Below are 288,358 nucleotides of genomic sequence, written 5' to 3' on the forward strand. Positions count from 1 at the left end.
TGGTTTTTTTGAGCAAGGGGAGTGGGGAAGGGGTTTTTGGTGCTTTGAGAGTCATGTCTGTTCAGCTGGACTGGTAGGACAGCTCACTCCAACACCAATACCCCAAACCCACAGAGACAGCTAAGTGATTTATTGGCCTCTTTTTATTGAGGGGGCTTGCGAGAGAATGAGAGAGAAGCATAAGTAAGAATAACAGTGTAATTGAGCCCATCTGCAATGTTGCAAAGAGCAAAGGTAACATAGGTGGAGGTATTTTAATGGGTTTAGGTTTCAATGGAGAATTATGGAAAAAAATAAACAACTTTTGTTGCCTAACAGGATTTCCTGCAGCTTATCAGTGCACATTCCTTGATTTCTTTAGTAAAGTTATTAGCTTGGATGTGATACTTTTATTAAAGCATCTTTAAAATATGTGTTTTTCATTACAAGAAAATATCAGTTTATTTCTCTGTACCTTTGTGCTACTACCATGCTGGAGTTTATCTTCTGGAAAAAGTAAGTATGATACGTTTGCTTTATCGTGACATGTTATAATTCAAACTCTGTGATTTTTTTTCTTTGTATTAATCCAAGTTTAAAAACGTTGCCAAGAGACAAACTTTGTAGCCTAATCTTGGCACATTTCCATACCAGATAATGGTTTCCATGAACAAGGCCTTGGTGTAAGAGACAGACACTCTGAACTCTGTAGAAAAGAACAGTCCTCACCATTGTAGGGTAAGTAAATGTACCTTATAAAACCCAGGAAATTACATGGAATATAAGTGATGTACCATTCTGTGGTTGCACTCAGGAGACACGCAGACTTCAAGGAGACAGCTCACAGAGATCACAGCCAGTGAATCATAACATTTCAAAGAAAGGCAGGATAGACAGATGGAGGAAGAATGAAAGAGATGGAACAAGACGAAATGGGACAGACTAAGTGACTGACAGATAGATAAAGGAAAATTAGACAGTCAGGGGGGAAAGAAGTAGAGTGAGAAGCAAAGGGAAGGTGAGAGGGCTGAGATAAAAATCACACCCTGAATCTCCTTTCCTTTACCAATACAGATGTCTATAGTGAATAAATAATGAAGGATAACAGTTTCACAACAACATGTTAGACTGCCAGTGGACTGGCAAACTAACATGGGGCTCTGACTTCTTCTATGTGTTCTCTGGCTAGGACTTAGGTGCCCTCTGCCCCAAGAGAACCTTTCAGACCCGTAACTTCACATCTCCCTGAAAATCAAGCCCAAAAGGATAGGCCTGGCAAACACATAGGGATGTGTGACTCTTGGTGGCTGAGTTACGTGTGTCACACTACTCTGAGAAGTTGCGTCCCTCCCTCATGACTGTCCAGGCTAAATATATGCATTTCAGCAGCCACTGACACAGTGCCTTATTCTCACCGGGTCTCAAAATTAGGTAAATACATTATTTAGTCATTATTTATTTAACAAAAAACAAGCCAAAATGCAAAAGCAGTAAGTGAAAAAAATAAGTACACGCTATGATTCAGTAGCTTACAGAACCAGATGCAAAAACTTCAAGAACTTAAAGTAATCTTTTTTTTACTATGACTTTAGGCTCCATATCTTTGTGGGGGAATTTTGGTCTACTCTTCTTTACAATGTTACTTAAGATCTTTGAGGTTTGTAGGTTTATATACAACTCTTTTAGGGTCCTGCCACAGGATTTCAACTGGCTTGAGGTCTGGACTTTGACTTGACCATTGGAAAACCTTGATTATTTTCTTCTTCTTTTTTTTTAGCCATTCTGTTTCAGATTTGCTGGTGCTCTTGGGGCAGAAATTAGCTTCCTCCAAAGGGTCCCTGGCCTCTTCCTTAGAGATAGGGTGAGAAGTTTAGTCATCTGGGAGGGGCTCAGAGTAGAGCCACTGTTCCTCCACATCGAAAGGAGCCTCCTCAATATCTAACAGAACAGTTTGCACTTGCATCAAAAGCCTACTGATTCTCTTTCAGCTTCCTTGCATCGATTTTAATTGCCATGCTTTTTTAATGAGAAACATAAATGCTGTATAAAACCTATGTATACATTGTATTATGTTGTTAGGTAACTTTCTCCCTCACTGGATCCATTCATTTTTGACCCACAAGCTTGCACTGTTCTTGGCAGAATGCTAGATACTGATGTGGATACTGATGGAAAGGAATGAAATTTAAAAGACTCTGTTCGAACCCTAACCTACTTCTCCTGTCAACACCACTTCACTCAGTGTCACTAGTTTTTTTTTGTAAACAGTAGCATTTAAGAAACATTAGGTTTGCCATACATCCCTTTAAAGCTTGTGGAATAACTTGGAAACTTGTTCAGAAGGAAAGGAACTACAAACACACACACATGAATACAATAACACTGAAACACACACAACCTTAAAAATACATATACACTCCTGCAGACCCTTCTGCGTCTTCCTCTCTGTGCAAACTCAATCAAATGATTTTCTGAATAGCAATAAAGCAGTCTTTATTTTGCTTGGCTGGACATCCATCCCGCACCCCCTTGCGCCACCCCCACACACCCAGCCCTCCAACTGCACCACAGCAGGATCAGTTTTCCCCCCAGAATCCCACTGAAGCGCTGCCATGTCGGCTGGAGACAATCAGCTGAAATGCTCCTTAGATATTCCTGCCCCTTTTCGAAAGCCCCAAATTCAATTTATGGACACATTTATTACCATGTCTGTCAGTGCCTAAAAGGGAGTTTCATAATCAGGAGCACACATCTGATCTGGTCACAGCAGGCTGCCTCACTTGGCCAATATGCACTCTATTACACGGTCAGAGCCAGCCATACCACAGAGGAAAAGGAAAACATGAGCAAACAAAAGACCAGGTAGTTAGACATGGGATAAAGTCCCTTAGATGTAGCATTTTCTTAAAGCAGATCTGATTTAAGAGCAGGGCCATAGGGAGAATTCAGTTAACCCAGTACTGGAGTAGGGCCCTTGACCATGTGATGAGTGATCACATGTCACCCTCCCAAAAGTACAAAGTATTCCCACAGTGCACTTCCTCTTTCTGATGTTATTGAAAACATAAATGGGATGTTTTTGTTGTCAAATGATGTTTCTGTCAGTCTCTAAGTAGGACAGGGCTCGAAAACATAAAGGGCATCTTTGATATTTTGAACAAGTTTTCATCATGTTGTGGTCTTGTCCCTTACAGCAATAGTTTCCATTGTTTGTCATAATTTCTCAAAGTTGCCAAAGCCTACATGAAATCCACTTTTTAACTCAAATAAAGTAGACAGAGAGTGGCTTGTTAGGGCCAGCTATAACAACATTGAGGCCTGAACGATTTACTATCCCTGCTCTGCTTGTGAAACATAGATTCTAATGAGTGCTCTGCAGGCAGCGCGTCACTCAACTCTGGAACATGGGGGCATGGACTGGACCAAGACCCAGTGATTAAGAGCTTTAGTCTGCTGTGGTGTGTCTATGAGACTCACACACCACAGACCGCAGACTCCAATCAGTGGTTCTTGGTCCAGTGGTTGGACAGAGTGTCAGTGATGTCTTAGAGCCACTGTTCACACAAACTTCTGTCCGGGCAGGCTGATTACCCCTAGAGAGATGCACACCTCAAGCCTGGGCCATAAATCAGTACTTGCTCACAAAGGTTCGCCTAAACTCTTGCCAGTGCCCGATGCAGTAAAAACAAGAAAAAGTGGCTAAGCTCCCCCTAGAGGCCAGAACTAGAAGGTGATTCCGTTAAGGAAATGAAGCGTGTCCTTCATTAGCCGAAAGATCACATTTTACCACAGGAGCAACGCATTTACTAGTGCTGGGGGCTCTGTGAAATCTCAACGAAAAGGATTCTCTTGTTTCCCTTCCAGCGTAATTAGGGAGGCTATCACCTGACACTCACGCAGGTAATGTCCTGGAGTGGAGCCAGGACCAAATTTCATCATGGTCAGCTTCACTGTGTCACCCGTGGAAAATATGTGCAGAAACTGAAAACTGCATTTTCAGAATTGCCTTCTTGTCCCTTGTGTTGGTTTTGGATGAGGTCTCTTGGCTGGAGCTTAAGGGTTCCTGGAGCCTGTGCCAGGGCCCTTAAAAAACCAGTAACTGATATCTCCTTTCCCCCCCACATGGCCTGAAATGTTCAGTTATTAAAATTGGAGCAAATCCCACTGGAATGTTTTACAAGTTTACTAGGTGTACGTCAAGGTGAGAGACAACACTAGTGAATTATAGGTTAGATTTGGACCTGGGGAATTGGGTCTAGAGGCAGACGGAAAGAAAGACAGACATGGGAGGTATTACTGTAGGTGACAGGTTTGGCTACCAGGCTATAAATCTACCCCCCCCCCCCCCCCCCCCACACACACACACACACACACCCAGCATGTTGTACAGAAACCGCAGTGCCCCCTACTGTTAAAATCCACACATGTCAAACTTTATTGGCCCTGATAGTAAATGCCAGAATGATAAATAAAACAGTATCAAGAGTCCTGCTGTGGGGAGTTTAGTATGAAAGATCAATGAGTGGCTGTCTACAGGGAGTAGGCTAAAAGCATCCGTGCCATCTGCAGAAGCAGTGGGTTGACATGGCACACTAATCTCTTCTGGTTTGTGTGTTTGGGGTCCAGGACATCCAACAGGCTCAGTGACAGCTGCACATAGAAGCAAATCTGAACCATGCTTGCAAACAGAGCAACTGCAAACTGATGACAAACGCTTTGTTTGGGGAAACGATTTTTTTTCTTCTCTTGCCTGTTTTAGTGGGATCACAAGTCTGGATGTACTAATGGGAGAAAAAGAGCACCAATTAGAGATGTAGACCATGCTGGCCTCGGTTATTTCCAAACCACTTAAAATGTGTAATAAATGATCAAATGAGACAACCTCTTTTTAAGCTCACAGTCAGATTTTGTTTTCCTCAAAAGCACATTGGCTCTAATAACAGAGCAGGCTTTCGATTTAGCTCTCAGTAACAGACAAGTGGGCTGCAGACATAAAACTTATTCTGGTTGTGGTAGTTAATCAGAGCTGGAGCTGTTGGTGGATCCCCCTTTTTTAGCATGAGGCTGCTGGTTTTGTGATGTGGGTAGAAGCTAATAGAAAAAGCATTTTGATCCCTGAAAATGTCCACTTTTACAGTATGCTTTGTAAACCAAAATAGAACACTTGAATAGCTCTCACTTGTGAATTGAAAAAAAAAAAAAGAAGTGGTTATCACAAAACTGATGATATGTAATCATTTTTGATTACATATGAAAAATGCAGTGGGGTTGTATGCACGTGGCTGACAAATTCACAGAGCACATTGCAGCTACCCAGGGTGCTTCTTGCATAGAAGTGCAAAGAAGACAAAAGTTAGAAAGATGCCTCAAAGCTTTGGCAAAATTGCTGTGTTAGAATGAAATCATTGCCTGCTTCTACATTTGGTGCTTTGATAATAGCTAGATCTGAAAATTCAGATTACCTATTGGCACTATGATTTAAAATAAATTTCCTGTGCCCACAATATGATGGAATAATGGATCTTCTTCAATAGACCCTGTGCACGAGAAAATGCTAACTTCCTGGTTTGAGACCAGATGTGGGGTTGTACATTTCCGGTAGCTTTACTTTGTGGTCAATCGCTACTGCGAAGATATACTCCAAAATCATGTCCAAAACTCGAAAACGGAAAGATCGCGTTAAGTTACAAGGGTTCAAAGGGTTCAAGGTTCTTTATTTGTCACATGCATAGTTATACAAGTATAACACACAGTGAAATGTAGCCTGACACGCTCCTCGACATGTGCAAAAAAAGAGCAGAAGGTGGGAACACTCACCACTGTTGTATCATAAAAAATCTAATGATCAGTTTTGACGTTTAAAGAGTTTAGATCGATCAGTTGTTTACATCACTCAACACAAGCAGAACTGCATTACAGAATAGGAAGACACGTCGTCCACATTCAGAAGCACATCTCTGTATAGTGACAGTTATTATGATTTAAACAGGAAAATGCTCAGCATTCAAACTACAGGTGAAGAATAGTCAAACCAGATGTTTCCCCGTTATGTCGATATCAGCTAGTCAAGTACACACCTACACAGCATGTTAACAAACCACGAAAAAAAAGCCACACAAAAAATGAATGATTGCTGGTAAGGGTTTCTATACATTAGTATTTACGAAAGGTATGTTGTGACTTACCTTCAAAATTACAGTGGTCCCTCGCTATAACGCGGTTCACCTTTCACCTCGCTGTTTCGCAGATTTTTAGTGCAAGTTTGCATGCTTTTTTTTATGTCACATTGTCCTGTACGGTACAGAATCGCTGCATCGATCGCTAGCAGTGTGACTCTGAAGTGCAGTGCTGTATGTCCACGAAATGTTTTGCACCGTCAAAAAAAATATATATATAAGTAGTTGGCTACTTGATTTCACCTATCGCTGGTTATTTTTAGAACATAACACCCGTGATAAACGAGGGGCAGCTGTTTACAGATACTGAGAAATATAACATTTGAATCCCTTTTCTCTTTTGCTCTGAGGCGGGGGGAATATCGACAAGTCGATGAACGTCATTTACAGATATATTGGGTAAATGCCCAAGACATCTATAGAAATGTAAATCGCCGCTTGATTCATTCATTTGCTTAACTTGTTTTGGACCGTAAACAGGGCGCGAATAGGACACCGGAAACAAAGTTCCCCACAGGAGTTTCCGCACCGGAAGAAGCATATGCTAACGTGCACATAGTCTATTGACATTTTCTCAAGACCTCACCATCAGTTCCCCTCCTGATTTTGAAATGCTGTGACCAAAGTCTATATAGCAGACAAGGAGCCGCATATGCAAGTAGTGCACATATGCTGGAAAGTTTGTATGGGTGACTTCTATGGTAAAGTCAACCATAGAGCTCTGCGGGGCTGTAAAACCAGACCTTGCCCACTTATGTGCACATCCACAAAGACTCCTGTAACAATAGATAACATGCAGACATTGCTCCAAAGAACTCCTTTTTGTTGACTGGCTTTGGCTTTATATGACTAGTAGTTTTAATCACTGGAATCCTGTAATTAGATTTGTAAGTCAGAAAAGCATTTTCTAGAGTGGGGCAGCAAAAGTCTTGATTTTAGTTTTATGTAAATGACTCTAAATGACTGGCATTGTTTAAAGGAATTCATAGTGATGCCAAAATTTACATTGACTTTATGGTTTGCCTCATGGTCTGCTGGTCTCCACAATGGAAACTCAAAGTGCAAGGCAAATTCCTACATGTACAAAAACAAGTGCATGCATCAATCAGTAGCTGCAAACAGTTTAAACTCGATCAAAAAATGCTGTGGGCACATGCTGAAAGATCATGTTGAGATTGTACCCAGTTTAATGTAAGGCTGAAAACATATATTTCCAGTAGGAAAAAACTCATTTGATAATGATACTTTGAGGCTTTTGGAATCATAATAAGTGACAAAAGATATGTGGGATTCCAATGAAATTCCACATATCATAACTCTCACAACTCTGCTCTGCATGAATCACACACCCACTCCTCAGTCCTAATGGGATCCATCCTAAGGAGAAGCACATGGTTCTGTTTTCTCCGTTCCAGATCAGCCAATTCATGTGTTACCAAACAGAAGACGTCACCACCACAGATCACTTTACAGGGATCACAGGGACATCTGTTAGGAAAATGAAAAAACAAAACTGAACCAGGTTTTTACATGTTCACTGGAATTCAATTAAAATGTGATTAGTGGGAGTATTAGGAGGGCAGTCTGGTCCACTATTACATGTTTGGTTGCCATTACCCACTGGCGTGGTCAGGTTACTGTGGGGATTACCCCTAACAGGATGACCCCTGACCTCTAGACAGGTGCCTGTGGGAAGGATAGGAGAGAGTTCATGTCACCATACCAAGTGGGATTCAAGGGCCTAATGGCTGACAGAGATTCCCCATACCACTCCAGAGGAATTTCCACTTTGTAATGACACATGAAAGCATGTGCATAGTCCAAATGCATGTATGGGAATTACCAAAACTTTTTTTTTTGTAAGTATCAGCTTTTTGAATTTGATACAAATTTCTCTTTGAATATTTCATTGTTTACAGCTATTAAAACTCTATTTAAAACTTTTGAATATGTATTTAACTTTACAGGTTGTTGTGCTCTTTAATATATGCGCTAAACACAAGGACCAAGATAGTGTTTCAATTAAATTTCGATTCAGTTTTATTATAGAGCACCAAATCACAACAGCAGCCACCTCAAGGCACATTAATATCATTCTTTGGTATCATTCATCAACAACTTAACTTTGTTTAGGGCTTTTATATAAGTCAGCTTTGTTCTTGTCTGGAACATAATTTACAAGCAACATTTCTGGCCAGTATGACTAATAAAACATGTGTAAACAATACATCGATGTCTACTGAAAACTAAATTTATTGATCCTAAACATATTGGTCATGTGATCATGATTGCAACCCAGCTGGAACCATTTTTGTGTATTTCTGCATCCAGAGTTTACACAAGGTATAGCTCGAGCACAAACAGCTGTTCTGTCACTATATATTATGGTAGTTACTGTACACAACTGTGTGTACAGACAGAAGTCTGAAAAAAATGCCTTGATTGTAATATCCTCCATGACCAGAATGAAAAGAGCCTGTGTTGTGCATAAGTTGTTAACCAAAAATCTGTTACATGATTAAACTGATGGTGTACAAACAGGACTCTTTCAAAGAGAGAAGCCATAAAAAAATCACCAGCTGTTTCCATTCTATGCTGTTTACCATGGTTTTCCCCACCAGACTAAATAGTTTGTCTTCACCATGCGCTACATAGCCACCCCAACCCCAAGACCTCTACTTAAGCAGCATGTGGAATAAACAGCTTTCCTCTGAGGGCCCTAGAGCTGAACTGGTGGTGTATTTGTGAAGCTCAGGAAAAGGTGAGTGGAGGTCTTATTGGATGAGCTGTTATCACAGTGCAACACAGCCCAGAAACTGGAACCCTTCTTGTTTTTACTTTATTTTTTTTACATCTTCTGTTGCAACATTGCTGGATAATCGGAATGGTCCACTTTCAATGCTTGGCTGAGCTCACATTACAAAATTATGTAAAGACACAGGGAAAGGAGTAGACACTGTTTTGATCCTAATTCACAAGATTTGGTTCAAGCCTTGAGGTGGAATATACATGGAAGCATTTCCAAATAAGCATCATTGCCACTAGCTCTTCGCTGAGGCCATTCGCATGGGAGCATGCATGACATCTCTGAAAACACACAGTGAGAAATGTAGCTGTGGAAGTGTAGAAAAACAAAGTCAATCTGTACTTTCCAGCAGTTTGGAGATGCTTGCAAAGGATGGCAAATACGCCGTGGCAAATACACAGGAGCGAAATTCCTTCATTTAAGGATCATGACCTGTTCTCATAAGTGCATTATCTCCGCAAGAAAGCCTCTGTGCTGCAGAATCAATTAAAAAGAATGAGACAGAATGGAAGGATTAAAAAACAACTGCAAGTGCACAGCTGATAAGAGTGTTTGAAATCCTAATTTATCAGATAAAATGATTATCCTCGAAAGTAGTTTATGTTGCCATTAAAAACAATGCTGCCAGATTATGGGTGTTTTAAAGTTTACAGTTTAATGCCATACCTTATTGATTGCCACAGATGCTCCCAACTTATTCCCCATGCTAAATTTAAAAAAGAATTCTGGAAAGTGCATTTATTCTAGATGGTATGTAGTTTTTGTTGACTGACAAACTTGATATTTGTGTGTATGTTGCTTTTGTTATTCCCTTTGTTCCATGCACTGGTGGCTCAAAGCTGTGCAGTATCAAGGACAATAATTGTAGAGGATTATTTGAATGAGTGAAACTGCAAAGCAATCATCCTTAGCTCCCTTCAAAGGAAGTGAAATATCCTTATAATAAGAGGCAGATTATGTTTTAGTCTTTATCAACAAAAACAGACACATTCAGGCTCAGCAGAAAATCTATATTCTCTGTACAGTACACAGTTTGATATCCCAGCCATCATGTCTTTTTAAATCCATTAATCACTTACTGACAAGGCAGCAAATGTAACTCCACACTAAAAGAGGCATCATAGATAAAGTCTCATCAGTCAGACTAGTGCTGTGCGACAGCCGATCACAGCTGAAAAGCATCACACAAAGTCTCAATACATGAGCAGCCTCTGTAATGTGTTCTAGAGATCAACAAGGCGCAATGCGCTTTCATTTTGGCAATTGACAGAAGTTGTACTGGACCATGACCATGCTCAGTCATGCAAGTTCAGAGTGACCATCAGCTGGGACTAGAGGAAAACAAGTAAACACAGGAGTTACAGGGAAGCTATTACCTATAGTGTTTGGAGATGATGTGATTTTACCCCAGCTGAGCAAACCTTTGATTAGATATCACTGTGCCTAACCCTAACCAGTATCACTCCTCACAAATGTGTCAAAAATATGTTCATTACTTTGCCTTAAGAAATGGGTTCCAGTACAATACAACCATGTTTTAATACAATCTCATTTGCGGACTGGTGGATTGGTACTATTTTTTAGACCATTCCAAAAAACATTTCCCTTTCTGGTACTTCATGATGGAAATATATAACTTTAAATTCTCTGTTCAAATCACTATAGGATGAGCCTCAAAGTAATCAAGGAAGTCTCCTGCCTTCTAAGAGTCCTGGGTTTGAAGCTCCTGGTCCACATTCCCCTGACCTAAAATAAACATCCGCTTTATTTGTAATGTACTTTACCTTTGAGAAAGAACACTGAATTTTAAACAGCCCTGATCCAAACATATACTTGATGACCTTGCAGCGCCAGCAAAAGCTTGCACTGATTTCCAACATTTACTCATGTGCATGGAGAATGAAAAAGACATTTAGACACACGTGCATAAATAATATTCAGAAAATAATAATCCTCATCGTCGTCATCATGCATACAGCATGTCTTTTATCCTGTTTTCCTTCTCTCGCCCAGACTGGTCGTGGCAGATGGCCGCCCCTCCCTCAGCCTGGTTCTGCCGGAGGTTTCTTCCTGTTAAAAGGGATTTTTGCCTTCCCACTGTCGCCAAAGTGCTTGCTCATAGGGGGCCATGTGATTGTAGGGTCTACCTTACAATATAAAGCGCCTTGAGGTGACTGATGTTGTGATTTTGCGCTGTATGAATTGAATTGAATTGGATTATCATCACTGCTATTTTTCAAAAACAGTTTTATGCTATAAAAGCATATATATATATAAAAGCATATACAGCACAGACAAACAAAACCCAATGAGTAACTATGCATTTTTTATATTGGTGTGTGTTGGTATTGTGTTTGTCTTTTAACGTTCATCTTAGTTTGCCCACTTTTTGATTTACAATTGCATCACTGGATGTCAGGAAGCTGCTGTGGGCCAGGGAGGTGAGGGGTTGTTTTGATCTGAGGCACGGCTGACAGTCTCTTTATCTCCTCCTGTCAGACAGAATACTGTTTGATCTGCAGCTTCTCCATGTCTTCTGTCTCTGGTCAAATAACCTTAGCCAACTCATAGAATCTGCTTTTACTGTCCTACGACTTCCAGGTTTGCTGAAAGTGTGTAAGTTTTCTTGCTTAGAGTGTATGGTTTAAATTTACAATATAATATATACACGCATGGGAACAAATCTCTCCATATACACATGATTTCCTTTTATTAATTATGTTATGTTATCCGTGTATTGCAATTGGGTTACATATATGCTGGCATACACACAAATGGATTGATGGATAGATGAATAGGCAGGTGAACGAGAGAGAGAGAGAGAGAGAGATGCTGTGGTTAAAGTTTGAAGTTTGGCCGTGGCCTTTGTTATACAAGCAGCCAGCAGTGAACTGAATATGTTTAACTTCCTCTTTTCAACTCCATCTCCTGCTCTTTTGCAGGACGTGTGTCTTTTAGCAGCTCACATCACAGAACCATACAAACGGCAATTAAAACGGATGTGCAACACTAACTCTGCATGGGGAGAGAGAGAAGAGAGAGAAAGAAAAGAGAAATTGGAGGGGAGGGGAGTGAGAGAGACAGAAAGAAAGAAAGAGAGGAAGTATGTGAGGAAAAATGTACAGCACCACCTCTCCTTCAAAACCAGGACTGATACTGTGTCTATTGATCTTTATTACAATAGCAGCAAGCTGTAAAATGTTTGATGGTTTTGTACAGATCTTAGTCCCCCTCATTCATAATTACTGCTACACATGTAGAACCAAGGGCAACTTCAGAAGGGGCGCTGTTTGAAAAGCTGCTGCCAGACTGTAGGGATGATGGAAAATCTCAGCGGGGCCTCACGGTAGCTCCAAGCCCTAAGGCTATCATTCCTCCTGCCTAACACCTGCAGCAACTTAAGTTTTACAAAGATGAAATTATAGAGCAGATTTTAAATAAGAAATGAGACCAACCTTGTCCCTTTACCCACAAAGTAACTGCTTTATTTTGATTTATACTTTGTCTCTTTGGGTTTCTGAAAAAAGTCAGCATGCTCATTTTACAGAGAATCAAAATCTCATAGTTTGTGCAAAGTGACCTAAACTCTTTAATTTTAAGTCAGAAGTTAGCATTTGATCTTGACTACTGTGGATCTGAGTTGAAAGCAAGTATGGACTGTTTCTTTTTTCTTGTATTTCTTTGTTAGATGTACCTAGCTGCATTCAAAAGCACACCAAGAAGAACTAGGTATAACTTATTTTCCTGGAAAAGCAGTTTTGCTCTAGCCGAAACAAGCACTCTAAAGTCTTCATAACTTATTAGTCCAAGTCCTATTTTCCAGGACAATGTGCAGCAGCTCACTGGGACCCCCGGGCTGGTCCTGGCTCTTCATCTTCTTTCTCTGCTGAGATTTTAATTTGTTTTAAAAGTCAGAACAGAGAGCGAGAAGACAACAGGCCCAAGGAACATGTACTCCATGTTCTGTGTAGGGCAGCGCAATGAAGAAAGCAATTCCACAGGGAATGTGGATGATAAACACCAAGGATAAAATATTACCAAGATGGAGATAGGCAAAGGAGAGGACAGAGTTACAGACAGAGAACAGTGTCCTAGTAGGAAGACTGTTGCTTCCAGCAGTTGAGAACAGGAAGAACAGTCTTTAGCCTGGCACACCCTGAATAATGCATCAACCTTTCTCTAGCTGGGCATATACATGGGAGCACTGATTTTTGCCCTCTGGCGTTGTTGGAGATATGAATAATGGATAGGTTAAATGCTTGTGTTAAGAATGAATTAGTATAGGGTCTGTTCCATGGCTGTATTTATGCAATTATCTGATTCTGATGCTATCAAAGGAAACAAAGACAATATCATATTAAGATCCAGTGAAGGTCTGATCATACTGTGGTCCATGTACATCTAGAGGATCTTAGGATTACCCCAGGTGATATCAAGCTGTCCCAAAGTATCCCCACCAAAAGCTGGAACCTCTCATGTCAGCCTGCTGCCTGCCATTGATTAACATTTAACAACCAGGGAATACTTTGTCACTGAAAAGAAAAGCAAACTTTGAGGTCTTGAAAGCACAGTAGAGAAAGATGGTGTGAATGAGGAAAGAAGGGAGTTAAAGAAGAAAAAAGCAAAAAGAAAAGATAAAGAGAGATGCACACAGTACACAGGAAGCATTTTCACATAGCGCATCATGTATAACTCATGAAGCCCTGACAGAGCAGTGCACACATTCCCCATTCTCATTGGCTGCCTCCGACTGGCAGACTGCACAGGCCAGGGTGAACAAGTTGCTCCGTCTTTCTTTCTGTCTGTCTTTCTCTTCTTCCTGTCTCTCCAGGTTTTGGCACTGTTCTCCTGGGCTGGTGGGTATGAGGATATCAGCAGGCTATAAGAAGACAGGCAGCATGGGCTACACCCATGTCCAGTGCTGGAACTGAGCTGGGTCACCCTGCTGGTTGTGCTGGTGAAGCTGGCTGTCTGCTCTGTGCCCGTTGCTCCAGAGCAGTGCATTACAGTCGGCCTTGTGTTTAGACAGTCTGACAGATCTCAACCTGCACACCCCAAGAACCCGGGGAATCAGCGCTATACGCATATATCACCCCCAGCCAAGAGCTACATCCTCTCTCTCTCTGCTTGTCTGTTTTGTGGAGCTATCTGGATTTGTGTCTCTTCATCCTTCCCCACTTGGAATCTCTTTCCTGACTTTCCCCTCTGCTTTACTCCCTCTCTCTTGCCTCCTTTTTTCTCCCCCGGTTCCCCTTCAACTCTGCTCTCTCTTATTCTCTCATGTTTCTCTCTCTGTCTCACCCTCCCTCTCCTTTTGAGATTCAATAAGAGCCCTGGAGGCAGGAGAGAGAAAACAGGGGGGTGTAAAAACATCTATGGTTTTATTTACAAAGGACCCAGGTATTGCCCGGCGTTAAATCCAGGGGAAATGATTTATTTTCCGCCCATGTGTGGCACTGATCCCCGAGGCGTAACTCAACAGTGGACCGGCTTCGTGCTTGCAATTTATGGTGGCTGCAGTGGCTCATAAAGGAAGAATGGATTAATCTGGAACACGACATAAACAATATGACTCTGACAGCCCTATTAAAACCTGTGCTACTCAGCATCAATTCGCTTTCACACGCTCTCTATCTGTCTCACTCTGGGTCTCCACAGCTAGCGCCTGTTATTAGAAGGCCAATTGGTAGCGCTGGAAAACTGACCAGAGCTCACAGCCTTGTTATTGTGATTCCCAGAGTATCAGATTCAGAACAGGGGGTGGGGGGTGGAGGGTGTTGAGCATCTACATATAGCAACCGGACCTTTTAACTGTTTAGCCTTTGGACATCATGGGGGATATCGGATGTACTGAGTCCAGAGTGGAGGATCCCACAGTGCTTGTTACTGCTGGGTCGAGAAGGCTTCCTGTATCAGCACTGGTGGCCTCTCATTTTCCATGAGCGGGGCTTCTTTTTGGGAATGTACTGCGCTCACTTATGTTGGCATGGACTTCTGTCTTTGGAGGTGTGCACAAATTCATAGGAAAACATGTTGTGCATGTGATACATGATATGGATTAGTAGATTCATATGTATACATGGACACACATACGTACACAAGTAGATGCCGTACACAGAGACGTAGTCAGCTGCTCCCTGATCCCCCTGGGAAGAAGTCACTCAACGTCTTCAATAACCCCCAATAACCGACACTCACGCACACAGCTATGTCATTTCCTTAGCTCCATCGCTGTCAGAAACAGGTGTATGCTAAGCCACACAGAAAACACCCACACAGAGACAGCATCCATCTAACCACAGAAGCTTTTAACACGTTTAAAAACAGCATTTCTAAGATAGCAACCTGCCTCTGAGCCTAAGCAAACGGAAAAAAAAAGAACAAAAAAAACAAGAGACAGAGTTACTAATTTATGTCCAGCAAAGGATGAAAGCTTGAAAACATCAGGCAGGGAGAGAACAGCCCTGAAATTGAAATCAATAAGTTCATTAGACTGCAGAGCCCGTTCATGCTGCACCCTCAACTTCCCCTGCAGACAAACACAACAACACATGAAAAAAAGGGGGCGAAACAAGGCTTGACCTATGTCCACTAGCCAAGCATTCCATTTATTTAGCCCTTATCACAAGCCTGATCTGAAGAGGCAGCTACACAGTGATAACGCCTCGGGATAATAGCAAGACCAGACAGGGCCTGACCAAAGAATGACAGCCAGAAGAAAAAAGAAAGTGAAATAAAGAAAAATGCATTTGGGATCTTCTTGACATTCATTCTCTTTTTTCTTTGTTTACAAACACACAATGCTGAAATATAAGGGGCTTGTAGGAAACTTTTTTTTTTCATGCTGCCTCCCTTTTTCAAGCCTGTAATTTAGTGGATCCCCATCAATAAGTGAGAGAACAGCTTTGTGGATGCTTGGCCTGACAGCTAACAAGAGCCTGGCTCTATCTGCAACAAACAGACAGAATAACAAGCACCGTTGTCTGTTTGCACACATTGAACAAACCATGAATACAGTTCATCATTCATGCAGTGGTACAGTACTGTCAAGCCCAAGCATACTGTACAGAGACGTGTGTGTACGGGGAAAATGCCAACGGAAAAGTTTTTGCCATCTGAGTGACCTGAATAGTGTTTCTACTTGTACAGTAATAATCTCCAGAGCTCTGCAGGAAAGTAAAGATCAGTGCAGCTGATGTCTTCCTCCACCTGAAACGGGGTCCATTATAGCTCCAGTCCATATCAGCAAGGCCCTGCAGCCTGTGTCACACTACTTCCTATTGCTGATTTATGGTTACAAGGCTCATGGGTGTTAGCACACTGCATATTCTCTCAGACATGTGCACACGCACACACTTCGGCACACACAAAATCAATGAGGCACAAATTGTTCATGACCTGAGCTCAACTTGCTTCACCAGAGGCCAAATTTGTCTTCAAGGGCGTCTTTATCGTGCTAAAAGACCCCTTTTCACCTGCAGATTAGGGTGCAAGACTAAATGGTCTGGCTAGACAGAGACCATATCTCTAGTCACACAAATGAAATACGAATGGACTTATATATATCTACAAAGGAAAAATCTTTATTTCAGCCCCTCTTATCCTAATACCTATGCTACTCTGTAAAACATTTCTTTAATACTTTTTCTTTTCTTTTCTTTTCTTTTTGTTAAATCAGAAAGACAAACTGTTCACCCTTTATCCGGAAGCTCTGGGAGTCACCATCCCAGGGGGCTTCTGGGAAAGCAAAAACACTGCTGCAGTTGGCAAGCTGCTGTTTGCCAAAGAGTTAAACAGAAGCCAAAATATTTGTTACGGACTCATTTCATTTCCTGGTAGACGCATCCAACACTGCAAGGCAAATGTGAGAACAAGCTTTTACATAGGAAAGCTCAAAGAGAACCAAGAGTCAAGCTTTTTTCCTTAACAGAAACAAGATCAGCTTTGGAGCTTTTGCAGAAAGCACGGTCACTTAACAAAATTGGAGTGACAAAGGAAGGCCCAGAATTTTCTTGATCTATTCACTTGATGAGTCAGCGTATCCATCAACAACCATCTGTGCAGAAATTAGAATAGACGTTAAATCTTCCTGTTGGAACTATACTGTATATAAATATACAATCTGAATGTAAAGCACACCGAAAGTTTTAATTCTCCGCACAGCCACCATACAACTAGCAGCCTTGCTTTTCCCAGGATGGAACGAAGATTCTGCATTTTCTGTTCCAGTTCTCTTGCCACGTGTACTGCTGAACTTTATTCAGTAGTATACTGACTACATAGGTGTGTGTCCAGAGGCGTTTCATAGCTTATCCATATTTAAGGTCTGGAACTCGCTGGCAGGGCTTAGCCCCGGGCGCACGAACAAGTCAGCCATATATATACAGGAGACAGGGCAGTCTTAGAAGCCACTGTTGACCATTTATTTATGAAGTCAAAGCTCTGTGGCAACAAGGTATCCACTCTGAAACAACTTAAAGTGCTTATATCCAAGCTGAATATTTCATATCTGAATCTCTACTTCTTTTGAGCCTTTTTTTTTACATAAAAGTGAGGAGAACAACACAGGACAGGCAAGAGAAGAAAAGAAAAGAGAGGACACTGCAGGTGATGCAAGACCCCTATCTAACCCAGTCAAGGTAAACAGGTGGGGCTGGAAAAGTGAGAGGAGGAGGGAGAGATGGGAGGGAGTATGAGTGCAGCTTACAGGCCTCCTCAAGGTCAGCAGAAGGAGAAGCTTAGTATTCTCTCTCTCTCTCTGTCTTTTCTTGGGTGTGCACCAGCACATTCTTTTGTTTCTTGCCTTTTCTCTATCTTCCTCCTTTTCTAGCACAAGCATCTCAGATAAAAAATAAAAAATAAACTTTTTGGTGTGCCAAGTGAAAAATAATGCTTAGGGCAAAAAATAGGACCTCAGAAAACAAAACGTTGTTGGGCATAGATTTGACAACATCCAGGGAATCTTTCTATCTTCTGACAGGACTCAGTCTGTTATGAAGCCAGGATACAGAGCAGATATCTCAGCTCACTCAAAATGTAAATGCACACAAGCCAGGAAAAAAAGAGCACAATCCTCCTTTTCTCTCATTCTAGCTCTGCCTCATCTGCGTTCACTTCACTTTCTTTTGCTTTTTATTTGTTTTGTTTTTTTAATGTATCTGTAAAGCACTTTGAATCACCTTGCTGTTGAATTGTGCTATATAAATAAACTTGCCTTGCCTTTCATTTTGGTCTGTCTATCCATAGTTTGTGTGTGAGTAGAAAAGCGGCTGGCAGGTGGTTGATGTGTGCAAAGGTATTGGGGCCTATGAAATATTTACCAAAGCAATAATGACTCCCTGGACAGAGTTAGTGGTTGGAGAAGGTAAAGAGCGGAGAGGGGTAAAGAGCAAGAAGAAAGAAATGGAAGAGTGAAAAGTGTCTGTCTTGTTTTTTGTCAAAAGCAGGGGTGAACATCAGTGAGCGAGGATCACCTGAGACTTCCACACTTAAAGATGAATATTGTTGCATTATTGTGTAATATCAAAGTTAAGACGACAAATCCAAAATAAAATGCAAGGGTGACATTCCTTTTTCTTTTAAATGACACGTGACAAAAAAGTCAAATCAAAACAGTTTTGCAGAATAAATTATATTTATTGCGTCTTCAGCAGATAAAGAGTATAAAATTTGTCAGATATCTAATACAAAAAATCTAAATCTAAATATATTTTGTAAAGGAAATAACAGAGCCTGAACCATACGTGAACACACATTTGAACACACAAACTCTCCTTGTAATTTTACCCTCTCTGAGGTGTTTGAAAAGTAAAACTTCTAGGATGGGTGCTCCCGTGGCGAGTCTTTAATGCAGGGGCCTCCTCTTGTTTGCAGAGAGGATTCGGCACCACACTGTGGGCCAGTTTGATCCGGACAGCCAACAGAGCCTGCTTCAGATGAGACAAGGGGAGGAAACTCCACTGTGGCGTTGCTGTTTTCCCTTCATAGCAATACCAGGATGCTGGGGTGGCTCAGAACAACAGTGAGCTCTCTAACCCAAGACTTTGGGTTAAGGATGGAAGGAAGAACTGCCTCAGTGCTGCGGAGGTAGGGGGCCCATTTGGATGTGTCTACAACGGGAGGGAGCTGCAGATAGAGAGCAAAGGTTGGGACAAACAAACATGAACCTTTGCACTCTTTGACTCTGTTTGATAGCCCCACAGGTGAGAGGAAAAGTATTGGAATACTTTAAGTATAAGTGCTTTTAAGTTCCAATGAAATATTTTTGAAGTGAGAACTACAATTAGATGAAACTGATTGGAGCGGAAGAAAGCAAAAGTTTTGCTTCATAAAAATGCGCAATATTTTCTATGTTATGATAATTTACTCCAAATATACAACACTTTTATCAAATCAGTAACACTAGTAGATTGCGCAAGATTACTTTAGCCAGTTGTTTATGAAAGCAACCTTTAAATAAATTTAATTTGTTTAATTTGAAGCATTTTACAGGGTCGCATTGGTACATTTTTAATTTGCATTAATGACATTCATTCAAACCTTTAACCGAGTGCTATTAATCAGCTTTCGTACGGTTACTTTGTGCAGCTAGGAAACAAAGATTCTGGCATTTCCTACCATTTTTCTTCTGCACATTCATTTAACAGTGAGTTTCATGGCATGTAAGCATGGAAGATTTATGTCAGAGTGCGAGTATGTGTCCAAAACATGACACTCCCTGTGTACTCCCTGAAGCGAGAGGCTACACTTCCTGATCAGCAAGCTTGACACACTGGACAGCTGACATTTGACCCCTCATTTCACCTGTGTCGCGGAGTGACACTGCAACCCATTCTCTGGCCCCTGCAGGGTCACTGGGGTCACAGTTGACACAGCAGTACTGTGTTATGCTGAGCTATGAGAGCCTCCACACATCAGCACCGCTCCTTCACTCAGGAAATCTGTGTCAAACCAAATGGATTGTAAAGCTGTTTGTGTAAATGTGTATGCTTGTATGACTTGTTTTTCTTCTTCTAAAAATATTAATAACGTAAACAGTGGTAGTAGTAGCAGTATCAGAAGCAGCAACAGTGGTAGGAGCAATAGTAGTATATTAATATATTAAAATTATTAAAATTGCTGTTAAAATGTTGTTTTTTTTATGTGGCAGTGTGAGTCACTGAAGTATATTGAGCTAGCCCTGTCTTAGCATGAGGAATTTCTTTCATTCCAAATATTGATTGTTTCCCTCCTTCACATTTCTTTATTAACAAAACATTACATTTCCCTATGTAGACATTACAAAAAGTAGAGGACTAAGAAGGAGAAGATGGATAGAAAAGACTGAGCGCCTTTTAGTATAAATCAGTCACAGGGGGCCAACCAAACTAGCCAATCTGTATCATTTGCAATTGATCAGTTTGACAGAGTGTGGTGTGGCAGTGCTCATTGGCCACATCTGACAAATGACTAGACACGACCTTAAGAGCTGACCTACACACTACTTGGAGAGGGGGGGGAGCCACGAATGAACATACAAGCAAGCCTAGGAGAAAAATCTATGCAGCTGAAGTGAAACAGCATTTCGTCTGATGAGCGATGTTAAACAACAACTGGACCGGCGGGCAATTACCATGATTGGAGTGCTGTGCCTTGTGAAAGCCATCAAGACAAAGACAGGAAGACAGAGTTAGCGGAGAGGCAGAGTATCCCCACCTTCTCCCTCCTCTTTTGGTCGCAGAGGCCCAGCGCTCATTAGCATGCATGCTTTTACAGGCCTGGCCAAAACACTCAATGCTCTCCACTTTATTTATTAGTAAATAGAGACAGATGGTGATGAGGAGGTGGTATTGACTACCCATAGCCTTTTAAACAGGAATCAATGGCAGGGGTGGAGCCCTGAGATAGGGGGCATTAACTCGCTAATATAGCCTTATGAAATGAGCCAGGCCTGACTTCAGAGGCTTTCTCACTCTACGAAGCCCTCAGACAGAACAGTATACCGAGTCCTGTGTTTGTAATAGCAAAAAGTCATCTTTATTTGTGAACTGACTGCTGTCAACATATGTATAAGTGGATATGCAGCATTGAGCTGAGCATGTATGTAGCAGATTTTATTTTAATGACAAAAAAGCATTAGCACCTTAGGGATGAATAGATGGATGGATGGATGGATGGATGGATGGATGGATGGATGGATGGATGGATGGATGGATGGATGGATGGATGGATGGATGGATGGATGGATGGATGGATGGATGGATGGATGGATGGATGGATGGATGGATGGATGGATGGATGGATGGATGGATGGATGGATGGATGGATGGATGGATGGATGGATGGATGGATGGATAGATAGATAGATAGATAGATAGATAGATAGATAGATAGATAGATAGATAGATAGATAGATAGATAGATAGATAGATAGATAGATAGATAGATAGATAGATAGATAGATAGATAGATAGATAGATAGATAGATAGATAGATAGATAGATAGATAGATAGATAGATAGATAGATAGATAGTCTTATGTCTGACATGAAGCTAAAGCTCTCTGTAGAACTCCTGTCAGAGGTCATCTCCATCATCTCTCCATCATCTATATTAATAAGTCTTTATCATCTACCTGCACTGTCTGCCAGCACACACCAACCACAATTGAACACAGAACAACTCACCCCTCCCCAGTCACCCCGCAGCCCCCTGCACAGGGACTGGCTGAGCTGTAGTGAGCCAGCGCCTTAAACCACCTACTGCCGAGGCAATTAAGAGTTTAACCTGGATGCAGCCTGGGGAATCCAGAGAGAGACTCCACTCGAATAGAGCAAGACTCCACAGAAAGACAGGCAGGCAGAGGGAAAAGTGAGGTAAGGATGTGTGAGAAATAGAAGACAAAGATCCTGCGAGAAGGGAAGGAATGGATGGAAATTGACAGAGAGCAGGTAAAAGTAAGGGAAGAAAACATGTCTGAGTACACAGCTAGACTGCACTCTAAAAAATATTTTGTTGCCTCAACTTAAAAAAGTAAGGTAACAATTTCCACTCAGCTTTTTAAGTTACAAATTTTGCATATTATTAAGTAAATTCAGCAAGTAATTTTTAGGTTTGGCTAACTCAACTTGTTTAACAAACCAACATGATTTACCTTGACCCCCACAAGCATAATTAAGTTTATTCAACCTAATATTAATTTAAAATTTCTGGTAAAATTAAGTTGAGAAATTACATTAGTTGAGTTACACCAACGAACTTTTTTACATATATCCTACTCACAATTATCCATGCCAATTAGTTTAGGTTTCTATAGTAGCTTTTCTAAAAATCACACAAAGCCATTTCACTTATTCCAATTGATTATTTTATTACAAAACATTTTCAAAGTAATACACTTCTGTGTCAATACAACATAAATGAAACATTACAGCAGCCCTTTAATTATAAATGACTAAAAAAAAAAAAGTACTTCATGTACATTAACATTAACATAAATTGGTATCAACTTGTTCAACTTGTCGCAGAATCAAGGAAATGACAAAAGATTTTAATGTTCAACAACAGAACAATCCAAAGCTAAGATTATATGTATTACAAACTTTTCTCAAAACTACACTCATCTGGGACTGCATACAAAAACGTAAGAGGCACATCGGAATACTACAGTCCAATTCACATTCGTTTCATGACAGAAGTTTGCACTTAACAGACATTACCCGTGGACTGGTTTAAGCCCATCAAGTTCCAGAAATACCTCTAGAGTGTTCTTTACTTGTTTTGGGTAGCTCAGATTGAGAGTGTATATAAGCCCCATCATTAAGGCACACACTCTGGGCACATCAAGGTCTTCCAGGACTGCTGTTCCTTCAATCACAATTTTAGCGACAGCTTTGAGAGACACTGCTGCACGTCTGGTGACTACAATCTTTACCACTTCTTCTGGGAACTGTTGTTCACCATCCTGGCAAGTAGGTAGTTTAAATGGAAACATGTCAGCATTTTATGTGCCATTTAAAAATAAAACACAAAAGAATGCGAGATTCACCTACCAGCTGTTCTCTGAAGAGATCCTCTTCCTTCTCTTTCAGATACACCTTCAGGCAACGGATTGCGACCTCTCTCTTCATTTCCACCGAACTCTGGAGAATAAAAAAAGCAAAACAAAACTTAAACTTACAGTTTATTAGGTGAAAAGTCAAAACTATTACATTTATGTGACTTGCATTGTGCCAAATATTGATTTTAAATATGTTTTTAAAAGAAATAAAGATTTAATCTTTGTAACTTCAATTTAATAATAATAATAATGGATACTTTATTGATCCCCATGGGGAAATTACTTGTTTTTCTCTGCATTTGACCCATTCACTCAGTGAAGCAGTGGGCAGCCCACTAAGCAGGCGCCCGGGGAGCAGTGTGTAGGGACGGTACCTTGCTCAGGGGTACCTCAGGGTAGCCGTTAAGTGGATTCGAACCGCCGACCTTCCGATCATGGGGCGACCACTTTACCTACTGAGCTATCCCTGCCCCAATTTAAACTGTTACACACTGGCCTGCTTTAAATGCCCACTTTGCTAGCAATAGGATAAAGTGACTAAAAGTAAATGTAACCTAAATTTCATCAACAGCACAATTGTGCTTTTGATGAATAGGACCTGAATCAGAGAATGACATGAACTATAACTGTAACTGTAACAACTAATTCATCAATACACCTGCGAGGTACATTATATATACTTTCCAGTTTTAGTAGTAGGTGGGCTAAATGTTTCTCAATTAAATTAGGCAATTCCCCAATTTCTTCATCCTCTTCATTTGCTACATCTTCACACAATGGATTTTCATTATGTTCCTCAAGAGGATCATCTCCTGCATTCAAACGACTGACACACCGCTGTATCAGCTCAGACTTGAAGTCATCCAATGAGTGAGGAGTGTGTTTTCGGTTCCTATGAGAAGCATATGTTCAAATGAGCAGTTACAATCCCAGTACAGGCAAGGCATAAACAGTCCACCATGGCTATGTTTAAGCCTGTAATGCTTTAAGAGCTCATTCCTTCTTGATGTTTCAAACTTGCAAATTTTGCAAGTCCAATGCATTTTGAAATTTACTGCAACCTTTTGTAATGCAAAGAATTATTGAAGCTTTTGAGTTAACAAGCTATTTTAAGTATAAAACCTTCTCTAAAACACTACAATGCAACACTGAAAAAGATTAATCATAAAGACTGAACAAAATTGAATTTTAAAATTGACATCTACAGACTGCAGTTTAAACTTGTAATAAGGTGTCAAATCCAAATGTGCAAGAGAAATTTCTTTTAAACTATTTAAATACCACTGTGGACATGCCACAATCCCACACTTTACATTATGCTTACAATTACAGAAAGCAAATGCAAGTTGTATGCACACACACACACACACACACACACACACAATAAATATTGTTTTTTGGGTTTTTTTTGCTAGGTCAACCAACTTTAATCTCAGGCAGAATTCCCAGTCGAGCTTAGAACATCAACACAATTGATAGAAATACTTTTAGTCAGGGATAAATTCACCACATTTTACTCTGTCAGTAATTAGTTACCTCACCCGAGACCATCTTGTGGAAACACGAATTTACTCTGACACCATGATAAAAATGCAGGCAGCTACTGACCGGTTAATTTGAACATATACGGGTTCAAATTGAACATGCTCTGCTGTCGGCATAGTCTATCAGCTAACCAAATGTACCCTGACAAGTGACATGTTTTAATTGTATCTGTACTCTTTTATTTGTGAGGAACGTTTGCTAGCTAAAAGAAACGGCTAGCTAAACTTAAAAAAACAACAACAACTATACTCTGCTAAATTACGATTAAAACCATCAAATTTCAGTTTTTTTTAAATATGACATTTTAGAGTGTACAAATATAACTTGTAATTCATCTATTTAGAATTCAGTACTTACTTAACTCACCGAACACAGTCGAGGGCAAACACACCTCTTCTCCCACGAAGCCACAAGAATCCAGAAACTGTTGCGCACGATACGAACATATGCTACGGGGTTGCCCTTGTCTGTCTGAATGGTCTCAATTCAAACAGGAAGGATGTTGAAACTCATTTTTACATGTTACACAAACTTAATATTTTCTGTTGTTGATTGATGACAAAAGTATTTTATTCAATATACTCAAACATTTAAGTTAAGGAGCTGTTTTTTAATTTTTGTGTTGCACTGACTTCTAACATTGATTATTCAACTCACTAAAACGTTGTACATGTAGGCAACTTACTTTTTTTAGCAGAAAAATGCTTTTTTGTTAAGTTCTACCGACAAACACAACGAATATTTTTTAGAGTGTGGAGAATGGCTGGTGGAGGCAGAGAGAGTGAATCTCAGCACAGTGTACACAGCCCTCTCCTCCAAGAGAAGAAGGTCACCAGCTCTCTCTGAGGACTGCCTTAAATAAAGTCCCCCATCCTGCACTTTTCTGGGCAAACAACCTCCTCTGCTCTTTATTAACTAAATATGAGGAGACTTTGACCGGGGGACAAAAATTCAATATTTTTCCCCCACCAAATATTTAAACCAAGCAAATAAACACACAAATAAATAGATCTCCTCTGCCACGGGAGAGGGGGCCAGCCAGTCCCCTGGATGTAATTTGACGGCCCACTTACTTGGAAGGCCAGAGCATAGTGCTACTCAGACACTCATTTGAAGGGCTGTCAATCAAGGGGCAGCAATGTTGGCGTTGGGGATATGTGTGTGTGTGTATGTGTGTGTGCCACCGAGTGTTTGAGTGTGTGTTTAAAGAAGCTGGCCAGCAATTCATTCTCAAGGTTGGAACAGATAAGGTGAGCATCTCTCCTGTCAAATACATCACACCTTCCTGCTTCCTTTACTACCCTTTTTAACTATTCCTCGTCCCTCCTTATTCCAATCTCTCACCTCTTGTACATCTAATGACCTAATATTTGCAGTTTTGTCTTGTCTGCCTCCTCGAGAAACATTAATCAGAATGACAGAATTGAAATAGAAAAATTAAGTTCGAAGGCCAGTGTGCTCCTACTTCTATTTTTTTTAACCCAAATATTTCTGCCTGCTATTATTGACTTTGAATATTCTCTTCTTCATCATCATCAAGATTTTTCTTTCATCTTTTTTTAAAATCTACATATTTGTCTGACATTTGCTTGTTGTTTTGTTATGGTCTATATCTTAAATATGACAAAAGCTGCAATACATGGCAGTATTTGAAAATAGACTGAATTAACTTAAAAATTGTCAATATGACATGTTTGTCCTCAACTGCCTCGAAGTATAATGCATCTCTTGTAAGGTATTTATTGCCAGCTGTGGTTCTTTTCATCTTGTGTTTTCATGTAAATGAAACTACCCTCTCTAGAAAAACACTATCACTGGTCATTTGCGCAAACAGCTTCAAACAATCTATATTAGTAGTTCGGGCCAAAGCTGTGTATTACAAGGTTCTTTGTAATACAGAGTACAGTGACTCAAAGGACGTTGTGAAAATTAATAGTTATAAAATGATGGTGCACAGGAGCTGCTTGCTGCTTGCTCTAAACCCCAGAAAAAAAAGAAAGAAAAAAAAACGCGTATGTGTTCGTGTGTGTGTTTGCATGTGTGTGTATGAGTGGGAGAGGGAGTGCGATATCAAAAAGTCCTTTCATCCATTTTAGATGAGATGCAGATGACTCAATTATACTTGGCCTGACATCAAGACCACTTGGCGGAGAAGCTGCTAACGCTGGAAAACGATCTATTTAATCCCACTGATATGAATGGCATGGTGCTAACAGGGCTCACAACGACAAGAGAGGGAGACAGGTATGAGTGGAGACGCTTTGGTACCACTCTGGAGAAACAGGCCTCAGTGCGTGCTACGGTGAGACAGTGAGGAGGGGGATGATGTGCCTGCAGTGATGCTACGTGCAATATTTTCGTTTATACCAAACATAATATTTGTCACTAGGTTCTGTCCGCAATAACCACTAACAAGAACTTAAGTTAGCTAAAGGTGAAGCTGAAATGATACTACCATTCAGGAGATAAAGCTGAGCACTGACAACCAAAACAGCTCTGGACTGGTGCCCTAAAAGAATCCAGGTGATTTCAAATAAATGCATCGCATAGCGGAACAGGCACTTTAGTCTATAAATACTTTTGATCTTCTTGCTTCTTGAGTGATACTATAACTTTGAACAGTGAGTGAAAAACTTAACCAGAGGTGTACAGGAAGACTCGGGTAAAGATGAGGCATGAAAGGAAAAAATGGGTCATCCACTTCAGATTGAAAATGAGAGTGGAAGAACTAAAGAGATTGTGGTCCTGCAGGACAGATGATTTGGGGGGCTGCTGGTCACTAGAGCCAGGGCCACAGCAACGACCCACAAACATGCTCTACATTAGATCAGACTGCTGTTTGATCTGCGAGGCCTCTCTCTCTCCCTCAAGACTGCCTCTGCACTTTTCATCTACACACAGATAAATACACACACATTCATCATGACATACCCTCTGTTCATCAGAGCTGCTCAGTTGCCAGGCCCCCGACTACATCAACATCAGCATCATGGCATACCCATCACTTCACTCTCATTCTAACACTAAGTGAACTGTGGCCTGGGAAGACGTCAGTGGTGATGAGACTTCTAAAAGAGAGGACAGGTGCTTTGCAGGATCAGATGCTTCGGATTTTAGCAGCTCCACTTTGCCTGGGTTTGGTCTGGTCACGACCTGAAAGGAGAGAGAAGAAAGGAAAGGAGACTTTAAAAATTCATACATTTACACTTTAGTACTTTCACTCTTTCACAGACCCAGCTATATAAATTGAACATCAGTAGGGACTTTACACTAGTATTTTATCTTGACCTTATTGAGTAACATTTTGTAACATGTAACATATAAATTCCATTGATAAATCTAAATAAGATGGATATAATCAGGAAAATAATGGAGGGTGATAAAGTCAAAGTCATAATTTACAGTGACAGTCTTTTCATGTGCTGCCTTGTATTTATGCTGATGTGAATCTTCTCCAGCCTGCCTTTTTTATGACCTTTAGTGCAATTAACAGTTGCAAAACATTAGGGCTTGTGTTGCTTCACATGTAGTCAATCAAGTCAGTGTTTTGTCGGTGTTGAGTGGTGTTTGTCTGTGTTGGTGACAAATGAGCATGGCCCTTCCCACTGCTGACAGCCGCCCCAGAGCTGCGATACTATCTTCAGCTCTTCAGCCTGCTTCTACAATTACTACTGCTTCTCTGGCCTCAGGGCTTCCAACCACAACCAGCACCCTGGAACCTTGGACACACACACACAAACACACTGGGTCAGATACATTACACACATCTATTTCTTTGTACAGGCTCACGTTCAGTCATTTATATGCATGTATTCATTCTTGAACATACATTTTTAGCATGCATTGCACATGTACTGATAATGCACAAAGCCTCATCCAAACAGACTGTGACTTGTTCGGAGGGTAATCTAAACAGATCATGGTTAAGGTCAGATTTCCTTAGTTCTTAATAGAAATAGTCCTTCGCAGACATTGGTAGAATAATTTCTCACTTATACACATATAGAAATATATGTGTGTGTCTATATGTCTATATAATTGGATATAGAGACATCTTTAAATTTGAACCCATTCCCTTATATCATTCAACTACACCACAATCAGTCCCAGCCGTTCAAGCCACACACTGAAACATTTGACTGAGATATGACCCCAAACTGATACCTTTCCCAACCACACACCTGGTTATTTTATCTTTCCCTGCGCCTATTGTTGGCCTAATTGACGGTGGCTTGGCTGCTTGGCTGGCGGCTGACCCCGGTCAGAACAATGCATACCTGTGGCTCTTACCAGTGCTGTGTAATTGTCTCTTCAAGTGGTGACCTTTTTCAGTCGACCCCTGAGGGGAGAACGCTCCACACTCATCCATCACTCAGTCACTCAGCCACTACAGGAAGTAGTTAACATAAGCAACCTTTGGGATGGCGGCTTGTAAAAGGTGTGGAGTTGAGGTTTCAGAGTGGAATACAGAATATTAGCCATCACTTCGTTGCAGGGAATGACATCACTCAATCAATCAAGTTAATCCATCAATCAATCTGTTGTAGAAGATGTTTGCACTGCTACTCAAACCGTTTCCTTTGAGGTCTGAGTCAGAGGAAAACAGATAAAAATACCCGACACAAATGCTTCCTTTTTTTGTCTATAGAGAATTATTGGGCTTATTATCTTGTTATTCAAATGTTTTTATTATATTTAAGGTTCTGGATACAGTGCTGTGCTGAAACTAAATGGGACTTTTTTCACACTCTAAGCATCTTCAATATGATTTTTTAACTTCTTACTTATCAGGAAATACTGGTAGGACAACTGTGCATATAACGTGCATGCTCCTGTCAGTGAGCTTCACCATTACACTATGGATCTCTCTCATTGCTGCCTTATTTGTCTTGTGGAATCCTGAGTATTTAGAAAGTGGCTGCTTCAAAGCTCAGTAACTCACCTTCAACCCAGTGGGAAGGCATTGACACACATGCCTGCATGGATTGGATTGGTTTAAAGGTCAAAAATATTAGTAAAACTACAGTCGATCGACATTTGAACCTCACACACACGAATGAAGAAACATGTGCACCATATTTGTTGTCCATTTGCAATTTAGAAAAAATGAGAAGAATGGAGATCATTGGATAAAACACAGTTTTTTTTATTTACTGCCATTCCTATTGCTTCAGACAGACAAGCTGTGGCGCAGGGAGCACAGAGTGATTCAAACAAGTCAAAGCTACTGCCAATCTACAAACAAATCTCTCTGACAACAACAAACAACAAAGGCGCAGCAAAAGAAGAAGCAAGAAGAACAGCGTTTGGCAACCATTAACATCTTGGAAAAAACTTCAGAAGTAAAAAAAGGAGTGCATTCTGCATTTTTAATAGTAAACAGCATCTCTACTTCATCATGAACTAGATAGAGAAAGAAATCAAACGAGGAGGGCTGCTACACTGCTTTGACGTCGGCCCCCTTTTCCACCCTTTTTAGCTTTTTTGAATGTGGATTTTGTCAGAAGTGCCGGATCTTTCTCTCACTCTCTAGATGGCCTGCAGCATTACAGGGGAATGTGGTGCTCTACACACTTTAAGAGTAATTAAAAGCGATTGAACAGCTGTAATTATGAGAAACGGCGGTTGTGTTCCGGGTCATTCTATCAATGCTGCCTTTCATCAGAGCAGTAGCAGAGGGGCCCTGCTGCTAGTCTCTGTTTCTCCATATGCACATCTTCAAGAACAAACAACTGGCAGGCTGCCTACAGGCTCACACACTATCACATTCGTACACACACGCCTTCATGTAGACATTTGGGAGAGTGAAGGCTCTTATGCACGCACGCACACACACACACACACACACACACACACACACACACACACACACACACACATTAATATGGCACAAGCACACCACTGCACCATAAACACTTAACAACACATTCTTCATGTACTCCATTGGATGACATTCATAACCATCCTCTTATAATCGTTCTTTGGTCTTTTCTGGCTCATTTCACTTCTTAACACAATAAAAGGGTTACACTATACACAAGTGAAGAATGCAATAGCCTGTGAGCAAAGTGAGTTTTCTTACCATTCTATACTGTATTATAACACTGTGTGACAAGTAGAAAGCATATATGTATGTACTGTACTATGACTACTGAGAATGAGAACAATCCACTGACAAAAGCATGTCTGGGTTACATGAGATTAGGTAACAAAGTACACTGAAATAATAAATAGTAACACAATGTTGTATGTTAACACTGAAATGCGGGTTCCATATATGTTTTGTTAGACCGTTGTGACACTAGTGGCTTGGTACTAAGCATTGCGTTTGTTAGCATGTTACTGAAGCACTATTCTTGTGTTGGTTTCCTTCCAGCCAATCCAAGTTGAGGTGACTGAGATGCTGGGGTCAGCTGGGGTAGTGGAGGGTGGAGTCGGGGGTGATGTAGATGGCCTAATCAAAAGGAAATCAATCTTGTCTGTCCCCTCAGCTAATGTGGGGATCATTCAGAAAAGCTGGTGGGTCATTTTTTTCTTGCTTCCTTGTTTCCTCTATCCATATTTACATCCTGTCAGAGAAAGAGAAGAAATGGACAGAGGTCAAATTTGATCAGATATCGTGTAAGTTCTCATGTGAAGTTAACTTGTGTTTTAGATGCAGGTCAACGAAAGACTATAGATGTCTCCATGCAAAATCAGCAGGACCTAGGATTCATGCCAACAGGAAGACCAATTACACCCAATGTCATGTATTTGCCAATGCAAATAGCAACTCCAAGAAATTCCTCACAATTTTTACAAGGGTCTATGACACGACTTGCGGAGCAGGTGCGCATATTTAAAGTATGACAACATGTAAGGTGTCTAGTTGTGCATGAAGTGACAAATCCATACCATTTTAAAAGCATGAGATTCCAAAGCTTAAAACTGAAACCAAAATACCAGTGTCTGTCAACGCCAATTAGAATTATTTATTTATTTTAACGTCATTTGGTTTACTTAATCATTTGGACAATTTAACTAATATTACATAACATTAAACAACAGCATTGTTCACAGATGACCACAGCTGGGTAATGAATGAATAAGTGAATCCTCTGCGACTAGATCTATGCTGCATGAGATAGATACATGTATTCAGTGTGTACATAAACACATTTCAACATGTCAAATCTTACACTCACCTCCAGAGCAGTGACTCCACTCTGTTAATGATGTCAGCCAGATCAAAGGGCAGAGGCATGCTGGGGTCATCCACACCCCAGAAGGGCCGGTCCACTGGGGCCTCCTCAGGGGGCAATGTCTGGGCCAGACTTGAGTGGCACCTGAGGCGACAGAACACAGGAAACAAAAAAAATCCCATTTACTCCTCCCTCCCGTTAAAGCACAAGTAGGTAGAGACTCATCACCAAAAGGCCACGTCTCATCCCACTCACAAAACTTTCTTCATGTTTTTATTTTTTATATTTATATTTGCATCCTACTACAGCTTGCCAAAGCCAGGCTTTCACCTGAAAGTTTTATGAGATGTGTTTACAAGTAAATACTAACACTAACTAATACTTGTCAATGATGGTGGAACTCTAGTAGACAAAGATAAACAGAGATCTTTCTATCGTGTTTTTATCTAGTCAATGAAGAGCAATTTAAGGGCGTAATTTCCAAAAAAAGTCAAGTTGTTTAGGCAATGATGTCTGTGTGTGAGCATGTGTGTGTTTAAACTTGTTTTTAAAGCCAAAATCTCTATTGTGAGTTTGACCAGAAGCAAGTTTTTTAACAGTTTTCTGCCTCCTTTTGTTTTCATGACTCACAGTAATACTTTGTCCAGGTAGAACCAGCAGGACAGGAGAGTAAGTTTGTCTCTGTATGATCCACAAAAGAAACAGCATGCAGTTTTATTACAAATAAACAAAGAAATGTTTTTCTCTTCACTAGATATTGTTGAGGGCATTTAAATGATGTGTCTGCATGCAATTTGGTTTGAAACTACTGAAATACTTGGAAACTCCCAAGCCAGTAAAACTTGAACTGAATGGAGATGAGAAAAACAGAGATGTGACACATCAGTGAAGTGTTGCAACAGCATTAAGGTGATGGGAAACCATGATATCATGTATCATGATTAATGCCCCATTCATCTTACAAACATACAGGCACACACTGCAGGATGCTTTCACAAGAACATCACTCTCTCTTGTTGCAATAATGACAGAGCAGTGAGAAATCCTGCCTCTTCATGTCACTGCGTGATTTTTGTATGATTAACAATCTGAGGTTAGTTGTAATTTCCACCATGCTTGGAACCCCTACAGACCTTAGCCACATCTTTTGTTAGACCTGTGTAAATATTTACTGCTGTGACTCTGTGTTGCTCTCTGCTGTCATTGTAAATCTACCCTCCCTCTGCTTCTTGACAGATGAGGGTGACCTCTGACCTGGAGGTGCAAGAGGGAGAGCTGGAGGATGGCATTTGTATGTTGCGTGTGTAGTGTGTCCTTGTGTGCTTGTGAATAGTGACCTAAGATTTCCTATCTACAGAAACGGGGTCAGTTATATTTTCCATTCAATCATTATGCCAGGGTCTGTCTTGTCATATCTCTTTACCCTATGCACACCCTAAAACCCCCCGAACAAACCCATAACACAGACAAATGCACACAGTCACCACCACCTTGTGGTTAGTGACTGAAGGAGGGGCCACAGAGAGCTGAACAGCAGGATATGAGGATCGGTTGTGGATGGGATGAGGGAATGTTCAAGTGTTAGGGGACAACCGAGGGCTGCCACAATTTGTGGTTATATATATTCACATGAGCCACTTAATGTTTAACTGGCCCTCTGCCTAAGTGCTGCATTTTGGTGCGGTTAGCCCTTTAAGGATCTCCTGCATTATGGTGGTGAGGAGCAGCATTAACATCCACTGTCCAATATATCTTCTGTGCTCTGGATCAGGGCCTGATAATAGCATCTGTTAACATGCACTAAGTACCATTATGTAGCACATCACTTCATAAATAATACGATTAGGCGACCTTGGGGCTTTGCGACGAGCCGTGTGTTTAAATGTTCTCATCATTTATTTAGGGTGCGAATTAAAGGAAGCACCACTTCAGAGAAGGAGGAGGAGGAGGAGGAGGGGGACATGGCTGGCATACGTATCTACAGAGTGTGCAAGTGCAAACTGACCCAGACAGCATGCACACACACACACAAACTGTGGTTCTGCTGACATCAGCTTGAGGACACCATAGACCAAGGGAACCCAGGCTTTTGATTTGGTGTGATTAAGTATTCAAACTCCAGAGCTATGAGAGAAAACACTTGCTTCTTCTCTACTTCCCTGACTCATAATGAAAGGCTACATACAATAAAAAAAAAACTGAGTAGCTCACTTCAACAGAGATACTGCATTTATTTGACAACAGATCTTGCAGCATTAGCTTGCAAATAGAAGGTGCCAGGTTTACCAGAGATATAAAAGATATCGAGACTGGAAGACTATCAAAGATAATATAGTGTAGGTAATTCAGCACGCACTTTTACACAGTCTATCACTGTTCACAGAGTACCGTCCCCTGACTGCTAAAATGGAACCAAACAAAAAGTCAATATCAAGCGAGGTGCTTTAAGCTCTCGTGGGCTCTTGCTAGAAATTCTGTCTAAGCCACAGTGGCGTACAAACAAGGCTCACCAAAAGACTTTCCCATGGCAGAACAGTCCACCTTAAAGTTAAGGTCAAAGACAAAGAGGTGTGTATGTGCGTGTGAGGGTGTGGGTGGAGGAGGGAGAGGTTGTGTTTGTGAGTCCAGGCTGTTCCAATGGATTAACCCCAGACAGATATGGGCCTAACTATCCCATCTGGCGCTCGGTCAAGAGAGATTGGCAATACAATCACTCATTTCAATTTGCCCTGAAACCTTATAGCCTAGCAGGCCCCCGCTAAAATGGTATGCTAATGTGAAAGGTATCTAGCATTCTATCGCCTCAATTCTTCAGAGGCCTTTCCCTTCTTGCAGTACAGTGCACTTGAACTGCGGCTGGGGTGGGAGCGCCACGGCCCTTGCTGCAATAAGGGCTGGAGCCCCCTTTGCGCTCAAACTAACCACTTTAGCTAAAGTGAGTGTTAATTATGGACAGGCAAAGCAGTCAATAAAAGGTTAATGTAAAAGTCAAAGGATAAATTCCTTTAAGCATTGCATCATTCCACCATCTCTGCGACCAACACACTGCTCGCAGGTCTCCTAATCAATACGTTTTACTGTAATGCGCTCCCTATCGATTTCCTCCCCCCCGCTCCATGGTCCGAGCTCCATCACTTGGTTAAAGAAAGGAAAGGCAGAAGGAGAGGTAGGGGAACGAGAGGGAGAGAAAAAGGGAGTAAATAAAATGATTAACCTCAGTTTCACTTTGTTGTTTCCCTCTTAGATGCTCTCTGAAAGGCTTGTTAGAAGAGTGCAGGGTGGTCCAATATCATCACTGCCATCAGCACCATCCCAATCAACAGCATCATCAGCCCACTCAATCTCTGGCCAGTGTGTAATTGTGTAGCAGTACACTCAACCAGGGCCATACATTAAAAGGCCCTCTGCTCTTAACAGGATGGAAATCCGCCTAATAGACAACATCAGTGCTTCCGACTCATGCAATTACACTGATAAATGCACAATTGTGTCAGGGCAAGTGAAAAAGTACCCAGAGAATGTAGATAGGAGACAACACTTATTGCATTATTTCTACAGAAGGTCATTTGTAATGACATGGGAATAGACAGCTTGGGCTGTTTGATTCGGTACATTCAGGACATGATTAGGCAATGGCAGATATCTTTTTAAAACTTGTGAGAACTTGAAGTTATATTTTTCCTACTTTTCATATTTGTATCGTTAGCAACTAAAAGAAAAACACAAGCTTAGAGAACAGTATTAGAATGGGTGGTGTACCGAGATTCACGACCAAAGCGTGTGCCAAGCCCTACGCAACGTTCAAACTGGACCTAAAAAGAAGGCTTTTGTAAAGATACAATGAACATCAATCAATCATGTCATTGCGATTATGATCAAGGGAAACAGCATACCTCAGATCACCTGCTTCCCCATGCTTTGCCTGATGTTCATCTGACTAGGAGTTCTGTGCAGGTGTGAATTTTTATGGTTTTGGCAGCCTATGTGCCCGATAGCTGAGAATGCAATCAAACAAGTCATGAAAAAACAGGCATGTGTCTCATAAATCAGCCTGCCCCTGAAGGTAAGGCATGCAATCAAGTCCCAAGGAGTGAGAAGAAAGAAGTATATTATCCATCTACATTCTATATATACAATATTGTGTAAGAAATGAGTGATTAAGCACATCTGTCTTTGTATGTGATTTGATACGGTACAATGGCTAAGAGATATGGGCAGACAGTATTTATTCATGTGCTGTGTTTTGCAAGCTGCAAGGGCAACAGACAGTTTGGTATATCTTTGGAATTAAGAGAATTTCTCATCAGCAGTGATGTGATCTTCCAAATCCTAATTATAGAAGATCTGACTAAACTAATAACACGCTGTTGTACCTTTCATGTTTCTATTAAACATATTGAGCAATCGGTTATGGAACAGGCTGTTAAAGGTAAATGAAAATCTGAATGTACCTGCATTTTTCTAACAAAAAAGAAAAAAAAATCCATCATTTTTTTTTCATCTGCAGTCAGCACATTTCCCTAGAAGATCAAGGCAATCTTGCACAAACCTGAGCTGTGTTGCAGTGGTTCTAACCTTTTTTGTGGTTTCTTTCTTTTGTGGTTTCTTTCACTGCTGTCTTTCCACTGACATCAATCTTTTTTTTGGTATGAATCTTATCCTGGCAAGATTTAAGTAAACCTATTAATGAGACAAGGATGAAAAAATGAACAACAAGATTATTCCACAGGAATAACCTTGTTGAAATCTAAAGACTGTCTTCCATAAACAAAGCATTGCAGTAGTCTTGGGGCGTCTAAGCCAAACACTGGACTTGAACTCAAAGGAATATTTCTGAGGAGACCTGAGAATGGCTGTGAATCAACATGTTATCAAATTTGGTTACAGAAATTCTTTCAAGAAAATAGGTGGAAACCTCCAACAAAAGGTTTGCTAAGCTTGCAGCTTAATGTGCAAGGAGACTCGAGGCTGCTACCACCAAAGGTACTTTATTCAAGTACTAATAATGGAAATGGGATATTTCAGCCTCTCATTTTAGCAAATTAGTAAAATATTACAAAAACCTTATTTTTGTGATGTAATTGTGGAACACTGTTGGTAAACTAATCCATGTCAAAAAGATTCTTAAATCCTTGAAAAGTTACTGGCACAGTGGTTTACATATTACATTAAGATTGCTTAGATTAAGATTGCTTAGATTAAGATCAGATTAAGGTTACAAGTAATTAACTGGAAAATGCAAAGGGTGCACAAACTTTTTCTTGGAAATTTTCTGTTAATGATGTTGTGTAGAGGCCAGTATAACAGGGGCATAATTTTCAGAACAACGTCCAACCTGTTAAGTGTCAGGCTTTAGATCTCAACATACACCACCCAGGACTCCAAGGTCCTGGGTGCTCTGAGGACTGTCCTCATTAGAGCGTGAACAGTGCCTTAGATCCCTAACCACCATCCTATTATCCCAATCACTGCCACATTCAGCGTTAAATGTAAAGTGGTGCAAAATGTGAGCCAGCCAGCCAGAAAGAAAGCGTGGGTAGGGCAGCGTCTTAACCGTTTCCTCAGGATCAATCAAATGCTATTGTGTCTGCAGACAGCTGCTGACTGTACACTTTGTGAATGTGTGAGGTGGGCAATTGTGGGGAGAGAAATGGAGAGGGAGGGGCATCATCAAATGCATGACATATGTTCCTTTCATTTTGATTCCCTCTAAGGAGCCTAGGCTAATAAAACTAACATCTGATGCACTCTTTTCCCCTTTAATTAATGGTTGCAGAAACCACGCAAAATTGCATGAGCAAGAAGGAGGGGCAAAAGATAAAGTGGGTGCCGCGTGGCCCTTTCAACACACCCACCCACTCACGTGCCACAATGGCTCTGCTGGTGCTGGGAACAATGATTCTGCCAGGGAACACGGGTACCTTCCTCAAACTCTGTGAGGTCTCCCTCTTGCCAGCTGCAGTCTGGACTGTTCATTAAACCACATGAAACAAATAAGGCTCATTACTGGTATCCCCAGCCAGTTGGAAACACAGGACCGTGAGCTTTCATCGGCCCATGTACTTTTAGTAGAGTTACTTGAAGTCAACAACAGAAACAGGGAAGTTTTGTTATACCTGCACAGTCTGTACCTGCTTCACACCCTAATTGTTTGATGCGGTTTGGCTGGCTGCCCCATTTAGAGCAGGGAGAACCAGATGTAACACAAAAACACACACAGAGTTAGGTAGCCTCTAAACAGACTTCATAATTGGCAGCAATAAAATACTATTGCAGTCTTGAGGTACAACAGAGGCAAGCCCCTGAACTACAGCTACTACTCTCAAAAACCAGGTGGATGTCCATTAGGTGCTTAACAGTGTAACAAATTACCAAACACCCTGGCCTGCTCTTTCTCCTCCTCAGGCAATGGGATGGAATGTGGTCTAATGTCAACACAGGCGCAAAATTTATGAGGAGACAACTATTGTTCAAATGCAAACAGGTTCCAATAAAAAAAAAAAAAAAAAGAGGGAGTTTTAGGACAAACAGAGAGGATCCTCCTGGCCGTTTCTTTTCCGGCAAGGGTTGAAGAGACAGATCACCGCTTAAGGCTGTGTGCATTTGTGTGTCAATGTCTGTGAGAGAACTTCACAGAGAGAAATTGTGTGTGTGTGTGTGTGTGTGTGTGTGTGTGTGTGTGTGCGTGCGTGCGTGCGTGCGTGCGTGCGTGTGTGTGTGAGGGAGAGAGAGAGAGAGCTAGAGAGCTAGAGAAACAGCAACAGGAAAATAAAGGTTATATATCTGTTTTGCATGCTCCACGTTGACTGGTTGTCCAGAGAGGAATGAGAGGAGCTGTGGCCTACTTGTACCAGGATACAAAATTGTTCAACAGGAAGAAAAGTAAAAAATACAAAGCAAATCAAAGAAAAAAAAGTTCATTCTGATCACTTTTAGTAAAACCACAAAGCTAACACTATGCAGGAATGCTGGCCTAGCTGAACACATGGACCAAAATCAGTTACACGTGGCTAAATACCAGGTTGAAACATTTCTATGTATACATGCAAAACCAATTAGAGATGGTTGTGAAAAGACACTAAAAGTTTTTCTTGATGATGCTGTTTATTTATGAAGCCCAGGAGAGAAAATGGAGCAACAAGGGGACTTGATGACGAGGGTAAAGAGGTTACAAGCCTGCGAGCAATTGCACTTTTTCGCAGCTCGCCGTTGGAAGGCTATAAATCTGCTGTCATGGAATACGGAAGATGGTTAATGTGGCATTGGGAGCGGTAACTCTTAGCTTTTCAGAGAAATGGCATACCATTGCTGTGAAAACTTGTTGTGCGGAAAGTGATCTTGTAAAACAATCATTTTTAACCCTTATCCCTCCCTACCCTGCACTGTATGCTCCCTCCCTCTTGGCCAAGTGTTAGTGCCTTGTGGGCATCATCTGAATGGTGCAATAAAGCTGATGATGAATGAGGCTTGCCTCAAAAGCAATACAACTGAGCCACTGGACAATACCTGACCCCAGTCATATGATAAGTTTGTTTCAGCCTAGGCACAATTCCCACCTGTCTTCAGGTGACAATGGCAGGGTCAACTTAGCAAAGCTAATTATAGTGTATTGTAACCTAAATTGCCTAGATACAAGTCATCCTTCTTTCTCTAGGGGATGTGTTGTTAAGTTTTGGAGTCTTTGTTTAAAGCACAACTGTGAGATAGAAGTTTTCAAACAGTTGCACAACAGATATTGGGTTTCATAAATGGGTATATTCCAGTTCTTTAAAGAAAGAAAGTGACTTTGCTATCCTCTTTAAACAAAGCATGGGAACAAACGAGCAACTTTTCAAGCGCAGGAAACATATTTGGATAAATATTACATTTTGTTAAAACTGCATTTAAACTGTCACATCAATGTTGACACAGCTTGTCATAATGAGATCACATAATAGGCACAGCAAACCAGTGATCGTAAACACGCCCCACTGAAACAGTCATAAATCTTCAAACTCATAAACTAGTCTAGTCCAGGAATAGGCTATAATGTGACAATCATTGAAACGTTCCTACAAAAACAAACAGCAAAGTGCTTGTTTTTAATGCTGTATGCATACAGCATTAAAAGCAGGATTTTTTTTTATATTTGGTAAACATATCTGCCATTTTTGTGTAACCTTTAAAATGAACAAACAAAGGAGTAGCACAAAGTAGGAGATGATGCACACATTCCCATATGGGCATTACTCACTCTGTTTACAGTAGAGGAAGAACTAATTCCAAAAATGTCAGACTGGGTATACAGTAACTAATGAGCTACACTTTTCCAGATGCCTTTTCCCACAGTAAACAAGAAAGTATGAACAAAAAAAAATTCCAAAAGTTGGTAAAGTGTCTAATCCAACCATGAAAGAAACCTCTAGTATTTGCATCACAGTATGTGAGTGTGTGTGTGCATTCATGCATGCACATGTGTATACTGTGCATCCGTGCCAGAGGAGTGCTTTTCGCCAGGTGTTTGAACTTCTGCATCACCTGGTACTCCTGCTGCGTGAACACGAGTTTTGTTTCACCCTATTAAGTAAATAGTGTAATTAGAGGGACTCAGCATTTAAAACGTTGTGAACAGCCAGCAATTTGTTTGGAAGACCAGCCAGGCTAGGCCCTGAGGCACTGCACAGAACAGGATGCAAAAGGTTCACACAGTGCAATACAATGGGGTGCATGTGTTTGGGTGGCACTATTCAAGTACCTGTCTATGTAGATAAGTTGATGCATGATGATGTGAATCACTCATTGAAATGTGTTCTGGGTGTTGAAAAAGAAGTGCTTTGTGGTCTAACAGGTACTTAATTATATTCTGTTTGTATTGACAATATCGGTACACAGTGTAATAACTACCACACTGGCAAAACTGAGGACTGTGTTTCATAGAACCTAACCCTTAGTCATAGTTTTATTGGTGTGTGAAAAAAGAAATATGCATGTGATGTTCATTGTTCAAGCAGTTACAAAGAAAAAATAAGAGCTGAAGCCAATACAGGTTGGGCTATCTGCCACAAAGACATCAAAGGTGATGAGCAGACTTCTTCATAATAAAAGCACAGGGATTACGGCTAACATGGTAACAGAGATCAACTTTATTAGTTTCCCCTCTTAATGATTTTTTTCACTCCACAAACATCCCCACTGTGTACCACCTATCCCAGCGAGGATGCTTCATACTAAATTCTCTGCTGTCACAGCTGATCCAGGGTCAGCTGTGGGGTGTAAGAGAGGGATAACCTCTTTCTGAGCCCCACAGACACCCAGATGGCTGTTCGGAAGCTCTGATCCAGAAACTAGCTTACAGCTCAATCACTGTGGCCACATCTCCAAGTCCACAGTTTAACCCTCGCTGATGTCAGCCAAGGTCACAGATGCACACTTGAGAGGCAAAAAGAGCCAGGAGTGAAGTGCTGCCAGAGTCGAAGGAATTAGATCCAGGCTGAGTGGCCCTCATCTGGCTAAGCCTGGTAAGTACCAAGACTAACAGGCTGAGGCACGGTGCTTTGGGTTTGCAGACACACATACTCACACTCATGCTTCTAAGCTTGCGCACAAATGGACACACACATAAATAGGGAGGTAAATACACACTGACATAGTCACACACACACACACACACACACACACGGAAGGACTCAGAGGGCTACAGATGGTGTGCCCTGGGCATGGTGAGTGGGGCTCTGATTGAGCTAGTTTTAGATCCAGTGTGGAAGCTGCCACAGCACACAGGGCTCAGGGGTTGGAAAGGAAGACAAAGAACAGCGGAAGGAGTGAATGAGGGGAAGAGAAGAGAGGGTGGGGACTAACTCTTTTCCCCACATGGGGGCTACTAACATTTTTAGTACAACATCAACATGGCACTGTCCATCCGTGTCCTTGCCTTTGTGACCATGTGCTACCCCGTTTCTGCACCTAACGCCTACCAGTGCAAGCACACATGCCATAAACCCACAGAAACCAACATTCACGTATAGACACATACACACGCACACAGAGCCAGCGGCCACTTCAGCTGTAATTCCGTCTGACTTCCGCTGTCTGACTGGCAGGAGACAGGGAGGGTGAGGACAACAAGCTGTGAATACGGGAAGAGACAGAAAATCATTGAGAACCTTGCCTTTATGAATCTTTGATGAGAAAGAGTGAGGGTTTGCGAGGGCTTTGCCTCTGGTTAAATCAGAGCATAGTGCGTGTGGTGTGTGTATGACTGCCAACAGAGGTTGAGATAAACAGGGCCTGGACTAGGCCCAGACAACTACAAACCCCACAGTCAGGAACATTTGTCCCTGCAATTAGTCCCTGTCCTCCCCATTCATGTTGCAGGTAAGTGCTATTGATAAGTAGATAAAAAGTTGCAGCTATGAGTAGCTAAGAGTCTCATATAAAGTGGAATGTTAAAACAGAGTTTTTTGAGTGCAGGTCAAAAGCATTCTCCATATTTCAATAAGTAGCATCTCTACAGTTTTACAGAAGATTAATATATCAATCAATTTCTATGCAGATGGTAGATATGATAACACTTTAAACAAAAGGGTCGAGCAGGGTGGCATGATTTTTAGCAGCAGTACTTGCCATGATCCTTTGACTGCATTTAATTATCATATTAATTACACATTTTAGGTAGTGTTAGTATCAGTGACTGATGTAATTCTTTCTTTTTAATACCTTCCATGTTTTCTGTTTTGTTTTTGCTGCTTTTTAAGACGTACTGGAATTTTGGACACTTTGGGTTAAATGGTAAATGGCCTGTATTTATATAGCGCTTTTCTAGTCCCTAAGGACCCCAAAGCGCTTTGCACAACCTGTCATCCACCCATTCACACACACATTCACACACTGGTGATGGCAAGCTACATTGTAGCCACAGCCACCCTGGGGCGCACTGACAGAGGCGAGGCTGCCGGACACTGGCGCCACCGGGCCCTCTGACCACCACCAGTAGGCAACAGGTGAAGCGTCTTGCCCAAGGACACAACGACCGAGACTGTCCAAGCCGGGGCTCGAACCGTCAACCTTCCGATTACAAGGCGAACTCCCAACTCTTGAGCCACGATCGCCCCTGGGTTGTCATGTGTAAAATGCTTCCAGTTTTGATTCAAACTATTATGAGTTTCGGTGCTTCTCCATTATCTTTTGTTGTGCGCATGAGTCAATCGGCATGCATTCTGTTTCAGTTGTTACATAATTTCCTCAGGGATGAATAAAGTATTCTGATTCTGATTTAATAAGAGTCCAGTAAAAATTGGATCAAAGGTTAGTAAAATGCTTTATGGTTCTACTGGTCACATTATTATTTTATTATTTTAATTGTGTTCAAACTACAGCATCTGAGCTGTTACTTTTGGCAGCTTTTGTTATGTCTTGACAAATTGCTGCAATGCATCGGAGAGAAAAAGGCAGTACATTTCTAACTATGCCACTGCACCAGAAAATATCTCGTAGTCTAAAAATTTACCATTCAAAATTATTGATATCCTTCATGATGCCTGTTCCATTCAGTTAAATTTTGCATGCAACCCTCAGCTACTGACATTGCTGGTAACAGCCTCAATTTCTCATCCAAGAGAGAACCAGTTTACCACACACTAACAGTTCTGGCTCTCTGCCATGATAAATGACACGTAACTAAGAGCAAAAGAAAAACAAACAATATGACAAGCTGGTATTTTGCTGTCCTACACTGTAGTTTTCTGATTAACAATGATAAAGCATGTTGCAATGTCTTGTAAGGACATACTGGCTTACGATGCGTGGGAAGTTATGTTACACCCACACCCTTGTGGTATTCCTTTTCTTCACTGTTCTTTGTTTTACCTTCACACCTGTTCTGACTTCGGACACATGAAAAGCTGATGATGACTCAGAGGAGGTTGTTTTAATTAAAAATACAAGACATGCTACAACAGCCATCCCTCACATCTCAAACTGCTTTTTAATTGATGTCAAGCAGGTGCCAACTTTTTTTTCTCAACATGAGTTAGGTTATGTTACGAAACAAGCAGAGCGGCATAGTAGCTTTATCTCATCTGCCACCTGTGACAGCTCAGAATTCAGAGTCCTCTAGGAAGCTCGGCTCATGTTAATGTGTCATCGATGAAGCCTTTTGAAGACTTGATTCATCCATCTGTCAGTGAGCACTGAGGTGCTGCCGACTGACTTCCGATCACATAAGAACTTGGCAATGAGATGAACTGTCTTAGGCTGATCAAGAGTTGCCTTGGCTCCCATCTAAATCTGTCAGGTTCAAACCTTACACTTTGCTGCACATGTTGATCACATATACCAAAGTACAGGCACAATTTCAACTTACGGTTTGGACTAATCTACTTTAGGCTTGAATTAACACAGAATTTGTACTTTCTGGCATCCTGAAATGAAGGCGGATTGATTGACAGCTAAAGTCCCTTTTCTCACAGCTTGTAGACCTGCCACAGAATTGAACTCATGGCTTCCTACAGCTTCAGGATAAGACAATAGAGAAGTATGCTAGTTTAGGGTTGGGTCATTTATGGGGCAAGAGTGAGTCTCACAGTGCCCTGTGATGGCTTATACCTGCTTTATGCCATGGTTAAGTAGTGTTGGTAGAAAAAAAAAGTCTAAAGGAACATCAGCTAACATCAAATGGAACCAGTCTCCAGGATTTGTTTGCAGCCAAAGGGAGGTGAAAAGAGCAATACTTAGTAGAGCAGCTAACCTGTGGTCTTATCTAGTGGACAAATCAATAGCAGTGTCTGAGAGCAAACCAGAGTGTGCTGTGAGGGAGCTAGAGGGGCTACCCCTGGCCTGATGCCCCCAAGGTCCCTCCAGGGGGGTACCTGCTTGTCTCTTCACCCTCCATCTCTTCCGCATCAGTGCTCACACCCTGTGACTACTTGATCACACAAAGAAATACACAAAACAATGTATACTCTGAAACGGGCATCCAGTGACATATTATTGCACTAGCCATACTATGATAAACAGCAGGGAATCAACAATCTGTGTACAAGAGCATACAGAACCATATTCAAACATGTGCACACATGAGATTCAAGTGCACATGCTGTTTGTCCCCTGATAATCTATAGTACATGGACCTCAGCATTGATGAACTACAAATGGCTTTCCATTGCAGTGGTCTTTCACACAAGGGGGCAGAGGAAGCTGTTCCTAATGCACAACATAACGCCTACTCCCACCTGGCCAAAAGCCCCGGAGAACAGCCGTCCAGTACTGCAAGAACAGAATTCTTTAAAAACAGAGACCTTTCTCATCATTCCTCCTCCAGTTGCTGCTGCCTACTTACTTTCAATCACAGTTAACATCACAGAACATGAAGTGGAGGGATGGGAGGAGGCAAAACACAAGCCTGCTGCACAATGCACTTGTCTGGCAGCTGCTTGGTCTGACATTTGAGGCCATAGGGACCTTGTTGAAAGAGCAGATGCTCACTGATGTACAGGCACAGGAACATGGCAACTACACAAGTGGCTCAAGCTGAAAAAAATCGGCACAAACATATGATAAAAAAAGTACAAGGAGGAAAGCTGAAGATGGCAGACTCACACAGAGATGGGTATAACAAGAGTGTAAAAACAAGATCACAAATACACAAGCGGGCAGTGCCATATATTTAGTTCCATTCAGTTAAATTTTGTATGGGTTTAATTACTGACTCTTGGATCTCTCTAAGCAGCAACTCTCTTTTTATTTATTGATTTTGCTTTTAATTCTTCGCCCATCCTTATCAAAAATTAAGCTGATGTGTTATATATACTGTGTTGGGTAGCAATAAGTGATTCAAATAGATAGAAAAAGACAGAATTAAGGGGTTATGGCTGGAAGAAAGGCAAGAAAAAAAGTAGTTCATCAAGAGTTAGAAAAAAAAGAAACCGTAAATAAGGAGCGAGGATAAGATGAGAAAGGGAAAAAAACCCAGATAGAAACAAAAGAAAGAAACACAACATACAGAATACAAAGTGAGAGAGGTGCAGAACAGGCAACATCATGGTGCATCTCCGGCACAGATAAATTAGTTTCCGCGGAGGACCGCAGGCAGCATTATGGAAATGGGTGGCTGGTAGCTTCTTTGGCTGACTGTAAACAGGATCTTGATAAGGCATATAGCCTCTGGTTAGGCCTCTGGAGTCTGGCATCATCATGGTGCTGTGTTGAGCTGCAATACTCCCACGGTCGTCCTCTTTCTATCTATCTGGTTCCTTTACCAACCTGCCCAAACTCCAATTGTGAGTAATTTATGAAGTGGGGTGGGGGCGGTTGCGGAAGCGATACACACACATCCTGACACGAAATACATGACATGTTCCACATGTCTTCCCACAAAACTACAAAGAGCTCTTTTGTCTCTACAAAGAAAAGAAACATTAAGAAGTAATTTAGAGTGCTTGCATCACTTTATGCACTGCTGTGAACCAGGTAGTTAACAACAACCCAGGTTTAAAGGCTAAACTGGAATTACAGTATCCCTCTGTGCTGATGGATAGCTTGATTCCTAATGCAACTGTTCACTGAAATAATGTGACATTACCTGGCAGAACTGTCCTTTGACTATGGCAGGGCACAATTGTGATACACTGCCAAGTGATTGGAAGAAATACAGGCCAAATGACATGACAGGAGTTAAGGGACTTTCAACTTAAGAGTCATAGTCAGACTGATTCTTTTTTTGCCAATTGGTATTTTCTCAGATTACTTAAATAGCGCTCAAAACCAACATACAACAAAAATTTGTGAGAGTTATCATTAAAACATCCTTATCGTAAGTGTTGTTTGCACGGGTGTCAGACACAGATGCACAAGAGAGTCCCTACTTTCCTTTTCACAGTAGCTGGCACAAGTCTTTCTCTTTCCTCTCCCTAACAGCTGTAACTGGCACAATTAGGCCTGCATTGTCTCTTCCATTCTGCAAAACAAAAGTGTAGTGGCGCAATGCATGGTCTGACACAAAAGTAAACAACTTCATCTTGTGTCTGAAATATGTGTCACACTGATTGTGCAGAGCTGCCCATCGACACAGTCATGTTGGGTTGAAGGAGCATATCCTAATTAATGAGGGAGAGAAACAGAGAGAGAGAGAGAGTGAGAGTAAAAGGAAGAGAAACTCACTTCCACTGTTCTCCTTCAAACAAACACTTCCTATGGGACCCCATTGTTTGGACTGAGGCATCATGGGTAGCCTTATTTACAGATTTTAATTGCTCTGGTGATCTGTGGGTAAAACACCCTGTTGTAATCACCCCACAATAGAATTGTTACTCCTTCTGACAACTGTAATAAAATGCTCTACAGCGTCCAGGGGAAAACAAGGAGAAAGGAAACAGAGAAGGGCAGTGAAAGAGACACAGATGGAAGAAAAAAAAGAAAGAAAGAAAAGAAAACTGGAAATATAGTGAAAAAATAAATTAGGAGAAAATATTCTGGATGCAAATTTTCTTAGCTAGAGGAACTAATCCGAGCAGGCGGGAAGCAGGGATGAGGATGGGACTGTTGTCCAAGGAAATGATTGCTCTCACACCTCAAAGTGACAACCATGAGAAGCTCACCATTCCTGGACCTCCGAAGCGGAACCACAGAGGAGACATCCGCGGCAACCATCACACAACACAAACACACACATACACACACACCTATGCGCCGACAGATTTGGAAAGAGGAGGTAGGTCACCTACAGAAAGAGATTAGTGTCATCAGGCAGAGGTACGAACATGGGACCGTCAATGGCAGCTGTCCCTGATCTGGGTGGAGCTAGCACATCTAGCTCATATACTCTCTCATATATGCTCATACTCATGCAAGTGTCGGTAAAACACATTAGTTTTATTGTATAGAGTTAAGACAGAAGGATTTCCAAAATTTTAAATTGTTGAAAATATGAACAATCCTGAAATAAACAGTAGTAGTACTATAAATGTTCTACTGTTGTTGCAGCTTGTGTGCTCTCAACTGCAGTACCACAACTGCTATAGTTGTAGTAGTTATAGACGTTATATATTGTGCATAAATTACACTGGAGGTTTATTTTTTATTCGGTTATTATTATTCAGTTTATTATGTATTCAGCACTGAAAAATATAAATATTATACGCAGTTACAATGTAAGATGAAATCCATCACTGCATCTTCAGTACTTATTAGAAAGTGTAATCAACAAATTATATGAAACACACACCTATGCGCCGACAGATATATACATCTTTCTGTGATACCAATAGTATTGATCAGTTCAAATGATCATATGTCATATTGTATAGCCCATAAAAATATACTGACAGTCTATTGTGTTCATTTTTGCTCAAAAGAAGAGTAGCAATTCCTGTACTGTGAAAAAGCCTGTTTTACTTAAGTGAGTCAAAGCCTATCCTATTATTATGCCTGCTGATAAAGGTAATACAAACACCCAGTGCATCAAAGGTCCATGAAATATTAAACAGCCAATCAGCTGGCAATTATTCTCTTTAATCTCCTGGAGGCAGCCAATAGCAATGTGCCTCTGGTGGTGATGGCCTAGAAGGGAATCTTGCCTTCAGTTCTGCACATTTTTCAATCCTAACACTTTGCATTATGCTCAGCTCATGATAAAATAAAGTACAAGAAAACTTTTCTAGTTGTTTCACTTTTTCTTGCTTCCTTCAAGACATCGTGTTGTGTATTGATACTATTAATGCCAGATAAAGTGACTTTCTTTTGTTTCTCCTCAACTATATATCACTTAAACACATTTTAAATGGACATGAGAACACTGAGATTACATCATTCTTCAAAGGAACTAATCAATTGCTCATTTAAAGCTACAAGATGTGGTACCGTGGTGTTTATTGGAGGTAATGCTTATTGTATCGTCATCAGAGCTTAAGACTGCTGAGTAGGTGACACTGAGATCCAGGCATCAATGCCACTTTAACATTTCACCACAAAGTATTGATGTACCACAACAGATGCAGATCGATACTTAAAAGAAGTCACTTAACAGATCATTCTGTGTTGTAAATGCAACATTAAATTTGAAAATGATGATCAGCCTGATGCTGTCAAAAATGATTCCATTAGTAGAAGTTCACTATTGTGGTTGCATAACCAAAATTCTACTGTCTGTGCTTCTTCAGCATGTCACCAGACATTTCTTGAAAACTTCAACTTTAAGTTGAACTAGAGGTGATCTAAAAAAGACCAGCAGTGGGGAAACTGTGGACCATCAGTCTCCTCAATCTGGTGTGTCTAATGCTCTGGCTGTTTCCAGCAGTTTCACTCCTGTCACTTGTGTCCTCACAAACACCGACTCCTTCCCCATTCCAATCAATAGGTTTGTGGAGACGCTCAATGCCACCGATTCTAGCCTGATCTTAATTAGAGAAAAGCATCAGATACAAACGACATCTCAAATCAATCGACAAGTAGAGGCTCGGGGAACTGGGGTCACATATAGAGATAACTTTTTGGTTCCTCGACAAGAATTTAAAAACCAAACTCCTAAATTTGAACTAAACAGCATTTAGCTCTCATATGGAATATAAGCTGCCCCATGTCAGGGTTTTCACTGGATTGCAAATTAGTCAGAAACTTGCACAACATAATTACCAAACAGAGTTTCTAAACGTGCTGATGAAATATAGATGGGGAGAGATTCTGTTCAGTCCCTCTATGACTCCTCCACGCAACGTTCTTTCCTTTCCTCTTTATCTCCATTTTCCACTCCATCTCTTTCCTACTCTGATAGCAAATGGATGCACGGTGGCGTAAAAGCAGAAACAGGCTGACAGGCTCCTTAGCTGCATGGCTGGTTGTATAACTGGCAACACTGGTGAACACCTAGACCCAAGGAGCCCATTAAAGACAAGGATATGTAATGTGGCTTCTAGGAAAACACACTTGTGCACTCACACACAGGCACAAACAGATACAGCTGTGTGCCAAATGTTAGTACGCACATGGTCATTTTACTGGCACGTGTACATATCACACAATACGTTGAAGGCACACGCATACACACACACACACAAATACCACTAAGGGAGTCAATAGTGGTGATTTTCCTTGTCAGCTCCTCAGCAGGCACTGGTTTAAAGAGACATCAATCTGTGATGTCAGCACTTACCTAATGAACCCTCTCAGATCGATGGAAGCACTGGTCTGCTACACAGTCCGCCTTCACTGCCTGGCCTGTTTTTATGTATACTGTGACTCTTTTGGGATCCATGTTGGACTAGGCCAAAACATGTCCAGGTGTGTGTGTGTGTTTGTGTGTGTGACCGTGCGTGCATGATGTTGTATAACTGGAAAAAAAGTCTTCTGATAAACCATTTATTCTTTGAGTGTATTTGCATTTTAAATTAACAGTACTTGTATATATATATGTATATTTGTTTGCAAATGTAAACCTTTGTAATAGCACAATTATTTGGGTATTTATTGCACTTTTACTCTTTGCATTTATGTCATCTATGTCCTATTCTTTGCTGAGGGATGTGTACGATTGTGTTTGAATGCAAATGCTCTAAGTTCAAGCACTTTCTTGTGTTTACGGAGCATATGTATGGTAAACACTACAATCTTGCTTTTCAAGCATTGTCTCTCTGTATGTGCTGAACTGAATGTCTAAATACGTTTGATGACACCTAAGCAAGTGCATATATGTGAAGCCAAAAATTGATATAAAACCTCCCCAAAACAAAACAGATTGCTTTGTTTGATTGTATACATGTGCAGCACCTGCCTTTATCTGTTCAACAAACACGTTAGATACAGATCAGCACCTAGCCACCTCTGTTTCTGTAAACCTGTAGTTGTGTCTCCTTCTTTTCTTCAAAATGCATCAGTTTATAAGCCGAACAGCGATGGCAAGGGCTACGGAGGTGGCAGCAGCTTGAGATGCTGTACAATTAGATTAGTTCCATTTCCTTTGATCGCCCTCACCCCGTCCCATCTTGCATGTGACACTTCAAATGCAGGAGCCTTCCTGTGCCACTTAATTGACCAGAATAAACATATTATATTGTGATAAGTGTTGCGATTGTAACAAATTGTACGGCGTGACTGACACAAATCACGGCATTAGCCTTGCCTCTCTTATCGGCGGCCTCCTCGTGCTTTTTCAATAAACAATCTAGTAGACGGGAAAAAAGAGAGAAAGGCAGAGCAAGGGGGAGAGGGAGGGATTGATGGTGAGTGAGGCAAATGGGAGCACTGTGGCCATGATCTAACGTTTACCCACTTAACCATTCAAAAAGTCATCTTCTTCCATCAGCGCCTCACTCGGTGCTGCATGGGAAACATTATCTTTCCATAGGAGCTATCATTCACAGATGGCTTCCCTGTTCTCAGCAGCCTGCCACCATGCATTTCCAAGAGCGGCAAGGTTGTGTGTGTGTGTGTGTATTTTAGCCTATGTACTAGATGCCCACCGGTATAAGCTTGTGAATGGTGTAGTAAATTTCAAGAAGAAGAAAAACAAAAAGAAAAAAAGGCTATGCAAGTCATTTTTTTGTATAGTCAGATTATTGTGTGTAACTATGAGCATAAAGGTTTGAAGGTACAGAGGAAAGAGGTGAACTGAGGGAGGCATGAGAGGGGGGGATGTGGGAAAGGCTGACGTGTTAATCAGTGAATCAGCATCCATCCACTAATGTGTGCCAGTGTAAATAAGGCCCTCATCTCCTTCCGTCACATAAGCTGGCTTTCCAGACCATTAGGCCCGAGCTGGCTGGCGGAGGCAGCCCGCCACTCGCTGGAGACTCATTTACGTGTCTATAGGCATCTGTGGCTGGTGATAGGGAACCCACGTGAAATTAATGGGACTATGGGTGCTGCCAGCCAGCCATCCAGCTCTCCCGCACCCATACGCGCACACACAGACATGAACCCACACACACGAAGTGGTTTTTATGCATGCTGGGTAAACTAACCTTTGCAGTAAAGATTCAGCAGCTTTATTAGTTTAGGAAATGGCTGTAATTAAGGATAATTCATAATGGCTGCTTCTCCCCTCTCCACGGTATTAAAAGGAGGTTGGCCTAATTTAGCTTGCTTGCATTGTATACTGGGGAAGTGGGTTTAGTGAAGAAATACATAGACACGGACAGCGGAATACAAGGACACAAAAATCTCTGCAAGGCCCCAATATAATGCATTCAAGAATTCCCATTAAGACAGTAAAATACCCCAAACTCACACAATTCATGAGAGCATTAAAAACTGTACAGTTTCTGAATGACTGTTATCTGTGGGGTTATGGGGTCATAATCAAAGCGTAATATTTTACAACTAGAAAAAAGGGAATCGCTTTATGTTTAATAATCCATTAACAACAGCAACAGAAAGCAGATCTTTCGAAATAACAGATAACATGACAAAACTTCAGTATCTCTAAATCACAGCAACACAGGGCTCTCAAGACAAAAATGACGCACCAAGGTCTCAGTGCCTGGGAAGAGAAACATAGGGCTGGCCAGATCTCAGCTCCTGAGAAGAGATGTGCATCTGGGCTGAGCTCACCTCCTTTCCTCCACCCCCACAGGAGGTAAGGCACGAAACCAGAGGACAGGATCAATAAGCCCACAGATCCTGCCAGCTCCTCTCCATCATTACCACCGATGAATAATAGAGGACAGTCCCAACCTCCTGAAGATTTGTTTCTGAATGTGCAAACAGAAAGAAACTCACATGAAAACTGATATGGAAAAGGGATAAACTAATGGAAAAATAGAAATCAATCTGAGTTCAAGCTCAGTTGCCAAAACAGCTACTAAACAGCTTAATCCAACAGGACAGATATAAGATGCTAGAGCGTTTAGTTTGACGTGCCCAACTCTCACAGAACGCAAAGGAGGAAACTAGTCTCTGCACCCTATCTAAGAAACTGAAAAGAAAAGAGCAATTGGCAAAGTTCTGTAAGACAGAACACCACACTCTGATCACGCCTCTCTTTGGGCATAAAAATCACATCCTACAGCATACCTTTCACCTTTTGCCGTTTTAGTGCAGGGAAAAAGGAGCACTGAGACACTAACCACCAGCTTTAAAGTAAAAAAGGTAGCTGCTTAAAGCCAAATCAATTATGAAGTAGTAACCTGTCCAAAATGTGATTTCCACACTGTCCGCCGCATCTTTCACACTTTATCGATTACCTGAGCTTGTAACATTTTCTGTTAATTCTGTTCACTCACACAAAATCTATATGTGTGCATTTCAAAGAAGGCATCTGAGCCGAGCAGAGGCTGCCTCAGCTCTGCAGGCCAGACAATCACTGTCAATCTACCTAATGACCAAGTGTCTGCTGATGCATGCTAGTGAAGTGGGGAGAGTCTCTGGGTGCAACATGAAGCAGAATGTAGAGCATCCCCTCTTCTCAAAGTGTTGAAAGGGTATGTAAACCCTCCTGCTGGAGCTTCCCCAATGCTTCTCACTTTTCTCTGTAACTTTAGTTCGATCAAAGAGAATAGGACCCTTAAATAGAAGTAGTACAGATCAACTAGGGTTGAGGAAAGTCACATACGCAAGGATGCGAAGGGAAAGTTGAATACTAGAGTATTCTGTCAGAGTGCAATTCCCTGGCCAAGGAGTGTGTGTTTTAACAATGAATGGTGCAAGAAAACACTCCCTGAAGGTTGTTGTTAGTGAGGAAAGAGCAAAGGATGAGCAGAGTGCAGAAAGTTGCAGGACACCACAGCCTGATGTTCCTACTGTTAAACCCTGCCCCTCTTCATTTCTGCGAGCACTATCGCACTCTGTCCGGTACATCAGCCTGAGGATGTAAGAGATTGAATCAGACCTGCCGGTTTGCTGGCCATTTCAGCAGCAAAATAAATGACAAGGCAAGTGCTGGTGAAGAGGGAAAAGGGCAGCCCAGAGGTGTGACCCCACTGATGAGATGAGAGACAGTCCAGACCTGCCAGACGAACTATTAGAATGTGAGACAGAGATGGGAGATGGAGAGAAAGGTAGAGATAGTGGGAGCCTGGTGTCACTTTATCAAATTCTTCCCTGGCACATGGTAACACAGGTCAGGGGAAGAAAAGCATGGGGGCAGAGTGTAAAGCTGAGTGAAAACACAGTGCTGCTCTAATACCTTTCATAAAGAGAAAAGCCTCATCATCCGCCAGCCATGATTAAATATAACCTGAGTGCTGGAAAACTAACCCCCACTACCCTGCCCAGGCCTAAGTTTGTGCGTGTATTTGTGTGTTCATGTGTACACTTGTGGGGTGAGGAGGGTAAAAGCAATTTGTGGAGAACTTGTTGGGTGAGTGGAGTGTATGTTTTTGTGGCAGGGAGGGGGAAGTGGAGAGAGGAAGAAGATGCTTGATGTGCACCTTCTGGCCTGAGGCTCCCTGACACCAGCTAGGCAACGGTTGTGTTAGATTTCTCGCCCACTGAAATTAATGCTGTCATCAGCAGCTGGAGTTAAAGTGAGATGATGGTGATTAAGCTACACAGTGGTACTGTGGCCACGTGTGGCAACTACAGATTAATGGCTTTCAGTATTCTCTTGAATCCACTGCTCTGAAGTCAGTACGGTGTCACAGCGGGCCTTTTTACTGTTTGTTTTTCCATCTAAGTTGTGATTTGTAATATGAGATGTTGTTTTCAGGAGAAATGGCACATCACACAGACTTTCAGTGGGTGTCACTGTTAAAGACTACTGTTTAACATCTAGGTTAAACCTGCACTAGGTTTCTTTGACTCTTACATACAGATAATGTGTAGAAAATGCTGTGTGTGAAAATAGCAAAAATGTAGGAATAAGGAGGCATCCAGCCAATTTTTACTAATGTTAGATAGCATTTGTTACCATGAGCAACACTAATACCATGACAGCCAAGTAAGGTTCTAACGATAAGAATGCTAATAGTGTTATTTCCATATGGATGGATTTGTTTGGTTATAAACTGAAAATCTTTTTGGAAAAAGGAATATTATATGGTTTCTTCGGTGCAAAGGTCAAATAGTTTGGTTATACGTACACAGGTATGCATTAGACTTAGCATAAAGTGGACAAGTGGCCCATATAAAGCCAGTGAGTTTAGTAAACTGTCCCAAAAATTTAAAGATAACACAATTGTTGGTGAAAAGAGAACGTGTGCATCCATCAAGCTTTGACAACCCCTTGACAACTGCCCCAGCACCTAATATATATTTTTGTCTGAGGCAGATGGAATTGCCTCATTAGGAATTCTTAAGCGCATCAAAAGAAGAGCTTAGAAATCCAAAAGAAAAAGATGACAACACCATTAGCACTCAGATATGATGAGCCAATATAGACTATAACCTTATTTTATATATGCCTACTGTATGTGGTCTTTGGCGATAGAGAAAAATTGGGCCATCAGTGTCACTCAGAGTCCCAGTGTGGAGCCTTGTTTTTGTGATCTAATAGAAGGTAATGATCCAGAGAGCAGAGCTAGGCTTCCTTTACCACAGAGCAGGCCTCCGGGGGCTACTCCACCCCTGACAGTGGCAGTGGTCGTGGCAGTGCAATAAGAATAAACACATGCAGGCGGGGAGTCTATTTGGCTGAGAGTGATGGCTAGCTTGTTGCTTATCCCAACCCAATAAATCTCCATACAGGGCCACGAGATGAGCACCGCTTATCTCATCAGCCTCGCGACTGATGCCTCCAACTGAGCACCGCCGCTCACACCCCTGATTTATCATGAACAGGGGAGGGTATAAGTTCCTCACCACAGTAAAGCTAAAATAGAGGGAAGGAGGATGGAAGAGGATAAAGTGGGAGGGTGGGAGAAAATGAAATAAAAAGGGGGAGAAAAGAAAAGACATATTGAAAAGCAGAGGGCACAGGCAAATAATGCAGAAATATAGAGAGCAAACAGAAAGGTTTTCAAGGGAAAACATGGAGGCTTTGGCGTGAGGCAACGCAATAAACTAAAAATAAAAACTCTCAAAACCTGAAGAGGAGGAGAGGGAAGCGTTGGGGTAAATGTCACCATCTCCATGTCAGGGAGTGGTGGTGAGGGGAATTGCACTTGACATGTGGATTCTTAGGGATTCAGCATATTTTTCAAGGCAGGGAAAGTACAGAGAGAGAGACACTGGGATGTTATATTTGAAGGGATCCAAATGCACCCTGTCTCTTAGCAAAACATGCCCTTTTCTTGACTGACACTGGTAAAACATCTTTTGCTCTGCTCTCAACGGCTGCTCATTATAAAAACAAACGTGTATAAAAGGAAGCTGGTTGTTGCATGTACTTGTTCAATGTATGCATTTAATAAATCTAATATAAATTAAAGTTTAGTTTGGAGGATTTTTGAATGGTTAATGACTTAAGAACATCTCTACCACAGATAAAGACCCTGCATCTTCCCTCAACCTCAAACATGACCTTTTTTTTTTTACGACGAAACGTCAACACCAGGAATGCTTCTCTGCCCCTATCTGCACACCAGCTCCCCAAAATAATGAATTCTTGGCCCAGTAACATCCGCAAATTAACCCAATAAGAAGTGTTTGTAGCAGCAAGAGAGCTGAGGCCCAGAAAATGAAGAAACGGTTTCTATGGTTGAGCTGGCAGTGGTGCTGGGAGGTTGGTTTAGGGTGGGGGGACAATAAAGAAGAGCAAGAGGACCAAGAGAGCTATGTCAGTATGACTGTCAATCATGAATGATGGACAGACAGCAAAAGTCGAAGACGGCGAGCCAGAGGGGCGGCCAGCCTATTGCCTTATCTCTCATTTTGCTTTGCTCGCTCCCTCTCTCTCCATCTTGTGGCCATGTGAATTAGTGTGGTGAGAGGAGAGAATGAAGAAGGTGGGAGGGGAGGATGGGGAGTGACGGGAAACAGACGGGCATAATATTCTCATCACTCTTCACTCTGCAGTTGTTGGTGAGGAGCGTGGCCCAGGGCACTCAGCGGCCCAGTCAGCCGCCTCACAGACCCTGCAAATATTCCTAAACCTCAATTTTTCATATTTCCCTGTATGCATAAGGAGATGAAAAATCATCCGATCATTTGTATTGTCTGACTGAGGTTATACACAAATATTAGTTTATCTACCGCACCTAAGATTGCCTCCCTAAGCAAGACGGATTGGTCTTTTGGAGAGGGCAATATTCCCCAGGAACATATTCAGTCCATCTTTTATGTGCTGCAATTCACAGAGCAGCAGGTATGAGTTCCATCTCTAGACAGGCTCGATAAAGCTAAACACCCAATAGAGACACTGCTTATTACACACAATACACTTTAATTGCCAGACAATTTTCAGCTGGGTGAAATTTATAGTTTTCAAAACTGATCTCATGCAAAAAGTCTTGACACCTAATATTCATATTCTCTGCACATTTACTGAACACTTAGCTAAAATGAATATTAAAGCAAGCAAGCAAAGGAATCAATTTGACTTGAGAGGAGGGGGAAAGAGGAAAAAACAGAAAGAAAACTCTTCAAATCACGGTCTCAATTGATTTCCGTTACCTCTTCTGTGAACTACCAAGTGTCTGGTCCTCTGCTCCAAGGGAGTGAGAAAGAGAGAAAGTGAGAAAAATGAGGGAAGGAGGAGGTGTGAAGAGGAGTTCTGGGTCAGAAATCACTGGGTGATTATTCACCACTCAGCCATGTGTAAAACTCATTAGACAATGCGTAATGCCTTTAATCAAATCAATGGCACAAGTAACTCCAAACTGATAGCTCCCATCAAAACTTACAAAAAGCATGGCAAATTTCTCATTTACTGATAAAAATAAGTGAAGACTGAGGAATTATCCCCAAAATGGACCTAATTGTTCTCTGCCTTTAAATCAATACTGTGGCGGGAAATAAATAAAGAAAAAGATAAATTAGAAAAGTAAAACGTGAGAGCAAAGAATGAGTGAACAAATTTCTTCTTTGAGAGAAAAATCTTTTCCGGTCACTAGCATGAGATAACAGCTCAGTTAAAGGTAAGAGAATGGATACAGCTGTTAAAGGAAAAAAAGTAGCAAAGTGAAAAATAATAGCCAACTGTCTTTAATGCTAAAAAAAACAGAATAAACGAAATATTGTACAATGTAAATGTACACTGGAGACCAGCAAGACCAACTATTTTCATCTTCTGCTTTTCCTCTCTCTCTCCAGTGAGCTTTGCGTTTGTGACAGACTAGAAAGCGGTGGGGCAGGGGTGCTGTGGGTAATTAGGCGGGTGGAGGTACAGATGTTGAGCTGTGGAGGACCCTTACCGGGACACTGAGAAGCACTGGAGCACAAATAACCCTGCATCTGCCTCTCCCTACCAGCTCTAAGTACCTTTCTTTGTTAGGGTATGGGTCTTCATTTTTTACTGTTGACAGGCAGTGTTATTTTAGTTATTTGGTGGCATCTGGTTAGGTTGGGTGTGAGAGAAAGGGAGCATTAAAAAAAAGAAAACTGCTAACACACACATACACAGGCCGCACTTTAATTAATTGCGGGGAGATTACATGGTCTTCCAACCGTGTAGTTTGTCATCAGAGCCCATTACACACTTCTATTAGATGTTTCTTCACAGTGTCAAGTGTAATTTGAAGGAGAGTCTTGGTGGAGGATCTCTAAGTACAGTGAGTGGCCTAATCAGGGTGACTTAGGTTCATTTCAACTGAGGCAAAAATAAATTCTGCCACACCTCAATTAGCAGAAAGCAATGTGTAAACAAATTAGTCTTATTGGAGCGATGCCTATTTCATGGTGTGTCACTCACTCATGCTAGTGACATGGGGCTGTAGTCGTTTCTAGGCCTCGTGCTGGTCTGCCTCTGTGGCCCTAGTCCCATTGCTCTTCATTTCAGTGGGAGAAGCTTTATTTTCATTGCCAAGCAATGAAGTGTCTTTGTATGACTGCAGAGCACAGCACAATCAATCTTACACCAGTGGAGTTAACAGGACAGAAACCAATGCAGCCGTTACTCGGCACAGAACATTACCAGTGTATGGACTCATTATTCATCAGAGGCTCCATTAGACACTGCTCACTATGCCCGCCACACTGGATATGAGACAGACAGACAGCAAGTCAGTGCTGCGTCACACACAATACTGGTCACAGTGAAACAACACAAGATGTGCTATTGTATAGGCTGCAGCTGCTCTAAGAAAACCTCACAATTCATACATTTGTTTCATGGTTAAACTGAGCGTCTCTGCAATCCTCAACAAATTCAAAGCACGGTTTTAAGAGACCCGTAGTTAGTTTAATCACATAATCGATGCACTAGCTATTATGCTTTTCAGTCATTTAATGTGGTTTCTGGTTTTTCCAAAATCCCTCAGAATACTGTCACCATTTTGCAAGCACATTCCTGTATCCCATTCCATGTACCCATATTATAATATGTGTGACAGACTGTGTGCCTTCCTGGACTGCCACCACAGTTGGTAAAGTAACTAATGACACAGCAGTTAATGGTCAACATTAGGGAAGAAGAAATAATAGACTATAATCCATACATCAGCCTCATAACCCCAGCTCTAATTGGCCACACATACTGTGTAAACTGGGAGAAATGCATTCTACTTCAATCGCAGCATCACATTCAAGATTTTACAACATCAGACAGCCGTTAAAAGTGGTGAGGAGCCAGACAGGGAGTGCTTGCCGCTGAGTAGTACCAAGGAGGCAGCGCACGAGCCTGTCTGCTTTTTCCTTTTTCTCGCTGTCACTGCCGTAGCCGTAACCATCCCCTGCCATCACTGCCAGTGGGGCCCGGGACAGCTGCTCACCAGAACAAACCCAACACGCACACAGCCCGACTACAACTGCAGCCAGGCACTGGGACCCCAGGTAATTGGGCCTTCTCCCTCTAGCAGCCTACAACAAGCAATGGCACATTCCTGTCTTGCCACAATGGCAGTTAAAAAAAATGGCATAATAAAAGACAGCACAAACAAACATCCCAGAAGACCTCAGCTCCAACATTCAGATGGTTGCATACACACAGGCGATAAACAGCAGCCTGAGCAAAGACGACTAGAACATGGTCAAAAAAAACAGGAAGTACTTTTGCAAACAGGAAGTCACACTGGCCCTCTAATCTAGATCTTCTAGTTCAATCATGTTTGGGAAAAGTAAAAAGAAAAGATAATGAGAACAACAAAGACATAGGTATGGATGTTTACAAGTGTCTGCCTTCAATTTGAGAGGGAACTGAAATGGAAATTGAGGACAAACAATCAATGCCTCATTATAATCTCACAACATGTACGCAGGCTTGTTTTTATATCCCTGTCAGTTTATTGTGGGAGACTAATTTTGGCTTGTGTTTGTTATGCTACCGCTATTACGAGCTGATGTGTCCTCATTCTTAATTTCTGTCCCAGTTACTTTTTTTTTCTTTCGCGTCCTTGTTTATCTTCTGCTCAAATGTTTCCCATTGTACTTTGAGTCTACTTTGTATCTTCAGCTGGATCCATGTGAATCCCCCAACAGTGAAATAGTTAACCGAATGGCATACCAGTCTCATGCTTTATCTGCAGCATTATCTTTTTATTCTCATTTTCTTCCCAGAGCAGGGGGAGTGTTGATGTCTGCTAACTCCACTCCTACCCTCAGTCAAACCTGCAATTACTGCAATGTCTATCTCTACCTTAAACATTGCTTAACAAGAAAAATATGGCAATATGCCGCAAACGCTTTCATTTGGACTTCCAAATTAAACAAGCTGTTTGCAGCTGTGCTGTAAATCATCCTGAGGAATTTTCAACTGAGTGCATACAAAAAGAGCACCTCACTTACACTCCCTCAATAACAGACCACTTATAATTTGCAACATTTCAAACATATTTATTATTTATATCAGCACGATCTATTGTCGCATTGGCCTTTTGTGGCCTCAGGGTTAAGCACATATCTAATTAGTGTGTCATGTCAGAGATTTTTCACAAAGCTGTAACATTGCTATGTATTCACAAAGAAGAAGAACCACTTCCTTGACACATGAAGACATGAACAAATAGTACAGTCGTTAATCTGCAGGGGAATTCCACTGTTAAGCGTCTGACAGTCTCTCAGTGACATTGTACATTAACTTTAATAATGGTTTATGTACGTAAATGTGCATTTTTAGGTGTGCGCGCATTACAGTGCCACTTTAAGGTTTTTAAATTTATCAGACAAGTTTTTCTGACTGTAGCAAAGTACATACTGTAAAATCAACAAAGGAGAGGCTGTTACTGCAGATAGAGGAATCCTTCTTATTCTAATTACGCTTAGACAACGTGTTGAGCAAATTCCCAAAGTGTACTAAGCAATAAATTGAGCTGTCAAAGTCAAATCACGTGGCTGCATTTTTGTGCAATGCCAATCTTCCAACATAGGCTTTAGAAAAGTCACATATAAAAAAAATAAAACAACATTGACCGGAAGCAGACTGAGCACGGTTGGTACTCTGTGCTGGTTAATGCTGAAAATTGCAACTAGATTCCAAATGTACATTTTCCATGTTTGGTGGGTTGGCTTTTGGTGCATTCTAAGTCATGTTCTCATGACCACTAGCACTTGAATGCAGGATTGGGTCCTAAATAGGGTTTAAAACTTGGCTCGTTGTCCCCCCTGAGGCTGCTGTCAGTATATGACGGATCAGGCACACCTGATGGCTCTATCTCTAACAAGGATTTTTGAATCCTCATCAGAGCACTTACTGAATCATGATTAATTCCCTCCAACACTGCTGACAGAAAAGGTTCTTCATCTGTCGCTGTTCACTTGCCTGGCTGGGCCTCGAGCAAAAACAGACAGGCGGAGATGGAGCATTACAGACAAAGAGAAAAAGAAGGTGTAATGCAGTTTAGCTGCTGGTAAAACAAACAATATTGAGAGTAGTGTACTGTAAAGGAGGAAGAACAAAGAGTTTGATTGATCTATTGGCAAACCTTTCATTTAACAAAGGGAGTACTGTGAGACCAGCAGCTGAGAGTGAAAGACGCAGTGCAAGAAAGAAGGAATGATGGAGCGGTAAAGAGAATGACAAGAACAACGTAGGAGGCCAAATAAAGAAAATGGCTGGCAAACAACAAAGGGATTACTGGAGAGACATGATGAGACAGGGAGATGTTTGTTATGTGGTAAGTGAGAGAGACAAAGACGATCATCTTCTGACACCTTTACACTTTAATTGACAAAACAAGAAATTAGTGATGGCTCTTTTTGCTCTCTTTTGACAAAGATGGGGCAGACAATAAAGAGTCACAGATGAAAACACACACATTATGAGGAAGATGTGTGGGGGTGGAAAGTGGAAAACCTCTTTCTCAAGATTTATTTGTCACATGCAGTCCAGTCATTGCATGGCTATTGTAAAAAAAAAAAATGTAACTCCCTGCTTGCTCGGCAAAACCTGGCAAACTGTCGAAACCATAAATGTAATTCCATGCATTCATTATGTGTTATGGTGAAAAACCTACTAGTCCTCTTAGTTAGCATGTATAAGTATCAAACTATCAAAATCCCTTACTAGTAGTATATTAGTGGTTATAAGAGATTGTTGTTTACAAACGGCTTCCTGGTAGTGACATGGCCAGTTGTGTTGGATTAAAAAAAGGAAGGACTGGAGTATCCGGTACCTTGGTGCTTAGTCTCCAAGGTTGAAACAGAGTAAAGCTAAATCAATGCTAGCTGCTCTACCCCTGTCATCATTGATATCATAAGAAAGTGCTAATTAACTTACTGCAACCTCTGGAACAGCTCTGACCAGAGGGCTAATGTAGCCTAATCGCGTGTGGGGCCCTGTGCTTACTTCCCTAGGACCTTCTCCCTTCCCAGTCAGAGTTAATCGATTGTAAACTACAGCTGAGGTCACGGCAGCCCACAACTTCCCCTGCTGACCCTTCCACACCCCCGGGCAGGACCTTAATGGAGCCATGCTTCCCAGAAATCAATACTGAAACAGGGCATAGATCACAATACGTGCCCCCCTCCTGATGAATTCTGACAACAGGGCTGAGTTTTGGATGTCTAAATACAAGATGCAGTTACTAGAATTTTGATGTGTCAAATTTTCCATCCTCAAAAAGACTTTCCAGAAAAAGATAAATGGAACTGCAGCAAAGATGAAAAGCAAAAAATTAGATGACACATTTTCTCCTCTGATTTGATTTGCTTTGTTTTTGAATCTAGCTGCTTCCTCCAACTCGTGTCCTGGTATGGCACATGAAGAAGAACACGTCTGCTACAGGGCGATCTGGTCTATCGAGACTTCTAAGCTCATACGCTGAGTGGGGAACGACTTAAACGACAACAGCAGTAATAACCAATAAGGCAACCACATTAATTCCTCCTCACCTTGGGAGGACCTGTTTGAGTGGTTGTGTCCCGTTAAGATTAATTCCCGCCTAATACTAATTGGTCCTTCGACTGGGAGGGCCCTGGGGGAACGGCTCCCTTTGGTCCACTCTCACTGGGGCTTGCCACCATTGGAGGGGTGCTGATGAGCTGGCGTTTTTATCAGCTGCAACATTCCGCCAGAGCCCCCCCAGGGCTCTGCACAAGCTATAATTAAGTCTCGCACAATCCATAATTGCTGTGTTTACAATTACTGTCGAAGAAGAACACAGAGACATGAAGAAGACAGGAGAGAGAGTGCACAAGGAAATGGAATAAAAGAGGGGGGAAAGGATGAAACTGAGAAAACAACTAGCTCTGCCCTACATAAAAAGGTGAAAAATTCATATTAAAATTTCTTCTTCTACTGCCCGATCTCACTTCACTTTGCCTTAATAAGCTCTCTGGGCTGTTTGGCAGTGGTAAAGCCCATCACTTATTTATTTTTCCCAGATAGCCCTATTAATTTTCCCCAGGCCTGGAGTGCTCCAGTAGACAGTGATGTGGACTGGATCTGCCGTCCCTTGGGTGCTCCTCGAGGAAGAGCCGTAAATGACCCAAATAAAGGGTACTTTTGAAGGCTGCGTAGAGGCGCCGGCACCATTAAAACTAAATGAAGTGTTTATTAGCCGTGCCGACAGCACTCTAAACACTGCCAGATCAAGGGCAGTTACAGTTAATGTGTCTCTCCAAAGCATTCGCTGTTTGTTTAGCCTCGCCAGTGGGCCTGAAAGAACCAAAGGACAGACTTTTTCATGCTATTTTTCATGCATTTCGCTCGTCCACTCTCCCTCATCCTCATACCTGGTCTTCCCCCCCATCTGTTTTTCTACCTGTTATTTTTGTGCACACAAACCATGCAAAATCTTCACCACCAAGCTCTCTTTTCTGTCTTTCTGGAAGAAGAAAGCCTGTATATTGTGGTTTCTCCTTGGATCTGGAACACACACTAGGAGGTTAGTATAACAGAGGTGTGACAGTAGCAAAGCACACACACACACATAAACTAAAACGTGTATTTCGGTGGAAAAGAGGCCCATTACACACTGTGTACCGATACTGTCTGGCTGGACAGGAGGCTCTATGATGGGGGAGCAAAATCTGCTTTTATGGCTCCGATTGCTCGGCATCCTGAAATTCCCCTTAAAAGTTTCCCTTCCCTCTAATTACATTCTATGTTTCATTTCAGCTTTTAGACAAACTGCCAAAGAAGCTTTTGGACAAGGCAGAAAAAAAATAGCCTCAACTTCACTTTGTTATTTTTTTACAAGATTTAAGTCTGTAATGAAAAAAACCTGCTGAAATTCTATAAAATGGGGAATAAACTCTCCATTTATCTTACTTATGTTTTCCCACTAATAGGCAGAGTTATTACGAATATGACTTACAACAGTCATTTACATTTAAAGATATACACTTCATAGCAAATACTGTACCTAAAACGCTTCTGTGGCAGTTCTGATGATGCCTCGAAATCCTTTGGTGAGTAGTATTTTCTCATTAACTCATATTTAACATTTTAATGTGATATCTTTCCCCCAAGTTCTCATATAGTTTCCTCCACAATAATACCATGTGTGAGAGAGAATAATGACACTCATTTAGAGCTGAATTAAAAGTTCAAACAATGAAGGCTGTGAAAACTTTCATATACCTCAAAACACATTTTTTTCTACCACACAGATCTCTAATTATTTTTCATAACCTCAAGCAGTGTACAGTAATATCACAGCGCCCTGTTCTAACTTGCCTGTCTATGGCTGACACCGTTTAAAGCAACCTCCACCCTTTTGCCCCCTCTTCTCCTTAACACTTCACTTCTCTTCCTGAAAATAAGTTGGAGACCCAACAGCAGTCTCAAATGAAGTTCTTCACCAAATTGTGGGGTTTCACATGAAGATTGATGTTGGACACAGTACAGTTCTGAAGTCAAAGGCTGCAATTACAATCCAGAGTGATTATCCTTGGCCATTAATAGCAGCAGATAGCATGTCACAATCAGGGATGTGCATAATTAATCAGTGGTTACTCTTTGCATCCACCCCCTCTCTCTCCTCTTACCCCTTTTCCTCTGGGCTATTTTCAATGTAAAACAGGGTTACAGACAATTCCCAGCAGTGCAAGTAAATGCACCGCCCAAAGCTTACAAGACGATGTGCGTCCTCCTATTGACAAAACATCACTGACTAGTAATGAACACACTGAGGGATCTAACTAATTCTCCATTCCTTCATTTATCATCTCTACACATTATCGCAAACACACACCTTCGCCAAGGTCAGTTAACAACAAAAAACACACTCATTTCCACTTGAGAACAGTTTTTAAAACAATATAATTTATGTTCTTTTCTTTTGATAATGTTACTGAACTCTTTTTAATAAGAACAGCCTGATTTTGTAATGCAGCGATATTTTTCTCTATTCTGTCAAAATAAAGCCCTTCAGGCGAGGCAAAACACAGGGAAGAATTTCACACAAATTCGACTCCTTTTAATATATATATATATATATATATATATATATATATATATATATATATATATATATATATATATATATATATATATATATATATATATATATATATATATATATATATATATATATATATATATATATATATATATATACACACACACATATATATACACACATATATATACACACATATATATATATATATACACACACACACACACATATATATATATTTATTTTATCTTCACCTGTCCTGGTCTAACACACTGTTTGTAGATCACTATCAAAGCTTTCCTCTTTCTTTATTTGACCTTCCTTCTCAGAAGAAAACCTCAGGTTGATTCCCTTCACAACAAAACAACACTGTCAAACCTAAAGCCTGCTGACTTTCAAACTTTCCCTTACCATACACAAGACTTACTGCTCACTAGTCCTCTGGAGAACCAGACCTTCCATCAATGCCAAGCCCAAAACGAGGAGCTCCGGCTCAGTCACTGTGATTTATATAAGTTATTATAGCCCATTACAGAACAAAAACAGGACAAAAATCCACTTCACAACAGAAGCCGGGCCAAACAATGGGACCACAGTGGTGAGCGCTGGCGTACGGGTGGGTGAGGTCCAGTACGTGCCTGAGCCGCCGCTCACCACACATTGTCTTTAATCTAATTCTACACATGGTTTCGTTTCAATCCGAATCAAAAGCTCTCATGTTAACAAACCATAACAGATCTCCCTTAATCCACCCGGCAACAAAAGATGGATGCAAGAGACACTCCGCCTCTCCATCCCTGAAATCACACCTAATTTGCATACAAAACACTCGCTGGAGGTAAGGGCATATATTAAAGCCATTATTTTCCGTTGTTCTCAATGAAAAAACTGTTTGCATAATTGTGTTTAGCATTATGTGGGATGGAGACTCGGCTATCCAAAAGCAACTTAGCAAATCCTTCCTGTTGCTGCTGGCCATCCATACTCCTGTATTCTCTTGATAATGCAGTAGTAGACAAATAGGGACATGTCTCTCTCTCACAATATCCAATTTGGAGAAAGCGTTGCTTCAAAGGCTTGCATGCTGCAAAATTACTATTCATGCCCTTCTTAAAAGTGCGTCCTCTATAATTTTTTTATAACAAATGCACAAAAAGTTTCCTAAATAAATATGCTACACAGATTCTCTGGCTATACAAAATATGTATATCCACAAATAACCAAATACAAGCCAACACGCTCCAAATTGCCTAGCTTAATTTTTTTTAAAAACAAAAAACTATTCATTATTTATTAATTACATCACCATATATACTTTCCAAAAGCTAAAACAAACAATCGTAACAGAGATATAGGACATAAGATCAATTTTCTCTTGCACATAAAGTTTAAGGAACGACCAACATAAAGTGTCTCAATAAGATGCTGGGCTACCACGCATGATGACAGCTGTGGAAAGTACTGCTTAAGCAGTCACTACACAATATCTACCAACTCCATTACTCCCATCACATATCTTAACAGAATAAAAGTGACTACTGAAATACTGATAGGTATGTGTGCCCAAATGATGCCTCTTTGGAAAACAATGTGGGAATAAAAAAGGATCCAGAGGCCCAACCTTTACAATTACAGAGAGACGGCAAGCCTCAGGAACGTGTGCTGTCTCCAAACCCACAGCCAAGGGAATTAGTGAGTGCTAATGTGGGCACTTTGCTAGATCAAACGATAGAGAGATTATTCACTGGCAACAGGACTGTGTAATAAGCATCCAATGGCATGTCGGCGCAGGAGGTCTGATTTGCACAATCTTCATACTCAAGCACTAACAGTAATGATGAGAAACTGACTTGTACATCTGTTCATGACAGCCACCTCAGGCAAAATATGCAAGGGCTGAATCAGAACATAATTCATTATGTTGATATGATGTGTTTTTATCTTAACAACCCCCCCCCCCAACTCGACCTTCTACACACACACACACACACACACACACACACACACACACACACACACACACACACACACACACACACACACACACACACAAGTGATTCTTTATTCAGGTGATATGACGTTTGTGTTAGTTTCCAGCGTATTGCTTGGGAATGCAGTAACTCACCCAGTCTGACTTGCTGGGCCCTGTTCTGTCCCAGGTGCCTCCAGGGGTTTTACCGCACACCTGCGTGTTCAACAGGGCTTGAGCTGTCCTGAGCGGCACTTTTCAATGTTGTCCCTGCCTCCTTGTGGTTTTAAGAAGCAGCACTAAACTTGAAAAAACATAAGCCCGAGCTCTCTTCAAACGCGTACTTAAAGGCCTCGGCGGATGCTTTTATCATGTTGCACATTAGCTTTGCTCCATTCGTACATGTGAGTGCATTCCCTCAAAGGTGTGCTCATATCATATGTGTGCAGCCCTGTCATCTGCATAGAAGTGCACACACACACACACACACACAAAACACATACACATTAGCATGTTGACATGGGTGTGTGAGAGGCAGCTGGGTGTAAATTGCACACGGGTCTAGCGTAATGAGGACTGATGGCTTATGCCTGCTGTATATTCCAGGAGGGTGTCTTCTGACAGCTTTGGGAGCCGATAAAGTAATAACTAATAATGTGCAGATAGCGGCGCCACTGTGTGACAACTGTGCTGAGAGTGTGAGGTTGTGTGCTAGAGAGTGAGAGGCAGAAAAAGAAAGAGAAAGAGAGAGCGAGTGAAGGTGGGGGATGAGAAAAGAGGGAGGGGGACTGTGCTATGGGGGCTTCCTTTCAAGTTTCTCAAACAACCTCCGGTGATGGTTTCAAACCTAATTCACTACCTCCAATAAACATACAGGCAGAAAGAGAATACATAAACTGTTTAACAATCACTCACTTTGAAAAAAGGGAAGAGAACAGAAGAAGAAGAAAAAAGAAGAGGTATTGGCATTGCTTTTTTATAATCCATCAAAACTATAAACAGAAACTGAAATAAGAAGAGCTAAGATAGGTGTGTAAAAGGAGCACCAGGGACAGAGGAGACTGCTCTCTCCCATCTCTCTTCTTGGAGAAGTGAGTGATCCTGCTCAGGTTCTTACAACATGGAGACTCGTCCATAAATCATAGCCCCCACTGCAAGGAGACTGAAGAGTGTCAGAGTGACAGAAGACTATGCATACTGCTGACTGCCTCTTCTTCTTCTTCTCCATCGTCTTTTCCACTATAGCTTTACAGGAGTCACAGCTACAGTAGAAAAGTGACAGGGTCTTCTGAGTCGATAGCGCAGAACACACAACTTCAACAGCAAATACAGCAGAGTTCTGTGTACACTCAAGTAAGAGTTGAGGCGAGCCATAGGGTTCTCAATATTCCACAAAGATTCCACAAAATGCATTTACATTCAAACAATTTATGTGGCTAGCAAAAGACAACATATAGACCACAGAGTAGCATCCTTACCTTTGCACCTAACCCTGCTGTCCTAAGAAGCACACCCAAATCTAGCAGATTGCTTGCAGTTTCTAAGTTTAGCACAGGAAACCTGCATCACACAAGCTCTAAAGCATGTGTAATAGAAATCATAACCTGAACTTATATAATAGGTGAGTATAAACACAGAGTGAGAACAAGAGACCAGTATTTCTCCCTGAAGCATGAAGGGAACTGCACCTGATACTTGTGAAAAATTCAGAGCAAATTAGCATCAAGCAGACAAACATGTTCTATTTGTAGCTAAATATTATACCAATATTTACATGACATTTCAGGCCTTCTTTGGAAGTTGCACAAATCTCTCTTTCCATATGAGGGAAGGCTAATTTCTAGCATCACGCTAACTGTCAGGCCAAGTTTGGGCCATTGTGTTAATCTATTTATTTTCACATCTGTGTTGACTTTTGCAGCTGCGCAATCAACTTTGATCATGTTCGGTTGTAAAAGAGAAAAATCATGACAGGAGGTGAAGGGAACGACGGTGGAAGAAAAAAGAAAGGGGGAAAAACAGAGCAGAGGAGTGTGGTTATGTTTCAAGAGGTAAACCACAGGTTCGGTCTGGTGTAGCAGGGCTGATCCGTGTTTTCCCTCTGTGTGATTGGGTCTCTCATTAAGAGCCAGGCCCTGAAACCGGAGCCCAGCCTAATGCCTTGCCGTGTTTAGAGAAGCAGAGAAACCATTTAGCTATAATAGCAACCTTTTCAAAAACAAACCTCTAAAATGAAAGGCGGCCAGACTTGCAAAAACCAACAGCCGATTATTTTGAAAAGGCAGGGGAGACATGACCATGAAAAATCGTAAACTGCAATTGAAAATAAAACCAGGCGTGCTGCGGGCACCACCCACTCCCCTCTTGCCATCTTTCCCATTTCCCTCTATGCTTTTTCATGGTTATTCATCTTTAAGTCTGAGTTTCACTCACCTTCAGCCTCACCATAAGATGTGTCAAAGGGTTAACTTACACACACCAGACCTTCATTCCACTCTGATGCTGTCACAAGATAAGCTCTGCTCTCTGTCACTTATCAGTAATTTACTGCTACTTCTTTTTCCCTTCTCTCTCTTTCTCTCTTTCACACAAAATGAGCTTGTTTCGCCTGAAGCCATTCAACTGCCGTGAAAGACAAGCACGTATCCTGAACTCTGACTCTGACACACAGTTTACTGACATCAACAAGCGTTACCTAGGAATTTTTCCATATATATATGAGCTCAGTAAAGAGGAGTAGTCAAAAGCACATACATCTTCATGCCCTAACCTGCACCAATCATCCTAATGAGCGTGACTCTCTTTATACTGCATTTTCATGTTAATTATCAGTATGCTTATTCCAGACATTCCTGTTACTAATAAGGTGAAAGTCAAGGGGTAACTGGGGTTAGGGGTGTTGGGTCCAGACCAAACCAAAGTTCAGAGCTCTTTGCTCGAAGGCACAGGGCAATCAAAGAAAGAAGGCCACCCTGTTCAGAGCAATAGCCTGGGCCTCACAGGTGACAGCTCCCATGTCACAGCCAGCCCTGTGGAACATAGGTAATGTTCCCTCAGGGTCTGCTAAGAGATAAAAAAGCACTTGGACACCTGCATTTGAAGCTGTAATTTGTCTTCTCTCATGTTCAAGGTGTTTTATGAGAGCCAAAGGACAAGGTGAAACAGCGAACAAAACAAGTGAGCCCACATACACCTTCCGGAAATCCTTTCTTGCCAACACTTCAAGCGGCTTGGAGCATGGTTTCAAAATTCAACACGTATACAAAGATGTCAAGCATGCTGCCCATCAAACCGAGTAAGGACTTAAATAATATCAAGAACTTCACTCTGCTGTAACTTGGGTGTATGAAATTAGTTACTGAATCGTCTAGTTTGAATGACTTACAGATCCATCAACTAGTAGGCAACATAAGTAAAAGTCAAAAAGTTCACTGAAAGTACTTTTCTGTTGTTGTCTAAGCAAGTGTGTATGTGTGTGTGTGTGTGCGTATGGCTGGGGGTGACTGGTGATCCTTGCCTCTTCCTGTATATCTTATGCTGGGGTATTAGTGAGGGTCCCTCCCAGAGGCAGTGACTACACAGGCTCTTCTGAGAAGGCGCTCATCAACACCCCTGCTTTCAAAGGCAGCCTTAGCCAGTGCCATTCAAAGCAATCAGCCCAGTCAGGGTCTGCCCATCCAGCCCAAATCCCTTCATGGCTATCAGAAGAACTCTGAGCTGGGCCTGCTGGAGGCAAGTCAGGGATGGGGGTGGGATTTGCTCATAAGGGATTGTGAAAAGGCTGTGACACACGCTTATTCATGCCCCAATAACCCCTAACAAAATATATATACTGTTCATGAAATAAATAATTAAAAAGATAGGAGTTAAGAGATACCCTGCTGCAAAAGTAATGGAGCCCATCTTGAGTACTGCACATATTTATGTACACAGGCGTATATGCAAACGAGCACATGAATGCAGTCACGCAGCTATCTACCATGATGGACGACTCAACCCTCTACATTATTCAAATGCCATAGGACATTGCTTTGGTGTTAGGGAGTCATAGCATGGCACAGGATAACTTCCATATAGAGGAAACTACTGTGAGGCTACGTGTGACTCAAGGTTTTTAAATAATCTGGTTGTCGATAAGAATTTGAAAAAAACTCAAAGGTGGTCTCAAAGGTGGTCTGGTCTGGTCACTCTTCTAGTTAAGTTACTGATTAACCAAACAGGACAACTTACATGTGACCAACAACACCTATTTTTGCCCTATTTGCATTTATGAGGTAGTGTGGTTGGAAACTTACAATCGTGGGTATTTCTGAACTGCTGCTTAATCCATTTATCCTTAAATGCATATGAACATAGTGAAAAGGGAATTTTTTTTACCATTACTCACATGTCATTGGCTAGATAGTTTGCCAAAGTTAAAATGGACATAAGGTACAGTAGTGTTCAATAATATTTTGCTAGAACTTAACCTATATCATGAGTAAACTGAGTGTTGCAACTTAAAATGCAACTGAAAAAAACCCCAACCCAAGGCCGAATCTATTTCTGTCATATGGTACTTGCACAGAATTATTTTCTCACTAACATATGTTGCTGTAAACAGCAGCTCTACAATAATTCTTATTTCCTCTCTGACGCTTACCTACAGCATGAAGTGGGAATCAATATATTTAACCTGAAAAGCAACATGAAAGTTAGTAAGGTCAACCGTTTGAAAACAAAACATGAAGGTACTGTGATAAATTTGTAATTGTAAGCAAAGATTCTAATCTGATCCGAGCTGTGATATTCAGACAGTAGTAAACAGGATTTGATTTGTGTGAAAGAAAACTGCAACGCTCTATATTTTGCAGTGGACTGATTTTGGCTCTGAGTATGTGTGTGTGTGCGTGTGTGAGCACAGGGAGGGTTCTCATGGCATAGCAGTGGGCAGATTTTACCCATGAGAAACAACAACAAAAGATGCCTCAGAAGTATGTCAGAGTGCCCTCATATCTCTGTGCTGAGGGCAGAGAGGGTACAGAGTCCTGGGAAGGGTCAGCCAATTTTAGAGGGTGTCTTGTTTTCTATCTCCATCAAAATCCAGCGGTTGTCTTTAAGCAGCTGAATTGAAATACATAACAAAAGCTTTTGATAAACACAGAGCCAATCAAAGCAGACATCGGGACCTAGATGCAGCCAATATGAGGCAGTTATTTGAAAATTGAGGGATTTTTGGACCCAGATCATGATACATTTAAAATATTTAAGGAAAACACACAGAAGACCTAAACAGTTATGCTTTAGCTATGCAAGAACTAAACCTGTGGGGTCTGACTGAGACTGACACCAATCAGGGTCATATAAATTAAGACAACATATTTAGCAACTATCCACTGCCATCAGCGCACGAAATTCAATGTTCTCAAATTCAGTTCAGTAGAAAAGTGCCTGACACAATAAACCATTATGCAATGTTCCAGTTTTGAGCTAGATAAACACGTTTAAATAGCCTTAAGTTAATAAAAAGTAGTAAAATGCTCTAACAACATATTACTAAGTTCAGTGTCCAGTTTTTAAATCATCTCCTTAGATGTCTAAATGCCTAAAGTGCTAAGACAATCATGACCTTAACTGTAGATGGTGGTCATTTAACTGTTTTGAATGAGCCAGCCTAAGAACCCTGTCCTTAATTAGCTGCAATTTTGTAGAGCTGATCCACTAGTATAATAATAAGGACCAAGCATTATCCTGTATTTGGCAGCCCAACACTCATCATAATTACCCTAGCAACTGTGTTCCCCCTCTGAGCATTGCTAATCTGTGGAGGCTGTGATCCTGCCGTCAGTTTCATTCGGTCACTGAAAGGGAGGGAGGCGCAGTACTGTACCACGTACACGCTTGTGTTATGAATCATAATGCATAAACGGAGCAAAGGAACAGAGGACATCTTGACCTAAAACAGGATGAGGGACGAGGGAAAGTACAGGAAGGAGGTTATTGGTGTAAACTTGGAAAACAACAATCAGCATGGGGGGGTGGGGGGGTGAGAGCATTGGTGCTTTTAAGCCCAAGAAACTGAGGATATGAGGAAGGTAAAGGGCCTATTGAGTGCCAAGCTATCTTGCCCTGGCATTTAATCAAAGGAATTAAACCTTGGGAAACCAAACCCACAGGTTGTCCTCCAGGAAGCATACCAAGTAGTTATCAAAAACAGAAAGGTTCAAAGCTGCTCAATTTTCCTATATTAGACAAGTTTTGGTCAGAGACCTCAGGCTTCTTTCAGGGTAAAAGAACTGTGTTAGAAATGTTAGTGCTTGCATACTTGGAAAGCACGAGAAGTAGATAGGTCCTTGCAGTTAAGAAGTAATCAGTGATCTGACCAGATGCATAACTGTCTCCCAAAGACATGCATCTGGTGGTATAGTTTCCAAAAGCTGTCCATAGTGTCTCACACTTATCCATTACATTGTTTACTGTTCTGAATGTTTAGTAGGAACGTTTGATCTAACAACTACAAAAAACAATCTCCTTTGTTCCTACTCATTATTGTTAATTGTAAGAGCTCAACAAGAAACAAGCTCGAAGAAGTAGTATATAACTCTCTAACTAAAGGATATAGTCCTATAACAGCTTAAGGGATCGATGTGAAGTTGACATTTATAACTGAGCAATCACAGTGTCAGCATTTTTGTTGTTGTTGTTTTTTTCCCTTCTATCCTAGTCTAATGCGGGGAGTGTGAACACGAAAGCATGTGATAAATCCCACAGTTTCTCAAAGCTGCAGTGGCCTCTAAAGTACTGTGGCCTTTTTAGTGATGTAATATTAGTAACTCAATCTGAAAAGGGTTTTTTCTTTTACTGAAAGAACATCCCTTGTCATTTGATTGAGGTGTTAGACTAAACAAACAAAATATATGAAAATGATATAATTTGCTTGGATGAGCTAAAGGAATATTAGCAGAAATACTATGTTATTGCATATGCATGCGTGCTCAAGGCCTTTATTGCTTTGCTTCAGCATGACAAATTGTCACAAGGAATACTAGACATTTTTCTCTGGCCATATATAAATCTTGGTTTGTCAACAATAACACCGTAACTGCACCACTCTCATGAAATATAGGCATAGCATGAATGAGACAAGTCCCAATTGCAAGTGAAACTTAAAGCACTAGTGGATAAGTCCTGTTATTCTTTTAGACCACTGCCAAGGCTAAAGTGCAACAGCTTAACTTAATGTAAAACTATATTTATACATTCAAGCACCATGCAGGATTGTTATGATGAAATCAGACTGGTCGCATATTTAGCATGTTCATTACTGAAGTATCTGACCTGCCAGGATCCTGGTATGGCTTCAATAGACAACCCCATCTGTGTGACGTTAGCACCATTGAAAACAGATGGACCTTTAATTGTATTTTTGCCCAAATTGCAAAATAGCTACTTGGGAAAGAAGCTAAAATAACATACAAACAACAGCAACTATGATAACAACTGTGCCTGGAATGGAATGAGTACAGTAAGAGATCAAAAACATAAGGCGCACACATTCAACTCTACTCTTTGAAAGGGGATCCTCCCAACATTACTAGCCTGGTATTGGTTTACTCTGCAATTTTGTATTTCTCTCCCCACGCCATCTCCAAAATCTCCGTCATGCAGGAGGTCCATGCAAATAACACTCATCAGACTTTCCAAAACATGAAAGACTGATACCCTACCTCTTTTCAGACAAAAGCATAAATGAAGAATGGCTGAAACTGGTATTTGTAGAAAAAAAACCCCACTAAAACCAAAAGTAGAGCCCCAGAATTAGTTTTATGAACTGTAATGGGAAAATGCTGCACAAAGAACACGTGATGGAAAATGTGGACCTTGCAACAAGGCCCAGGTCTATCTAATACATCCTTCAAATAAAATGCAATGATTACGTGGACAGCACTGACACGTCTGGTTTAAATAGTGATTATGGATGACAGGAAAAGCAACATGAACATTTAAAATTATACTTATTGAATACATTTTACCAGTTTAAACCACTGCCAGTAGTGTGCCGCATCTGAATAGCCTCCCCCTTCCAAAACCCCGCAATTTTCAACAATGGACGAAAGGGAAAGAACAGATAAACAGGCTTTTTTTATATTTCAGTCCAAATCACATCAAGGTATAAACAGTGAGCCCAGAGCACATCTCCTATTCTTTTTCAAAGTAAGTCCTGCTGTTCCATTTCAAATACCTTGGGGTTATGGGTCATAATGCTGCTTTCCAGCTTCTGAACACGTTTATTCAGGCATCCTACTGTAAATAGGGGGAGATTCAACATCAAATATCTCTATTCCCCATGCTGGCCCTTTCGTCTGTTCTGAGTGGATGTGTGCTTTTAGCTAACAAAGTAATGGTTTCTCCTTTTCTCTTACCAGACTCGGAATACCAAGTGGCAATATAATTGAGGAAAGTATTGAATACAGTTTTCTCTGGTTTCACAATGCATCAAGCAGAACCCTAAAGGGACTCTTCTATTGAATAAGGACAAATTGGTCTCAGATAATAAAACAAACAACATTAAAATAATAATAATACTACATATATAATACAATATTTCTTACTTATCTACTTTTTGATATTATAAGCAAAGTTTTAAAATATACAAATTTATTTTTTAAAGTCCTTATGCCCATTCCATACTCCCATAACTAGATGGCATTTAATACGATTTTTATCTATTTTTTTCAGCAATAATAACAACAATAATTAAGCTAATTATCTTTGGTTCTTCTTAGGACCTAGGCAGTGTGGAGGCCAAATCAATGTGGAGGGTTCTTTATTGTGTTCCTAGAGCAGTTTGTGTGGCAGGGTATACTGTCATGCTTAAGGAGGCTGGTGGGATCAGGTGCTTTGCCATTGGAAGAATCTGTTGGTCTGCAATAATGATTACTGCTCATCAACGTAAAATACACATGAATGTGAGGACCTAAGGTTTCCAGGCAGACCAGTGCAAGCTAATTAGATAATCAATGTTATTCCCTTCTCTTCTGGTTGTTACAACATCAGGTTATTATTGTCTTTTGGTAGCCACAAATCAGAAAATAAAATATGAGAGTTAAATAAGGTGAATGATATACAGTTTGGCTTTTCAAGATGTTCAAGATATTTCATGAGAATGACCAAAACACAAATTTAAAGATAAAGTCAATATATGTCAAAAAATGCAATTAATGTAGCTTAAGTTAAGGCCTGATGCTCCTACATGTTATAAGGGGTAATAAATGTGTTATAAAGCTCTTACAAGCCCCTAAGGCGATTAGGGGCTGAGCTGCAGAGCTGTTTACGAGATTGTTTATTACAGGCTAGGCCTATCACTTACCACACAGCAGTGGGTAAAATTGAACTAACTAAAAATAAACAGTTGATTCATTGGTACTCAGCCAAGGCCACTATCAGACCCTTGTTTAGCTAAATAGAGTAATATGAAAGCCACGACTGCATGCAGTGGCAAGGTATGACAAAAGTAGAACAGAGGGGGGAAAACCAGAGAGGAAAGGAGAGAAGGAGGAAGGGTGACTAGCAGGTGGCTTCATATTGTCTCGATCCACCACATATGTCCCGTCCACTGCTGAGCTGACAGGTAGGGACACAATTTGTTGACCCGAGGGCCTGTTAGAAACCTGCAAGTGGATAAATATAGAGCAGTGGGAGAGCATAGGTGTCTTAAATGACATATCTAATGAAGCTCATCCTCTGCAGTCTATTCACCAGTCCAGAAAAGGCTTATGAGAAAACAACTATTGTGTGGTAGAAAAGATACAGCTCTAACCACCCATTCTTTAAAGTAAACACTGATAGCAGTGGCATCGAGTCTTTTATTATATCTTTCATGTGCTTCGACAAACATCCTCCATCCTTTTCTAGTAGTAGCATACACAATATAAACATAAACAGCCCTATGCCTCATTTGGATTTGATGTGAGAGATTCATATTAAGCCTTTGCAGCTGTTTGTGTTCCATTTGCATATGAGAAAACAGTTTCAAAAGGCTTGTCTATAATGCATAAGACCCTTTTAGGCTGTGTTTACAGCAACACTCTATTCCACCCACTGACAATCCATGCACAGGTTTGCATCATTTTGTGAGACATGCCAGTTTTGAATTATTCAGTCACTCATCTCTACCACAGCACCGCATTTAACAAACACATATGCACATTCATATATAAAAAGAAAAGCATTGGTCTACAAGAATACTACAACAGTACCTCAGTCAGTCCCTTTGGAGAGGTGGGAATCCTATTAACTAGCCGTCAGAACCTGTCGGATGCCTTTCCCGATGCCAGGCCCCTTTTGTTTGAGGGAATAGGATGTACACCACCAGTCCATTTACATGCTGCCTTCTCTGTGTACTTTAATGGGCCCTGGGCCTTGAGTGTCATGAGCAGAAGAAAACACAGTTCAATTTTCCTTCACAAGTGCATAAAACAAGCATCTTCACTGTACCGGCCCTATGCATAATTCACTGGCGGTGATGTGTGTTAAACGCTACTGAAATATACATGGCGGCATATGCAAATTCGACAGTCCTCTCACATGTGGTACTTGCTAAACAGAGAGCAAGGGAATAGCATGCCACAGACAGCCCAATCTGGACACAGACGTTACGCAGTACAGTATGTAATTGGAATATGTGTTCTTGTTGCATGGGAGCTAGTTTCATATTTGACAGCGGATTTTAAATGTGTAAAGTAGGGTATTGGTAATTCTTCTCAAATGTCCTATAATGCCACAAAGTATCATGTAAATACTGATGTGAATAACTAGTAGTTTCTGTGAAGCTGCATCCCAATTTCTAAAGATGTGTCATGTCAAAAATGCTACTTTTAGCCAAAGAGGCTTGATTATAGCAGAGATGAAACAAACACACATTGTAAAATATTCCTTCTTTAATATGAACTTTTTTGGGAGTTTCTAGTAGTCATCAGATAAACTGCAGATCGACTGCTCCTTTTCCCTGCATGTGTAATTATCCATGTGTCTGGTCTTTATGAAAGGATGCTGATGTGAGCAGACGAAAGGACAGACTGGTGGTGTCAGATATTATAAATGAGGGAAGAAACGTCATTATCCCAGGTTTGGATGCCCCCCGTCCACACGCGTTCATTTTCCTTACTAACCTCCTCAGTGTGTGTTGATGTGTGTGTGTTCATGTTTTGGACCAGGCACTGGCTCAGTTCGATTCCCAGCAGTGTATCTTTAAAAGAGCCTTCCCACTGGGCTGCCAGGCTGTCCCCCCTAACATGACAACAGTCCAGCTGACACCCAACAGCTCTGCCAACACACCCCACACATTCAACCCACAATCTGCTCCCAAAACCTTGTAGGATGGGGAATAATTAAAAAAAAAAAAAAAGGAAGAAGAACAACACAATATAGATATAGGGAATCCTCTACTCAGGTATGCCACAAAATGACAATGACAAACAAAGTGTAGGCCAAAGGTTCAGTAGATGGTGGTTCAATACCTTTGCACAGTACTGCAGATTCTGCTATATTTACTTGACTAGGAGAGTAATGTTCAATTGGAGCTCATACAAATGTTTGACCATGCAAATGGATTTGATATTTATATATACAGTGACTTAAGGTTTTATAAGCAATAGTTTTCATGTGAATACAACTTTTTTATTTATAAGTTCATTTATTTAACCCTATTTCAACCTTTCAATATAAATAAAACTATTAGTAATAGACATTGCTACATATGATGTATTTACTAAAATCCTAAATGTATCAAGAATGCAACCAAAGAGCAGAACACAATCAAATTTCATGCATATTGCAAACACAAACATAATGAAAGGTGCAGTGCACATTTTTGTTTGCCAACATATGTACAGTAAATCTGGCCCTCAGCATAAATGTCCAGCTGCCAAAGCTGTGGTGTCACTGGTGTTGAACACTGTGTTAACAGGATGTGTAATGTGGTGTGCTGCTCCTGTACTGCAGCCAGGGCTGGGTGGCAGCAGCACTGTAGGCTACAGTAGGGTGGTTATCATGAAGCAGTTATGTAGCTGCTCTGCTGGGCCAGTCTAATTACAGGAGAACAGCGTGCACCAGTCTGGGCCTCCAAATGGCACCATATGTTTTCCCAGACTAACCGGCTGAATAAATGCCATTTAACCATTCAGGATGCACTGTGCTCTGTGTCTGGAAATCAGTCACTCACACTTATATAAAACCATTCATCCCGCACCCCCACATGCACTCACACAAAAACGTACCACCCACCTCTGCCATATAAAACTCAGATGTCGGCCATTTACCCTGCTTACCCCATCATGCATACTCACACAGCATCCTGTCCCGTTTAACCATTTACAAATCCTATTGTAAGTTTGTCTGTGTCGCTCTAACACACTCACTGCACACTTGCATAATGGTGTTCTTTATTTTGTTGTAGCCAGTTTAGTTAACTAAAGGGTCTGGTTAATCAGAAACAGTGTTTCTAAGAAGACAGGTTTAGGGTGATGTGCAGTGAGCGACCCATGCAGTGAATGTGATCAGTAAGTTGACAAGGGTCGACACAGGTAAGAAACAAAAGAGCAGAAATATTTCTTTAATTTAAGTAGCGCATTCTGCTATTCTGCTAATGCCATAGTTTATTGAAAGCCAGTGCAAATATTGAAACTCAGAAAATGTATTTAGACAGAGCAGCAGAAACATATAAGCCGAGAGTAATTTTCAGATTCTCTGAGTGCGTCATTTTGAATCTCTCAACAGCCCAAAATGAAAAAATAAATAAATAAAAAAATAAATAAAAACATATACATGACTTTAGATAGTAATCTCCAGATCAGGAACCTTGTATTAAAATTATTTTTAAAAATAGACTTTGCAACGTATTCCCCAACCAAAATTCACTGGCAAAACCACACAACATCGCTGATAATAGGAAATTATTCATTGTGATTGCGAAAAGCTGACAACATTCGTATCATGACCTTTTTTTTGGGAAAAGCTCCCTCTATCATCACAAGATAGACCTTTCACACATCATCAGTTTGTTAATGAGAACAGCCTAGAAAGAGGCACTCACAGATGCCTATCAAGGGCAGAAAACAAAAAGAGAATGTAAGTAAATATGGACTGTAATTAGTATGACAAGGTTGAAAAAACAGATAACACACCGCAGCAGCCTGAAGGGCTACACTTCCACACACGCGCACGCACAAACACACTTGCTCGTGCACGAGATGCACACAGGCATCTGAGTTCACACTTACACACACACCAAGAACAAATCAAATGTTTTAATCAGCTTGCTACAGCACATAATGAGGATCCACTAAGCTCCAGCTATCAGCTGCCATCGGCCACTTCGTTGTGCCTTCAAAGAGCTGATTTTTCACTTCTTCTACAACAAGCTTAACACAGTAGCTTTCGAGAGTGAACACAGTCTGGGCGCTGCAATAAAACCTGAAAAAAGTAAGTGATGTTTCAGCAAGTGATATATGTGCAGTAAGGCAAAGAAGCAATTACGTGCAAGTGGACACGACAGCAAAACCTCTGGGGGAAATGCGTAGGAGCGGAATGCACCCTATTTGTCACCATTGCGATTTACAACATGCAAATATTAGTGCATAGCTGGATGTGGGCTTGGTAGAGATGAAAGTCTGTGATATGCAACTCTGCAAACCATAAATCTAACAATACATGCTTAAATACCTTGCATAACCCAACTCGCTAAAGTACGCTAACAGTTACAATATCAGTTTACCTCTCACCTTGAGCGTAAACACACACAGACACCTGGTGATGCAGTATACACCTGGCCTAGCCACACCTGCTCAACAAGGCGGTCAGATGAATCAGTCAATTCATTAACACACAGCGCAGTTTCCACAGAACTGAAAGTATTCTTAAATTCTTACTCAACTATTCAGGTATGTGCCCGCGAGACAGAAATGTACACACAGAGATGCACAGAGCGTGTGCAGGTGTGCCTCCTGTTGCGGTTTCTGGCCTCCTGACACAGCTCTGACCTCTGTGAGAAAGACTTACAGCTCCAGCCCTCCAGCTGGAGAAGTGATGACCTGAGAACCCAACAATCTAAGACATTCATCCTCCTGTCCTTGTCTCCTTCCTGCCTGCCTGCCTGCTGTAGTGTGTCTTGAATGGGAGACATGCAGAGGTAGGTCAGCCTGCCTGACTGGACAAATTTGCTATCTTTCAAATCACTTCTATATTTCTTAGCTTGATATTTTAAAACTTTTTCATTTGACATCTTTTACCCCTTACAACTCCTTTGATAACCAAATTAATACATGTATGTCTGACATTTTTTTGTTACAGGTACCACTGAGAGTCAGGGCTCTGAAGCATTTAATAAAGATTCCCGTAATTTAACACAGATTTTTTTTGAATTGAGTATTTTTTTCTTCACATGTAAAAACATGTGCTGGGCTCTTGCTTAACTCATAAGAGAAACTGAAAACTGAGGAGAAGTTGTTTCCCTATAAGAAGGATGGCCTTATGGGTAAATGGTGTGACGTCAGTTCAGCATTGTGGTACATGAGGGTGTGTTTAGCACAAGAAGTGCCATTAACAGTTTTGATCCACAGATATAGCTTGCCTATATTTCACTCTGTTCTCTGTTTGAAACCTAAAAAACAAGTAAGTGTAGGCCTCATCTGTGCACAGTTACACAGTTGTTCTGCCTATTCCAAATAAATGCATATGGTATAAAAAAAAGAAGTAAAAAATATGTGACAGGCCATAGATGATGTAGTTAAGGGCCAAGTTTGATTTCATTCATACCATCTCTAATATGTGTTGACGTACTTGCATCTCATTCATTTCTGTTTTGCACTTAAAGACTATGTAACATATAAATACCACATACCCTTGAGCAAATATGCTCCAACTAGCATTAAGAAAAGCTGTCCCATCTGCAGCAGGGGTTGCCATACATGTCAAACGTAAAGCAGGGAAACTCGAGCCTCTGTTGAAACATCCGGTGCAGGCTGCTGTAAAATAAATGATGCTGTTAGCTGCAGTCTCGCAGGTGAAATGTGCTGCTGCTACAATTATTCTAATGCCAGCATGCCAGAATGCTAGTGCTACCAAATGCTGCTGTCAACCCAGGGGTTTAATTAGTTTGGCACGTGTGCCACTTATAATCACCTGCCATTACCAGTTCTGGCTGCATCTGCTTACACGTCTGTCAGTGGCGTGCAGGCTGTATATGTGTGTGTATAGGTCTGTGGCTGGGTTCATAAGGATATATTTTGGCAACAGAAAACAGGCCTGAACGGTTGCTGTACTTGTACGGGCTCTTTATAATGTCTATATTTTAATATACAGACATAAGGAGGAGACAGATAACTAAAAAATACAGGAGTCCTTTCTTTCAAGTGTATATTAAAAGGCTTTCTAGAGTATCTGTCAACTACAGCGAGGACAATTTTATTAGTGGTACAGACTTGTCAGTAGGCCATCTGTACACATACATTGTGAAAACAGAAGGGAGCAAGGCTTGGTAGTGTCAAACTGCATTGTGAATAGAGCTACACCTCAGGCTGAATACATCACATTGTGATTTCATGAGAGCTGGAAGAGGAGGAAGAAGAAAAAAACTTCAGGGCAGCGAGTGAATCTCGACCCAAAACAGGAGAAATGGAAGTTAAAAGTGAATCGTTCACTCCCCCTGGCGTAGCAGTGGCTACCTCTAGGGCTGGAGGAGGAGGAGGAGGAACAGGAGGAGAAGAGGAGCCCTGTGGCTCCCACAGTCATGTGACTACTGAGCACAGTATCTGAAGGATGGACCCCAGGCTGTGTACTTAACAGCTCATGAGTGTGTGCGTGAATGTGTATACACATGGTTTCACACATTTGTGTGTAATGTATGTCTTTGTGCAGCAGAGCACATACACAGATTCCCACTGACTCAGTTCTTGAGAATCACCTATGCCTGCTACAATACAATAGCTCTAACTATCCCTATTATTTTCAGAAAGTTCCCATTTAGCACTAAACCAAGGCTTTAATATTGTGCCCCCTCAAAAACATCTGTTGGGGACTTGTGTGGCTACACTAATTACAAATATCTCCAGTAATCCGCAGCTGATAAGAGAGCCATTACTCCACAAGACATTTATCACTATGGGATTGATGACCCATTTCAGAAGCTGCCTTTGTACAGGGAAGTGAAATCGCTGATATCCCTTTTATCCAACATCACTGCTGAAGCCTTCCATTCGTCAGGAGGCAAGCTAGTTAGAATTGTAATTAACAGCTATGGACTTTGGCCCTAATAGAATTTTTGCAGGAAACTGCAGATTGACATAGGCGGGGATGGAGGGGATTGTACAGTGTTTTTCTTTTCTTTTCTTACTAATTGCCACTTTGAGACGCTGTCTGTCGAGAGAGAGGCGCTCTATGCTGCGTAAAGAAAGCGTCAAAGCAGCACAGCTTCCCATTTTCCAGAAGCATGATTTATGTACACTTGTAGATATGTAAGCACGATTTATGTACACGTGTAGATACGTAAGCACGTGCATTTAGCCATGTGCTTTCACAAATACACAAACACAATTACATAGGTCAAACACAAAATGCACATCTCTAATCGAATTCACAAGTTACAGGTTTATTCTGAATCTTTTCATTCAAGCATGCATAGTGGCTTGCACACCCACCCACCTAGACATGCAAAAAAGTGGAGCAGCAGATGATCACAGTAGGTAAGGACTAAAGGTCTGGCCACCTGCCGGCCACGTCCCGTCTTTGTAGCAGTAATGAACACAGACAGCTTGGGGACGGCCCTCCTAGCTTGTCCCCCCTTCTAGCCTCCCTGCTTCAGGGCAAAGCTGGGGGCCCTGGGGTGACAGAAACGCCAGAGATGTTCCACTCACTGACAGGTAGGTCCTACCTGGCCAACCTGCTGTACACATTTGCCACGCAACACACACACAAACACAGGGACAAAGACGTGCATGCATTAGTGCCATATATATATGTGCACGTTGTAACTGCTCACACGTGGTAATGTTCCTATGCATATGCACAAACTGAAGAACACACCAACACACATACACACACACACACACAAGCTGACCCGGTGTAATTCCTCCAGCACACGGCTAGTGACAGGAGCAGCTGCGGCCGCTACGGCAGACAGATGAAATTTTCATAACTATCTCCTCCAACTTCCATCCTCACCTTCAGGATAATTTATGACCTGCCTGCCAGCCTTGAAGAGACAATATGCTTGCTATGAAATGAAGTGTTCCAGCAGTGTAGGTTATAATTAACAGAGAAGGGGAGAAAGATGTGTGTATAAGGAGTGGGAGGGCTGGAGGGCTCCCCAGGTGGGGTGGTTATGGTAGATGGGATCAGGGAAAAAGGGAAAGGATGGAGCATGTGGCGTGCACACATGTAAAATCTACATATGTGTGTATTTAAATACCGCATACATTGCTGCAGTTAGCTCTGTGACTCCAGCATTAAACAGCAGCACAAAAGTAATTAACCTCCCAAAAAAAAGTGCCTGTAATAAACAAAATCCAAAACACAATGAAATCTTAGAAGCATCTGTTAAACAGATTGTCTCTGTGTTAAATGAGGCCTCCACATCCCATTATTCTTTATCATGGTTCCCAGTGGTACAGTTTCAACTAACATATTGATTTAAATAAAACTGGTTCGTACAGAGGGCCAAATAAGCACCTTCACAGTACTCAAAAACAAACTCGATTTAGAGCAGATACACAGTAAAAACTGTGATTTCTGTGAGCACAACTTCCATCTTCTCATAACGTTATGTTCTCAATGTTTGTTTCACATGCATGCCACACATCCTCACCCAATCATGCTCTATCAGCTCTATGGGATGTTGGGTTTGACCAGAAAGAATGTCCTGGTTTTCCTGACTACCAGTAAAACAGGCCCAAAACTACCCCACCCCTTACCACACTGTCTATTCCAAACACAAATCTTGTTTCCATATTAAAAAGGCAGCTTTTAATGGGCAGCTGTCTGTGCAACAAGTGTGTTTAAATGGCTGTGGGACTTTTAATGACATTTTCAACTCTCTCTTTCCCGCTTTCTATGCCGCATTTCTTTGCCAAGTTCTTACTGTGAAAGGCATAATTATGAAAATACTGTTTTCATTTGTGAATCAAGTCAAGGATAAGCAGAGGAATTTAACAAAAGAGAGTATGAGTGCGATACTGACTGCTGCTGATGTGAGCCTTCTGTTCCCACAGCAAACCACAGAATGAGTGAAAGCATGTACCTTAACAACTAATTACTAACTCGCATGAGAAACAGGCAGCATAGAGATAAGTGCATATTTACATGGGTAAAATTTGTTTATGCCGTAAGTAGAAGGTAAATAAATACAATCACCTGTCATCTCGTTCAAAACAAATTAATGCAAGAATAAGGCATACTCTGATGTACTTTCTAGCCTGGGAGCAAACTAAGATGGGAGGACGATTACTACGGAAACAGCAGCTGTGAGGTTCTGCTGAGGTCAGGACATGTCATGCATAACTGACTGATTGCTTAACAGGGGTGGGTGCATGAGAGAAGAACTCATAATTTACAATCAAGCGCACACAAACACACACCTCACAAACACCCAGGCCGCAGACAATCTCGCTGCACGAACGTAACTGGTCTAAGGGACCACACAGACATGTTTTAGATAAAGACAGACAAATTAGATGACAGAGTCTTAGGCAAACCACTGCGCTTGCGCTAATTACAGGCTGGCCGGCGATAAAAGAGGCAGATGACATGTCCTTATTTGTTTTCTCCCTCAGTGCCCAGAATAAAGTAAACACAGCGATGTAGATGACGGCAAAAGTAGGTGGTACAAAGAAAAAGGCACACAGACAAAGGTACAGAACACGGCTGCGGGTTGGGAGTTCAGCCCACCACACACAGGTGTTTACCCACCACTGCAGGAGAGAAACCCTTAGGGTAAGGAGATACAAGTATGCACCCAGCAAAACTACTGGCTTGTAACACGTGCCAAGGAAAACAAACTGGGCCAGCCCTGTCTGTTCTGTTTGCAAAACAGGACCACTGTTGTGAGAGTGATGAAGATGTAAATGTGGGGCTGTTGTCTGGGAGATCTGATTAACCTGTCACCTCGAGTTGCAACTTACATCACGCAGGCACAGTTGACAACATGCCCAGATTGACCTGCCCCAAACCAGACCACTGGTTTAATGCCAGTACAAACATCACCACCGCACCGCTAATTAAACCTATTTATTTAAGATCTGATGCCACCTTCTCTGCACTGCACCCTACAATCTCTGTTTTCCAAAATCATGCACATCATAGACATGTGGCTGTGAAGTCAAATGAAAAAGTCATGTAATGACAAATTTTTTAGAACAATAACACATGGACACATGGCAGATTTGATAGATTGATGGGAACTTGTGTCTGTAAACACTTGAGTGAGTTATCTATGTCATGAGCAATCCCAGTGTGGTGCCACCACTTCTAAAACTTTTAGTAGACCTGTTTGTCTTTATCATGGACACGATACTGACAATCTTTCCAACTCCCATCTGGTACAGAGGGACCTCCATTGTCTCCGAGCTCCCTCTCTTGCCCCAGCACGGGAATCAGGGCGGGGTCTGTCAGAGACAACACAAAAGAAATGTCACCACTCTGAGAATGAAGTGCCAGCCGAGGAAGGTCTCTCTCCTTTCTCTGTCACTATGCATCTCTACAGGGGTGCAACTGGTAGCTGACAAGACTGTTGGGGTCATCCCTGGCTGGGCACAGCTTCAACTTCAGCTCTCTAGCCCCTGCTGGCCCTGAGTGACCCGTGGGTTTGATGACAGACTGGACCTTTTGTGTAGAAGCGGCCTGTCCAGGTGAGGACAACAGTGGATGACAATGGCAGGAAACATAAAGCCGATAGAGGCTGGGAGACAACCCTACGGGGTCATGGGTCAAACTGGACAGCTGAGTGATGAGTGCAGCTGTGAACACGTGGACCTCCTTCTCTGCCCTTTTAACTCTGCTTGCCATGTCAGCTGATGTTTCCTTTGTCTTAGGATAAAGACCTCACTAACTTTCAGCACACTGGAGAAAAGTAGTAAACACAGACAACAGATGTATTACGCCACAAATTCTGATTGTACAGCTATGACAATGACATCCATCCCAACCTGTACAGTGTTATAAGCTCCTTTTCAAGAGGTCACTAGAATACAATTACAACAGGACACTTGTCAAAAATTATTTTTAAACTGTGAATTAGTTTATTTTTGAACTAAGGTAGAAACTAAATATAAAGAATGTTACTAAACATACAAGAAACTAGATATTATCTAACTTTAACATAAAAAATCTATTGTTTAAAAGAGAGAAAACCTAGTTGTACGCATTTATTTATGTAGTCCATTATCACAGCAAGCTTTGCAGTGTAAGATAGTGTATGTCCGTCATTGCTTATTCTCATTTGGTATGAATCCAAAATGCTGCTAATTTGCAGCAGTTTCAAGGATTCAGTAACAAATTTGTTCAGTCTTTGTTGTCCTCCATTCTATAATCCGAGGAGAACAGCAACTGTAGCATAAATAAAGAGGCCTATTTTAAACCTTGTAATGTATTACCACCCCAGTGCCTCCAAACTACACCCTGTTCACACATCCTGAGCTGTCCAACTGTTTCCAGTGCCAAAGGTCAATGACTGCCTACTCTCCTACTGGCCCACACTCAGAGATGGGAAGACAGGGTTGCCAAGTCAGGCACAAACCCTGCTTTGGATCATAAACACCTCCGTCTGTCTACCCTCCTCTTTTCTACTCCACAGAGGTGAGTTAGGTTTTCACTCTGTTAATCTTTCACTTCAGGCCTTCTCGCTTTTACATTGGCCCACTGGAGAACATAGAAGGGGAATGAAAGAGGGGTAGTAAAGGATAAGAATGGATAAAAGAGCAGGAAGAAAAAGCCATAGAGAGGGCCAGATGGGCACCTTCACAGTCCATTTATCAAACCCAATGTGGCCCTCCCCTCCCCTCCCTACTGCTCTCATGTCCTAAACCCCCATGTAATTCTGTAATGATTTTCATTATCATATAATGACCTTACAAAGCCTACAGCAGTTTGCATGGTCAGTACAAAACTCGCAGCTGTTCCCTTCAGTATTTGCTTGCTGGCTGTGACAAAGCTTTTTGTTGTTGTTATTTTTTCTAATGCCCAGAGCAGTGACCTCTAGGTTTTGCAAGGTCAGCATGAGGTCACCTCATCCAGGATATTCAACAGTAGCCACACTGTAAGCACACAGACTGAAGACAGCGTCTAAAAATGCATAATGAGCATTGACAGCAAGATAAAACAAAACAATTCTCTAAATATACTGCAGAAGACTGCAGGCTGAAGAATTTTCTGTGTATGTACTTCCAGTGTGGATCCTTCATTACCTTTGTTAAACCAAAAACCTTCCTGGTGCCACTGGGATGTGCCATTTTCTATCCTAATGGAGCTGCTCCCTAGAGGTTGCGTCTTGCTCTTCAATCTGCACTTCCTGTGTGGCATACTGAACTGCTCTGCTGCGGCACAGTCACCCACCCATATAATAATCCATCTATTTCCAGGGTACTCACGGGGCATTTACCAAAGGGACATGGAGGGCAGCATCTATCAAAGAATTCACCATGTGCATCAGGAAAACCCAGTTACCAGAAAAGCTCATAAGAATAAAAAAGCTCTCATAACTTCGTTGGCTCAGAGTGAATGAATGGACTGCTTCCACTAGCACGGTGAGAGCAGGCATCACTCACTCTGAGTGCCTATAAGTCAATGGTGAAGAACCACTGGTCACCGGCTCCAATTCCTCTTTCTTTCCTTCTTGCTTGTACTAAAAATGGCTCGCAGGCAGACAATGGCAGCTGGTAGGCCGAAGTTCCACAGCAAAGAATGCTACTTTAACTGGTGTTTTAGAAACAAAAGTCAGTGAGAAACTTAATCAATCAGCGCTGCTTGTTTATGTTTATGGGCCTCTAGCAAAAGTCATCAATCATGCTTTTTTTTTGTTCCTTTTTCCATTATATTTTTGCAAGTATTATATGCTGAATGGAAACCATGGAAACAAAAGGCAGTGTTATGATGAAAGCTTGCCTGTTGAATATTGTGTGGAAACCTAATTAGAACGCTAAATATAAAAAAGCAACAAAATGAATCAGCAAATTAATTTTAGTCCTATTTTAGTGAATGCTTTTATGAAAATAAATGATGGTTTGAATACATCTGACTGGAGTGCACTACAATTCCCTCACTCTGCGTCTTCTGTAATAAAGTGCTTCTTTAATTCAAAATAACGACTTTGCCTCTTAGTAGTATGCATGAAGAAATTAAAACTTTTTCATGCTCAACAAAGTCGAACAATCCCTGACCCTCATCAAATTGCTTATCAGTACCAGTACTTCCCACTTAACATTGCGCATAGCTATGTGTTTAGTTTTGTGAAAATGCTATCTGTTGACAGCCACTTGACAGCATGACCCCTGGCTTTTCTGTAAGAGAGGGTGGTGTAGTTTAGGGATAGACATAGAATGTGTGTAAGGGGAAGAAGAGGTATCAGGAGCAGCTGGAGTTCAAACATATTGTGTGGGACATGTGCCTTCCACCAAAACTAATCTAATCAGTCTTTCACTGCTGATAGAGTAAACGTCTGTCTGCTCTGCCGGCAAGGGCTGAGCATTTCCTGTCCCAGCCAGTGATGCTGGTTGTCAGCATCTTAGGGTGGGCTGAGCAAAATGTAGGGTCAGACATTGTTAGCTGGTGGTAACATCACATTGTGGGTGGTGCGGGAGAACTGCGATGGTAGGGGACAGTTCTGATGTTCACTTGAGGGTGGGGGTGGCGAGATGGTTTCTAGCTTTCAGCACATGCCGCTGGAATGCACTATCAGAGCAGGCCCTACATCAGAGTTGTGAGGCACTGGGCGTTGACACAGCAAAGCAAGGTGTGTGGAAACAGCCTGTTTACAAGACTCATCTGGATGGGACAAATCTAAGGGTCAACTAGAGGGGACAATGCAAAACATAGAACAGAAGAATAGAGTGCCTTAGAAATATGAGGGCGTAAGCACAACAGGAATTTAACATGAAGTTTTCAAAAGAAAATGGATTTGTAGCCTTTGAATTATCTTCCTGCCGCTTTGCTTTCACTAAGGTTTAGTGAAATGTCTATTCTCACATATGGGTTCTTGTCCGCATGTAACTCTGAGGTCAAAACTATTGAAAGAGACAATAAAGAGTATAGCAAATGTGAATGTAGTGGTCATGTGTATATGTAGTGTTTGTATGTGTCCGTGTATGTGCTGGCGGAGAGAGTAAATGGCTAAAACTAACAGCTAAAACAACACTGGTGCATGTGTGAGGCCCTTCTTTATCTGAATGGATAACCGACGTTCTAACCCCTGTGCTCTCCTTCTTTATCTGGAGGGAAGGAAGTGATTGGGCCTATCCAAGACACATGTGTCATTGTGATAACTGTGATAACCGCCAGGCCCGAGGACCTCAAACCAACACCAACCACACCATTGCATATCTCTGGAATTCACACCGATTCACTGAAAATGAATGATCAATGCACATTGAAGCAATGTAGGCCTGATGTGTCACCTTTTGCAACTTGTTTTTATTTTGTTTGATGATGTGATCACAGTTAATAAATCTCTTAACTGAGAACTAGATATTGACACATTTTACTACTGCAACAACACTACACGAGCTATAATAATAGCTCTGGGTTTGCAAGTGAAATGAGGTGAAATGAGATATTATCTTTGCTTTCTGCCTTGGTTTGTGTAATCTTGAGGAAATCACAGCAACATGCATGCATTACTTATATTTGATCAAATCAGTTTAGAAAATTAATAAACGTTATTATTGGAGTGTGATGGCATTTCCATTTAAAATAGGGACTCATAACTGATAGACTACATATCAACAGATGTTTGTTTTTTTTGAAGATCAATGGAAGTAACAAAGTTGGTGGTATATTGTGTTACCTGTCTCTCCATGTCTGTCTTTGCTGGTGTCTGTCTGTCAAAGCAGACAGCAGGATCTCTGCCATCTCCCTCCTTCCTTCTTCTGCTTGGTCTTCCTCCTCCACTGCAGCCAGGAAAAGCATAGTCTGGATAAAAAAACAGCAGCAGAAGTGGAAATAGGCGGTTCAAAATAGAACTGAATGGAAATATGTGAAATACCAGTAGAAATGGGAAAACTTCAGTAGAAAGTGGACAGGTAGAGAAGCACCATTAAAAAGTGCTTTAAATAACAGTGGTTGTTTAAACCCCACTACAGTGATTTACTCTATTAAATTCTACCCTAAATACTAAACAGAAAACTTGCAAAATTGGGTAGAAAGACCTGAAGTGAATCCTGGCGTGCTTGTGCTTCTATCCTTAGTTTAGAAATTGCACAGCTCTGAGCCAAGACTCAATTATACCATCCCTAGGATGACAGCATGCAGTAAGTCTAGTATAAAGTCAGTTTCACATCAGAGGATGGGCAAATTACACCCAATATTAGAGTGTGAGTCAATTAATCACGTCCTGCACAGCACAGTGTAATGTGTGAGTATCCCCCTGTTGAACATGAATTACAGGCTGGCTTAAAGTGTGACGTGGCACATCAGTGATAATCGGAGACATCCCTGCAAACCTTCGCCTCCAAGTCCTCCGCAGCCTCTAAGCTGGTTGAGAAGGAGTCAAATGAAAAAGGATCTGGCAGCCCAAATTAAATGCAGTGCTGTCAGCCACACTCAAATCCCTCTTTCCCCTCACCGTCTCCCTCTTCTTCTCTACCCTTCACAGACTCTCTCCCTCTCTGAATATCCTTAAATGTCTCCCCCCTCCTTTGCCAAGCCTCTGAGAAGTGATGGATCTGTAACTCTGACTGACTCTGACGCCTTGTTAAGAACAGTCTCTTCCTGTCACATCCACCAGTCAAGCACGTTCATTTCTTCCCATTAACAGTCACTCGCTTCCCCAGTCATCCAACCTTCTTTTCAAAAAACCCACTATGTAAGGGAACCTTCATTTCTTCCCCTCACCCTGTTTTTTAATCCCTTTCTGACAATACACCTGTCTGTCTTAATTCATGTGAAGATACGTTTGATTGTCTCTCTGTGTGTGCGTTTCCAAAGGAGAGCAGTAATATGCTTACTTTCTCTACAGCACACAGGACAGGTGTCAAAACATGTGGTGGTGTGTGACTGATTATACCTGACTCAGAGGAGACACCAAAGATTAAGGTGACCAGGAGGAGGCAGGGCCGGCTGTACTCCCTATGGAAACTGTGCCTTTCAGTTTGGATCAAACCCTGTCCTCCTGGGATGAGTGACAGGCTAAGAAAGTGCCAGAAAGTGTATTCAGACTGTATCACCATCTCAGCTGGTAGACATCACATTGCCATGCTGACCGTGTAGCACAACGCTGAAGAGAAGTGATTCACAGTTGATCTGAAACTTGCTCTAAGGTGCTTCTAAGCTTGCTTCAACTCTTCCCAAAGCTGACTTTGGATCAAAATGAATAACAGGGAAAGACTGCACATCCATCCATCCTTTTCTGCTTCCAACTGCCAGGGGTTGGAGCTTTCATAGGGCCACAGGCAGGGTACACCCTGGACAAGTCCAGCCTATCGTAGCCACATTATTTTCAAAATGCTAAATTATGTTGCATACACTTTACTCAAGTGAATCTTTGTTTTTTTCACCCAACTCAATAATTCCACTAAACACTACCTAAACAACCTCTGCTTTTGTTGGGGTGTGTATATATTTATGAGTGTGTATCGAAAGCTTCTATTTGTTCTCTACAAATTTTTGTGAGTACAGTGTAGATTTTTGTGAGTAGAGGTGTCCCTCTTATAATTTAAATCTGTGTTAGCAAGTCTCTTCCCCACAAAAATCGGTGAATGTCTGTTTGCACGGATAACTTTGTGCATGTATGATCTAGTGTTTAGAAGACCCAGTGCTGAGAGAGGCCTTCAGGTTTAGCCCCAGGCTGATCCCCGGGCCATTTAGACACCCTGCTGGTTGTTTACTGGTCAAGCCCAACCTCAGTCAGACTCAGCCAGATCACAGTCCTTTATCTCTGGGTCTGTGTTAGGACTAATCAGCCCCCTCTTTTCTTGTATTTACCCTTCGATGACAGTAGCTGTCCTCAGTCTACACCTCTCTCAACCTGACGCTGACCACAGATGTCCCCCTGACCCAGGCCACATTACAAGGTGAATGAGAGGACAAGACGTTCCTTGGTACTCTTTTCATTGGTCCCCAGACCCCATATTCAACCCTGTCTATTTTACTAAAGTTAGGCATAAACATTTCCGGGCCTGTGCAGAGGTGGGGAAGATAAACAAACATGCAGCCAAGCTGAGGTGATATTTTGGTTAGTGGAGAGCTAGAGTGATGATAGTGTTCCAAGCGAAGGCTGGCTGGTGGGCAGCCTGGGGCAGCTCACTAACACCTCGAGCCAGGACTGTATCTTAACACCAACAAGCATCTGTCTAGTCTATCACATAAGGGCATGTCACTCATTCAACATAGAATAATACAATAGGAAGATTGTTGCTGCACATAGAGCAATATGATTTAGATCCTTTATAATGCAACAGAGGAGCTGTGAGTGGTCACATAAGAGCTAAGAAGCTGAAAGGCAAGAAGGTTAAAAAAAAAAAAAAGATGCATGCACAACTGAAAGTTTGCACTCCATAAACCAGACCTACTAGCTGACCACCAGAGTGTCAGAGAAACTCTTAACACCCAATGAAAATGCCTTAGCTGACTTTATCCCAGGACTTTCCGGGTACTCCAAGTACTCTTAAGCTCACTGGCACTCTCTTTTAGGGAACCTTTCATGTCTGCAGGCCACAAATGCTTCAATTCCAAAATGAGCTCCCTTATTAACTTGTTTAAAAGACAGAGGTGAATTCTAGACGAGAACACCATCTAGATGATGACTAGATACCTAAAATAGGAAGGAGGTAAACAAACTCACAAGTAACACTAAACATTCCAGAAATTTGGCTGGTGGCTGGTGTTAATTTGCCACAATAGTGCCTCCCAGCCTAACTGCACCTCTGTCATACTGGCAACCTCCCCATAGGTCTCCTTGCCACTAGCATGTGTAATAGCCCAGCAAAAAGCCAGCAGACTCCCCAGTGTTTCTGTTTGCCAACATCTCACTGTGCCCATATGGAGGCAAGAATGGAGATAACTAGTAATCCTACTGGTTGTGACTGTTAAGCCATCACTGTGGACTTTAAACAAGATCCGGTCTCTATTACATAGTATTTCTATCATTTCAAAGGGTTTTTTATTGAGTGACTCATATTTGAATACTCCATGTGAAAATTAGGAAAATAATGAAAAAATAAAGGCCTGGGTTTGAATCCAACACCTGGCTGGTGGAGTTTGCATGTTCCTACTGTTGGTATTCCGGGTTCTCTCCGGGTACAAGATTAGGCTAGGTTATTGTCAATTCTAAATTGGCCATAGGTATTAATAACACTAAATTTGATAAAAGGAAGAGTATGGCTGGGTGAAAAAAATTTATATTTTTGTTGATAATTAACAGAAAGTGGTGGAACTCTTGCAAAGCTAAATGTTTCTGTTCAACAGGACAATGAGTCAGAGGTCTGCTAGTTTGAATTCTGAAAACGACTGACTTACAAGTGATAATAGTGCCGAGGGAATATACTTGAGAAACATACTAATATTGTATAAATGACAAAGATCTACCTTTTCAGACACACACAACAACAAGAAAGTTTAAAGTCAAAATTCATAATATAAATGTTGCTATATGCCAACATTTCTCCTTCTCGCGGCTGTATGTTACGTGTTCTCTTCTGTTCTCTCTCATTTGTCTTCTTTCAGATATTGTCCCCTTCCCTTGTTCATAAAAAGGTGTTTCTTTTTTTATTGTCAGTTTCTCTTGCAAGCACTCACATCACTTTGACGCAAGTTATTTTAAAAAATGCATTAACATCAACGGCTCACACAAGCACACACACGCACACACAAAACCACACACTTCCTTTTCTCTCAGCTGTTTAATTTTTACTGTCCCCTTCCCACACCAAATCCAGCATAGCACTCCCGTTGCATGGTTAACACATTAGCAAATATATCAGGTTTTAAGATTTAACCCTTTTCTCCACATCTCCAGACACTCCATGGACTTTTGTGACAGTTTAAGTTCAGCTGCTCTGACACCTGATTTCATAGGCCCTAGCAATGAGAGTATGACAGACCCTTAGCTGCTTTCATCTCCCTCCTTACTCTAATACAAGAAACCAATATCACTTTGACCGCTGGTGGAAAAAGGCATTGAGCACCTTGCTCACAGGAATGGATAGTTTCTGGTCTCAGATGTAAACAACTGGGAAGCTGTGATCCTGGTAGGGCTCGCTCCAGTCTGGACAAGGGATCTGTGTATGTTTGCTGCATGCCACCAGCGAGTTACTTTGCACTGGAGGGGACTCTGCACCGGTGGAAAAATTATATTAGCCAAGGAAGAAATAAGCCCAGACCACATTCACTTTCCTGTGACATCACATTCAAAGTCATAAAAACTGTGTGTGTGCGTTAGTATGTGTGTGTATGTTTTTTTTTCCTTGCTTTGTGCCTACCATCACACGATTACAGATGGCTCAAAATTGAGGCATACCTGAAATGAAATTTACTCAGTTTCCATTACATAAGATTGGTTGATAGGGTGTGTGTGTGTGTGTGTGTGTGTGTGTGTGTGTGTGTGTGTGTGTGTGTGTGTGTGTGTGTGTGTGTTCGTGCGCGCTTGTGTGAGAGTGAGAGAGAAGAATGAAGGGTGTCAACACTGTTGATCGGGGTTGCTAGTGAATAAAATGAGAAATGCTTTATGAAAATGTTCACTCAAGAAAAATTTAAGGAAATCTTTATTTTGTATATTTATGTCTTTTTAAATCATCTGAGCAACGGTTAACAGTTTATACAATTGAAACATTCACACTGGCGGATTTCAAGGCTTTAAATTTACTCCCAATAAATTATTTTAAATCCTTTTGCAGACCTATAACAATAAAAAGACTGATATATTGCACCTTTTGTTTTCTATACAGTACACATTATGACTACTGCAATTTATTTTCTATGCCAAGATCTCTAAAACATTCAATTGAAACCTTAACAAGATTTATTTTTTTGATAAAACAAGATATTTCCCGCTTTGTGTGTGTGTTCTCGCAATCTCCGTGGTGACAGAAACCTAGGCCTTTCTGCCAGATTGACCTTTGCAAGGTCGCAGCTACCATCAATTATAGCAGCCAGTAAAATGGGGTTTGCTACACACAGCAGATTATATGGAGTGTAAAACATTAGAAAAATGTGTCTGAAACATCAGAGTAGCATGTCTGAAGTGACAAAGGGTGAGTGGGAATAGAGACAGTCCCAAAAAGGGAAGACCCCTGACAAGTGGTTTTGTTTGAAGGCATTGTGACACAGTCAAGTGGGCAGGGATGCTTTCTATGGGCCCACGGCAGTCCATCTTATGGACAGAATACAAGCAGGATGGAAGGACATATGCTTTGCACAGGGTCAAATGAAGCAGAACTCTCGGGCTTTTGTGGTGATCTCTTTTGGTGGCAAGAAGAAAAGCAAATCTGTTGTCAAGTTGTAGCCCAATGGGCCCACAAATATCACATAAAAATTCACCGGCCTGTTTTTTTGGGGGTTTTTTTGCAAGGCTTTTGTCTTTGACCCATGGTAAGGAGTGTCCGTCCAGTTGGCCTTAATGGCTAAACCACATAGTTCTTAGTCTGAATGAGCTCTCCAGCACACTGTGGCAGGGGCTACACACGCACTTGTGAAAACAGCACACCGGCCTGGCTAGAACGCATAATCCATCCATCACAAGAAAGCTTTGAGAGGCGCTTTGACTAATTCAGGACAATGAAGACAGAGCTGGACAGAGATATTTGCGATGAGCGTGACACTCAAGCACCTTCTGTTCTGTTGAAACCCCCTTTCTCTCTTTCAGTATATGAAAGCTGAGTCTAGATTCTAGCTAGATAGCAGATTGTGATCGGCACCTCACTCTCCTGCCAGTAAAAAGCTTTTTGCTGACTGGGGCCAAAGCCAGCCTTTCTAAGCCCTGAAGTAACAGCGTTACACACAGCACCATACTTCAAGTCTTCAAAAATGCTAAACCAATAAAAAGGATTTCCATCCATCTAAACATGCTCACATAGAAGAATTTTGTTTGAGAGGGGGGATATGCCTGCAGGGGCTGAAATGTTCTGCTAACAAAGTTTTGATTGAGTAAGAGAAGTCTGAACACTAGTGATTCTTCAGTTTCTGAATCTGCCTGACAGGGCTTCTTATATGTCCAGTCTGACATCAAATTTGAATTACTGATAGATGTACAGTGAAACAATGACTGTATCTTAAGTAGAACAGATTAAGATCTGCAAAATTATAGGCCATAAAATACAATTTAAGTGTTAGGTCTGTATAGTATCAGCCATGAAGGAAAGTTAGTTTTACACATGCCAGTTTTGTTTTTTGTTTTTCAACGTAATGGGTAATCAATAAATTCACTTTTGCATCACTGTCTGTAAATAACCTGTCTGTCTGTATTCTGCTTCATTCATATACACAAGAGTGGTACTGCACATGCCTTACACAATTCTATACATACCACATGGCGATACAGTAATCGTAAATGCCAAACACATAGCGCAGCGACATATAAGTAGATTATGGACATGCATACTCTATAAGATTCTGTCTACTTCAAGCTGGCAGGGAAGTCAAAGACACCGTTGGAGCTTTTACATTCAACAATTTATGTTCAATAAAGCACCTATGCTCTTAAAAACTGTGGACTACACTGATATCATCTAATTAAGTAAAGGGAATTAAAAATGCACCTATCGTGTTCCTAATTATTGCCATGAATCGCAAATTGTATTCAGATATCAAAAGGCAGTCAAGTTCAAACTTCTTTTTTATGACATTTGTGTTTGCTTTTTGGTTGTATTTTTGGTTTAATCTTTCAACAAAGTGGCCCTCGCTGATCAGCGGCCAACCATTATTGCACATGTTGTGTGTTGAACCTTTTGATCAGCCCCAGAGGACTTTTTTAAAACAATCTGTTCTTTCAAATGCATTGCCATCAACTGGCAGCAGTGAAAAGGGAAAAAAAAATAAAATACAGACTGGATCTAATATGTGTTTTTTCTGATTATCGCTATGGTCATTTATAGCTAAAGAAGTCATTTTAAAACTGCCAAACTTCTACAATGTTTAAATTGCGCTATTATTTTTCGTTTTGGAAAATGAATATGCAAAAATTACTTCTAATATGCATTTTAAAAAAATACATTCTAAACATGCTTAATTTTCTTTTTTTGCATATTTAGTATATCTTCCCTCCCATTGTGTTATGCGTGTATGTGTGATTACTCCTCACCCAGGGAGGCTGATTAGAGTGGCTAAAGGGTGTTTATGAGACAGTTAGCCGGGAGGAGATGCCACCCTGCCGCTCTCACCCAAATAAAAGAGCCATTTATTACATCCAACATGACCCTCTCATTACACACAAATAGGAATTAATGAGTGCTATATCGGGCACTCCCAGCAGAGCGAGGCAGGGCCCACTAAAGGACTAGCTTTAATTACACTGTCCTACATCTCACCCATTTAACACCACCCATCAGATCACTCTATCTGCACTGCAAGGGTAGCAGGTAGCAGGGTGGAAGATTAGTGTTACCTAAGAGGACGGCCAATGAATGTAAAACAGGATCTATAGTTAAATCACATTTTAAAAAAAAGCTACCTGTTACCACCAGTACACTTTTAGGCTGTTTAATACAAAAACACAGATCTCAGGTTTTCTCTACTAGGATATCCTCTTCATACTGAACATGGCAGTTTTGAAAGGTGCACAGTAAAGCACTTCCCAAAATGCTCCCAGGACTTACGTGGCCTTTTCCAGTTTCCAGCATCAGCTTTTCATTTCTCTGATTTACTTTAACTCACAGATCCTGATACCAACTTCACTGTTTACCTTTATAACTTTCTTCCTCAGATATCAGGAAAAGTCACAACCACCCTGTCTTATTTTTCCCCCTTGTTCCACTTCCCTAAACCACCTCCATCTTCACTCCCCCCCCCCAAAAAAAAATTATACAATTATCATCCACAATCTTTTCCCATCTTTTCTCCTTTTCTTTGCGTTTCTTCAAGCGAATCAGGCAATTTTACAGCATCTTCCCACCAGAATCATATCATTCTCTCCACCCTCTCCACACATATTGTTTTTAAACAGGACTGTGTATTTTAAAACCCAGATTGCTGCTCCAAACATGATGGCTGCTCCAGTGATTTTGAAGAATTAGCGAGGTACCAAGGTATTAAATACTTGTTATTTTCCTGTAGTAGTTGCGCACTTAAACAAAGGAAGTGATCATGGATTAAATTTCCACCACCTCTGATCCTTTACATTTAAGCTTGCTTTGGAGATGAAAAAAAAACTGTTATCTGAAACTTTTTAAATTTATTGCATGAACAGTGTATATCAGCTTAATTCCGTAGTTTTTGACCCCGCTTTTGTGTCATAATAACAAATAACAGACTGCTATGTCATAACCTAAAGACTTTAGTTTCCATTTTTGTTCTTAGTTAGGGTCTTAGGGGATTTTTTTTCCATTGTTCACATTGAGGATCCATAGTTGGGGTGGGCCGTTTTCATTTTCATTAATTGGTTTCATTTATTGTTTCACAATGTGTGGGCGATATAAAGCCCCCCGAGACTCTGATTAGAGACTGTACAAATAAATGTGAAATGAATTTGAGCTGACGTGTAGATAAACAATAATAAGGATATCAACCACATGACCTGATGAGGATCTAGATTCAGATTTAAATGATTTTATTAAAAGTGTGTGCACAAAGTTCAGAGTATGAGAACTCTATTTTTGTTCTCTGCGGCTTACAGAGCTCGGCGCCACATTGCAATATGCATACTGCTATTTCTGAGTGCGGCGAAGATTGTACAAGCTGTCTTCATATATTCAATATTCAAAAAGATTAATATTTTCCTAAAACGACATAAATTGAACAATTTTTTTTCTTTGCTTTTTACAAATCAGAGTGTTTTCTTCTGTTTGTGCCAATATCTTTTACTAAACCATTTTGACATGATTGCCTGCAAGAGTAAACAATTACACCTGGATCAAAGTGCAATAATTTTATGTCAGGTGCTAGTTAGTAGTGATGTCTATAACAGATTGGGGGTTTCAGTGAGATGCCCTGAAATCTCTTTCATCTTTTTAAACTTTCTTTCCCATCAAGGCACTTTTCAACAAATACTCAGTCCCTCGCTGCATCTCTCCCTCGCCCTCTCTCTCGCTCTGTTGGTATGACACATGAAGCTGGGCCCTGCAGCCAACCCCAGCGTCCGCACAGAATGCGATTAAGCTGAGCAGTGATTAATCTGGGCTGCCCCATAATTCCTCTTTACCACTTTAATGGATGTTATCTCCCCTCCTCTGAAGGCTTATCTTGCTGATCAGGGCCAAGGATGAAGAGAGGAAGAGGAGGGGGTGGCTATGAGTAGAAGGAGAGAAATCAAACCAAATCCATACAGAGGTAAGTAAATGAATAAGAAAGTAAATAAATAAGTAAATAAATAAATGTGGGGATTGAGGGAGCTGCTAAGCGGATAAGGCAGATCAGTCTCTGTAAAGTGCTCATTTGTTTTCTAAGAAGACGAGACAAGCCGCCTTCAGAGCCCACTGATACAGTAAAAACACTGTCAACACCACAATTCACAGACAAACAAAAATAAATTATCCAAACTGCTGTCAATAAAACTCTCCATCCCCGCATTGTAAAGATGGGGCGTGCACAATACTGTTGCTGACAGTCAACGGTACAATGACCAAAAAAAAAAGCCATTGTTTCATGTGCAGCTTCCACATTGTCACGTACAAGTCCTTGTAATAAATTCCAATTTTAGTCATCCACATTCCTGAAGCAAGTTTACTCAGGTCAGCTTTATGAAGGAAAAGGCAACACCTCTTCCCACCTCAAGAAGACTACAATGAGCTATCTATATCCTATTTTGGGGAAATAATTACGCATATAAATGAGGACTCATAATCACTTTAAACTGGAATTCATCAAACAGTGAGCTGCATTCAGATTTGGTTCGCTGTCACACACTAATATGTTGTGAAACACTATGAACTTTGACAACAAGATTGCAGCTCCATGCAGACATTTTACCACACCTGTGTGTTTGCCACTTTTATTCTTCTACATAACATTAAAAAAATATCTGAATATTGCATTACATAATAGCAACTTTGAAATATATTCAGGAATAAAAAATGAAAAACTGTAGCAATAGTCGCCATTTCGGATATCACCACAAAGCTTTTTAAAAACTTTTCTAAATGGACACCGGCGTATTTTTAAGTATGTGTGTATATCAATGCCTGTCCTAGTGTTTTTTGTCCTTCAGTGTCTGTGTTCAAGTATATAAATGCGAGTGTATGAGCCTAGCAAAAGACTGACAAGGTTAAACCTGTTCAAAGCTCTTTTTTTCCCCGCTTCGGCTTACAGCGATGCTGCAGCGAGATTCTGTCATAGACAAACCTCTGTGGGATTCCATTCAATACTACTGTACATCTTTAGGTACAAAGCTGCGGGCTGCATTGGCTCCAGGTAACATAAACGCTCCCTTCAAGCCACCGCGTATCTGCCCATGAAAATTCTCTAAAGGGGTTTAAGCATTTACGCAGAAACACTATCAGGCACTGCCGAAAATTCAGCTTACCCTGTTGAATAGGGACTTCAAAGAGAATTGCAAAATACCTTTCCACCGCTACATTTCTCCCCACTCTTTTTCCTCACTCTCTCCATGTGTGTCTTCCTGCTTCTTTTCATTTTATATTTCCAAACACAAGCTGCTGCATGATGTAAAATGTATTATCAGCCATATATTTCCTCTTTAAATGAATAATAACAATAATCTCTGAGTAATTTCTTTTTTATACAGCTCCATTTTAAATAGGGCAAAGCAAGCAAGCTTATATACAGCTGCAGGTAAACAACGCCAAGCAATTATGAACGTGTGGATTAGGCCTCTACTCTATGTTGTGCGATAAGGAGAAACAGCTGCTACTATCCAGGTAACAGCACATATTGACTGTCAATGAAGGATAAACTACTGTGCAGCTGCACATTTACTTCCTTCGCACACACTGCGGCCACACTGCACCCCCCACACACACAGACACGCGGACAGAAACATACAAATAAATCTGAAGCCATACACGCAGACACACATTTCGCACACGCACTATCTGTGCGTAAGAACCGCACAGAATTGAATATAATAAAAGTATAAGCCTATTTACGTAGTGTGGAGCTTTAAATGCAAAACAATATGATGCATAAACCCAGTGTGATTTAATGTAAGAGATAATAAATGGCTTCATAATGAGCAATAAAAATGGTCTTTAAGCAGTTTACTGCTTAGTTCACACTTATAATTAATCTGGGTTCCATGTGTGCATATAAAGTGGATATAAAACTCTGCCTAACTGTGCAAGTTAAGCGGCAAGCAAAAGAGAAAAATTACTGCTGGTAAACATCTGCAACGTGATTCAGCTTTAGCCCCTAGCTTTTTAAAATATACTGCCTTTTTCTCTCACCTGGACCAGCACGGCAAGCTCTCCAAATAATGCATTACAAAAAAATTGCTCCCTAAAATTATTTACGGCGTAACGCACAACAGAAACCATAACATTTATAATGTTTTACAAAGCCATCAAATAAGTGGAGAGGGGATTAATTGCCCCGGGCCGACCTTAAAATAATTATTTTGAGCGGTGCAACTCTAAACTCCAATGAAATTGATACACTTTGATAATTAGATTCTTGGCACTGACCCGCTGAAGTCAATAAAGGTTATTAAGGCCAATTGCTGTCTAAACGCATTACGGGCAGAGTAAACTGTCCGTCGGAGGCCCCTGCTACTTCAGCGCCAATATGATAATCCATTCTCCGTCCTGGGGGTTTCTTCCCTAGCGCCTGTGTCTCCACTCTGCCATACAAAACCAGATTGGATTCGCTTAACCTTTCCAGGACTTTGATCAAATGAGCTCACACAGCAATAACATTTACATTGACCCCTCCACTCTTGCTCCCCCCACACGCACACACACTACCAGCAGTTTTTTTTTCTACCTCCCCCTCTCCCGCATCCCTCATTCTCCAACCCCTCCTCAGCACGTTTGCTCAATAACCTAATCAGCTACTGATGGCGACCAGGCCAGGTTCTGTATGATTGCAGTGCAGCCCTCCTCGGCTGCCCAGATTGTTTCCAAAGACTGCTATTACAGTGAGGGGAGAAAAAGAAATGGTCGCCAAGCGCATCTCGGCTCATAAGCATACACATGCATGCAAAAGCCAGCCTCCATTATAAATCAAAGAAAGCAAATTTTGTGACACAGGGAGGGAAAAAAAGAGAGTGTGTGTGTGTGTGTGTGTATATATATATATATATATATATATATACATATATATATATATATGCACGTACTGTATGTGTTTGACCAAACCATTGAAAAACAGGGACTGACAGGCTGGGTGAACGGTGTAGAGGAAGACATGGCCCCGATACCACTTCCTGTTTTGTACATCTTGAAGTATACAAATGTATTCAACTGAATGGATCCCGCTTTTATTATGAAAGCAGATTAATTTCCTTGATATGTGTTGAAAAGATTTCCATCTACAAGGCTCGTTCTTCTGTCAAATGAGGGAGAAAGTGTGAGAAAGAGAGAAATACAGCAAGGTAGCGGGAGCGAGAGAGAACAAGAGAAAGAAAGAAAGGGAGAGAGAGAGAGAGAGAGAGAGAGAGAGAGAGAGAGAGAGAGAGAGAGAGAGAGAGAGAGAGAGAGAGAGAGAAGACTGAGTGCATTGAAATCTCTTTGCATCCGGTGGCTTTTGAAGTTGTGAGATGAGCAGCCACAGAAGTCAGGAAAGTGACAAATTAGGGAAAAAGCTGTACTGTGCAAGCAGAGCTGCTAAATCAATTAAAGTCATGCCGAGTGCATACATTAACATCAATGGCTCACACATACACGCAAACACACACACACACACGCACACAGGACAGGGAAAAAAGATATGCTCGTGGGCTCGCTGTCGCTTCTCCCCCACAGTGAAAAGAGAAAAGATAAAAAAATACCACACCGGTATTTAAAATATTCTGCATAAAGCCAAGACTCTCTGTCTATTGTCACTCAGATGGAAGCTATTCATTGTTGCTAGTTTAAGGAAATGTCACTATTGTATGATAGCCATGATAGCAGAGTCCTGGGGGAACAGAAGGCTGCGAGCCAGGTCTAAACGGACTTCGGCACCCTGGATCACAGGGGAATGTAAAACCTTTGAGTTAATGCCCTTCTTCCATGCTGCCGAAACAACCTTTTACCCTACGTACAGCCACACCTTCCAACATACACACATAATATAGTTTTGCCGTTCATTCACATAGGCATGCTAGAAGAGGCGGATTCTTTGTTTCTATCAAGGAACCACGTGAATTCATGAGGCACCAAAAAGAGTGGACTTGTTTTGTTTCGGGTCTTTATTTATTTATTTATGTATTTTATCAGAATGTCATTCAAATGGAAGGATGAGCATTTGCATGACAACAGGCTGAGGAGCAGAGAGGGAGCCCCAGGGAGAGACAGTATCCATAAACAGGAGCTAGTCACCCCATATTGCAATATTCTTCATACAGACTAACAAACACATACATAGCCCAGCGCATCCCACGACAGTGTGTGCTAAATATGACAATAAAGAGGGGAAGGCTGGCTGTTTGTATTGCTGTTTTAGCAGGATAAAACAATGCGCTGCTTTATTGCTCAGCACAGTGTATAAAACAATACAGTGTCATTTTATAAACCCTATTTAAAGAGACATATATTTGCTATTCTAAAACACCCATGGTAATATCAAATTTGACAAAAATAATCCTGTATTAATATATACTCTGCAGGCAAGAGAAAAATCTAAGTAAATACATGGTAAACAGCATCTGCACACAGTAGGTCACTTGTATTTCACTAAATTATACTATACTGTCAATTGCCAGCTTCAAAGTGTAAAATATATGCAATAAAGAAATGTGAGGGGAACCCACATAATTTAAATAACTCAAAGTAATTTAGAGAAATGTGTTTTAATCTAACGGCAGAAAAGCCACAGCTTTCAAAACCACCGAAAGGAAAATCTATAAGTCACATCTATAAAGTGCTTTTCATCAGCATATCAGAGGTCGATGCATGTATGTAAATATTGCTGGCAAGAGCAATAATGTTGTCCTTCATCACGATAGTGAATCATTACCTTTATGCATTCACTAGTGTATCATTTTTTGCACGGGTTCAATATGCATTCCTGCAGAAGACATACTTGCTTTTGTGTGATGTGACACTGTGATTAATTCAATTTGGTGCCAAAGTATTTAATCTGTAAAATTAATGTTCTAATAAACTCGTGTTGATGTAATTTGTGATATTTAAAATACCCATGCATTTATTGTTACACATGTATTATTACCTTATTTTAATTATTGCATTTTGTTGATTTAGCTTTTTATATTTTTCTAAAAACAACTGGTTTACTTTTTTTCCCCCCCCGAATTGCATAAGATCTGACATTAAGTTCCAACGACATGGCGGAAATCCATATTTGGTCACACATATTTTTTTTCTAAAATGCATAGTGGACATGGTTCACTTGCCCATTAGAGAGACATGGAGACAGAGGAACAGAGAGGGAGAAAGACCTCACATTTCACTGATGCCCTTTTCTAAACACAGGTCCAAATCACACACTTCATCTGGGCACGGAGGTAAAGCTCTAGATGAGTTTAGCCCCTGTCTACTAACACCCCCACCCACTCTCTGCCAGGCTGTTCAACTGTGTGAGAGAGAGGAGGAAAGAGAGACTATGACTAGAGCTGAGCAGCAGCGGCACTGTTCTCCTCCAGCTCCAGTCTTTATCCCCGCCTGAGCATTAGATGTGATTACTGCTCAGCGCTCGACACTGACAGAGACAGAGAGCTCCCAGAGACAGCAGGAGTGGGTGAGAGACATAAAGAGACAGAGAGTGAGGGAGAGCACAGAGGAAAAGAGGAGCACAGCTCTCTCATTCCCTGCGATGCTGCTACAGTGATACAAGAGTGCCCCCTGCTGCTTCTGGTGTCTGGGTGTTAAACACACACACACACACACACACACACACACACATATACATACATGTGCACGCACTCTTTGAAATCCAGCTACGAGAGTGGGACTGCATAGAACTTGTGGGGGTATACCAAAAGCGAGACCAAGCATATGACTGTGTGGCTTTCCGCGCTGTGTGTCTACAGTGTGAGTATGTCTGCGGCACACAGAGAATTTACAGAACAGAGCTGTGACTAAGGTGACTTAATTATGAGTCTGACATTACTAAGTGATTCCTTTACAGTGGTGTCTAACTAATAGCTACGCACCCACGTTCCGCTCCCATAAAAATTCTGTGAGGCTACGATTAAACACTTGACACATCCTTAATAGTGTGGCGTGGTAAGAAGATAGACAATATACCATGTAATTTTAAACACACCCTCTCTGGTGAGGGGCATTATTGGACAGCAGATCACTTGTGTAGTTTGTGTAAGAAGCACAAGTAGAGGCGTGTTGAGCATTTAGTTGAAAGACTTATTTTGTGTGACAGCCTTACTACACTAGCAAAGAAACTCTTCATATTTTGGATAAATGCTCTCATTTTTATGTATTCCTATATTTTGAGGGTATTACCTATAAAGCAATAGTAGTAGTGTTTTAATATACATTATAACATATTTTTAATATAAGGAAAATACTTAAACTAAACCTACTAACTGTTTTCATCTATGTCCCAGAAAAGAAATATCATGTGTAAAACCTAGAAAGCTAAACTCGCACAAAAAGATTTTATGGTAAACAGCCTACAAACTTAAATTTAGATAGATTTTATTTAACCATCAAAGTCTTAGTAAGTAATCTGTGTGACAATGAGTCGATGCCAAATGCAGTAAAAGTCGGGAAACCAGAGAGCAAAGCTGTCATGTGACTAGCAGTGTGTCCGAGCAGTCTCACCATGGTCTCCATGAGCTTCCAGTCCTTCTCCAGCTGCTCCATCGGTCTGGTCCACCAGCTGCAGAACCGAGCATAACGCTGGCCCTGAAACCAGTACTGCCGCAGCCACTCAAACTCCACCTTCACACACAAATACACGTAAAACAAAAACGTTGTTCAGAGAGACAACTTTCATCTGATATTTACATAGATTATATATGCATTCCTTTCCCTGTTCTTTTCACTAAGTACATCTCTAAGTAGAACACTGACTTTTCTGTTTAGATACATTTACCTGTCAGAGTGTGAAATTATATGAATGCTTTTACAAATACAAAAATAAATTCTTAGTCCCTTGTAAGAAAATTAATTGGACATGATTTTGCACTGGAAGAAAATGACACATTCCCTTGAAATCATACTTGCTAATTCCATCTTTGAATTGTTGCACATTCTGTTTGTCACGAAATAGTTTCAAAGCACGTTCACTCATTTTTGACACGTAGATAAAAAAAACATCCTACCACAAATAGTACAAACATTGGTCATGTCTTTAAGTACAATCACACCCTCAAAACAATTTAGACACAAACAAGCCTACTGTATGTCTGCTCACACACACACACACACACACACACACACACACCCACCATTGAGCACACCTGAAAACTCCGCCCTCTCCTTCCTTTCCTCATTCCCTCCATCCCCTCCTCTCCTGCTCCGTCTGGAGATGACAGTCTTTACTGCCAAGCCGCTCCCCTCTCCTCCACTGGGAGTGTTTTTGTTTCCTGCTCTTTTGAAGTGCTGATTTAATCCTCGCACGGATGCTTCACGTAGCCAGGTGTAGCCTTTCTATTTCCAAGTGTGTCTTTCCGTGTTTGTGTGTTCGTACCTGAACTGTATGCGCATCAGTGCATTTGTGCCCTTGCAAGTATCTGTCTGCATAAATGCGTGAGCGTCTTTGTTAATGCGTATACAATCGCCAACGTAAATGTGAATGTCAAAGATTGCCCCAACTGCCACCAACGTAAATGTGAGACGCTGAGCTTCCCTCCCCCAAAACATTCTACAAAGCATCATCCACTGAAAACAATGCACGCTCCATTTCATGTTGACGTAGACAACTGTACAACACAAAACGTAGTTTCATACAATGGAAACGCATATAAAATAGCACGACGAGAGCCATTGTTCCTTTTCTGAAAAGTAGTTTGTTTATTGTTCTTCTAACAGAGCATTAGGCAAGCAGAGCTCTTTTACAGCTATGAACAGTCATCGAAACAGTTTAAAACACATTTATTCCAGCTGAGCGCTCCCATGAAATAAAACTATAATTTGGGTGATCCAAAATTGTCATCCAACTTTGACAAATTACGTTCATATATATAACTACGCTGCACTGACTAAAAAGTCACGGAGACCCATCTTCAGTTTGAGTTTTATTTTGAGCGACATCCACTGTAACTTTCTCTCTAGCACAAAAGTTTGAACAGGCCTGCAACTGAGCAAAAGACTGTCAGAAAATATAGCATAAAGTTTTGTCTCAAAGTATATTCGCAATTAGAATCAAGAAGTATGAATTATACTTGCACTGCATTGTTAAACCTGCAAGTGTATCACAGACAAAAGCAAGTATAGATTCAGCAAGAACTTTCCTGTCCTGTCTTCACACTTCACAGTGTTGGAATCCATATAACTTCCACAATCCAACATTTATAGTAACTTTATATAAGGATTTACCAGCTGTCGTGAAAAAAGAACGTTGATTATCTTCAATCTTTAGTTCTAATTTTTCACTCTTGAAACTCTTAGATTCAACTAACACTTTAAATTACAAAGCTTCGTAAGAGTCATGTGACCAAGAGTCACATGACTCTTACATTAAACTAACTTTATTAGCAGTAGCAGCATTAACATGGATTATATGTGTCTGAAGGATGTTTCCCTAAACTGAGTTTGTTTTTACAACAACAAAAAAAACTAATAGTTTTGAACTCAAATTAAGTTCCCAATATCCTGAACTCTTCTAATAAGAGCCACTGGAAAGTTTGAACACTGAACTTAAAAGATCCTGCGATTGGTGACATTTTTTAGTGGTTACTGCTCTGCAAAATGAGGCAAGACATCTTCCATACAGTCGCCCAAAAACAAAGGGCAAAAATTATTTACACAAACAACTTGAGAGGATTCTGTCCTGGAAAAAGGCTCTGATCACAGTGGGGATGACATGCAAGGACTGGGGCATGTCAGGGAGAATACACAGCCAGTGGCACTGCTCAGCAGCCTCTCAGTCACTCCATACAACCCACCCTTCAAAGAAATGTCATCCTTTATGGTCCCTTCAACACAATCCAAATCCACTCCCCTTCGATCACTACAGCTCAAACACACAACAAAGCCACACGAGCCAATATCGGACGTCCTTTTCACACAGTCTGTCCATCCTTCTATCTCTCTGATTGTCTGCCTGTCCTTTAGTGAGAAGAAACCAACCTGTGTCTCCACTTTGAGCTGACATGGCAGCCAGTCCCCTGCTGCGCAGGCCAGTGGAAGCCACAAAGCACGCCATCTAAAGCTACTGAGGAGTGCTGGCTATGTGGCATTTGGAGGCTAGCTACCCAGCTGAGAGTTACCAAGTAGGGAACTATGACTAAATGCCACCTATTCAGGTAGACAGATCGAAAGTGTGTGCGAAAGAGAGAGTGGTTGTTAGGCCTAGTTTTTCTATGAGATGGCGTGGGGGAGTGAGAGGGGAGTTAGTGACTCCCCTGAGGCAGTCGCTGTCATCTGTCCAGGTGATGGACACACCAACTACACATTAGCTGCACATTAGTTGACCGGCCTCCCACCATGGCAACTCTGGAGTTAAAGCCAAGTAGCCCCTTTTTTCCCCCCGATTTAATGAGGTACTTTTTTTTTTCCACACCTTCACGGTAGTCCCTGAGCGGGTCCAATCAATTTCTGGGCTGGGCCCTGAGGTGAGAACTGATGAGAGTGTGATCGATCCCACTCTGCCGTCCTCTGTTTACCTTTCCTGATCTCCTCACATATAAGCCTGGTTACCGGTGAGCAACTAGGAACGCAATTTACACTCATCACACATTTGCCAGAGTAGTCGCACACAATCTAGGTTATAACACACAGATTGCTATATATGTTTTACTTTCACCCTACAGGTAGAAAAAAAAAACTTAGGAATGGTCAGGTTTTCTAAAATGACTACTCATAAATTATAGAGGCTTTTTCTCATAACATTCTATCTTCAAGATAGTGTTTGTCACTTCTTTCCTCTCAGACTAAAGATTAAAGAAATAGTCATCTTTGAATCCTAAAATCTGTTCGTGTTAATCGTCTGGTCGCAGCATTTTTGTACAACTTGAAGGCCTGAAAGAGACGATTTGTCCAAGCTGGTAAATCGTAATACAATTGATCATAGAAATTCAGTTTGAAACCTTTGTAAATTTCCAGTTAAGTACGGGGCTTAAATTAACAAACGATTCTATTAATTGACATTTTACACACCGTCCCAAATATTTTGAAAGCAGGGTTTTAAACGAATAAATGATATACTCAAAAAATAAAACAAAATCTAAAGCCTAAATCATGGCATTGCAAAATTCAGAAATGGTCAAAAATGTTGCCTTTTATGGATAGATTTATTTCATCAATGTAGTATTTTTTTAATAAAACCAAAGCACAGAGAAATTAAATAACCCATTAAATCAACCAATACGATGAATAATTAGAAACAATGTTAACAAGCAGTAAAGGTAATGCAAGTAAAAATAACAGCAGAGATAAAAAGTACAAACCACAATAAACTGATCTGTTACAAAAAATAATTTGAGTACTTATTAATAAGATTACTTTGACATTCTCATTGTAAGCCCTTTTAAGAAAGCCATTTCAAAGCAAAGCCAACACTGAAGCAGCCTGTGGAGACATTTTGGCCATGAAAACAGAACATCAGAAGGTCACACACAACTACTTCCGTACAGTTCACTTTCTGCCAAAGCTTGTGGGAACCTCCCCACCCCCCATCAATATTTACTGTGGGGGAACTAGCATCATTAGAGGGGGTCCCTCAGGGCACTCTGTCACACACCCACCTGGGAAGTGACACAGTGGCTTTAAATGAGACAAGACATTTGCGTCTGGGATTAGCATTTCAAAGCCAAACCTGCACATGGGGAAGGTGCGGTGATGCTGTGTTAGCCTACCTCCGCCACCTAAAACAGGAGGTGAGATTAAAAGGAGACAGTGAGAGGGACCAAACACACAGGTGGGAAATTTTTCTTTATTTCCATCTCTGTCTCCATTCAATTTTTACTTCAATTAGCTATCCCGACTGACCCCCAAATGCTGACAGCGATGGCAGATGCTCTACTTCATCTTCGTCAAACCGGGCCCACACCCTGTGACAAATGTCAACCTCCACCTCCTTGCACCACATTGCACAATATCCCTGGAATGTCAGCCAGTGCTAGCTTGCTGTTTAGCACTTTTTAAGGAAAGGCCCATAAGGCACAGCTCAGGTCAGGCTGCCTGCGTGTCTCAGGCTTGTTCACTCCTCAGTCGCCCATGTCAAACACGACCTGCGCAATATGCACCCACCAAGAGCCAAACTGGGCCGCGATCATAAATAACTCCACCAACAATACATCATTTAAGTGGGTGTTCTGCTCTCGTGGGCAACTCCAAACAAATGGCCACATCGATCATTGAGAATGCCAGGTAGGGTAGGCTTGAGCCCCCGAGAGTACCCCTCCTTACTTAAATACTCACACACACACCTGCTCTTTTATAAATTGTGCACTGTTTTCCTGAATAAACCAATGTTTAGTAATCCTGTGCCACAAGCAAGAAACTAGCAGTTGCTAACTCAACTAGCACAGCAGTTCTCCCAAACCAGACAGCGCTATTGTTTGGCTCTGCTGAATAATTAATATTGTCTACAACCTTTAAACAACCTTACGTCAGACTCATCTGTCATGGTATCCTGCTAAGGGGTCTGGGTGCTAGTGTCAGCTTGGATGTGAACTTTGGGCCAAAGGGTGTAAAAGAGGGAGAGGTGAAGTGATATATTAACTGCTGGCCTGCAGCAAGTGAACACAGTATGCTGGTGGCTCTGCAGCACAGCCACTCGTGTTCCTCTTTTTTGACCTCCCTCTATCCCTCCATATCCCAAGCCAGCATCACTCATTGTTCTGTATAAAAAGGGGTTAAGGAGTGGAGAGGGGCCTGACTCCATCTTTTAGAAAAACATATGGAGAGGCTATTGCTGTACAATCCATCACAGGCCAGGACAAATGAAAACAACCTGGATTTCATATTGCAACCATTTCCCTGAGCAGAGACAACAAGGTACGTAGAAGTTGGTAAGCTGGCAAGCGTCCATCCTGCCATGTACAGATGTTTAACCTGCTATCAGATTACTTCCAGTATGGTACACAAGTCTCATAATGCAGATAAAATAGAATCAACCAGAATCCACCAGGATTAAAATGTTTAAAAAAGGTTTAAAGCACACGATTTTCCTCTTTGTCATATTTGCTTTTCATTTCAGATTTTAAGAGTTTTTGTTGGAATGTGTTTTGTCGTTTTTGTTGTCATGTTTTTGACATCATTTGGCTCATTGGGAGACTGACATGGAAAGATATAACACACTGATACCGTAAAGTTACGTAGGGTGATTGTCCCATCAAAGAACACAAGGTCAAAGGGCTTCATTAAATGTATGTTCACCAGACTCTATCCACAGGTGCACAAGTCTATACAATGCAAAAGCAAAATAAATAAATAAGCAAACTGTTATTAATCATGGATAATGGTTTCATTGTATTTCCACAATACTTTCTGTGATACTGTCTTGAAAAATCCTGTCATATTTGCAGATGGTTCTTAATTGTTTTTTGTGACCAGATGGAACAATTCAGATTGTGCTAGGAGGGCCATGAACTCTTAAAAAAAGTAAAGGAATAGTCTTTAAAACTTAAGACTGGAATCCTATTGTCTAAACTCTTGGCACATATTCACATTAAGTAGTCTCAGAAGGCCCTAAAAGTGAAGTCAGATTTATAAAACTGATTCAGATGTGGTGCATACAGCTCATCTACGCTAGCTTAAAAATGCTAGTAAAACTACATGTAAAAAACGCAAATAAAATCAAAGAATGGTCCAATGTGCATAACACACATATCACAGACACACGTGTACATACATATGCACATTCATGTGAACACACACCACCGTCTCCCCACCTCATTGTGAATCTCCTCACAGTCCTGTAGCGTTGCCGGCAGCAGAGCCACAAGCCTATGGGATCCTGTGTCGGGGTCAGTGTGCAGGTTGGACAGGGCCTCCTGGCAACGTGACTGGATGTAGGTCAGGGTTCCACTGGAACACTGATCGGAACAACACAGACTGTGTTACAAACAGAGCGTAACTGCAGTGCTTGTGAGAAATTTAATACATTTAACCTAGGTGCATGCCTAGAAAATATGCATATACTGGTCAAACTACCCAACTAATAAGCTGTCTACTTGCTAATATTAAAACCACAGACAGAACAGGTAAACTATTTGCAATGTTCTGTTCTGTTGGGAAAATTCATAAGGACACTGCTTCTAAATGAAGCACCTACAGAGAGTTGCAGAACAAGTACACATCCCAATGCCAAGGGCATTTTCTAATGGCATGCAGCCTCCCCCAGCTTGACAATTTGCCCTAGCTGGATTGCTCAACAACTTGAGAAACATCAGTAAGAACCCAAGGCATTCGTATGACCTAAAAACTGATCACATCCTAATACAAGTAAGTCCATGGGCTTCGCTGGAACATGCACATTCCATGACCCCAACCTATAAAACCCAAAGGATATCCTATGGGCATCCTGGGCCAAGGAAAACCTGTTCCCTAGATGTTGGTTCTCTAATGGGCAATAGGTGCTTTGACAGCACGAGTAGGACCTACACAATGTCAGGCAGGTGGTTTAACATGCTAACATACTAGCCTAACATCTCTGTGGAATCAGAGGAAATTAACATTATTTTATGTATGTTCACCACCTCATCCTGCACGACTGCATCACTATTTGCAGAAGAATTTCTGTTTAAAAAGGCTTTGGCTGGACTGTAAGTAGTTCTTGTGAATTTCTCTTTAATGTTAATTTCTGCACATGTAGACAGATTTGAAACAGACAGTAAGAGATTTGTTATTTTTGCCACAGTTTTAATCACAGTTAATCGCCTTGCTATCACAAACAGATTGCATGTAACGTGAACCCATTCACTCGCAAAGTGATGACAGACTGATAGCAGACGGAGTATTGCCAATTTATCAGTCATGACACACAAAAGTTGCCTGGAAGATGGTAACTTATTGCAAGCGATCACAGACCTGGTCCCTGTCTTTGAAGCAAACACTTAAATGGCAAAAAAACCTGCAAGTTCACTGAATACTGTAACTATAATTCCTATCACGCCACATTCACCGTTTTCACTACTGTGGCTGTAACAGAAGGTTGCTGGCTGTTTCAAAGACAGTGTTGTACCGAAGACCATTTGCTTTCAAAGTAATATTGATCTACTTGAAATGTTTTAATTGCAGTAAACAATCTGTGTTTTCTGTTTTGCCTTCTACTTTTCCAAGTTTCCACCCCAATCAGGACTGCAGCAAACAACAAAGAATTGCATAAAGGTTTTTGGTGCAGCATGGCATCTTTGAGACCAATTTCAACTAGTAACTACTAGCAACCACTCACTAACCAACCAGGGAAGGCACATTTTTCCTTAGCAGTCTGATGATTTTTTTTTAAAACATTTTGTAGTATATTTGGATATACTGCAGTGGCTTTACTTACATCGCCAAACCCTGCAGGGAAAGACCGTTCGTTTTTCTGTTTTATTTCTCAGTAAAAGGGTCGTAAGAGGACAACAAAGTTCTTCAGCATACAATGTTGAATATTATTTACTTATTAACTTTTTACAGAGTCTTTCAATAAAACAGCATAGCAGCATTCCTTATTAATTCCAAAGGAGGCTGTCGGTAGACCATACAGCATTTTACGAAGCGATTCAGAACAGAGTTTAATCTGTTGTCTGACTTCTCACCTCAGCCACTCTGTGTGTGGAGCTGAAGCGTGCAGTGTCTCCAGCTAGGACACAGTGCTGGTGGGTACTGTTCAGGTCATCTGGTAAATACAGTTAAGAGAAAACTATCAAAACACAACGACATTACCAATGAGAGTTATCAAAAGAGCAGCGAAGAGTAAACAAGAGCTCACACCAGAACTGAATGTTCATCCCATACTGATGTTGTGTTTTTTAATAATTAAAATAAAGAGTAGAAAGGAGCATAAAAGGAAAAGATTATGACAGAAAACACAGGAAAGAAGGAGAGTGAAGAAACATGACAACTACATCATCTTATACTCTCAGACAGATTGCGCTTGGTCCAGTACCGACGAATCAAATAGAGTGAGCAGCATTGTAGTATAATTTTAATTACCAAACAAAACCAGATCGAGCTCAATCTGTCAAGATGGAAGAGCCATACCAACAAACATTTGTCCAATATCACACAAGCTTTACAAAGAGGCCTTACTGCTGTTTCTTGTGTATCCCTCCATGTGTTTCTTTGTGTGTATAGATGTTTCTCAGCTCTGCCATTATTTGCCTCATAACAATAATTAATTTAGCCATGACAGAGCTGTCATTCACAGCACATGTGCATATTTACACCCGCCTTGAGCAAGAGTACACCGGCTAATGCCTGTGATTTGAAAGTCAAACAGCCAAATGCTTTGGGAGGAAGATATTATTGTTTGGTGGGAGAAAAAAAAAAGATGGTGACAAACAAAACAACTTGCCGGTGTTTTCTTCACCCTGATGAGATTGTGAAGGATTAGGTCTCTGGGCAGAATTACTCTGCGTCTTTAAAACTGTTTATATCCAATAACAAATTATCTCCATCAATCTGCTCTTTTCTTGGCGCGTCTGATGCGTCAGTGGGATCAGGAGGGAGTAGAGGCAAACTCAATAACTGTAATAAATATTTATCTTTCTTTCAACCCCTGTGCCTGCTGCCACTTGTCCTCCTTTTCCAGGAAGCAGGCTTTTAAATATATTGGGTCAAGTCTTTTCTCCAGTCCCCCTGTGCATTGGGAGCTGGAAATCAGATTATTGAACAGGCCCGGTGTCAAGACTTGCATTGTTCTTTTTTAACCACTGAAATTCCATTTGGGTGGAAATGATGGTGATTCAATTTGCCTCCAGCAGCTCAGACATTAGCAGTTCAAAGGGGCCAGCCGCCGACAAATGGTGCTGAAAATACATTACGGTGTCTGTGGTTATACACCATTGTAGTTTTCTTTTAATACCACAAAACTACTTATCATACGGTGTATGTCACCAAAACACTGGTACAATATATCTTAACACTTGGTTTAACACTGGCCACTCTGCCTGTGTGTACACGAGTGGGCTTGACATGGTGAGGTGAAACATCCAGTTTTTTATTCGTACGTGTCGGTTGCCACCCAAAAAAAAAAAAAAAAAAATCATGAAAAACTTAAGATTCAGTGACAAAATATAGAGTTTGTGTGTGTGTTGCATGTCTTACAAGACTTGTTTGTCTCGCGATTGGTTTAGTTTTAGGATTTTAGTATGTAAAAATAATGTTGTGCAGGAAAACTTCTGAGTATTTTAGGACACAAAATTGTGTACTGTATATAAAACAAATCTTTTCTATTGAAGAACGAAATAATTTTAAGTTTGTTTGGGTTTTTTTCTCCATATGGCTGTGTTTGTGCATTGTGCCAAGCATTTAAATCAGGTAGGCCGACAAAGCCACAGACTGCCGAGGACTCTGTGAGCTGCTATCGTCGTGCAGCAGTTGGCCTCTCAAGGGCGTACTCACCAAGTGGAGCATAAATCCCCACTGATCCGCGACAGTCAAGTCCCATTAGAATGGTCTGCACAACAGCCCATCACTCTATTATAATAGCTGGCCTGAAACTGACTGTTCTATTGTAAATCTTATCCAGCTAAAAGAGGTCGGCTTCAAGCCCTGTCAGACTGAATATTAGGTACAGACATCGTTGCTCTCAGATGAAAACATAGCATCTTCAAAGAGTCAATGTCAGGAATTCATTAAAACCTTCCTATTGCTTACTTTTTAGTGGTCCATTTGAAAAGACTGACGATGTTCTAAAATTACATTGATACAGTAGACAGGTAATCTGATTGAACTTTAAACTGGAAAATCAGACACATGTGGTACACATGTGCGTGCAGCTATAGAAAACACCTTGCTATTATCAAGGTAGTGGCAAACAGTTACTACACTTTACCACTGACACTATGAATAACTAGTTTATAAAACACCTGTTTTAGAAACAGTTGTTTTATAAAGATGTGAAGGGGCAGATAGAGTAAAAACTAGATTTTTATTTTATTTATATAAAAGCAATCCACAACAGTTGTCATTGCCCTTAGAGCAAGTATTTGTGAAAGTGAGAAGAAAAAAAAACTCGCTTTTAATAGGAAGCAAACTCAGACTCAGGGAGGAATGCCATCTGCCTTGACCAGTTTGGAGAAAATATTTTACAGTGCTTTTTCTTTTTCCTTTTTTACCCCCACTATAGAATTGTGAAATTGGAGGCCTAAAGGCTTACGAACAACAATATTATTATCAAAGCATGCTGTTTTTAAAAAAAACAAAAAACCAAAACATAAAAGTAAGAGCTGCTTTACTTCGTTTGTAATTAGTTGTAAATCTGATTTGTGACATATCTGCAGTACATAAGTAAGTTATTTATACCACCTTGTTCTGCGGGTGTAAAGAGATGGTAATCTTTCAATTAAAAAAGAAAGTCTCTCCAGACATTTGGTGAAGTATTAAAAAAAAAAATAGAAAAGAGTGAATAACAGCGTCTAAATACCTGTATTTATTTGATGTAAATGTTGAGCATAGTGTTGTAGTCAAGTATGTTCTGATGTATATCAGTTAAAATATTTATTTTCTCTACTCTTAGTTCCAAACTACATGAATTAGTCACTTATTTAAAATACACAAAGTACGGTAATACATCATGCAGATGAAATAAGGACCACCTTAAAACTGTACCTTTATATACTTAAGAAAGCAAAGTGCCTCTATAAAATAATAAATCCGCCATTTTATAAGGGCCGCTAACTTCTTGTCCAGCTGAACACAAGCTCTGTTGTGATGTGATGTGGATAAATGTCCTTGCGCTCAGAAAATATGAGAAAGCTTGGAAAGACCCGTGGGACCAAAAAGAGGAGGGTGGAGGTGTCTGCTGCAGCCAAAAGCATTAAGCTATGATTTACACCCCTGTGGCTTGCTGTCTGTTCTCCCCATAGAGACATAGTCAGGAATGGGTCACAGGACTTCAAAAAATAACATTTGGGTTTCTTAACCTCTCTAATGCACACAATTTCATGGAACCTTAAAGCTCACTTTTCAAGCCAAGTAACCTCTCTGCACATACACACGCATGAACACGCATGTCTCAGCTCTGTTTTTCCTGCAGAGAGAATTAGAAGAAAAGGACTGAGCATGAAAGTGAGAGTGAAGTGCATCCTGCTGGCATGGGTCATTGGGGACAAGTAACACTAAAACATGGGGTAATGAAAGTGTTCCTCCCTCCAAAGTCAGACATAGTGGCGAATGCGGTTAAGCTGTGCGAGCAACATGTTTACATGTGCATGTGTGTAGCTCCGAGTGCGTTTATGTACAAACGTCTGTACCTCTCATGTAATAGCAGTCTCCAGACTCCAGCGGCAGCATCAGGCCAGGTGTGTGGATGTCCCAGGCTACCTTGAGCCCAATCCTCCAGCAGGCCTTATCACTGCTGCTTCCCTCACTGCTCTCACCTGTCAGTCAAACAGAGCCCAGCACACTGTAACATTTGCATTTTGCATTTATATTCACATTTGGGGCTTTGGGTTGACAGTTTAACCCAGTGTGACTTAAGTGATTGTAAAACTGCAGCATCCTTAAATTTAAATCTCTTAAATATTTATGGAATTACATGTTTGTTATGAAGCTGTTTAAAAAATACATAACACTTTTGTCACATCTTTGCCTGTATATCTGGGTAATGCAGTGGAAAACTGCTATAGCATACTACAGCAGTGGCCATCTATCACCAATGATGTAGCCAGAAAATAAAATTAAATGAAATTAAATTAAAGAAAGGCTTAACACATTAAAAAAAAAGAGTGCAATGATTAAATCAATACCACCCAAACAATGGATGTAAGATGTAAGCCTTTGTCTACAGAAAGTAAGAATCACTTAGCAGCCAAGCAAAGATGATACGTGTTGCTGTGGTCATATTGGCTGTTAGCACAGGATCTTTATGCTATCATTATGCTGTGCAAGAGGAAATAGTTGGATAAAAGCCCCTGATGTTGTTTAGTGAGTGTGTGAGTGTGTTATTGGACAGTATGTATCCTATGATATTCCTGTTTCTGAACCTATTTGCTGCAAGCGCCTCCCCTGTCCCTCTCTCTCCTGGCATACTAAGAAAACAAGATTTGGCTTGGCTGGCCAACACCCTTCAGCAAAATCAATACTAAACTCTTTCTGGGCCTCTCTGCCCCACAGCTGCCTTTTCCTTTGCTCAGCACGGATAAATAGTAACTTAATTTCCAGCCATTGTGCTCTGAGAGCCAGCTAATGACAGCTCTCCCCAAGGCCTTAGGAATGGTGGAAGATCATCCACTGTGCCGGAAAACACTCAATTGTAGCAGATTCCTTTGGATCTGTGCAGGTATAAAAAGACCAACTCTACATTTCTTTAGTCCAAGCAAAAAAAAAGGCAATTGAAGTGAGAAAAAGACATCTCAAATGAATGCGTCATGCAAAATGTTTTATATCTGTACATCTAAGCTGCCTAATGTGCCGCGTTTCTGTCTTCTCTGGAATAGGTACCTTTTTAATCCACCGGTTCTGGGAGTTCTCAGAGCCATCCACTTAAAAATACATCTGTAGAGCTATGATCAGCCTTTCAGTTCTAAGTCTGGAGATGTGGGGGTCACTTGAAACTAGAAAGACAGCTGCCAAGCACAGAAAGGTGTTGCGCCACAGTGTTTCAAGCTTGTGTTCGCAAGGTCAAAATTGAAATGGCCCAAAAAAATATCATTAAAACCAACCTCTTGAGCATGTGTTTCTGGTTAAGAAACAACAATGAAGAAAGCCCAGCTGTGTGGTGGGAGAAGTTAGCAGTGCACCTGCGTGATACTTTAAAATTACAGTTTTAAGACAGAGACAAAGGCTCTTAAAACTGCAAAGCTCCCACCTTCAACAGTACGTTTTTTTTTTTTTGCTGGACTACAGCTGTACCTTTAGCTCCATCTGCAACAGGAAAACACAGTTTGCTCTCATTCCACTATTTAGAGAGTGCAAGTAGTGATCTAATGACTGACTGCACTACTTATAATTTATGCTAAAAAGCACTCTTCTGGTTTGTTGGGTTTCTAAAAAGTGAGATGAATAAAGACATCAGTCATTAATGTGATCCATATGATAAAAAATAAGGATTTTGCATTTTACTGTATTATGTACAAAAAACTATTTTAAAACTAAAAACAAGTACTTATAAAAACATAAAATATGGAGTAATACTCACTATTGCCTTCCATGGGGTTTTTTTGTTTGTTTTTTTATTCATACACTAGAAAGCAAAGTTCTTTTTTCAATGAGATTTGCCTTCAACTCCACCAGCAAACGCTATCAGCTCTTGAAAGGGTTTGCATTCCATAATTAGGAGACATCGTATTCATACAGTACAGTCTAGGAAACACTTATCACTTATCAAAGCAGGGCTCATTATTCCATATCAGATAATTGCACATCGATCATTTCTTGAGGAAATGATTTAGATGAGATGCAGCACATGTGATAAGCCTTGTTTGTTTGACTAAGCTATTGAGCATGCGTTTAAGAGCTCGGATCCAAACGTCTGTGATCTCCCGACGCACTGTCGGTGATAAGGCTGTCAGCAGTGAACTGGTGATGACATTTGATAATGCTCTGACACTATCGCATAGATGGATCTGATGGTTGCTTCACCAGAGGCCATGTCTACAGCTGCTACAGTGCTGCTGTAGGGCCATAACACACAAGGTTAGCTGCATCTGATCCACCATAAAGCAACTGAGATAAAGTAATGAGATGGATATTGAAGTGAAAGAGAAAAAGGAATCTTAATTTTAAGCCAAAAATGTGAAAGATTATCGTGATAACTTTGGATAAGAGTTTTGAAGTATTAAGTAAAAGCCTCTGAAGTGTTAATTTTATAAATCTGAACTGCAGTTCAAGCCACTGAGCACAGTTATGACAAATACCATTTTAACTTTGATCCTTACCTTTGTCATCATGACAGCTATAGCTGTAAACAGCCACTGGCGAATGAGTGATCAGGTTCTCATCGTGGTGCCACCCTACTGCCATTTTCCCCATGCCATAGTACGGCTCCTCTTTGAGTTGGCTCATTGCGGCTGGGTCCATATAATTGAGTAAGGTGACATTGAACTTTACTGGACCGCTGCATACCTGTGGAGGACTAGGTTGAGAACAGCCCTGGCCACTCCCGTGCTCCTCTCTGTCCTGAATGTGGTAATCTGATAGGCTGTGCTTTAGTTCGGCCACAGGTTTCTCCTGGGCCTTTAGTCCCACAGGTTCAGTCTCTGTGCCACCACTGGCCTTCACTCCCCAGTCAGGACATTTTCCTTCAGCATGCTCTGAAGCTGCTGCAAAACTGGTTTCACCTGGCTTTACTTGGGAAGACTCTCCCTCCTCGGTGCTGTGTTTGAACTCAGTCTCCCACTCCCCTTCCTGTTTAGACCCAGAGCAGCCTTCCTCACTGTGTTTTGACTCAATGTCCCACTCTTCGCTGTGCTTGGATTCTGTGTCCCCCTCCTCACTCTGCCTGGACTCCGAGTCCCCTCCTTCACTATTTTTAGAGTCTTCACTGTGTTTAGACTCTGTGTCCCCCTCTTCACCTTGTTTGGCTTCTGCCTCTCCCTTCGCCCATTGTGTTAGCCTGTCTCCTTCTTTCAGCTGAGACACATCAGTGCAGAAAAAGGTGTTAAGTTCCCACAATGCCTTGCAGGCAGCTCTCAGATCTGGGTCACAACAGTTTTGTCCTTTGACATCTATGTCCTCACTGTGCCAGGGGATGGCAAAGAGCCGTGTGTCCAGATAGCGATATGTATGGCCCGGTTCGCCCAGCAGGGCACGTGACACAGCGGTGAACACATCTCGGTCACGAACACGAACCAGATCCTTCAGGAGGCATCCCTTCCTTCTGAGGGTGAGCAGAGCTGCCTGCACCCGGCTATGGAGCTCAGCAGGCAGCGAGCATGATTTCCTTAGCACGAGACCAGAGTAACTGGTGTCCCACTAGGAAACACAATTCAGTGTTGTCATAACATGCTGACCATGACATGCAGAAACATACGACATAAAAATAGAATTATATTTCAAGCATTTTTGTCTGAGGAAAAAAAATAACTTTGAGAGCAGCAGTTAGAAGACATGTTTTTGCAGTCCTGTTAAAGTTAAGGTCTAAATATCATTAACAGTATCTAGAAGTAGGTCTTACCAGCTGCTGAAAACCTCGATCTGAGGGTGCCAGAAAGGGGATCTTCTGGTCTCCCAACTCCTGCAGTAGCCTCCGCCTCTGTAAAAAGACAACACAGTAAAACAGACTGATAAGTAGCTGCAAGTATGGTTGCCTCATTTTGTTTTGCTGTCATTTTTATATTTAATGTCTAAGCAGCCTGAACCTTCAAATATACTCAGCATGCAGCTTTTCTGAGACAGTCTGCACGTCGTTTGAGGACAAAGGTTTACACAAATAAAATAAGCGATAAACACATAAAACTAAAAACTATAAATCAGTAAATCTAATAAATCCATCATTTAGATATACAGTATAAGGTAATAGGAAACCAAAATCTAATCATGATCACTTCAAACCGAACCACAAGCTATGCAGCCCATTTTAATTAATGCATTTGAACAAATGATCCTTTCAAAACTGGCCGAGGTATGACCGGTCACCGGTTATTTTCATTGACTTCTCACATTTTTATGATTTTGCGAAGGCTGCCGGTGGGTTCCTCACAACCTTATAAAAGATGTCCTGCGCCATGCAGAGCTCCTCCAATAAAACAGTCAGCTCGGAGGATGGATCAAAGTACCTTTCATTGGGCCACATTCCATTCTGACCTGTAAATCCAATGGCAACTAGTATAAAAAATATATACCCAAATAAATTTCACAACAGTCTCCCCAACCTGCCTCTTCTTCTGCTTCCATATGCGCTTGTTTGAAGGTATGTGTACCTGCATGCGTGCACAGTACATCATCATTCATTCCCCGCAGGTGCATCCATGTACAAACACACACACAGAGTCTCTATATGGCTCCTCTGCAGCAGGAAGCTGAAATGTACCCATCATGCTATTGTCTTTTTTACATCTTTCAAACCTCTGCATGAATGACTTGTGCATCAACAATCAAGCAGTTGTAATTGTTGAAGAAAAACCAGCCAGGTGTATATTTCTGAGACATTTACAGCACGAGTCTCACATTACTTCTCCACTACTAATGCCAAAGACTTCACAAGGAACACAGGTACTGACGTAAAAAACAGAAACTTGCCCTGACTTTTAGGGCTAAATAAAATGTCCCAGTCATAACAATAAACTGCAGTTATAAAACGATATATGTCCAGACTCAAAAAGAGTATGGATCATAAGGAGGTCAAGTGGAAGAAGAATGCGTATTAAAGACAGCAGAGAGGAAACAGAACACAATCACAGAGGTGGAAGAAATGGGAGGGCATCTGATCTAACGCAGTTTGGTGAATTTACCTTCAGGGCTGAAACTTTACCTAAGGCTAAACAACACAACACCTGCTGAAAGTTTTCTTAAAGGATGCGCATGAGTGTTCAGGCCTTCCAAGTTATTCTGGAACAAACAAAAACAGACTTGCAGACAGTTGGAATGTAAAAAACAAAACAACATGCACTATTCATGGCCAGACTGCATTCAAAGGCTGCTGGAAGAAATTGACAACCTGACACACATTCATTGGTGTCAAATTCTAACTTATGACAGAAACTGAAGATATCAAGGTGAGGCTCTGGGCTATTGTTGTGTGCGGATGCCGCTGTGTACCTGTGTGTGTATTTATTTGACTGCTGCTGTGAGACTCTACTGTACACATCCATATAGTGGCATCCGTCTGTTTTATATGTGCGCATGTAAGTAATACATTACACTTTGCTTCATTCATAGTGCAAAACCACCATTGTGTACACAAGTGCAAAAGTGGCTCTTATACACACACAGCGCATGGCCTTTTCTGAAAAACATGTAGCTGTGGTAGTGAGCACCATGCCTCAAGCCCAATCACACATAACCAGGTCTGTCACACACGTGTCAAATACATCAAGATACTCAGAAATTCCAGAGAAAAAACGAAAGACAAGAAGTTACCAGAGCCCTCTGAAGCAGATGGACTCTCACAGTATCAGAGAACTGCTGTGTCTGTCTTCCCTTTTCTGTGTCTGCACCTGATTCAAGAAGGAAAATCACAGGGAAAAAAGGTCTGCGTTTCCACTCAGACCCAAGAAACGAGATTACCAATTCCATAATAACACGGATGCTTCACGGTAGCCGTGCCAACCGTCTGTACTGAGTGATATATCTGATTTTTTTTTTTTTCCTTTTTTTAATCTCTCCCTTCCTTGATGGGATTATTCCCTCAGCCGGACTGTTTATCACAGCAAAACATATTAGGTAGAATAGAACTCAATTGGTTTGCTTTGATCTTGGCCTATAAGAGATATCAAACTGTGTACCATATATTTATTAATTTCATTTATTTCCCATCTGTGACACTTCAACGGACACTTTCTTCAAAGCGATCTTCACAGAGTAGATTAATGTCCAGCGCTTAGCATCAATAGCTCAAAATAGTGAGATAACTCCACTGCTGCAAGGATAAAAACACCTCCAGCCTCTTTTCTGCCCCTGAAGGTCCACTGGAAAGCACTGTATCTACAAATGCTGACAGAGGGCAGATGAGTTCCACTGGACTTGTCTAGATTTGGCTGATGCATCATAAACTACAGATATGTAAAAGCACCAGTGTTTAGTAAAATGTTCCAGTACGTGTCCCCCTGTTTGAGATATGTTCACAGAAATTCTTCTTGGCTCTATCCATTCATCTATTTTCTCAGCTACTTATCAAATTTACAGTCACAGTGAGCTGGTGTCTATCTCAGCTATAAAAGGACAAGACGAAGGGTTCACCCAGGTCAGGTTGCCAGTTTATCACTGGGCTAACATAGCGTAACAGTCAACTATTCAGGCTAACGTTCATGTGTAGAGCCAGTATAGATCACCAGATAACCTAGCATACATGTACCACAAAGAATCGGTGCAGGCACAGTAAAAACATATGCAAATTCTTTAATACCAGCCAAAGGAGGGCAGTACTGCTATCAATGCACGAATTTCAATATTAAAACAGAAAACCATGGATCTCAAGCAATCCTTCTGCAACCCAAGGATGACGTGATGAGAGATAGCTCTATAATAGAGCACTGTGTTTAGACAGTGTTCTCCCGGTACTTGTGAGACACCCATTTCAGAACTGTTCCCTTTCTGCAAAAGTGATGGGGAATCAACAACTTTGACAAGTCGGCTATAAAACGTCAGACTCAAACAGACAGCCTACCCATGTACATGAAAGGCGTTTCCGCCCAGATCCATTTGGCACCGGATCGAAGAATGTAGGGAGCTCGTGTGAAGCGACACAGGGCACAGAGAGTGCCTACTCCACCAAGACATTTGTGTTTGCATGTGTGATGCATATAAAAGCTGTAGAGGTCTTTAGCAAAGCTTTGAATTGGCAAAGCTTAAGTACAAATATACAGATAATTGTAACTGTTGAATACAATCAAAAAGGACCTTTTGGCTAATTGTAGCACAGTTTGTTTAACAAAGATCTGTGCAGGTCAGGGACTACACCATCTTTAGATATGTGATAGTGACTAAATCTAACATGCCACCTAGGTGCCATCACAAAAAAATGAGTCGCTGACAGGTAAGAATTTTCGAGGTGATGCGCACACACACATAAACACAGAGCTTCTATTTTTGTGGTTCTGGCTATAGTTTATTATTTCAGTTTAAGTTTATTTTATGCCTTTTTAAGACAATATCTATTCTAAAAAAGCCCATGCTGCAAATACATTAATGAAAAAAGAAGCTCCATCAGCAGTTACAGCGACAAAAATGACCTCTCTTGTTTTCATCTCTTGTTTTCATCATGCATGCTATAAAAACAAAATTCAGGGGGAAAAAAATCCCCCCCATTCTGACATTTTGTTTACAGCCACTTGTGGTATTCATTTATTTTATGAACACCAGCTCGAAGTTTGGTGACTTAATGTGATGGCTAACTGGGCAGACTGGTAAATGGGTAACTGGAATGTGTGGGAGCTGACCTCAGAGCGAGGGCATTGGTAATGTGTAACCCCTTGTGTCCATACTCCGGCTGAGGACTGGCCTATGAATATGAATTGGACTGTGAGAGTTCAGTCAGTAAGAAGGATGCTGCCAGAAATATCTCAAATAAACAGACTTTCAGCTACTTTCTTGTTAATATGTAAATTTTACTGGGTAACGTGTATTATCCTGAGATGCGTTTACAGATTCAGTTTGACATGTGGGTCTAGCTTACGTTTGCAAATCATGTTTTATGCAAGACAGTCTCTTCAAAGTAACTTATTAAGAACATAATCAGTGATACACAACAAAGGATTGAGACATGCTGAAGTCATCAGACTTCTTTTGGGGGTTTTTTTTCTGGTTTTGTTTTCTCATTTCTGGTTAGAAACAAATTAAGGAGAAGAAAAATAATGGTCCAGAAATAACTGAGAACAAATGCTATGTCATTAACTATTGCATATTTTTTCAAATCAGTGAAGTGAACATTCTGTATATATTGACAGACATGTTTAGCACGTGTTCGGCGGGGGTGCACAGGTGGAGTAAGTGATGACAAATGGCAGACAGATCGGCTCTGGCCCATTAATTGCTGTTGGAAGCTGAAGGCTGCGTTGATCATTTCACCTCGCGACAGGTCAGCAGGGGACGTGATCATTAATATTAGAACATTTCCATCCATCTACCTGAACAAGAGGCCAGTCATTTAAAAGGCTGGCGCTGGGCAGACCTTTCACGCCCTGTTTATAACACTGATCTAAGCACATTACCAGAGCTGTGGGGGACCACTGCCAGTCATTAATTAGATGTACACACTTACACACACACACACCACACACACACACAATATGACCACCTCTACTGGAACCCAGTCACATTTGAAAAATGCCACATGTATGAGATAAGGTACAGCAACACACACTAGGTATAAAAATTTAACATCAAAAGTCCTGTTCTAGGCTAACTGTGCAAGCCATGTGTATACTTTCACACTCACATACTTACCTAAAGTTACTCTTCCAAAGATCCCAAGGTACGTGTAATTCTTTCAGGTGGAGAGTATGCGTACACGTGTGTCAGAGATCAATCATTCAAAAGTATTTACAAATGCACAAAGCCAGACTTAGAAAGGTTGGCACATAGCCACTCTGTTTAAGTGCTTTTCAATGTGTCTGTGGTGTCAACATCTATTTCACACTTATCTACACCTCAAAGGGGAAAAAAGATGTTTCTGTGACCTTTAGCAAGTGTCAGATCTGGAGAGGAGAGGAGAGGGAAGAAGAGAAAGAGAGGATGGGGATTTAAGAGATCTGTCGATGCATGCCTTACATAACCTTTTTTTATTTGTCCGGGAAAGATTGACTGAGCATGCTCTTTATCAGAAACATACTAGCTGCTTCACACTCGCATACCCACAGATTTTTACACAGAGGAGCTGCTCAGTACATCTAAAGTTTTCTGGTAGACAATAAAACAGTTTCTCTGTTCTCCCACTGGGGTAACTGAGGGTTAAAAAAAAGTCTGGTTCAAGGGCATTTTTAGTTTTAAACACTCACCAGGATTCTAACTAGCAGCCTTACAGTCAAAACAGACCATGTGCCATGTCTATGAATTGGCTAGCTCCACCGGTACGCGAGGGCCATTTGCCTTTTTGCCTTCATTGTTGGTTTGTGGCTGGGCCTTAATGTTTCCATTAAGATTATGTCGATCGAGCAAGCTTTTTAGTTTTCACCTTCAAATTACAACATGCTTTCATGAGGTCAGCTGTTTTCCATGTGGAATGGCCAGTTTTAATGCAGACACAGTCCCTCGGTATTCAGGCTGGGTCCAGTTCAGTCAAGGGAAAGTCAGGGGAAAGAGTGAGAAAATGAGGAAGGGAGAGGGATGGAGGGAGGAAGAGAAGAGAGGCAGGAGAGCATTGATTGAAAGACTGTGATTAGCAGTTTTCAGCGGGGCACCAGGGCCACTGAGTTGTTCTAACAGGGTTGTCGCGTCTAGAGGTGCAGTCAAGGAGAAGTCACTGCTTTAGAAAGCTCCCTCGATTTTCCCATTTCCCCCTCCTTCCCTCTTACACTCTCACCATCCAGCCACACTTTTCCTTCCCTTCCAAAAAGTCAATATGGCTGTGCAAAGTGCAGCATGCCCCACAGGGAGGCCCAGTTAGCTGGAGGGGCTGGTAGGGGCTTACAGTGAGGACAAGAGGTGTCCTCCAGGCCTGTCCCATAGGCAGTGTCAAGGACAGACCTGAAGACCAAAGGACCAAGGCCACCAGACTGCCCTTCCCCTTTGCAGCTTGCTTTCTTTCTTTCACTACATTTCTCTCAAGCTTGGCTGGCTCGGCGAGGCAGAAGAATCAATAATCAGGTGGAGCGTTTAAAATCCCCAGCTCCAAAGACCAGTGCTACGGTCCTCAGAGCCCAGCAGACCAACACATCGCTCAGGGCGGAGCAGCTGATGGACAGATGAGTGGGTGGACGGTGGACGCACCTGGTCATTGAAAGGTTTGTGATTTGTGACAGTAAACAATTCAATAGCACTTAGCAATACACAGTGTCTAAAGGGTGTAAACCCAGACTCTTCACACACACTACCATCACCTCAACATGTCAGAGATCAGTAGGATTCAGGCAGGTCAGGCAGCTGCATAGACAAACACAACCTGGTGTTGTAGCTCCCTCTCTGCGGAAGTACCTTTATTAATGTAGATGACATTAGTTGTAAAATAAAGCCACCAAAAATATATTTTTACAAAAACAGACATGTACCATCACTGTCAAAAGCAGTGCTTCTGATTTCCATACAGTAGGCTTGACGAAGAAGCCTGTACATGATCTGGATGAAGTGTGCGAGGAGGATTTCAGTCCTGCCGCGTGTCTTCATGTGTGAGTGACTGATCACAGTCGAAGTGGCTTGTGTCTCTAATCCAGTACCACTGTTAGACAGTGCAAAGACCCGGCTCTGTGTACCGCAGCACGGGCTGATCAAACCCATCCTGTGACAAGCAACCTCTTCAAATGACGATGATTTCCCAGCTCTGTGTCCTTTTGGTTCCATATTAGATCATCTCCTGACACTACGGAGTCTAGTACTTCATCTGGGATAAAGATGATGTGCAATAAGACCCAAGAGGCAGGAAGTAAAGGGTAAACGAGGGGCTAAGACTGGGGTGCTGTGCCTGATCGGTTGACAGCTGTGACAATTATGATGTGGTATATTATAACCTTATGCTAACCATAAGATTTAATACAGTATGTTGGTTGACAAAAACAACTCAAGATTATTATTCCAACTTAGCTGTATGCCATGTTCACATGCAACACAAAAACTGAAAAACATCTTTCCACTATCATATATATGCAGCAAAACTAGGATAACCTTAATAATTATTCGGTGACCTATATGTTAATCCAGATCTTTTTATTACAGTATTATTAACAAGCTAGGCGCATGACCCAAGTTTAAATCCTGACAACCATCTAAGCCACTAGAAAAACATATGCCTCTAAACAGATGTGACCAGAACATCTAGGACAGGTCTAATTCTTTCTAATGTACTTTCTGACCCAGATAAACTGGAATTATCAGATTAATATTAAATTATGGGCTGAATATCATTTGTGGCTGTTTACACAACAGTCTGTCGGTCTTCCTGGAATGCTGGGACAGATAAGTTTGCTATAATGGCATTAGCCAAATCCTGAAATGTAGCAGACAGCACTTGTCTTGCTTGAGAAACCACCTTATTTCTTTATTTATTTTTCTTTCACTCATTCTGAACAAAGGAAAATATTCTACCAGGAATTGAATAGCTTAATCCTCTTTTCACTCTTCCTAGTAGCCTGAATAGTGACAGATTAACATCCTGGAGGTTTACAAACCCAGCCATTTGAAAATGTAATTGCTGATGCCACACTGCATGCATGTGTTTAAAGTTAAGGGTTAATATTAAAGCTTAAAAGACACACACACCAAGTCGAAAGGGATGTTGGCACGCTGGGCCAGACCCAAGTCACTGAAGCCTTTTCACGTGTGTATTATAGTACATTATAACATACCATAATAGTAATATAGTAATAATACTGTAATATACTCACATATCTATATTATTGCTAATATATATTTGTAATATATCTATATCATGGCTAAAGCACTTCTGGATGGATGCAAACTGCATTTCGTTGCCTTGTACCTGTGACATGTGCAATGACAATAAAGTTGAATTCTATTCTATTCTATTCTATCAAGGAGTCACAAGCTGTTCCAAACCCTCACTAGGTGTCATAGTTACTGTTCACTTCTGCTAATTATTACAGGCAATCAGAGGGGTTAACGGGGCGGAGCCTGAACAGACCATGTTCCGGGGCATTTAACAGCTGGCTGGAACGGAGGTGAATGCATTACACACTGCCCTCATCCAATAAAAATAAAACACCCTGACATCTGAGGTGTACTTAGCCCAGAGGGGAGGGAGGAAGAGGGTGGTGGAAGGAAGAGGAGAGTGCATCTGATAATATGATGTCCAACTGCCACCTAGTGACAACTTTCCAGGTTCTGTGATCTTTCAGGCTGCTGATCATCAAGAGTTAGGGGGGACACACCAATTAATCACAGGTCAAAGGGCTTCAGCATCAATAGCAAATAATTTGTCTTTAATTAAGATCTCAATGAGGCCCAATGCTTTCCAGAGAACAACCCAAATTATTAAAGTTTCATGAAAAAATAAAATAAAAGAAATAATTGAATGCAAAAAGTGTATTTTAATCACATGGTTTAATTTGTTGAAAAACCAATCACTGTACCACCCTTCCTCAGATGACCACACTGCCCATACATTTGGGGGAACATGCCTTAACACTAGACTAGTAGGCCGTTGGCTCCGGGCTCCAAGGTTCCCTCCCCTCATTAGCCCAGGTATAAATCACACTCTGCCGGTGCCCAGAGGTGAGAGGGATGAGAGTGGAGGTGAGCTTGAAATAATGCTTATGTCATGGCAGGTCAGCCCTCCATTATGGCCGTTTCAAAAACTATTAATCTTGCTTGTAGTCAGTGGCCTAGAAATAATTACTTCATCTAACCCATGTAATACAGCATGACCAGCAGTCGAGCCTGGTCAATTTGAGGCTGGGGAGGCAGAATAGAGTTGTGGGGGGTGAAATAAAGAGAGACAGAGAGAAAGGGAGAGAGGAGGGGGCAAAGCCACAAATTATCAGCCTCCTGTCTCCTGCTACTGGGTGACTGATGTTCTGCTCACTTCAGCTGTGGCCTTTTGCACTCTCAACACTGATTTAGATAGATAAACACGCACGCACTCAGATCATCACTACAGGCACACATATGGTATGTATGCACACTGCTGCATGATTAAATAAGTATTTTTTCATCCAGGAACACACAAATCACATTACTTTAAACAAGCCACCCAAAAACCATTAAAAATGAGATATAAGGAACAGAAGAGATAAAACAGATTCAATTACCAGGCAGCACTCAGTCTTTTTAAAATTAGAAAAATCACAGAATGCCAGCAAACACTACATGACACTGCCATATATTTGTTTTGCCACATGATTAAACGTGGTATCTAAATTTACAGAAATATATCTGGAAGTTGTTAATGTTAAAATAATGCTGCCAAAATGTGCAAGTATTTTATTATTATTATTATTATTATTATTATTATTATTATTATTATTATTATTATTATTATTATTATTATTATTATTATTATATGTCAGAGGGATTTCACACCTTTGCATACGTTAAAATTTTATGACTTTACACATTTCACCCCCACATCTCCACTAGCCACAGCTCCAGGTACAATCGCCTATCCTCCAAAACGGAGGACAAACCCGCCTTACCAAACATCAGGGCAGATTCAGCCACAATAAAGATGGCTATTGAAGTAAACCACAGTGCAAGTCAACAGAGGAGCTAGTGCAAACTCAGCCTCCTAAACGTCACAGGAAGTATGCAAGGAGTGACATAAATAAATGTAGCCCTCCAGTGGCTGTCACAGCTGGCATTGCAGGTGCAAATTTAATTAGTCAAGGTGAAGTCTCCGTTGTTGTCTGAGAACGGGGGTGGGGGCTGGGGGTGTCCTCGCCATGCACGACTGTAAACACGCGCTATATCCTAATCAGGTGTCACCGCAGCGTTTGATCAGCCCGTGAAAACTTGTCATGAATCCCCAGCAGTGAGTGGGCCGACGTGGAGAACAAAGGAAAAGAGCTGTCATAAAAGAACAGGGTAGTGCCGGTGATGGCACTGGCAGTGGATAAAGAGAGTTTGCCCATTAGCAGTCTCTGTCACCTCTCTCTTTCCCATTTCCCTTAACGTATCCCCTAGTTTTCTTTCTTCCTCCATGCAGCAACCTACAATATACCTTCACTACATCCCACTGCAGCGCATTGGCTGAAAATCTCAACCACAGCTGTCGTACTCATGCTTCAAAAATGCCATAAAAGCCTCCAAAAGATAACCCCAAAGTATTACACTGCTTTCCTTTACCTCCCAAAGAACCGCACATGTACAGAGATACAGGATGTGATCTTCTTGTTTTTATCGAGCACCATTCTAAATAGTTGGGTCCTCCTGAAAAGCCTGGGAACTAGGCGCAGATGTACCGTTCTCCTCCCCCCCAGCGACTTCAGGTTGTATTGAGGCAGTGCAGGAACACATGCACCATTAGATACTGTTTACCTTTCAGTTTGGATGATATTGAATACATTAGCCGATTGAACCTCATAAGAAACACAGGCGAGTGACAAGGCCCAATCGTCTTTGCGACTACCATGGTAACTGAGATTACAGGCTAACAAAGAGCAGACAGGGAGAAAAAATATTTAAAACCCGAATAGTGATACATAAATTAATTAAAGGACAAAAAAACAAGTGGAGAATTAAAGTTGGAACATCTGTCAGCGACTTAGCTTTCCAACGTAATACCAGTGTTAGAACATTTATACCCTTGAAGTTAATGATCCCCTCTTTAATTGACAGTCAAGGAAAACTGGCTGCGGCAGCATCCTGCCGAGACACCGATAAGAGGCCCCCCCCCACACAAAAAAGAAAAAAGAAAGAAAAAAAAACAGTTTAAAGAACCTTGGCACTAATCCCTATTGTCATCCCAGTGCAGCAGAAGGACTTACAAACACAGATAACTCTGCTGAAGCTGTCTATTTCTCAGGAGTTATGGGGACAGCCGAGCTGCCGCATGCCTCAAATCAGTCACTCAGATTAGCCCAATCCCTCTGTGCTGTCAGTCAGCCGAGACACTAGCTTGTCACCACATTTACATGAGTCCATCTCATATGTGACAATGCCCCCTATATATGACAATGGTTGCGCGGAAGGGGTCCACTCACTCGCAGATAGCGGGTGTACAGTATGGCAGGCAGGCTGTTGTTGGATTAAGCTCATGGCGTGCGCAGTGCTCATGTCTTCGCTGACACTCAAACAACAAATTTAAAGAGTCTTAACCATTTGCTTTTTTTCCCCATAGTGGGAAGAATGTGGGAGATGCATGTCAGATGAAACGCACACATGCACCTAAAATGCAAACACAGATACACAAGCACACACACACACACACACGCACTCACTGGGATGAACTTCAAAAACTTGTAAGTACAAAATAACTGTTAAAAAAAAAAAAAAAAAAAAAAGTCTTTCTAGTGTATGTCGTCTCCAAAGTTGGCTTTGAGAATGACTTTAATCCACCTACTTCACTTAACATGATAAAGCTCAAAGAACAAAGAGGCAAAAAATATATATATAACAGTAACGATGTGCTACGGAAAACATCAGGATCAGTCCCCATCTTCAATGTATGCAGGAATAACAGAGGTTCAAAGTGCAACCCCAAAACAAATCGCTAAAAGACAAACTGGATAAGACAAACTTTGGCATGTCAAATTAATAAGGGATTAGCACCTACAGTGTTTGAGTTTGTACTTTTAAATTAAAGTGTGGTACGTCGAGGCACCTGAGAGCTTACACTCTGCTGACTACTTTTTATGCTTCTGCGGCTCACTCCACTTCAGACAGTCCTGAAACAAATGACAGTAGATGCCCTCTACATAACGGGGCCAGGGCAAGCATGACACAGGGGTTGACAACTGAACCCTCAAACTCCCTAACCCATACTTCTGCCATGCCACATGCACACACACATGCACGCACACGCACGCACACAAACAACCCCGAAAACAGCCCTGACATGACCGCTCGGCAGCCCTCCCTAACCCCTTCTTGTGTTTTTTTTCTCCCTTCATCTCACTGGAGACAACCCTCGATTCAGGACCATTTTAGCCAGCCAAGTGGATGTGACCCGCTGCCCCCCAGTCAGGCTCATCTGAATAAACAGAGTTGAAGAAACAGGCAGAGGAGGGAAGATCTGCCTACATTATGATAGGAAGAGATAGGATGGGATTCAGCCAAGGGGCTCCTTTCTTTATGCACGTTTGATCAAGTGCTTGACAGCACCAGTGGATGGAATTACAGACTGTTGAACAAAAAGTTGCGGTGTGGGTGTAAGTGTGTGGAAATGAGTGTGCGCAGTTTGGTCTGGACAGCTGGATTTCCGAGGCCTGACAGTGTTAGGCTTGTGACAAGCCTGCCGCAGCACACCACCACCACCACATGCAAAGCGCAAGCCGCCTACTAGCCTTCGCAGTCCATCACTCAGGACGGCCGAGGGAGGCGCCGTGAGAAGAGGTCAGACGTGGTGGAGAGAGGGAGGGAGGAAAGAAGAGAAGAGGATGAGGAGCTAGAGGAAGAAGGGAGGGCCGGTCAGGGGTTAAGTGTAGAGAAGACAGCGATGAAAGGCAACTGTCATGCACCAGTGCTCGCCCAGAAGCACCTGTCTCGAGAAGAACATGCAAAGTGTGCCGGTCACGTCCTGACAATACCCCCGCTTTTTCTACACACACACACACTCACGCATACAAGCACTCAGTAAAGGGCTGATGCTCCACCATTGGAAAGGCATCACCTGCCTGACAGCATGCCAGTCAAGCTGTCGTTGGCTCCCTCGCATATGCAAGGAAAAGTTAGACTGATGAAGAAAAAACACACGGGGGTTCAGAGAAAGAATCACTGAGACATGAACAGACCACCTGAAGTGAGCAAACACTTCTCAAAGACTTGATGCCAAGTAAATGCTGGAATGAGCAATACAAAGTGCTCCATGAAAGCAAATGCAGGATAACTCAGACAGCTACTCCAGACTGCAAGTTGCTCTAGTTACTAACATCCTCTGGTGGAAGCGCTAAACCTAATGTACTAAGGATGGAAAAGTTATTTTTAAAGCCATTTGTGTGTTTTCACAAAATTAATTTGTCTTTTTCTGTTTTAACTTTTAACTGCCACCGTAAAATTATCACCGTCTGATAATTTAACAAGACAGAAAAGAGAACGCCTACGCCTGACATCGTTCCCATCAAACTCTTCCCATAGTAACACTAAATTACTACATATTATTGTGTTGGGTACAAGCAGAAAATAACTAAGGGTATTCCATTTAAGATGGTTAGCAGAGGAGACTAACTGCAGCTCCAGCTGACTACATGAATAAAGCTGAAATCTGCCTTTGGTTGCAGGAGGCACTTCCTATGTTGAGCTTCTGCAAAGAAACAAGCGAAATGCCAGGTATTTTAACACACTTTCATTGCTCACGTTTATGGAAAAGAACTTATGATGTACAAATTAACAGTTAGTATTTACAGCACCTTGTGAACCTGGTCTCCTGCAGCTTTTGTGAATGAAGGGTTTTGGACTTTCCATTGAAACCAGATGTGGTGCAACCACTCCAGCAGTAGGTACTTGTACTTTATTGGAAAGGTGAGTCACTGTAAAGGAAAATAAATTCACAAATAAACAGCATGAAGACTGCTCTGTCCTATGCAGGTGGCGTTGCACAGGGAAACAGTTTTTAATGGCGTTAGCTAAAGTTAGTAACACCCAGTACCAATAGGACGTATTCTGGGTAACACTGATTATTAGTCATGTCTTTCACTGAAGACTGAATAAGTGCAGACGGAAGGAGGCATTATTACAATCGCAGTTGCTAATCTTTCCAGCCTCCATGGTGCTTATTGATTCCTTGTGTCTTATGTTCTCCGAGCAGTTACACCAAGGGCAGCCGCGAGTCCGCGACACACAGAGATGATTATTAGACAATATTTATTCAAAGATACGCCCAAACCCAAACCACCTACCCACACCTAGTGCACATTCGTACAAGTGCACAAACACACACACAGACACCAGAATGCCAAACAAACAGAAACAAAGAATAACAACTCACTTGGATCATAGCCTCGGGTGGCTAATGAACCCCCAGGAGGCTCTAGCCTCTGTGTATGAGTTGAGAGGGTCATCCCCATGTTTATTCAGCATCAGCCCGATGAGCCTCCAACATCTATTGATTGAACTGATTATTCTATGTCTCTTTTGTGACAGGCCACATGCTTGACAGGTGAACCCTACTTGTGCAGGTCACAGTTGATGTAATCTCATTGAATCTGACGGCTGACCAAGTCGGCCAGTTTGCATGATCCACATCTCAGCCTTGTTTTCAAATATGATGACATCTTTGGCTAATGCCTCAACACTAATATGAGGTGATCGGTAGGGGGTGACAGGCACCAAAGTTGTCGGGAGCTGTTTGGACAATCCTAGTTACTGCATCCATAGGAGAGAAAAAATGTCTACGTTGTAAATGCTAAAGATAGCATAGCAAGAAAAGCATTGGTTTATATATACATATGGGTGTAACACATCAGCTCATCAACTTTCCAAACAATATGTATGACAAGTAGCTGTAATACACCATTACATTTTTTTCAGTTCTAACAGTCTAACAGTTTTCTTTTCCTAATGTCTGAGTCAATATATAGGTATACAGTACTATAGTTAAAACAGTGGCTTCTGTCAAAGCTTTATAGAATATAAAAACATCCAAATGTCATCATGAAATAGGGATAAAATAAAAACACACAACCAAGTCAATACATAAAATATTCTCCTGTTCTGTTAAGAAGAAATAAATATTTTGTGCAATGCTGTAAAGAGTCCTCCTGTCTTAATAGGCTGCCTATTATACTTTTAGGCCATTTAAATATAGTCAACGTATGGCTCACTCCCATTAATGTTCCCACAGCAGAGCTGCGAAGTTGGGCTTTTTAAAAAAAAGCTCAATTTTGACTTATTGTTCCAAACTTTGGGGCACAAAATATTCTGTCGTTGGAAAAACCCCTATTAGCCTTGCATAATCCTCAATCATCACCCCTCTGCTTGGTTCCCAGTTGCTGGAAGGATAAATCTGAGCCCGCTATTTGCCAGTGTAAAAATCTTTGTTAATTTAACAAGACAGAAAACAGAACCCCTAAGCCTGACATCATTCCTATCATACTCTTCTCATAAAGGGTGAGAAGACAAAAGCAAAGAAGCAGCGCACCCAGAAATGACAGCAAGAAAGTCACATTTTTTTAAACCAAAAACCTTCCAAACTCCAGATAAAGTTCTTCTTTTGGTCGGTCACTATAAGTCATTATAATGCAAGCCTCTTTTCAACATTTGTCTAGTCTGTTCTTGCTATTGAAGATGCTTGTGCTATAAGACAAGCTAACACTCTGCAGCATGCTGTTTGAGAGCGATCTTATAAGAAAACTTCGTTGTGGACTATTAACTCTTCTATTAATTTTGATTAGAACCATATGTAAAAGAAGTACACAGTTCAGAACAACAACATTATGACCACCTAGCAGCAAGTAGCAACTAACTAATCTGGATGAGCAGGTTGCACCTAGTGGTTAGAAGAAACCACTGCAGATGCTTCTTTCAGTATGACTGCAGGATTGCATTTTCAAGCAACACCAAACTGTAATTTCTACCATATATAGGAGTCCCCATCAAGTCATTTAAACACATACCTTGGCACAGTACCGGTGGACCATAAAAGCTTATATCCTTCCACATGCAAGCCAAATGTAGACATCATGCATCATCATGCTGTTTATTCAACAAAGACTAATATTATAGAATGGATGAAAGGTGAAATGAAGGAAAATTAACCAGGGTTTTTCACGATGATCATGATTTGCTAATCAACTTTTTCATTTGTAATAAACAGAAACTCGTTAAGCCATTCTTAGAATTTCTGCACTTGTAAGCATTCATGCACAATCTGTAAAATCTAACATTCTACCACATACACATTACTGTGGTCATAATCTTTATCAATAACAATAAGAAAGTAGCAAATACGCTCAAAAGTTATTTGTTAAATTGACTAAAGTGAAATCATATTTAAACTAAATCACTAACACAACAGCAATATTTTTAATTTGTGTGTTATCTTAGGTTAACTTTAGTACACATAATGACATAAATCCTTGGAACAGTTCTGTGTGGGCTGATTTAATAAAAAAATGATGATCTGTAACATCTCCAAACAAATATATGAGCAAAGATCAAATAGGCAAAACAGTGTAAAGACATGTAGAAGAAAAGCTCAACAGCAGTCTAATCAGACCCCTCCAACACTCACGCAGTTGATCAATGAAAGACCTGGGGCCGCCAGCCTGCGCTATATTACACACCAAACTTCATATTCATTCATTGATTTTACTTTTCATAATAGTATATCACTGAACTCCAATGGGAGCAAAATATGGAGGCCAGGGCTTAGGTCAACTCTCAAATGGACGCCTGGACGAATGTTTGCACAATATTGATGGGGCACGCAGAAAGAAATGACTAAATACCTGGATCAATAGCTAGTTTCCCTAGCTACGACAGGTTATTCTAGATGGAAATATATAAATACCTCTTTATGGCTACTGGAGAAGTCCTAACGAGCAATGCTAAATGCGCACCCTTAAGGTAAACACTTTGATTAGCCAAGGCCAGAGGTGACAAGAGGGGTCTGCTAATGCTAGGATGCCACACTTACAATGGCCTGAGGATGTTAACACACACAGGGCCCTGATAAAGAGACCGTGTATATGACAGGTCAAGCTCTGGGCAAAGAGCCCTGACCATCCTATTTATTTCTGATGTTTATGGACCCTGGCTTCACCATTCGCAGTCATGTTCGACCAATGAATGTCATTAATAATTGAAATTTCTTTTTTCACACTAATCAGAACCAGAAGTGGGAAAGTCTTTGGCCTAATGAAACACATTTGCACACAGACTTCTTAAAACAAAGTTAAGTACACAGACATCTTTATAATCAAACCAGGCGGACATATCCTGCTGCTGCTGCTGCAGCCCTGTTTTTATTTACTGCACAACCAAATTACTGAGAACAACACCCAACCTTACAGCTTTACCAGCTCCACAGTGTCCAGTGGGGCCATAAAGAGGGTGGAGCCACATCACTGCCTGCTCCTTAATTAAACCAAAGCTGTTAGGTTCATTTGCCTCTTTTTTACACACATTGAATTAACCAGTCCATCGTTGAAGACCTCCCAGACGCCATCCCTACTTGCCCCTAAATCATGATTGGGTGAACGGTCCAGTGGGTCCCTGCTGGACATGCAGCAGCCGCCCAACGGCAAGGCCAGCACAGGGCATGTGGCAGATCGACACCTAGCCAGCGATAAGTAATTCTGTAGGGGATTAGCAGCATGATAGCCTGATCAATACTGTGTGCTCAGGCCATTAGGAATGCAGCGAGGAAATGACCCCCTCTGGTAATAAAGCAGGCATCTGGGTTCTCCTTCATTTGCCAGCTCCATTAGTGTAATGGTATCATTATCTGCCACAGCCGTATTTTTCTGCGCCTTGGCTTTTCCACAGCTCGACCAGCGGGGGTCTGATGAAGCAGTGAGAGCCCCCATACTGACTGTTCCCCTTTCTACCATTCTACACAGGACCTAGGTGTAAATCTAGCTCTGCTGGAGCTTATGTGCTACCCTGCCTTAGGTATCCATACCCATGTTTTATGTCAGTACCTAACACTATTTCTCCATTATTGGCTCATTAATAGAGCAAGCAGCATGTAGCTTGGGTTTAGAGGGAGAAAAAGATGGCCGGCAGAGCGCAAAGCTGCTGAATGCGCTGAATCTGACACCCCCCTCTTGCTAAAACACCAGGCTTGACATGACAGGACGTCGGCATTAGTTGCCATAAATCGTTTCCTTTACACTAATTCACCAGCTAACATTTTGTGGGGGAAAATTGATTAACCATGTCTGGATGTGTGGCCACATAATCAGCTTTTACTTCAGTAGATGTTAATTTAACAGAATCGCCAAGGGAAACACAAACCATTTTAATGGGTGTTTAGAAATTAAATACCCTAAACAGCTTGCACTAGGTGCCACAACCAGAACAAACCAATGAGGCTGATCTAAGCAATGGGCTGGTTTGAGCCCAGGACCTCACAACATCTGGTGACCCTGTGTGAACATTACTTAGCCTGCTGCTCACGCACACAGACACACTTCCTGTTTCACCACAGCACTTAATACTTGTCATCGCTGTCCAAATGGCAAGCTTGCATCAAAGACAACATTAGAACATCGGGTTAAGGGTCGGTGCTGTTTTCACACTTGCCAGGGCATGAGTGGAAATTTATCCTGTGATGACAACACTGATAAAGCATACTTAAAAGTTTTAAATTCATTAGCGTACTAGAGGTTAAACATTAGTATGATGAGAAAATTCAAGAAATTGTAGCTACTTGACAACCTAAGACAAAGTACAAATCTATAAAAACTTTTTTTTTCTGATACAAACAAAATGAAATCTGATGAGTGAGTGTTTTCACTAGCCTGAATGATGAAAAACCTAAATAAATGACATAAATGTGAATTGGTGTGACTAGGTGGGGTTAATTCCCCTCGGGGACTCAGACAAATGTTCTCTTTCATTTAAAAAAAGATATATAGAAAGAAGCCATGGCACCCCACCTGTCTATGCTATACTGACTTGTTGTGATGGGATTTTCTGAGGAGACTGTGTATTCATTTGGCACTAATCTGTTGGGGCTTGCATTCCACAACTCGGAATAACAGTGCACCCATCACAGTGCATCTCTCACTTTGGGCACTATTGCAGACACACTCATTTACTAGATAAGACAACCATCATATCCAAGGTATTAGTTAACATAATAACTGTGTCTTTATACAACCAGTGATATTGTGAAAACCGTTCAAAACGCACGCAGCTTTCGCTTTGGCCGCTGTACAGTTTTAAAGAACTTTTGCAGTTACTAATTCTCTCGCTCATCCTTTTATTTATCTAAGGAGAAAGACAGCTAAGCCATTAGGTCTGTGCAGTACTGCCTGAGGGCCAACTAGAATGAGTTCTCTCTCTGAGCCGCTCATCTGGCTGTCATGGCTGCTTTCATAAACAGGAGGAACCACGTCCTACATAGTTTCACTGCTGTCTAACATGATCCAAACACATGCGCCACAGCAGACGGCGTCCAAGTCTGGAGATATGAGAAGAAACAGACAGGCAGATAGGCAGATGCTAAGAGAAATGACTGTGATGAAGCAGCCCTGGATGCCTAGTGCACAGCAGTTTCCTCTCTTCCATTAGAATGTCCACAAACTGCAAAGTTCCAGCTTTTACAAAGCTCGACACATCAGCACACACAACACATAGGTACCCATCTCTGCTCACATCATGTGACCCTTATTTAAATCCTATTTTTTTCAGTATCAGGTTCTACAGCTGGCACATTAGCACAGGTTGTTCTTTAACAACAGCAGTGGCAACATTAGCCAATAGGTTATCATTTCTACTGTATGTCAGAGCACAAACCATTATCCACTGCATCTGTAGTAAAGCCTGAAGCAGCTGGAGACTGCTGGCCTGGCAGCATGCCAAATCCCGGCTACACTTCACACTAACTTTACCTTTTGTTTTTACTGTTAGACTGAGCTGCACAGCTGCTGATGCCATACAAGTGATTCATTGTTTATTCTTCACACCAGAATAACATCCCAACTTGAGCCTCGACTCTGTCTTTTGTTTGTTTTAATTTAAAAAAAAGAAAGATATCTATGCATTGAAATAGTTGCAATGTCCACTATTTTTTCATAATTGTGTAGCCTGCTGTAATTCATATCGTATTTCAACTTGATGTAGGATGCTGTCGAGGCGTTACTCTGCAACCTCTATTTTCTCATCGGCAGTGTCTCTACGTGGCAAAACACCATTTTAACGTAACTGTAATTCTTCATTGTGGCAGACTGGTGGGGGGAAAAAATGGAAAACACAATAAAGGAAACAGGCAAGGTGAAGTATGCGCTGACATTCCCGGCTTTCTAGCCTTCAAAATGCAGCCAGCAGCATCACATACGGAGCATTAGATATTCAAAGAGCGACAGGGCTTAGAAATATGCCAGACCTAACGGAGAAAAACGCTATCAATACCTTTCTTCTCTTCTCCCCCTCACTGTCACCCGATCTTTTCATGTTCCTGGAGTTGTGTTTACACTGCCTCGCTTTCATTAGGGGCGACGTCGGTCGTTGTAGTGCACGAATAAACTGCATATCCCGCTATTTTCGTGCCAGGAAGAGCGTCTGCGAGTGAAGCCGTGTATTTCATTTCTACGAGACTCCAGTCTTCAATTTCTCCAGTTTAAAATGAGTTTCCGTGGAGAAATTGTTGGGGGAGATTTTAAAAGCGTAACACTTAGAACTACAATTCCCAGCTCGAGCGTGAGCTCGCGGCGGAAGCAGATTCGGCACGCTCAAGACTTTGCACTACGCAGGTGTGGCGCAGGTACAGATCTATATATTGCACATAGGCCGGTCAGCATGGCTTTTAAATCGGTGTTTTAAGCCCCTAAAATGGCTGTGGCATTTAGAGGAAAAATGTGAGAGACATAATTTAAAGCGAAAGCAAAAGTCACAGACCTATTCGGCAATTTTGAGTAGTAGTATTGCTTGTACTAGAGTCGAAATGTCGTTTTTAATGAATTTATTGCTTACCGAGTTTTTTCTATTATTGATATCATTATTTAAAAGTCTCAACAGAATCTTAAGGTCTTTATTAAGGCTATTGCATGTACTTTCCTCATTTTTTAAATCAAGCACAGTGCCACTTTCATCTTCGATACGTGTAAAAATAGCAATCATGCTTTGAACGGGCTCCACTTCAAGTCTAGCCAACTTTCTTTCAACTCTTGCATGCGTCTCAAATCCAGGTGCTTTTTTTCCTGCCGGTGTGGGCCTTTACCACGTCAGCCCTTTTCAACTCGCCAGCAATCATGAAAGTGCACCGTAAACGCACAGCGTCTGTGTGGCTGCCTTTGTATATCACCCACAGTTGCCTTTCAAGAGTTGAACCAGATTGCTCGTAACATAGTTTGAATAGTGCTGAAATATGTTCTGTCCATTGTTCCTATCAAAGCACATGTGAAATACATGAGAAAGTTTCACGGATGAAGTGGCTTTGGCGGCGGGAGGGCAGTGCAGGGGCGGATTGCAAAGGTCTGAAACACCTGCTACACATTACCATTACAGACTTTGATCAGTGTCTTCATTAGTTTCCTTTGTAATCTCTTTTCTTTTATGGTAGAGCTGACCCAAGTGAACCGGTACGATGATTTAACACACATGTTTCTTTCACCTGTCTTGTAAAATACTCAAAAGATGTCCCACTTTCAAAGATGCCACACTCTCTTACTAATAATCGGTGGGGGAGTTCTTTTGATTCCTATTTATAACCTACATTTCCTCTTCTATGGCCTGGTCCTGTAATGGGGAAAATGTCTGAAAAATATCCTTGGAACCATTTTGCGAAAACTAGATCCATGTGCATGCATGTATATGATTTTTTTTAAACATATGTCAGACTAGAGTCTTTTTTTTTATAGCTACTTGAATGGAAAAAAAAATCTTACGGCACTGTAAATAATTTCTTTTAGATCTTACAATGTCAAAACCTGCCTACATCCAACCTCCATCACCCCATTCCATCATTAAACTAGGTCCCTTTTATGTGTCAAACTATCATTCACTAATTCCCACTGTCAGTCATCTTTATGGTTTACATTTTAAAAAAGTAAAGTTTTTCTGCTTGACATTTTTGGCTTACTTTGTCAGCTCTTTTGGCTCTTTGAATGAACATAATGTATAGGGCCATTAATGGCAGACAGATCCCCATGCCTTGCCCAATAATTCCCAGAGAAGCTTTTTTTTATTACTGTTGGCTTATTGGTGGATTGGTGTCAGATTCATTGTGACTTAAGAATTATACTCCATGCGTATGGTGCATCCTATCAAGTTGTTTATTAAAGGTATATCATATGGTGAGATCCACTGTGTTGACACCTAGGGTCAGGAGTAGCTTGCTCTTAAAGTTCTGCCTGTCAGTGAGTGCGAAAATCACAAATAAACACCTTCTGTCTTGTTTCTACCAATTTCTGAACACAATAGGCTGCAGTTTTGTAGTTGAGGGGGGGCAAAGACTGTATATAAAAGACAGATATGACTTTTAGTCTCAAAACTGTGGAATTGTTCAAATTGACATCAAAAATCAGAATTTCCTACTTCCTGGAATGGCTCATCATGTCTTGGAAAGGTAGACTCTCCCCACCAACCCTGACTTAACAATCCAAGATGGCATCAGTGCATGTAAACATTAGTAACACTCTGAAAGTTGCAATCTGTACTACTGTTGTTATGCATTTGTGACTTGCAATTTAAGTCCTTACCACACTTCTCAGTTCTTAATGAGGATATACAGAAGATCTTTGTTTTGCTACTTAAGTAATATCACAAAGATAGAACCAAAGTTAACAAAAACCAGCCCAAAGAAAAAAGTAATCTAAACTTTGCTATGTAAAATACAAGGAACCGATTCATCTCTGGGTTTCTGTAACATTAAATAGCCAACTTTGTTCATTTAAGTGGGGGCAACATGTCGTCCCATTAAGCATTTTGGGGCTTTTACTACTAGCTTTATAGTAACATGCCTTTGCAAATGCTTAGCAATACTTGATACCATACTTACTCAACTTGCAACACATTCAAAGTAGTATGCATTTTTCCACTACTCAAAACGTACTCTGCTCTGCCATTTTTGTCTTTCCTTCTGGACACACTGATTTCAGGTAACTCCTGCACAAGTGAACCTAAAATGCATTTGTGTTTGTTTTTTTCCATCCATCTGGATGTGAATATTGAAGGCAGCAATCCAAGGAAAGATGCCCAGACCTCCCTCTTCCTAGCCACTGCATCCAGCTTTTACAGGGGGCTACTGAGGCATTTCCAAGCCAGCCAAATTACATAATCTCTCCAGCGTGTTCTACGTTTGCCCTACATTGAACATGCACAAAACAACTCGCCTAGGAGACGTCCAAAAGGCTTTCTTGTCAGATGCCCAAACAACCTCAACTGGTTCCTTTCCATGTAGAAGAGTGACTAAACTTATCACCCAGACATTATTCACAGGAAGCCACTTGACTATGTGATCTTATTTTTTTGTGATTACCCATAGTTTATGGCGAGGGTAAAAATGTAGATTGATCATCTCTCCTCACGATGATAGAGTGGAATGGCATCTGCAAATTCAGCATCAATCCAGCTGCCAATCTCTCACTCAACTCTCCCATAACTCGAACACAGTTTTCTGACATATCTGAAAGCCTCCACTTGGGGCAGTGACCTCTCCCCAGCATGGAGTTGGCAATCCAAACCTTTCCAGCCAAGAACCAGGCCTCAGACTCATAGGTGCTTATTGTCACCCCAACACAAATACTAATATAATTCTTTGATTACTGACTGTTAGATTGCTCAAACAGCGACTGTACTCTACCAATGACCAATTATCACTGCAAGAATATTTGAAAATGGCTGAAGAGGTCAAATACTGGCTGCACAATAACCTGTATAGCTACAGAGGCCAAGGCAGAACATGGAAACAACAGTAACCTTATCAGCAGCAAATCTGTTTATAAGGATTCTGCCCAAAGTTAGCCTTACAGTTTCTGATATCCTGACTAACCGCTATCTCATGGTCAGCAAGTTTAACAAGTGCCATATGACCTTTGTAAATAAGAGCATGTGCAGGTGTAACTCAATAAATACTCAACTCATCTAAATAGTTGAGGTTTTCATTTCTGAGCATGTAGTTTAATAGCAGATCACGGCTAGAAAGGACATGCAAACATTACATAATGTCATATTTTTGTACACTTAAAAATGTCTCTTACTGGCACTGTTCACTTTCAAAACATAAGTGATGAATATTTTTTTATTGAATGAAAATCACTTTTTGGTGTCCACCTCAGGGCATTCACACTAATTTGGACGTACCTTCAGTTGTTCTGGACCAGGACATGTCTTTACTATCATTCACATGTTCTCAATATCAGTCGTTGTGATTTAGACAGAGTGGAAATTTCTCTGGCTTTTTTAGTTTGGTGGTCAGGTTTTAGGATCTGTGAGCAATCATAATGTACAGACTCTTAACAAAAAGACAAGCCAATTACCTTCCTCAACAATGCCTGTCATTTGTTCTACAAAAAATCAGGCTCTAAAGCAGACACCCCTCCACTTATGTCTGACCTGTGGGGTTCAACATAAGGCAAGATCACCACTGTACACTCTTTGATGTGGTATCATGTGGAATGAAGGGGGGAAAACGCTTTGAACTTCTTCTATCATCATATACCCCTCTTTACTGATCTGGCCAATGTGTTTGCACTCACAATGGGGGTATGTTTTCTGTTATTATGCATTGCATCAGCTCCGGATGACCCTTCAACAAGCTTTTCTTTTTGTGATAAAACTAACATCTAAAAAATCTGAGGATGAATAAACGATGAGGACAATGCAATGCCAGAATGTACTAAAGACAGAGACTATTGTGGTGGGCCTGTATTAAAACCAGAGCCCACAGCCCTGCAATCATCTCTTCCCCTGACTTCAAACTATTGTATGCCCTAAAAAAAATCAGAAATACAATGGACATGCCTCTTTCTGAGTAATAATATTTTTCCGTTGCAGGAGATTCGATGGTCCACCTAGATTTTATTATTGCGTTATCAAGTTGTGGTTTCTGTGTGAAAGAGAGGAAGCAAACTACTGGAAAAAATGAAAACAACACAGTCAAGCATTGTCCTGCACCACACAGGACCTCTGCTGAAGGTACTTTTAAAAATTGTAAACAACATTTTTCACTCACCACAACTTCAACTAGGGACTGTCCTCAGCATTGTTCTGCCTCCACGAAGACAAGCTCATTTTTGATTTTTATTTATATCGAATGAACATATGGAGCAAGTATGTGCCTTCTCCGCTTGCTAACCTTAGCCTTAGGAAACTGTTATTTGTCAGTGCTGTAAAGCAGATTGCTGCCCAGTGGTTTCAATTTACATCAAAGAGCTTTTCACAGGCAGTAATAGTTATATCAAAACCTGAAATGTATTATTTAGGTTATGTGCTGGATTCCTACAAATGATTATATCCTTGTTCTGAGTAGGGCATTTTTTTTCCTTCTTTTTTTTTTTTGCTGACTTTTTCCATTCCAGATACTCCACCGCTTTTGACTGGTTTCTTTGAACCACCCCCACATCACTCCTGTACAGTCTCTTTGTAGCACCAGGGTACCTGTGTGGCTAACACCCGGTGGCCTATTAGTTACAGGACGTAAAAAGTGTCTCTAAATAGCAAGGGAAAAATTCTGTGTAGAGTTTCCAAAGTCTGTAATGTGTAGTGGTTACATTTCCACCAGAGCCACCATTCATTCTTATTCTAATGGTCCTGTTATTTGTCTTGCATAAAAAAAACAACAAAAAAAACTTTAAATGTTCACACTGTAAAAAGGGCCACGTTGGCAATTGGCATTGTCAATTTTTAAGATATTTGCCAGAGTAGTATGTAAATAGGGGTCAGCTGTATATGTTTGTTCCTGGACTTTGAATTATTCAGCATTTGAAATAAACCACATACTGTGACCCATCTCTTTATACTTCCTTTTCTTTAAGACAGCTTTTTTCTGATTGACTACCCCTTTGCAAAGAGAATGTTTCAACAACAAATGTGCGAAGGTGCGATCCGATTAAGGATATTCCCTTTCTTTGACATTTTGAAGATGTAAGAGAAGAAAAAAAGCCACTCAGAAATCTAGTGTTTAGAGGAGTCTGAAGCCAGAGCATTTTGCACGTACACCAGCTGGTTTATCTAGTCAACTGCTCATTAATGCAAATATCTAATTAGCCAGTCACTTGCCCGCAAGTAAATGCATTTAGGCATGTAGACATGGTCAAGATGACCTGCTCAAACTGCGCAATCGAATGGGCAAGAAAGGTGATTTAAGTGACTTTAAATGTAACATATTTGTTAGTGCCACACAAGCTTATCTGAGTGTTTCATGAGCTGCTGATTTGGATGTTTTCAAGACAACCATCTCTACGGTTTACAGAGAAGGGTCCAAAAAAGATTTAAAAAAAATATCCAGTGAGTGGTAGTTCTCTGGGAGAAAAAGCCTTGTTGATATCAGAGGTCAGAGAAGAATGGCTAGACTGCTTTGAGATGATAGGAGGGTAATAGTATCTCAAATAACCATTCTCTTCAAAAAAGCTGTGCATAAGGACATCTTAGCATGTACAGCACATAAAACCTTAAAGGAGACTATAGCAGTAAAAGGCCACTCCTGTCAGCTAGGAACAAGAAACTCAGGCCACAATTTGTACAAGCTCAGCAAAAGTGGACAAAAGAAGATTGGAAAATGTTGCCTGTCGGAATTTGGTGTAAACAACATGAAACCACCAAAATCTCAATATAATACAGTACCTTTGGAGTGTGGTGGAATAATTGACAAATCTGGAGCAACTGCATGATGCTATCATGCCAGCATGGACCAAAATCTGGGAGGAATGTTCCAAGCACCTTATTGAATCTATGGCTGGTTTGAAGGGGGTTCAAAAAGGAGTTCAAGTTTGCACTAGCACCATGTAAGTAATGTGGTGGCTACTGATTGTAGAAAGATCATATTGTCTGAAACGATTAAAAAAATAAGGTTAGTAAGCTGCACTGTGCTTATTTTTTTTAATTTGTTGAAATATAATTATTTTACTTGTACTTGATATTTTTTTCACTTTTGATTTCATGATTTTATGTTCTTTACTTATTAAAGTAAAATACTAAAAAGTATTGTAATGCCTGAAGCAAGCCATTGATGTAAAATATGTGAAGTTTAAAGCAAAACTTAAAGGTACAGAATTACTTAAGTACCACCTGCTGTTTGGTTAATATGCTATAGCTAACTTTCCAAAGAAAATAGAGCAATGTTGCCAGTATGAAAAGCAGTGCAGGAACTTTTCTTGACCGACAGGAATCGTTAAAACCCTTGCAACCCTGTGGCCGAGGCTTAAAGTGCACAGAGGGGATTTTAAAATGGTTCAAAAAGTACATACACCATTCAATACATGTTGATTAAGCCTCAATAAATGATCATACAGCACCACAGGAAAGAGCCCTTTGGTTAGCAAACACAAAGAGCGTGCAGCTCTAGTTTAAGATGTGGTACACCTCCTTGCCTGGGATCTCTTCCAGACCCCAAAATGAGGAAGCGCTTTCCTATTGCTGTGATTTGAATACCATGATCACTGAGCACTTTTATAAGAACCCCATTAAAAATGAGGTTTTGACATACAAAAGAGCCCCTGTTTAAATCTCACGCACATTGTCAAGCTGAAAGATGTTATAAAAACCCTATACGGAAGCATACATCCTCTGTGTGTGTCCTTGCCTCACGTATCACCAGGAGGGAATCTCTTTTGTAGCTGGAGACATAACCTGTCCCCTGGAGAAGCCTCTGGCCTATAGCTCAGTACCATTCTGTAGATTAATCCCACATTTGTTCATGATGATACAATGACCCACACTGGACTTAACTTTTAACAAAGACATCTGCCTGAAATATGCTGATTTGTCAAAATGCTCCAAGACCTACAAAAATAAGTCGCTCTGAGTAGGACCAGCTGAGGTGGACGCAATGGCCCAGCATGACCCCTTTGCTCCACCTGCTCTTGACAGTGTTTATAAAGTGCCAACTCCTCTCATTAGCACTCCACTTAGCCCAGAGTTATAGCAGCCCTGCAGATCAAACGCAGCCAGGGTGAACAATGGCTGAAATGGCATTAATATGATATGTAAGAGTTCAACAAATATTGAGAGAGCTCTCTTTGATGGGGACTGTTTTATATTAGAGGCTTTTTATTAGGGCTTTTCTGGTCTTTAATGTGCATGTTTTCCCCTTGAGTCAGTGTTACCAGGTTTAGGTCTCGTTCTGTGACTGGTCTCTGGATTCAGTACAGGACACACATACGGTGCACATACGACAGCGTTCGTTAAAACGCACTCAGCACACATATTGCAGCTAAGGGTCTTTTCATGTGTAAATCAAAATTCCTTGTGGGTTAATAAAGATCTATTGTATTGTACTCTGTTTTCATTGAATTATTCCAACCATTTGTTACTAATAAATGTGACACTGATGAATGTGAGACTGATTCAAGTAATCAAGTATTCATCTGACAGCCCAAAGGATACCCAACCCCACAAGCCTGACCACTGATATGAACAGTGAAACGTGTTTATTTATCCACGCACATTTCTCCTGGTTTCTAAATTATGGAGCGTGCTGATGCTGACAGGTACATTTAACACTGTTGAAAAGTTTAAATCACACCCAACTTTCTTTATACAGAGCTTCTTAGGTCGCCTTCATGTTTAATTACCGTACATCAAAATGAATGACAAGGTGGTTTATGGTAGAACACATGCAGTTTATATTTCTTTCCCGAGACTGCCTTCAAGGGTTAAATGGAGAATTTGGTATATTTTATGTTTTGCCTTTTGCAGATTGCTTCTCCTTTAGTTTTTGTCTTGTATTTTTATATATCATGGAGAAACGTGCAGAGATCAAGACACACTGAGCTGTATGTATGTACTAAAAAAGCTAGCATGTCCACAAAATACACAAACTGTTAAAATACTGCTTACATTCAGTAAAGCAATTTAAAAAGACTGAAAGCTGTCCTTTTTCCATGAAGTCAACTGTTCTGACAGAGATGGTCATCAGTAGGTTTGTAAGTTTGTGGAGGGGAAAGATGCAGATTAGACTAATGTAGCTATAATACGCTGAGCAGTATTGAAAGTCTTTTGGATGCAGTGCCACATGCGTTTGCATGTCTGTTTGGTTTGGCCAGAAACTGACAGCAGCTTCTGGTTATCCAAAACCCATTAGAGGCTTTGATCCCAAATGGACCTCATTTCCATTTGCTGAAAGTAGTGTTCTGTATTTGTGCTGCGGTGCACGGATTGTATGTCTGTGATTTGTTTCTAAGTGTTACACATGATGTCTTTCAAGATCATTTTAACAGGAAAAAGGATTGCCTTCAGCTTCATCATCGCTGTTTATATTCTAATTTTCATTACTGCCACCATGTTTTCGTTGATGAAATACTTCAAGAAAAAAGTATTTTTTGGAACATTAGTATCTCGGGGCGCTTCTAATGAATCTGGAATAATTTAGAGCGCCTGTCAAATGATCATCTTGCACTCCATGTATAGTTACAGATGCTTTGATGATGTCACAGTGTTAGGGGTGATGTCCTGACTTCTGAAAATCTGTTTAGCACGCATTACAGAAGAAACACACGCGCTCTGCTCAACAAGTTGAGGTAATACTTTCCATGCACCTCTAACACAAATCAGCCTCAGGCCGAAGTTTAAAGTCATTGAAGAAATCTGCAAATTATGTTGTTTTGCGGTGTATGGTTAAAGCAGATTAATAAAGAACGTACGGTGCCTTGCTATAGGCTGCGGACAAGCAAATGGTAATGTTAAAAAAAAGAAGGCCGCAGCTTTTTTACACGTTTAGATCATACGTGTCACTGAGCCAAATCCCCATTTCAACACTGTGTCAAAGGCGGCTCTGGACCGCATCCCAAGCTCTTTGCTTGTTTGTCTTTTGTAAAAAAGAACAACTATCCCGGCAGTGCCAAAGTACCCCAGGCTCTTTGATATGTGAAAGCCTAACAGTGGGACTGCTCCCTGCTCAGCTGGTACACAGATGTGTGTGCGTTGGTGTGTAGGGGAAGGCCGCTGTCTGAACCGAGCACAGATTAGTGACTTCTTTTTTTTTATTCCTAATAAATAAACCCCTGTGCATGCTGGGTTATGTGTGAGAGGAAAATAACATGCCACTAGCCAATCAGAAGCAGGTGGTATAAGGCTTGGTGGCTACAGACCCTGCAGCTCTTATCATAAAACAACTGCACTTTTAACTTTAATTGTAGTTGAGGATAGATTTTGGGGTTTGGGTTAGAAGTGTTTTATTACGTCGGACTAGAATCAAAGCAACAGCAATATAATTATGTTAAAAGCAGGCAACAATTTTGTAAGGGACGGTAGCCAAGTTTTGGGCAGAACTTGCTGATAAGGGTAGTGCCACACACAGAAAATTGGAAAAACAGTCTTTACTTGATGGCTGGATCGGAGCAGTACAGTTCTCTTTACAATATTTACTTTGTCCCTTCTGCTACTTCAATCCACGACTATACGTACCCTGCATTTATCTGCAGTCTGAACTTACTAGTTACATTTAAGATGCGAGTCTTACAACAAACACTTGGATTCTGTTATAAAATGAACAACATTTATAGCATTTAGAAATTAGCTCCACCTTGCAAACTTGAAAAATAAATTCACACTTTTTTCAGTAACAACGCTGTTGTATTTAATACTGTCCACTTGACCCAAGTCATTCTACTGCATTTTGAGTACCATATTTTTGCTTCTAATTATCAATATCTTTTAATGCATAAAGACTGTACTGATCCATGTATTTTGGATATATTTTCAAAAATAATAGTGACACAACCTAAAAACGTAATCTTCTGTTATTGTTGTATTTTGAATGGTATTATTTTCAAATGTAAAGCTGCACACTTCCTCTTAACACAATGCTTTAAAAAAAACACAGTACTTTAATTTTCATTTTTGAAAAAATTCTTTACACCAAGCATTTTTACATTTAACTTACATCTACGTTAATGCTTTTAATTATTATATATTTCCAAAAATGTGAGGTAGTTCTCACACTTTTCTTTGATGTGTGTTTTTAGCATTTTAGTGTGTGTTTTTGTGCACTGCCTGTCAGTCTTCAGTTTGTGCAGAAAATAACAGCTGCACGGCAGAGGAGGCACGTCTCTACTTCAGTGGTCAGAAACTCACACGTGTACGTTAATGCAACCACTTCTACCGTACATTTTAGTCACTGTACATTCCTCCAACTTTAAGATGTTAGCTAAGCTGACTTTATAGTGAATCGCTAAAATAGCGCACACTGTAGGTAGATCTTTGTGTGATGTTCTGAGCTGCGGTTCAGGGCTGATGGCCTCCAGTGAGCTTTTCTCTGAACATAGTGGGGGTGATTATGATGAAAGGAGCAGAGAATGAGATGACACACCCTGTCTCCATAATTCACTGCTTCATAGTGAACAGAGGCATTAAGCGCCCCCTCTTTTTTTCTTCTCCTTCCTCTCCGGAGAATCGTACATGTCACACTGCACAGTGTCTCTATATGAGTCAGTCACCTCAGGTGTTTCGCACGCACATCAACGTCAGCGTGGCATGTCATCAGATTACTTTATCCACGCCATTGCAGAGAAAAAAAGAATGATTTATAATGCCAATCAATGACGCTTCACCTCATCTGTTTCATTTTTAAGAGATTCCTTGTTTCTGACTTAAAACGGAAGCGATCTCCACCCTGACAAGAATGCAGTTCTTGTGGAAAACTGCTTAACTGTACATATGTATGCCACATTTTGACTCATTGCTACATTATTGCATTGGCTATCTTACAAAATAAAGCACTATGAGTCAAGCTAAAAGCGCAATCTGACCACCAGTGCCCACATTTAGACAAATTTACAAGTGTTTTAAATTAACAATGAATTTTTTGTGAGCTAACTTTCACCACTGTGAATGATTTGATTTAAGATTGCCTCTACTGATGGAACTGAATAATGCTGTGCTTGCGTGTCCTTGACACAGTGAGACCAAATTTTGGAGTTAATAATATCATATAAAACCCAGCTACTAATATGCAGCGTTAAATGATTTTTTTTTCAGGCTCTACAGATTTTTGCATTTGTACATTTTGTAAATATTTCAAAGTTTTTTGCACATTTACAATTACTTATGATTAAAATGACACTAAATTGACCCCAACTTGACCTATCTGATGTCTGACCCCAGTTTCACACACGATAAATTGACAGACAGTAAAAAGAAAAAGAAGAGCGATACAAAATGCTGAACCACAAAAGCATCAGGCTGTCATTCTTGGGGCCTTTCCCATAACCCTCAGCTCTTGGTAATTAGTCAGCAATTGGAGATAAAGCGTGTGATTGGGAGTGAAAACAACGTGGGGATTGCAGACTGTGGTTTGGAATGGCAAATTCCTCTGGGAGACACAAGTCTGTCGCAGAAGGAAACTCTTGATTTAAAGGCAATGCATTATGAGAGACAGCACAGGAGTTTTTAATTGCAAACATTAAATTACAGACCGAGAAATTGTGGTGTGTACTGTGCAGTGTGTATTTAGATAGGCTCACAGCTTTTGTCATGTCAGCGTCATCAAGACATCGATTTGTTGTTGCGTATAATGTGTATAAAGGATACACTTAGGCAACACTTTACAATTATTTTGGCCATATTCACATTATTTTCTTTTTCTGTTACTGTTAAACCAAATGTTTTTAAAGTGGTTCAAGCAGTTTTTAAGAAATCGTCATACGGAAGATTTTATGTGTGTAATATTGTTAAATTATCACACTGAACCACTCAGCTTCCTTTGTATCTGTCGCATATTAGTTGGCGGTAACTCATTTGTATTGTACAGTTAGTATGTGGCATATAACTGACTCACACGTCCTTTGACCACACTGAACTTCTCTCACACATGTACAAGTTGTGATACCCTGTCCCCCAAAATGTCTACATAGTGTTTTTTGGTTTTTGGTGTGGTTTCTACTAATCTCCCAGTGGCACCAAACAGATTTGTGTCTCTATATTGGGCTCAGCAATGGTTACCACTCAGCTATGTTGATAACTTTGTGGACGGATGTGTGTTTCTTTGTGTGTGTGTCTGTGTGTTTGTGAAATCTGCATGTGTAGCATGTGTGTTTGTGTCTGAGAGTTTTAGAGTCTGCAAATACAGCACGGGTGCTCCTGCGTGTGCGCGCGTGTGTGTGCGTGCACATGCAGTGGTGTTACACATGGGTGTAAATGACTTGGTCACGATCGCATGTGACTGAATGTGTGTGTGTGTGACAAGCATGTTGTGGAGGAGGAGTATGTAATGTCAACAAACAGGAACAACAACAATAACAGTTACGCTGGCTGCCACTGAGCCTCAGCTATGTTGTAATTAGAAGTGGATGAAAATGTGGAACAACAGTGCCTTTAACCATAACCAAACATTTCTCCCAGGCGGAGGATTACAGGCAGAAATTGAATGCGGTCTGCTCTCCCCTCTGCATGCCACATGTCACTGCTCCTCTGGCTCTGGCCACGATCCTGGTCCTCTCCTCCGCCACCGGGCATTTGGGGCTGCAGCCCAGATGTGTGATATGGTCACCTTCAAAAGCTCCAGTGACAGTGACTCACTCTCTCTGTAGACATGCATGCAAGTCGGTGCATGTGTGCCCATGTGTGTATGCCCGTGCGTGTGCACGTGCGTGTGCATTATCCTCCAGTCTGTGCTGCCTCCCACTGGTTGGGTATTATATTGTCACTAAAGTGTGCTCTCTTGGCAAGCAAAAGAACGTAGACATCGATGAAAGCAATCTATTTTTGCATTTGCGTTAACCTGCTTGGACTTAACTTAACCAACATTTCAAATCACCGCTTGGTAATAAATCACTTTAACATACCAGCTGGAACTCCAAGAAGTTAAATAAATTCTAACAAGGAGGTGCAAATCCAATGTTGCCTCACATCTGTATTTTCCACTGTCAAAAAGTGAATGATTTTTCACTGCTGCTCGGTCTAAAACAAGACCACCGCATGCGTGAATGAGTTTCAGGCTCTACCACCATGTCCTGGCACAGAGAGCACATCTGAGAAAACTTGTAAACAGTCAACCATAATCATATGTACCCTGAACGGAGACATGATTAATCTAATCCCTGCCTGTCTGAAAATGCCAGAAAATGTCTCCTTATTGGAAAGCAATCAAGATGGGCTTGCCCTGTGGATACACACTGCAACGGCTGTGAAAAGATAGAAGCAAAAGAGTTTTATCCAATTTGCTAAAATGATCAGGTTACACTGAAGGCATGCTGCGTTCAAGCCAGTGAAAGCTGCAGTCGGGGGATTATTAGGACCTGTTAACTGTTGCCCCTTCACTGCTTCCCGTGCACATGTCAGGCTGACCTCTGTGCATCCTCTGAGAGATAGCTATCGAGTTTAGGAGTTAATTGGTTGCAATAAAACAGCACAAAGGCAGCTTTGTTTTCCAAACACTCAATCCAAATAAGAGAGTCTGCTGCCAGCATCCTGAGCCCTGCATGGGACTGGATCACAGCAGGACAGCAGAGCTTCAAGTTCAGCTTTGGGCCTGACCTAATACATTCCTGTTCTCCACGTTTGACCTCCTCAGCTTCCTCTGAGGTTCAGTCAGGTGGGAGAGAGTCGTCCCCCCCCCCTCCCTAGAGCAGCAGCAAGAAAGGGGGTTCGAATGTGGACAGAATGGTTTGCTCAGCAGCCTGTTGCTTCGGTTTGTTTGGAGCTGCGGTCCTTGCTGGAATATGTAACCAAATTCTTTTCCCTGTCCCACAATCGGAGTTTGCTGCCAGCTTCCCTGGCAATGAGGCCCTGAATTAGGGCCAGTCCTCCTGCTCATCCCACAAAGCCTTTCATGTTCCCAAACCGCAGCCTGAGCGAGGCGCCTCGGTTTCAACAGCAGCAGACCAGCATATGTTTGCCTAATTCCTGAGACATGATGACAGTGGTCTCCCAGCCACGAAAAGACAGCTTCAGTTTTTTTTCCTCATCCTGCACTTTAATTAGTATTTTCTGTTGTTGATGACTTCCAATAGTTACACACCACATGTTTTCTCATTACACATGTTTTTATTCTTTTTTTTACGAGCAAGCCCCCACACCCCTAAACTTTTCCTCCTCCTCCACCACCTCGGTCACCCCTCTCTTCCCACAATGCTTTGCTTAGCACATGACCTTGCAACTGGAAAAAAACAAAGAGCAGTGGGGGAGGTTTTTCATTGCCCAGCAGGAGATGGAATTATAGTTGGTTATTGCCCACAACTGCTAGGTGTAAGGAAGGATCACAGCGCTGAGAGATGGACACAGTCATCCTGCCACAGGTCACAGCAGATTACGCAAAACCAGACTTGATCTCGTAAAGACAGGGCGTCAGGGAGCAACACCCAGCACTGCACCCAGCGATGCCCCCTTGAACTTCTGCTCACACTTAGTGGCGCCTCAAATACTGTCAGAGCCTTTGTTTTTTTACTGTCTGCGCAGTTTTACTGGTTTAATATTTTTATAAAATAATGAACACTTTAATCGCATAATCTCATTAGGAATATGAATTTGGTGTTCTGGAAGTGGCTGCCAGCTGGAGCAGGTAGGTGCTCACTGCATGTCTTCAGTGACAAATAAATTGCCTGTTGCTGGAATCAAACTAGCTATCTAACAAATTTCAAATGTTGCACCCACTCTCAAGGAGTTATTGCCATAAAAACAAGAACAACACCCCACAACATGCCATGATCTCTTGATGACCTTCTCTCCACATTTGCTGGCGCCTGCAGAAGTTGTACACTTCTGTTTTAGACAGTTTGACTTTGGTGCCAGATTAGGGTTTATTGATGGTGTGATGATCCCAAAACCCACAAGAAGCATTGCTTTTAATGCTCACACAATCTGCAGCGCATTCGCTAACCTCTGTCTTATTTAGCACAGAGTATATTTGCTGGTGAGGTGAAATATAGAGCCACAAATCTGTTGCAGAGCCAAAGAAGAGCTTCATGCAGCCAAGAGAAATAAGCACCAGAATCCTCCTGAAAATAATCAGAATTTAGTGGTGTATAATGGTTTGCTTTGAAGGAGATGGTATTCATATTTTCTGCTCTTTATTCCACTTATCAGTAGCCCTGCTCTCTCTCGCCTCAGGCCAGTCTTTTGGGAGTTAAGACTCCTTGGCTCACATTAACTGCCTGTGGCTGTCATTGCATGTGTTTAGTTTCACCGCTAGTTTCCTACGGCTTACTGCGGCCCTGCTATCCTCTCAGATGGCGTGTGACACACACTTATCCCAGGCAAATCTGTGCGTCCCTTCCTGCCAAGTCAAACAACTCTGTATATTGCTGACGTCTAACCCAATATCTTTGGACGTGTGTTTTTTTCCCTGCTTTTTCATGTACAAATCTGACCATAGTTTCAAATACTCAATCATTAAATTCTCAGCACTGCTTGCTGAAACATTCAGAGTTTATTTTATTCCTGCATGTACAGACAGCCGCAATACATTTTTAGCAGCCGCGGCAGGAGCCATGTGTATTTTAACACGCTGGCCATATGTGGCACCCTGACCTCTTTCATAAACAGAACAGTCTGCAGAGCACCATTGCTCTGTTTTACCAGTTTCTGAAAAAAAAAGAAAGAAAAGGGGGAAGTGAAGGGGAGCTTTAGGAGGGGTTCTATCGGGGTACTTTGAATGGAAGTCATGTTGGAGCTGTTCCCTTTTGAGGAAAGATGGGCAGCACTTGAAACTGCATTTAACTCCGGTCCAGCCTATTCTTGTATTATTTAAGCCAAAGACTTCATCCGTCTGCTCACCAGAAGGTTGACAGAATTATCTTAAAAAGGATTGCCTGTTACTAAACTGTCAGGCAACATCCAATCCTTCAGGCAACTCCAAATATATTGGACTTTTTAAAATCCAATCCTGCATCCTTTGTGCTTTGTAGCACAGTCTTGGATGCACTACAGTGGCTAGAAACAACAATTAGCTTTCCATGAATAAACAGCCCTTTCTTTCCAAAACAGATGATCAGTCTCTGTGTTATGGGTCTTTGATTGATGTGGGTGGCCAGACTTGAATGGTAGTCACTCTAAGCGGGCCCTCAGGCCTTGGAGGCCTATCATTGCAAAGGCCCCCCTGTGGTGCTCTACCTGTGGGTATCAGGTGTTGTGAGAGGTTTCGTGGGAGTGGGGTGGGGCAGGGTGGGGTGTAATTACACATGCATGTGGAGGAAAGGCCTCTGAGGGTAATGAGGGTTGGAGGATGCTGCCTTCTCAGCGGGTGGTCCCTCCCTCCTCTCAGACACCGATCCCCCTGCCTCTCTGTCTGCGGCTGCTCACGCGAGTCGCCCAGGTCCCCCAGTCCCCACCTCCCTGCTTGCCTTGACAATCGGATGTGCTTCAGTGGGGACCTGGAAGTGGCGCCCACCCCAGTCGCTCCAGCCAAGCAGGCTCCCAGAGCTGCTTCCAGGCATTTCATCACATTACATCAGATCAAAAGCAATAAGCTAATTACAAACGACTGTGGGCATGCAAGCAGTAAATACAGAATCAACATAATTGATTTAATCCTCTCAATGCTAAGTGAAAAACTTATCAATGCCAGAGCCAAAATTAAAGCCTGTTTTCCAACGCAACAGTGACAACCGGATGAATTGAAAGATCACATGAAGTTCATTTAACCAAAGTAAACTCTACTGAAGCCCCGTAGCCATGCACGCATGGCTAAATGGAAAGGTAGAGACATGTAATTTTTGGCCTAGGCGTTACGCCTAGGACACTTTTAGACTTACTTGTTGTGTTTGTTCATCTGTTTTCTTTTTGCGATGAAGAGGTTTTGGTGTGCACAAGTTTCTTCCATCGTTCATTGTGGCAGCAAAAGGGGGGAGGAGGAGGATGTTTTATGCATGCCCCAATATGCATCTTGAAAGCAAAAGCATTAGGAACGATGGTGAAAATGCAAAAGGTTTTTCGTAAACGTTTACTTATTCATGATGCTCTGAGAAAAGCAACGTATTTTAGAGCAAATCCATGTTATCATTGGAGAAGCTCCCCCACAGAAGTCATTTTCCACCTGAGGACATGCGCTTTAATGACAGTTCGAGGTGGTGCTGCTTGAACAGAGAAACAGACTCCATGTTCACAACACATGCAATATCAAAGCAGAGAGGAGGAGGGGAATTTTCCATATATAACTTTGGCTGGATGATGAGGTTATGCCTCTGTGCTCTCTTATCATCTCTATAATCATCCTATTGGGATGAATATACAAAATTGATTTTTATTCAGTTTATTTATCTACCCCTGCCTCCCTCTTCTATGTTCCTGTATCCTTCCAACAGGACTACTCATGGATTGTCCCATACCTGAACTCGCATTCTTTAATATAGCTTAATGCACTTTTAAAAATTCTTATTTGTATTTTCTTCTTTGCAAATTTGTATTCCAAGTGAAAATGGTAAAAACAGTACTTTTTTATTGATTGCTGCACATCCATGCATGTATTAACAAATGTTTCAAAGCATAAGAGCTGTTCATTAATTGTGCTTTCTGATTTTTTTTTTAGATATTGGGGTTTGGAAGTGAAATAATGTGTATTAAATTGGCTTGCCACTTCATTGTCTGTTGGCTTCTTGCTCTGCAGTGGCAGCCCTTTTTCTGACCTCTCATATGTCTCAGTGCTCTCTAATCCAACATTGTTTTCCTGGAAGACGTGGACCACGTCAGCCTAATCATGAACTATGAGCCCCTCAGATATGCTGGGAGTTTGTGGTACAAGTAAGCCATCTAATGGACAACAACGGGAAAAGAAATTGCTTTAAGATAGTTTTTCTATTTGTCAAAATCTCTATCTATCTATCTATCTATCTATCTATCTATCTATCTATCTATCTATCTATCTATCTATCTATCTATCTATCTATCTATCTATCTATCTATCTATCTATCTATCTATCTATCTATCTATTATAAGACTAATTAATTAGTGGAGTAATTGTAACAAATGAATGTCCAAACAACAAACACTGTCCTCTGCACTTCTGACTGGGGCTCATTATTTTCTTATTTATCCTGCATAAATAACCTCAAATTATCCATAAAACCGTAACACTTTAGATTTCTCCCCACTTCATCTGGCTCTGATTAATGTTTTTACAGCATGGAATTAAATGTGCTGGAGAGACGACCCGTGCATGTATGGGCCCCAGAGGAGGAGAGCTGTGACTCCTTAAACCGAGAAAAAAAAATTCTCTTTGTTTTCTGTAAAGGGACACGTCGTTCTAAATTGCTTCCATGTGGCCTCAGTCAGTGTGGATCTGAGGAGTGAGGTGGCAACAGATAATAATGCAAATAAAACGCATGGCAGTTAAAGCGAATATACCAGCTGTGCTGTTTGAAATCACTCGTCGTCACTCAGCCGGCTGTGTGGGCGTGTGATTGCTGGAATGGGACAGAGTGGAGCATGATAAACTTACAGTCTCACTTATGGAAATGTTTGCATGAGCTCTTGACGGATGAGCGGCACTTGTGTTTGCTGCAGTCTGAAAGAGTTCCCTATCTGTATCTACCAAGACCACAGTAGCAGGTGTCTAATGTGACCATTTTGGTTATTCAACACATGAGTCCATTATGACCGCTGAGCCGTGAGAAGAATGGGGGTAAGGAGGGCTGCTCCTTTAAATGGAATCTTTAATTTCACAGGCCTCTTGATATCCTGCCGCAGTTGCAATTGTGTAACAGAAAAGAGGAATCAAGGCTTTTGAAAGCACATTAAGCAGAAAGCAATTAACCAACACACAGTAGTTAATTTTTGTATTAATACTTCAACAGCTGGTGCAGATTGCTTCCTCATTTTTATCTCTGCTCCAGCTGTTCTTCCACCGACAAGAACATTAAAGAGGATTTGTCCATAATAAAGTGGCTCCATATATAGATACCTCGCTGAGAAACGGAACCCGTGGGGAATGTGGATTTACATATAGAAAAAAGTTTTCAATACCCCGCTGGTCTTCCTTTCAGTGAGCACCTCAAGTAGGAGCTGTTTCAAAGCCCCCTTTCCTTGTCTACTGAGTGTTGGCGTTGGTGTACATTTCAAAGTCCTTTATTGACATCCTCTACAGATGTGCTGCTCGGAGGAACATTTGTTATATTGTGAAATGGGTACTAAAGGCAAGGCCCATGAACATTTGATTAATGCTCATACATATGGTGTGCCGTGAAGTGTCTCGGTTCTTTTCTAAAAAGCCAGAAGGATGGGGATTTAAAAAAAGTAAAACAAATTAAATGACATTTTTTGAAATACATTTCTCTGGGCAACATCTTTCCATATTAAGGATTCCATATGAGGATAATGTGGCTTCTATTTCTTTCTCTAAAATAATAAAATCAATGTTTTATGTTTTTGGATCAACCCAGGCAATGAGAGGGCCTGCCTATGGGGTCTTAGCTGACTGTCAAAACAAACAAACCAGGAACAAGTTGAGACAGGCTGCCACTAGTGCCACATCCATCCTGTCTTAAACCAGAGTAAACCACAAGACATGTACTTATGCACCCAGGCAGTTGCCACATCATGCCACATGCCTGCTTGATTAAGTGAGTGCAAGGTATGGCTCAATGGCAAGCCTTGGGCTGGGAAAGAACTTTTCTCACGTTTTTGTTATAAAGAGATAAACGGATACAGATTTTCAAGTCATTTCTTTCTTTCTTTCTTTTTCTTTTTTTAAAGAAAGATAGGTTTAGACTTACAACATTCTTACCTGACAGGGTAAATTCTCCTTTTTACAGCAGAATCTATGCATGATACCATGAACTGAGCTGGTATAATAGAGAGATTTGGAGGATTTATGTGGTGTTCTGTGATTGAACATAATTGAGAAAGTGCTTGACACTTGATAGGGATTTATAGTGCCACTTACCCAAAGAAATGTTTTTCTTTTGGCTCATATTCTAAATTCTGGTCTTAAGCGAGATGACTGATTCTGTGCATGAAGATTCACGACACTAATTAAAACAATATTGCTGTGACTTTAAAGCCGCCAGATTATTTAAACGCACTGGAGAAATTGATTTACAAAGGGGCAACTAATGTTTTTTTTTTTTCTTCCATTCTCACCGCACGCTATATTTGCTGTGTTGCTTAGATACTTCGTGTTAATGAGTGATGCACAGAGAAAAGTGCACTGTTGCCACTTTTTGCAGCACAGAATTAGTGGCAAACATTATGAGAGTTCAAGCCATTAAAATAAGAAATAGGTCTTAATTTATAGCTTTGGTCTGTTTGTCATTTGGCTTGGCTACTGCTTTGTTGCATAAGCATGTGTGGAATAATTACGGACACAGTGAGATGGGATTCATAATAAGGGTTGAGGATTATGAGGACTGTGCAGGAGGAGGAGACTGCGGCGTCCTGCAGCAGCGCCTCCAGATGTGCAGATAGGGGCCGCAGCTTTGTGTGGTTCCACTTTTAACGCAGTGGGAGAGGAGCACGTCTTGTGAAGTTGATGCGCCAAGTCCAGCGTGTGCTTCCATGTGTGTGTAATGGTACCACCTTCATGATCAAATATTTCAACTTGCATGTCATATGCGTGTGTTTCAGAAAACGTGTTGGCTGGACTTTTCTTCTTGTGGCTGACAGTTTTACAACAACTGCCAGAGAAAGATGGGCTGTCTGTAAAGCATATGCTTGGGACGCAACGATTTATTAGTGACAGTTTACCTGATTTCACCCTGCTAGTCCTGACACACAATCAAAACACAGTCTTTCAGACACACACAAACCCATTCCCCCATGTTACCCCACCTCTGACCTAGATGTTTAAATGTCATTGCTAAGTGCTTCTTGCCTCAGATCATCTGCTCAGCTGGTTGTTCTGGTAACACACTTCAACATCCCTCATGCCGCAGCCGAGCGGCACACGGGCCATTCGGGGTGGCACCGCACAGACTATTCCCATCCAACTTCCTCAATGGGGCTCCAGGGAACCAGGTGTTACTTCCCCCTGCTCTTTCTCTTCTTTTCCAGGGTGTTTGAGGCCGCACTGCACACTAGAAGGGTGGAAGACATTAAGGTTCAGCTACAGACTTCGAGTCAGCTCATTTGCCAAACTGCTTGACATGAGAGTGCGGCAAGACTGAAGAAACCATAAGTCGTATCAAAGGCATAGCAGCACATTTATTAGCCTGTTTCCTTTGTCAGAGAGGAGCCACATGGTCAAACTGAACTGAGATAGCTTTGTTGAGAGCACGAAATGTTATTTGTGTCAAAGCCGTACATTGTTGGTGGGGGCACCAAAATTAGATGGCTAAAGATAGACACTGTTGAGTCTTTTTGTTTCATTTTTACGATGCATTTTGGTGTTTATTGAATTATTTCATTGGTTCTCCCTGAACCAGCTGGTCTCCTCACATGTTAGCTCTGGTGTTGTTAATAATAGAAATTCTCATAGCGTGTTGTTGTCTGCCTCTGGGAAATGTCTTTGACACTGGCTCAATGGCCTGCCACCGCACACACACCCAAGCATGTTGGCCATTGACAGTACCATAGCTGTATATTTCTGTGTTCTGGCTCCGACAAGCACGCTGGATAAATCCAATGTCAGTGTGAGTGCCATTGCCACTGTTTCAGCCACCCACACAGCTGTGGACAGCTGTTGGGACATGGTAGCCCTACGTCTCAAAGTATAGGCCGTGCACCGACTTTTTCCATAACTCCCTAGTGTTGTATTAAGTCTTTATAGCCCTATATTCACTTATATGTGAACCTAGGTTTTACATGCCAAAACAATCTGCCCTCTTTGTACTCTGTCAGCAGCTCAGACTGTACTTTTTCCTAGCCTGCTTTTATTCACCGAACATGTCTTCTGACTTTCCTGTGATCACCTATGATATAGTAATGGAGCACACAGCCTTTGATGGCCTGAACCAATAGCTAAAATGATGATAATAGTCCATGCCTGGTCGGTGAAGAGACAGCAAGAGAGTTCACTTTTTGTTCCAAAAAGCTTTGCTTTGATTTTTCCATTTCAAAGTCTGGTATCATACAAATATGTCGGGCAGAGATTATGCCACCCCTCCCTCTCCCATTTTGTACATGCTGCTCTCATCATTGAGAATAGAATGGATCCATAATAACTTGCACATGTCCCATTTTTGTCTTTGTGGTTTTCATTCGGCTATAAATTGAAGGTAGACACTTTTTCTTTGTGTGATGTGTAAGACAGGTTTAAATGGATGTAATTTCACTTTGAAGCAATTGTGACTCATTAAATGGTGCCAGTTAGCGTGTACATTGCTGGTGGTTGCTGGAGCAGCGTAAGGGCCTGCCGAGCCACTGTGATTCAAGCCCTTCAGATCAGAAAAAAAGACATCTGGCACCCATTCGGGTGAGAAGAAGAGTGCCAACACGAACACATTAGGCGACGGACCAAATGCTCGCAACCCCAGCCTAACACGGAGCGCATGACAACCAAAATCGAAACCTTTCGGCGAGCTTCAGCATTTGCACTTCATTCTGCTTTGTATTCGCTCTAAAGATTTCCCTTCCTTGACGCCAGTGCTCTCTGTAGTGAAACTGATCCTTATTGAATTATGAAGGAAGCAGCGCACAGCCGTGTAGCCCAGCAACTCTCAAATCCGCTGTGGTCGGCATAAAGAGAATGGTTAATTTTTACATTAGAGAGACTAAAGCTGATTTGGTGAGTGGCGTGTTGTCACTACTTTACAAATGACCCCTAAACCTTCTGGTTCCTATTGGTACATCCCTTCCCACCCTTTCACAGCTTAGCTGACAAGCCACATCTCTTAGGAACACAAGCAGTATGTCATTTGATAACACATACAATTCATGTCTGCTAACATTCTCAGCAGCACTGGTTTTGCTTACTTATCCTCAGTTCTTGAAAAAGTTGCTTTTCACTCTGAACATCTGCATGAGTTTTTGACGGAAAACAGCGCTGTAAGAATACTAGTTTGGAATTTTGTTGGGCTGACACCCATCCAGTATTTGAAGGCCTGCTTGTGGTTCCAGATATTGCAATGTATCTGAACATTATTTTCATAAAAAAGGGCAATAAAGGCTCGTTTTGGGAATGTAAAATCCATGGTTAAAATTACTGCATTACATGTCTTTAAATTAAAGCAACAAGAGATTTAAATCTTTTTTTCTCTCTTCGGGTTTGGGTCAAGAATGTTTAATTAAGACGCCACAAAAAACATACCATATGCTCATTTTTCATCTCCATGTTTTACAAGCAGCATTAAATTTTTTAAATACTATCTGTCAGCCAGGTTTGTGGTATTTGAATTGATACATGCTCTAGAATATATGCACCCCACAGATTTATAGTACATCATTTGATTTAGCAGGCTCAGCACGGCTTGCCAATAATGGCCCGGAAAAGTGACCATGCTGCCTCTTAGTTATTTTTCAAAACTGTTGAAGAACTATTCTTTGAAGCCTTTAAGTGATCAGCTGTAAGTCGGTGAGGAGCATATGTTTTCAACTGGGTTTTCTTACAAGTAAAGGCAAGATAATTAAATAGTTTTTTAAAAAGGCAATACTGCTGTGGCACTTAGTCTAACCTGAAATTGATTTTATATTTTAATCCAAAGAATTCCATTCATACCATATTGTCTATTACTTTCTCCACAACCAGTCCTTTTCCAAATCAGTCCATCCTAAACATCCTGCTGTCAGGGCTGTGGGCAAGTAAATCACAGTTAGGCATTATTTCATTCAAATAGTAGATATCTTGTTTCAAGAGTAAACTGCAACATCTTGACTGCGACTCTTTACGGAAAACTCTGGAGCGGTGGTCCACGTCTGACCTCGGGGATATGCTAACACTGCGGCTTCACCGAGATTTAACAGTTGTCATGAAATCATTAAATTGAGACCGCCGCATCTGGCAGTCAGACAATAACGGCGGTACATCACAGTGCAGCTTTTTAGTGCCAAGGAGCTGTGACTCATTTCTGATAAACATCTGCATCATAAAATAAAAGCGTGGCCTTGCTTGCATCTTGGTAATGGTACAGTGAATATCAGTTATGCGAGCAAGCGGCTTTTTTCAGTGAACCGTAGTTTATTCAAAACGTACATCCGCATCTGATAAAAAATACTGGGCACAGATCGAGTGAGGATTGTCATTGTTTCCACATTTTACATGTGACAATAAGTACAATATTGATGCAATTGGAGTATTTCTCCGTTACACAGTTACATAAACAGTCTTACCATTGCCACTGCAATGAATATGTTTGGATTATATGAAAAAGTTCATTTCTTTAAAGTGTCTGTGCAACATGAATACATGAAGCTGATTATCTCATGTCCTTAGGATATATGAGGATATATTTTTGCTGTGTTTAAGTGCAGATGTCAAAAATGTTTAAAATGCTAGCATCCAGTCTTCACACTGTTATCAGGTATCTATTCCTTCTAGTAGAAACACTGCAATGTAAACTACTCTCACATTACTACAACATAAGACAAAGCACAATATGCTTAATTTAGAGCTACATACACAGTCATGTCTGGAGTTTTGATCTCCTCCACACCTGCTTCACGCCCTGGAGGACGGGGCTGTGGCCCCCCCACACCCTCTAGCAGATTATTACATGAAGGAACCTTTTAAAAAAAACAAAAAACAAGCGCGTCCATGCTCACAGGTGTACACACGGGTGATCACACCCACAAACTACACCCTTTTTGGCTCCTACCTCAAAGCACACTGTGTTCTGTTGATCTTATGTGCTGCACAATAATGTTTAATATTTAGTATTTACTGTCATATTCCCATATATCATTGTGATGTTGTTTATTCTATTACTCTTGTTCTCTTCTGCTTGCTTTCTTTTTTCTTTCTCAGCAGGTGATCCAGGTGATTGATATATGCATTTTTTTTTCTCTGCCCGTTCTGTTGGTTTTTGTCTTTTGCCCTTCTCCCCCGTCCTTCTTCTCAGCTGTTTCTCTTTCCCTCTTTCTTTCTCCCCTTCTTTCCCCCAGTCAAGTCTGTCCCGTATTCAGTAAGTGAAAATAAAATAAACAATAAAAGGTGAATCAAATGGAGCATTACGGCAAGGCTGGGATGGTCAGTTTGGTAAAGTAAATCCGTTGGGCATCTTTCTTTGCCTTTAGACAACAATTCTGATGGCAAAAGAGCCAAATGGGACAGGCCAAAAAAAAAAAAAAAAAAAAAAAAAAGAGCTACATACACAGTTGATAATATTCTTTCGGGCTAGTTTCATTTAGGGGATAGAAAAGTACAAATAAATCCCCATTTCACTTGATGTAAAAGGACAAAGAAGGATTTCCCAGTGGAAATTAATGTGGCTTAGAGCATTAAAGGGACATCTGGTGATTTTTTTTTCTCCAAATCAGTCCTGGCAACAAAAAAGTAAACTGAGATTGCCTGCATCTGCAGAAGTCAATAAGATCACATAAAAACTGTTTGCTGGATGAGGACAGAAAATATGAGCTTATTTTCAAGTTGTCCTCCATACGTGTTAGACACAATTAAAAAAAAAAGTCTGCAAGCCAAGTGCTAATCAATATCCTTTCCCTTTCTTTTTAATCAGACGGTGATATTTTTAATTTGTTTGTTTGTTTGTTGCTCAGATACGAGGCTGTATCTAGAATATTTATTTGGCCCCGAGGTTCCTCTCGCTTTGGTTTAAGTAAGCATTTTGCATCGTTAGCAGTCCCTGTGGAATTCTCTAATGACAGTCCCAATTTGGAGTTTTAATTCAGTGCTAAACAGAAAACACTCTTCTCTGCAGCTGGCTGGTATGAAAAACTGCCTCTATCACAGGCCAAAGCCATTGTTTTACAAGTGGAAACCCCAACGACAATTATGCCTTACTGGTTATGGTTTGGCCGAGGGAGATGGCAGAAGCTCTCGCTTCAGTGGTACTCCCAAAATGTGGCTTTCCACAGTTAAGGCGAAACAAACAAACAAAAACAAACAGACAAAGAGCCTGAAAATTAAACTGACATGAGGGGATAACACCAGCGAAGACACAATGACATAAGTGAGAGTTTCCAGAGCTGTCACTCCAGTAAATTCTAGAGACTGAATAACGCACATAAATGGAGGATTAGTGGTCAACCTTGAAAACACATGTGCTGAAAGCAAAGCTGGTGGAGCAGAGAAGGAAGTTTGGCACGTGCAGCAGCTGTGTGGTTGTAGGCACTGCAGGGCTCTTTGATCTTCTGTACTCAGGTGTGACAGGGCCTTGGCAAACAGTGAGCCTGTTGCAGGCTGAGGCTGAGGCTGGACGGGCCCATATGGTCTCAGTGAGAGCGTGAGAAAGGGCACCTGCCGTGAAGCAAAGAACAACTCAACAAAGTGAAACTTTCTGAGGCAGTACTGGTGCTCAGGATGTGTCAGCTAGGATTTAAAAATAATGTTTAGCGTTTTATTGAAGTGTCTCGGTTCTCCAGATGGATGGATTTGATTAAAACTAGACAGCACAAAGACAGCTTTAAAGCAATTTTAGGGAACTGTATGAGATTAAGGACACATCTGACATGATCCATACTATTCTGGTATTGTGAGTTCCACCCATGTCTTGTTAGAGTTGAGTGCATTCAAAATAATCCTTTTTCACCGTCTGCTGGCAATGCTGTGTTCATCTTTTATAAACTGGTACCACTATAAAGGATGATTACCTCAGCATTAATGGCCCCAAGGCTGATTGCATCTCATATTGCAACTGTCATTGTGTTGACCCTTTCATCAGCAGTGATCAGCTAAGCTCCAAAGGAGCCTAATAGGCTGGGGTATATAAAACACAGTGCCATCATCAACTCAGCAAATTCACAGTTCGTCTGGTAACCCGTCTTAAGGTCTTTCAATAAATCAGTCCAAGCAAGGATTTATGAAAACGACTGAGTGAACCCAGAGGTCACAGGCGGTTTAATTTGATACTTGGCAGTAAATCCTCTAATTGTTTTCCAATGCGCCTTTACAGTTGTACAATAATACCACAAGAATACTAGCTTGCATATCTGGATACATAAAAGGAAACAAAATATCATTTTTATGTGCTGTCTGCTGGACACACCTATGTTTAATAACATTTTGCATTTGATTTTGCCCTATAAAACCTTGTCTGCAAAATAGGAAATTAGCCTGTTACCCTAATGCTTAATGAGTTGCATGTTTTTTAGGAATCCAAGTGAACCATTACTGCCATTTTGTCATGATTTGGCGGGCTGCGTTTTAGTCCTGGGCTCTATTATTTCTTATGGGCTAATTAAGACATTAGCTGTTATAGAAATTCCTGCACACTCGTTGTGGAATCAAACTGTCGTCTTTTGACTTGTTCCAACTCCCCCAGTGCCTGGGCAGAGCTCAGGCCTGAGGGTTTTTTTTTTCTTTTTGTTGTTTTTTTCTTTCCCCTCTGCAGCTGTGATTTCTGGAGCAGACACATGAGTTAGCAACCACTGTGACCTTTCTGACCCCATCATCGTCCATCCAACACGATAACCTGACGATTCAGACAGATTAAATGTTGAATTCTTTCAGTATATCCTGAGCAGCAAGGCCATCTCCTTCTGCTTCTAGTTTTCACTGCTCCCTGACTGGAGTTTGTTAACTCTGTCATTTGCAGGGAGACTTTACAAAGGTCACTGTCTGTGTATTTTTCATTAACAACTCAGCGGTGCTCACTCGTCAGCTGGATAATGAGAACCATCGCCTCTGCAGATCTGGAGAAACATTTTTGGTGTCAGCAAATGTCGCAGCTTGATGGCATATAAATGTAATTTATCAGCGTGTTTATGTTGCTGGTTTAGTAGGACATTTTTATGCCCCACTAGAGCAGGGATGCTGTGTCAGTGCATAATGACAATGTCACTTGCAATAACAGACAGATTTGGTATTTGTGGCGTCATCTCATAAAGAAGCTCTGCACAGTTTGTGAACTGTGACAACTTTATGATTGTCTTTTTACTCTCTTTAGGATAACTTTTTGATATGAGTACACTACACTATTACACGAGCAAGACATGAGAACAGACTTATCTTTGAACAAGATTTTTATCCAGATTCGTTCCTTAACTATTTGTATTGTAATATTTTATTTAAAAGCAATGCATTCAAGTCCTAATTGAGACAGTACGTCTAAAGGTACTGGACCAATGGAAAGGGGGTCAAATGCCATTGACTATTTCATGTGCAGCTCACATTTGGTTCATGCACATAATGATGCTGTGGTCTTCAAACGTGCTTCTCCAGCGCTCACATCATCCCCTCACATGTCTTTGTGGGAATGGACACTTTTATGGCAGCACTAAAAGAAACTGGCTGAACGTCTATGTTTGATCCTTCCAGGGAGTAGAAAAAAGGGTAATACTTTAATCAGTTGAGTACCTTTTGTTTTTGTGCGTGGGCTTAACAGCACTGTAACACAAAGTAATTGTCAGACTAATTTTGGCTTTTAACCCAGCCCCTTGCAGTTTCAGAATTTTCCAACGTGTTGTCTTCATCGCATTTTGAAGACATGTCCCAAGTGTTGTGGGCCAAACTGTGCTGTCAATGATAATTAAACAGACTGACAGCTACAAAGAGGGAAGAGGCTCCTCGGTATCTTGTAAACAAGTTGCAAAATGGAAAAGAATGGTACAAACCTCAGTTTGGCCCGTGATGCTGCCACAGTATTGGTTATAACTGATCAAAGGCTTTGCGCTATTGGATAATGGCCATGCTAGCAGTACAGCCAGTGGCAAGTCACCATGGAGAAGCTTGATAACAGAGCTCATTTGAATTTAGCCTTCTTGCAACAGAGGTTTTGCATGCCAACTTATCCACGAAATGTGCATTCTACATTGGTGATGTCATTTACACTATATCAGAACCAGACCAATCTGATTATCATCACTCTATCAAATCGATCTTACTTTTTTTTTTTTTAATGTAAGGCAGAGACAGATATAAACAAATAAAACAAAAAAGTAGAAAAGAATCATCAAAAAAAAAAGAGAAAGAAAAACCATGAACTCTTTAAACATACTGTGCAATGGCAGGCAGTAAAATCATAAATCCTTTCTTGGATTTGAGACTCAACAAGCCTTTCTTCATTTACTCGCTGTTGCCAGATTTGATTAATAGGTCAGCCATTTTTTAATGGATCACTTCTCTTATGTGCACAATCACACTCTCTGCCGCTCTGAAATGAGAAAAAGAAACACAATTCCTTTTTGTTTTCAGTCTTGTAAACCACAACATTTGTACGTTGTCCAGTAATGACAGTGTCAGATACAACGAGCCCCAGAGGGCCTTCTGGGCTTGACTTCTGAAGGCCACAAGCTGACAGATACATGTAGGAGAACAAGGCAGAGAGGAAGCCTCATCATGACTTTCTGCAACCACCACCCCTGCCCCTCATCGCCAAGACTTCTTCAGTGACCGGGACAGCAGAACCTCAAGTGGATGACATATTCTTATGGCAGATGCTCACAGAAGAACAATGTTTTTGTACAAGGGTGTAACTGCTATTTTTTATCACCAGCAACTCCACAGTGACTGCAGTCTATTAATCTGTAAATCTTTTGCAGAGAGTTCAAACTGATGAAGTATGGTGAAATGTGTAATGATGTGTCAGCTGTTTGAATTGGATTTAAGAACTAATGTTCTCCCTTTAATGGCCATTTTAGTCATGCTACCAATACTTCAGAACAGCCCCTTACATATACATATCAAGGTCACTCCAAATTTGTATTATAAAGACATGTTTGATTTACCCCAGTTCAGAGCGTAACTCTTGAATGCAGTATCTTTGTCAGTCACTGTTCTTTTTGTTGAATTTATTAGTCTAAAATATATACAGTGCACAAAGTTTTTTGGCACTTTCATTTTTTTTTTTTTTTATTTCCTTATCCATTGATTCCAGATTATATTAGAACCACGGCAGACCGAATGACGTTTCCAACATCTTTATTCTTTTATTTACCGGTTCTTGTCACGTTACACGCACAGCTGCAGCTTTCCAGCTGGCAGCTGAACACTTCTACAACAACAACAAGAGCTCAGGAGCTAGCTCACACTATAAGCTGGCAAGGCGTCATTGCGGATGCTGCTCAGGTGCGCCTCCCCTGCAGCGGCACCATAGACCACGCCCCACCACACAGATATACAGTCACACAAGTAGAGTTACAAAGAAGCAGCTTGAGCAACAAGATAAAAAAGTATTATAGCAGATGGTATGGCCTCCAAAGAGCCCTGACAACATCATACTCTTAAGCTTGATTTAGGCCTGGTGCTAAATCTCTGCAGAGCTTATGGCATAGCCTATGCCAGGTGTAGACAACTCCAGGCCTCGAGTGCCAGCATCCTGCAGCTTTTAGATCTCACCCTGGGTTACACACCTGAATCAAATGATTACTTTATTACCAGGCCTCTGGAGAACTTCAAGAAATGCAGAGGAGGTCATTTAGCCATTTAAATCAGCTGTGATTGATCAAGGACAAATCTGAAACCTGCAGGACACCGGCACTCGAGATATGGAGTCGCCTTTCCCTGGCCTATGCCATTGTCTACACCAGGGGTCCCCAATCCCAGTCCACGAGGGCCGGTGTCCCTGCAGGTTTTAGATCTCACCCTGAATTAACACACCTGAATCACATGATTAGTTCATTACCAGGCCTCTGGAGAACTTCAAGACATATTGAGAAGGTAATTTATCCATTTAAATCAGCTGTGGTGGATCAAGGACACATCTAAAACCTGCAAGGACACCGGCCCTCGTGGACTGGGATTGGGGACCCCTGGTCTACACTCATACTCGTGCCCTGGTGTGTCTGCATTACTCTGTCAACATGCCACTTGTTGACAGCGGAGTTTGTTTGTCACTTTGTTCGTTTAAAGAGGAGCAGCCAGAGAACCAGCAACCTTGGTGTTCCTCCTGAGCTACAGCCACCATGGGCTTTATGCCACTGAGCATTCAAGTTAAAGGTAGTTATTTGTCAGTTGCAGCTCGCCCTTGTTCAAATTCAAAGTTGTTGGTATTGCAAAACAGTAATAATTCATTTCCATTATTCAATATGTTTAAAAAAGATACCTGTGAAATTATTGTTGCTTTACTAAGAAAGACATTTGCATGGAGTTGATCCTATGTTGAGCCTATACGCAGTGTTGCAGACCATCATCTAAATGTTGTAGCTGTTTACTGTTACCAGGGAAAATTTAAAAAAAAAAATGTAGAACAGCTGATCTTTACGCTACTTGCTTGTACAGCTGTTAAAACTGAGTGTTTGTAACAATGAAAACCTTTGTCACCGTTGATGATTTTGCACACTGCTCCCTTTCTCGATCAGCCCCACTTCTCACCCAGTTGGCATTTGGTCTATGCATACCATCGTGGAATGCACATTAGCACGTCTGCTAAAAATGAATCCCACTACACAGCTAAAGGGCTAATCAAATAGACACAAACGCACAGTAATTGAATTTGACTATCTGAGCACTGTAATTTAAGCATCTATGTGGATATGTTTCTTGAAATAAATGAATGCATTTAGTATCTTGTGGAGGAAAAACTGACAAAGTTTCCTCTGAGACTCTGACAAAATACACCAATCCACTCTGGCCCAGTGCGGATTATACCTGTGTCAAAATGCCTGACACATCTTCACAAGTCCTTCACAAGTGCAAGTTCTGCATAAGATTGAGATTTCAAAGAGTTACACCACGAGCTGTGATAGTACACACAACTGCCTGTGTAAGTGATGAATCTTTACAAAGAGGCCTTCAGCATCCCAGGAGATGTCCTCATCTTTTCTGAGAAGGAGAGGTAACACAGAGGACAAACCAAACCAGACACTGGAACTATCTTTTCTAATGTATATTTATAGCACTTCACTTGGATTTAAAAAGTTTAAAAACGTATCTAAGAATGCCAAATATCTTTGATCCCCCCTCTCAGTATAATGCAAACAGATAATTATGTTTACTTTTTTCTGGCTATTGATATATACATGGTTTACCTTATGAATATAACAGACAGTATCAAAGATAAGTGTGTTCCTACAAGGATGCTTTGTGGCTGCTCTCTAGTCTGCAATTTGTCAGTGTGATATTTTTATTCGCTTTCATATCTCCACTGGCACTAATGGCTTGTGGTCTGACAAATAAGAAAAACATCTTAAGAAACCTTCAATATGGCTCTATTAGTAATGCTTTATTTTTCTTTTGATTTGATTTTTTTTATAGTTTTTCCTTTAATGTCATCTGCATTTGTGGGTGGTTTACAGGTGAGTTCACATAAAGGTTAGTCAAACCTTTTCTATTGGACAAGCCAGCGGTGGTGAGGTTTAACCAGCCAGCAGTGATGCTGCCGCTCATGTCTCTCCCCCTGTTTGAAGATAACATCAACTTGAGCTTATTTCAGATACATTCTGAGTCATAATACATTTTCCGCAGACATTAATAACTGATGAAAAAAAGAAAGCAAAGAGTTTAAAGTAAGAGCAGCCATTAAAATATAATAGGGGAAAGTATAGAGTCGGCTTACCTCTGACTGCTGATCAGTCATGCTCCTTCTCTTAAGTTTGATCCCCTCTTCGCTCCATGCTAGTCAATCATCAGGAACAATAAACCAAGTTGCTGCAGGCGTGACAGTGCGGAGAGCGGAGAGGAGCACGGTGGCTACTCGTCAGACTAATTAACCATACAGACAGGGCCCGGCGCCATAACCCAAGACAATTCCAATCTGAAGGGCTGTAATTGAACTGACAAGTTAATTACAGGCTGATATTATCGTGCGTTCCTTGTAACACCCCTCTACAACCCCCTCCCCTTTTCCTCCTTTCCTCTTGTCTCATTCTCTTTCCCGTTCTCTCAAAACTACCCTACCTCCCATCCTCAGATGTGTTAATTAACAACAGTAGCCCAACAGGTTTCGAGCTTACACACATGCCCCCCTGTACTCCTGACCTTTTCACCTGTGCTGGATCTATAATTAAACAGAAATAAGTCCACTTTGTCTCATTTTCATTTACAACATTTATGAGCTGCACTTTGTAGACGGAAAACTCCCACCAGCCCCGGCAGCAGCACCACAGCCACAAGCCCCTCGGCTCAGCCTTCTCCACCCGATCCCACCCTGCACCTCTGTGCACCTCTGTAATTAGCGTTAGCATCTTCTTTAAACAAGCTACATAAAGTTTAGTGACAGGATTAAATCAGATCATTACCATAATATGGCTGTGCAATTTGCCCCTATCTCTCTGCTTTTCCGCCACATCAAAGCCCTGCGGAGCACTGGTGTAATTGGGCCATGCCGCCTTGTCAAGATGATTCAGCCTGATGGCTGCTCCTCTCACTGAAAAACCTCCTGGGCATGATAATTAATGGAGAAGAAAGTCAAGTCAACATGAAGAGAAGAAGAAGGAGGAGAGAAAAGGAACTTAAAAAAAACTTTGGACAGCTCCACATGAATATTTCACACCTCTGACTTATTCAAAATTAACATTATCAATTTGATGCATAATGGATATTAACTTTGTCAACGCTGTTTCCTTTTAACATGGCTGTGTTTTTCATGATGTCTCCCAATCTGATACCTTATGTTGTGACCTTACGAGTGGTTCCAGTGATGTAAGCGGAATGAAATCAAAGTTTGTTTGGCTCGTTGTATCCATCTTAGATCAGTGTTGTCATTCCTGATTAGGTGTCGACGTGAGGACAGCTGCCATTCATTGAGTTCACGTTGATTTTGAAGCTGATTTCCCTTTGGAGTTAAGATAACAAACTGTGTCTTGTGTATCTATTATAATTTTCTTTTCAAATCGTCTCGTGAGACCAGTGCCAATGGAATTAGACAGCCTCGGCGTGTTACACAAAATCAGTTTTCTTTGATAATTTACATCATGATGTCACCTTGTGGGAAGAATACATATTATAGGCCTGCTGTGCCTTTGTTGACACTCTTTGCCAACACACTTTGGTAATGAATAAGGCAAAGCTTCAAACACAGACAGGTGCTGGGCGTCTAGTAACTCTCACTGAATATCCGGAGTAGAGAGTCAGCCTGGGTCACTGTTGATTTGTTGCAAATTAGCACCATATGTTTTATCTCCGAGTTTACATATGAATGACTCAAAACACAGAAAGGGAGGCTGAGAGTGGGCGAGGGGATGAATATCGATGATTCCTCTGTATGCTGGGTTTGGGGAAGATGTGAGGGGGAGCAGAATGGTGCCTGCCATTCAAATGTCCGTCATCTGTTCAGCCAGTAAGGAAGGACAGACAATGCCAGTGACAGTTGGTGACAGAGACAGCTGGTTGTCTCACTCGCCCCTGCCTGTGATCCACTGCGAGGTGACACCTCGCCCAAAAAAAGAGAAGGAAAGTGGGAAAAAAAAGAAAATCTCAGACTAATCAAAACAGCAGGCCAGACACCCTGCCTGCACCAACAGGAGACCAATGCCACAATGACGCCCGGCTGGCACATCAGACAATACTTTCTCTGTCACAGTGCCCCGCAACTCCGTCTTCCTCCTTCCATCTGCCCTTCTTCAAGTCTTCACCCACCAGCATCAGGGGCACTGGGGGTTGTCAGCTAAAGCCAAGTAACCTTTCTGCTCTTTCATTTCTTCCACCCCAAATTTGAATATGAAAAGGGACTCACTCCTACCCAGTCAAAGACCATCACTTTAATGACATTTGGCAGTCATTTGATTTATTAGGTTTTAGAGGGAGGGGAGAAGAAATCCACTAAATATTTCATATGCCATGCTAATCCTTGTAATATTGCCAGCTGAAGCCATGTACCTGCACCGCTAAGACGTGAGGCACATGGATTTCTCACAGTCAGATGGCTGGAAATGCCTGTGAGTCTCCTGAATAATAAAATAGCTGTATTGAAATATTTAGACTTTGATTCCCATTAAAGGAATCTTTAAAACATGAGATTTACATTTCAGGAAGAAAAGAATAGTGATAGTAGAGACAGCAATCACAACACACTTGCGCAGAAAAACCTTCAGCCAGTCTGAATAACAGCGTCTCCCTCTGTACTCCCTCTGAAAAGTAAATTTTGAGAGAAACAGACGGTATAGGTTCAAACAAAGAGCACGCTGCCACGGCAGAACAAATGGCTCACAAGGAGCCGTTCGCGTGATAGCATGTGTTGTGTTTCTATGGTTGATGTCGGGTGAAAAGCACAAGTGACGAGAGATAGGGCCTACACATATATAAAACATTCTGTGACAAAAGTAGCTTCAGAACTGGGAATGAAAGGAAATGAGGTGTCAGCAGTTTCATCCCACTCGCAACACTTCTCTCATCTCAGCCCTGTTTGACATTTCCACAGCTGCTCCGAGCAGTAAGCGTCGTACTGAGGATACCAATGCTCTCTTTGTTCGCAGCGCGCTTTGTCCATTTGACTGCGTTCCAGATAGACCGAGAGAAGAGACAAAGAGTGACAGAGACATAAACGGAAGCATGTGGTTGACTATCTGCATCCCCAGACCTTGAGGCCTACGGTTGGCTGACAGTATGCAGGCCTGATGTGGAGGCGCATAGGCAAATGTGCCACATGGTGCCTGGTTCCCTCCAATCTCAGGACACTTCTGGTTAAATTTGTCTCTTCCCACAAGTCCTTGGCAGCCGTGACTACCTCTTTCATATTTGACATTGACCTTGTGGTGACATCACCCCCTCCAGGCACTGTGGCATCACTGAGAGATATGATGAAAGCATCCAACCATGGCCACCATGACTACACACAAAACAGACACCACTTTGAACCCTCCGTCTCCTTTTGTTTTCAGCGCAGTTTAAGAGCAGGGGTGGTCAGAGGCCAGCGTAGCTTGTCGTAATGTGCGGCTCACATGTGGCCAGAGCCTGAGTAATGCTGCTTCTTTGGTCGGACCATGTCGAGGGATGTGCCGCAAATATCTACAGACTGAAATAACAACAACTGTACGACAGTAAACGCTACAGAGCTCACGTTTCATTTTTAACCAACCAAAACCAGCATGCTTTTCTATTCTGTTCCACATAACTGCACTGCTGTAGGCTATTTGCAATATGCAATACCCAAAGGCTTTGGAGAAGGTAAGATGAGAATTCACTCTGTTGACTAGAGAAGAAACTGTGATCTTTATGTTCCCAGCAGATTCCCTTACTTTGGGAATATGTGTCAAAGTGGCATGTGTCACATAATAGTATTGTTTGTAAGTGTGACATCTGTGCTCATCTGCATTGCCTTTAAGATAAGCAAATGTGCATGACAAGGTATGTAAAATGTATTTTATCTATATAGCTTTTCACTTATGAGTGGATAGCTTCTCTCAGCTTTGTGGTGCACATCATGAGGGCCCCTAGGAAGCTTAAGGAAGATGAAAACCCAGAGGAGACACTACACCATACTTGCTGTGAGCGGGATCGTGGGTAATGAAGCAGATGCGAATGAGGCTGTGTATCTTTTGCGTGTCAGTTTGTGCCATACGCGTACGTTTCCTTTATGAGTGCGTGTGCATGGGTGCTCAAGCTGGTGCTGCTAGTTAAATGCGCTAATCATGGCTACCGAGTGTGTAATTGGACATAACAGGCATCACTCGGGCAGAGTGGGCGGGATGAGGCAGCGTGGCTCCTTGAAGGCCCAGCTAGCTAATTTGCACACAGTGATATTCCCACGTTGACAACTGGAGGCAAATAAATGAGCTGGGGAACAGCAGCCAGACAATATGCCACTACGCACCCGCTGCTTGATTTGCCACCAGGGCTTCAGCACCCAGGTAGCACAATTACTGCCCATTCTCTCTCCTTAAATTGTGAAGCGGAAGAGAAGTGACACCCATAAGGCGTGCATCACTGTAATCGAATCTAAATGAAGACTGTGCATAACCAGAGCTCCCACCTGAGACAGTGGGAGAGATGTGACCGTGCCAGCCTGTCAACACCGTGTCAACACACCCGTTCACAGCCCCGTCTGCATGCATAATCACACCAATCATTACAATGTCAATGACGATAATGTAAATATAAAGAGTGGAGGCAGGAAAGATGAGGAAACGGAGAATAGCAGGGAACGACAAGGAAAGGCTCGATTTAAAGAGCTGAAGTAGTGATGGTAAGTGTGAACAATGTAGCAACAGAGAGGGAAAACGTTCAGTTTAATTTTGATCATTTACACTCTGGTTACTTTGCATCAGCAGGTAGGATGAGCTCACACATCACCTGTGCCAGAGTGTTTTAGGCTGGGTGATACTTTTAGAGGTAAATATGTCATCATTGCATGATGTCACGTTCATAGAAATACTATTTATGTTTTCTTGAGTGTGCTTTCTCTGGGAGTGTTTTGGGAGTGGCCATTAGGATCGACACCACTGAGAGTTCAAAATATCATGCTTAATGAATGACAGTACCTTTAGCTAATGTTAGCATAACAGTGCCAGGCAATGTTCAATAATTGACAGAAAAGTCCCTTAATAAGTCAAATTTTACTTTATATTGACATGCAATGTGACAACCTAAAGATGACTTGTAATTAGCCTTTTTTTTAAACACCACCGAATTGCATGTAACTATCCAAAAATAATGAGCTATATGCATAGAATATGTCTGGTTCCTGGTTTGACAAGCTTAGATTGTGACATGTGTAGCACAGGTCATTGCACATGGTTGTATCTGATAGCTGGTTAGCAGTGTAGCTTGTTACCACCAAAAGGCTGCACAAAAATTGAAGACTGCTGTCACAAAGCCAGTTACTCCTATTAAATCTATACAAAAGAGCCGTCACAATAGAATCTGGGATATTGTTGCTGTTGGTTCTCTACAGTGCCAGTGTGTACAATCTAGTTTTATGTTGCAGAACCATTCAATAAGGCATTCGTACAGATAGTATGTTTAAAGAACATGGTGCATAAGAAAGAAAAGAGTACGTGATCTTACACAGTTAATATATTTTGTTACAGGTTTCACCCAACTGACCAAAGTTCCAAGACCTGACTTATGATGTTAATTCAGACCTGATTAATTAATCAGTTGTCAAGGATTTTCTTTCTAATGATAAAAAATGACAATAGGTTAGGTGGGGCATAGTTTGGACAGAATAACTGGAAGTCCTTCTGTTTCTATGAGTGTGTATGTGTGAATACGAACTTGCTCACAACTGCAGAAGTTTAAATCATTGCTGGTGTCAGAAGGGACACGCTCCATGCCACCCACCATCATTATCAGCACTTCCTGGTGCCAAAGGGGAAGCATTAAATCTTCTCCACCAGCCCGGCGATTGAGACTGTCACCGTCATTAACCTGAGGTGGCGTCAGTGCAGGCCTCTCAGCCTGTTAGCCACGATCCCCATTGACATCCACACGCCGCTAACCTGCCAGCAACAGAGACGTGTGTCTGTGTAATACTGGAGCCTGCAACCAGCCTGTTTCTGTCACTGCCACCTCTCTCTCAAAAAAAAAAAGAAAAAAGAAAAAACTTTTCTCAGTTCATAAGTCAAAACCAATATAAGCATGACCCTTTCAGAGTCACTGATGCAGCTCTTAGTGAAGAATGGGAATAAGAAAGTTACAAGTCTTATCTCTTTTATTTTGGTTTCACTAAATGGCTTTAAAATTATTGTTAGGGTGCTTTGACCTTACCTTGCCTGGCAGCTAGATTCTTGCAAGATTTATGGTATTATTATCAGAAGGTGATCGATCTTGACAGGCTCAAACTGTCCTTGTAGCCAAGCCATAACTGGTTTAGACCAATCAGCAGACTACTGACTGCAAATGTGAGGCATTAAAAAGGCTTCATCCAATCACCTGCCAAAGTTCTTTTTAAAAGGCCTGTAAGTGCCTGAAGTTTTATTTCATTGGTAGGAAACAGTTTGTCAAATATGCTAATTAGCTACACTTACTGACTACAGAGACTAAGTCCTACCAGGTGGCAACCTCAAGGGCTGATTAGGCTAACGTAGAAATGCCTAAAAAGTTGCAGTCCCTCCAAAGGAGACTGGCTCCAAAATTCCCAGTGTTACCCAGAATTCCACACGCTGTTACAAAGGATTTTTAAGCAGCTAACTAAGAAATAATAAAGTTGGAAAAGCGATTTAGCAGGTCACTTAACACTAATTAGCAGCCATCTCTGCCTGCCTGATGCGCTTTTCTAGCCGAGCTTGCCAGTGCTAGCCAATAACTACACATTCTTGTCTTAAAATGGTGCCAAAAAACAAAATTCGCACAAAGAATTAAAAGTATATTAGTCTAAACAGGATTTGGTTTCTTAATAAAAACATAGCATGATGTAAAAAAAAAAAACTCAATCTGACTTTGATGTTTTAGAAAAATCTGCTTGGTTTTCTCCTCAATGTTGCCTCTGCATCTCAGCAGTAAGGTGCTAAATTTGATTTCCTATGTTTTCCTTCTATAAACCCATCATTCCCATTTTTTAGTCATCATCCTGGCCTGAGCAGTATCCTCAGTGAGCAATTTCCTTCTCTGTCTTGAACACCAGTGTGACAAAAAAAACGAAAAAGCAATCGACAGCGGGGCTGTGGTCAAAGTGAGGATGGCGACACCCTGTTTAACAACGACAGTGTACTTTGTGCTGTAAGCATAACACATGATTTACAGTACAGTGGATTTTATTTTAAGGGATCCAACTGCCATCTTGGGTAATGATGAAGTGGCAGTGCGGGGATATAGGATGTCGGCCAGTCTCCGGAGGCTTTGACCAGACATGTTTTCGTCTTTCTTTAGCTCACAATTAGAAGCAATAGTCTCCCACTCACACGATGGCTCCCTCTCCTCAGCAGAGATATATTTATCTGAGGATAATTGGCCATTAAATCCTCACTTGACAACTGTGAAAATGCCACCCCAAGAGTAATCTGCCTGCCAGAAAATGACAACGGTTGGCAGAGCTGTCGACTGCTGAGAGCCACATCAGGAATGAATGGATCTATTCCGTGCACTCACAGCCATACACGTGAACACGTACACATCGAACAGAGCGGATGTCCTAAACAAATTCTGTCCTGTTCCTGGTCTTTTTTTTCCTTCTTTTTTTTGAGATAGGGAACCCCTCATTATGATCCTTATTAAAAAGCAGGTCTCAGCATTACGGATGAAACAGCATCATCTTTAAACCCTTTCTGTCAGTAAAGAGAACTGCACTTTAAGCTTTATTTATTTTTATTAACTTTGCAAGTGCTCCGCTTTGATCACTTTATCAGGGTACTCTATTTTCAATTACAGATGTCGCACTTCTTTGAAAGTCCTTATGTAAAATTGGATTCTTCTTAGTCTAACGTCTGTCTCGCTTGAGCTGATCCTTATCACGCTGTTCAAAGTATCCAAGCTTACCAGCTTTTTGAGGCTGTCGAAAGCCTGGCCAAGGCAAATGAAAAGACAAGCATTGTGCAATAAATTTCTGTCCTTTTCATCCAAGTGCCTTGGCTGTCTCTCAAACTGCTAACACGAATCAGACTGAGCAGCAGATACAGTAAGTGTAATTATTCTCAAAGGACAGAGAGAAGAAGATTTCTCTGATTGCGTTTCAAACGCAGCCTGTATTTTGCCCCTGGGTGACCATTTTGCTGTATATTTATGAGTTTTCTTTCTCTCAGCGATCAAATCCATGTAGGCCTCTTCCTATGTGAAACATTTCCATTTTGAGGTTTAAATGTTATTGGGGTTACATAACAGGAGTCCTTGATGAGTGCTTGGAAAAGGTGATAACAAAAATAGCTTAATGTGAGTGAGGTTAAAAGGTTATCGAAGTTTATGGTGTTGTTGACATGTTGGATACAATATTTGTGTGTTTTATTGTCTGGCAAGAAACTGCCAACTGTGACAGAGTGGTAGCCACAGGAATGTGCGCATTATCTTTCACAGAGGAGGTCAAAGGGGTCTCTGCTAAACATGTGGGGGAAATGAAAGTTGGATGAAAGTAAGTGTATTTGGGAAACTGGGAAATTATGGATAAAAGCTCTATAGAACTGCCATACACTTATGGGATTCTGTATGTGTTCATTGCATGTAAATGATTTCTCACTAGATGAGAGTGCCATCTATCTTCTCTGGTCCCAGTATGGGCCAGAGTGCAATTCAAACATTCATAGGACAGCACTTGTGCCTGCAGACTTTTGCACAAAAGTAGCTGAGAGAAGGGGGAAGACATTGCCTTGGGTGAGGGTAGTCTGTCTTTTCCGTGTTATCTGTGTTGCGGACTCAGGGGTTACTCAAATCACAGCATCCTGTCAGGGCATGTTTTAGGAAACACCCATCCCTGATTCCCGTCCAGGAAGCTGAGAGCTTTCTCTAATAGTACTCAGATGGTACTGGATAACAGGCAGGGAATGAAAAAGTTATTTTATTAATAACATAGCAAAAAGGCAGGAAAAGGGTAGATTCCTCTCTAAAAGCTCCAGACTGTGTTGTTTATTAATTCAGAACAGTGTTTCAGTTTCACTATTCATGTTATCAAAAATTCCAACATTGTGTTGAGTGCAATCTCATGTTAGAGTGATAATGGGACGGAAAGTACAGGAGAGGTGAATAGAAGGTGCGTAGCATAAACTATTCACCAGAGAGCACGAGACAGGTGGAAAGCGAATGAGAGAAAGCAGTGTTCCTGCATTTCCATACCTCTATCCACTAGTGACAACACCCAAAACAGATGCACTCTACATTTTAACAGTTTGTCGAAGAAGCTTTTGTTTGCTTCATTGTATTTTTCTCTTTTGGCTTGTTTTTTTTTTTTTTTTTTACACCCTTCCTTTCACATCAGTTCTTTACTCTGGAGGCTTCCTCACTGCTCACAAACAACAACTGTCTCCCACTCGGCTCTGTTTGATGACCTACATTACATTCTCTTTGCATGAAGGTACAGCGGGCTTACATGTTCTGTGTGCATAAACTGCGGTGTAAATGACTTGAACAAAAGGGTGGAGCGGCCGTATGGGGATGGAAATGAAAGCACGTAGCACTGTAGAGGACACACTGCATCAAGAGAGTTTGGTGTAGTCTAAACACCACCACGGAAGATTTGTGCCACTGATCATGGCTTGTGTTGGTGCAACGTGTGTGTCAACTTGTTTCATATTCATGTGTGTGAAGGAAAAGCTTGGGACACGTGCACTCGTCATCCTTTACAAGTTTGTCCCCTCGCACGTGAAACCTAGCCAGCACTCCTTTGGGGCCAGCTAGCAGCCAAATGGTTTGACAAGCTGCATGTCAAAAACAATCCGTAGCTGTAAAGTACAGCTTCTACCTTTGGGGTCGGGTGTGGGAACTTCCAATCATTGCACATCTGTAGATATTATTCACAGAAAATCATCCCAAATATGTTTCATATGGCTGGATGGTGCACACATTGTACATCGTTTGATCATAAAACAAGACCACATAGTGGCGAAATCATATACTTACTTCTATTGTACGTATAGTTGTTGTGCTAAACAATCCAGTGTGCCTCCCTGACCAAAACCACATATGTTCAGCATGAATGAAAAGTCAACTCCATGATGTTCATCCAACAGCAAGTCCTTTGATGACTGCTTTTTAGGCACGGGCAATTTCCCCATCTAAAACGCACGTCTCTCGTCTCCCCTCGCACAACGAGAGTGCACCCATGGCACTGTTGCAACTTGTGTAATGTGTCATGCGGACGTCTGTTCGCTTAGAAGTAAAAGCTCACTTCTGAAAGATCCGTCACACAAATTAAGCCCCTTCAGTTCCCCCTTCTCCAAAAACTAAAAGTTTTGGTGTTATCCCTAAGAGCAGCACTAAAGCAAAAAGCCAGTTAAGCCCCATTAGGAGCCTGTGTGCTGTGACGATCTCATTGGAAGTGCTGGATGAAAATTGCCCGGATTAATGTGTTAATCCATCTCTTTAAAATGCTAATGTCCATTTTATGCCCATTAAATCTCAGTGTGCGTTTTCTTTGATGCATGCAATTTCTATCAATTAAACACAGAGAAGTGAAACAGGCAGGAGGGAGATTAGTTCTCTTGCTCCAAGCATGAATTTCTCCTTTTGGTTTCATATTTATCTTGAATGGGAAGTGGGGGAGTGTTTGGAATGGGTTTGAGAAATACAGAAGCAGCAATGTGGTGATATGACGAATTCTGGAAGCCCTGCGTTTCACAGAGCTTATGACAAAACCCAAACATCCACTAGCAAGAATGTGTAAATATATTACTAGCGAGCGAGTTTTAATTTAAGAAATGAAACTTGTTTGATGTCATTTTCACATCTATAATTCATCATGTCTGCAATTCATATTATGTTTCTACAATTTTGAATTAAATGTGTAAAATTCTTCTTACAGCGCTATGATATCTTTGCTATTTTCCTCATGTCCTTTTGCTGTACTCGTTTTAGTATATTACACTAAGCCTTACTCCAATATGTTAACAAACGTTTAAGCATATACCTTTACCCCAACGACATCCCTGGACACTGGAATACTGTTTAATTAATATATTTTATATATCATTATGTTAACAAGGACAACATGGTGGGGCAATGGCTAGCACCGTTGGATACATGCAGATTATGAAGAGTTTTCTTTCTCTCCGTGTTAGCACTTTGATAGATTTGACCTGTCTACTCCACCTTTTACTGGATGGATGGATGGATGGATGGAATGATTTATGGATGGATCATAAGCAATGTAAAAAGGTATTTCTTACAAAGAAACTGCGTTATTGTTTTGGTCCAAAACTTTCATTTCATGCCCTCACATAAGAAACAGGAAAGTCATATTGTCAACAATAGCCAAATACAATTAGCAACAAGCTAATTTGTCTTGTAAGAGCCAGACATTGGTTTGCTGATCTTGAATTCATCAAATAGCAACACATATGTCAACACATATTACGTGTATTCAAGATACATAGTCAAATAAATGTTAATGTTGCCCCATGAATTAACTGTGAAGTTGGCCATTTAAGTTGCTAATTTATATATATCAAAATTACGTTTTTCTTGAGGAGACAAAAGAAGCAAATACCATAAGCACAACCCATGAGTCATCCTAGATGAGTAGAAGAGAGAGCAAAAGGGAAAGCACTGACCTGAAAAGTGTAGATAAATGGCCACTAGAGGTAAAATCAAAGTCTTTACAAAACATAATGAATAAATGCACTAGTGAAAGCACAAAATATGCCACAAGAAAATATTCTATCCTGTTCAGTTCATTCAGACAGCAAAATGAGGAGGTTCACCGTTGAGAAGCTGTAGTTCCCTGAGTGCCTGGCTCACAATAACATACACACATTAGAGAGTTAGTGATGTGATTCAGAGCTACAATATCTTCCAGTAACAATGACAAATCCATTTTAAGATTAGTCAGTATGAAGCTTCAGAAATCCAAGGATATTGATTATGTACCACATTCACAAATTACTGAGCTGAATCGTGTGCCTGTAAGGGCCTGCGGATAGAATAAGCAGTTTGGATAGAAATGAACTGTGTGGTGAATCCGTGGAATTTCTCATCCCACAAATGTCGGGATGACTCGCGGATGCCCTCGCAGTTGTGCAAAGCCTTTTAAGACCAGGAGTGACATATCTTGTCCAATCACAGAGGCCTCTGCGGCTGACCATAAAATGCTTCCAGATTTGTCACACACAGACGCACAGACGCACACACACAGACTCATTGTTCAAAGTTAAAATGCTTCCAGTAAACTCGCATTCATCATGTGAGCACTATTTTTGAGGTAGAACGCAAGGAATGATTTATAGAGGCATTTCGGCTTCTCTCGCGCTCACCCTCCATCATGAGCAAAATATGCTGCCATAAAAGTAAAATACACCCTGTGCTACATGGTGAAAATGTACTAAGTCATATTTTATTTACTCGGGCATTGTGTGACAAGTTGCTGTTTGCCAATGGAAGGGCCAGTGGCTTTTTGGGAGGTCCAGGAAGCTATAAATATAGATCGTTTAGATGTGGAGGTTGATGGAGTCCAATGAGAAGCCTGAAGATAAAACCAGAAGCTTTAATTGGCCTTGTTTACAAGGACTCCAAAGTCATGAAGCAACTAAGTGCTAACATCTCTTATTTAGGTATGGGACACCCCATAGCTGACCCACCCATCTCCTCCTCTGCTATTCTTTAATACATGTTAACTGTTAAAACAACTGGCTCTGGCACCAGAGAACCGCCACCCTCCCTTCACCTCTCCACCTCTCTGCTGGGAGCATATGTTGCTATTCTGTGGGATGGTTAATTTATTAAAATCAACCTAATTTTCTGTGATATAGTAAATCTCTGCCTGGGTAATCACTAGCCCCATTTCATTGAGGGAATTAAGTGCCCACTACTTGGTGCGATCAGAGGCCTGGAAAATGAGGCCTAGACTGGTATTAGAGAGTGTTCACAGCCTGCTAATGGTCAGGGGATGAAATAGATTACCACAACATTTATTACAGTTCAGTGACACTGTGAGCAGCCAAACATAAGCACACGGTCAGCATTACAGATCCTCATTTAAACAATTGCAGCTTCTAAAGATGGCCATTTGGTGATATGAAGGACTTTGTGCTGTGAGCTAAGGAAATGTTTATAGTGTTGTATTGCTGCTATATAAGAATGAAGGAAGTAATTCAACAAAGAGTGATAAAAATGAAAAGGGCTGTTGATGAGGTAATACTACCTCTCATATGTGATGAGGTGGTATAAGGAGTAGCACTAAAGTTCTCTTCTACAAAACAAGATGATTATTGAGTGTGCATCATTGTTAACAAGCCAGCAAGCAAGACAAAATACAACATATGATCAATCTGAAAATCATCTTCACTCTGATTAGTTAACAATTAATGACAATGTCCTCTAAAAACAGGGAAACAAGACTCAATACTCAATCTCAATACTCAACAACCTAGCAAGACAGCACTTAAGTGAAAAGGTTATCAGTTATTACTGTGAAAAGTTACAAAGTGACACATTAAAACCCAACGCTAATTAAGTTGGAAGCAGGAGGCATTAACTCTTTGTATCTCAGCAACATAACCAGAGTTTTAGTTCTACTTTGTGCATGAAATAAGATCAGGTGATTATTGCATAAAGATACCTTTTGTAAAGCTTTTCCCCAACACTTACTAGAGCTTTATTTCCCCCATTCTTACATTTTTAAGAGGCAGGATAACCAGACACAAGGAGGTGAAAGACACCAGCATATCCTAAATCACAGGCGGGACTATATAGTTTAATAAGTGTGGACGTAAAGATGACTCACAACATGACTCTATAACATTTGGATTCTTTCAGTTTTAACATCTGATAGAGGATGACAGTAATCTAATCCAGGGTCTCGATCAGCAGCCTAAACACTGAAATCCAGTTAGAAGGAAAGTCTCTCAAGCGCATCGTGGTACTAAACTGAACACTCGTCCTCCAACTTGGGTAAAATGAGCTACATGTAAAAAGACAGAAGAAAATGCACTTTTTCGTGTGTAATGTTGAACACACTTATTCAAAAAACTTTTCACAGTCCAGCTGAAAGCGGATAAGTCTAAGTATAGCTCTCTTCACTTCAAGCCAAACCTCACAGACCATTTTTGCATAGAAACAGACAAAGCCTGATCATTGTCATGTTGTTCTGCTTGTTTTGGGGTTGAGGCAAAATTAGTTGCAACTGAGTTTGAGGTCCCGAGACGACATGCTCCCACGACGTTTGGGCCACCATTTGTCATTATACAATTTGTCGGTACCGTTTTCAGCAAACAGGAAGTTGCTTAAAACTAGCAGAGAACCTGGCAAGGACTTGTCTTCTCTGACAGTCTCATAGAAAAGAACTGATGGGATTGGACACGTTCAAGATGGTGTGGTTATATCTGAAGGCTCAGACCATTTCCTTAGTTTTTCGGAGGAAGGAGCCAGTATATTTGGACAGCCCTCTAGCCACTCTAGCGCGTGAGAGCTCAATCCCACAAAAAACATTGTCATTCTTGTACTCTTTTTGCCTCTGGTTTTTATCCTGAAACACAAGCACCCATGTGTTCCAATAACTGAAGCAGCATTTCGGTTTGCACTCCCAGATTTCCATTACTTCCCCTCCCTGTCTTCCAGTGGTTCCAGCTGGTGTTGTTGGACTGCATATTGCAGCATGATCCTTGGGGAAGGCATTGTTATGGAAGTTGGGTCTAGTACACTAGAATCTATTCTAACTCCATTCAACAGCCTCCCTGTCTTAACACCACAGCTGTCAGCAATGTCACTACATGATGAGCTGTGACACCACCGAATCTAGCAACGCTTTGTCACCCTGATACACTTAAGCATTGGTTACAGAGCTCCAGCTCGGCAAAGACATGCTGTCAAGTAAGGAAAGACCATTATCTGCAATAGACACAAAAGTACAGGGAATCCCTGCAGACACAGAGATGATTAAGGGCTAAGTGTCATTCTTCCTGTCTTGGTGTATTTTTCTAAAGAGCTCTATCTCTTACTGTCCTTTTTACCGTACACCTCAGACTTATAGCCCTATCTCTCATGCTTGCTCTGGAAGGACACACACCATGACAGCCGTGTTGTGGAATTATCCCGAGGTACAAGCCTTGGTCATACACCACAAAACAACAGAAAAAGGACAATATATGAAAGTAAATCAAAGAGAATTTATAAGTATATACATATATATATATATATATATATATATATATATATATATATATATATATATATATATATATATATATATACATATATATATATATATATGTATATGTAAGTGGGACACTATTAGTGATGAGCACAGTAACAGATAGTGTAGCTAAGTGTCATTTGCCGTGATGGGAAAGTATTTCAGGAATGCATGCACAAGACTCTTGGTTCTGGAGGTCAAAATAGTGATGCTATGCCTCATTGGTGTCTGATTTCCCAATAATGACACTCCCAGTATCCGAATGAAATTTCTGATTTCGAAGTGAGATTCTCGCTGGGGTCAGGCACGCTCAATGCTGATACCCTCGGGGCATTTTGGAGCATTTTTTAAAAAGCTGTCTAATTATTTTTTTTTTAGTCACACTGCATTATTTATTCAAAGAAAAACTGTTATCTGCAAACATTAATTCCTTTTTTGAGGAAACTTCAGTGGTGGCAAAAGTTATTTATTTATTCGTTCATTATTCTGTTGTGTGTGCCTTACTAAAATGTGTGAAAATTTGAAAACGGAGGTATTTTGTGAACTTATTAAATTTAGTAATTCTACTAAAAAATCGAATAATTACAGAGTATTTTGTTTGTATATATGGAGTGCTTTCACTTTTATGCTGCAAATACATTTGTTATGGTTTTCTTCCTTTTGTATGTATTTTTTATCTTTGGCACTTTACATTTATGAGTTAAAAACTATGAGTTACAGGGGCCAGCAACTACTTCACAGAGCCAGTTCAACTCATTCCCCTTGTGTTTCCAGTCCTTGTGTTAATCTTAATTAAATGGCTGCTGCAGTCATCTTATATTTTCTTACAGACATGAGTCATAATTTTTTTTGCAGAAAAGCAAAGCTTATTTCCCCAAAATGTTAAAACCTCCCTTAAAATGAGAGCTATCATTTCTGTAGCAGTTTACCCTTTATGACATCTCACTTGAATGAGAGCTGTCCAGTAACACGCCAGCTTCACCACCCTCTAGGCTACTATCAGTCTGCCCGAAGAGTGTCATTAGAATTCACAAAGACAGACAGACAATCAGGCTCCAGTTTTATCACTCAGCATTTGTAAGAATCAGATCTGAGACACAGCGGTATCAATAAAAGATCTAATTTCCAGCCTTACTCCAACAACTGTGCCTCTTTCAACCTACGCTGTGGGTATCAATTGTGCATTCAATAATGAAAAGCAATTATGCAGCTAAACAAAGCTGTGGTGGTAATAGGCTGTTGTTTTATTTTTATCCACAAAATTAAAATAGATTCTGCGGCTGTGTGTGGCTTTCTTTTTCAAGAATGGGTCATGCTCAGGACAAGATACTCCTGACACCAGTCTGCCTACAGCATGATTATGATGGAGGTTTCGATCCAGATGAATTAGACAGCAAGTCAGTACGAATGCAGAGACAGTGGCAGACAATCTGGCTGAAACTAGGAAGAAACAGAAGTCGGCTGCTTAGACTATGTCTCAATTAATTATTCAAGAGCCAGATTCTCTATCCAATGACCCCGGTAAAGAAGCACAAATTATTTAGCAAGCTGCCACATCAGTGCTTGGTGTGAGGACACAAAGCATGGGCTCTCACTAAGATAGCCTATCATAGGAGGTATGTGAACCTTTGTTCAGGCAGCTTGCTGCATGACACACGGCCTCATGGGTATTGATGGCTGTATCAGGGTACAGGGCCACAGTTTCTCTCTCTGTCACCCATCCACCCTGTCCACATCCGCCAGGTCTGATAAGAAGGGTAAATGTATGCCCTTGTAATCAACAGTGACAAAACAATATCAGATATCAGTCCTGTTTGAGGAAAATGTGACACAGACCCAACAGAAATAGTACAAAGGAGAAATGTGGTGCATTTAAAAAACCAAAAAAGACAAACGAAAACTTCTACGGGAGCAAACATATCTAAAATTAAGGTCTACTGTGTATACATGACTTTGGTTGACTATTTCTGGTTTTAGTTAACCATTTGAGTCTTAATATATTGCAAATGTTTCATGCACTGGATATGTGTAGTGGAGCATGTCGATGTATTTATGCTACACTGACACCAAGACAAAGTCTTGAACTTGGTGACATACAGTAAAATGAGACAGCCACGTCTGACACAGTGATTGTCACCCTGTTATTTCTGTTGCTCTTAAAAAAAAGCTATATACTTTCCACAGCCACTCAAAATGTGTTATAATTTCAGACCATGCCAAAGAGAGAGGAAGAGAATGAGGGAGAGGCTGGGTTAGGCGAAGGCGTCAGAGTGTTTGCACACACATGTGCAGGTGTATGTGTTTGCAGTGTATGTGATGTGATAGAGAGTTAGCCTTGATCTTGTTAGTGGTGATTGGGGTCTCTGTGAGACCTCACACACTGGGCTGTGGGTGTAATTGGCCCTGGCAGGCCGGCCTGTAACCATGTGGAGACTTAGGGAAGAGGAATAGGGAGGAGAGCAAGGGCCTTTGTTTGTGGCAGCCGCCACATGTCTGCCTGTGTGGCAGTGCCGTGCTCCCGGGTGTGGAGGCTTGGCTTTGGGGAGATGATTGTTATAGCACTGGCGTTGGCTTTAGAAATGCCTTTTTAATGGGAATGCATTTCACAGGCAAGAGCAGTGAGGTCTGGGAAACCAACAGCGGGGTACACAAGTTCAGCATGTGCTCGCGTCAGGATCTAGTCCATCAGTGGAAACAGCCTGCCATCTGCTGCTGAACACAAGTATGACAGGAGGCTTCTTGAACGCCTCTCCAGACTCTTCAGCTTTTAGATATTTGCCTTTCTGAGGTAATAAAAATGACATTTTTGCACACAAAAAAGCTTTTAAAAATTAAACGATAGCTTGTGAAATTGATTTAGACGCACATGCACCTTATACTGTCCATATGCACAGATCAATACTCTTTTAAAGTAAACATGTGTATTTACCTATTCAGCCCATCTAACTCTTTTCCATTGTTTTAAAGTTATTGTCTGTTTCCCTACTAATTCTGCTTGTAAACAAGTATGATGCATATGTCGTCCGTTGTGTAGCTGTCATTGTAGAGTACCTTAATTAAAGATCCATTCAATACTAGACCATTTCCACTTACCTCAAGCACTTTCAACACTTTTGCTTAATGAACAAATGAATTATGCAGTAACATAAGCTAAGCCAACAAAAGGTATTTGCTGCCTAATGTGTTTGCCTAAATAGCAGTGAAGAGCAGGCCTACCTTTTAAGTGGATAAGGTACCACTGTTTGGCTTGGGGTAAGTGTCTCGTTTAATTTAATTCAATAATCCTGATAAATGAAATAAATCCCTTTTGGGACATCCATTCCTTGAGTAGTGAGATAATATAAAATGAGGTTCACAGAGAAAAAATGAGGACATTATGGTTGATTGAGCTTTTACAAAAAGCAGAAATATTAATACAGAGATATTCTTTATGTTTATAATTTTGCAATAATGAATGAAGCCATCCATGTGGAAAACAATCAGAGCTCAAAGTGGATGACAGTGATTGTGAGGCTTAGTGAAAGAATGCATTAGCATTTTCACACACTCCCAATGCAAATTGTTTCACTTAAACTTTTTAAATACCATTTTGTGTTCCGACTTAATTTTAATAAGTTTGCAGATAAGGAAGCATAAGCATGGACTTGAAAGGCAGATCGTGAGTCTCTGCAACACATTTATTCACCATTTGATTCATGAGAGGAAACGGGAAAATTGAAAAGAATGAAAGAACGCGATCTTCTCTGAGAAATAATCAATTTTGTGCCGAACTGAGATTATTTAAATATAATAAGAAATATCCATATCAAACATTCATTTGAATTCAGTATAGATGCTCGTATAATTATATGCAATATTCCACACAAATTAAAACTTCCTGGAGGCTGGTGCTCCTTATATTGAAAATGTTTTACTTATTTATAGTTTTGTTTGGGCTCATATTTAATTAATACATATATTTTGTACTTTACATATTTCTTATAATAAATGACAGCAATAATAAGGTTTTTTAGCATAAAGCCAAACACATTATTGTCTTAAACATTTACTTACTTTAATAGAAATTAGGAATTTATATTTATTTGTGTTTACCTATATCTATAAATAACAGCATGCAGTCAAAGAAGACAGAACTCGTTTAAGAAATAACCTTTTGTAAGATTTTTAGCGAGGTATTCATTTTGGTAAGTTTGTGCTGTAATCTTAGAAAACCTGTCAATGATCTCACTCTCAAAAATGGGCGTACTGCACCTGCTCATTACCGCAGTGAACTGTTTTTGCTCACCCCAAGTTCCCCCCAACACACACACACATACAAAATCCTATCACTTGTTTCCGGCAACTGCGGCCTCTTGTAAGTCAAATTGATTGAGTTATCCTTGAACATCTGTTGTTCAGCCAAGCCTCAAAGGTAATCCCACTAATGGCCCTCTAAGCTATCCACATAAACACACACATAAATAAAAATGTTTTCTAAGAGATTTGGTCATTGACTCGCTGCTAATCAATTCTGCAGCTGCATCTGTTGATGAAGTTTTGGAAGTAGCCTACAGAGCAAGATATATGTAGCGATCAATGCCTGGCACTAGGCTGACAAAAGTGACAGTCACAGCTCCGCTGGGAGTCAACATTTACACACAGATGGGCCGGCCTTGTCGGATGTCTTGGCAAAATGCTGCGGGATATATGCACGTGCACACATACGCAGCACTAAAACACTGACCAACAGAATGTTGCCCATAAATGACAGAAGAGGGAAAAATTATGGGCTCATTTGAAGCGCAGTCTTTAAAGTGAAGAACTGACATTTTATCATTTGAGCTACCAGGCTCTGGCACAGACTGATATGACTGCTCTTGGAAGAAAGACAGTTTTTCAACATTTTAGAGAAAAAAGGGAAAAAGGCTTTTGTACTTGCTGGCCATGTCCTTTTTTTATACATTTTGTCACTGGCTTAAAAGAATCCTCTTTAACCATAAGATGCTCACACAATTTAACAAGGGTAAAAATAATGATAACCAAAACTTAGGAGACTTAATGCTACACAAGATCACGTGTAACACACCATCCTGCAAAATTTGTCCAAACTTCTTCCATCCAGTTAGGTCAAGGTAGCCTGTAGTTCTACTTTTAAACAAAGACAAAAACTGAAGAACAGAAAACATGTTCATATACAATGGCTGCTGGCTTCTCAACATGTTACTCATGGGTTGTGGGGAGGGGGGTCTCAGAAAATTTCCAATACCTGTGCTTACAGCTAAAGAAATATCTGCATATGACAGACCAACTTGGCTTTTTTTTTTTTATCTCTCCTGCTGCCAAGCAATATTCATAAATTTAATTTCCAATCTGTTCTCCTTTTATTAGTTGTGTGTTATTAAATGAGATTGCTTCATCTTAATATAATATATTTCCAAGGCCTGTGAATGTGGCTAGGAGCTGATATTCAAATTCAATAACATGGCCTGTACTTAGAGCATGGCACTAATAAATGCCAATGTATGATGCATATGAAGACAGGCTCAGCGAGGAAGTGGTAGCGGGTGATAATAATCTTGTGAATGTCCTTCACAGGAGAGACATGCTTGTCTTCCACCCCTGTGCTCCACTGCTCATATACCTGTAGGAGCTCAGATGACCTACATATGGAGGATGAGTGTGCTGCAGAGAGGAAAGGTGGCTGTTAATATTTCCCTGTGTTTTATTAACTAGACAGACAAATCCGCAGTGTGTATACACTAGCTGTCAAACTTCACTCCAGAGAGAGAACAATGTAAATCAGAACTGTGCATCTGACTTTTAACCTTGCCACTGGACACTGAAGAAACAGGCCTGTTAGTTCAATCCGAAGACATCAACAGTGTTGTTTTGGAGAGAGAGATAAACACATGGTACAGTAGTGGTACAGTTCGCAGCAGATTGGATTGGTCACAGGGTTTCACATATTGGCTTCTGTATGGTTAAAACTTGACGTCTCTCCATTTTCTTTCCTATTTTATCACTGGAACCTAACAACTGCTCTTGCAAAGGTTGCAGCTTAGGAAGCTTAGCCACAGCAGTGAGTGACCTTTACTTTTATTATGAATATTTCTATTTCATCATTATTATAGAATGAAATCTATGCATATGATCAGCACAATGGATTTCTTTTTCATTAGTTGTGTAAAATGCCAGTCAGTGAATAGAGGGGCAGCCAGGGCTGCCAGCCAGACTAGAACCCCCCCGCACATACTGGAGGGATCTGACAATTGGAATTAATATGCGTGGAGCTTTCCCTCCCCGTATGTTGGCTGAGGTCTTCCAGGCAACTTTATCAGGGGTAACATTATCAAGAGCTTTGCCGAGAGCTTCTTCATCATGCTCACATCCGAGCCTGCCCAACACTTGTCACTGTCAATCACAAGGTGATAATACACAGATGATTCTCTCATTTGGTTTAATAAAATCTCCAGGCTTATTTCAACTGCAGTCATTACAGCAAATAATTGCTGCATTGAGGTTTTAGCCAGGCCATAGCCTCAGGGATAAGGAAAGACTATTGCTATATGAAGGATTTGGTTGATGTTGTCCTTTTTTTTCTTTTTTTAACCTTTACTCCCCAGTCGTTCATATTTCTAAAATGAATATTACATTTGAATCTAGATTTGGCTTTCTTTATTCAAACTAACATTGTTATTACATATTATCTGGATGTGGAGTCATCTGTTTTCACTTTTTTTTATCTATGTGCTGTCAAGTCAGGTTTCACCAGGGACTGCCAATTGTAATTTTTAACTGTCATTTAAACTAAATTGTAGATCTGAATCAGCGGGCCTAAAATTCTCTAAAGATATGGACTGACAGAAGGGAACATATTTCATCTTAAATTTAAATTCTGGCTCCATCTAAAAGTGCACAGCTGGAAAATTCTGCTGAAACCACTATATACTATATAAATCTTTTAGACAGGAACAATCAGACAGAGAAATATCCCATTACATCACTGATCTACTTGGCAAATGTATATAAAGGGATCTGATGCCAATATGATGCTTCCTATTCAAATGCACACTCCAGATTTGCTGTATATCTCCTGGCAAACTTAGAATCTGTTTAAGCGCCTGCTCAAATAGATCTTAAGGAAAAAAAAGTGAATGCTGCTGAGGGTATGCTATTTGACTCTGGCCATTTCAGCTAAACAAAAAATTTCAATATAAAAGCAAATCCAGCTCCAACAGGTCACATATTTAATTAGGTAATCCAATCTCCTCGTTTTAATTACATTCATTAGTATATTTGTTTGACCAAACAAGGTCACAATAATTGATTAGATAAAGAATCAATGGCAAAGACAAAAAACTCATTACAGGAGCAGTGGTGTGGATATTTGCACCCTTGTTGGGGTCACACAGTTTATCCCAATGTCAAAGAAGGCAAAGCAGGCATAAACTTATTTGTTTTGAGGTGGTCTTTGATTTGTACATGCCAAAGTAGTGATTGTGACCTTGCCTTGTTGGCTGCCCCATAAAAAAGCAGTACACTAATTACTTTTGACAGTGACGTGTACTTGGGACAATATACAATCAGATAACAATAACAGAGTCAATAATTTGTATTTACTCTGAAACTTGGACAATGTCATTTCTTCCAATTAGTGCAATCACCCATGCATTAAATTAGTTTTTTCCCCCCTCTCACCCAGAAAAATAATTAGCGGTAATTATTAAGAAATCAATCAATCAAGAGAGTAAACTGTCAATGAAGCATGGTCAAAAGTTTAAAAAATGTGTGACACATGGCTTGGATCCATCTTGCCTCCAGGGGAATTTGTTATGCAGTACACCAAAAGGTTAAAGTAATGCTACAGCGCAGTGTGTATTTTGATGTTTATTTAAAATGCTAGATCCATGGATCCACTAATATTTATTTAAAAAAAGGTAAATCATTTCAAAATTCTGCAACATGTAACCCCTGAATAATCACTGCTTTACTGTTTCCACTGTATATGATTCAAAAAGTGTTTAACGTCTAATAACCTGATTCCATCAGCATCTACTTTTTCTCACATAACAATAATATTAACAGTATATGAACAGACTTACAGTAAAAAGGTAAAATGTGGGCGGAATATGTAAAACATAACACTGAAGAAAAAGATATATTGAAACATGGGGTGATAGAGGTTGACATTAGTCAGTAATTGTATATGTATTAGATAATGTTAGGCTATTTGCTGCTTCTTATTTTTCAACTGAATGAGAAAACTCATTGATGTCAGTTGAAAATATAACAGAGTTTGGCTTCCAATTGGTCCATTTTACCTTATTTATATGACACTTACCAAAAATGACGAGAAGACGGGTTGGAAAACAAATGTTTTCATCCACCGAGTTATTCACAAAATAAATTACAATGTCTCTCTATCATAAAAGTGCCTGTTTTACATGCTTTTTTTCCTAAATAAAACATATCTATCTATCTATCTATCTATCTATCTATCTATCTATCTATCTATCTATATATATATATATATATATATATATATATATATATATATATATATATATATATATATATATATATATATATATGAATGATTATTATTTTATTTTTTTTACTTAGAGTACAGAAATTATCACATAAATTATCATCCACATTACAGACAATGACTTACTTTTAAGGTGTATTATTCGCAAATGTTTAAATTAAACTTTAAACATTAAACATCAAACATTTTCTTCACATTGCAGTATTTGTCTTTTTTGAATTCAAGTCACCATAAATAGAAGACTGTAATATTTGTGCTGGTGGAACTGCTCTCTTCTGGGGGTTTTCGGATGTCATTATTCTCTAGATTTTTTATTTTTTTAGATTTATTTATTTGTGGATTTATTTATTATTATTATTATTTCAAACATCCAAGTCCCCATTGAATTCGAGGCCTGTGTGTTAAAGGGCACGCTGTCTATCACGTGACGAAGTCACCAGCAAATCACCTGCTAAGATTTGTTTCCTTATGAACCAATAAGGACGCGTTGTACAGCAGCAAAACGCCCTTCATTGTTAGATTGATCTCCGGTTTCTCTGTTTGTCAAATTATTTAGCTAACCTACGTTAGCCAGCTAGCTGGAATGGTAACCAAAGGAATGGTGAGCAGCTGTGCACTTTCCTTCGAAAATTAAGGTGGAACACGCCTTAACATTTATTAATATTTAAAGGGGCGTTTATACAGTTCAAGCAAATACGGTGAGTTTAATTAATAAGCTCTCTTAAGTGCAAGATCCACAGTTAAAGACTGGTTTTGTTAGCAACGTCAAATGTAACCTTAAACCTGAAGCTGACGTTAGGTAAGTCAAGTAAAACAAATGAGACTGTGTAAATCTGGTAAAATTAACTCGTCGTATGCTTTGACCGCTTATGTTGCCAAAATTCCAGCTGTCAAGTAGAAATATGTTACGTTCAGCTGCAACACCCTGGTCCATAACATTTGCTAACGTAGCACTGTAATCTCAGATTGTGGTGAATGACACTATCGCTCATGCTTGTACTAGAAATAACGAGACTTTAACAATACATTTGGTTAAAATCAGAACATTAGTTTAAAATTTGTTACGGCTCCGACAAACAACGTTAGACACACAAGCTTTAAAACTTCTTCAATGAAACAGCTAGGTTAGCACGAAGCTAAGCTAGCCGAAACAACCCGTCCTAGTGTTAACTTTGTGGTGGCAAGTAGCTATGCTAGCTAAATTTGCATGGGATGCTTGATTAGTATTATTGTTGTTATTATTATTATTATTTATTTTTTTTCGAGATGCGTGTTTAGGTTGTGTGTGTTTGACTTCAACTATAGCATTTATTTCCTGTTTCCACCAAGGCAGCGAATGGCCCGGAGACTACTTGTCGTGGGACCTTCATAAAAAGAGGGACATCAGTCTGAACCTCTGAACGAGTGATGAACTTAAACCCCTTCTGGAGCATGTCTACCAATACAAGTCGTAAGGTAAACGTTGTGGAGGTTTTTTGTTTGTTTGTTTTAAGCTGTAAACATACTGTAAACATTGCCATTCCCATTCGGTATTTTTTGTGGAAAAAATGGCAAACTTGATATTGATACAACACTTTAGTGTCCAGAAGCTTGCCCTTAGGTGCCTTTCAGATATGTACAAGCCTGTGGAAACCTCTCTCTAAAATGTGCTGCACATGATAGTCATGAGCTTTGCAAAGGAGATTTTTGATGACTTAACAGTGCAGTAAGTTTTGTTTGTTTTAACTAAAATCTTCACATATAAAATGTTTTGACTGCCTATTAAACCTGGAGTATAGTAGAGCTTACTATGGGTTACAAAGGTTGTATTTCTGCTGATTGCACTTCCTAAGATTAAAATAAATAAATAAATAAATAAAACCTGTACTTGTCTGCCAAAACTTGATTTCGATAGTCCTAATAATTTAACATTTGAGGGGACAAACATCAAACTGAGAAAATGTATAGCTTTGTCTTTTCTCAGCCTTGATTCCCGCACCTGTTCCCACTTGGATTCATATTGTTAAGCTTGTTAACAAATCTTGTTAAACTGGAAAACTTTCATACTCGACCTGAGGGTGTGGTTTTTCCACTCATTTTGGGGGAAATATGCTTATATTGTGTGAAGTATAACTATAACCATATGATTTAAAACTACATTATAACAAAGTCTCCACTCTTTCTGTGTTGTGGTGTTTGGTGAAGTTTGCTACTGCTTGACTAAATTTCCACCAGCACTCACAGTGGTGGGGAGGGGATTTAGGAGGGACGAAAACGGTGTGAGTGACCTTGTTTGTCTCATTGAAGGTACATTTTAACACATTCTACAGTCAAGGGTTGTTTTTTTGTTGTTGTTGTTGTTGGGTTTTTTTTTTTTTTGTTTTTTTTTTAAAGTGATTTTTTTTTAAGTGCAATATTTATTGCAAGCATTTCTTGCACTGTTTCTTATGGCTTCCTGATGTATCCTGCCATTCAAAACAGCATTCTTCTGTTTTGTGTTCAGAGTGCACTGTGACACTTTACCGCAACTCCTCCTATCATCCTTGCGTCATCAGTAAGATGGCGTTACAGCTAGGCATGAAAACGCTTGCTCTTGTCTAGACATGGCTCCCTGACGAGCTACAAACCAGATGGGCAGTGTAACTTGAGAGGTCACTCACAGCACATGGTCACTACCCTGTGCCATCGGATTACTCCTTAGGTCTACCGTTTGAGCATTTATATACACTATCTAAATTTGACTGAGGGGGTTCCTTCTGATTTTTTTTCCCCTCCCACATAGCATGGGCTTTAATGTTTGATGTGTTAAGATCCCTGTCATGTTTTCAATCCTGAACAGCAGAGATCTGACAACGAGGAACAAAGCGGGCATGGGGAGCAGAGGGCCAGTCCAGCCCGGATGCCCTTCGGCAGAAAGCAGCTTCCGCCGATTCCTAAGAATGCAGCCCCTATTACCAAGCCTTCCCCAATGGGTACCCCAATCCAGTCTGCCAATGGCACGCATGCCTCTTATGGCCCTTTTTACTTGGAGTACTCTCTGCTGGCTGAGTTGTACGTATTGGTCCAGTATCAGAATTTAAATTTCAGTTTGTTGTTAATTTCTTGGCATGCTCCAATATGCTGGTAGCCCTTGTTTTTAAAATACCCACTGTATACATTTTGTATTAAACTAGTTTCACAGTATCATTTAAATTGTTTTTATTTGGTTTCCCTTCTGATTTTTCTTGTGACCTGCAGCACATTAGTGATAAAGCAGAAGCTCCCTGGAATTTATGTCCAGCCATCCTACAAGTCTGCACTAAGTAAGGATTCCACTTTTAAAAGTTCATGCAATTAATCACTTTTTATATATCAGGGGAAAGACAAAAAAAGTGATAAGTGATTCTAAAATGGCATCTCTCACTGTCTAGTGTGGTTTGGTGTCATATTCATCAGACATGGCTTGTACCAGGATGGTGTCTTCAAGTTCACTGTGTATATTCCAGACAATTATCCAGATGGGGAGTGTCCTGTAAGTATTAAAAAAATGTTCTTGTTTGATATTTTGCCCCTTACCAAAAAGTGAGATTGCATGATTTAGCTAAAAAGAGTAAACATTGGAAAATGCAAGATGTATGTCATTATAAATAAGAAGTAGCAGCATAAATGATGTATACATAAACTGTCATAAAATATGGTTTAAGAAAAAATGGTGCAAACAATTTGTTTCAGAAATTAGTATTTGACATACCAGTCTTCCATCCACTTGTTGACCCTGTGTCTGGAGAGCTTGATGTCAGAAGAGCTTTTACCAAATGGAGGTAGGTTTATCATTTTTCTGCTTATGTACTTTGCTTTGTTACTTTTCTCGAATTATATTTTGAAGTGGAAGGAATTGGGGGGGGGGAGGTTGGAAAAACTTGAGCAACTAAATGAATCACCAAGCTCAGTGTGGGCTGCTGCTGTAGGCTTCAAGGTTCAACAGAGGTGCTCTTTTTCATACCTTGGTTGTAACAAATGCTTATTTGAGTAACTGTTACTTTTCTATCACCTGGAAGGAAACTGGCCGCCGCTGGCTTCTGGTGCCTACAAGGCATTTTCAGCAGAGAACTGCCACTTGCTGATGTTTTCTATTTTTAGACTGTGTTTTAAACCCAGTAGATCAGCATTTTCTTAAACAAACAGACTAGTTTGTCTGGTGCCCACACCCATGCTACCACCCAGTCATTCAAAGTCATTTAAATCACTTTTCTTTCCCATTCTTATGTTTGGTTTGAAATTCAGCACGTCACCAGGTTTACATGCCTGACTGATTTACTGTCATGCGATTGCCTGAGATATTTGCTGTAACATACAGTTGAACAGGTGTAAAATATGAGAGAGAGAGAGATATGCACCAGGAAACGTGATTCTGAAAAGTAACACAAATCCAAAAACTGTATGCCATGACTAGCTGTGCTTCTCGACGTTATCAAAAACTGAACTACGCACAAGGCAGTAAAAACAAGTTTATTATGCTATTCAGCAAGGACTGACAGTGGCATGGACTGTAGTACAAGTTTTGCATTTAAAGGCATCTTGGCACTCCTCCATGATGCAGATGTAGCTAACAGCTCTGTTTGTTAACAGAGGAAAACTCATCTGTTCCTGAAGCAGAGTTAACTTACAAATTACCTGCTTGCTAGCAAGTTTTCTTCAACAAACTTAGTATTTCTCTCTGCTGCACTGGAATCATCTTAGTGACACCAACTAATTCATAAAGTAATATTATATGTGCTTTATGCTGCAATATAAAGCACCTTGGGGCGACAGTAATTTTTTATTTTATTTTTTATTTTTTTGGCTTTCTATATACGATATGTAACTGAATTAAAATAAATCAAACATTTACTGACTTCATCCACCTGTGTGTGTGTAGACGGAATCACAACCACATCTGGCAAGTCCTGATGTATGCACGTACAGTTTTTTACAAGATTAACACCACAGACCCACTCAACCCAGAGGCTGCTGTACTGTGAGTTTAACATTCTTGGTTTTTGCCTTTTTTTTTTCCCTTAATGGAACTTGTTGTGTGTGTATATTTTATTTTTCCTCTGAAAATGTTAAAAAAAAAAAAAAATCTTGTTAGTCATTTATAGAAAAACATAATTAAAATCTCGACTAAGAAACTGGTCTTTTAGCACTCGGTGCAAAGTGATGTTTCTAGCTAAATAAGTTTGACACTTGCTTTTTTTTTTTTTTCTTTTCCCCAGCTACGAGAAGGATGTGCAGTTGTTCAAAAGCAAAGTGGTAGATAGTGTGAAACTATGCAACAGTCATCTTTTTGATCAGCCAAAGATCGATGATCCCTACGCAATAAGGTTGGTCAACTGTCCATTTCACATTCTAGTGCTGACCACAATAAGGAAAAAAGTGTGTGTGTTTGTTAAAACTCTAAAGAGGGAAAAAATTATCTTGTGTTCGGTTCTCCACTTTGATCCATTGGTTTCAGTTTTTCCCCATGGAACCCAGCTGTACATGAAGAAGCAAAAGACAGGATGTTCACATACAAGGTAAGTTTTGCTAAATTAAAACTTTGCACTTTCGAAGCAGGAGAGAGTTTAATCTGCATATTTTATCTGGTGATTCTTATTATGCAGCTTTTAATTTGTTTTTGTTGCCCTAGAGACGACCTGAGGATCACCACAAGGCATCTCAGGCATCGGGTTTGTCTTGGGTAAAGCCTGGCTCGACACAGCCCTTCAGCAAAGAAGACAATCCTCCCCAGAGCTGAATCTGCAATGTCAAGATAGTGGCCACTAGAGGGAGTCAGAAGCATCAGATTCCATGCCACAGGCTTGCATCAGCCATCTGTGTGAAAGTAGAACCTTGGTAGTTGGCAACTTTATATTAGCTCTTCACATTTATTGCTTGGCTTTAAAAGCTTTTTTTTAGGCCTCAAAGAGTTTTAGAAAAAGGAAACCAAGTTTGTATCATATTTAAATCAACAATGACAAATGGATGCGTCAACATCCTTTAGGGTAAGATGCAATCAAAGTACATTCTCATTTTCATTTTCTTATCCATTCACATATTTAGTTACGTTATGACATACAGCTGCAAAAGGCTGTGGACGATGTGAGTGAAATTATTTTCATTCTTATTGTAAGTACAGTGGATTGCATATCAATACCACTTGTTCAATTTGGCTCAGGACTGTTTATTTGTAAGACTCGGAATGTTTAATCACAGCTGTGTTGGTGGGGAAAAAAACCCCCTGTCACATCCTCCTCTATTACCAAGTTAGGTTGACATTTGCTTTATATTTGTGTTTTATTGGACAATGAGTTATTTTTTATTTCCACTGTGTAAACGGTTGTCTTACTTTGCAGCAGAGTTGGCAAATATGGTTTTAAATAAGATTCTAAGTAAGTAAGCTTATGTATTTTGCCAGATTTGAAATAATTTTGAATGTTTTATATATATATCATTGGTTATTAAAGGTTTGATGTGTAAATAATGGATTCTATGCTGAGGTTTAAGAGACATCTGCATTGGTGCTCTGTAAGAGAATGTCTTTTTTTTTTTTTTCCTTTTTTTTTGTAGATAATTGTAAATTACTCCCAAATAAATGACGTTACTCTAGAATTACAGAAGTCTGGAAGACAAACGCCTTTATTTTGATAAAGTTTAGTTATTTAGGACACTCAACAGCAAAATAGGATGGTAATAAACTGGGGTGCTTCATATTCTTTAGTTACAGGCCAGTGTCAGTTCAAACTTGAAGTCTTCAAGCAGAGGAATTTGGCTTGATTGCTGTATTTGGAAATACTGTAGGAAAATAGATTTAAAATCAGTATAAATTCAATAAAGAAATGAGCACAGCAGGTATGTTGGCCAAAGTTGTTTGAGCTGCTGTAAGAGGGAAAGTTGTAACAATAATTGTAATTTACATGATGCCATTTGGGCTCTTCAGAAGTTCAGATGTGTTGATGCGTGAACCATTTGTTCTTGACTGCTTAGGTTTGAAATTGAAACGGTATTCTTTGAAATCAATAAAAGGATTTTTAAAAGCTATGTATGTTTATGTATTTTTTTTCAAGTGTTTGTTTTGAACTAATGAAAACCTGATTACAAGAAACGTATTTCAAACATCATTACTCGATACAGTTACTGATACAAAGTGGCGATTTCTGTTATACTAGAAATGATTCTATCAAAGAAAACTACGTTCAAATTTGAAGTTACTTATTTTAGCGAAGTATTTCCCTCTGGCAACAGATGGCGTTATGTACCCACAGCTGAAAGCATCTCCGGCTCTGTCACGTTCGCACTGAGGACAGACTAGGGTACATGTGCGAATATAAAACCTCTCCGGATTGGCTCCGGTTTAGACGCGGCCATCTTATGCACTCTGTCAACACAGCAACTTTACAAACGATGACATGATTTAATCAGCAACGCCCTGGCGCCACCGTCTTCAAAGTAGTCACAGTTGGTGAACCGGTTTTTAATTTAACATGGAAATTAGTGATTTTGGCAAATTGTCAGCGGTCCAATCACAGAGAGGGTTACTAATATGCAAATGCGGCGTTATCACAGTCACGTCAGCAGCAGCAGCAGAGCCGCTGTGCCGTGGTCGCCAGCAGGAGTACAACTAACAACACAGTAACAACTTCGCTAATACCACTCTGTCTTCATTGGCGTCTGGAGCTGCGCTTTGTGGTTCTTTCAGGTAAGAAACTGCGCTAATTACGTTGACTTTTCTGAGACGCGTTTGGACTTGTGGGCTTCTGTTTCATACAGTCAAGTAGCTGTCAAATTTCGGACAGTGAGTCAATGAGGGTCGCCTCAGCTGTCTGATGACACACCGCCTAGCTGGCTGTGTATCTTCCCTGTAGAAGCAAGGGTGTTCAGGAGCCAAAAACTTGTTTGTTTTCTTTGAATTCGCATCGAAAGCAGCAAATATCATCGTACTTTTTCAGAGTTTGACGCCTACATGTAAATGCGCGTGTCTCCAAAGTACTCCTTAGTGGGTTCTTCTTGGTCATGGTGGTCCTGAACTGACAGCGACCAGCCGGGCTCAAAGCAGCATGGCACTTGAATGTGGACGCCGATGTACTTAACAGTGCCAATACTTCGACAGGTTATTTGAAATGAAAACGAAAGTCAGGCGAGGATAAAGTAGTTGGCTGTTATCACGGTCACAATCATTGACGACCTCTCCATCCATCTCCGGCCCCCTCCCCCTCCCTATCTTCTTCTGTGAGCAGCGTCACGACACCTTTTGAATCCTTAGGTTATACGGTTCGAGTGCACGTGCGCACCTCGACAAACAGTTTTATATCTAAAACTCAAATGTTCCACGTGCGTTCATTTTCTTTCCGCTCGCCGAGCAGTTGCGCTTAAAGTAGCGCAACACATTGCCGCCTCGTCGGCTTATCAACCACCGCGCTCGCAGAGGCTGTAGCCATTTCTGAGGGAAGATGAAGAGGATGATATTAACTCAAGAGGTGAGCTCGGTGTCTTGCTTAAACATGGTCGCTTAAGGGCTTTGAAAACACCACAGAGGTATAGCCATGTCGCCAACTGAGACACTTTACCAATAACAACCTTGGAAGTTTCCTAAAAGTGGACTGAAAAGCGTTCGTATACGCGCTTAGCTTTTGCTTCAACTTTCAGTTAAATTGATATTGTTTCAATTTTGTTAGTTTTACACGGACATCTCCCCAAATTTCAGGAGCAGTTTATAAACACAGTTCATGTTGATATTAGGCATGAGTTGCACGTGCCTGGATGGTGCTCACAACGTCACAATTATGAAGGAAACAGCTGGAAAGCATCAGAGGGGAGAGGGGACTGGTCTATGCCTCGGAGCCAGATGGGTGGCGTTTGAAGGTTAGCAGTTGCTTGGTTTAGCTATAGGGAACCTGCATATAGATAGGGATCTACAGAAACTTAAAACTGACAAGTAATTACATGGCAGTCACATGATTTCCCAATAAACATAATGATCACTAGAGAAAGCACTGGAGAGAGTCTTGAGCTTGAAGAACAGCCCAATGTGAAAACAGGAATTGCTTCATGCCTGTGTGAATTGACTTTTGCAGGGACCTGGTGGTTAGTGGGGAGAGTGGTAATGTGCATGACAATGAGTCTTAAAAGGAAATGTAGTGATAGTACAGTAAAGTAGATTTCCTTTCTCTGTATGTTTAATTTAAGATTTAAATATTGCTTTCAAAATGCAAAGCAGTGGCATGAGGTGGTGAGAATGTTATGAATTGTTTGTTAATATATGAGGTTACACATTTCTCAGGTTTGATGTTAGTAACGTTATAAAGTCACTATAAAACTCGTAATGTAGCAAGTGGAACTGTTTAACTCTGAGAGTTCATGTAGACATTTCTGTTGCTATGGGCCAAGCAGGCCACCTATGCTGGTTCACCTTAAGGTGAACTTAACTTGCATACAGAGAAGTTGGCTGTTAGAATCACTTAGTCAAAAGGATTTTTTAGGTGGGCTTTTCTTATAGCCATCACAAAACTGCAGCAGCAGCTGGATAACTGCCAGTTAAACAAGAAAAATCAAACTTATGACTTTATCTTTTTTAGGAATCATTTTTTAGTTTATTAGCTTGTGCACATTGCTCTGTTGTTGTTGTTTTTTGCATAATATTATCCATATTAGGCTGGTGTCTCTGATAACAAATCACACAGTCAGTAGTTGAGAGCACCATAATTTTTTTTATGCTGGTAGAATGTTATGTTAAACCATTTACTAGCATGGCTATTATTTTAAATATATGCTGTGATAAAGAAAAAGATGCCAGACAAAAATATGGGACAAATGTCTGTGTTCATTTGTGTGCCTGTGTGCATGTTAAGTCAGCATAATAACTGACCTCGGTAGGCTTCTGTCATCTTCCGCTGGTCTGTGGTTGCAGAACACGCACATGCGCATGCTTAAAGGGCCTCCTTTGCCTCTGTCCTTAGCTGTTGAAATTCTATCAGCTGTCTGCACCTCCCACACATTCTGCAGTAGCAGGGCAGGCAGCTTCATTGGTTGTGAAGGTAGGGGGTTGAGGCGCATTTGTGCGTATGTGTGTATTTGAAAAGGGTGGGGGTACAGGAAGAGGCACCTGCTGGTGGCTGGCGGTTGGTTTGCACCAGCTGCTTTGCTGCACACATGAAAGGCAATGCTGACAGATAACTGACAGTACCAAGTTTCTCCAGAACCATGACATAGCCTTCACTTGGATAAGTGCTTTTATATGTCAGATTGATAGAGTCATGCAGTTTTACTGCTCTCAAAGAATGCATCATTGATGATGAAGTGGATGACAAAGTTCAATATGGTGGACAAAAATATACTTGATAAACTGTTGTGTCATCTTTTAACTGGAAATTATTTGTGCATGTGTTTAAAGGTTGATTATGCTAATAAGTTTTTTTTTTTTACCAAATGAAATCTGATGTAGGCCATAGATTACCAGCTGAAACTTTATCATCTGATATAAGTATTATAATTTATATTTTTTTCTCTTCATTTTAGGGCATGAAAACTATATAGTCGGCATGCTGTAGCTCTAAAGAGAGGCATTTGGGGACCAGTTTGGATCCATTGGTGTTCCAGAGGTTCCAGTCATCCTCCAGCCTCCACCATGGACTTCTTTAATGACCCTAGCCTCTTTGGTGGAGGTTTGGAAGGGCTGGATGACGATGGCTTCGCTTCAGCACCATCACTCGTGGATGAGCTAAATCTTACTGCTGACTTTGAACCGCTCCAAGTGGAGCCTCTTGGCCCTGGGAAGCATCAAGACATGATGCCACCAGCTTCTACCCAACAAGCTATGCCTAGTTACAGCCAGTCAATGGGTCATTACATTGACATTAAGGCCAATGTGGCTCAGGCATTTTCTGGTTCTCAGGGCATAAGTGAAGGCATGATTACAGAGCAACATGGCTCATACCATAATGCTCCCATGAGTCAAGTTCCTCAATCCAATGGGCTCTTCTGTAACAGTGGCAGTCCGATGTGGGGTAACCAAGACCAGAATGGGAACATGTACCAGGCCTTACCTCAACAGCAGCTTTGTCATCAACAGCAACAACTACAAAGCCAGCAACTTCATGGCAGACATCAAACACAGCACCATCCCTGTTATCAGCAAGAGGAGCAGCAGCACAGAATGCGACAGCAGCAGCTGCAACAACAGCAAAGTCATCAGCAACAGCTGTTAAACCAGCACCAACAAATTAACACACAGACTGTGTCCCTGCAGCAGCAGCATCACAATTTCCCGTTTCACCAGGGAGGCCAGTCCAGCAGCCAACAGCAAATTCACCACACTCAGCAGCAGGTTCAGCGCCAACTAACTGTGAGAGAGCAGCAGTTCCACTCAAGAGCTCTTCCAAGTAAGCATTATTTGGAAAGTCAGAATGCTTCTATGACTGCAACTTGCTTGCAAACACAGCCACAGCAAGGTAACTACCAGTTGGTCAGGGAATGTCAAGCTTTCCCTGGAACAGGACTGGAAGAATCTAACCTGTCCTTTCCCATGCACTCATCATCTATGGTTCATTCCCTGCCCATATGCTCTGTCAGTTCTGCCAGAGCTTATCAACCAACTCAGTACCCTACTTATCCTGGGGAGCCAGAATTACCCAGTCTCAATGAGCAATCTTTGTCCTCAGCCTCGGTGTCTAGGCCCAGCAACACCACTGCACCACTCACTTCTACAATACCCGAACTTACAGGGACACCATGCCAGTTTTCATCCACTGCACATTTGAGTCAGCAGCACACTAGGACCCCAATTAGCCAGGCAGAGGAATGTCCTTTCCGTGCTATACGTTGCTCCAGAGAAACCCAGGGAAACTGCAAGTCATCTGAGCTGTTTGGTGAATCTATGCGACCCTACCCCAACATCACCACCCACCTGCCTTCTGAGCAGCCTCAGAGTTGTAGGGTTATCAACACTAATGGATACCAAGCTTTGGGAGACAGCCTTTTACCATCAGCAGCTCATGATGAAGACTTGGATGGCCTGGAGCCTCCTGACCTCCTGCCTGACCTACTGCCCCAGCTTGAGCATGTTTTTAAGCAAGAGGACAAATCTAACTGTGGCTGGACTGATACTACTCAGGAGATTGGAATTGAGTACAGGAAACCATCACCCATTGAGTACAGTGAAGATAAGGTAACACATTTCATCCTTTTTGTTCCTAAAGCATTTGTTTAAAGGCACTGCACTGATCTTTATATATAACCATACACCTCATACTTAACACCCATTTCTAAGTTATAGTCAGTGACAAGAATGAAAATGAATAAGCTGAATGAAATGAAACAGTGATGTGTTGAATTTCACAATTTTAAATATTTTTTTTCTTTAATAATGGAGAAATATTTTCTTCTTTCCATATTATGGCACAGAATTCGGCCACTCATATAATGCTTAGCTATCTCAGGTAGAACATGTGCTTGCCTAGTAGAAAACCTGCAATCAGCAGTGGAAAGGGGAAGGTGTATCTTGGGCAGTCTGAAAGCTATCTGAAAATGATAATGGTCAGTCCAACCTGGCCTGTCTGTCTGGGCAGTGCACTGACAGCAGCTCAGGCCTGATTAGGCTAAGAGTGGCAGGAGAGTCTTCAGGACTTAGCTGTAAGCATACTTAGGGCTATATCAAGATGTGGGTCAGGGCAAGCCAGAAGCACTTGCACACTGCCTCGCTGGAGTGTGGGGGAGGTTGCACGCTGTTGTGGTAGCTGCCACAGTTTCTGTGTGTGTCTGTGCGTGAGTGCGTGTGCACGTGTGAGAGAGTGAGCGGTAGGAAAAGAGCACGGTGAAGGAGAGTGGTTAGCACTTCAGAGTGGGGGAGGGGGTTTGAGAGATGGAGAGGGCAGCAGCTCATGGAAAAAGGAGAGCTTAGGAAAGAAAGGGAGGGAAAGAGACAGAAAGGAAGAGCATGACAGAGAGAAGAGAAGCGGAGGGGGAGGTTGGGTGAATGCATTAGCTGGCTGTAACAGGCTTCAGGCGGTTCCTGGACCTCAGATGGCTTGTAACTTAGCAGCATCCATGCACTACCATCGCCCATGAGTGACACATGACCACCAGCTAAAGTCACAGACCTTTCATCATGCTCTGCACACTTTATGTGCATATGTAGATAGAAACATATTTTTGTGTTTTCTTTTGAGAACATTTGTGTTAGATTTCAGAATTTTTGTTACTAAAACAATGAAAATTATTTTTTTAAGGCACGCTTTATATATAGGCACTTTTTTAAAACCATAAAAGCACTTGTGTTTCCTATGGCCCTCTACTGACAAAACATCTCATAACCACTAACCGTACAGAAGTGTTGTTTGGCAATATTGTACCAACCTCACCTTTGTCTGTATCTGCACTTACCCTAGTGTAGTAAACACTTATATTACTACAATTTTATAGTATGTGTTTGAGTGACTCATTTAAATCTCTGTAAACAGGGACCTCTTACTAGCAGCAGGTCCATTATGTCTCCCCAATTTTAAAAGCAAATATATGCCCCAGAGCCAAAACAAAACTTGTGTTTTGAGTAGCTCATCTATACCCCAGCATTCAGCAGGTGATAACAAAACTGGTGCTGCGCCTAAACCAGAGCTCATCCACACAGGCCATTTGCTCATCTGCAAAGGTCCTTGATTGAAATGGGGCCATGAACCACAGCCATATGAACAAGCCTCTCCCTGTCTGTGTCAACATCCAGCCCTGTGTTGATGCTTACAGGCTGACTGTGCTATTCATGTGCACTGATGTGTGAAGAGCCTGCTGATAGTGTGTTTGCTGAACAGGCAAGGCATCAGGGGATAGCGGCCCACTCTTCACTCCCCCACAGTGAATGTGGCTAATTAGGATTTCCAATGTTTGTAATGGTCAGCTACAGATGTAATGACTCGCCAGGGTTAAGATTTAAGACTTATCACAGGTTTCAATATTCTGTACTTTTACATAATTAAATATTTAGAAAATGTCAAAGTTCGGTTGAAATAAATTTAAAAATAAACAACAGACCTTCTTGGAATGGAACCAAATCAAATATCATGTCTGTCAGCATACTGACATTAAATCAGTGAGATAGCTTTGGTTATCCTCTTTCGCTTAGTGGAAGGGCAGCCCATGATCCCAGCTGTCATAGGGCAAGAGGCTGGGTACACCCTACCTGGTAGCAATTTCTGCATTATTACATAAGCAAAGGTTGAACCACACCCATTTTGGTTTTTGCTACATACCTGTTACGTTTCTGGACTTGGTTTTGAACGACTGTAGTGTTGACAAAAATCAGTCCTCAAACATAAACGGTTGCCAGATGTACTCAAGACAACATTGGAATAGTTCCTGCTATTCCAGAAGCAATAGTACCACATTTTGTCACAGTGACAGAAAATTATACCACAGCAGTATTTCAGCTACTACTAGATATGTGTAGAACTCTTGCTTTATTTCCATGAATCAATTTGGCAACATGTATTCCATGCTAGTGGGCTGATTCTCATGATTCGCATTTCTTTGGTCATTTGGTAATTGTTTAGTTTGTTCCTTAAACATGGGTAAACTAAAAAGTACCTTTCTTCTGGTCATTTCATCTCTACACTAAGTTGCAAATTTGAGTAAATAATCAATTAGATCATACTACATTATTATTTATTTTTTTAGGCGTGGGAAAATTCTGAGGGTTGATCTCTAATTCTCAGCATCTTGATCCAGTAGTAAAAGCAATAATGAAACTAGAGCTAGTGATGACTGGGGATTTTACAGTACTAGAAATTTAGTAGTTGGTACCAATACCAATAGAACTAAAAGATTCACAATGCCAAATTCAGTTGTACTTAAACACAAAGTCCTTTGTTTGCTTGGGGGTGGCTGGAGCCTATCTCAGCTACCATAGGGCGAGAGGCAGAGTACACCCTGGTCAGGTTGTACACAGAGAAACAGAGAACCATTCACACTCATAGTCAGACCTATCTGCAATTAACTTAACCCAACTAATTGCATGTCTTTGGACTGTGAGAGGAACCCTGAGAGAACCCACACAAGCACAGGGGAGAACATGCAAACTGTGTGGTCCTTTACGCTGTGAGGCAGCAGTGCTAACCACTAGGGGTGGGTTTTGATAATCGATTTATCGATTAAAATCGATTCTGGCTTGGATAACGTGATATCGATTCATTAAAATCGTGAATCGATTTTGTAATATAAATTTATTTTGCCCGAAAAGCCAGAATTTCAGGTTAAACCTCATAAAATTTCAACAACCACCAAACAGCTAAAACAGTAAATGAGAGCAGGTACACGGATTCTGCACAAAGATGTAAACACAAAGCGTAGATCCGCCGACGGATCAGAAGCAGTGAGATGTCGCCTTTCTCACCCGACGGCACGGACACGGTCGGGGCTGAAAGCCAACAGCTCACTGATTCTGATGTTTCAGCGGGTCCACGCTTTGTGCTTATGCCCTTTTTGCGCTGATTCTGAAGCTTTATCTCTCTCCAAACAATATTGACCAAACCGGCAACAAAAGACGATCCAAACTACACTTCACATAAACATTGTCTTGAATTCGCTCAGACTTTTGCTGTTTTGCTTTCACTACGATAAAACGCTTAGTCGTGTCTCTAATAAAACCTCTGTAACTTCAGAGGTAATGTTCATATGTTGATTAATGGTTTTCTTTCGTTTTTGATCGACTGCAGAATAATTTTATAAAATCCCAGGCCAGGAAAATCACCTTGGTGTTTTTCTGTGTTTTATCCTCAGTTACTTTGACACAAAGGCATCTGCTGTGATGCTTACACCTTTGATAAAGTCTTGCGAGTGTCAGCTTCCTTTTTATAGATACAAAAATATGTAAATGTACTGATCTGAATTATGATATTTCTGAACGTCTGAGGCAAAATTTCCCAGATTCAAATCGAATCGAATTGGATCGAATCGTGGATCGAATCAATTCGGGACCTTGTGAACCGGAATCGAATCGATTCTAGAAATCAGTGACGATACCCAGCCCTACTAACCACCACCTTACTGTGCTGTTCTGGCCTACTACTGTTAGTTATATTATGTTAGCATAGGCATTTAATTTTAGCCATTGAAAAATATTTTAGTATCTGGAGTAAAGCTGGTTTCAGAATATCAGTCTCAGCTGTCTTAAACAAAATAGTAACAAGCATTTCAGGATAAAATTAGAGAGGTAATACTGTGGATGTCGTTACCGTGAATTGAAACTTTGAAGAAATCTGGAGGCTTGTCTTCACTAAATTGGAAGTATTTCGTCCCTTTGTTCAAAAACTGAAAGAGCATCGTTTGGATATTGGCTTTTGTGAATCAATTAAATCAATGTCTTGGTCCACCAACTCAACCCACCCTACTCTAAACACAAAGTGCTTCTATAGCTGAATCTTCCCTTGTCATCAGTGATTCAGAACAGAGCTATTGTGACCACTACACTACTCACTATTTTTCATATGTTGTGCCATTTCTAGTTTTGCCTTTGCTTCTTTCTTCTTCAATAGGTAAGGCTAGACTAGAATACTTGTAGCCATGTGCCTCCCCCTGCAGTTCTGGAAGAGTAGCCACCTCAGTCAGTACACTGCTTACAATGCCAAAAAAAAACCAAGTACCATCATGTTTTCAGGATTTTGATATTAAATTGTGTTGTAAGGATCGGTCTTCTGACATCCCTAGTGCTGTCAGGAAATTGTATTGAGTAATACAAAGAGAAGACTGCAATGAATACTCATTTTATATTCATCCACCATGCAGTCACACTGGCCACTGAAATTTGAATTGATTTGATAAAGGCATGTTTGAAATAATGACATTTATCCAGTGTCATAGGTTGTTGAATGTTTGGTGTCTATGTTGGCAGTGTACCCAGTAAAGCAAAATGAAAGTCTGCTAAATACACACACATATCACTTTGTTTATTTTTTGCAAGTCATTTTGACTTAGGCTTTTTTGCAGGAAAGACTTAAGGGTATGGTAATCCTTTAGAGCTACAAATTGAAAATTAATTGTTGGTTATATAGGTGGTGCAATGGTGCGTGTCATCTCACAGCAAGAAGGTCCTGGGTTTGAATTCACTGTGGCCTTTCCAACCCCGAGGACATGCTCTTGTTTTTGCTTTTTTTTCTTCTAACTTTATTTATCACTGTACAAAGAAACAGGGCAGCTGTGTCCTCAGAATTTTGAGATTCTAGTTGTGAAGGACAGATGATTTTAAAATCTCAACATTGATATCTCCTTAGATATATAAGTTATATGATTATCTTCACCCCCCCCCCTTTTTTTCTTCTTTTAAGAATATCAATATGTTGTCTAGCCCTGTTTTTAAATCAGCTATCGACTAAACTAGTTAGCAAGCTCAGCTAGAGCTTTTTAGCTTTACTTGAAAATGCTTCATTGTGTGTGTTGGTCAGCCAAGGCTTATACTACAAAACAAGTTCAGCCTACCCAGGATATCTTTCCATTATCTGGCCTTAAGAAGGTGGTTATCAACTTGAAAAGTCAACCTAAGGTTTCCAAATGTAACTACAAACACGTTCACATGAAAGGTGTAGAGTTGGCAGCATATGACCAGTCCCAAACAAGGACAGCTCTACATTATAAGTGTATATTAGCAGAGCGGCCAATTTTATAAAGGAAGATATGATGATTCTGTGATATTAGAAAAATATTAAGAAGGTAAATATATGTAATACAGGCTGCAAGCAGCATATTTGATGCAGACATAGGAGTAAATATGTGTAATAGGAAATGTTTGTATTAAAAGCACTATGTGAATATGTGAACCTTGTGTGCTTTAGTTAGTAAAACTAAAAAGTAACTAGTAATTGAAAAAAAGTATTTCTTTCTGATTTTAAATCAGAAGGAAAACTGGATAAAACATTGAGACTTGGGCATCCACTTCTGAGAAGATTGACAAATTCCTTAAATACGAAATTTCTATGTTTCTGTAGTGGTTAATTCACCAGTATGTGTGCAAGCTCTTTTAACAAAATGCTATTTATCAAAATTAAATGTTTTAATACATATTGTTGCTATCCACTATTTTAAAATGGACTGTTTTATATAAAAGCAGGAAAAAGTGAAGCACAGTATTATTTTTTTATTAAGATGCCAAATTACTGTTATTCACTTGCATACCCAAAAAGAAGAAATTGTTTTAGTGGTTGAATGTTGTACTTGACTAATTTCAGACGTCTCAGAGCAGTCCAGTGTGCTGGCTTAAATTTGGGTGGAAAAAACGAAAATTCATTTATTTGAAACTTCTGTTCCTAGTGTACTCAAACTGAAAGATATTTGCCAAACAGATATTTGCCAAACAAAAGGCTGAATACTGAATGTATTGCCTTTTGGTGTTGAGGACCCATTTCCATTCAAAACCAAAATATTTCTGGGCACTCAGCTCACTGACAGTCCATAAGGCCGATATGACATTACATTGCATATTTTGGTCTTACACATTTGATTGGGACTGGGATTTTGATGCTGCAAGTTTATAAAAAAAGAAATAAGACAACTACTTTTGCCATTAAGCCTCTCTTTCTTATGGAGTCATGTTTTTACCATGTGATGTTATTTCAGCTTCAGTTCATTTTATTCTGTTGTGGCAAATATAAGGCCCTATTTGTCATTGTTTTGGCACCTGGATGTGTGGAGTGCTAGCTTTGTTGTGTTAATGAATGGCTTTGTCATTTTTTCTTTGGCATGCTACTACACTCTACTGTTTGTAATTTTCATAACACTAGAGGCTACGGCTTTCATGCTGAATAGAAAAGAGAAGTGAGACTGATGAACACTGATTGCCTGGGTGGCTGTAGTCATTTGGGGGGCCCCCCAGCAGTGATACTGAGCAGGTACATCCCCGCTGGCTTTCTATATCGCTGGTGTATTGCTACTTTCCCCTCTCTGCCCAGCCTTTTCCTCTGAGTTGTATTTCCAGTCATCAACTTTGAATATGCATGCTTGTAAAAAGGATTGCTGTTTCTGTGACAGGCTAGCTTGAGTACTTCCTGACCTCTCTGGGGTTTATGTAACTTCTAGCCACCCAAACTGGGCAAGCAATGCCATAATCAGTACTGAAACATGACACCATGCGTCACCCCGTTTGTCACCCCACAACCGACATGTGCCACACACACACACTTGTACTTGGAGAAAACTGTGCCCACATGGTGATAGCCTGTCTTATTCACACACTTTCCACTTTGTCTAATAACCTGCTCCAGTGTGACACGCAGAGCTTTGTATGTGTGCATTTCTTCTTCTGTCTGTCTTTCACTTTCTGTCTTGGTTGCTCACTCTACGAAGCATTCTGTCTGCTTCATCCGCTCTGATTGTCTTGTCTGTTTGGAGGCCTGCCAGATGAGGGCGGGGGATAACTGAGGGTCAGAGGTAGACAGGAAGTCAGGCGGCCTTTGCTGTGAGCGGAAGGGGAGGGTTCAGTGGGAGGAGGGGCTGAGAACTGAGAGGGAGGAGGGAGTTGTACTTGGATTGAGTGTGTCAGGAGCATGTGGGAACGCTGCCAGCCTCAACTGCACAGTAGGTCTGAATTTAAAGTATGCCCTTTTATGCTGCTTTTCTTTCCTTTCTACTCTCTTTTGCCTCCTTCTCCAGGGATTAAATGGCTTTGAATATTTTTGGGGGTGATGGGTGGGTGAGTGTTTGCCCAGCGGTCAAAATGTGAAGGGTTTTTTTTGTGTGTGTATGTGACTGGAATGTCTTTTTGGTTGTGACGCAACCTTCTTGAACTCACGCTAACCTTTGACTGGCAGAAAGGGCGGTTGGACTACCACAGTGTCTCTTGAGTATGAAAAGATTCAGTTCAAGGGGGACATCTTAAAAATCACTTGTAAATTATTTCAGTATAGGGTGCAACAGATGAAATAAGAAAAGACGCAGAGGAGTAATGACCCCTTTGTCCTTGTGTTTACACCTATACAATGAGTGAGAAAATTGAGAGGATAAAAGCAAACCCTTAATATGACTAAAAACTTAAGGAAAGTTATCTAAAGTGAATAAGACTGGAATAAGTGCATAAGTCTGTCATTCTGTTCCAGTCTGTGGTTTTTGCACCACAGCTTGACTTTGACACACTAAATGTCAATTGTATTGTCCCGAGAGACGGCAGTTGGCTTAGTGATTTGTAACTTCAGCAAACAGGTTTGTGTCAGTAGGAAGTCATTAAATAGTTGCCATGGACGTTGTAAGTGGAGACTTTTATTGTGTGTTATGCTTGTGTGTGTGTTTTTTGTTTTTCATTTTTTTAACAACATTTGACTTACTCAGTTAACTGTTTACCTTAGCAGAAGAGGGTTGACTGTTGAAACCGGTATGTCATAATCAATCATTGCTCCCCGTTTTGTGAGTCAGGCTACAGTGTTGTCAGACAGGCTTTGCAAAGGTTAAAAAAATGACAAGAGTATTTTAGTCACCTTAATTTTGGGCCTTTAATGTGAAAATCTGACTTTTATTTGTGTCTTTTTGGGTATATTTTTTTTATATTGATCATGCTGTAGCAAACCTACAAAATGTAATCCACATGGAGCCAGGGTTTTTCTTGCATATGACAAAAAATGTTGGTCACCATCAAAGAGGTGCTGGCCTTCCAAAGGAAAACAAAACAAAAAACAGCCATTAAAATTTCATTTCATCAAGCTTCAATTTAATTTTTGTTTTTTAAATATCCAGAAACAACAGGAAAATGCACAGAGATCTGTTAAGTAAGTTACCCCACACTTAACCATATTAGCCATGTGCCAGTCAAGTATTTGAACCAAATACTGATCTGATACTGATTTAAAAAAGTGGATCGCATATTGGTGACAATGACACAATCCATCAGTTCAATCAAAGCTGTTCTCTTTTGTTCAGCAAAACTAGCAAACACCAGCCGTTTGGAGGTGTTTCACACCGGCTATATCAACAGCTGCTATTTGTACGTTTGCAGATGGTTTTTTTTTTTTTTTTTTGGGGGGGGGTTATCTTTTTTTTACCTAAACTGTGGTCAAAGCAAATGTTTTAGTAAATGACATCCTGTAGCGCTGTTTTCTGCCCATCTCCTAGCCCTGGACCTGTACAGGTCCTGGATGGAGGGAACATCAGCACCAATGATCCTCTCTGCAGACATGATTGTCCTTTCCAGTCTGGCCCTGTCCTGCTTTGTGGCTGAGCTGAACCAGACAGTGATTGACATGCATAGGACAGATTGGATGATGATAGTGTAGAACATGACCAGCAGCTTCAGTGGCAAGTTGAACTTCCTGAGTAGCTGCAGGAAGTACAACATCTGCTGGGCCTTCTTTCAGACAGAGTCTATATGTGAGGACCACTTCAGATTGCGGGGATCCACTTCCTGTCTGTATGCTGACACATCATATTTCTGGATCAGACCAATGACAGTGGTGTCCTTGATAAACTATAGGAGTTTCACATATGGTTCTCCTGAGGTGCACTCATTTGTCTAGAGAGACAAGAGCAGCGGAGAGAACACATCTCTGGATGAGGCTGGTGCTAATGGTCTGGTGATCCACTGACAGGTGGAAGCTAGGTGAACTTCCAGTGCAATGTCCTTCTGGTGGCTTAACACAAGTCTTTCAAAGGACTTCACAGCCACAGATGTTAGCACGACAGGCCTGTAGTCATTTAATCCTCTGGTGGACTTTTTTGGCACAAGGATTTTTTTTCTTGGGCCTGTTTTAACAAATGCAAACAGTTATGTGGACAATGCTATATCGCTATATAAAGTGCGGATGCAACTGAGTTAATCATACTTAGCTGCTTCATCAACACCCCAAGGCCCATTTTAAGTTACCACAAGGTCCAGTCATTCTTTGTTGTACTGTGAAAGCCACTGAAAATAATGGGTTTGAGAGAGCAGCACCTGCTGTTTGTGTGATGCATAACTATGTAGAGTTGGGACCGAGCAGAGCTGTAGTCTTGCATGCTCTATGCAGTTTCTCTCTTCCTGTTAGCCCCCAAAACCCCATTCCCTTAGACACAAAGAAAACAAAAAACCCCAACAATTGTTTGACCCCCTTAAAGCAATCACTTTGGAGAGAATGGGAAGGGAAAAACTCCCTTTTAACAGCAAGAAACCTCCGGCAGAACTTAGGCAGGGGCGACCATATGCTGCGGCTGGTTGGGATGAGGGGAGGAAGACAAGACGAGACACACTGTGAAAGAGAGCCAGAGATTAATAATAACTAATGATTAAATACAGAGTGGTGTATAAATACATAGTGAGTGAAAAAGAAACAATGCATCAGTTGGAGTCCCCAGTAGCCTAGGCCTACTGCAGCGTAACTAAGGGAGGATCGAGAGTAATTTGATCCAGCCCTAACTTTTATCAAAAAGGAACGTTTTAAGCCTAATTTTAAAAGTAGAGTAGGTGTCTCTCTCTCCTGAATCCAACCTGGGAACTGGTTCAACAGAAGAGGGGTCTGGAAGCTGAAGCTGTACCTCCCACTTTACTTTTAAGTACATTAGGAAAGTAAGTCTGCAGTCTTAGAGTGAGGTAAGGGGGTTATTCTGTACTGTAGTGTCTATAGCCCAGTTTGATCACACCAGTAAAATTAATACATATATCGTATGTTAAAAAATACATTTACATTTTTGTAAAGTACATTCTGAAAACATTAAACTCAACCATAGCCAAGATTATTTTTTTAAATAAAGCTGAAATCAGAAGCATAATTGAAGACTTGCTTTAACTTGCTCCCTTTAAAAACTGCTAAATTATTTTTTTGTCATTTAAATGTGGAATATTTGTAGAAGAAATGCAAATAGCATAAAATAACTTCAGAGTTTTTCACACACCATAAATCTGCATTACAATTTTGAGATCATAGTGGAAAAGAATAAAAACGTAAAAATAAAATATAGTACAAATACTGTTGATATGATTCATACAACTTGTTTCATTGCCATTGAATAAGAGCATGGATGGTACCAGTATATTTGGTCAAGTAATTTACCTAACTATAGTTTTAATATATTTATACTTCATTTTAGTATTTCTGACTCAGTTATAAATATTTTGGACTCTTTTGTATTTTATTTTGTGATTAAAAAAAATAAAAAATAAAAAAATAAAAATAGTCTTAAAATTACAAATTTTATCAAAAATAACTATCGTTTCATGTACTTTGTTCAATAATGCATCAGGAAAACAAACCTGAAGAGCCTTAGTTTATATTTTGTGGCCAAACATTTCATAATGTTGTTCTTTACTGATGAAAATTTGACAGTCTGTTTGAAACTGAATAACTATGAAATGAAGTGTGTTTTAAACCCTGCATTTCTGTGTTTATTTTGGGGTTCAGCTGTAACAGTATCAGCAGGGAAGCTGCTTCTTCTCTGGCCATAACTCGTCCCTGCCGCTAGACATTTGTGGCTGACAGCTGTCTGTCTTTGACTTATGGTGATTTCATACTAGTACAAAAGATGGACAAATTTGTCAATTTAAGTAAAGCCAGGAATATAGTCCCCACAAGGGACTAGTGAAATGTGTGACTAGTTGACTAACTGATGAAATGTTGGCACCAGAAATGCTAGTTGGTTAAACTAATCATATATTGTTGATTTCACTTCAGTTAGCTTTAAGTTTAATAAGAAAAGATCATTAGGGTGGATTGAACACGAGTCATGATTGAATTAAGCTATTTGGCAACTAGAGTTTAATGGCCCATCACAGCTGTACAGATTCCTAGTGATGACTTAGGCAAGACCCCCTGGAGTCTAGATGCTGGTGGTGGTGATGAAGACGGAGGCTTGGATGAAGTTCTTGGTAATGTGAGAGAGGCAGAGATGAGGAGCTGGTGGTTTACACGAAGGTAACCTGTAAATTTGTATATTTCATTGTAGGGCTGCACGATTTTGCATAAAATGAGAATCACGATTTTTTGGCTTAGAATTGAGATCACGATTCTCTCACGATTTTCTTTTCCAGTATAAATATTTATTGCACTTATTAACTGCACATCAACTTCGTATCAGTTGAGACTGAACATAAAAACAATAAATAAACATAAAAACAACAAATGTCTCACGTTTTGTTGTTGCCGCAAAATGTTGTACTACTTGAAATTCCGTCTCCACCATTGCTCGACGCTGCGTGTATAGAGCAGGTAGTGCAACAATAGAAAAATAGTTGCGGGACGGCACTGTGTAGCGTTTGTCTAGGGTGTTGATCATTTTCCTAAATCCCTCGTTTTGCACAGTGTTGATGGGAGCCATATCTTTGGTCAGGTGATAAGTGATAGCCTCCGTAATTTCTTTGTGCCTGCGGGAGTTCGACGTGTATAGGGAAGCGCTGTATAAGGTTCCCGTTATTGATGTTTGAGTGGTTGACCGGGACGGATTTTCTCCTGTCACTTTCTCGTAGGGCTGCTCGATTATGGCAAAAATGATAATCACGATTATTTTCACTGAAATTGAGATCTCGATTATTTGACGATATTTATTTAACCCTTTAAGACCTACTATAGAACCAAGTCCACCAGAGCTTATATTATTTTTTTACATGTTGTAGTGCCATTTGTGGGAGCATTTCAAGTTGCTATACAACTGTTATAGCCCATATTTTAATAATATGTATGCATTAAGTCCATAGTAACTACATTAATTGCAAAAAAGTGCAATAAACTACAAGAAAATTGAAAATCGTTTTTGTTTTTTTACATATATTTCTACTTGGAGAAATTTAAGAGGTTTATCCCTCAAAACTTTAAATACAAAAAAGTTGCAAAAAATAGTTTACAACAACAGGAAATTTATTTTGAGTGTCTTCATAGTTTTATTTTGGAGATACAGCAATTTTTATATACTACAGGAAAAACAAAAAAACAATCCTATGATGCAAATTTGCAAAGAAAACAGCAGGTGCATCAAAACAAACTATTTCCAGCAGTGCAATTTGAGTTCTAAGCATCCCAGAAACTATTCAGAAAAGTCAAACATGACCAGTATAGGTTTTTAAGGCCTACAAGTAAAAAAACGACATTTCCGCGAAAATGACATCACTTCCTGTTTCGGCCAGGAAATGGCGGACATGTGATAGTTCGCACTGACGACTTTTTCTGGGAAGTGTTATGAACAGCTGATCGAATCGGCAAAGCGTGTTTCTGGAATATTATGTTTTTGTTCCTGCAAGCGCTTTTTATGCAATATTTGCAAAGCTTTATGTGGAAGGAAACCGTGACCGAGGACAAGCTGATGGCATAAGATGTAAGTACAACTCCTCCGGTTTCATATGCAAAACAAATTATTGCGCTAGCTTACACGGTTCAGGTTCTACAGGGATTTAAAAATAGTTACACAAAACGGAGCATGCTGCTCTGACCGGATTTAAAGGGTTAACAATGACTTTAAAAAATAATATAAAATAGTGTGCAACACCACTGAAGTTTTTTTTTTTTAACCTCTCTTTTCAACCAACAGCAGTCACTCTCCTCTTCAAATAACTTCTGCTTAGCTTTCTGAGCTTCCCTCGGGTCCTCTTAATCAGCGGTCTCCAACCTTTTTTGCGCCACGGACCGGTTTATGCCCGACAATATTTTCACGGACAGGCCTTTAAGGTGTCGCGGATAAATGAGGGAGGGGCTAATAATCGGCTCAGTCATTTTTAATGATCGTTGAAAGCCCAGATCGTAATCGTGATTAAAATTCGATTAATTGAGCAGCCCTACTTTCTCGTCATCCCTGATGTGCTCTCCGTTGTTTTTTCCCTGCTAATTTTAGCATCACACGGCACAGCTTCTGTATCACGTGGTATAAGGCTCTGCCCTTGTCATTTGTTGAGCAAGAAGAGTGAGCGCTTGTTTTCATGCAGAGTACGTCCCGGATCAAAATGCGGTACAATCGTCGTCGTCGTCTTTTTTTTTTTTTTTTTTTTTCTTTTAAATCGTTGTCATTTGGAAATGAGATCGCACATAAGTATGAATCGAGATCGTGATTTTCTAACGATTAATCGTGCAGCCCTATTTCATTGTATATCTTACTGTAAACCTACTGTCATTTAATGGTCGGGCATTGCACAGCTATAAGCATTTCACCTCATGTCATACTGTGTATGGTTGTGTGTGTGTGTGTGTGTGTGTGTGTGTGTGTGTGTGTGTGTGTGTGTGTGTGTGTGTGTGTGTGTGTGTGACACAAATAAAATTTGAATTTGAGGGAGAATGCCTGATGAGCACTGAGTGAAAGTGCACAAAGTGGAGGCCGATTGGCTTGAAGATGGTGGGCCGAAAGATGATTGGTCCAGACCAGTGATGTCAGCAGTGAGCTTGATAACTTGGGAAAGTGGAAGTAATGAAAAGCACTGTCTAGCCTCCAAACATTCGGGTAGTACACAGATGTGTGATTACACATCTTCCTTATTGAACTTACACATAAGGTTCATTTCAAAGATGTAACACACCCACCTACCACTAGTAAGGGGTAAAGTAAGGCAGTAGTTTGACCAAAAAAATGAGTAAATTGGCACGTAGCAACTCGACAGGAGCAGTGTGTAACCACATTTGTTTGGATACAGTTTCCACTCCTTTTTGATTGTTCTCAATTTGAGTGTATTTTTTCTTTCATGTTTAATTGACTAGTAAATTAGTCAACAGGGAACCCCTGATGAGGTGTGAATTACGTTATGCCTCAGTTGGCTTGGGGGTGACGACCCGATCTTGTTAGACCTCACCATGCTCTTTTACCTTCTTTACCTTTAGCTCAGATTGCATATTAGTTTGGAAAAAAAAAAACAACAACTCAGTTTTATGTTGCAGCTTATGAGACATGTCATAAAAATGATCTATAATTTGGATTCAACTGTTAAAATGTCATTATCTTAATATAAAGTTAAGATGCAACTAAGGTAATTCTTTTCCTTTTTTTTTTCCATTTTTGCGGGGAAAACGCTTCTGCTCTGCACTCTCGCTCTCTTCGTTTCATAGATATCTGCCATGCGCACAGGAGAAGGTAGAAATCAAAGCTGGGGGGGGAAAAAAAAGTCCTCACTTCATCAAATCTTGAAGGCTGTAGGTTAACTACACACCTGCACTGTGCTTCTTGTGCATGAATGTATGTGGTTGCCTCTATGTGTGTTCCTCCTTACGCAGGCACTGGCCCTGCTCTGCCTTTGCACTGCTTCAATAATGAAGGAGCTGTAAAGGTCTGGCAGTAAGCCCTTTGCTGAGTTCTCTTCCACCTCATCCCTCCCATCCTCCCTCCCTCTCCTTCTGTCTGTCTCTCTCTCTCTCTCTCTCTCTCTCTGTTGCATCCTAAGGGACCTCCTCTCGGCTCCACTCTTCAGTTTGCACCGATGTTCCCATTAATGAATGGCATCATCCGGCTTGCTTGTTTTGCACAGTTCAGTTCCACTTCACTGCCTGGTGTCTGACCTGCTGTGCCATCTCTGATTCAGAGAGCACCACATCATTACTCAGAACAACCACAGCACACACTAACTCAAAAAACCTCTAGAAGGGCACTTTCAAAGCACATCCTCCACCAAGGCAAATGTCCCATTTCACAATTTTTAAGAGAGCAATTCAGATTGGTCCCCATATTAAATTGTTTCTGCCTTAGTGGAGTCTTCCAGCATGAACAAAGTCCCATGAAATTTGACTTTAGAATGAGCACATAGCCCTGAGAATGGACCATGGACTCCATAACCATTTACCATTTCCCTCGGGATGAATAAAGTATGATCAATCAATCAATCAATATAAAGTACAGACACACTGATCCCTTTAACATGCATTCTTTCTCATGACCAGGTAACTCATCTGGATGTCCATTTGTAGAAGTAGGAGTTTACAAATGAAAATGGAAACCACCCTACTGCTCAGTTGATCTATGATTGTTATGTTTATTACTTTATCATTTCAGTTGATAGTGAAAAAGTACAGTAACGCAGGGTATCCTTTAGAGTGGGCCTACATTGTGATTGACAGGTCTCCACTGAATGAATATGGTAGGGTTGGGCAATCTTCTGAATTGGTCTTGTTGCCCTCCTGTGAGATTGCCAGTAAGTGAAACCACTTGTGCAGGGACAAGTCATGCAAAGGTGGCACTGTCCAATCTCCATGTTTGTGTACTGTGTGGCTCAAACACAGAGCAAAGCTATCCAACTAGCTCGACTGCTAGCAAAATAAAGAGACACAATTGGATTTATTTTCTAATTCCAGCCTGACATGTAAGGCTATACCAGCAGGAGACATTTGTGCATATATGGTGTTGAATGATCATAACGAGCCTACCGTAATTAGTGGGCGTACATTTGTGGATATCACCTACAAAGTTAAAACTCTTAAGTCATTGAATTTGCTGCTGCTTCTTTTTTTTCTTTATGCTTAAAGTTCTAACTTGTTCCGTTCATTCTGTTGCTATGAGTATTAAATAGCTTGTCTGTCTCTCCTCCCTTCTTCAAAAGGCACCACACTATGGAGTCTTTCATTTGCAAACAGGCCCCTACAGTGAGGTAGGGGGGAAATAACTGAGTATCTCTGCAAACAGACTTTTACATTAAGCTTTAATTTAAATCAAGATAACAGACAAAGAGGTCCTCCTGCATTCTCTAGTTTTGTTCCAATGATGAATCAATGCCATGGCTACAGATGTTTTTAAAGAGTGCAGAGCTCAGGATTTATCAGAGTTGAAGGGGAAAACAGTGTTGATTGGCCAGCTGTGGTGATCAGTGATGGAGTTACCACCAATAAGAGTTATGAGTTTACCTTGAAAAATGTCATCCCTTGTTAGTAGGGTTTTTTTTTCCACATTAAAGTGAAGTAAAGAGGCTTATGTGGATTGGAGGCAAGGGAGGCAATGCTAGTTATCTTGGGCAGCATAAGAATTTACTTGCATTTGAGACTAACAGTAGACCCTCTACAGAAATATATTTGGGAGAATGCATGTGAATCAAAAATATTACAATACAAGTAGCTCAAATAGCTTTTTGATTCGACATAAAAACTAATTTTTGTAGGGAATAGATGAGTTTCCAAACTCTCCCTACACTTAAACTGTGATGTATAAATAGGGGGTAGCAAGACTGAGAAAGTTCATATAAATTATGATGCACCGTCCGTCAATTTCTTAGTCAGTTACACTTCTTGCTTGAAAAGTCCAGTTTCAAAGCAACAAGATGGCAATAGTCAAAACTGACCCTTCATGACAGGACTTCACTAACTGGTGTTGTCACATTGACTTTGTGTTTTATATTCTGTCTAGGATAGGGTCCTCTCCTCTGTTTGAAAGTGATATACAAATAGATAGCACTTCCACAAAGATAAGACCGAGTGTGTGGGGGTGTTTATGTGCGATAAGACATACACAGATTTGTTTTGAATGTCAAGAATAAAGTATACTAATTATATTAACCAGTACTCAGAAGTGAGGCTCCTTAGTTGCACTGCTGGTATGTAAAGTGTGTTTGTCAGCTACTAATTGTGAGAGTTGTCCCTCTCTGGATGGATGGTCTCTTGCTTTCATTTTGACTCCTACTCATTCGTGCATGCAAGCAGTGCTAGTCCTTGAAATATCATCTTAAACCTCACTGAGTGTCTGCCCTCTGAGCTGACACTTAAAGATGCAAGAGGGGCAAATGTCCTACTTAGAATTGCTCTCTCTCTCTTCTCAGTCATTGGCCCTGGTTGTCAAAGAGCCCAGACTAGACCATACTATGTATTCTGACCAAGTCCCAAACCCACGTCATGGCTGTTAATTTTTTTAAAAATGTTCACTCACTGGGAAAATTAGCATCATAAGCAAAGCAAACACAAAACAGAGGCCTGAGTTTATTTTCCTCAGTATGTTAATTAACAAAATATGATTTTAAATCTAGTCATCAGCATAATGAAAGACGTTATTGCTATTCACATGGCTTTAGTTTAATTAGTAACTTTAGAAACACTGCTGCGGGGCAGACAGTGCTTCCGTTTTATTTGGTTAAGTGGGTAGTAAGTCAAAGAGAGAAACAGTTTCAAATATTTACCCATTTGTGATAGTACTTCAGGAGTTAAAAACAATACTGTTTAATGTAAAATCAATTTCCTCTTTTTTTTTCTCTTTTGCTTTATTAGTGGAATTTAGACAAAGGCCTGACATTTACTCTGGACTCATACTTGGATGTGAATCACATAAGGTGGCTGTAGACATCTTTTCTCTATACCTCACATTCCTGCTTTGTCTCCTCACAGTCACCCCCTAGTGTTTAAAACTGACATAGCTAGATGATTACGTCCAGCATACTATACCTATATCCCATCTGCGTCCAAAAGGCTTTTTGTTGGAATTAAGAATGTCTTTCAGCGCTAAACTTGTTTAAATAAAGGAAGAAGTCAAATAGTGCATTGCACAAACACAAGGATATATGGTCTTTCTTTATGAAAGCCTGTTGGATCTGTTGTTGTGCTTCTAAGGAGTGTAGCATGATTACATTTATAAAGCCTGTCCTTCAATTTGCTGGACCTATTAGTTAGTTAACTGTATCCAGTACATTTAGTGTTGTATTTGTACTGAAATAACCCTGATGTAAAGATCATGCAGTCTGTTGGAGAATGTTTGTTTGTTAAAGGATGGAGGAAAGAAAACGTCCTTTTCGGCTTTGAGATCCTGGTTTACTTGCACGTTATCTATAATTATCTTCACAGATGCATACATGTGCACACACAATGCATAGTGTGCTGACAGTGTTGTTTCTCCTTAGGCTAGTACAGTTTTCATGCTCATTCACTTCTTTTGGGTGTGTTGGGTTTATTGAATGGTTAACCCAGTGGATGCAGCATTATAATTATCTGTATTATACTAAATGTTTTGAACTAATAGTAAGATGAAAGTGGCCTGAACAACTCCCATGTGACCAATTGTTATTTCTAGCTGCAGCATCACCTTTTTAAAAACACCTACATTACAAGCATTTTGATGGTTTAACACATTTCACACTTGCAGAAGACAGAGAAACGCTATGTCTAATTTAAAGTTTATTAAAAATATTCAAAGCTGGCTTCTTCCTGGTTTAAATGTTTAGGGAGTGACTCAGAATATAAGAACAACTGGCACATAGTTCAGGCAGCGACTTAAGTGAGGTCTCTCAATTTCCCTCTTAAATTTCACCATATGAAAAAGAAAAATACATTTTGATCTTAAGTATATTAAACCCAGCTTAGAAAGTCCTTGTGAAAAATAGCAGTTCTGGTGTTTGTTTGTTTTGTTTTTTCTTTTGGAGAAAGCCAAAACCTCTTTCATTGGTATCAATGTTTTGTTTTTGTTTGTTTTTTAAGTTTAAATATTTGCAAAACAATTTCTGTTATTCTAAACTAGAACACCTGTTTGGAAGGTGAATGAATAACCTGCCCATCTCCTTTCAAAACATACAACCTGGCTGAAATTAAACAGTCATGGTCATCCAGAATTTTTCCAGACTGAGGTGGAGGTAAGAACACAAATAACAGGTTCAGCTCAAGCAGTCATCAAGTGGTCTTTACTCTGTGAGCTCCCTAGTTAAAAGGTCCATGTCATGTTTCATTGTGCACATGGGATTGTAGTGCATTGGCAGTGTGTTAGATGTCTATGGGCAGCTACAAACTGCCCATCTACCTGTAGAAATCATTAGATAGGGGCAGTATCAGAAGTATGTGGTAAAACCGGTCTGTGGGCTACTCTTGCTTGTGCTATTGTTGGTCCATCAGCCAGCCACGGAGAAAAGCGAAGTTATAAACATACAACGAGCTGAAATGAAACAGTGTTTTAAAGCAACAAAATGAATCCACTGCAACTAGGTTTCTACTTTCATACTTTTATTTCTTTAACTTTGGAGTTTTATTGGGGGGTGCTTTTTCCATTCCGGTTAAATGCCACTATCACTCCCTTACTTGTTCTGTTAAATGCAATGCATGTCATCCATATCCAGCAATGAGCAGTTGGGATTTTGGAGGACTGCACAAGTGTACGTTTGCAAGTGTACGTGGACAAATCACAGGACCATACGTTTAGCACAAGAAGGCAGGTAACTATTTGGTGAATTCACTACAGGTGATTTTATGTGTTCATTCACTTGCAACTTAAGTGGACTATCTACTTCTGTGCTACAAAATGAAATGAAAATAGTAGATAGATATAATAGAATATTGTGAATTGATTCTCATTAAATTTTGAAGGCTGGCTTTGTTTTCCAAGAAATGCATAAATCATTATATTGTTGAGGCCTGTTTAAACTTTCTTTCTTTTTTTGGCTAAAAAGAAAAATGGTTAAACAGGACACCATCCATTTTCATCATAGCATGTCTAATTCAGAATCATGGCAAGGATAGATTGGATCTAGCATTGGTCACTGAAGACAAAACAAAATCACACAGTTAAGTCTCCGCTACAGAATAGCTGTCCTTGATTTTGTGTGTATTTTATTTTTAGCTTGAGAACATGGCAGTAAACTTATTCACCAGTGAAAACCTCATTATATGAAAGAAGTAGTGTTTTGTCAATCACCTTTTCAAATTTAATTATTAAATAACATTTAAAAATGTGAAGTGTGTGCGTTGTCTATTCCAGTGCAGCCTTTTTTTCATCCCGCACAGTGTTGTCACTGACACTTGGTGTCATTGCATTTGAGCTGGATAAGGAATTAATTTTTGGGATATGAGAGTAACAGCTGGCTTTTGGCTCTAGAGCCTCGTGGGTGCTAGCCATCTTGTCATTTACAGCCAGTGCATTGCTAGCTCTGAGCTCTCCATTTTCTTAATGGTGAGTTGGTGGAGACTCTCATGGTGGTTCAGGCAAGAAATGAGAGCAGTAGCGCACTAATACAGACCCTTTGATGAGGAAGTAATGGAGTGTTCAGCGACAGACACCTGTGCCTCTGCAGCCACGCTGCTTCTCTATGCGCACACACATTTTTTTTTTCCACCCGCTTCCTTTTACCAGCTCTGCTACTCCCCTCCCCTTCTCTACTTCCCTCCCCTCTTCCTTTCCCCTCCCTCATCTGTCCTAAAACGAAGCCACTCCCCTTGTACAGAGCTGCCAGGCTTGTTTGCATATTAACTGTCTAGTTGCCAAGGAGCTGTGGCTTCATGCCATGTGACCGTTGAAGCATGTGTACGTTGTTGACTGCTATACTTTTTTTTTTCCCCTTCATTTTTTAAAATCTAGTCCGGGTAGAAAAAACATTTACCATGGAGCAAAAATGTTTCATTAAAAGCAACATAGTTACTGAATCTGGTTTTAAATGAGGCATTATTCCGACTCTCTGGAGGCTTGTACCAGGTTATTTTATTCTTCAAATACTTGATGTTTTTTTTCCTGAAGATAAACCATTGTGGGATGTACAAAATTGCATACTTGTGTAAACCTGTGGCAGTTAAAGTAATGAATGACAAAGTTTCTTTATTTTTTCACTGTTGCAGTTTAATGAGGACTGTGAGGAGACTGTATTTTTAGTTATGTTTATGTTTGTCTAGGGTGGATTGAATATATGACTATGCAATATGTGACTGTGAACTCATTACAATGTGAGTGTGAGTGTGTGTGTTGTCGAGTCATCCTTGGGGAGTGTAGCCTGGTGGACATTATCTGACAATAGATTTGTTTCGCTTGGAGATAATGCTGTTGCTCTGCTCGCAGCAAGCATGTGGTCTGCTTTAAAGTCCAAACTCCAAGGCCTGACTTGGCAGGTTGATACAAGGCACGCTGCTGCAAACACTTAGAAAGGAATATTGCTGTGCACACATGGCTGTGATCTCTGTAGAAAAGACAATATAGAGCTTTAAGAGCAAACCAGAGGGAGATGGTGTGAGAATTTCTAAAGCCACTGCTATAACAACACCCCCATTTACACACATACAGATTTTGAATAAGGCTGTTAGAATATGTGTACAACATGGAGTGTAAAGCCATATTGTATTGTAACCTCAACACACTACCCCACACATTTCACACCATAAACTCACAACCCATGTGAGGAGGATCGGCATTTAATAATATAATAAGTTATATATAAAGTAACACTATATGGGATGTGTTCCTGCCTGGAAGTCTGACTCCTTGCTTCCTAGGATAATGTCTTACTCTGCGTTTTATTTACTAATGTCTTCACAACCGCCATGCAGCTTGTGTCACCCTGACCGGTCAGATGGCATGTGTTTCAAAAGCTGTTCGTGTTTTGAATTGTGGTAATTATTCATCCCATGAATGCAACCATTTAGTCCTTTAGTTTCTTGGTGTCTTAGATTTGGCCATTAGAATAACTTCTTTTTTAGAAACGGCATGAAAAGTGTGTCCTTCCTTGAATTGAACTGGACAGACAACAAACTGTGTTGTGTGCAGCTGCATTTGAAATTGACTTTGTGTTGTGTGGGAAGGATATTGGTTTACCTTGTTTTGCACAGTAAACACAGACTAAAAACAGCTGATGGCGTCCGTCAGTAGCTTAGGCCTAACCCAGTCGTTGGGGGGTATTGTACCTGGCGTCAAGCCAGCCTGTGTCTAAATAATTCCCAATACCATGTGCCAGGCTGTGCACATGGACCCTACATTGTGCTGTCAGGAGTTCCCTGAAAGGCCTTCTAGCTCAAAGAGTTTGTGGTTCACAGGAAGAGCTCCATGTCTTGGACACATCCCAGCTTCCACTCTTGGTCACCCCTCCCCCAAGACTCGTAGCAGGGTGACCTGGCTTTGACCCGGTAAAAGTGTTTGAATTCACCGCTGGAGACAGTGTAGGCTGTGTGTGCCAATTTAATTAGGAAGTTGAAATCTGTTATACTCTGTTTGTATGAGAAATTTATTTTTAGCCTTTGGAAATTTGTTTTTCTGTTTGTTCTTCTGTCTCTCTTGGAATCTGCTGTTCTATTTATAAATCAACATATCACTATCAGTAACCAATATGAGGAAGTGAAAAGCTACGATGTTGACAATCTGTGGCGTGGGAGAAATCCAGTACTTTGGGGGTTAAGTTGTGAAAGTTAATGTAATAACTGCTAGCACCATCTGCTGGCCTACTTCCTTACAAAGAGAGAGAGAGAGAGTGAGTAAGAGAGAGAGAGAGAGAGAGGGAGAGAAAAACGAGTCTGGGTTTTAACGACATCTCTAATATTCATGCTGATGCATTTTGCTGCTTTGTGCTTTCATTTTCCGTCGCTCTGCCTGCCAGAGTCTCGAGCTCGCCACACACGCCCGAGCCAAGGAGAGGGGAGGGCAGCGAGGGAGAACAAGGAAAAAGATAAGTGGGGGAGAAAGGAGGAAAAAACAATCAGCCAAACAAGCGAGCAAGATAACACAAAAAAGGCTTTTGTGTGTAATAAAAGGAGTAACCTACCTTATCCCAGCTGGTGAAGAAGACGAGGAGAGGCACAAAAAGAGAAACGACTAAGCGGGAAGAGCAAGAAAGAACAAGAAACAAGAGGGTGAAGGCTCAGAGAGGCACTGAGTGCACTCACGAAAGGCAGGCAAAAAGAGGAATCAATGAGAGGGGAGGAGAGAGGAAGGCAACTCTGACACACACACACACACACAGAGTGAGTGAGGGAGACTTGGGTGAAGCCGGACGACAGTAAAGCAGCACACAGCAGCAGAATGAGAGCTTCCTGGACTGCCACGCACCTCCTCTACCGCCAACAGCGCTGCTCCCCCATCACCCTGTGAAGAGACAGGCGAGGGTGAGAGAGAAAGAGCGAGTGGGAGAGAGAGAGGAGAGAGAGTGAGCTCCCATGCGCTCCTCTTGAGCCCTGCCTGCTGGGGGAGGAGGAGACGAACAGATCCGGCGCTCTTGCACTGCCCGAGGAGAAGAGCTGACCGGGAAGGAGGAGGGGAGGCAAACGAGGAGTGAGGGAGGGGAGGGGGGGACACACGGCTCAAGGAAGAGTGAGAGACAAACGAAAAGGAGAGAGTGAGTGTGTTTGTAACAGAAAGTGTGAGTGAGCAACGGAGAGAGAAGAAACCCAGCGAAAGGGCAAGGCTTTTGTTAGCCGGTTGGAGAGGGGGAGGAAAGAGGAAGGGAAAAAAAACACCATGTCTACAGTGAAGAGGCCAAGAGGAAGGGTAAGTGAGCTGTGCTGAGAGCTGGGAGGGAGGAGGGACAAGGGGGAGGAGGAGGGGCCGGCAGGAACTGAACAACCTCCTCTGCTACTGGCTCATGCTGCACTGCCGCCATCTTGAACTCATTGCTGCTTTTTTCCCCTTTCCCTCTATATTCATTTGCTTTGCTGTGCTGGACCTTAGCATGGTTTACTGGATGTACAGTATTTTCCCCATCCCCACTGTCCAATCATACATCACTTTTCATTCTCAGTTGAATTCTGCTGCCCTGTTCTGTAGTTTATGTACAGTGTATGGTGTGTGTGTGTGTGTGTGTGTGTGCGTGTGCGCGCATGTGTTTGTGCCCTCTATGAGTTGAGCCTGTCAGTCACCAGAGACCTCACTACATGTGGAAATGAGAGGGTGGGAGCGAGGGAAAGGTGTCCGGCCCAAATGGAGCTTACTCTACCTTTTCATTAGCTGTAATAGTCCCTGCCGTTTTCATGGGACTGCGTGCTGCTAGAGAGATTGAAATCACTGCAGTGCTGGCAGGCTGTAATTTCAGTTATTTATAGATGTATTACACAGCTGCAGTGCTCTCACTTTTGGTGCATTTTATCTTTTCTCTCTCTCTCCCTTGCGCTGCCTTTCTGATAGAAACCTGTTTTCATATTTAGTCTTCCTCTTTCCTACCTCTTTCATGTGCGTTCATGTTCTTCCGCTCTTAAACATTACTTTCTACTCCTCCCTCTGTCTCTCTCTCTCTCTCTCTCTCTCTATTTTCTTTCTTTTCACCAATAACTTAAATGAGAACATTCCAGCATGATCTGGTAAATTTCCTCCTAATAGCCTCAGCGGCGTGGCACACGTGAAAATCATAATGCAGCTTTTGTGTGTATGTGTGTATTTTTTTCTCCCCACTTCTTCCAAATGAATTGCTAGTTATTCAGTTCCCTCCCCCACTTTGTCAGTGAGGTTCAAGCTAATTCTCTTTATTTAGCTAGCAGTGTGGAAAAAAAGCAACCAGCCGCGCCTGGGCCATGTAGGCATACGCAACACATTTTTAGATTAGGTCATCCATTTATGGGTTCCCTCTCTGCTGGGCTTAAAGCCCACCACAGGGTGCTTGTGTAGTCATAACCGCAGTCACGCCATCTATTATGCACATATTATCATGTATCAGGCAGGCTAGATTATTTATGTCTGCGAGGCTCACTGTGACCTGCTACATTGAACCAGTGTTTAACCCTCCGTTTGAAAAGCTTACTTGAGCCAAAAGAATTTCAGTTGACTTTTGATGTCACATGGTTTCAGAGTTCAGACAGAGGGTCGTCTGCCCTTGATCTAAATGAATTCTTGGAGGAAACATTGGCCTTTCATCAAGCTCAGTGTCTACTAGTAGAGTAGAGTTAAAGTGAGCATCATGCAGAGCATGGCAGGTCCACCCCCCACCCCCAGCTTTTGAGATGGGGACAGCAACAAGCTCTGCTGCCGGAGTGCTTCACACAGCCTTGAGAAGGTTCTGTTTTTCTGAATGAGTGATATTTTCATTCGTCACACGAATGCACCCTAGTATGTTGCGAATTCATAGAAGGCTGGATTTTAACATTTAGTTTCTTCCTTGTTTTAGACCTTGTTTCATATTTATTACATTCAGCTGCTTACTGTACAGTAAAATGGCATCGCACTGTGCTTCCACGATATTCTATGAAGGAAACAATATTTCGATTGTGTTAGCTGAGCTGTGTGACTATAGTGGATCCACATGCTGAATGCAGCTATAAATACAAGCAGTGGTATTAATGGCTTGTTTTGTTTTGTTTTTTTAATAAATGCTTATGGTGTTACAAAACAGGAAGATGTTTTGAACAATATCTTTTTTTCCTTTTTTTTTTTTTTTTTTTAAAATTGTTTGTTACCAAACCTAGTGACAACACACCTATATAAGTAGAAATGCATAACCTGTAAATGGCTGCAGGCTGTATCAGTACATCCACATTGTACCTCATTGGCTTTGTAATCTGTTATATGCATTATGTAAATTAAGGCTGATGTTGTTGTTTTTTTTTGTTTTTTTTCCTGTTTTGCATTTTTTATTTATTTTTTGTGAGTCAGTGTTTTGAAGCTAGTATTTGGACATTTGTTTTGTTATTAAGCTTTTTCTTTTTAAAGATCTTTGCATCACTAGATTTTTCTAAGGTGCAGCTTTTTGTTTCGAAGGCTCGATGACATCACACACCTTTTACAGTACCATGCTCACTATGTTTCTGTTTATTTTTCTCTTTGACCATAGCCTCGAAAGAACGCTAATGGTCCCGGAAGCCAGATACGGGTCCTCAGTCCCCCAATGAAGAGCAGCTCATCCTCGTCATCATCCTCTTCATCTTCCTCTTCATCTTCATCCAGCTCCTCATCAGAGAAAAGGGTTCCACGGAGGACGCATCATCAGATGGATTCAACTCCACAGGACAAGCAGGAGAAGGCAAATAGGATAATATCAGAGGCTATTGCAAAGGCTCGGCAAAGAGGGGAGAAAAACATCCCAAGGGTTATGAGCCCAGAGAGCTTCCCCAGCTCTTCTTCGCAGTACAAAGCCCACCGTGATCATGAGCACAAAGGAAATGGGAAGGCACGGTCCAAGGAGAAGGCCTGCAGGAAAGCTTGTATTGTACCCTCCTCCAAGCCCAAGCAGAAGGCCAAGATCGGGTATGTAGTCACAACCATTAATGCTCAGCTATAAACTGCTGCAGTGCGCTGTTGCTTTGGCAAAAAATAATCCACTAAGCATCGCTTTGATCTCATGTCTTTTAACTCAACTCATGCTTTAGTAACAGCGGCATTTCATGAGCCCGTATGCGCAAGTAACATGTGCCACTGATTAACTATCTGTCATTATACTTAATATACAAAAGACAAAGAAATCGTAGCTTCAGCGTTTCAGAATTCAAATTAGGATTTTTAAAAAATTGTATAGCAATAATATACACCACTTTAATATGTAAATAGGATAAACAATACATTGAGACAGAGATTCATATAAAATGAAAAGTTACAGGACCAAATCTTACATATTGGAAAGCTTATGTCAGCTATTGTATTTTCTATAGATTATGTAGTGAAAAACATGTTAACATTATTGATCACTATTTTGTCACTACTGGAAAATGGTTAAACACATAGCTTGCGTTCAGTAAAAGTCACGTTTATGTTGAGGCTCTTCACTTCACTTCATCCACATCCACTTTTCTAACAGTTCTCACTGAAGCTTAGGAATTTAAAGGGATGGTTTAGAGTTTGAAACTATTACATATTTATGATGATTGTTCTAAATGTTTGATTTAAGAGCCAGTTTAAAAAGAGCAATTTTCAATAAGGGGAAAAAAATTTTTTTCAAGTTCCCAAGTCACAGATCAGTAAGTTTAAACTTGAATTAATGTTACTATACATGTACTTTGTCTTTTTCTGACTTAAGGTAATTCCTTCTTGCTATTTGCATCAATAAAGCAGCAGCATTTGACTGATTTTAGGTTCTTGTGCATCGGTTGATTTTTATTGGTACATTTCTACATTTATTTTCTGCCTGTGGTTGCCAAGATGGAAGCTCAAAGTTCAACAGACTTTACTGCACGCCATAACAATAAACCAGGCTCAGTCATCAGCATAGACATGGGAGGAGCACACAAAGACTCCATTTACATGCAGGACAGTGCTTCTTAGTATGTTTTTGTGAGTAGTGCTGATGTAAAGATACCTTAATCTGTCTCCCATCCCCCCGTTTTTAACTGCTATAAGCAGTATGTAGCTCTAAGCCACACCCAGCGCAGCCTGTTAAGATATCAGCTGGTGCAGATGTGAATGCAAAGGCAGGGAACTGAAGGAATGGGGGAATGTTTAAATATATCACATTGTACAGCTAGAAAAAAAAAATCACTATTGGTTTTAAAGCAGCACCCACATTTGAAACCTAGCGTGAGAGTGGCTGGAAATGGTCAAACTAAATATCTGGTTGGCTGCGGCCTTGGTTAATAATTAGATGAGGTATGCTGAGGGAGAAAATCTGTAGCACATAATGAATTTCACATGTCCTGTGTGTGAAAATGACAAAGTTTTGGAAGTGCTAATGTTTGGGAGAACAGTGAGATGATGGAGGCATCAGTCATTGTGATACAGTCTGCCTACACTTTCAGGTTTAGTTGGAGGTAGGTGTCTGTTGGTGTTCACATTAAGTCATGTCTCAGCTCCATGATGAGCTCCATGAGGTTTGTGGATGTGATTGAATTTTTGAACAAGCTCAGGTGTGATCTTAAAATGAAAGCGTTGTTTGAACTTGTTATTTATCTTTGACTTTTAAGATCAGGAAGCTTCACTCATATTGGTTAGAGAGTGCACACCCAGATCTTTTACTCTTCTAACCACCTTGCATCCGTTGAGACAGTTCTTAAAACCATCAGTATGTAATCAAGTGCAGTCTAAGACTTGATGGCTTTAAAGGACAGCTAACCGTGTGTTTGCAGTCTGTCATTTAAATGTGTCACAGATAACAGTCATTGTTGTTATAAGCTAATGAGCTAAGTAACCCAAGCAACCATACCTGGGGTAAATGTTGTTTTAAAAAACAAAAAAACAGTCAGACCAAAATACAGTCAGTGATATAGACCACATTTTATAGCACCCATTTCTTCATGTATTCCAGCCATTTTGAAAAATGAAGTGTATTCAGGTCAGATGATGGACCGGTCATCTGACTAGAATGACCATACTGAGAAATTTATAAAGTGCACGACATTTCAAATTAGTTTGACTGCTTTGCTTTATATTTTGCTAAACATTACATGACATTACTATGCCTTAATTAATCATATTTTGGGATTTAAGCTATTTAAGCTATTAAAATTGCTCTTAAATATGTTAAGCTGTTAAAATGCAAAAGACTTTGGTGCGAACACGGCAGTGACGTATAGCTGTCTGTATATGACAAGAGGTTTGTAGGAGTGTGTGAATGTTTCCTCTGAGGTGTGAAGATTCATAGCTAAGAAAATCTTGAGGCTAATGGAGCTTTTACTTTGCTAATTAGCAAATAAAGAACAGACAAATTGGAGCGGATCTTTTTCAAGAGCTCCACTTAATGATGCTGCTTGAAGACTCAAAAACCAAAATAACTGTGACTCTTGATGGCCATGTTGATATAAACAAAGACACTTACAGGAATAGAATGTGCATTCACCTAAATCCAGCAAGTCCAGTTTAACTGAGACAGGCAGGTGTAGACCTTGAATCACGAAGTCAAAACATGATCCGCCACAGTCTCACAGCACTCTAATCATAAACATAAAAACTAAAACCCATTGTCCTGAGCACTGGATGGCCTGATTTTGTCATAAATACCATTTTCAACACCCACTTTTTTTTTCTAAACAGTAATGAAGTAAATGTATTATTGCAAATGCACAGGGAGTGACTACTTGTTGATGAAAGACAGAAAGGAGAAAACTTTCCAGGCTAACAAAACAAACATACCAGCTATAAAAGACTGAAGTGACTGGCACTGTTGTAACAGTTACAGTGTTTATTTTCATTTTTGCATTGTACATTTTGACTATGGACTTGTAGAACTACTTCACAGGGCCTATCCATAATAGTGTTCTTGCATTAAGGCTATGAATGGCTGTATTTCTGACTGTGCCTTGGCCTCTTGCCCAGGTTGACTCTTGGTCTGGCAATAAAAGCCCAATTCTACACACATTTGCATACATTCAAGAGTACACAATTAATTATAGATATGTTGTATAATGCATAGTCTGTTTACTACTTCTTTCTTTTTTTGTGAAGAAGATTCAGTTTCTATTTTTGCTCCACACAGATGCAGTTGGAATATGTTTATATATGTACAGGGAGGGGTAGATCTGTTGCACTTGTGATGAAGACTGCGGTGATTGAGACTATAACACGAAGCGTCTTTTCTGTATTCATAGTGGAGAGAGTCCTGTTTATATGCATGCACCACCAAGGATCTCCACATAAAATATTAATGTATACCGACTGCAGAGGTACTAACCTTCCGCTAAAGTCATTAATTCAGGCTCTGCTCTGTTGAGGGTGTGTGCTTGGCTGTGTTCTGAAAGCTGGAGGTTGTGTGTATTTGGTGCTGTTTGAGTATGTGCTCACTCTTCCATCGCATCGTCTGACCGTTCTTTAAGCAGGGAATTGGATCCCACGATAAGACCATTACCCTAATTGTCGGTATACTTAAGGCTCTGTTTCTCTGAGACCACTATACTGTAATCACTACCTATGTTTCTCGGAGAATCAATTCTGTTTAATGCCTAATAAGTGTCCTCTGGATTACTTGGATAGTTTGCTCACCAGATGCTTGGAAAGCAAATTGGGGGGTCATACAATCATATGGAAAATCTGCCTGTCTGATGAGAATAAATAAATTAATGCAGCCGATTAAAATATGGGTGCAACAGCCGCTGTGACAGGTGGACATGACAGATATCCAAGAAAAATCAAACCGGAGAACAAATGTTACATATTTGTTATCTTTGTCTTGGCTAATATGCTTCAGTATCAAATGACTCTTCTTATCTGGGGATTTTTAATGAAACTATAGCCCAACAAGAATTTCCCAACACTAAAGTCCTAACTGATGTCCTACTTTGGGAAAACAAGATGTGGTACATTAAAATCAGCTATTGGGGAATTCTAGAGACTAATTTTCAACTTGGTTTATAACCGTCTTAATAATTAAATTGACTTTAATCACTATGACTGCTGAATATTTATCAAAGCTTAAACATAGACCATTAGATCCCACAGCATTTAGGCAAATCAGACACATCATCATGGAAGCTCTTATGCTTTGCTGCTATAAGGTGCGATAACCCTGGGGAATCATTTCAACTGTTAGTACTACAGGTGTTTATGTTGAATCTTCAGATTCACTCGTTTGTGGCGTTTTTTTGTTTTTGTTTTAATCAAAAGGGCGTTACTTAAGCACGTATTTGTGCCTCAAAGATATATCATACCATAATATCATACATAAAATTGCTTGTGGTATGCTTTGGAAATGACAGACCGTAATAGTAAAACAGATTAGTGAGTTAACCCATCATTGTAAAATAGTTCATTTTTAATTATAAAAGCTTTACTTGCTTTCAGCGTGACATGATGGACTGACCCTAAAAGATGTTGTGGACAGGATGCCTTTTTCAGGGTCACCATAGGACCTGCATATCCTGTTTTTAATATTGTGTAAATACACCTAATCTTAATAAACAGGACTAGGGCACTGATAGATTTTTCTTTTCGCTTTTCAGCCAGAATTTTATAAATTTAAATATTAACCAACATTATCTACTCTAAGGAGAGGAGGTGGTTATTTTACTGGATAGGCTTGACCGATCACGGCTCTCTGTAGGCTGGAATGTGCTTTTCTGTGCAGCCTACCTGCTGAAAAATACCCTCAAATAATTATCAGATGAAAGCAGTGTGCTGCTCTTTTTGTTCCACCCTCCCCCTCCTCTTTACATTTTTTTTCCTAATATAAATTTGGTTCAATCAGCATGCTCAAAGCTGTGCATCCAATGCTTCCTGTGAGCAGGCATGTTATAAATATGCTGATACTACAAAGCAGCAGGGTAGTAGGAAAATATCAAACAAAATGGTGCTTGTGAGATCAATTACATGATAGAAAATGGAGGTTTAAGTCTAGTGTATGTGCTGCAGCGTATAGCTGTTCATATTTCAATGCTTGCCTGCTAGCTGTCTAATCTCTTCTCCCTCACTTTTTTCATTAGGGAAAGCTAAAGCTGTTTTTTTTTTTTTTTTATTGTTTTCCTAGTTAATCCCTTGCAGGGTGCATTTTTGTGCGTGTTCACATGTGCAGGCATGTGATATATAAACATTCTGGGGGTCTGTGCATGTCTTAATGCAAACTCAGATGTTCTTATATGTGTGTGTGTGTGTGTATGTGTGTGCGTGCGTGCGTGCGCGCGTGTGTGTCTGTGTGGAAGAGAGAGAGGCTACTACCCATTTTTAATTTAAAAAAAAAATATGTTTGCTGTATAAAGCAGAAATCCCATGAGGCCATGTGCTCTGCGCTGATATAGTATTTGTGTTTTAGAGGGTGCTTGATAGAGCTGCTGCTGCTGCTACTGTTTCCAGTTGTTTGCTATGTGGTACTGAGATTATAGCCTTCCATTCATAAGAAGGGGGATTTCCTGAGAACGACCTGCACTGCTGTGTCAATAAGCCCCTCAGGATAAGAAACGCACACAAACACGCAGCATACTTAACGGCATTTTTGAGTATAATTCGTTCACTCAAAATCATAATTTTCTGAGGTAGGCTATCTAATAGGTGAATACTGTTCCTCCGACATGCTGAAATGCCTCATTGCAGTTTTGGCTGGCAAAGCACCATCAGATCTTGATTCTATTAAAATCAAACCCTCACTCATGCACTCTCACTGGCGGCATGCCAAGTAGGACAGGACAACACTGGGGGACAAGGGATGGGGTTATTTGGCACAATGGGGGAAAAGCAGCCAAGAAAGCCGAGCAACTAGATTATTACTCTCAGGAAAAAGCTTGTGATAGCCTATCATCAGTGATACAGAGTAATGTCAGATCAGGGACAACTGTAGTCAAATTAAAGATGTAGGATTATGTCTTGAACATGGCCTTGTAAAATTTGGAATCTTTATCAGGAACAAACATTTCCACCCAGCAACTCTGGGCGGAAATGCACCATAAAGTACAAATATAGGAAACAAAAATGAGTAGAAGTGGTGTCCTCTGCAACCATAGTGGTTATCACATGTCAAGAAACATGACATGGTTGCCAAAGTTATGAAGTCACCTTCTGATATCAGTTAGTTTTAATGGACAAACTATTCATCGAATAATGTTTCGGAGGGTTGGTCTGAAGGTCATTTGTTTTGCTCAAGATTGGGAAACATCAGTGAGAACAAATTTAATAATTTGAAATGGTTTTGACCCGATTGATAAAATTCAACATGAGAAATTGCATCAATATAGAGTTGACTGTTGGTATTATAAGATAATTATTTGTTTAACACATGCCACAGAGACTTTGTTGCAGACAGTTTCTTCTTGTGTTCACTTTCTCATAAATTTGGCATTTTCCTTCAATATAAAAAAAAACAAAACTCTTTTTACAGCTGTCTCTTTGCCTGGTCAGGCTGTTAGGCATTTTGAATACTTAGGAGAATGAATAGAATTTTTGTAATTCAGTGGTTTTCATGCTGATCTTTTAAAGTTCTTTGCATCAGGGAGAACTAACTACTACCCAGAAGAGTCTGCTTTTGTACCACTTTTTGTCAGTAAGGGGTTGACTTCAAAGTCTGAGTTTATTCCCTGTCATTTGAGTTACCATATTTCAGCTTGTGGGAAGGCTATCCAGTCAAAGGGAGAATGTGCATTAGTATTGATGTTAGTAAATCTTTGGGTGGTCCTGTGTATCAGCCACATAAGCGGTGGAACAGGATGTTACCATCACTAAGATGTGGGTTTTGTTTTTTGTGTGTGCAAGTGTAGAATCTATTTTTCATTACTATGGCATCTATGTAAATCACGTGACTCTCGTAAATGCCATGCACACATGCAGCAGATGTCGATACAAATGTATCACACCGGCATCCGTATTTTCTGTCTTCACTTTCTGGCTCAATTGATGTTTCTACAGTCCTCAAGTATCTTGCTTCACAGTTCAAGTTTTCCCATATGGGGGTCAGAGAGATGCTTTAGCCCTGTTATGTGCTGTTAGTTGCCGAGCTGCTAAATGGTGATGTGACACTGCTATTCAGCAAGACCCATATCACAGCCAGCTTTTATTTAGTCAACGATAAACATTGTGTTCAGTCCCATTTAGCTACTTTATTATCATTATTATCAGTATTGTTTTTGTGTTGTTTCATTTTGGTTTTTGTCTTCTTTTCTTGGCGTCAGAGCTGGAAACTTTCTTTTTTCTTCCACTGTGTCACTCTGACTTGGCATATATCTTAGCCATTCGTAGCGTTAGTAACCATGTACTGGTGTTGTTTTCACAGGAAGTGATGTCATGAGGAAGATTTAACACCCACATAGCCAAATACACTCCCAAGGGCATGTTGCATGGCAACCATAAAGTGTCATTGTCAAGAGGATTTGTGAGATGTAATATCATCCAGAGAGGGGTGGAGGGGCAGGGACAGGGACAGGGATGCCAACTGAGGGGACAGCTCTTCAGTGTTGCTGGAAGTCTGTTATTTTCTACCTTACACAGTCAGATATTATAATGGGTATGTGGATGAGTGTTTGTATCACCTGAAATGTATCTAGTCTATCAGACCACTAATTCTATGTTGCTTCAAGTATTTTTCCATGTAGATAAGCTTCAGATGATTAATTTTTTGACATTAAAAGTGAAATGTGTGAAAAAGTGTCAAAAATATGTTTTCGAGGAATTTTATTTTGTTTGTTTTTACTTTATTTTAACTATGAAAAAAATTGGGTTATAATGATATTTATGCACACTTACAAATATATACGAAGATAAGACTTTTAAAGAAGTCTTAAATTGGAATGAAATGATAAATCGGAAACAACAAAATTAGTGGCTTTACATATTGAAGTTGCTATCTTGACAGTTTGTTTCTTTGCTGTCCTAGTTGCACATATTTTTCCTCTCACACTCTTAACATGTTTGAAAGCTTATAGGGAAGAAGATATACATTTCCTATCAATATCACACCAAGCCAAAGATTTACCACTTGCGGCTAGCAAGAGATTATGCATGTGGAGAAGTGTCTGCATATGTGGTTAGAGAATATATGGAGAAAGGTCACAGAAATGATATGTGACTGAAAGAGAGGAGATTAGAATATGAAATGCTGGCAAAAAATTAAAAGCTTGCATATAGTCATTCTGCAGTTTAGTGATATTTGCTGAGATGCTGAAGATATCTGGAGCTCTGGTACTATAAATGTATATTAGACCAAGGTAAGAGTTTCATCACCCACAAACTAGGAATGGTATTTTAAAGAGGAAAAAAATATTTACCAAATTAGGATCGAATGACGTTGGTGTGAATCTTCCATTTAAGGAGGAGCTTTAGTAAAGCACCGAATTCCTCTCTGTATAAACTGAGGCAGCGTCCATTGTGAGCATGTTAATACGTGCAGCCATTCTCTACAATCGTTCCACTGCTGTTATATGTATGTTGGAGTTTGACATTAAACTGCATTTATTCCTTTTGGAGTACAGTGCAGCAAATGCTTTTCTTTTTTTTGTATATGTTTGCAAGGGGCCCAATAGTTTTGGTTGTCTTTCCACCCTTCTCTTAGAAGTCATTAATGATAGCCTTTTTGTTAGAAGTAGTTCCTTATCCACCCACTTAAAAGCTGTTAAAATGTCTCACTTTAGATTTAGTTCAAAATAACCCTGTTTCTTCTGAAATAAATGTCAGTTCTTTTGAGGTGTTTTTGCTTTCTGTGATGAGCTCTTAAAAATGCATTCACTTTGCATTAATATACTCCCTAAAGTTTATGCAAGTGCAGAATTGTCAAAAACAATGAACAAGCCAAATTGCCCATGTAGAATATTTTTACTTGATAAACGGCTTGTAGAATGTTTAGCAGGACTTCATACACTTGAACACGTTTATTGGGTAGATATTTTTTTTATCATTTCATATTTAAGAACTCTAGACATGGACACATTTGTGAGATAAACAAGATTTTTAACAATGTTTTGAAAATAAATGTAGATTAATTTTACAGTGTCGAATCAAGCACGAAAAGGCAGAAAACACTAATCAGAAGCCTCTGGATTGTACCATTAGGGCATTTGTCCAGCTAAAATATGCCTAAAGCAGAGTAAAAATTGTATATTTGGTACATGTTTTTTATTGTTTTCATGGGGTCTTTTTCTCTCTCTTAGGAAAATTGTCATCAAGATTGGAAAGAAGAAAAGGCGAAAGCCCGAGTCTTCAGAGGAGTCGGATGATGACCCTCCCCCTCAACACACTTTGAAGGATGATGACTCTGTGAGTTCCAGTATAAAGTATACACAAACTTATGCAGACATACATGCACAGCACAAGCCAACAAGGAACAGGGGCTCTAATGAGACTGGGAGAAATTAGTGCATTTCATTGCCGTTTATCAAACCAAACTATGAACCTTACATATGAGACAACACTAGAATTTTAAGTTGGAACTTGGCTATATTTGACTGTGTTATTTCCCCACTTTATTCAGATTTTGTGCAGGTGTTGTTGAGAGCAGACGAGAAATACGAGACTCTTTTTCTGTTAGCTTTCTGATAAAACTTAAGTGGTGTCCTCGGCCTGGCTGTTCACACTGCTGCTGAGCATTGTAGAAGACTTAACAGCTTTAGTCTGATTCTGGAAGGCTCCACTCTCTGGTTCATATGGAGGTCATACAGTGGGTGGCTATCTCAAGTGCACATTCTCATCTGTGTTGATGATTGAGAAAACTGACAGCAGAGGTTTTTATCTAGGTCAGAGCATCAATGATAGAATGGCAAATTGAACTAGGTGTCACCTGAGTTTACCCTTTAGCATTTAAAACACACTTCTGGTCTGTGTGGAGCTTTTCTCACTAGTAGGTTCTGACAGATATCCAAAAGGTTATGAGTGACATGAATGAATGACTGGGGACGACACCCCACTAACTACAGTGTGTTGTATGATATAATTACGCCCGCTAAGTGGCACCCCAGGACTTAATTAAAATAGTCGGTGGATGACTCATTTATGATGATCTTGTGGAAGAGGTTGAAGTAGCTTGGCCGCCGGCTGGAACAGGAGCATGATCTCCTCAGGGGCTCGCTCCTATTGTTGTGGCATGCGGCAGGTTTGAGTCTCCAGCTTCTGGTCAGTTTGGGTTTGTGAATGTGAGGGTATATCTCCACGGGAATACTGTGCTGCACACCTAATTAACTGTGGCTCAGTGGCATTTATTCCTAATTAACTACATATTATCATTAGGAGGGGCTCGTGTATTGATGCAGGATGCAGCTGCCCACGCATATGATAATTATAAAGGCTTGACAGGAAGGAATAGAAAGAAGCCGGATTTTAGAGCACTTTTTTTTCTGATTTTAAGGATATTTTTCTGGACTTTGACTTGGTTTTAGTAACGTAAGGCCAGTAATAGGTTATGTTGGGCAATGGCCTGCACAATGGAAAACTCTATATTATCATTTTGAACAGGGAAATGTATAAATGTTAAGTGCTTTTGCTAGGGCTGTTCGATATAACGATGTATATCGGATGACGATATAAAAACATCTATTGTTTCATTTTACGCTTCGTGGTGTCGCAAAATAAACTATTTATGGCAATATTTTTTCATCGTTTTGATGGTCACTGTAGTGACTATATTAATTTCTTAAAATTCTCTCTTTCTCTTTTATTTAATATAACCACACTACGGATGGACAAGCGCCTGTTTTTATGTGCTGTCATTGGCAACAACAACGGTAAAATCATCGCGTGTCCGCTTGTTTATTTTCCAGGTAAACCTTTCACAATAAAGCTCAAGATCCTGTTGAGACTTTTCAAAATAAACTGAATCACATGAAAAAGTATGCAGAGTATTTATGGATGAGAAGCAAAAAAGAGCCTTCGGGTGCTAAAAAATAAACCTTAGACTCAAACATTAGAACAGGCTTTCCCCCGCAGCACGCTGTGTAATAAATACTCACAAAGAAAACGGCGGCCGTTACAACCTATGTCTAAAAATGTATAGTTTCATGCATCAGTTAAAACACTCGACTCCAGGTACACGACACCCAGCTGGAAAAACTTCAGCTACCCGAGATTCACAGAGTTTACAGAAAATGTTAAATTTTTGTGATTTGTGTCGTTATCAGGACGATAGATGTTTTATATCGGGATATGAGATTTTGGTCATATCGCACAGCCCTAGCTTTTGCCATTTGTGTTTTCAACCAGCAAGAAGAAGGATAACATCTGTGATCATAGAATATTAAAGAAAATATATTTGACAGTAGACCTGATTGTTAGCCTAATGCTTTTCTAATCTTATTCTAAATTCTAATAATAAAATGTTGGAAGTACTGGCAGGGATTTATATGAGTAAAAGCATGCTCATTAGTCACAACTTTAAAATAGTTTGTAGATTTTGTTGCTGTCTGTTTAAATCACACTAAGCGTAAATGCATGTGTAATTTGCCTTAACTAAGCAGTGGGACACTCTAGGGCTGTACGATATGACCAAAATATCATATCCCGATATAAGAAATCTATCGTCCTGATAACGATATATAAATCACAAAAATTTAACATTTTCTGTGAATCTCGGGCAGCTCGTCTTGCAGGAAGTGTTTCCAGCTGCGCGTCATGTAGCTGGAGTCGAGTGTTTTAACCGATGCATGAAACTATACATTTTTACACATAAGTTGTAAAGGCCGCCGTTTTCTTTGTATTTATTACACGGCGTTCTAACGTTTGAGTCTAAGGTTTATTTTTTTAGCACCTGGCGGCTCTTTTTTTAAATTTTCATCCGTAAATAATCTGCTCTTTCACGTGATTCAGTTTATTTTGAAAAGTCTCAACAGGATCTTGAGCTTTATTGTGAAAGGTTTATGTGGAACATAAACAAGCGGACACGCGATGCTGTTACCGTTGTTGTTGCTAACCACAATGCATAAAAACAGGCACTTGTCCGTCCATAGTGTGGTTATATAAAATATAAGAGAAAGAGAGAACTTTAAGTAATTAATATAGCCACTACAGTGACCATCAAAACGATGAAAAAATATTGCCGTAAACAGTTTATTTTGCGACACCACGAAACAAACGATAACGTAAAATGAAACGATAGACGTTTTTATATCGTCATCCGATATATATACATCGAACAGCCCTAGGACACTCTGAGCCTTGATAATACGTCAATCATGAACCTGATCATATAGCGTTTTTTTTCTTTGTGTTTTCTTTAGCTAAGTTTATTACCTTGCTTTGGCGACCTATGTGATGTAGTTACATTGTTGCTTTGGTTTGTAACAGGCACACTAGTTAAGAATGAAATGAGTCCATGCTCAAGATTCTGTTAGAAAACATCTGCTCAGTCTTGATCAAATCTTCAGTCTTAGAGCCATATGGGAAATTTTCATGTGAAGCAGTCATTAATTACCAATTTTATTTTGCAGTTTCAAAATTGATTAATGAAGTATTTGAGATTACTTTGTTTTGTCTTTTGTGTAAATGTGCTTCTTACTCCTTTTTTTGGCTTATATCTTATAATTTTTTAGAAGAGGCGGTCTAATCGACAGGTGAAGAGGAAGAAGTATGCTGAAGAGCTGGAGACCAGGTTGTCAGATGAAGAAGTCAAGGTTATTGTCAAAGCCAAGAAAACCAATACTGCAGCATCCAAGGAACCCGCTCTTCAGCTATTTGTAGTAAGTAATTCTGCATATAACTCTGTGGGAAACACGTTTAATTTCAGTTGTTTCAGTTATAACATAAATGGGAAAATACAGCTTCAGTGTATTAACTGGAATCAGTGGATGTTGCATTTGTGAAAAAGATACAGCACACCCTATGATTGACTAGCTGGTAGAACCATCTTTAGCAGCAATAACTTGAAGTAACTTATTTTCTGCATGGTTTTATCAGGTTTGTGGGAATTTGTTTATGCACAGCTATCTTAAGGTCCCGCCACAGTATTTGAATTGGGTTAAAGTCTGTACTGAGCAACTGCAACAACTTGGTTCTTTTCCAGTTACTCTATTGTAAAGTTGCTGGTGTGTTTGGGATCATGGTCCAATGACCCATTTTAGACCAAGATTTTAACTGTTGGGCAGATGGTCTAACATTTGGCTCTAGAATACTTTGGTATACAGGGGAGTTTGTGGTCGACTTGGTGACTGCATGGTGCTCATGTCCTGTGGCCTTAAAACAAGCCCAAATAATTGTCCCTCCAACTTGCTCTTAACAGTTGGTATGAGGTGTTTGTGCTGATATGCTGTTTGATTTTTGTCAACCATGGTGCTTTGGTCTATGACCAAACCTCTCCACTTTGGTCTTGTCTCTCTTTTTCACATGTATTAAGAGTTTTGACTTGAAAAGAAATAGAATTGTTTGTGGAAATAATGCACATAAACATTGTTGGGAAGATCTTATTTTTGTACCATAAAAGAACACAAACACACTCAGTAAAAAAACAAAACGAAACAAAAAACAATAGGACTGCTTGCTCTGCTGAATAGCCTGTTCTTTTCAACAACACACTGTGACGTACAAACCAGGACCCCTGCAGTAAGGCTTTTAAAAAGAAGAAGGATAATATTCACTGTCCTTTTTTTATGATTTAGATGCAACAGCACAGAAGTTAGAAAGGGCCACAGAAACATTTTAATGCTTAAAAATAAAATTAGTTGTCCTCTAATTTCTGTTGTCTAAAACTGTTTTTTTCAGTTCTGGGATATTTTTATGTAATGCAGAATCACAAATTTGACAAAGGAATTTATGATGTGTAAAGCGTAAGAGAGCATCTGGTGTTTGTTTTTGTTATCATATTATGAAGACATTTATGCAACTTAATGCTCTGGGGTGACTGTTATGAATTTATCAGTTGACATTAACCATATAATGTTCTCTCTAGGAGAATCCCAGTGAAGAGGATGCTGCTGTTGTTGACAAAATCATGTCTTCTCGTATTGCTAAGAAGGAGGTAAATATTTAATTTGTTGTTTTGCCTTATTTTTTAACCATTGCACAGTTGTGATAAAAGCTTCTCTTGCAAATTTTTAGCTTAATAGATTTTTGGGACTATGTATTGAGTTGTATTGTTGTATTATGTTTTTTTTTCCCCCTTATTATAGCACTAAAACTAAATGAAAGCATTGCTTCTCATTGTTATGTTTTTGCATTCTTTTTCTTTAGGTCTCTCCAGGAGTGGTCATTGAGGTGGAAGAGTTTTTTGTAAAATACAAAAACTAGTAAGTTATTCATATGTAGTTTCTGGGTGGTTAGTGGCAAATATGTTTTTGTCTATAGATATATCTATAGAGACAGAGGCAACATGAAAGCTAGAGGATGTAATTAAGAACTTTTGACATTTCAAATGTCAGTACATCACAGGCATGCATGGGACAACTTTTAGTATTGTCGTGTCCTCAATGTTATGATGACTGTTTTTTCTGTTAATAAAGAAGAATACAAATTCTAGCGTATTCACACACCAAATTATCAGTTTTAATGTTTTGGAAATTAAGATTTAAGTGTCATACTCAGCTTCCCAGAATTTTTTTTTGTGTGTGGCAGATAATCTGTCATCAGCCAGATCACATCCATCATTTCACAGCCAAATGATAACGAGGATGGAAATATGAATGTGAAAACACTTTAATATTTCTAAACAAATATGACTGAGAACAGCATGCCAGTGGATACTGTGACCACATCTGCAATCTGTGATCACACCTGCTGGCCTCAGCAATTCCCCCAGATGCTGTTTAGGTGATTGCAAGAGTCCCTTACCTTACTGATCTTGTGTGTGTGTGTGTGTGTGTGTGTGTGTGTGTGTGTGTGTGTGTGTGTGTGTGTGTGTGTGTGTGTGTGTGTGTGTCAGCTCCTACCTACACTGTGAGTGGGCCACAGAACAGCAGCTGGAGAAGGACAAGAGGATTCAGCAGAAGATCAAACGCTTCAAGATGAAACAGGCACAGAGGGCACTCTTCTTTGCAGATGTAAGGATGTGCGACTGGTTTGTGTCTGGGGACGTACTGTACTACCCGTGTCGACACAAATATTTGGTTATTATTTATTTATTTTTATTTATTTTTTGGGGGGGGGGGGTCTTTTTGTCGAGGACATTTCTATAAGTGGGTGTGCGTGTCTCCACAATTTGGTGTGTCTTTTAGGATGCAACTGCACGTTCAGTACACATCTGCGTGCATATATTTGAGTCTCTTTACTCACTCATTTGATACAATATAATGTTTATCTCAGTTTCCAGATGGTGAGTGGGCACTTTGGTTTATTCCCTTTATTTAATCTTTTTCATTTCCTTTTGTGTTTTCCTTCTGTCTCGCTCAGATGGAAGAGGAGCCATTTAACCCTGACTATGTAGAAGTAGATAGAGTGCTGGAGGTGTCATATTGCGAGGACAAAGATACAAGAGAGGTAAGCGAATCCTTTTTCATTTCATCACATACGTGAGTTCTGTATTTGTGTAAGTTCCTGAATGGTTTTCTTGGTTTTGTTCCTTTCAAAAGATTCTCCACTCTAGCAATGTCTTTGTATCTCAGAAATGCCCAAGGCCATCCTAATGGGCTTCCTTGCAGCCTTTGTTAATATTGTAAAAGCAAAGCTTGGCCTCACTCTAGTCTTTTTCAGTGCTAATCCTCCTCTGCTTGTTACAGGAAGTGGTGTACTACCTGGTGAAGTGGTGCTCTCTGCCTTATGAAGACAGCACCTGGGAGCTGAAGGACGATGTAGATCAGAGCAAGATTGAGGAGTTTGAGCAGCTGCAGGCAGCCAAGCCAGACTCACGCAGGGTGGTAAGTTGTGCCTGCCAGCCTTCTTCAGTTATCGCTGTATTTCCATGTTTCTTTATCACTCTTGCGCGTGTGCGTGTACACGCATATTACAGTGATCTAAATAAGACAACACTCACACAGGGGTATGAGCGAGCTTGAAAGACAAACCCCTGCTGTCAGTCACTTCAACATCAGTGAATGATGTTTTTATTGGAAAGGTAAAACTAGGAAAACATTTTCTATTGAAGATTCACAAGACGTACTGAACAGACGGAAGTCAAAATTAGGAGAAACGAAATAGACGAATCTTCAAAGAGAACAATGTTTTTTTGTTTTTGTTTTTTATCATACTCTATAGTTCCCCTTTATTGAGAAACAAATTGTTGTATTTATAACTAGACTACAGAGAGATCAGTCGTGTAACTTGTACTATGAAGACTGACAGTTTTTGTTTCAGGTTATCTTTCGTCTTTTATTTCCCTGTCCACTACAATAGTTCACACTTTGCATACCTGTGGTTGTAACAGTAGGTCAGTTTTTACACCTCTACACCTGTGTGTATATCTTTTTGCGTGCAATGTTACCATATAGGTTTGCAGATGCAGAAAGGTTGGCGTGCTGGAGATTTTGTTTTTATATTGCATGTATGTCACACTGCTGGATTTCCTTATTTTTTATATATTCTAAACCAATGTCATTCTCCAGTTTGCTTGAATAACCAACATTTTGCTTATGAACACTAATGCTAGCTCCACATCCAATTTACTATTGTATAAGTTACAGATCCTTTAGCCTATCTCGGCTATAGTAAACCCTGGATGGGGTGCCAGTCAATTGTACGGTCATAATGCTAACATTATGTATAAGAAATTGTGTCATGCATTTGTAATATTTACGTTCTATGGAAAAGTGTTCATCAAAAATGTAAAGTTAACTTCCAATCTGCCATATATGTCACTTAGGAGCGTCCTCCTGCCAATCTGTGGAAGAAGAGGGAACAATCGAGGCAATACAGGAATGGCAACAGCCTCAGGGACTACCAGCTAGAAGGAGTCAACTGGCTTCTTTTCAACTGGTACAACAGGTTAGTTTTAAGCACTGTGAGTATGCATACCTGTAAAAAATCTGCAGCTATTGTGAAAAACCCAAATAGCTTTTAACTGGTATCACAGTACAGAAATTATGCCATCATGTAGTTTTTGTAGTTGTCAGCTGGATATCCATGATGTTAATCTCCCACTCAGCCACACCCCAGAGATGCTCTATTGGGTTGCAATATCACAGCCCAATAGAAAACCTGGAGAGCATTTCATTCCATTGAAGTCATTGCCGTGTTAAAGAAACCTGTTTGATAAGATTTGACATGATTTAACAAGATCCAAGCCAACATGAGCGAAATATGCTCTCTTTTCCAAGTCCCTGTTAATATTCTTGCTGTAGCATTTTGGATCAGCTGAAGGCTTTTCAAGGAGTTTTAGGAGGGCCTACTAATACTGAATTACAATAGTCCAGTCTAGAAGTAATAAATGCATGAACTAGTTTTTCAGCATCACTCTGAAACAGGGTATTTCCAATTTTAGAGAGAGTGCACAAATATAATAAAGTACTCCTACGTATTGTTTGTTATGCACATTAAATGGTCAAAAATGGCTCCAAGATTCTTCACAGTGTTACTGGAGGCCAAGGTAATGACATCCAGAGTAAGCATTTGGTTAGATAACACGTTTCTAAGATTTTTGGGGCGAGTACAATAACCTCAGTTTTATCTGAATTTAGAAGCAGAAAATTTGAAAATCATCCAGGTCTTTAAGTCTTTAAGGCATTCCTGCAGTTTAACTAATTGGTGTGTGCTATCTTGCTTAATGGATAATGTTGGGTATTACCTGCAAAGCAATAAAAATGTATGCTATGATACATGATATTGCCTAAGGGAAGCATATATAATGTAAAAGGAATTGACCCTAGCACGTGACTCTGTGGAACTCCATAATTAACCTATGGTGTTTGAAGAGGACTCTCCATTTACATGAACAAATTGGAGTCTATTTCATAGATATGATTCAAACCAAAAGCAGTCAACTGTATGACGCGTTGCACAGAGCCCCCCACACACGCTTCTTTTTAATTTAAGTGAGATCAAATTTAATTATGGAACCATTGTTTTATAAAAATAAAGGCATATAATTTCATACACATCACAAATTGCAGTGGTTATGTAATGTGCCCTAATTTCATAAAGGTAATAATATTTTGTTTTTTATACTTCAGAGATGTGCTTATCCAATTCTGTGGTCTCTTTTGGGGATATAATATGTAGTGTTGCTAATCTGTTTAGCGTTGTACAAAGAGGTTTGTTTGTTGTTTTCTTTGCTCTATTTGTATCAGTGCAAATTGGATTAATAACAGAAACGTCCATCAGTTCAGGATACTGTAGTATATTTGATTTATTTTACATACATTTTGTGTTTCAAGAAGAGGTCTTTTGGGTGTATTGGCATTGCAGATAATAAATAATGAATGATTTATCTTGCTTTGAATCCTGCGTGTGTGGGACCATCTTGTGTTTTTCTGTATTCACATTATTTGTTTAGGCCTGTGAGGGTAGTCAAATTTCCTGGCAAGGTGCATACTGTTGCGACATTTGCTTTTCTTCGCCTACAATCTCAAAAGATGTGCTGCACAGTACATCTGCTGAACACAGTGTCAGTGCGCTTGCATTAACCCTGGGAATTGGTTTTGTTATGTGTGAGCATGCAGGAGTTTGTGTATGCCTACGCAGAGAGATTCATCAAAAGTAGAGAGCTGCTTAAGAGGCCAGTGGGAATATCTGCACGTTGCAATTAGCATCAAGACATAATACCCCCACCCACTGGACAGCTGAATAAATGGTTAGCTGGAGTACACCACGCAGCAGAGGCAGTTGCATTTACCATTGTGTGCTGTATGATATCTTGGGACTATTATTACTGCTGATTATCTTGTTTTCACTGTTTTTTGTTTGTTTTTTTTTGTTTGTTTTTTATTGTCACCGGAGTTCTGCATTTTCCTTTCATTTTCTTGCTCTTCCTCTTTTCACCTATTCCCCTGGCCATCTGTACACATTTTGTATATTGTTAGAAGAGAAGAATTTCTCATAATATACACCACGCTGTGTTTGTGATAAAATTGCATACAGTACTTAGATTCAAAACATTTGCACCCCCCCACACACCTACTTTACTTTTTGTACAAAGCAAGGAATTTATTTTCTCCTGCTTTCTTTTTGTCCTAAATCCACTGTGTTTTCTTTTCTAAGACGGAACTGCATCCTGGCAGATGAGATGGGCCTAGGGAAAACAATACAGTCCATCACTTTCCTAGAAGAAATCCATCGCGTTGGAATCCAAGCGCCCTTTCTCATAATTGCCCCACTCTCCACCATCACCAACTGGGAGCGGGAGTTCCGTACCTGGACCCACCTCAATGTCATCGTTTACCATGGAAGCATGGTCAGCAGGCAGATGCTCCAGCAGTATGAGATGTATTTCAGGGATGCACAGGTAAATGAATATATCAAGTGCAGGAAATAATACATTTTAAAATGAGTACAGCAGATTCAACACAAGAATTCACAATTATTGCTCTTGAGTACAGTAGTTCTTATTTTACAAGTACCAGTGTTATTCTGTCACACAATCAAGAGAATAATATAGAAAGGAGCCCTTTAAGAAGCTGAAATGTGCTATGTATTACTTGCATCCTTTCATATAGTTTTGGCCAATGTGTAGTAGGTACCGTAATATGATTGTATATCACCACGCTGGCTGTTTTTGGCTATGAGAAGACTTAAGGACCTATAAAGGAATCAGCTCTGGATGCACAGGGGTACTCCCAGCTTGTTTCTCTTACCAACCACATAGAGAAATGTAAGGATTTGGAGGTCTTTTAGTTCATTTTAATATATATACCTAATTTTTCCTTTTTAAAAACAGGCAAGCAGAACTCAATTCTGCTGTGCTTACCTTTTAAGAGTGAAAGGCTGTGATTCACTTAGATTAAAGTAATCACAGTGCTTTTTAAAAAACAGCAGCACTGTGTCAGTAACATGAAATCCTATGAGTAGTGTAATGATATGTTTCAAAGCAGGAGGCCTTCTTATAACAATAGGAGTCGGATATTGAAAAGCCAGGAAAACCGTGATTGTGTGTGCAACACAAACGCCAGATACCCTTTACAGTCCTATAGCTAGTGCAGCAACCTCATTTAACACCATGTTTTTCAAGGAAAACTCATCTGCTGTAAGACAGGAACAAACAACAGTTCAAGCACAGTGGATTTCTGTGCTTGGTGCAAGTTGTTTGTAAGGTTTGTGTCAAGGCTGTGTTCAGAATCGCTTGAAAAGGTATCACTTTGTAGCTGTATTGATTTTTGTCAGCCTGTATAAAATATAAATCTATAAACAGCTTGGGTTTGCTCAGAGAGAGATAGCGTTTCAACAAATATCTGGTTTATAATACTAAGATATGCATATAGCAAGAATCCAAATAGGGCCCGTGCCTGACAATATGTAGGCTGCTAGGTAGTTAGTGAGCCTTGAACAGAAGCTTTATGTGGTTGGCAGGCCATGTGATGTGTCACAGCAGGCAGTTAGGACCTTTTAGTATTCTGACGAAACGTAGGAGGAATCTAAGGCGAGAGGAGAACAGAGTGGAGCCGCCACCAGCCTGTCTCCCAGGCAGCCTGTGATGTCATAGCAGCCCCCACGGGGAGATCTCTGTCATCGCTGCTCAGGCATATCAGAGTGGCTGACTCCTCAACAGCAGCCTGTTGGCTGGCTGGCTGGCTGGCTGTGGGAGGGGGTTACTGGATAACTGAGTATCCCTTGAGGACTGTTGTCAAGGCAATGGATACAAATGGAGGGGCGGGGGAAAGCAACGCTTCCCCAGACAAACAAACAAATAAACAAATAATAAATACTCACTGGCAGGTGCTTGTGTACTGGATATGCTGTAGATAGCCTCCTAACCATAATGTATGTTTTTTGATGTTTGAGAAGTCTAAATAAAGGAAACCCTGTGTTTGCTGTCAACAGCTAAAAAGGTTGCAAATATGTAGGTTTCTAATGTCAACACAGAAAAGGACAAGCTTTGTCAGAAGAACTATGTACCTTTCATGTGCATCTGTTTATAGCACTTTTTCCAGTACATTTTTTTTCAGATTCAGTGCTTGTGTAAATAGAAAACAACATTGTTTTAATCACATAACACATTGAGCATACTTCAGCTAATAAAATACGATATTTTAACTAAACGGATGAAATATGTACACTTCTCCCCTTTTTGTCTTCAGGGTCGTATCATACGTGGTGCCTACAGGTTTCAGGCTGTTATTACCACATTTGAGATGATTCTTGGAGGCTGTCCCGAACTCAATGCCATAGAGTGGCGCTGCGTTATTATTGATGAGGCCCATCGTCTCAAGAACAAGAACTGCAAGCTGCTAGAGGGATTCAAGCTCATGAACCTGGTAGATAAATCATGAGCTTAGAGAAAATTATTACACATTGTCCGAATTTTATTCAGAAATACCAATTGAAGCAATTTTCACTTTACATTTAAACTCTTGTCCTCTTCAAGGAACACAAGGTCCTGCTGACAGGTACTCCTCTCCAGAATACAGTGGAAGAGCTCTTCAGCCTGCTTCACTTTCTGGAGCCGGCACGCTTCCCTTCTGAAAACACCTTCATGCAGGAGTTTGGAGACCTTAAGACTGAAGAGCAGGTGAGCTTAGATATGTGCACATTCTGTCTCAAGAGTTTTATTCTCCATGACAAAAATACACCTTAGAGAAAAACTGCATCAATGTGTGTTGTGTTGTTGTGCTTTTATGGCTCCACACAGCACCTTAATATTTGCAGAATCTAAAAGAGATCTTTCTTTTCAGTGTTGGTTTCAGTATTTTTTTATGAATGGGCAGCCAAATTTCAAACACACTGCTCATCAGTGAAGATACTGTTGAACTGGAGCCTATTCTAACTAGGGCACAGTCATAAAACGCACACATCCAACACATGATGAATAATAACAATTGATAACAGGTATTGCACTGCTCAGTGCTGGACTATGTGACAGTTTCGCATTTCCTGCTACATACTGCTGTTTGGCATTTCATTTTTAGTCAGTGTTACCAAAGAGGTGTTCAATGGAAGGCTGCTGAAAACATCTCAATGTCAGGAGTGTGGAAGTGTGGAGCAGCCAGTGTTCAACACATGGAACTAAATTTAGAAATGTGTAATTCTTTTCATAGTAAAAGCTGCTGGTGCTGTTAGGAGACTTATTTTCTCCACACAGCATAACTGATATTAAATGAAGTCCTGCACAGGGTGTGTAATAAAAAAAGCACTTTGTAAAGCTGGCCCAGTCCTTGGAGTGTAATAGTATCTAGACCGTGATGCTGCACTACAGCACAAATTCATGATTTGTGAGATGTAGGTCTTCATAAGATGAAGGAAAAATTACTAGACATACATATGAGATGGCCTAGATTATACCTCTTTGGCAAGCTACAATAATAATGATAATATGTAGAAGGTGACTCTGTAATATAAAATACTGTGCTTGGATCAGCTTTACTCTTCAGCGACTTCTGCTTTAAGAGTGAAATTGTATGTGTTACTATGGTTGCGCTTAACACCAAATGATGCAAATAGTTTCCCCACTGTGGCATTTCTTAACAGTAGCTGGAAATGAAAATAATTTTGCAGTCAACTGCTGAGCTAACACCGAGTTACACTTCTAGCCAGTGATTATTTACATAATGTATGTTATCTACTTTTAGTGGTTCTTTGCATCACCCGCTATACTTGTGAAATACACATTTCCATGTGTAATGATACGTGTCTGTCTATGATATGGAACAGAAATTGAATTTCTTCATTTTTTGCTGCTCTGTAACTTTTAAAATACACTTATTAAATGCAATAAATCTAAATTTGAAAATGGAAATTTGATGACTTGGATAATACTGTTCGTTATAACCCAACACAGCTACAGTTGTATCCTTTTCAAACATACAATTTTTAGACCCCAAACAAGTGCAGCATAGAAGCAGCTGCCAAAGGTGAGTTCAAACTGTCTCTGTGACCCACAGGTGCAAAAGCTTCAGGGTATCCTGAAGCCTATGATGCTGCGTCGTTTGAAAGAAGATGTGGAGAAGAAGTTGGCTCCGAAAGAGGAAACCATCATTGAAGTTGAGCTCACCAACATTCAGAAGAAATACTACCGTGCCATCCTAGAGAAGAATTTTTCTTTCCTGGCTAAAGGAGCTGGCCCGGCAAATATGCCCAACCTGGTCAACACTATGATGGAGCTAAGAAAGTGTTGCAACCACCCCTACCTAATCAAAGGTAGGACAGCGCTGAAAGCTTAAATAAAGAAGTTCTGTAATAACTGCAAACTAACAGCTTTTGTTCTCACCTTCTAGAGCTAACAGCCAAATTTAGCCAATTTACTTTCTTTCTGTAATCTGCTTTTTTATGGTACACAAGTACCATTGTTTCTCATATAATTATGCTCTTAAATATCAGTCATTGAATCGAAATCCGGCTTTAAATAAAATAATTAATTTTGACAATACTTTTTTTTAATGCGCCCATGTCTTTGCTATGACAGGAGCAGAGGAAAAGATCCTAGAAGACTTCAGGGAAGTGCACAGCCCTACTGCCCTAGACTTTCACCTGCAGGCTATGGTGCAGTCTGCTGGGAAGCTCGTCCTCATTGACAAATTGCTGCCTAAAATGAAGGCAGGAGGGCACAAGGTGCTCATCTTCTCCCAAATGGTCCGCTGTCTGGACATCTTGGAAGACTACCTCATTCAGAGAAGGTAACAGGATGTAACTAGACAAACTGTAGTCCTGCAGTTCAAATGTGATATCACCCTTACTCGCTTACCTTTGACCTCGTTCTATCCAGTCTGATAGTAAGGAAGCACCATATCTGTTGTACACAACCAAACAAGGTTTTAGTTGTACACTTAGTAGTAGTTTTAAATGTTCCTTTCTACCTGCATTGTTTAAATTTCTAATTTCCTTTATGTTCAAAGAGATGTCAAATTATCACACCAAACTGCCAGGCACTTTACACGACAGCCTGCTATTTTAATCTTCTCTTTAGCATTTGTAACTTGATAATGTCTCAGTTCCATCACAGGGTTTTAGGTTTAAATTTCAGAGTGCAATACACGGAGCTATTTCAATCAGTATACGTGAATTATTTTTTTTTCTCTTTCATCAAAGATATAAAGCTAATGTGTACAAACTAAGTTCCAGCTAAAGCCCTTCACTGTCCTGTTCTAGCTCTTCCTTTCTCTTTCTCTTCTTTCTTTCTGCTGGCTGCCCACCAGAAGCTAGAACAAACCTCAAGCTATTGTAAACATGTGAGGTGCTGTGCAACACAGACCTCAGACAGGGTTCAGCAGTAGGTTACAAAAGCCCTCAGGGCTCCATCACATTAGACAAGTGGGAGATTCTGAGGTTTCTCTTGAGTGGAAGTGGATAACCCCAGGAAGAGCAAGGGGTAGGATTGTAGGAGGGGATGATTGTGGACTCGAGGATGAAAGAGCATACTCACCTCTTGTAGAAATAGTTTTATATTTCTCGGGTTAAGAAAAAGGGAATACAAAACAAAACAAGAATACTTGATAGTGTGAAGACCATAAGTACTGTGGTCTTGTTTTGAGTATGGATAAATTAATATGGCTGTCAAAGAATAACGCCCACATTTTGGTGTTTGATTAGATAAGCACTATACCTGGATCCCATGTACAAGAACTCAGAATAAACTATTTAAAAAGGTATTGTACAAACATTCATCATATTTATTTCATTTATGTTGCAGGTATCTGTACGAGCGTATTGATGGACGGGTTCGTGGAAATCTGCGACAGGCTGCCATCGACCGCTTCAGTAAGCCTGACTCAGATCGCTTTGTTTTCCTTCTGTGTACAAGAGCTGGTGGGCTGGGAATCAACCTCACAGCAGCAGACACCTGCATCATCTTCGACTCTGACTGGAACCCACAAAACGACCTGCAGGTAGGACTCAGCAGTGGGTTCAGCGAAATGCTGTAGACTTTGTTTTATTGCTGTTTCGAGAAAGTGGCTGAGATCTGCTCGTGCAATTAATAGGCAGCAAAACTAGCCACCATGGGAAGTGCATTACACTGTGTCTAGTAAAAAGTACATGTTGTGAATGCTCAGTCATTCCACAAACAACTTACATGTTATTTGTTGAATCTCATTTTAATGAGTCATTTAAGAAGAGCTGTCTGTCAAACCAATGTGTAGATATTAAAACAAATTATATGCTCGGTGCAGTTTCCTCAGTTTTTGTATACTTTACAGGCCCAGGCTCGCTGCCATCGCATCGGTCAGAACAAGGCAGTGAAGGTGTACCGTTTGATCACCAGGAACTCATATGAGCGAGAAATGTTTGATCGCGCCAGCCTCAAGTTGGGTTTGGATAAAGCAGTGTTGCAGAGCATGAGTGGCCGAGATAACAGCCTGGGAGGAGGCACTGGGGGAGGGGTAAGTTTGAGAATTGTCCATACGGTCTGGAATAGAAATGAGTAGTTAAATCTTGAAATCTTGTAAATTAGAAACCATCTTGCAGAATTACACGAGCCCCAGCGCCAATGACTAATGCCTCATATGGGGAGATGCAAATAAATTATAATAACATGTTTTTTGTTTTTTGATCGAAGTGTTCTGTTTATTGTTAACGAACAGTACACCGTCCACTCTCTTCTCCAGCTTTGCCATCTTAAACTCTGAAAAGCTGGATATGAAACAAGTTAATGATCTCCTGAAAATTATTACATTTATAAAAGACAAGAGATCAATGCTGCATTTCTTTCAGCTGCCATTCCAGTAACATAAAAGTTTTGACATACATACCCGGGATACTGAATTACATTAGGAGGACACTGTAGCAAATGTGAAATGACACTAAGCCAATTTTTTCTTGTCAAGCCAACAAAAAAATAAAAACTAAAACGTGAAGGTCACTCTTAAAATTTCCACTTGAAGTGTAACCGATCCTGTTAGTCTAATCTGTTTGTGAGGGAGTGTGTCAACACTGTGAGGTGTGTAGGTGGATGCTTAGCTGCAGTTTGTGTCCCCTGGGAGTTATATGAACAGTAAGGAGGATGTATTAGCAGTTTTCTACATCTGGTTTGACTGAACATATCTGCATACTAAACAAATGCCGGGGTTGGATATATAGCTGCTAATTTTGTGATTTTAATAATTCGGCACGCTTTTTGTCGCTCTATCTGTGTGCCTGCATTTAGTGTGCTATTTCTGTCAACTGGAGATTTGATCAACTCATGCATTATGTAGTGCCATTCCTCCTGTGGTTCCATTTCACACCTGAAGTCTATTTTGTAGACTTCAGGTCTATTATCATGTAATTATAACAGTGTTATAGTTTCATGACTTTAATGTGATTTTTTTTTTCTTTACCTTACAGGCTGTGCAGCAGCAGCTGTCCAAAAAGGCGATTGAAGATCTGTTGCGACGTGGGGCCTACGGGGCAATCATGGATGAGGAGGATGAAGGGGCCAAATTCTGTGAGGAGGACATTGACCAGATCCTGCAGCGCAGGACAAAGACCATTACCATTGAGTCTGAGGGACGAGGATCCACTTTTGCCAAGGTAAAAAACAAGAAATCTGATAAATAGAACTTGTTAAGTACAAATGATTTAACATCAGCTTTATCGCCTTTTGTGTACATGAGTGTGGAGATTGCATATCGCTGGCTATTTAAAATTCTCAACCTGTGCCCATTCCTGACTCAGGGATACGGGGAAAAACAAATATGATTATAACTTAATGTGATTCTGATGTCTGCTTTCAGGCCAGTTTTGTAGCATCTGGAAACCGTACAGACATCTCCCTGGATGACCCTAATTTCTGGGACAAGTGGGCCAAAAAGGCTGACATTGATATGGATATGGTCAATGGCAGAGTGAGTACCAGACTAAAATGGATACAATATCCACAGAAATGGATAATTGGAATGTGACATACACAGGACATCTATTCCCTTTTAACTGCATAAAAGACATAAAGTCCATGAAATTTTTCCCCCTCTACAGAACAGCCTGGTCATTGACACTCCTCGTGTCAGAAAGCAGACAAGGCCCTTTAGTGCCACCAAGGATGAGCTAGCAGAGCTTTCAGAGGGCGAGAGTGACGGCGATGAGACCAAACCTAAGCTCAGACGAAACTACGATCGCCTGAACAGCTATGGCCGCACAGAGTGCTTCAGAGTAGAGAAGAACTTGCTTGTCTATGGGTAAGATACATTTAATAAGTTTAACCTAATACTAACTATTAAATAACATAGCTGGTATTTGGAAGGACTTATCTGAATTTTTGTCAACAAAGAGGCTCCTGAAAAATTTGTAATAGATTGAATTAAACATCCTATTATCTCCACTTGAATTTGTCCATATACATACAAACAAACAAGACCATCAGGATTATAAATTACAGCAATATGCATTTTTGCTTTAACACTAAAAAACATTATCCAAACTGTATATAGAGTCTGCTTCCATACTCAAATGAGTATTCCTAAGTGTGGCATTCCCATTCTGTTTCCAGATGGGGTCGTTGGAAGGATATCCTCAACCATGGCCGTTTTAAGAAGCAGTTGACTGAGTGGGATGTGGAGTCCATCTGCAGGGCCTTGTTGGCCTACTGCCTGGTCCATTATCGTGGAGATGACAAAATCAAAAGCTTCATGTGGGACCTCATAGCCCCTACCGAGGATGGACGCACAAAGGAGTTGCAGAATCACTTAGGTGAGTCTCAGCAATTCAAGCCGACATTTACTGACTTTATTACAATCAGTAAGTAGTAAGAATTAATTTGAACCACAACACTTTTTTATTTTGCTAGGCTTGTCTGCCCCAGTTCCTCGGGGGAGAAAGGGTAAAAAGATGAAAACCCAGTCTAGTTCTTTTGACATCCACAAGGCTGAGTGGCTCAGGAAGCACAACCCTGAGCATATGCTTCAGGACGATGGCTATAAGAAGCACCTGAAACACCACTGCAACAAGTAAGTATTCACTTATGGCACTTTTCATCCAATTTGAGTTTCATCAATTAAGACAAATAATGTTCCAAATGACCACAATATAGAGGTTCTATATTGCTATTTCAAAAGCATTATAAGATAAAAGAGAGTATGCATTTAACTGGCTTATAGTGGAGATGGGGATTAATTGTCTATTGCTGTGTTGTTTAGTCTCCCGTGCATGAGAAAGAGGTGTGTGAGTGCTGATGTAAAACTTTAAGCTATTATAGAAACTGGCAGGTGGTGATTATTCTCTTTTAACAAAGATGATCTCAAGTTATTTTTCGTGTAATGAAGCCTAAGTGTATGAAAATACAGTTTGCACGTGGCTCAAATTTTAACCGCGGCATCTTCAAGCAACAATAATTAGGAAGCACTAAAACATGTATTGGAGCTGACAGTTCGCTGATTGATTAACAGACTTGACGTTGACACTAGCTGATAAGAATCTTCATGAGGCTTCAGCCCATCTAATGGCTGTCATAGATCTCTCTTATTTACAGAGGGGGGAATAGCGCTGTAAAACGCAGAGCTTGTGTCCATTGGGCTTTGGATGCAGAGCACTGAAGCTTCCATAGAAAGTTCTCCATTGTTTCCTTTTCCAGTATTGCTGAATCCAGGGATTGTCTGATATGTGACACACCGGGCAATTGGGGACATGCAGCTAGCAGGGTTTGCTGACTTGTGCGTTTTCCCTCTGAGGACCTGGAATGTGACTGGTGGGGTGGGGGTGTGCACTGGCTTCTTAACAGACCCACAAATGTAGGACACAGCTCTTGCACAGCAATGGTTGCTATAGGAAGAAGGGGTAAATTACTGTAGACTGTTTGCTAAAAGACTTGAAAAGTTTAAAGCATCAACAGGTTATGAAACTGGATCATAGTGGGTGATAACGATGTGAACATCTTGGACCTTACTGAATAAAATGCAGTAGATTTTTTCCCCCTTTTTACTGCATGCTGAATAATATAATTATGAAAATATACTTATACTATGCAGGTTTAAGAAGGCATTTTATGGTCATTGCGTGTTTTGGATGAGAATATTATCTATGATGAAGAATCTCTCTGTTACACTGATGGTGTTTTCTATGTACAGCCCATTGGAGATTTTTTGCATGCCACTCATGTCGGACATACTTGGGTTATTTGTTTTTGAAAGACTGTGTTTGACTGTGCTGAGATCCTCTGCAGCCTCTCTGAGTGAACCACATCTCTCACACACAAACACAAATGCAACTAACAGAGGCTTGGAAAAGGGGTGCTGACAGGCAGAGGAAGCAGCAGCTGCTCCTGGGCGGGTCCAGTCACACAGGAATATGGAGGGTGGAGGACGGAGGGAGGAGGACGTTCAGCTCTAATTTACCAGAGCCACAAGTCCAGGCCGGTCAACACAGACATCCATCACTCCTACAGATGGACAGACTCTGGAGCCCTCCGGTTGTTCATGGTCGTGTCAGTAAATGAAAGAAGGATTTTGGGCTCATTTATAACAATATTTAGCCTAGTTATACCAGAAGAAAGATGGAATGCCTGACATGATGTATTTGTGAGCAGCAGCCCACAGTTTTTTCAGTGCTCTTGATAGAAAAGCTGTGCTGAAAAGAAGCCTTGGCAGGAGAAGCAATGGATCCATATGATGATGTATGAATATAGTGGTATAAGTGATGAGAAAAAGTGGTCACAAATACAAGGAAGCAGACTAGCCTGCCAACAATGGTACTAACAGAGATGTGACCTAAAAAAATCATTTTAGGATTTTTCAAAATTCATTCATTTATTTATTTATTTTTGTCCTTGAAACCTGAGAGCCAAAATTGGCCAACAGGCATCATGATGTGTTCTTACAGAATGACTAGACCGTAGGTCTTCGTCACCAAGAAAATCTCAAGGCTTGCTAGACGCTACAGCTCTGGTACACCAGCACATCGGTTCCCAGCACTTCACTGTCTGCGCTCAAAGCCTGCTGCCTGTAATGTGCGATCATGCATCACAGAGCTAATGTCTCCCCTGTGAGTCAGCCTCCTCTCTACCTTGTCAGCCTCGACTTCCCAGCCTTCATCTACTGCCAGTACAACCACATGACAACTGGAGAGAGACGCTTGTCTGTTCATTCAGTCCTCAGAGCCGAGCTGTGGATGTGCTCATGACTCCCTTGTGACGTCTATACAATAATGTCACTCTAAGTGATACAATAATTCATAGTTAATTGATCAGGGTTGGCACATATGCCGGTCTCTTCAGAAGAGTTGGGTAGAGTCTCCTGCTCCGTCAAAGGCCAGTACAGTGGAGTATTTATAGCTGTACTTTGCTCTTAGTACACTTAAAGATGAGAGATTATAGGCATAAATTGATGAATGTGACTAAATGTATAAGTGAAAATGAAATGAGTATACAATACAGTCTGTAGTCTGACCACACAGTTAATTGCATTCTGCCCAACAAATTGGTGAGTCTGTGTGCGTATGTCTGTGTATTGTGTATTACTTCTGCTTGCTCAGCAGGGCTGAGTGGTCAGGGCTTTGTTCTGACCAGTGGGTTTTCTCTGTGCAGGGTGCTGCTCAGGGTCAGAATGCTCTACTACCTGAAACAAGAGGTGATAGGAAGCCAGGCCCAGAAGGTGCTAGATGGCGTGGACTCCAGGTGAGCTTGACTTTTACCTAGTCTGATGTCAACTTGGGTTGTTTGCACTGAGAATTAAAACCGTTTATCACTAAGATGAGTTTTTCCTGAAACTCTTATTGCTTGGGTCTCCATTAGAATTTATTTTTGGCAAGGACTATACTATACTCTTCTTAGGACATAACTCATCTGTTTATACTTAGCAGTAGACAGCTTTTAAACCTTTATGCAGCATTTTTATAATTGTACACTACTCGCAATCTCACTGTACAGAAAAGACCAATGCTTCCTCTGCCTTAATACAACAGTAAATGCCTTGATAGAGATGTTAAATGACAACTCTGGTTAAAGGGTTAAAGGCGTTGCCACAGACTTCTCTCCTGGAGTGGTGTCATTAGCCTATGGTATCAACCTGTTGAGGGAACAAATGATCAGCCAAATTCATTAGAAGGTTGCAGAGCTCCACCTGCTGGTGAAAGACAGGACTTATTTATTTTCTGCTCAAGAACAAGATGGTTCAACTACAGTGCTTTTGCATCTTTGACGTGGCCAGATTCAACACTAAATTCACTATAGCAACCTTATTTGTATTTAAGGTATAATGCCACATTGTGATCTTTTCAAAAACATGCCAACTGCCATGAACATGAAATGACTATTTACATTTTACAAATAGCTTTGTATGGATTAACAATAAAAGACGTTTGTATTGAAGCAAATAGATGTATAAGGGTTTTGTTTTTTGTTTTTTTTTAAGTTGTTTAATCAAAAAAAAAAAATATTTTTTTATGCTAAATTGTTTATTTCAAACAGTACATTTGTATTTCTGAGCAGAAAATCATTATATCAAATAAAGCTCTTAACGACCAAAAAAAAAAAAAAAGTTGTTTAATCAAATCCAGCTGCTTTTTAAAAATGCATCAAGAAGTATCTTTTGAAAAACGGTCACAACTATCAGCAAGTATATTGAAATGTATAAACATCACTCCCCATAATACCCGTCTAAAGCTGTGCGTCTTCTTGTCCTCTACAGTGAAGTAAAGATCTGGGTTCCAGAGCCTGACAATTCAGAGCTTCCAGCACTGTGGTGGGATGCAATCTCTGACAAGTGTCTTCTGCTGGGTGTCTTTAAGCATGGTAACACAGTTTTTCTACTAATGTGACTTGCTTGTTTGTTTGTTTGTTTTAAAACTTCAGTACAAAAAATGTAATTCTGGATTTTAAGTTCCAACTAAAAGTTAGCTTTTAAGTTAAGCTTTTTCCGTGATGATAGTGGTGAGTTTGGTGAAAAGGAAAAGTCAGCATTTGTTATTTAAAGTACCATCAGTGGAAACCTGCTAAAATATTTTTCGTTGGTGGGAAATGAACCAGCTTGTCTACTTCATATCTGTTTCCATGCATTATCCTTAACTAATTTTGGTGTTTACTTATCCTCCTGTGCTTTCCCAGGTTATGAGAAGTACAACACTATTCGTGGAGACCCTACCCTGTGTTTCCTAGAGCGTGTGGGAAAACCAGATGAGAAGGCCATCGCTGCTGAACAGAGAAACAATGATTTCATGGATGGGTGAGTACACGACACCCACCTGAACTGTTAAAATACTTTGTCTTTTACTTTAATTTGATTAGGCTGGTCCAGATATCTTTTAATCTGTCATCTGCAAAAAAAACCCAACAAGACACAAACTTTCTCTATGTGGATAGGGATGTGGATGATCCAGAATACAAGCCTGCTCCAGCACTGTTAAAGGACGACATGGAGGTAAGGTCACAAGACTCAAAGGTGAATGTTGCTATTTGATATTTATTCCCCAAAATGTTATTCTGTTCATGTGGATGTAGCGTTTTTCTGTTCAGCTGAACAGAATCAACTTTTTAGGATTTCCTTACCTGGATGATTGAGCATGCATCAAGATATTTGATACTTAATTTGACTTGTTGGGGTTGTCAGTTCTCCAGTAATCTTCTTTAAACATATATTCTTCTCATTCAGGACGACGCCTCTTCTCCTGGAGACTTGGTTATCACTGACAGTGCTGGAGGTAAGTATTAGATGCTTGTAATTCACAGCAAATTATCATGATTACAAGCACAGGCCTCCCACGGGCAGGAGAAATCTAGAGATTTCAAGTGGTAAATTCAATAAAAATATTAGAAATAATGCCACTCTTTTTGCTGTTTATTTAATTCAGATCCTGTTCCAGTGACAGAAAGTGAAAGTGCCTACTGGCCCTCCCCCTCAGTGCTGACAGCCAGGCTGAGACGTCTGATAACAGCTTCTCAGCGCTACACCAAGAGCCGCCAGATCCTACACATCCACCAGACTCAGTCTCAGTCCTCCCAGCAGACTATGGTGCTGTCTGCTCCACTTTGCCCGCTACCCCCCACTCTCAACGACACCCTCAACCCCAAGATGGCTGCCAAGATTGAACGGCAACAAAGGTTAGAACACAGATTATATCAGTGATGGCTAAAAAAGAAGCAATTCAATATTCATATGCTCTCGTAAAAGCAGAATATTATGTGTCGGGGTTGGGCAGTGTGGGAACCCATTACCCAATCTGCTGACATAGCCTCCCAGAGCAACAGGCAATTTTCTAGGATTTCAAATGGGCCAATGGATATTCATTTTCAGTTTTAAAAATAGTAAAAATAGTAAATACAAATCAAGATTGTTAACGATAGCCATCAGTCTTCTGATGCACTTTTTCAAATTCTATTCTTAGCATCGCAGTTTCAAACATGACTGGTCAATAGTATGCCAACCAGACATCAGAAATCTTTTTTTTTTTTTTAAAGAGAGAGCGTATGTTTAACTAATAGAATTTAAATTTATTTTCCACTTTCAACAGATGGACCAGACGAGAAGAGGCTGACTTTTATCGCGTTGTCTCTACTTTTGGTGTCGTTTTTGACCCAAACCTCGGGCGGTTTGATTGGACCAAGTTCAGGGCTATGGCTCGGCTGCACAAGAAGACTGATGAGAGCCTGCAGAAATACCTTTGTGCTTTTACTGCCATGTGCCGACGTGTGTGTCGCCTGCCACCTAAAGAGGGAGGTCAGATGCTCATTTTCTTATTTGCAGACATGTATGCAGATCACAATGTCATATATTATGGTCCAGTCACACCTATATCTGAAGGGAAGATCCTTCAGATTATTTTCAACAGTTAGTGTCTCTAAGCCATTTGATCTCATCAAGAAAATCCATTTAGTTGGATAACTTAACGTGAAAACAGTGCTTCATGTAGTATGTGGCTCACTCAATCCTGACTCCAAGGTTCTGTTTTGGAGGATGGTCTGTAACACCTTAGTAAACAAGCTGGCTCAGCAGTTCTGAGGTAGACGACTGACTGATAAGGTTAATCATTTGTGGAAAGATAAACACTGTGACATTGAAGCTCCAGACAAAAACAAGTCTGAGAGTTTCCTGTTGAGAATTTTTTTTTTTTTCTCAAACCTGCTTGTTCATTTTGTTCCAGACTCTGCAGTGGACCCTTCTCTAAACATCCAGCCCATTACAGAAGAGCGAGCATCTCGTACCCTGTACAGAATAGAGCTGCTTCGGCAGGTGAGGGAACAAGTCCTTCGACATCAATTATTGTACGAGCGTCTGCCACTGTGTCAGATGAGCTCTGACTTACCTGTTTGGTGGGAGGCTGGTAGTCATGACCGTGACCTGCTAATTGGTGCTGCAAAGCATGGTGTAAGTCGCACTGATTACCACATTCTGAGAGACCCTGAACTCAGCTTCATGGCTGCCCAACGCAACTACAGTCAAACAAAAGCTGCACAGCAGCAATCACGTACATCCACACCGCTCTTACACCCTCAGTACCAAGCTACCACTTCAGTGTTGACAGGCTCTCCACTGCCTCCACCCACTCAAAGAGACGCAGACCTATGTGGGGTCACGCCCAAAGTGGAACCAATTTCAGAGGGTGAGGAGAGCAAGGAAAGACAGGGAGCAAGTTGGACCCCGACTCAAGCACCAGCTACTCCCACAGGTCTGGAAGAGAAGCCTGTTTCAGTAACCAGGGACAATGAAAGGCAGATGGTGGCAGCACGAACGAAACCCCTCACACCCAACTCCTCAGAGAGGAAACCGAAGAAGACCAAGAGGGGCCGCAAGGACGCCAGGCATGGCACAGAGTCCGACTCAGATGGCTCCTCCTCAAGTTCGACGTCACGCTCTTCTTCCTCTTCATCGTCATCCTCATCTTCCTCATCACATTCAGGGTCCAGCTCCTCCTCTTCTTCTTCATCTTGCTCTTCTGGCTCTTCATCATCATCATCCTCCTCCTCATCTTCTTCTGATGACAGTGAAAGTGAGGGAGAGGAAGGAAAAAAGAAGGGTGAGTACTTTCTTATGCAAGTTCCAGAAAACTTAAAGCAAGTAATGTTTTGTTAGGAGTGCTGACAGTGAGCTTTTCTAGGTTCAAATAAATGCATTTTCTCTGTTTCATTCTTTGTGGATCTCAAATGTCTTTTTGCCGATTTTTCTCAGTCCCCACTGTTACAAGTGTAAAGGGATTTGATGAGGACAGTGTGGCATCTCTCAGCGCTACGCAGGATGAAACACAAGACACCCATGTAGCTGAGAATGGCATCTCCAACAACTCTTCACACCCTTTCCAGGGTGGAGGGTACATGCTGGCTGCATCATACTGGCCAAAGGTGATTAACTATGCATATGTGCGGTTTGCATAATTTGCTGATGATGTAATGCTGAAAACACATTAATATGTCCACTTACAGTGTGGTCAGGTGCTGTGGGGAAATCGCACTAAAATTCTGTGGCTCTTGCTTTTTAAGGATCGCGTGATTATTAACCGCCTGGACAGCATTTGCCAGGCAGTGCTTAAAGGCAAATGGCCGGGAACACGTCGGGTCTATGAGCCTGGAGGCGCTGTGGCCTCCTTCTACACCACCAAGCTGCTGGACAATGCCAACAGCATGTGCGAGGACCCCTCTGCTTCACCACAGGGGTCAAAGGTGACCAAGCATGTTGCAGAAAACAAGGAGTTCTCAGTAAAACTCAACGATGTATGTTGATTTCTCCCTTCCTCCCCTCCTCCCTCCGCTTCGCCCTAATCCTAGGACCCTACCACTTCCTGCTGCCATGACCGGTGTTAGTTGCCGTGTTCAGCATGTTTCTCTGGTTTTCTTCCTGCTTTCCTTTGGGTATGATTAGTGGTTTTGACTGCCTGGCAGGAGGAGAGATTAATTTAATAGCAGCCTTCCTCTCTTTTCCCACACACTCAATTTGAATTGGGCTCTTGGGCTGTGATTACATGAGCACAAATCAGTCAGTCATGAGAATATAATAAGGTTCAGTCTGAAGCCTCTCTAGACTGAAGGGGGTCTTGCTAATAATCAGATTGAAATGGAGACCTCTGCTGTGGGTGTTCTCTGATATGCTCCTAAGCAATGTGGCCATTAACATGGCAGGCTTCAGATTTGCTTGTATTCATCTTTCCTTTTATGCTGTTTTTTGATGGGGATCATTTTCCAAATTTATGGTTTTTACCATCACAGATCATTAAACACCAGAAGCTTGTTACCTTCAATATTAAGATATTATATGCTGACAGCAGCTATTGCTTTGGCATGGCTTTCAACTCCAGTCTGAAAAAGCTTTACCCACTGCTTTGCTAAGCACTACCCACTGTGTGTCCATGTGTCCCAGTATTACTAACCAGAAAATATCTGAACAAGATTTGTTTTTATTTTGTGAGAAACTTTTTACAAGATGAATTAACAAAGATCTCAAGTAAGCATTTCCATTAAGAGAGAGCAATGAGAACAGCAGTCCTAGTCATCCTTAAATCACAAGACAAAAAGAATGTGATCATTCAGGAAAGTCTCAGACAGACTCAACAAATAAAGTCTAAAGCTTTTCTTTGTTTATAAATCTGTACATTTCCCCGACAGTCATTTTCCTAGACTTGTCTTACACTGTTGTCTGTATAACAGGAGGGAGGTCTGAAGTTGACCTTCCAGAAACAGGGTCTACCTCTGAAGAGGGCCCTGGAGTCTGAGGAAGGTCCCCAGGCCCAGCAGCAGTACCTGGCTCGGCTTCATGAGCTCCAGAGTGCCTCAGATACAGGACTTGCTGACATCACCAAACCTCAGTCCAGCTTCCAGACGGGTATGTTTCTTTAAAAATAATCTTCCTCAACAGATTTGGCGTATGAATACGCAAATCTCTAGGCAACAGGAAAGACTTTAGGCAGCAGAAGTTCTCTGTTTGTAGTCCAAGTAGTGTTGACCATTCATATTTGAGTAGGCTTTAGTTGTGTGCAGTTAAACAGTTGGTGTTATCCAAAAAGGGAATACATTGCACTATAGAAATGTATTGCCTGATGATGTGTGCTGTCTAAAATATATCTGAATGTAAATAGAGCAAAGATCTGAGCATCTGTTCGTGCACAGTGTGCTGAAATGGACAATGCTGTTTTTCTTTAGCACCACAAGATGGTAGCAAAGGATCAGAGAAAAACAGTCTGGACTGTTGCATTGGCTTTGCGTACTCAATACAGACATTTTCTTTATTAAATATCTTAATTCTGTAAGAAAATCATCTGGTCTGTTCATAATATTCTTAAATGTAAGAAAAAGTCAAAGTCCTGACACCAAAATATGAATGTGGCTCCAATTTAAGAAAAGATTTAGAGTTAGCCCTTTTTCTGACACAGTAGTTCACTGCTAACAGGCTGTTTCTCCTCCAGTTCCTACAGGTCTTACTGGTCAGATGAGGCCAAATGGAGTAATAGATGGCCAGCCAGTGGTTAAAAGGAGGAGAGGGAGGAGGAAGAACGTTGAGGGAATGGACCTGCTCTTCATGAACAAGAGTAGAGTCCCAACAGTTCCCGATCAGGTAAGCAGTTGTTCTGTTAGCTGAGCATACTTCTTAGTAAGTATGTTATGCTAGAAATCAGAAAACAATCACAAATGGCAGTTTCCTGATTTTTTTTTATTTTATTTTTGGAACCAATTATATTTGTTAAAAGTGCTCTTCTGATTTTTTTTTTTTTTTTTAATGGCTGTTCTGCAAAGTATACAGTATATAATGACATGCTCATATGCTTTCAGGTACCTCCAGGGTGGGGGGGTATTGGCCAGGTGGGCATGACTCCAGGCCCTGCACCAAGCTACAGTCAGAACCCCAGTCAGGTCCCTGCAGACACTGAGAGCAGGGTCCCGGTTATCAACCTGAAAGATGGCACCCGGCTGGCTGGGGATGATGCCCCCAGGAGGAAAGAACTGGAGCAGTGGCTAAAAGAAAACCCTGGCTTTGTGGCAGACACAGGAGCTTTTATCTGTGTAAGTGTTCCAAGGGCTTCAAATTCTTCTTGTCTGTTGAAAAGAGACAATTCCTGATTAACTAAAATAATAGATATTTAGAAACATTATTTTATTTAGTACATATTTAATTAAAAAAACAGAGGAACCAGTATGAGCAGAAAACTTCTTGTAGTTAGACATTCTATGTAACTAACTGTCGTTACATTTCATGTTTAGGGGGTAAATAAGATGCAAATGCAGTTCCACTTCCAGGATGGCCGGCCAAAGCAGAAAAGGCACCGCTGTAGAAACCCCAACAAGATTGATGTGAACAGCTTGACGGGAGAAGAAAGGGTCCAGATCATCAACAGGAGAAACGCACGCAAGGTGTGTTGGTGGTGTTTAAGTCATAACCAGCCATACAAATACAAAGATGGCTTTTAATTTGTTAATAATCATTTTGACAGTGTGTACATTATAACAGTGATGTGCACTTGGGTTTATGTTGTCTGTATTCTTTCTTGAAGATTGGTGGAGCCTTTGCTCCTCCGCTGAAGGACCTATGCCGATTCCTTCAGGAAAACCCAGAGTATGGAGTCCCGCCTGAATGGGCCGATGTTGTTAAACAGTCGGTAAGTTACAGAGTAACACTTCCCTCACATATTATAAAATTTATACCTTATAAAATTTAAACAGGCGTAAGTTCTACTGTCATGAAGGTTTTAACCTGTTTCTGATCATTTTAGAGACGGCAGTTTGGTGCCATCAAAATGGTTTTTAAATTCACCCCATTCATGTTATTGAGTGCAGATAGTAGTAAAACTGGCCTGACTAACCTTAATGCATATGTTCAAATATGTGCTGTTCTTCTTCTCTTAGGACAACATTAGTTTTATCTCAATGAGCCTAATTAAGTAACAGTGAACTGTTGTCACTGTCACTACCTGACTATTTGCTTGTATTGGGGAACCCTACCAACATCGTTCCATCTTTTCCAGGGTTACCTCCCAGAGAGCATGTTTGACAGGATCCTGACTGGACCCATTGTTCCAGAGGAGGTAAGTCGGCGTGGACGGCGACCTAAGAATCCTTTGGCCAAGGCAGCGGCAGCTGCAGCTGCAGCGGCAGGAGCACCACCTAACCCGGCAGCCTCGGCACTAGGTTTGAACCCACTGCTGGCAAACGGCCTCCTCTCTGGAATGGACCTCACGAGTCTGCAGGCCTTCCAGCAAAACCTCCAGAATTTACAGTCCCTGCAGCTCACTGCAGGCCTGATGGGGCTGCCGTCTGATGCTAGTAACCTGGCTGCAAGTAACTTGGCTGCCATGTTTCCCATGATGCTGTCTGGTATGGCTGGACTGCCAAACCTCCTCAGTATGGGCAGCTTGCTTGGGAAGCCTGCTCAGGAAGCTGCAGGAGGCTCTGAAGAGAAAACAAAGGGAATAACCAGCGGTGGGACAGGAGAGCCAACTGCCTCTAAAGCCCCCTCTCACACCTCAGACACCAAAGGAGAAAGGACAGAGGGCTCAAACACGACTCCTTCCTCCACTTCCAGCTCTGCTTCCTCTTCCTCCGCCACACAAAGTGCTTCAGCTGCCTCTGCAGCCTCCAGTCAGCCACTGTCTCTTAACCCCTTGTTACTCTCCAGTATGCTTTACCCAGGGACGCTTCTCACTCCAGGCCTTAACCTTCCTGTGTCCACCACACAGCCACAGAGCTCAAACAGTGACCCCACCCTTCCAACTGCTCCTCCTCTACCTTCAGTTTCCCAGTCATCACATCAGGAGACAGAGCAGCCAGAGGGAGACAAGGATGGAGAGGAGGAAGACGAGCTTTTGGAAGACGCTTTGGATGAGGGGGAGGAGGAGGAAGAGGATGAATCCATAGAACAAAAGGATAACAGTGGTCCTGAAGGTTCAGGGAAAGCAGAGTCTTCTTCATCAGAGTCTGGGAGCTCTTCCTCATCCTCAGACGATTCAGACTCAAGTGATGAGGACTGATCCTACAAATATATAAATATAAATTTATTTATGTATTGCCTAGAAATGTATACATATATTCACATATATATATGGATTTTCCAGCACTTCTGTTGTGATTTCTTTACATGTAAATACAAGAACTAACTACAATGTTCTGTAATAAAGACTACAAAAACCTTTAAAAAAGAAATAAAAAAATAGGAAAAACTGACCTAAAGAAACTGAAATAAAATGTCAATGTTTGTTCACAAGGTACAGTCTTGTTTTGAGACATTTTGCATGTCAGACTTTAGTAGATTTCTGAACTCTGAACTTGTACCATGCAATTATTGCAACAAAAAAGGCATTATTGTAATTATGTCAGGATTAATTTTATTAAAAGAAGTAAAACTACATCAACACGCTCTTTGAGCTGTACTATTAATATATTTTGATTGTCAGGGGTGTGGGGAATGACACTTGACAAACACTTTGGGTTCTCTTGTAAATAGTACTTTTACAGGTTCGTTGACACTTATGCTTTGCAGATCATACGTTGGATATGTCAGCAATAACTTGGGCAGCTAATGAATGTCACTGAAGCTGTAGATTCTCTGTCTGCCATGTTCCACCCGAGTGCACAACTCTCACAAACCTGTCAAATACCTTCATATCATCTTGAAGAGGTTATTTATCACTTCTCCTTGTCCAGGTAGGAAATGATTCCTTCCTTAGTAAGGACTTGGAAAAATGGTAAAATTATTATTTTTCCAGACGTACACAAGCTTAAATCTGTCTTTCAAAAAAAAAGAAGAAGTTAAACATAATTCATTTCTCTACTGTCTGACTTTACATTTTAATATTCACCATCACCTTACAAACATGCCACAGCATGTTCAAGGCGCACTTTAGCCACCAACAGTAGGCATTCACATTCACCTGCACATCTCTTAATTATAACTAAAAGCTCCTTGAGCTGCGGTAACAGAGAAAAACCTTCTACTGTGTGCCAAAAAACTGCCCTTTGACCCTTGGCGGTCTTGACGGAGTTGTTTGGTCTTTGTAGTGTTGATGGATATTATTTCTACAACCCCGATGTATTTGACTGAATCTTACCTCAACTTTGCTAAATGGATTGGCTTCACTGTGCAAATGTACATGTGCATGGGTGTGTGTGTGATCTGTCAATGTACACAATGTTCTCATCTCTGCTGGAATGTGTGTCAGAGGCCTTTTTTGATTTTATTTTAAATGAAACCTTCCTCTGTGTTTTGCTTCCTGAGCTGCTCCTCTCGCCGCATCCATAACTCACCAGGCTGTATGTTAGGTGGTGGTGTGGGGGCTGACAGGCTATGAGACGTAAAAAACCGCATTGCTGTTGTTTTTTTTGGTTTTTTTGTCGTTTTGTTTTTTTAATACCGTCAAAAATTTCTCTTTGGAAATTTGGAGGATTCAAGTGCTTGATGATACGCATTGCATGGCAACCTGTGTTCCTACAAAGCCCATGGGGCACAAGCACAAGTTAGTTCAGTTCCTGGCTAAGATTGTAGTATCACTGTCATTGTCTAAGTATTAAATTTTACGCAGTGCCACACGGGTTAGCTTCAGGAAGGGCTCAATAATAGCTTTTGTTGCTGGGAGTTTTCAGCGCTGTCTTGATTTATTTCACTTCACCCTCAACTCTGTTTTCTGACGAACAGAGCTTCAGATAGATGTAGAAGTGCCCTTATCCTGTACCTCACTCTCTTTCATTCACCGCTCACATCTACGCTCACTATCCATGCTTGTGTGTTTTGCTCAGCATCCGTGCACATGTCCATTTTAAACCTGTAACCAGGATATACACACAAACACTGGAGTTCACTCGAACCGAAGTACCTTTTTGTAAGTCTCTCTCAGCACAACAGTGCTTGCTCTAGGACTGCTGTTACACAGTGGACTGTTAGATACACAAATTATTTCCGAGGTGAGGTTTCTGTTTGGGCTGAGGGTGACAGCCCGCTGAAAAACCTGTTTAGTTCTTAAGTGTAGCTGTAGCATTTTTCTCCGTGGGTTCAGACATGAACAAAGACTGAAGACATGCCTGATTTCTAATGTTGCTTTAATGTGGTTTTCTTGTATGCCTGTTATATATAGACCTCGTCATGGGTTTGCTTGCAATGCAATTGCATTTTTTCTTTTTTAATTATTATTACTAACAGTACGGTATTTTTCTATGTCTGAGCAATGAACTTAAACATGCCACTGTCATTTTGTATATCTGCACCTCTACGCTCTTTAAACTTGTAGTGCCCTTATGCAAACACCCAGCCACTGCTACATCTGCTGTAGGTGACTGACTGATGACTTTTGCTACTTTTTGTTGCCCCGCAGCGATGGATTGATGACTGTGTTAATCCTCGTTAAGAGATAAATGTAGACACAAGATGGGACTTCTCGCTTTCATTGCTTTCCTTCCTTTTTTTCCTTCTTTTTGTAGAGGTTATATTGTATACAGACCTTGAAAGCACTGCTTGCTGCTAAAGAGGCTGTGCTGAATCTGCATTAAACACAGACACAAGAAAACAATGACCAATATGCAAGAGGAACGACAAAACACACTACTGCTGTACAGGGAGGTTTTCATACATGTAATCACTGAGATGACAAAACTACCATCATGGGGTTTGTATTTTTATTTCAAGCTTGATAGTATCCTAAATGTCACCCTGGTCAGTTTGTGTCTTTTTCTTTCTTTTCTTTTTTTTTTTCTTTCTTTCTCATTGGACAGTTGATATATTTGCAAGTTGTGGTCTGTGTAGTCAAAATAATTCTTAATGTAGTGCAGGAAAACACGTCTTAAAAGTCATTTGTAATTTATTGGATTACTTTCTATGAAGTTCTATAGAGGAAATTGAGGTTTAATTATTTTTATTAAACATATTCTTCTGACTATCAATTAAGTGTGCCTTTTACTTTGTCCCAGGGACTTTTTGAAGAATTCAGTTATATCAAGGAGTTGACTGCTTTGTCTTGAATCCTTTAAAAAAATTGTACAGGTATATATCAAATTTTTGTTCAGCATCACAACACATGCAAAAATACGTGTGTGTGTGTGTGTGTGTGTGTGTGTGTGTGTGTGTGTGTGTGTGTGTGTGTGTGTGTGTGTATATATATTTGTGTAGCCTCAACATTAGTTTAGTTACACACATACTGCAGCAGGGCACTAGCTCACAGTAATACACAATGACGAAGCAGCGAGCACCCAAACTGTTAGGCCGTAGAGCAAAGACACAACAGGTAAGTATGTGTGACTGAAATAATGCAGTAGGAAAAACATAGTTTTGTTGTTAATATTCTAGATGAGGCTTGATAATTTATTTCACTCCCAAGTATTTTCTTAAAAAAACAATTACATATTGCCTTGTGATTTTTTTTTTTTTAAATATTCAATTTACTGCTTATTTAATGGATCCATTTGCACATAAACACTGCATAAACGTTAGTAGACACAGAACTCTAGTGCCCATATTGTTCCAGCAATGTTGGAAATGAACAAGGCTACATACCAAACTCTTGCAGCAGAGGGCCTTTCTTCACTGCAAGTCCTTCTTTTCTCCTCAGGGTGGTGCTCAGTGACCTGTTTAACTGCTTCTACTGCTGTTTGGCACTTATCTTAGCAACCAGACCAGATGACAAGTTGAGGCTTGTCTAATGTGAGAGGCCAATGGGCTGAACTTCCTCACCCTGCAGAGCAGCAGGTTGGCTGCACTGAATCATGCTGCATTGCTCTGCTGCTACTAGACAAACACACAGGAGAGATTTTTAAGAGCAGAAGTCTGTCAGTTTGACCTAACACCATCCCAGAAGAGCCACTGACACTGGTGAGTGACTTTGATCCTGGTTTATGAGTTTTGTTTTCTTGAGCTACGTTGAAAGTTCCACAGAGATAATAAACTGCACTGGAAGTCAGCTGACTATTTGGAGTAAAATGCAACAGTTACACGATCTGCTTCAGTGTTCCCAAAAGCTGCAGAATAAAAGAATCCTCTGCACACATTAACCATCTATATAGCTATTTTTCAGCAGGCTTTGCACTGAATAACAAAGTCTGATTATAAACCAAGATAAAGGCAATGTTTAGCTTAATTCTCTTTAAGGGACTAGCACATGTTAGAAAGTGAAAGTAGGCCTATTTTCACTTAGCATGAGTTGCATGTGAGTTGACTTGAGTGGAGTCCAGTCCAGAGGAAACAGGAAATGGGTGTGATTTAGATATTGTGCCAGCTTTTAGCAAAATTAAAACAGCAAACAAACATGCAGAAAACACATCTGTGGTGTTTTTAAATCGACACCGTGCTTCCAGGATCTTCCTGCTAAAGATAACAAGATAGGGTGTGATTCATATTTATGAGAAGCTGCATGCATATTGATGCTTCCAACTTCCTGTTTGTCTCTTCTGAGATGCAGCAGCTGGAAGTCCGTCAGAATGAGACACAACTTGATGTTTTAAGATGCCATTGGACTGATATCAGCATTTGGACTAAAATTTGGAGTGCACGATGAGAGTTTTTCTTGCCATTTTACCTCACCACATGGAAAACGCATCAGACAGCTGCTGCTTCAACCAACACGAACAGTAAGTTGTGAGCAAATCTGGAACACAGAGAATCAAAAGGCATCCATTAAGCTGCAATGATCACAAAAGTATATAGAAATGTCCTTATGTTGGAGATTAAGCAAAAGGTCAGAATTAAACTAATTCTGGTTCTGATTTTGTCTTGTTAGTGGGGGGGAAAGTATAGCCACATGAAAGGAAATATTAGGAAATCACAATAGTAATGTTGAGTGTGACGTGCTCTACTCTGAAAACCTTATGGCACATTTTTGAGCAAAACTGCTTCTTATCCACCTACAGTGTCATCCGCAGTCATTGTAGACTGACTCAGCACAGGCAGTAATAAACAGCACATGTGAGAATGGTTAGAGGAACAGAGTCTCGTTCAGGCTGGTGGTAGCACACAAAGAGACTGTAAAAAGAAGAGGGGACTTTACCGCGAGGGGACGGAGTATTCAATTCTCAGCAGATCGAACCATGCTTTGAAACACACTTTTTAGAGATTAACAGTCAACATTATCCACCATTATTATTCACGTGACCCAAGGATGGTTCAGTATTTAACTTATTATTTCCTCATGAGTCTTCTCTGGCATCTAAAATATTCTTGTTGTTACACGACTTGCCAAATTGACAGTTGCCCTGCACAGGGAAACTGAGTTTGAGATGTTTTTCTTAGGTTTTCAGTATGTGAGGTGCACAGGAACAAAAGTGACTATTCACAGCTGCCTCAGAGCAGGAAGTACACATGAGTGAGTCACTAAAGGCAAATGAACAGAGTGGGAAAGTGGTGCTGTCAACAAGACCACCAGGCCATCTAATGCATCCATAACAAGAAAGGCAGCAGCAAATATAAAACTCCAGGTGTAAGACCATAGTTTGACGTTTCTGTAAATAAGCTGGCTTTTGGGCACCCTTCCCAGTAAAATCCATCACCAGTCAGTATTAACTATATATTCTCCATTTGTCCATTAACAGGCTTAAAAGTGTGGTTTTATTTTATTTTTTTTGAGACACAATTGTTGCAGTCCATTAACAAACAGCTAGCTTTATAGCAGTGTAGCTGTAAGTGGACTGGTACTTATTTAGTACCGTTTACTAATTTGAACATTCAAAACACTTTCTACTAAAAGTCTAATTCATCCAGTCACACAAAATCATGCAGTGCTTTTATGTGTTCCTACGTACTTTTATCTAACATTCTCACAAACTCACTCCAACAGATGAAAGTTGGGATTCAGTATCTTTCTCAAGGATACTTCGACACATGACCAGGAGGAGCCGGTGTTCTGGGAATCCATCCTACCTGGCAAACCATCCTACCCGTTGTTTCTGCGCATGCGCACAACACCGGACAGCCCTCCCTGGAATTCCAATTAGTAGCGGACCCACTCTACCACCTGAGCCACAGCCCCGTTCAGTTGCTTTTAGGTTAGTCGTTGTCAAAAGGTTGCGTGTATTTTTCTAGTTATTTGCCTACAGTGAGGGGTTTTTAACCTATGCAAACATGATCCTCTAAAATAGTAAGTAGCTCAACTGGATGTAAGGTGATTGCTGATTGGTGGACAAGCCAACTGGAAAAGAATGGGGGTGAAAGTGGAACAGTAAAAGTGCCAAAATTCATCAAAGCTCAAAAATACAGAATTGAAGCAGACAAGGGTCTGCAGTGGACGCTTTTGAATATTTCTAACACTTGGTTTTCCTTCAGTACTTTGTATGTTGTAACATCGTGACTTGCACAGACCAACAACAGCGCAAGCAAGAGTCGCACACACATTGATTGTACCACAAATGTTGGACACTGCCTCCCTGTGGCAAAACACACTCACTGCAGCTCGCTATGGTCTGCCAGCACACCGTCCAATAGAGAACCACGTTGAGCCATTTAGAATGAAAATGATTAGTTGACACTGATGATGATGCAGTTATCTGGTGTGTGATAAGCAGCTGCTTAGTCTGCCTATGCCTCAGGTCCTCGTACAAGCTAATATTTTCAATTATGATTCATGCAAAGTTACCTCTAGTTTGTAAACAAAATGTGTATTTTTTTCACTCCATGTTTAGGTGTCCATTTGATTCCTGCTCTAACTCTCATCCTGTGTGAGTGAGGAGGTCACCATGGCAACTGTGCCACAGGGGATTGTGGGAAAGCCAAGGTTTGGCCCTAGTGACTGTCTGATCGCAATGTTGAGGTTAGCCCTGCAGTTACAAAGCATTACTGACTCACACAGTGTTTATCTGTGTAGGCTGTGTGTATGTCAACCTGATACTGATACTCGCAGCACTAATAGCTGCAATAAAGCACAACGCGCCTCAGATCTTTCATCAGTCTGCCTCACACACTGTACAAATGTGGCTAGATCAATTTAACAGCTACATAGTGTAGTTAACATCTGGTGTTTTGCTAAAAGGCACTGAGGGTGTGGTCAAGATCAATAATGTGTAAGCACACAGAGCTGATAAAGTTTCTGTACTGGGAATTCTTTAATATAGTTTCTACTGTTGTAAGCAAGAGCTTTAAAAAACACACGTGTGGCATTTCATTTACAGTTTAGAACTTACACCTCCACTTTATGCCAATGGCAGAATATTGTTGAATTACATTTTCCATTTCCTTTTGTGCTGCTCAAATTTCTGTGACGATGCCTTGGATTCAGGGCTTGCTCCAGAGATTCGACTGAGGCGATTGAAACAAGACTGAAATGCATGCTGCAAATGTTTCTACAGCATTACAGGGATGACGAGGGAAATGAGAAGACCAAAGGTACAGTGATGATTTTACAGTGGAATGTGGCCTTCAGCGTGTATCTGGTTGATAGCCGAAATTCTTATGATTAGAGAGCAGGCTGTCTTTTGATAGCAGGTGTGAAATTCTGGAATAAAGGCCGTGTTGTTGATACGTGCCAAAAAATAATCTATCTAATATTGTTCACAGAGTTGGCAGCAAAGTGCTGCTACGAGGCAGGGGTTTGGTATCACAGAATCTTGGAGAGCCTGATCAGTCAAGAGAGGAAAAGGCTGGGCTTCAGTGACATCTCAGTAAGTGCACGCCATCTGGTGGCCAAAGATGGAACTGAGCTTTGACCATATTAACTGAGCAGTCACAGATAAATGTCTCACAGCACCTGTGATCTCATAACTTATGTATTTTATTTATTTTGAGTCATCTTTGAAGTAAAGCAGCTGGTGCTTGTAATGCATGTAAAACAGGTGTGTTTGATGCAGGGCATCTTGGAGCATGATCTTTTCCAGCGCTGTCTGGTGGCCTGTTGCTTGGAGATCGCTGTAACCTCAAACAGCTTACCATGTGACTTCCCGCTGCTCCTTCAGATCCTCAAACTGGAACCATACCACTTTTGGAAGGTACTTTGTTTTTGCCATATACTGTACACTTAGTGATACAGTAACATTTAGTCTGTGATTTGAATGCTCCCTCTTTTGTTTTTCTTTGTTCTCACAGGTGATTGAGCCTGTTTGGCGGGTTGGGTCAGGCTTGCCTCACTATGTGGTCACACACCTCATCCAAGTGGAAGAAAAGGTTTTGGAGAACTTGGCTTGGATCAGCGACTCACCACTGTGGGATGAAATCACACCCAACGAGGGCCATATGCCCACCTGCCAGCAGGTTTGGAATAACACAAATACTCTTTGCCTGACATCATAAATGATCAATATTTGGAAATTTTATAACATATCCAAAGCAATTAAATTTTTCTTTGAGCAGTTCGGGTTTTAATGAGAGTTTTGCCTTGTGTCAAATGTAGGTAATGCATCCAAATAGGCTTGAAGGTCCAATGCAAACGGATCCAGGTGTGCCGAGAGGTATTAACACAGTGCACTAAAGACTCATTTTAAATAAAACCATTCCCTGCAAACTGTTTACACTATTACTATAGATTGAGTGGTAAACTATTTTTGCCAGTAGATGTCAGTTTGGGGATGAACCACTCAGCCAGGACAGAGCAGCAGTGTTCCCCATCAGCTATAAACAGACAAGAGAGATGCAGCTCCCTCCATCTGTTTGCTCGGAAGGTCAGTTCTATATCATGCGTCCAGTTGCCATTGTTGTTATATGGCATGTTTAGTGTGGTCATGTCTGTCTTTATCTCAGGTTTACAGCTTGATGGCCAAGCGTCTGAGGGAGCTGTGTTCCACGCTGGAAATATCTGATGAGCTGCGATTAAAGATCTGGACCTGCTTTGAGTATTCCTTGGTCCACTGCTCTTGTCTAATGGAAGACCGTCACCTGGACCAACTGCTCATGTGTGCTATCTACATCATAGCAAAGGTGGGTTTTAAAAGATACTATTAAAACCCACCAGAATCTGCTAAAATAATGCAAGACAATGCAACTGGAAAATGCAAGTGGTTGTCTCAGAGAAGATGAATAATAAACTTTAAACAATTCTTAGGGAGTGAGGAATACATTTAAATGTTCAGGGTGGGCTAAGATATACCAGCATTTTGCAGATGATGACTAATGCAGTACCAGCAAGATGTAGGTAGGGAGAACAGCAAACAGAGAGACGGTGCAGTAAATCAAAGCCACAGTAAATCAGAATGGCCAGACTTCTTAGACCTCTGATGTTGGACACCTGCCCCAAATTGAGTCCACCCTGACCACGGAGAAGTAAAACCTTCAGGGAGGTTTACAGATTTACAGTTTTATGGAAAAGAACTACTTGGTGTTTAAATAAAATTAAAGACTGTTGTGAGGGCACTTGACAGCTGAAAAAGTTTTTATCGCTTTTCACTGACATGAAATTAAAGGAAAACTGTATTTGTAATCCTAAAAAGAATCCATGTTGGTAATGCATGGACTTCATTGGAAAACACATACTCAGCAGTTAAGTGGTG

General features: G+C 40.8%; 4 protein-coding genes and 2 long non-coding RNA genes across 19 annotated transcripts in view; 3 read left to right on the top strand and 3 right to left on the bottom strand.

Annotated features, from left to right (window-relative positions):
* Positions 1 to 22,283: 22,283 nt before the first annotated feature.
* LOC145427436 (uncharacterized) lies at positions 22,284 to 24,809 on the bottom strand. The gene is made up of 2 exons (XR_013908025.1): positions 22,992 to 24,809; positions 22,284 to 22,903 (listed from the first exon to the last, which is right to left on the bottom strand). It is a non-coding gene; the product is annotated as an uncharacterized LOC145427436 (long non-coding RNA).
* Positions 24,810 to 29,669: 4,860 nt separating this feature from the next.
* On the bottom strand, positions 29,670 to 143,931 carry fto (FTO alpha-ketoglutarate dependent dioxygenase). 4 transcript variants are annotated; one of them, XM_080299962.1, is made up of 11 exons: positions 143,631 to 143,931; positions 123,307 to 123,384; positions 122,069 to 123,104; positions 119,444 to 119,569; positions 115,784 to 115,863; positions 113,933 to 114,076; positions 107,694 to 107,813; positions 91,499 to 91,623; positions 52,243 to 52,382; positions 31,729 to 31,869; positions 29,670 to 31,113 (listed from the first exon to the last, which is right to left on the bottom strand). In XM_080299962.1, the coding sequence occupies exons 1-11, from the start codon at positions 143,748 to 143,750 to the stop codon at positions 31,097 to 31,099; spliced, it is 2,127 nt and encodes a 708-aa protein (XP_080156088.1). In that variant the 5' UTR covers positions 143,751 to 143,931; the 3' UTR covers positions 29,670 to 31,096. The 4 variants fall into 4 exon arrangements, with proteins under 4 accessions (XP_080156088.1, XP_026029354.1, XP_080156089.1 ...); XM_026173569.2 differs by lacking the exon at positions 52,243 to 52,382 and having other exon boundaries at positions 143,631 to 143,921; XM_080299963.1 differs by lacking the exons at positions 29,670 to 31,113; positions 31,729 to 31,869; positions 52,243 to 52,382 and adding an exon at positions 83,773 to 84,391 and having other exon boundaries at positions 143,631 to 143,929.
* Positions 143,932 to 200,880: 56,949 nt separating this feature from the next.
* aktip (akt interacting protein) lies at positions 200,881 to 207,420 on the top strand. 4 transcript variants are annotated; one of them, XM_026173618.2, is made up of 10 exons: positions 200,881 to 201,004; positions 201,733 to 201,858; positions 203,222 to 203,433; positions 203,620 to 203,684; positions 203,793 to 203,893; positions 204,094 to 204,182; positions 205,280 to 205,378; positions 205,617 to 205,724; positions 205,856 to 205,916; positions 206,030 to 207,420. In XM_026173618.2, the coding sequence occupies exons 2-10, from the start codon at positions 201,811 to 201,813 to the stop codon at positions 206,135 to 206,137; spliced, it is 891 nt and encodes a 296-aa protein (XP_026029403.2). In that variant the 5' UTR covers positions 200,881 to 201,004; positions 201,733 to 201,810; the 3' UTR covers positions 206,138 to 207,420. The 4 variants fall into 4 exon arrangements, with proteins under 4 accessions (XP_026029403.2, XP_026029384.2, XP_026029393.2 ...); XM_026173599.2 differs by having other exon boundaries at positions 200,921 to 201,101; XM_026173608.2 differs by having other exon boundaries at positions 200,949 to 201,101; positions 201,737 to 201,858.
* A 315-nt stretch (positions 207,421 to 207,735) lies between these two features.
* chd9 (chromodomain helicase DNA binding protein 9) lies at positions 207,736 to 279,320 on the top strand. Of its 5 annotated transcripts, none has more exons than XM_026173640.2 (39): positions 207,736 to 208,078; positions 210,895 to 212,542; positions 238,670 to 239,082; positions 248,319 to 248,424; positions 251,685 to 251,831; positions 253,037 to 253,105; positions 253,318 to 253,373; positions 254,006 to 254,123; positions 254,473 to 254,559; positions 254,799 to 254,936; positions 255,878 to 255,999; positions 258,211 to 258,454; positions 260,244 to 260,420; positions 260,531 to 260,674; positions 262,044 to 262,299; positions 262,565 to 262,775; positions 263,789 to 263,984; positions 264,294 to 264,476; positions 265,420 to 265,605; positions 265,809 to 265,919; positions 266,050 to 266,249; positions 266,561 to 266,760; positions 266,858 to 267,017; positions 269,588 to 269,677; positions 270,690 to 270,793; positions 271,106 to 271,223; positions 271,361 to 271,418; positions 271,650 to 271,698; positions 271,849 to 272,098; positions 272,509 to 272,714; positions 273,139 to 274,011; positions 274,164 to 274,333; positions 274,472 to 274,702; positions 275,633 to 275,807; positions 276,388 to 276,536; positions 276,752 to 276,982; positions 277,181 to 277,330; positions 277,471 to 277,575; positions 277,942 to 279,320. In XM_026173640.2, exons 2-39 carry the CDS (start codon positions 211,004 to 211,006, stop codon positions 278,941 to 278,943), a joined length of 9,024 nt encoding a protein of 3,007 aa, XP_026029425.2. In that variant the 5' UTR covers positions 207,736 to 208,078; positions 210,895 to 211,003; the 3' UTR covers positions 278,944 to 279,320. The 5 variants fall into 5 exon arrangements, with proteins under 5 accessions (XP_026029425.2, XP_080156090.1, XP_026029432.2 ...); XM_080299964.1 differs by having other exon boundaries at positions 274,472 to 274,651; XM_026173647.2 differs by lacking the exon at positions 207,736 to 208,078 and adding an exon at positions 208,750 to 208,856.
* Positions 221,029 to 235,818, bottom strand: LOC145427580 (uncharacterized). The gene is made up of 2 exons (XR_013908127.1): positions 235,679 to 235,818; positions 221,029 to 222,560 (listed from the first exon to the last, which is right to left on the bottom strand). It is a non-coding gene; the product is annotated as an uncharacterized LOC145427580 (long non-coding RNA).
* A 3,307-nt stretch (positions 279,321 to 282,627) lies between the features above and the next one.
* The window catches only part of LOC113025678 (retinoblastoma-like protein 2), a 7,624-nt gene continuing 1,893 nt past the window's right edge, over positions 282,628 to 288,358 (top strand). Inside the window, exons 1-11 of one of the 4 annotated variants that reach the window (XM_026173744.2) lie at positions 282,628 to 282,767; positions 283,354 to 283,522; positions 284,725 to 284,932; positions 285,566 to 285,693; positions 286,159 to 286,265; positions 286,437 to 286,540; positions 286,727 to 286,864; positions 286,962 to 287,126; positions 287,266 to 287,323; positions 287,424 to 287,533; positions 287,613 to 287,789. In XM_026173744.2, the coding sequence (XP_026029529.2) occupies positions 285,620 to 285,693; positions 286,159 to 286,265; positions 286,437 to 286,540; positions 286,727 to 286,864; positions 286,962 to 287,126; positions 287,266 to 287,323; positions 287,424 to 287,533; positions 287,613 to 287,789 (933 nt within the window). In that variant the 5' untranslated portion in view covers positions 282,628 to 282,767; positions 283,354 to 283,522; positions 284,725 to 284,932; positions 285,566 to 285,619. Of the gene's footprint in view, positions 282,768 to 283,353; positions 283,523 to 284,724; positions 284,933 to 285,565; positions 285,694 to 286,158; positions 286,266 to 286,436; positions 286,541 to 286,711; positions 286,865 to 286,961; positions 287,127 to 287,265; positions 287,324 to 287,423; positions 287,534 to 287,612; positions 287,790 to 288,358 lie in introns of those variants that run through there. The other 3 variants (XM_080299965.1, XM_026173715.2, XM_026173736.2) reach the window with 3 other exon arrangements.

Source organism: Astatotilapia calliptera, chromosome 1 (genome assembly GCF_964374335.1).
Source record: "Astatotilapia calliptera chromosome 1, fAstCal68.1, whole genome shotgun sequence".
Lineage (NCBI taxonomy): Eukaryota > Metazoa > Chordata > Actinopteri > Cichliformes > Cichlidae > Astatotilapia > Astatotilapia calliptera.

What these genes read in the sequence shown, in the direction of transcription:
- aktip (XM_026173618.2), top strand. Translation starts at nt 201,811, where the DNA reads ATGAACTTAAACCCCTTCTGGAGCATGTCTACCAATACAAGTCGTAAG. An exon ending in ATCCAGATGGGGAGTGTCCT is followed by an intron (nt 203,894 to 204,093) that starts GTAAGTATTAAA and finishes AATTTGTTTCAG; the next exon opens with AAATTAGTATTTGACATACC. An exon ending in GATGATCCCTACGCAATAAG is followed by an intron (nt 205,725 to 205,855) that starts GTTGGTCAACTG and finishes CATTGGTTTCAG; the next exon opens with TTTTTCCCCATGGAACCCAG.
- chd9 (XM_026173640.2), top strand. Translation starts at nt 211,004, where the DNA reads ATGGACTTCTTTAATGACCCTAGCCTCTTTGGTGGAGGTTTGGAAGGG. An exon ending in AGAGGAAGGAAAAAAGAAGG is followed by an intron (nt 274,012 to 274,163) that starts GTGAGTACTTTC and finishes GATTTTTCTCAG; the next exon opens with TCCCCACTGTTACAAGTGTA. An exon ending in TCTCAGTAAAACTCAACGAT is followed by an intron (nt 274,703 to 275,632) that starts GTATGTTGATTT and finishes TCTGTATAACAG; the next exon opens with GAGGGAGGTCTGAAGTTGAC.
- fto (XM_080299962.1), bottom strand. Translation starts at nt 143,750, where the DNA reads ATGCAGTTTATTCGTGCACTACAACGACCGACGTCGCCCCTAATGAAA. An exon ending in CCACACACAGAGTGGCTGAG is followed by an intron (nt 114,077 to 115,783) that starts GTGAGAAGTCAG and finishes TGTTCCGATCAG; the next exon opens with TGTTCCAGTGGAACCCTGAC. An exon ending in GTGAGGAGATTCACAATGAG is followed by an intron (nt 107,814 to 113,932) that starts GTGGGGAGACGG and finishes TTGTGTGTGAAG; the next exon opens with GTGGAGTTTGAGTGGCTGCG.